The 269,057-nt window shown below is 42.4% G+C and overlaps 5 protein-coding genes, 1 long non-coding RNA gene, 1 other non-coding gene and 1 pseudogene across 22 annotated transcripts; 4 read left to right on the top strand and 4 right to left on the bottom strand.

The window, feature by feature from the left end:
* Positions 1–8,421: 8,421 nt before the first annotated feature.
* Positions 8,422–14,873, bottom strand: LOC134808526 (uncharacterized). The gene is made up of 3 exons (XR_010151679.1): positions 13,992–14,873; positions 12,633–12,683; positions 8,422–8,671 (listed from the first exon to the last, which is right to left on the bottom strand). It is a non-coding gene; the product is annotated as an uncharacterized LOC134808526 (long non-coding RNA).
* A 12,449-nt stretch (positions 14,874–27,322) lies between these two features.
* MAPK6 (mitogen-activated protein kinase 6) lies at positions 27,323–122,315 on the bottom strand. Of its 3 annotated transcripts, XM_009429134.3 has the most exons (7): positions 122,229–122,315; positions 88,877–89,015; positions 46,317–47,499; positions 43,284–43,428; positions 34,665–34,829; positions 31,954–32,155; positions 27,323–29,559 (listed from the first exon to the last, which is right to left on the bottom strand). In XM_009429134.3, exons 3-7 carry the CDS (start codon positions 46,869–46,871, stop codon positions 28,461–28,463), a joined length of 2,166 nt encoding a protein of 721 aa, XP_009427409.1. In that variant the 5' UTR covers positions 46,872–47,499; positions 88,877–89,015; positions 122,229–122,315; the 3' UTR covers positions 27,323–28,460. The 3 variants fall into 3 exon arrangements, with proteins under 3 accessions (XP_009427409.1, XP_510409.2, XP_009427410.1); XM_510409.8 differs by lacking the exons at positions 88,877–89,015; positions 122,229–122,315 and adding an exon at positions 73,943–74,212; XM_009429135.5 differs by lacking the exons at positions 88,877–89,015; positions 122,229–122,315 and adding an exon at positions 73,295–73,653.
* LOC134808490 (collagen alpha-1(I) chain-like) lies at positions 73,492–82,271 on the top strand. Its single transcript, XM_063794424.1, has 2 exons — positions 73,492–74,621; positions 81,804–82,271. Exon 1 carries the CDS (start codon positions 73,492–73,494, stop codon positions 74,347–74,349), a length of 858 nt encoding a protein of 285 aa, XP_063650494.1. The 3' UTR covers positions 74,350–74,621; positions 81,804–82,271.
* Positions 122,316–122,334: 19 nt separating the features above from the next.
* LEO1 (LEO1 homolog, Paf1/RNA polymerase II complex component) lies at positions 122,335–158,186 on the top strand. 5 transcript variants are annotated; one of them, XM_016927027.4, is made up of 13 exons: positions 122,335–122,447; positions 127,639–128,394; positions 131,668–131,772; positions 133,439–133,533; positions 134,131–134,276; positions 135,341–135,425; positions 139,611–139,705; positions 140,926–141,060; positions 142,213–142,348; positions 144,198–144,384; positions 146,803–146,900; positions 152,605–152,702; positions 155,937–156,122. In XM_016927027.4, the coding sequence occupies exons 1-13, from the start codon at positions 122,390–122,392 to the stop codon at positions 156,007–156,009; spliced, it is 2,067 nt and encodes a 688-aa protein (XP_016782516.1). In that variant the 5' UTR covers positions 122,335–122,389; the 3' UTR covers positions 156,010–156,122. The 5 variants fall into 5 exon arrangements, with proteins under 5 accessions (XP_016782516.1, XP_016782514.1, XP_016782515.1 ...); XM_016927025.3 differs by lacking the exons at positions 152,605–152,702; positions 155,937–156,122 and adding an exon at positions 158,047–158,186; XM_016927026.3 differs by lacking the exon at positions 152,605–152,702 and having other exon boundaries at positions 155,912–156,172.
* TMOD3 (tropomodulin 3) lies at positions 146,896–264,420 on the bottom strand. 9 transcript variants are annotated; one of them, XR_010151672.1, is made up of 16 exons: positions 264,155–264,365; positions 230,928–231,127; positions 224,558–224,714; positions 206,276–206,398; positions 204,842–204,931; positions 200,047–200,177; positions 197,471–197,578; positions 193,696–193,839; positions 191,952–192,096; positions 185,345–185,431; positions 183,059–183,197; positions 178,080–178,198; positions 172,599–172,719; positions 162,913–163,186; positions 159,859–159,963; positions 146,896–147,202 (listed from the first exon to the last, which is right to left on the bottom strand). XR_010151672.1 is itself a non-coding variant. In XM_523077.8 (10 exons), exons 2-10 carry the CDS (start codon positions 231,051–231,053, stop codon positions 185,397–185,399), a joined length of 1,059 nt encoding a protein of 352 aa, XP_523077.2. In that variant the 5' UTR covers positions 231,054–231,127; positions 264,155–264,420; the 3' UTR covers positions 182,140–185,396. The 9 variants fall into 9 exon arrangements, 1 of the variants encoding a protein (XP_523077.2); XR_008539581.2 differs by having other exon boundaries at positions 163,084–163,186; XR_010151676.1 differs by lacking the exon at positions 172,599–172,719 and adding an exon at positions 164,718–164,772 and having other exon boundaries at positions 163,084–163,186.
* On the top strand, positions 163,182–201,876 carry LOC101058341 (RNA polymerase-associated protein LEO1-like). 2 transcript variants are annotated; one of them, XR_010151678.1, is made up of 9 exons: positions 163,521–163,688; positions 164,727–164,872; positions 165,907–165,991; positions 167,327–167,421; positions 168,320–168,454; positions 170,019–170,157; positions 171,306–171,489; positions 189,263–189,417; positions 201,504–201,876. XR_010151678.1 is itself a non-coding variant. In XM_063794933.1 (8 exons), the coding sequence occupies exons 1-8, from the start codon at positions 163,608–163,610 to the stop codon at positions 175,133–175,135; spliced, it is 927 nt and encodes a 308-aa protein (XP_063651003.1). In that variant the 5' UTR covers positions 163,182–163,607; the 3' UTR covers positions 175,136–175,246. The 2 variants fall into 2 exon arrangements, 1 of the variants encoding a protein (XP_063651003.1); XM_063794933.1 differs by lacking the exons at positions 189,263–189,417; positions 201,504–201,876 and adding an exon at positions 175,074–175,246 and having other exon boundaries at positions 163,182–163,688.
* On the bottom strand, positions 186,894–186,995 carry LOC112205814 (U6 spliceosomal RNA). The gene has a single exon (XR_002939897.1). It is a non-coding gene; the product is annotated as a U6 spliceosomal RNA (small nuclear RNA).
* LOC104002378 (U3 small nucleolar RNA-associated protein 6 homolog) lies at positions 233,232–235,643 on the top strand (annotated as a pseudogene).
* Positions 264,421–269,057: the final 4,637 nt, after the last annotated feature.

Here is a 269,057-nt window from a genome sequence, read left to right as displayed (position 1 = left end):
CCATAAGGCCTCCATCTGGCACTGTTTGCCATCCAGCTGCTGTTCCAAGTTCTGCTCAGGTAGCTAACAGTGTCACGTTTCTAAACCATGCCTTTTGTAATATTTGAAACTCAAAGGAATTGAAAATGTGGGTGACGGTAGTCCGTAAGAACCCAGAGCCAAAGCACTACAGTCCCCATGTAATTAAGCATTCCCTTGGGGGCTGGGTTCGTCCATCAACCCCCTTGAGCATGGCTTGTGGAAGGACTATGCTTATGATGTACAGGCTGTAACTCTCCAAGTCTGGCCAATTGAGTAAGGCATCCCTGAGTCAGAACAGCTAGATCTGGATGGTACCTTCCTCTGCAGTACTAACTTCACAGAACTGCATTTTAGCAATCTTCGGAAGCTCGTCCAGAGGTGCAAGGCTGTGCAAAGCAGCCACATTGCATTGCAATCCTTACGTAAGTGCTTCCAGCTGCAAGGCAGGCCACCTCTGTCAGCCAGACTGTCCTCTCCAGTCTGCTGGCTCCATAGACCTTGGCACCAGGGTGGAAGCCACTTGCCTCCTGCTGCACATTGACACAGCCATACACATCAGGCCAGAGGGGTGTGGCTGATGCTGGAGTATTCCAGGCCCCAACAGCTGGGATGTTTTTCCAAGGAAAGGATGAGAGGGCAAGCAGCTGAGATGAGCTGGGACAGGCAGATGGGGAGGAGAGGAGCCAGGAGTGGGCAACCCGGCAACACCATCACCTCCGCCTCCTATGGCCTCCCAGCCTCCCTCCTGACCTATCTCCTAGCTTTCCTTTTTCTCCATGGATATTTAACCTAGTACTGTCCCAGCATGAGCCTTATACTGTGAATTCTGGTTCTTATTTGACCATGATGTGGCATTTGGCAAGTTAGCAAGTGTGGTTCACCCAAATACCTCAGGGGTGAGGATATGCACAAAGCACTTAGAACACCGCCTGGCACATGGCGCCTGCGAAATGTTAGCCATCCTGGATCCTGGGGCTACCATCAGGCAGGTCTCATCATGCCAGAAGGGAGAAGTAGACTCCTTTGGGGAGGTGGGATACTCCATTTTGCTTAAAAGCCAGTTTCCATCCTGTGCCTCAGGTAAGGACATTCCCTGAGAATTGAGACCATATAGAGGCCATCGCTCTTGACTTGGAATGTAATGATAGTGACCTTGACTTCCTGACACAGCCCTGAATATCCGGCATGGGCTTGCCTCCAAGTGTTTTCTGCATCTGATTTATGAAATATGCCAAGTGGGAAGGAAGTTTCTGCTGACCTAATGCTTGCCCATAAAATGTGTTTTTAAAAATCAAGCGCAGATCTGATGAATCATAAAGTCATTCTGCCTCCGAGACTAATACAGGGTGGTTCCAGCAGCCCAAAGAGAGGGAAGGGATTGTGAAGGGACCATTGGTTTGCACTTATCATCTGCTAAACACAATTGTTTTGAAGGTTTGGTTTTATGTGTTTGTTTTTAAGAGTCACAGGCTAACTTGTGCTCTGAACACATGATAAAGAGGAATTCTTCCAGCATTTTGTTTTCTTCAGGAGGAAGAAAATAAATCCGTGCCCTGCATCGCCACTCTTCGCCCTATGCTAAGGCCACGAAGTCTACTGCTCTAATGACTTAAGGATTATATTTAGTAGCAACACTGAAATTGACTTCCTCGTATAGCCTGGATTCTCTGTTGCGTTCCTACCTCCAAAGTGGGGTCTTCATCTTCCACCTAGCCTCCCTCTCTTGGAAGTGGGACCAAAACTTAGATTCCATGCTGTTGAGTAAGTATCCTATGAGTTGCATTTAAAGGCAACTTAGGAGTGAATTTAAAAACATTTCCTCAGGTCATCATTAGAACTGTGGTTCTTAATCTTGATACACGTTAGAATTTTTTTCTTTTTTCTTTTTCTTTTTCTTTTTTTTATTTTTTTCAGATGGTGTCTCGCTCTATTGCCCAGGCTGGAATGCAGTGGCAGCAGCCTCTGCTCACTGCAATCTCCACCTCCTGGGTTCAAGCGATTCTCTTGCCTCGGCCTCTGGAGCAGCTGGGACTACAGGCGCAGGCCACTACAACTAATATTTTTATTGTTAGTAGAGGCTAATTTTTGTATTTTTAGTAGAGGTGGGGTTTCACCATATTGGCCAGGCTGGTCTCAAGCTCCTGACCTCAAGTGATCCATCTGCCTCGGCCTCCCAGAGTACTGGGATTACAGGTGTAAGCCACCAGGCCCAGCCACCTGAAGGACTTTTAAAACTAGGAATCAAGACTTTTAAAACTAGGAATGGGCCACGTGTGGCCAACTGAAGGACTTTTAAAACTAGGGATGGGCGGCCGCGTGTGGTGGCTCACGCCTGTAATCCAGCACTTTGGGAGGCCGAGGCGGGCAGATCACGAGGTCAGAAGATCAAGACCATCCTGGCTAACATGGTGAAACCCCGTCTCTACTAAAAATACAAAAAAAAAAAAAAAAAAAAAAAAAGATAGCCAGGCGTGGTGGCACATGCCTGTAGACCCAGCTACTCAGGAGGCTGAGGCAGGAGAATGGCGTGAACCCGGGAGGCAGAGCGTGCAGTGAGCCGAGATCGCACCACTGCACTCCAGCCTGGGCGACAGAGTGAGACTCTGCCTCAAAAAAAGACAAAAACAAAAACTAGGCAGATCACAAGGTCAGGAGATCGAGACCATCCTGGCTAACACGGTGAAACCCCATCTTTAGTAAAAATAGAAAAAATTAGCCAGGTGTGGTGGCGGGCGCCTGTAGTCCCAGCTACTTGGGAGGCTGAGGCAGGAGAATGGCTTGAACCCGGGAGGCAGAGCTTGCAGTGAGTCGAGATCACGCCACTGCACTCCAGTCTGGGCAACAGAGCAAGACTCCGTCTCAAAAATAAATAAAAAATAAATAAAAAACTAGGGATGGGCTGGGTGTGGCGGCTCGTGCCTGTAATCCCAGCACTTTGGGAGGCTGAGGTGGGCAGATCACTTGAGGTCAGGAGTTTGAGACAAGCCTGGCCAACATGGTAAAACCCCATCTCTACTAAAAATACAAAAATTAGCCAGACATGGTGCCGTGCACCTGTAGTGCCAGCTATTTGGGAGGCTGAGGTAGGAGAATAGCTTGAACCCAGGAGGTGGAGATTGCTGTGAGCCAAGATTGCACCACTGCACTCCAGCCTGGGTGACAGAGTGAGACTCTGTCTCAAAAATAAAATAAATAAAAATAAAACTACGGATGCCCCTGTGAGCCCTAGAGGCTCAATTTGAGTGGCTTGGATGGGGCATGGCATGAGTAGGCTCTAAAAATTCCCCTGGTGGTTCAATTGTGCAACCAGGGTTGTGCATCTGGGGTTGTGAACCATTGCATCAAACGAATATCTAATACTCAACCTTTTTATAATACTGCTCCATTTGAGCTCAGTCAAGCTAATTGACCCAGTTAAGATTTCTCTTAACTTTTAAGATACTTAAAATAAGGACACCCACTTGAATTAGATGAGTATCAACTTTTTATTTTTCAAAATTATTCATAGTCATAATTTAAAGAGCCAAATGGTTTAATAAGGTCTCTTAGGAAAAACAGCAGTGCCTAGTCTCCCTCCCCCAACTTCCTAGCCCCAGAGGTAACTACTTTTAATTATTATTTTGTTGTTGTTGTTGTTGCTTTTTTTTTTTTTTTTTGAGGTGGAGTCTTGCTCTGTTGTCCAAGCTGGAGTGCTGTGGCACGATCCTGGCTTACTGCAAGCTCTGCCTCCCAGGTTCATGCCATTCTCCTGCCTCAGCCTCCCGAGTAGCTGGGACTACAGGGAGTAGTCCCTACAGTAGCTGCCACCAAGCCCAGCTAATTTTTTCTATTTTTAGTAGAGATGGGGTTTCACCATGTTAGCCAGGATGGTCTCTATCTCCTGACCTCGTGATCTGCCTTCCTCAGCCTCCTAAAGTACTTTTAATTATTTTAACTGATCTTTTTAGTATTTATCTCTATATCTTTAAATAGAATGCTTGGATGACTGTGTCTTGATTTTCAGTTTGGGACAGTATCAATTGTCTTTGCACTGTGATAAGTAGGGATTTAACTCTTTCATCTCCTCCTGCCCCATATTATCTGCCACACACACACAATTTCTATTTCCCAACCCCACCCAATATAATTATATCATAATTTGGGTTAAATCAGTATCATTATTTACATTGACTTTGTATGCTATTCAGAGCTGAGCCATGTAATTAACTATGATTACTTTTCTTGCACCATTTTTTTCCTTGAGTTAATTGTCTTAATTTTTTTTACTTGACTTTTGACTAGCTTTCTGTAAACTTTCAGGAAACTGCCTTTAAATTCTCTAACAGTTACTTAAATCTCTTCTCAAGACATTTGTCTACCTCAGGTATTTTGCATATTTTATCTTCCTGAAGAACTGTCTCCCATAGCCTTCTAATCTTCTCAAATCTGGACTGATTGTCCTCTGTGACTGCTATACAATTGTTATCCTGCAACATCCCTTCAGTATCATTATCCTGGGATTTCTTTTGCTTTCCCCTGTGTTGGATCTCTTGTTTCTGTATCCCTGGCCTTTCTCTTTCTTGGTTTGCTCCCTAATTTTGATGGAGCATATCCTCTAATATCTTTCTCAGAATAGGTAGGAGGTAAATATTTGAAACCTTGTACCTCTGAAATGTTCTTTATTCCACCTTCACAGTTGAATAATACTTAAAATAAAATTCTATTTAAAAATTTTTTTTAATTTTTTATTTCCATAGGTTTTGGGGGAACAGGTAATGTTTGGTTACATGAGATCTTTAGTGGTGATTTCTGAGATTTTGGTGCACCCATCATATCTGGGTATAAAACTCTAGATCTCAGATTATTTCCCTTCAGAATTTTCGAGGCATTTCTCCATTTTATTTTATCTTCCAATATTAATAACATTCTTCCATGTTATTTAGCTTCCAGTGTTGATTCCTGATTGTGTGTGTGGTCGGTTTTCTCCTGTCCAGAAGCCTGTAGGTTCTCTCTCTTTGAACTCAGAATTCTGAAATTTCCTGATGATATATGCGTATACTTTTGTCCATTGTGCTGGGCACTAGGTGAAGCTTTTCAATCTGGAAACCCATGTTCTTCCATTCTGGGAGATTATCTTGGTTCATTCCATTGACTTTCTTCTTACTGCTCTGCTGTTTTCTTCCTACTGCTGTTAATATTTGGATGAGGTTCATTGATGGTATCTAATTTTCTTATCCTTGTACTACTATTTTCCATTCCTTTGTTTGGCTTTTTTGTTTTGTTTTGTTTCAGCTAGATTTATCTTCCAGTTATTCCTTTGAATTTCTTATTTCTTTACATTCTTTGTTTCATAGAGGTATTTTCTGTTCTCTGAATGTTTTTCATAATATATTCCTTTTCTTTTGTTCCATGGATGCATAATATTATCTTTCTGTGGATATTAAATATACTCTCCTTGTAGTCTTCATTTATTCCAAATACTTCAAACCCCCCCCCAATTTATTATTATTATTTTTTGTGTGCTTCGTTTCTTTAGTGTTAGAGGTTTTCCTTGGATGTTTTGTTATCTTAGATTCTTGGCCTGTATCTAAGAGCAGGGCCTGAAATAAAATGCCGATTGAAAGCTTTGAAGGTATTTATTAGCATGCTTCACTGTAGGGTGATCTGGTTGGTCTATGTGTTGGGGGATCTCAAAAGTTGTTGTCCCAAGGTCCTTGGGAGGGTCAGAGTCCCTGAAGAAGACATTCCCAATCTCCTATGATCTGAGATCAAAACAGACAAACAGCCAGTTTTGGTGGTATACCTGTACTCAGGAGGCTGAGGCAGGAAGATCATTTGAGCCCAGGAGTTTGAGGCTGTAGTATACTATAATCACACTGGTGAATAGCTGCTGCACTCCAGCCTGGGCAACATAATGAGACCCCATCTCTTTAAAAAAAAAAATAATAATAATAATAATAAATGAAAGTCCTGGCCAGGCGCGGTGGCTCACACCTGTAATCTCAGCACTTTGGGAGGCTGAGGCAGGTGGATCACAAGGTCAGGAGATTGAGACCATCCTGGCTAACGCAGTGAAACCCCATTAGTATCTCTACTAAAAATACAAAAAATTAGCCGGGCGTGGTGGTGGGTGCCTGTAGTCCCAGTTACTCAGGAAGCCAAGGCAGGAGAATGGCATAAACCTGGGAGGCAGAGCTTGCAGTAAGCCGAGATCATTCCACTGCGCTCCAGCCTGGGAGACAGAGCAAGACACCGTCATGAAAAAAAAAAAAAAAAAAGTCCTTGACCTCATGAAACCTATGTTGTAACTGGAAAAGACAGGCAATGAATGAAATTAATAAATACAGTATGTCAGAAAGCAGTGTGTGCTATCAGAGGGAGGGGAAGAAAAGTGGAGTAAAGGGGATCAAGAGTAGGTAGGAAGGGGTTATCCTCATTGAAAAGATGAGATTTTTATAAACAGTTGAATGGAGTTAGCCAAGCAGATATCTGGGAGAAGAATATTCCAGGCAGATAGAAGAAAGAAGCATGCATGGTGTGTTGAGTGGTATAATGGCTAGTGTGGTCAGGAGCAGAATGAGCCAAAGGTACGTGGCAGTCACTGAGGTGAGACAGGCAAGGGGCAGATCATGTATAGCCCTCAGGACTGTGGTGAGGACTTTGGCTTTCACTCTAGGAGGAAGGGAGAACTAATGCAGAGTTTGGAGCAGAGTGGTGATCTGATGTGACTTAAATTTTAGGTATTGTCCTTTGAGAATAGAGGGTGATGGGCAAGGGCAGAAACAGATTAGTAAGGAGGGGCTATTGTAATAACGCAGGTAGTGAATGATCATGGCCGTCATCACAGGAGTGACACGTGTTCAAATTCTAGATATATTTAGAGGTTGGAAGTGATAGGATTTTCTGATGAATAAGAGACCAGAGTCAAAATGACAAGGATTTTGGCCAGGACAGCTGGAGGAACATAGTTGCCATTATGAGATGGAAAACACTAGGGAAGCAGAGGTGTCAAGGTAGGGAGAGGACATCAAGTTCAGTTTTGGATTAACATAAAAGATTTGTGATTTAGGCCCAGCGCAGTGGCTCACGCCTGTAATCTCAGAACTTTAGGAGGCCGAGGTGGGTGAATCATTTGAGGTCAGGAGTTCGAGACCAGCCTGGCCAACATGGTGAAACCCCGCCTCTACTAAAATTACAAAAATTACCTGGGCGTGGTGGTGGTCGCCTGTAGTCCCAGCTACTCTGAAGGCTGAGAATCACTTGAACCCAGGCTGTGGAGATTGCAGGGAGCCAAGATTGTACCACTGCACTCCAGCCTGGGCGACAGAGCAAGACTCTGTCTCAAAAAAAAAAAAAAAAAAAAAAAAAAAAAAGATTTGTGATTTAAAGAATCATCTTGGGCTAAGGGACCGAGTACTAATGGGGAGACTTGTTGGGAGGCTGTGCAATGTCAGTAGATCAGAGAAAAGAAGAGTCCAGCAAAGAAGACCAGGAAGAAGCAACCAACTGAGGTAAGAGGAAAATCAAGAGTGTGATGTCCTAGGGAGCCCAAAAAGAGAAGGGCATCCATGCCATTCATTCCAAGATGGCCAGCTGCACTGTTTAGGTTCAGTAAATTACAATTGTACTTTCTTGAATAAACATATATATGTACAGTCATTAAACAACTTGGGTTTGAACTCTGTGGGTTCACTTATGTGCAGATTTTTTTCAACCAAATAGGAATAGAGGCCAGGTATGGTTTAAACCTTCACTGGAATTAAACTTTGACTTAAAATGCCAGGCATACACATCTTATTCAATGCAGTTCTTCCCCCTCACATACACTGAGTCCCTTAATTGCCCTTCAAAGAGAGTTTGGCCTTTCTAGTTCATCACTTATCTTGAGCAGATAATCTCCCATAAGCCCCTGTTCTTCTCTGTCACTGTATCTGTCATCTATTGTCTGTAAGTCTATGCCCCCATCCAACACACAAACACATGTTAAGAAACTGGTGATAGTGGTGACTGAGAAAGGGAATATCATAGCTACAGACAGCCTCAGAGTTACATCATTCCAAAAAACCAAAGGCCAAAGAAAACATCTCTCAGCATATACAGTAAAGATTTTTAGAGAGAGTCTCTGATTGGCCTTACTGGTCACATGCAAGTCACTGTAGCCAAGGAGACGGGGCAATATGATTGGTCAGTAGAGTCATGTTCGGTCTTTGGCCAGGGGGTGGTGAGTACTGTGATTGGGAGGCCTTTTGAAGACCACAAGATGTCAGAGGATTCTCTAAGAGAAAGAGGTGATGTTACCAGAAGTGGGTAAGGAATGCTGGCATCCCAAACCAATAGATGTATACTGTTACAGGACCAACAGTTTTGTATGCCCACTGTGAAGTGACATACCAATATACCAAGACAGCAAGGTTTGCAGCAGAGAAAGCCTTTAATGATTGTAGGGTGGCTGAGCAAGGAGATGGAAGGAGACCCTCGAATCCATCTCTGAGGGGTTCTGGGCTGGGGTTTTTAAGAGAATTATGAAGGGCAAGGGGCTAGAAAATTGTGGTTGTTGATTGATTGAGGAAGGGGTATGAAAATCAGAACTTGGAAACTTTGTTCTTTGAGTCAACTGCTTGTGGGGTCCTTTAGACCAGCTGATGTCACTAGTTTCACTGGTATGCAAAACCTGAAAGAATATATCAAAGGGAAAACTTAATATTTCATAATGTTCAAGTTGTTATCTATAGAGCAGTTAAGGGGAACTATAGGGCTTATGTGATTATAGTATAACAGGTACCAAACAACTATGAGGAAGTGGGTCAGAGAGCAAGCTGACTGAATGATTAATGCTGAATGTGCTGCAAGCATAGTTTATTTTTGTTTCTTTCTCTCCCTTATTCCCAGATTAATTTTATAAAGTTTTGTTTGTTTGTTTGTTTGAGACGAAGTCCCACTCTGTAGCCCAGGCTGGAGTGCAGTGGCGCAATCTTGGCTCACTGCAAGCTCTGCCTTCCGGGTTCACACCATTCTCCTGCCTCAGCCTCCCAAGTAGCTGGGACTACAGGCACCCGCCACCACGCTCAGCTTATTTTTTGTATTTTTAGTAGACACGGGGTTTCACCGTGTTAGCCAGGGTGGTCTCAATCTCCTGACCCTGTGATCCACCCACCTCGGCCTCCCAAAGTGCTGGGATTACAGGTGTGAGCCACTGCGCCTGGCCAATTTTATAAAGTTTATAGGGACAGTTTCATTAACAGAGTCCCATTCATTTATGCAACAAACATCCATGGAGAGCCTATATGGACCAGGTGCTTTACCAGGACATTTCATGTATGCCTATTTCAGCTAATTCTCTCAACAGCCCTGTGCAGTAAGAAATATTAAGAAATATGTTACAGGTGAAAAAATCAAGGCTCAAACTATATGCCACCCAAGATTGCAAAGCAAGCCATCTTTGGAGTTTTGACACAATGACTTATTTTCTGGCTTTAAGCCAAGATTCCTCCTGCTCTATTAATCAAGATGAGTCTATAGTTGTTAACTATTCAGCAGGAGGCAGGAAAGGGCTAGCTAATAGGTGGTAGGAAGCTAGGAAGAGAAGATGAGTTGGAGGGTAAGGAAATCTGAGCTTGACCTCACCAGACCATCTCTAAAGCACATGTTAAATTCCAATAAGAAACTCAAAACACAGTTGGAAGGATCTCACTCTGCAGATCTCATGGTTTGGCTGCCCCATACCCATTCCCAACTTCTTTCTTTCTTTGACTCTACATTTGGAATTGGAAAAGCCAAACATTTGCATTCTCAGCCACCTTTGCAACTAAATGTGGCTATGTGACACATTCTGGCCAATTATATATTAGCAAAAGTCTGTTGGGAGGTTCTGAGAAATCTTTTGCTTTTTTAATATAAAGGGATGAACAATACCAGCATGATCCTTTCTTCCTTCTCCTTGCCTTGAATGTGGATTCATATGGATGAATATGTAATAGTAACAGATAATGTAGTATGAATATGTAACTGTAATAGTTGCCTTGAACTCATAAGGGAAAGGCAAAATAATCACAGATATTATCCCTGATATATATTTTTTATCCCTGATAATTTTTAGCCACTGAACCAACATCAGAAGCTGCATGTCTCCTGAATTTTTGCTACATAAGAAAAATGAATCTCTTCTTTTAATGGAGTTTTTTTTTTTTTTTTTTTTTTTTTTTGAGACAGAGTTTCCCTCTTGTTGCTCAGGCTGGGGTGCAATGGCGCGATCTTGGCTCACCGCAATGTCCACCTCCCGGGTTCAAGTGATTCTTCTGCCTCAGCCTCCCAAGTAGCTGGGATTACAGGCCACCATGCCTGGCTAATTTTGTATTTTTAGTAGAGATGGGGTTTCTCCATGTTGGTAAGGCTGGTCTTGAACTCCCAACCTCAGGTGATCCGCCCACCTTGGCCTCCCAAAGTGCTGGATTACGGGCGTGAGCCACCATGCCTGGCCCAAGATTCTTTTTTTTGAGACGGAGTTTTGCTCTTGTTGCCCAGGCTGGAGTGCAATGGCACAATCTCGGCTCACTGCAGCCTCCACCTCCCAGGTTCAAGAGATTCTCCTGCCTCAGCCTCCTGAGTAGCTGGGATTACAGGCATGCGCCACCATGCCTGGCTGATTTTTTGTATTTTTAGTAGAGACAGGGTTTCTCCATGTTGGTCAGGCTGGTCTCAAACTCCCAACCTCAGGTGATCCGCCCACCTTGGCCTCCCAAAATGTTGGGATTATTAGGCCTGAGCCACCGTGCTCGGCCCAAGATTCATTTTTAATAAGGCTCTAGACAGAATGATTTTTTTTTTCTGTTACTTGCAGCCAAATATCCTCCTAACATACATGTCTGCTGGCAGTAGGTGCTTGACCAATGTTTGGCTGAATTCAATGTTTATTTGGAGATGAGAGCTTTGAGCTCATGGATGTCATGTCTGCAATCATGTCATCTCTGAGTGGGGAAAAACTGAATATCTTCTTGGTGTCTTCAGAATATCTGTAGAAAGGGATTAGGAAAACCAAGAAGAGCTTTTCTTACAGGGAAGCAAATGAAGATACCAGAGGAGCTTGGGGAGAACAAGAAAATATCAGCGTCATGGCAATGAAAGAACACCTGAAACCTCACCACACTCAATGCCACCTTTTCTCTTTACAAGCTCAGAGTTTTATAGTATTTGGACAACAAGGGGAGGCATCTGTTAAAGCGGCAGGAGAGAAAAAGACCCAAGAAGTCTGGCAGAGGTTGTCTCTAAAGCACAGTTGTATCCATGTGTGCTACTTCCTTGTTATATATGTTGAACCAAAATAATAATCACCCTGTAATCTGTGCTCCCGAGGTAGATCATCCTGGAATGAAGGTTTCAACAGGGAGCAAAAGAATGCGTAAAAAATAAAGCTTATTTTATTCTAAAAATCAAACATTGAAGCTTTCTAAAAACAAATGCAGTTCAGCATGATTGTAATTATATGTTTCCATTGCCCCAAAAAATCAAGCTGCTAGAGCAAGAGTAAATTTGATTTAAAAGATATGTATTTAGCACCAATTACACATTCAGAACAGACCCCATCTGGCTAAGAAGTTGGTTTCCTACTGAAAAATCAGGTCAGATAAAGAGAGATGAGGGCTATCACCCACTCACAGGATTGTGTCATTCAGGTACCTTTAGAAACTGGAGTTTTCCCCAGTGGAGATAGACCAGCTATTCAAGGGGAGAAGGGCATTTCTCAGAATCAGTTGTCAGGGCTGGGTGTGGTGGCTCACACCTATAATCCCAGCACTTTGGGAGGCTGAGGTGGGTGGACCACCTGAGGTCAGGAGTTCAAGACCAGCCTGGCCAACATGGTGAAACACTGTCTCTACAAAAATAGAAAAAGTAGCTGGGCATGATGGCAGGTGCCTGTAATCCCAGCTACTCAGGAGGCTAAGGCGGGAGAATTGCTTGAACCTGGGAGGCAGAGGTTGCAGTGAGCAGAGACTGCGCCATTGCACTCTGGCCTGGGGGACATGGTGAGACTCAATCTCAAAAAAAAAAAAAAAAAGCAGTTGTCAGGAGGGAGAAGTTGGGTATTCTGTGGTTTGACAACTCTCACAAGTGCAGTCTTTACCACAGCTATTTATATTTTTAAAGCTGCTTTCCAGTAACTGAGCAAACCCTCAAGGTTGGCAATTGTCCTGGGAGGCCTGCAACTACCAAGACCCTTCTGCCGAAGCTCACAGCTGGCTCCACCAGGAGGTGGGAGGTGTAGTGAGCTGGATTTTTAAAAGGGGCCAAAAGACAGTAAAAAGCAATGTAGTAAGGGAGGGAGGGAGTACCCCATAGGCTGAATACAGCCTGGTTACCTGACACAGTGTGGGCCACAGCCTGGGACATGCCAGGCATCTGTGCTGCCTGATGAGGGGCACTCAGACACAGCCCTGCTCTCCCAACACAACCTGCTGCTGGGAGCTGCAGAGATGAGAAGCAGCTCTCAAACAAATTCTAAGTAACTCTGGCTCTCTCTTTGTGTGGGATAGGTAATGCACCCTAGGCTGTTGCTTGCAGTGAGGTAGAGTGCTAAGCAGTCCCCAGGAGCCCTGGATATGCAGCGGCAGAAAGGCTGCCTTTGCCTCTAGACTCACAGTGTTGGTCTTCTGGGAACCCAGCATGCTTGGCTTGCTGCTTTTCTGCTCCTAAAGGAGAGAACAATGGAGAACAGAGGCACCTGGGCATCTCAAGATTGCCGGTATGTTTCCTCCCTTGAGCAGAATTTAAATTCTCTCTCAACCTGAATTCTTCATCTGTTGAAGCCAGAGATTCCAATTACTTATCCATTTATACATATGTAGAATTGGGTCCCTGTAATTTTTTTTTTTTTTTTGAGATGGAGTTTTGCTCTTGTTGCCCAGGCTGGAGTGCAATGGCTCAATGTTGGCTCACCGCATCCTCCGCTTCCCAGGTTCAAGCGATTCTCCTGCCTCAGCCTCCAGAGTAGCTGGGATTACAGACATGTACCACCATGCCTGGCTAATTTTGTATTTTTATTAGAGATGGGGTTTCTTCATGTTGTTCAGGCTTGTCTCGAACTCCAACCTCAGGTGATCCACCCGCCTCGGCTTCCCAAAGTGCTGGGATTACAGGCATGAGCCACCGCGCCCAGCCAACACAGTCTTCTTTATATCCAAGTTTCTCAAATTCCCAGCTAATATAACAGCATATCTTTAAAATATATTTAAAATACAGGCCGGGGGCAGTGGCTCACGCCTGTAATTCCAGCACCTGGGGCGGCCAAGGTGGGCGGATCACTTGAGGTCAGGAGTTCGAGACCAGCCTGGGCAAAATGGCAAAATCCCATCTCTACTAAAAATACAAAAAGTAGCCGGGCATGGTGGTGGATGCCTGTAATCCCAGCTACTCTGGAGGCTGAGGCAGGAGAATTGCTTGAACCTGGCAGGCAGAGGTTGCAGTGAGCCAGATTGCACCACTGCACTCCAGCCTGGGTGACAGAGCAAGACTCTGTCTAAATTTAAATATATATATGTATATATATTTAAATATTTATAATAGGCTGTATAAATGACTCAATACTTCATGTCACCATCTAAAATTACCATTATGATTCTACACCTCTGCTGGAGGGAATGGAAATTGGTATAGTCACTTTTTCTTTTAGTATTTTTAGACTTTTTTTATGAACAATTTCAAAAATGCAATTTTAGAGAAAATAACATAGTGACTCCCTCACATACCCATCACCCAGCTTAAATCATCATCAACTTACAGCCAATCTTGTTACATGTCTACCCACACTCACTCCCCATCTCTTCCTATGAGCAAAGCTCAGCCTCTCCAGGCAAGTGCCTGAGTCCTCTGATATGAGCACAGTGGTCTTCAATATGTTCCTCGCTTTCTGGTATGACAGGATGTTCCAGGTTCTTCCCGTACCTTTGCTGCCCCAGACTAGAATGAGCTGTTTCCTTTCCGTGGAGAATAGTACTTACAGAACATAATCTGGGTTCCTGGGGTGCTATTCTTCCTAGGATGGTCACTGTTGCTAGGTTACGATGCCCACTTTGGAGTTCTTCTCAGGGTCTGTTAGACACTTAGACTTGCATGACTACAGCATGACATGCTTGGCACTAACTATTTATTTTGAGATGGAGTTTTGTTCTTGTTGCCCAGGCTGGAGTGCAATGGTGAATCTCGGCTCACTGCAACCTTCACCTCCCGTATTTGAGAGATTCTCTTGCCTCAGCCTCCCGAAAATCTGGGATTACAGGAGTCCGCCACCACGCCTGGATGATTTTTTGTATTTTCAGTAGAGACAGGGTTTCATCATGTTGGCCAGGCTGATCTTGAACTCCTGATCTCAGGTGATCTACCCGCCTCGGCCACCCAAAATGCTGGGATTATAGGCGTGAGCCACCGTGCCTGGCCTAACTTAATTTAGAATAAGGATGCAAAGGCATGAAACAGCACGCCAGCTGCGTGATGGCAGGTGTCTCTCTAGCTCCTTTACCCCAAGTAGGGTTGCCAGATAAAATACAGGATACCCAGGTAAACTGAAATGTCACATAAACAGCAAATTAAAGCCTTATTCCAATGAGAAACTGATATTTCTAGTAAGAGTCTCATGGGAATAGCTTCCTTGTCTCCTCAAGGGGCGTGCCGAGCTCCAAGAGTCAAGATTCAGAACTCCAGAGCCACAGCTTCCCACCAGGTACTTATGATTCATTCACGGCCCTCGCCGTCCAGATGAAGTGGATCATTTTTACCACGAGCATTGTTGCTTGGTAACACAGCCAACGTTCCACCTTTATCAGGTTTCCAGGAGAACGGAGCTAGAAAGAAAATGCCAAGAGAATGAGAAATGAAGTTTTAAGATTAATTATTAGAGGGACTATTTTTTTAATGAGAAATGAGGATTTTTTTTTTTTTGCCCTCTACATATATAGGCCTTTTTACTGGTCAGAGCTAGGAATGTAGAGAGATAGTTGGTAGGTAGGTAGATAAATGATGGATATTGAGATTAATAATATGCAAAATTATAATCAGCCTAGATGACTTACAAGAGGGGAATGGTAAAATAAATTATGATATAACAAAAGGGTGGAATATTATATGCTCTTGTTGATTACATAGGTTTACAAATAATTCTTAAAGATGAAAAAGAGCAGATTTATATAATCTTAAGTCATCTTCTCACAAATGCTTATTTAGTACCTACTGTGTGCTTCGAGCTATTCTAGGCATTTGGGGTGCATCACTGAACAAAACTGACAAGGATTCTGCCTTCTTGGTGCTTATATTGAGGGGCGATTGAGAGATGCACAGTAAACATGATACATAAGGAAACTGTATAGAGGGGAAAGGTGGTAAGTGTTGAAGAAAACAAAAGTAGAACAGGATAGGGAAGCTGGGGTGCCAAGGTGTTGGGGGAGGGCAGGCTTCAAGGCTTCAGGCTGAGTAAGGCGGGGGGTGTTCAAGGCCAGAGGGCTCAGCCACGGTCTGGAGGAGGCATGGCCTCAGCTGCCAAATTTATATTTTAACTTCTGTGTTATATATACCCATATGTAGATTCTTTACATATTTCATATATTTTCATAGAAAAGGGACTAGATAAAACACCAAAATGTCAACAGTGGCTGTCTGTGGAAGGTAGGATTGTGGTCATTTTTTTTAAATGGGATCTTTTTTATAATTTGCCTCACTTGCTAAATTTTATGACATGAATAGGCACAGTTTTATTATCAATAATAAAGCACATGCATTATTACGTGTTTTTAAAAGCAGAGCGAATCTACTCTCTAATCTTAGGAAGGGTTTTCTGTCAGGGGCAACGTGTGGTTTGCAGGCAAGGAGCGGCACTTGACCTCTCTGAGGAGAAGGCGTTCTTCCACAAGGGGGCGCCTGGCTTTAGGGCAAGGAGGCGACTGAGCCCTGATTTTGGGAGTGGGGTTTTAGGGGAGGAGTGTGCCATGGGTACATCTTGGGTGTAGCTCCACCAGTGCGCCTAAGAACCACACTCAAAGTGGTTTGAAAGCTTTTGGCCCTCTAATGCCTGCCACTTTGGTCACTGATAACATACAAGTCGATGTTCCCTGAACTCAGCTGGTAGAGTATAGGAGGTTTGCACTCCGTAAATGCAAGGAGGAAGAGTGTTCTCCTCGTCCTTGCAGGGAGTTCACATCCAACCAGAGAGACCAGACTCAGGGTTACCCATGTACGGTGCAAAGACCTGTGGGGCGAGGGAAGACCCCAGGGAGACCAATACATGCAGAAGCAAATGTGAGTCGGTGAGAGGTCCTCAGATGCTTGGAAGATGAGTGCATGCAGAGGGAAGGGACCTGGGGCAGGAGAGCAGGTAGAGGTGGAGAGATGCCAAGGCCGGTTGTGTGGGGAGACATAGATAGTGCTGGGAAAAGCAATCAACCTGATGACACTGGGGATTTTGCAACCTAATGACCCCAAGGACTAAATTGCCAGGAATTGCACTCCTGGCCCAGGTCTCTTAGCAAACCTGACCTACATGAACCCAAAGAGAAGTCCGTGGCTCACAGCCAGTTTGGCTTGCAAGTTTTCTGGTCTGAGGGAAGCTGGATGCATCCCCCACCTCCACTAACAAGGCTTGCTTCACTGCATGCCTGGGAAAACCAGGGGACAGGCCCTGGCCAGAGGACTGTGAAACAAAGCTGGATAAGACATACCCCCAAGGGAAAATGTACCTTGTACCAACACAAGGTGCTATGGGAAGAGAGAAGAGAACCACCCAACCCAATCTGAGAGGTCAGGGAGGGCTTCCTGGAGGACATGGCACTTGAGCTAATCAGGAAGGACATTTGAGAGTTTTCAGAGAGGAAAGGGTTCCATGCAGAGGGGACACTACGGTAGCAAGAGAGAATGGGCCATCTATCCATGCAAGTAGCTCAGTATGTCTGGAGCCTGGGGTGAGTGTGTGGAAGTGATAAGAGATGATGCCGGGTCGGGCGCAGTGGCTCACACCTGTAATCTCAGCACTTTGGGAGGCCGAGGTGGGTGGATCACAAGGTCAGGAGATCGAGACCATCCTGGCTAACATGGTGAAACCCTGTCTCTACTAAAAATACAAAAAATTAGCCAGGCGTGGTGGCAGGTGCCTATAGTCCCAGCTACTCAGGAGACTGAGGCAGGAGAATGGCGTGAACCCAGGAGGCGGAGCTGGCAGTGAGCTGAGATGGCGCCACTGCACTCCAGCCTGGGTGACAGAGCAAGACTCTGTCTCAAAAAAAAAAAAAAAAAAGAAAAAAAGAAAAAAAAAAAGATGATGCCAGAACGAAGGGTACTCTATCTGAAAGGCACTGGGGAGTCTTAAAGGATGTTAAATAGTGGAGTTACCTGATCATGGACATGGAAGTTTGCTAAAGTCACCAATGATCTTTCTGTTGCCAAGTCTATTGTGTATCTTTTAGTCGGCTTCGTATGTGAATTCTCTCAGCAGCATTTGATCCTGCTGGCCTCCCCCTCCAGGCTGAAGCACTTTTGTCTCTTGACTTCTGAGTCCTGTTCTCCTGATTTTCTGTCTACTTCTTTCATCACTTCTTCTTGGCTTCCCTTGCTGACTGTGCCTCCTGTCTCTGGCCTCTGACTGTTAGTGTCCTACAGGGGTCAGTCTTGGTTCCTTCTCACCATTCACTCTTGTTCTCAACCACCTCATTTCTTCCCATAGCTTCACATGCATCTATTACATGTGATCGTATCAGGGGAAGGGGAATACAGAATCAAGCTGAAGGCCCTGTCTCCTGGGTGTCATGGCTGAGTGAGACATGTTCAGACTGAATCGTGAGCAGTTGTGGGATGAGTCAGGATGAGTTGTTCAGGGATAAGCAGAAACATGTATTAGAGGCTGACAAGTTGCTGATTAGTATAGTTGGTGCCCTGGATCTGAAAGAAAGCAGCATCCAGGACTCGCTGTTCCCAAGGGTAGAGGGGAGGGGTGGACACTGTAATATGCATTAAAAAGCCAAGTCCAAGGTCTGAGAAGAACACGAAAGCAGGGAGGGGCAGGGAAGATGGGCAGGCGTGGCAGGGCAATCGGACTCCAAAGTCCAGAGAGACACCAGAGTCAGGGACCCAGGACCACTATATCCAGGGGATAGATTGAGGAGTGACTGCTAGTGGGGACAGGGTTTCTTTTAGGGGACATGAAAGTTTTCTGAGATCAGAGTGTGGTGATGGTTGCACAATCTTGTTAATGTAGTAAAAAGCATGTCACTGTATACTTTAAGGGCAAATTGTATGGTATATGCATTATATCAAAATTAAGCTGCTAAATACATTTGAGGTGGGCCAGGCACAGTGGCTCATGCCTGTAATCCTAGCACTTTGGGAGGCCAAGGTGGGTGGATCACTTGAGGCCAGGAGTTTGAGACTAGGCTGGCCAACATGGTGAAACCCCATCTCTACCAAGAATACAAAAATTAACCAGGTATGGTTGCACATGCCTGTAATCCCAGCTACTTGGAAGGCTGAGGCAGAAGAATCACTTGAACCCGGGAGGCAGAGGTTGCCATGAGCTGAGATCGTGGCACTGTACTCCAGCCTGGGTGACAGAGCCAGCCTCTGTCTCAAAAATAAATAATCTGAAGTGGATTACAGATATAAATCTACAACATTAAATATAGAAGACTAGTTCAATAATTTTGGTATGGGGAAGGCCATCCCAAGTATGGCTATATAAAAGACAATATTAACAGATTCAGCTACATTGAAACAAACAAAAACTTTGCGAAAGACACAAGAAAAAATATTTATCATGGACTTTTGCAACCTGTGTGACATATTTAGAGAGTGTTCTTTAGAATCATTATGAGGCCGGGTGCAGTGGTTCAGCCTGTAATCCCAGCACTTTGGGAGGCCGAGGTGGGCAGATCACGAGGTCAGGAGTTCGAGACCAGCCTGGCCAACTAACATGGTGAAACCGTGTCTCTACTAAAACTACAAAAATTAGCCAGGCATGGTGGTGTGTGCCTGCAGTCCCAGCTACTCGGGAGGCTGAGGCAGGAGAATTGCTTCCAGTGAGCCAAGATTGCGCCACTGCACTCCAGCCTGGGCGATAGAGTGAGACTCCATCTGGGGGGAAAATACATATATAAATATATAAATAAATATATATATATATACACGTATTTATATAAATATAAATATATAAATATATAAATACATGTATATATATAATATAAATATATGTATATATATAAAAATATATATATATATATATTTTTAAGTATGAACTCCCTGATAATATGCAGCACTGGCCAGAGTGGGGAAAAGTGGGTACTTGGGTGGAGAAACAGACTGTTTGTGGATATAAATTGGTCCAGCCATTTAGAGGACAATTTGGTATCCAGGAGTGAAATGCACAACATTTCCGATGGGTATGACACAGCCTGGGTCAGAAGCACCAGCTGACAATAACCCATCTGCTGCACTGGGGCAGACAGGCTAAAAGCCTGTGAGAGATCCACTGAAATGTTCAGCATAAACCAACTCTGTTCCAGAGTTTCTGCTTCTAAAAGCATATCCTCAGAAATGGCTCAAAGACACACAAAGAATGTTTTCTGATAGTGAGGGAAGTAGTAGGCCGGTCATGATAGCTCATGCCTGTAATCTCAGCACTGTGGGAGGTCAAGGCCAAGGTGGATCACCTGAGGTCAGGAGTTCAAGACCAACCTGGCCAACATGGCGAAACTCCATCTCTACTAAAACTACAAAAATTAGCCAGATGTGGTGGCAGGCACCTGTGGTCCCAGCTACTTGGGAGGCTGAGGTGGGAGGATGACTTGAGCCTGGGAGGCGGAGGTTGCAATGAGCCAAGATTGTGCCACTGCACTCCAGCCTGGGCAACAAAGTGAGACTCCATCTCAAAAAAAAAAAAAATAGATTTAGCACATCTTTGAGGTTTTATGTTATGATTTGCAGGTCTTGTTCTAGGTGTTGAGGTCCATCAGTGAACAACTCTGACAAAGATTCCTACCCTCATGGAGCTTACGTTCTAGAAGATAATAAACCATGAACAGAATATAGTTGGTAAATCATAAATTACCCAACTGTGATGTATAAAGAAATTAGCCAGGCACAGTGGCTCACGCCTGTAATCCCAGCACTTTGGGAGGCTGAGGCGGGTGAATCACATGGTCAGGAGACTGAGACCATCCTGGCTAAACGGTGAAACCCCGTTTCTACTAAAACTACAAAAACTTAGCCGGGCGTGGTGGCAGGTGCCTGTAGTCCCAACTACTCAGGAGGCTAAGGCAGGAGAATGACGTGAACCCGTGAGGGAACCCGGGAGTGCAGTGAGCCGAGATCACACCACTGCACTCCAGCCTGGGTGACAGAGTGAGACTCCGTCTCAAAAAAAAATAAGTAGTGCCAGGCACAGTGGCTCATATCTGTAATCCCAGCACTTGGAGGAATGCTTAAGACTAGGAGTTTGAGACTAGCCTGAGCAATATAGTGAGACCCTGATGCTACAAAAAAAAAAAAAAAAAAAAAAAGGGGACACCTGTTTTAAAAGATTACCTGGGAGTAGTGGCACATACCTGTAGTCCCAGCTACTCGGGAGGCTGAAGCAGGCAATATCACTTGAGCCCAGGAGTTTAAGGTTGCAGTGAGCTATGATCGTGCCATTATATTCCAACCTGGGTGACAGAGTGAGACCCTGATTCTAAAAAAATTAAAATTTTAAAATCAGTAAGCTGGGTGCAGTGGCTCACACCTGTAATCCCAGCACTTTGGGAGGCTGAGGTAGGCTGATCACTTGAGGTCAGGAGTTTGAGACTAGCCTGGCAAACATGGTGAAACCCTGTCTCTACTAAAAATATAAAAGTTAGCCGGGCGTGATGGCACGACCCTGTAATCCCAGCTACTTGGGAGGCTGAGGCAGGAGAATCACTTAAACCCAGGAGGCAGAGGTTGCAGTGAGCTGAGATTGCTCCATTGCACTCCATCCTGGCTGACAGACTCTGTCTCAAAAAAAAGACAAGTTGGTAACATCAATGCCTGGAGGATCCCAGTAGGTCTGGCTGGAGAAGCAGTGCCCTACAGAATAATATGTCTGACAACTGACTATAAAAAAAATAAGCAGGAAGAGATAATTTATTGCCATGTGTTACAGGTACATTTGGAGACAGCCAGCTAAAAATGATTCTCCTACCTGCCTTCCGTTCCCTATCAACAAGGGTTGACTCCCAATAGCAGCAGCAATCCCTCAACATAACCCTGCCACCTGGCCATAGCTAACTAGACTAGTGGGAGGGCCAATATGATTTGCTTTCAGAGAAACCTTGAATTGGGAGAGAGAAATAGGCAGAGGGATGGACAGACAGAAGAACTCTATATAGCTGGAGGGTTACCATTTGAAGTTGAAGCTGTAAGTAACCGTCTTCTAGCCACTGTTGGGATCAGAAGCCCAGCTGGCTGAAAAAGAACAGAGCAGAGATGAGATGCAGAGTCCTGCTTGGGCTGCTGGTGCTCCCCCACCCCTGGCCTGGTTCTGGTTCTTCCTGAGATCCAGTTCTTGGGCTCCACAAATCACACTGGAATCCTGATAAATTTACTGTTTTTGCAAAGGCTACCGTGAGGTGGTTTCTGTTGCCGCAGATCCTGAGTTAGATGTATAATCTAGGCTTGGTTCGGCTGGCAGGGCTACGAACAGCAATAGCGCAGAGGCAGTTGAAAACCAAACTGCATGGCGCTGTCTTAACTGGGTCACAAGTATGTTGTGCAGTCCTAACAGGTACAGTCATCCCAGCAAGGAGAACAGGGAAGCAGTTGAGCAGCTGACTCAGGAGCAGTACAATCGTTCACCTAAACTGCACCTACACGCGACAATGCAATTAAGGATAATAAACCAGTCCAACCAGCCTTACGTATTCCGAGAATTTCTAACTGCTCTTGGGATTGCAACGTGGAGCTTGCTGGTTCAGGAGAGTGACATCTAAGGAATCCCAAAGTTAGATACCCCTTTGCAAATTACACAAAGTTGGAGAACTACGAATACTATAACCCAAAAACTAATAAGCAAACCCCAGCCCTATCTACAGAGCTTCACTGTTCCAGAGCACCATCATTCCAGAGGGAATTTACAAACGAGAGAGTCAGCATTAGTTTCCTTCATGCCTTCATTCAGTAAACACAGTGTGCTCACCATGTCCCACACCCTGTGTCAGGGGCTGGGGATAGAGCCAAAGTTCCTGCTTTCAAGAAGCTTATATTCTAACAGGGGAAGACAATCTGTAAATAAAGATATACCACGTCAGTGGTTATGTGCTGGAAGGCAAAATCAAGCGGGGCAGGGGCATATCAGTGATGGGATGCAAGCTATTTTATATGCGCTGGCCAGGCACAGCCTCTGTGATAAAGTGACATTTGAGCAAAAACTTTTTTTTTTTTTTTTTTTTTTTGAGATGGAGTCTCACTCTATCGCCCAGGCTGGAGTGCAACGGCGCTATCTCTGCTCACTGCAAGCTCTGCCTCCTGGGTTCACGCCATTCTCCTGCCTCAGCCTCCCGAGCAGCTGGGACTACAGGCGCCCGCCACCACGCCCGGCTAACTTTTTGGTAGAGATGGGGTTTCACCGTGTTAGCCAGGACGGTCTCGATCTCCTGACCTTGAACAAAAACTTCTAATGAGGGAAGGAGGGAGTGATGCAGCTCTCTGGGCCGAGAGCTTTCAAGGCAGCCAGAAGAGCATGTAAGAAACCCTAAGGTGGGAGCAACTGTGGCCCAGTGCTGTTGAAGCCATGTGAGCGCAGGAGGGGGCAGTGGAGAGGTGCCTGTGAGCCTGGGTAAAGACATTGATATTTACCCTCAGGAGGGGAGTCATTCAAATTTTGAGAAACTAGAGGAGTGACGTGGTTTGACTTAGGACTTACAAGGACGACTCTGCTGTACTGAGCATAAACTGCATGGTGGCCAGTTAGGAGGCTATTGGCATGGTCCAGCAGACTGGGAGGGTGGACCGGATCACAAGGCAGCGATAGAGATGGTGAAAAGTGGTCAGATTCTGGATATGGCCATGGGATTCACTGATGGATTGGATGTGAGTTTTCAGAGAAAGGAGTCTAAGATGACTCCAAGGCTTTTGGCTTCCAAATGAAGATGCTTGTTCTGGGGGGTGGGGCGGGGGAAGCAATTGCAGACTCATGGGCTCAGGCTAGCCTTTTGGAGTCTGAGAGCTGCTACACTGAATTCGTTTGGGCAAGGGTTTGACTGGTGAGAAAGGACCAGAAGCTGGAGCCAAAAGTTGGATAGAGCTGGTGGGCACTATGGCTAGAGCAAGAAGCCATCTGTAGGTCAAGGCCAGAAGTTTAGATCGATAGGAGAATGCAATACTGAAGGCAGTGTCAAGGTCAGAATCCAGTGTTCAGTACAATTTGGGTGGCATGGGCAGTAATTCAAACAGGACAAGGGCAATGGTGATTTATTAAGTACCAGGCATCATGCTAAAAAGGCTTTGTGTACAGTATCTCATTAAATTCTTACAACTCTACGAATTAGGTATCATTAGCTCTACTTGACAAATGAGGAAAATCAAAAGGTTGAATAACCTCTACAAGGCCACAAGGCTTGTAAGCAGAAGAACAGTTTTAAGCTTTGATTTGATCTGACTCCGAAGCATGTGTGCCTAAACACTATGCAATGCTGCATGCAAGGTTCAATGTCCCAGCTGGCAGCTGAGGTCGCCTCAGAGGTTCAAGTCAGGAGGGTGTGGGATTGGTAAGTCCGGGTGGAAGCAGAGTCTAAATGTACAGACGTGGATCCAAGTTTGTGGTTTACATTGGGCATGAAGAAACAGGCTTGGACTGGACTTTGAACCAGGAGACTGGGAGCAGCATCTCAAATCTGGCACCGGCGTTCCCACTCACCCAGCTACAACAGCACTAAGACCTAATTAAGGAAGATGTTGCAGAGGCCAACAATTGTAATGGAAAGTCAGTATTCTGCTTAGCTAGGTTTGTAACACTACCACTGTATTATACTAAGATAAACATGTGAATCCAGTGGAGTTTCTTTGTTAGAGCTCTGCATTATAACTGAAACAGTGCTCTAATGTGGATGATCAAACACCCTTCCCTTCTGTAAGATATTTGTTACATAGATGTTGGAATCTATGTTGAAAGAGCTCACAAAGATCCTTCTCTTCACCTGGCTTAATTAAGGAGACTGCCCTAGATCCTACAGGAAAGAGCTTAGTGAGTTTACACTGCTCTTTCAAAGGCAAACAACCCTGGAGTTCTAATACTTTTGCCTTTTCCTCTACCTGTCAACTGGTAAACGTGCACTGAACACAAAATTTCATTCTCAATCTGCTTAAAAGGCACATTTAATGCAGCCAGTTCAATAAAGATATTATAGAAATAAGATCTATAAGCAAGCACATCCTGGCAAGAGCTAATCGCTGTGCTATTATAATGGGTTAGAATTGAGTAAGACACTGTCTGGTTCAGAAGTTGTTCCAGGTCAGTCTCGAGTAATACGCATTTCTAGTTTAATAAGGAACTTAGGCTCACCAAGATCGTGACACCCAAATGACGGAGAGTCAGTGGTAAAACTGGGTCCAGAACTCAGATCTCCTGATTTCCGGTTCAATCTTCTTTCTTCTCTACTCAGAAGGTACTAGGATCTGAATGATAAACAATGCTCACATGGAGAGGCATCAGGTAAAACTGCAATTGATTAATATGCCATACATGATGAACCTACTTAGGGTAGAGCTTCTATTGATTTTTAATTCAATAGTAAACAGGTACTGAAAAGGCTGGGAGCAGGTCAGCGGTTCAGACAACGGTCCACTTGCTGACTAGATCACTAACTAAATGTGCTCTATATAAAACACACCAAAGTATCAAATGGAAAACAGTGCTTGCAAATAATTTCATAACCAATACTATGCAGGTGTCTTAACTGAGAAGCAAAGGTGATGTTTGCTTGGATTTTATTTGAAAACCCTATTTGATTCATGATCTACTTCTCCTTAGGTATGGACCCCAGTGTAATTACATAATTGGCTCAGCCTTTAAGATTGAAAGCCTCTGTTCCCAAGCTGCAGTGGCTGGAGCAATAGGAAATGAGAAACAAGGCAGTCTCACATTGAAGTGGCTACTTAAGGATCCCTAAGGTGTAGTCACGATTTCCAGCCATGCAGTTGTTTGGAATTAGAAATCCTGATTCCTACTGTAAACTGAACATTGCAAAGCTGGTAGGATTAATTCAATGGAAGAAACTTGGTTTCTTGCTTGGAGGCATGTGGATGAATAGGAACTCTTGTGCATTGCTGGCAGGAATGTGAGTCAGTACAATCACTTTTGGACAGGGATATGGCATCTTCATGGACTTGAAGATATGTAGCAACTCTACTCCTAGGTATCTGCCCTAAAGACACTCTTACACATGTTCACAAGAATTCTCACTGCAAAGATGTTGGTAGAAGCAAAATTTTGGAAGATGTCATTTAAGAAATACGTTGTGGTGTAGCAATTAAAACTAAAGCTATCAGGCAAATGATAAAATAAAGCAGGGGTGGTCCTACTCATGTCAGAAAAAAACGCTTTACCGCCAGGCACAATGGCTCACACCTGTAATTCCAGCACATTGGGAGGCTGAGGAAGATTGCTTGAGCCCAGGGGTTCAAGACCAGCCTGGGTGACATGGGGGAGACCCTGTCTCTATAAACAAATTTTAAAAGTACTATAAAAAAAATGTAAAAACTAGCTGGGCATGTTGACTCATGCCTGTGGCTCCAGCTACTCAGGAGGCTGAGGCAGGATTGCCGGAGCTTGGGAAGTCAAGGTTGCAGTGAGCTATGATCATGTCACTGTACTGCAGCCTGGGCCAGAGAGTAAGACCCTGTCTCAAAGGAAAAAAACAGTCAAAAACTGTGACAAGAGACAGAGAACCCAGAAATAAATTCTCATCTATATGGTCAAATGATCTTTCTTTGACAAAGGTGCCAGCTACTCCTAGGTACTCAAGAGGTTGAGTTGGGAGGATCACTTGAGCCTAGGTTCAAGGTTGCAGTGAGCTGTGATCACACCACTGCACTTCAGCCTGGGTGGCAGAGAAAGAAAGACTTTGCCTCTTGGAGTATTTCATCTTCATTACCCTATAAAGATACTTTGATTGCAAGTGGAGACAAAGTAATTGGCACATGAAATTTTTATTGGAAATTGACTTTACAACTTGGTACTCAGCCTGGGTCACCCTAAAGCAAGCATATTTTATATAAGGGGTTTCAGTTTTACTTTCTTCTTCCTTTGATGACTATGTTTGGACTTTTTAATGCCAACAAGTCAGATCATTGTGTAGATGGCCACTAAACTGCCAAGGTGACAGTTTAATGAATGTGGATTAAGTCCAGGAGCCAAGTTTCCCAGTAAGAAAAATCCTAGGTCTCCTTCAGGGAAGACAGCATTTTAGAGTCAAAGCTAATTATTCTCAAAATGAACATATGTTTGTAAAAAATTGGTTATAATGGAGGATCAGGGACCAATGTCTGCTGCCCGTTGCTTCCTTTACATCCTGTCTGATGCTCTCATGACACTCAAAGCCTCTGCACCTGTCACCCCACCCAGCTCCAACTAAAAGTGTCCCATTTTTTCCCCCCCCACAAATCAATTCTCATGACTGCACTTCAGAGCTTGTCCTCTTAAGGTAATCTGAGTATGTTTAAATTCATAACGTGACAGTATTCAACCAGAAAATAAATGTGTGTATACACACACACACACACACACACACACACACACACACACACACGTGTATATATATGGCTTTGTGAATCCAGATGAAGTCAGTTGTTGAGAAGGTAGGTGGGCAGATATTAATAGAATTGGTGTTGTACAAAACAAGGATGAAAGAAAAGTGAGGTGAAGAGGAGGATGGTTTTATAGCTGGATAGGTAAAAGGGTAAGTTCTTACGCAAAGACGTATTACAGAGCAAATACTTCTCAAGTTTTCTGACTGCACAGTTCAAAGTTTCAACTACACATTTTACCTAACAGTTTTGAAATATTATAAAGCTTTATTCCATTCTAATATGTGATGGTTTAAGTCAAAAGACTTGAACCTTCTCAGCCTTTCAGACTAGCAATTTATGGCCATAATTCAAAGTGATTCTGGTAGTAATTTTCATTCTAGCAGAAAATTTTCATTAACCCAAGAGTGAAACAGGAGCTGTATTTGCTGGCCATGTTTTATTTGTCCTTTTTCTTCAAATAGGATAACCAAAGATACAGACAGTATTCAATAAAATAAAATAGATGAAACAAATTCTAAGAGACTGCGATGCCACATGCTACGTTTAACCTAATTTTATTCATGCTTGCCTTGGGATGGGGAATAGATCATTCAGTAAAAACATACAGTAAAAACAAAATGTCTTATCATGTACAACTTTCAAACTACAATAATGATGTACCTTAATTACTTCCATGCACACAAGTCTAACATTTGTTTTTTTAAAAAATAAACACAATTAAGACTTCTAGGAGCATTTTATAATAAAGTAATTCCTAATTAATTTTTCTTTGTAGATAGATCAAGCACCTCCAAAATACAAATTCCTATACACAGTGAGCACGTTACTTAAAATGAACACTTAAGTAAATTAAGTACGTGGACAGCCTTAGGATAAGCTGACATTATAGATTCAGCTAGGTAGGCAACAAACCATAGTGCCAAATGGAAAAAGTATATTTGCAAATAAATTTTAAAAACTAAGTTAATTTTTATAATTAAATACAGAAAATATACTGATTTGCTAAAATAAATAAGATGTGATGTATTAACACTTCACTATAAAGAATGCATACCAGAACATTTATAAACAGTGAATGAGTTTTATTAAGAATAGTTTACTACAATAAACGCTGGCTAAATAGAAGTGCATTTTGTGAAGCACTATGGGTGGTATATGTTTTGCCACATACTCTTGTTACCTTGAGGTAGATAACACATGTGTACCAAATTCGGCATTCATTTTCAGTTGCTGCTGGTATCATGTGTTTTAAGAAATGTGTACAGTATGAAAAACTTGAAAATACTCATGAATGAAAAATGTCTTAGGAAAAAAATAGCTATTTTCATGCAATTATGTACAGTCTCACTGTGTAAATTTCAAGGCAAGGTTTGTTTCCTGTAAAACAGATCAATGTTCTATGAGAGAATGTTCTTGTCTTAGTGCATTTCTTTTCTCCTCCTGCGTTGCATTATTTTGCTCTAGTCTCTATTTTTGTGTGCAAATGACATGCCAGTTAAAATGAAAACTATCTCACATGTAGAAAAAGAAAGTCTGGATTTTAAAAAACAAGAACTCATAAAATCCTTACTAAATGACACCATCTGATTCAAGTAAAAAATGACTTAAACACTAGTAATAAAAAAAGACAAAACACATTTCATGAAGAATACAAAGATAAATGTCTGCTGAGTGTTTTAGTTCAGATGTTTCAGAATGCTGCTGTATGTTTGATGAGGAATTTGAGGGGAAGATTTCATAGCAGAAGGTGTTAATGTGGCCTGTATTGACTTAAGTGGTGACCCAACTGGACTGTGAAACTGCGGGATGCCTATGGACTCGAGCTGCTTGTTAAAGAGGAACTCCCCACTGTTGTTCAGAAATCCTTCCTCATGTCCTCTCTCCCCAAGCTTCCCATCCTCTACTGGCTCAGTTTCTAGCATTTCAGTATCTTCTTTCCTGCTAAAGAACTTGTCCAAGTAACTAGTGTAAGTGTTTTCCTTCTCAACTTGTTCATCCTTCCTTACCTCACAAAACTGATTTATGAAAAAACAGTCCTCCCCACCACTCACAAACTGGCTGTCCCAAGAAGACTGGTACAAGGCTTCTAATTGAGCCAGATTTGCCATTCCTTTTTCCTGTTTTTCTTGGCTTACTGACTTTGATATCAAACTTTTCAATTCTAGTTGGGACACTGAGCTATTCAAGTCATTTAATTTATCAACAACATCAGTAGGCTCATGCTGGGAACTAAGCTGAATAGTTCCTGCAATAAAGGAATCAAAATCAAATCCCTGATTCTTTTCCCTTTCTTTTCCAGCCAGTTGCTGTGATGCTTCCTCTAGCGCTATCTGGGCTTTAACCAATCCATTCCTTTCACATTTTGATTTGCCTTTCTTATCAGATTTTTCTTTGCTTTGTTCTTTCCAATTGGAAAGATCTATAATAAGCTTGGGTTCATAGTAATGGTTAACTTCACTCTCTCTCCAAACTAAGTTATCTAAATATGATGATGACCTCGTTTTGTAGTTACAAGTATGGCTACACTCCAGATCACAATATTTGTTTTCATGATGATCTGAGTATTGCCAACAAGGCTCAGTAGAGTAATTGGTATCAAAAGCAGGATCCTCCAGATACTTTTCCCGATCTCCATCCAAATATTTTCGGGGATCAACTTGTACTTCTTCTTCATCAGTGACATCGGACAGAGCTCTTGGATCAAGCTGAACTTCATCAATATCAAAGTTGTTATGTACAGGCCAATCATGCTCTGAAAACTGACAATCATGATACCTGAAAAAAATCAATACACTAGTGTTATTCTATGTATATGATTTCATTTTCAAATTCACCAAGTACCTTCTATGTGACAGCACTGTGCTAGGTCTATGAGGGGATAATTATAGGAGAGTAAATATGCCTGCCTTGCCCTACCAGAACTTAGTCTTAATAGGAAAGCTCTGTTAATATATTTGGTAATTGCCAATGAAGTATGTAACTTCATTTCCAATTTGTTTTTTGTCCACCAGTTCCATGCAAACAAAAGACTTCATAGCCACAAAATGCAGATCTCAAATCTCAATCAGGTACCTTACAAATTTTTACTCTACAGTAAGGGCAACTAGAAGAGGAGGAGGTTTGCTGGAAAACTCATCACCATGAATAGCAAAAATCTCCGTGTATACGTGCTGCTGAATGTGCTATCCTATTACTGACATGTATAATCATTGAGGGAAAAGAAAAGAGATTAGATGACTTAGCTAGGTATAATGACTTAGCTAGGTACACGTGTTGCTGAATGTGCTATCCTATTACTGACATGCACAATCATTGAGGGAAAAGAAAAGAGATTAGATGACTTAGCTAGGTAAAATAGAAAATGCAGGTCAGGTGCAGTGGCTCAGGCCTGCAATGCTAGCACTTCAAGAAGGCCAAAGTGGATGGATCACTTGAGGTCAGGAGTTTGAAACCAGCCTGGCCAACATGGTGAAACCCCCACTACTAAAAATACAAAAATTAGCTGAACATGGTGGCGGGTGCCTATAGTCCCAGCTAGTAGGGAGGCTGAGGCAGGAGAACTGCTTGAACTCAGGAGGTTGCAGTGAGCAGAGAGATGGCGCCATTGCACTCCAGCCTGGCAACAGAGTGAGACTCCGTCTCAAAAAAGAAAAGAACCATTATTTAGGGGGTAGAAATGGACACATGGAGAAAAAAAGTAGTTTGCAGATTTGTGTAAACATACCATACCAATACATCAACATTTGAGGAGGGGGGAAAAAAATTTCTTCTTAAAATCTTAAGATTAAAAAGATTGTCATTAGTGGTTCCCAAACTTGGCCATACATCAAAATCACCTGATGACTCTATAAGCTACCATCCTACTCTGAAGCAGAATTATATCTAAACTTCCCCAGAAATGTATTTATTTATTTGAAACGGAGTCTCGCTCTGTCGCCCAGGCTGGAGTGCAGTGGTGCAATCTCGGCTCACTGCAACTGCTGCCTCCCAGGTTCAAGTGATTCTCCTGCCTCAGCCTCCTGAGTAGCTGGGACTACAAGAGCCCGCCATCAAGCCTGGCTTATGTTTGTATTTTTAGTAGAGACCGGATTTCACCATGTTAGCCAGGCTGGTCTCGAACTCCTGACCACAGGTAATTGGCCTGCCTCGGCCTCGGCCTCGCAAAGTGCTGGGATTACAGGCATGAGCCACCGCGCCCAGCCAAACTTTCCTAGAAATCCAATTATTTCACTTTATGAAACATCAAAATATGGATAACATTATACACTAATGTTTAGACCTAAAAAAGTCTCTTTTACTGAACCTATGTTAAGTGTCCCCAAATTAATTGTGTCATTAGGAAAACAGATTCAAATACTGGCTGAGTACGGTGGTTCACGCCTATAATTTCAGCACTGTGGGAGGCCAAGGCAGGCAGATCACCTGAGGTCAGGAGTTCGAGACCAGCCTGGCCAACATAAAATCCCACCTCTACTAAAAATTAGCTGGGTACCTGTAATCCCAGCTACTCGGGAGGCTGAGGCAGGACAGTGAGCTGAGCTTGCATCACTGCACTCTAGCCTGGGTGACAGAGTGAGATTCCATCTCAAAAAAAAAAAAAAAAAAATCCTGCATCTAACATGAGTCAAATAATTTTTATGTTAAGATATAACTACCACTGAGACATTGGAGATACTTTATTGGATATGACTGAGTCTTGTCATCTAACATCTTAAATTTTTGACATTCATGAAATCACAGTTAAAGGACTTTATAAATATGCCTTAATGACTTTGAAAATGTTTCAAAGTAGCATTTAACTTTTCCCATATATCATCTAACCAGTAATTACTTTATTAAATGTTTTAATGGCTATTGATAGATATAAATATTAAGGACCATTACTAAATTTTTCTTTGAGATGGAGTCTTGCTCTATTGCCCAGACTGGAATGCAGTGGCATAATCTCGGCAGCCTCGGCCACCTGGGTTCAAGTGATTTTCCTGCCTCAGCCTCCAAGTAGCTAGGACTACAGGCGCCTGCCACCACACCTGACTAATTTTTGTATCTTTACATTACTAAATTTTTAAGACTTCTACAATGTCTTATACATAATTAAAAAAAAACTCACTACATATGGTCCACTGAAAGTTCAGTAAATATTATTTTTCTAATTTAGGATCAATTTACCTTTCCCAGTTATAAATGTGACTGTGAGTTTCATCCATAAGCAAAATATCATCAACTTCATCTTCAATATGAAAAGGATGGCTTGAAATTGGCTCATCCATTGGAAAAGAATATATGCTCATGTAAGGATGGGAGAGTGCTTCTTCTGCTGTTAACCGATCCATGGGGCTAAATGTCAAAATTTGTTCCAGGAAATCCAGTGCTGCAGAGGAAAAGGTAAAAGTTTTTCAGAAAAGAATTGCTTACCTTTAGAAAAACAGTAAATGTTGATCTCATTTATTTCAATGACTAGCTAAGTGATTACCTTAGCACTACATACTACACAACAGGAAATGAGCATCTTAATTGTACTAACAGGTCCCCATCTTATAAAAGGGAAAAATGGACTACACAATTAAAAAGTTAATTTGTCAGAAATAAAACTTACCTGATTTACAACTTAAAAACGATTTTCTGGCTGAGTGTGGTGGCTCACGCCTGTAATCCCGGCCTAATATATAGGTTTTAATCCTACCTCTGCAAGTCACTGGCTTAACTCAATTACTAGCACTGTAGTGCTGGATAGGCTACTAAAACTTTATGAACATCAGTTTCTTCATGCATAAAGTAGACATAGATATTTCATAAGGTACAAAAATGAGATGTAATCATAGTGTCTGGTATGTAATAAAAGCCCTTTCCCATCCTTCACTGATGGGAAGTACAACAGTATAACAGCTCTGTTGTACTAATTTCTTGATCTCTGCTTCACATCACACTCCAGCATAGTTCACACCCTGCCCTTGCACATCTTAGGACTCTGGTTAACCACAAATCCAGTTCTTCCCATAAAATAGTCTAGTAGGCCTTCCTTAGTTCCTCACGCGGCCTGAAAGCTATATTTACACCAGCCACACACTTCTATGCCTTATGATATCAACCTTCAACCCTGGATCACCACCACCATCTACTCTCTCTGCTCCCTGGCCACACAAAACTGATGAAAACTAGCTGCAATATCCCATATCTGGCTCATTACAAATTCATACTAAACAATTTCATTGTGACCTTTGCTATCTGGCCTTCTCTTTATGCTCTCGGTCTTCTTTATCATTCTCAACAGATAAACCCACTTCACATTTGTCTCAATCCCTACCTCTTCACTATGGTCACTCACACATCCTCTTATCCTTGCCTTCTAAGTGAGAAAGATGGCCTTTCTCTCTCAAGCCAACCTGTACTCTAGAAAGAACCCTTTTCTTTTCTTTAGAAAGATAATTTTAAGACACAGCATCTTTGCGGTTGCCCAGGCTGGAGTGCAATAGCATGATCATAGCTCATTGTAGCCTTGAACTCCTGGGCTCAAGGAATCTTCCTGCCTCAGCCTCCTGAACAGCTAGGACTACAGGAATGCTACAATGGTGCCGAACCATGCTTAGAGAAATATATGGTATACTACAGAAAGGATGAGAGGTAAGTATTGAGGGAAATTAACCAGAGTAGGGCTCCTAGGAGTCTTATACGTTCACTCAGATGTACTTAATCCTGTTTGCTTTTTTCCTTCAAAGATCATAAAGAATGTGGGGTGAGAACATGTATTCTTTTTACCAAGTTGCCACTGCCTCAGAATGTGCTCTGTCCCAAAATAAAACTCCACTGTTAAGAAGAAAGTAGTATGGAGCATACAATTGATAAATCTTTAGTCTCAGAAACTCCATCCACTCTGCATTCACTTGCTTGCAAGCACAGTGCTGCCACATGTGACCACCAAGGATCTTTGCTCAATGGTTAATAAACCCCAGTCACTGGCCAAATATTCAGTTTAATTCAAAGATTAAAACATGGTCCCCACCCTAATGAGGGTACGAAAAAGATTCAAATAGCATTATACAGCAAGGTTACAAATGCTTCAACAGCACCGTCCTCTTGATTAGTGACAACTACTCTGAAGTGGATCCAGGTTATCACTGCACACAGTGTCTTCACCTGGCTGAGCAGAGTCACACCTTATAGAGGGTATGCAGACACCCACCCTGTTCCCCACTCCACCTCCCAATTCAGAATTACTAGTTCAGCATTTTAAAAGTGCTCCTTGGCCAGGTGTGGTGGCTTACACCTGTAATACTACCACTGTGGGAGGCTGAGGCAGAAAGGCTGCTTGAGCTCAGGAGTTCAAGACCAGCCCAGGGAACACAGTAAGACTCTGTCTCTATTTTTCAATAAAAAATAAAAATAAAGTGTTCCCACAGAGGACTCATTTAGTTATGAACAGGGATGTTGTGACAGTGGCTACAGGGTTACGAGCAAGGGAGCTAGCAATGGAATTTGTGCAGACAGACTCAAAGACTGATTAAGAATGTGGAACTACTGAAAAGCCTGCAAAACCTGCTGAAATTAAATACAGCAGCTTTCTTTTTATCCAGGCATTTACAGGAGTTCCAAGTATATCTGAGGGAAAAAATGCCATCATGATTTTGTCCCCAGTGCCTATATTCAAAATACTTGCTACTTGCTCTGGAAAGTGATTCAGAGGAACCAAAAAAACAGATCGTAGCCCAAGTAACAGGACAAAAAAAGGGAAAATGAGAGTTGAAGTTTTACGTACACCTTAAGTGTATAAAGACTATTTTGGAGAAAGCCCCATATCTAAGGATAAAAAGCTCCAGCTTCCCTACACAGATTCTGCCTCACACACAGGCATTAACGTGAGGGTTACTCTCGAGTCACAATACCTTCTCGACTAATTCCTGGAAGCAGCTGAGTTAAAGGTTTGTGTGGCTCAGTCATGTCATTTCTAATGTAAACTGGAATTACGCTGAGAAGCTCCTGACGATCTTCCTCATGTACGACAGGAATAGATTCTAAAATCAGCTGCATCTGTTCAAGTTCATGTGCACCTGAGGTTAAAAAACAAACAAAAAAACACATTCCTCAATGTTTACTTATTTCACAATAAACATACTAAACTAATTTAAATATTATAATGACCAGTGGGGGGAAAAGTTTGAATTGTATCATCAGCAGGTTTCATTGCTTTGACTATCACCAATCTACTTATCTATTTCAATTTCTGCTTACTGATGTATTTAGTTTTTGCTGCTTTGTTTCCATAGGGAACTGACTCTTTAAGTTTGGTCTCATATTAAGGTTATCACAAACTAGTGGAAAAAAAAAGCAACTGAGATTCAAGAGATCTGGATTCTGGTCTTAACTGTACCACTGATTAACTGGCTATAACTTCAGAGACAATAGCTAACATCTCTTAGGACTTTATTTCAACATCAATGAAATGAAGGGTTGGACTAGACTCGTTAAAACGGGAAGTTTTATAGTTCTATGTTAGGGCTCAGTTAGCATTTCTAGGCTGTTAGGCAATGAAAGAAATAAAGGGGGAAACTTTAGGCTAAATAGGTGGTGACTTTTAAAAATTCCATTTGCTGTACTCCAGCATGGATGACAGAATGAGACCCTGTCTCAAAAACAAAAAATAAAAATTCCACTTGCCTTTCCTTTAATGTCTATAAATTCATTGAACATTCAAAATTCCTTTTAGTTCTTACTATGCGCAGGACACTTGAGAATACAGTTATGAAACAAAACAGACCAAGTGCCTGCCTTCATGGATCTTACAATCTTGTAGATAAAGACAGATAATTCTGTAAAGTAGGTCTTATGGTGACATATACTACAAAGAAAAAGAGAGTAAGCTAAGGGTGATAGCACTGTTGGGAAGAATAGGGTTGTTAATACTTTTTTAAAGTCAAGAGTTCGAGACCAGCCTGGCCAACATGGTAAAACCCCATCTCTACCAAAAATACAAAAATTAGCCGGGCAAGGCGCATGCCTATAGTCCCAGCTACTTGGGAGGCTGAAGCACAAGAATTGCTTGAACCCTGGAGGAGGAGGTTGCAGTAAGCCAAGATCATGTCACTGCACTCTAGCCTGGGCAACAATGAGACTTTTTTTTTTTTTTCTTTGAGACAAAGGAAGGCCTCACTAAGAAGTGGAAAATTAAGGAAGTCAGGAATACACCAAACATTCATATGGAAGAAAGAAAGGAGTTCTAGGAAGATGGAGAGAAGCCCAGAAGAGACAGGCAGGTTGGTATGTCAAAGAAACAACAATTAGACAAGTGTAGCAAAAGGAGCGTAGCTTGGGGCAGATAATGGGAGATAAGTCAGAGTGGTACTAGAACAAAGGGTTTGCTTTACCCTGAGTTTGATGGAAAGCCATCATGCAGTTTGAGCAGAGATGACATGATCTACCTTGTCTTTCAACAGGACCACCCTGGCTGTGATGTGGTAACTAAAGACAGCAAATACTGAAGCAGGAAAGAGAAGGTCCTTCTAACAGGAGAGACATAATGGCTGACTGGACTGGGGGAGGGATAGTAATAGTGACAGTAACAAGCCGTTAAGAGTCTGGATATAGTTTGAAGAAAGAGCCCACAGGATCTGTGCTAACAGAAATGAAGGACAATGACAAGATTTTTGTCTAAGCGACTGAAAAATGGAGGTACTGGTTTGCTAACATGAGTAAAAACAACGTATGAGGAAGAAATATCAGGGGCCCAGTTCTGGGTAGGTTAACTTTGTTATTAGACATCTGAGTGGAGATATTGAGTTAAGGAACCTCGAATTCAGACGAGAGGTCAGGGCTGAAGATATAAATTCAGGAGTCATCATCAGATATAGATAATTCTTAAAGGAATGAAAAAGAATGAGACTACCCAGGGACTAAGTGAAGCGAGAGAAGCAGGGAGCCGAGCCCAAGGACTGAATCTGGGATACTTCCAACACGAGGAGAAAGAGAACTGGCAAGGGTGACTGGAAAGAGGCCAGGGAAGAATTCAAGAGTGGCGTGCCCAAAGACAGGTGAAAAAGCACCTGAAGAGGTGAAGATCAATTGCAACAAATGCTGGAGATGGCTCAAAATGAGGACTTAGAATTGATAAGGGATTTAGCATTATGGAGATCACTGGTGACCTGTGGAGAGTGGTTTCTGGTGGAGGACCAAGCCTGACTGGACAGGGTGAAAGACAGAATGTAAGCAGAGGAATTAAGAGCAGCAAGGATGCACGCATCTTTTGAGAAGTTTTACATCCAAAGAGTACAGTAGTATGTGGCAGTAGCTGAGGGACTGTGGGGTCAGGACAGATTATTTTGTTAAGACTGGAAAAATTCTATCAATGTTTGAATGAATACTGATAAAAGTGATCTAGCAGAAGAGATAAAGTGAAGATGCAAGAGACAGAAGTGCTACAGCAGGAAAGAGGGAAAATATCTACTGCCCAAGTACAAGTGTTAACCTGGGACAGGAACACCTACAGAGAGACAATCTGGACACACAAGAGAAATGCACCAAAAAATAAGACTATATAACACACAGGCTAAAAATACACTGATTTCCAATGAGTGCTTGGTCCTTACCTTTTGTTGCTCTGTTCATTTGCAACTTATACCTAATTAATAACCACTCAGATTTCCCCTTCGTGTTTTTATTGAATGGTTCACTGACAAAAATCAATAAAGCACCTGGCAACTAGAAACAAACTACAATCTAGATCTTTCCAATCATTTCATTGCAAACTATTCCTATTAAATGTAAAACTATGCTACTTAAGAGTTTTAAAACAAATCCAGTTATTTTTATTCCTATATTTAATGTCCGAACGTGCATTGAACATTTAAAAACAAACATTTAAAAATACACAAATACAGCCGAGAGCAGTGGCTCACACCTGTAATCCCAGCACTTGGGAAGGCTGAGGCAGGTAATGACCTGAGGTCAGGAGTTCAACACCAACCTGACCAATATGGTGAAATCCTGTCTCTACTAAAATTTCAAAAATTAGCCGGGCATGGAGGCATGCACCTATAGTCCCAGCTACTCGGGAGGCTGAGGCAGGAGAATCGCTTGAACCCGGGAGGAGGAGGTTTCAGTTAGCTGAGCTCATGCAACTGCACTCCAGCCTAGGCGACAGAGCGAGACTCCTCCCAAACAAACAAAAAAACCCTTTGTATAATCCATGCAGCAGCAGTAGGTACTGACTCACTTCTATGACTTGGAGCATGACCAAATGATTTTTCATTATATAGACTTAAATTTGTTTTTGTTCTAAGACAAAGTCTTGCTCTGTTGCTCAGGCTGGAGTAAGTGGCATGATCACAGCTCACTGTAGCCTTGACCTGCCAGGCTCAAGCAATCCTCCCACCTGAGCCCCTTGAAGAGCTGGGACCACAGGTGTGTGCCACCACACCCAGCTACATTTTTGTTTTTTGTCGAGACAGGGTCTCACTATGCTGCCCAGGCTGGTCTCTAACTCCTGGGCTCAAGTGATCCTCTGGTCTCAGCCTCCAAAAGTGCTGGGATTACATGTATTAGCCACCACACCTGGCTTGTTTTTCTGACTCGTTACTGTGGTGGCTTTAAAATGTGTCCACTTGGCCGGACACGGTGGCTCTTGCCTGTAATCCCAGCACTGTGGGAGGCCAAGGCACACAGATCACCTGAGGTCAGGAATTTGAGATCGGCCTGGCCAAAAGGGTGAAACTACTAAAAATACAAAAGTTAGCTGGGTGTGGTGGCAGATGCCTGTAATCCCAGCTACTTGAGATGCTGAGGCAGGAGAGTCGCTTGAACCTGGGAGGTGGAGGTTGCAGTGAGCCAAGATCGCACCATTGTACGATTGTTGCCTAGGAAACAAGAGCAAGACTCAGTCTCAGAAAAAAAAAAATTATATATATATGTATGTGTATATGTGTGTGTGTGTATATATATAGATATATGTATGTACACTTTACCCTTGTTCATTCGAGAAGGTAAAAAATGAAAAAAAAGGTCCAAAAATTCTTTTGATACTCCTCCCTTTAAAGGGTGGAACTGAACTCCGCTCCCATTGACCATGAAGTGTACTTAGTGACTCACTTCTAACACATAAAGCTAAAGTTGACAGTATGTAACTTTTGAGACTTGGTCACAAAAAGATATTTTACATGTGTGGTCAACTGATTCTTTATAAAAGTGTCAAGATAATTCAATGGGGAAAGAATCTTTTCAACAAATGGTGCCAGGACAAGAGGATGTCCACATGCAAAAGAATGTGTAAAAGTTAATCCCTTCCCGTCCCACCCACCCCCAATACAGAGTCTCACTCTGTTGGCCAGGCTGGAGTGCAGTGGCGAGATCTCGGCTCACTGCAACCTCCACCTCCCAGGTTCAAGCGATTCTCCTGCCTCAGCCTCCCGAGTAGCTGGGATTGTAGGTGCGTGCCACCATGCCCAGCTAATTTTTGTATTTTTAGTAGAGACAGGGTTTCACCATGTTGGCCAGGCTGTTCTCAAACTCCTGATCTCAGGTGATCCACTTGCCTCCGCATCCCAAAGTGCTGGGATTACAGGTGTGAGCCACCGTGCCCAGCTGTATAAGTTAATCCTATAAAACTCTCAGAAAACACAGGAGAAAACATCCATGACCTTGGGTCAGGCAATTATTCCTCAGACATGACACCAAAAACAAAAGAGACAAAAGAAAAAGGTAACTGGACTTCAGAATTAAAATCTTGTTTCAGGCCTGGCATAGTGGCTCACACCTGTAATCCCAGCACTTTGGGAGGCTAAGGCGAGTGGATCATGAGGTCAGGAGTTCGAGATCAGCCTGACCAACGTGGTGAACCCCGTCTCTACTAAAAATACAAAAATCAGCTGGACATGGTGGTATGTGCCTGTAATCCCAGCTACTCAGGAGGCTGAGGGAGGAGAATTGCTTGAACCCAGGAGGGAGAGACTGCAGTGAGCCGAGATCATGCCACTGTACTCCAGCCCAGGCAAGAGAGCAAGACTCTGTCTCAAAAAATCAATCAATCAATCAATCAACCAATCAATCAATCTTGTTTCAAAAGACACTATAAAGAAAGGGAAAAAAAAACTGCAGAATAGGAGAAAATACATGTAAATCACAAAATATTTGTATTCAGAATTATGTAAAGAATTCTTACAACTCAATAATAAAAAGACAACCCAATTTAAAAAATGGGCAATAGATCTGGACAGACATTCAATCATCCATTAGTTATTAGGGAAATGCAAATCAAAACCACAATGAGGCCGGGTGCAATGGCTCCCACCTGTAATCCTTGCACTTTGGGAGGCCAAGGCGGGCAGATCACTTGAGGTTAGGAGTTCGAGACCAGCCTGGCCAACATGGTGAAACCCCGTCTCTACTAAAAACACAAAAATTAGCTGGGCGTGGTGGCACAAGCCTTTGTAATCCCAGCTACTCGGGAGGCTGAGGGCAGGAGAACTGTTTGAACCTGGGAGGCAGCGGTTGCAGTGAGCCAAGATCACACCACTGCATTCCAGCCTGGATGACAAAGCAAGACTCTTGTCTCGAAGAAAAAAAAAAAAAAAAACCACAATGAGATACTACTTCATACCCGATAGGATGGCTATACTCAAAAAGACAAAATTTAACTCTCATGCATTGGTGGTGGGAATGTAAAATGGTACAGCTGCGCTGGGAAACTGTTCTTCAAAAAGTTAAACAGTTACCACACAACCCAGCAATTCCACTCCTAGGTATATATACCCAAGAGAACTGAAAACATATTTTCACACAAAAACTTGTACACAAATATTTAAAACAGCATAATTCATAACCAAGAAGTGGTAACCCAAATGTCCATCAACTGAGGAATGGATAAACAGCATGTGCTATATGGATATATAGCAGAATACTATTTGCCCGTAAAAAGGAAAAAAGTACTAACATATGCCACAACATGGGTAAACCTCCAAAATATTGCTACATGAAAGAAGCCTGTCACAAAGTCCAAATGTTATCTGAAACAACCACAGTAGGCAAATCCATAGAGACATAAAGTAGATTAGTGGATGCCAGGGGCTGGGGGAAAGAGGAAATGAGAAGTGACTGCTAATGGTTTGCAGGATCTTTCAGGAGCCAAGACAGTGTTCCAAAATTAGATTGTGGTAATGGTTACACAACTCTGTAAATATACTAAAAAATATGGAACTATATTATTTAAATAAATTGTATGATATGTGAATTATATAACAATACAACTTTTTAAAGAAAGATATACTGGCTTTCTCCTTGCTGTCTTTTGGATCACTGGTTCTAGAGGAAGCCAGCCACCATATTATGAAGACACTCAAGCAGTCCTATGGAGAAGCCCACATGGTGAGGAACCGAAGCCTCTTGGTAACTGTCATGTAAGTAAGCTATCTAGAAGTGGATCCTCCTGCCTTGGTCAAGACTTCAGGGTAACTGCTGCCCTTACCAACATCTTGACTGAGAAAACATAAGCTAGAACCACCCAGCTAAACCACTCCCATATTTTGACACACAGAAACTGTAAAACGTTAATAAATGTTTGTTGTTTAAGCTACTAAGTTTTGGAGTAATTTGTCACACCACAACAAACAGAATTGTTTATATATGCTGGAAGGCACTTGATATCAGGAACATAACCTCTAATCACAGTATTGTTCCTAAGTAAAAATCAATCCATTTAATAATTTAGTTTCCAGGAATCCCCCCGAATTTCAATTTAGAAAACTATCGTACATCTTAGAAATTTTTTTTTTTTTTTTTTTTTTGAGACAGAGTCTCTGTCGCCCAGGCTGGAGTGCAATGGCGCGATCCCAGCTCACTGCAACCTCTGCCTCCCAGGTTCAAGCGATTATCGTGCCTCAGCCTCCCCAGCAGCTGGGATTACAGGCGTGCGCCACCATGCCCGGCTAATTTTTGTATTTTTAGTAAAGACAGGGTTTCACCATGTTGGCAAGGCTGGTCTCAAACTCCTGACCTCAAGTGATCTGCCCGCTGCAGCCTCCCAAAGTGCTGGGATTACAGGCGTGAGACACTGAGCCCAGACAGAAATTTTAGATAAATATTAGAAAAAAATTATAAAGAGCTGGCTTGCTGTTATATAAATTAAGTACTGGCATTAACATACTTAAAAGACATTTATGCACGCTGTCCTTTCTTCACCAGTGCTCTCCTATGTACACTAATCTTTCTTATGTAAATAGACTCTGGCCTATTCCTTTCCTTCTGCTCTTAGCACCGTCTGGGGGTTGGGGGGAACCACTCTAAAAATGGGTATAGAGGGCCTGGTGGGGTGGCTCACGCCTGTAATCCCAGTACTTTGGGAGGCCGAGGCGGGTGGATCACGAGGTCAGGAGATCGAGACCATCCTGGCTAACATGGTAAAACCCTATCTCTACTAAAAATACAAAAAATTAGCCGGGCGACGGGGCGGGCGCCCGTAGTCCCAGCTACTCGGGAGGCTGAGGCAGGAGAATGGTGTGAACCTGGGAGGCAGAGCTTGCAGTGAGCAGAAATCGCACCACTGCACTCCAGCCTGGGTGACAGAGCGAGACTCCGTCTCAGAAAAAAAAAAATGGGTATAGAGGGGGAAAAAGTTATGTCAAAAGACAGAAAAAGGCCTTAATCACTATCACACCACTTCCCCAACTAAAAAATCTTCAGTACCCCTACTATTCCTTACTTTTCCATATGGAAAGTCCTCTGCCTACTTTCTAAATACTTTCTAGTATTCTGACCCCATCTTAACTAGTCATAAATAGGTTTATTATTATTTGACAACTTGCACAAATCTCAGATTCATGAATGCACCAGGCTTATACTCTTATTTATATGGGTACCCTTAAATAACACATTTTCTCTCTTCCCCAATTAAAATTCTTCGCTATTTCTAAATAGTGAAAAATCTGTTTGACTCCATAATGCCTTCCATTCCAGCAATCACTGATGCATAGCTTCTCTAGGTTTATAGCTCTAGTCTATACTAAATAATTTTATACAGACCTATGCTTTGCTTTATGACACAAGACATTTTTCATGGATTACTCATCTCATCTTGACAAAGTCCTCTCTCACACACTTCTTTAGACTTCTAAATAGCACCAAACTTAACAAAAAATTACTTGTTTGGCTGTTTATAGGGGGAGGGGACCAAGAAAAATTTGTTGGATTTTCAACAATGGCTTAAAATTTTCACCAGGAAGTGATGATACTGACAGAATTATGCAACTTAAGTATCAACACAAATTACCAACAAGTATTATGGGCCCACAAAATATGAAATTATATTTAAACAGGAGTTCTGATAATTTATGAAGTGACCAATTTAGTGAATATGTGAATAAGTTTTCTCAATTTTTTTTATTAAAAACGCCAATTTATCTGTTCATTTTAGTATTACAGATCATAACAAATTATTTTAAATCTTATATGAATCTTGCTTCAGAGATAAAATGCAAAATTACTTCTCTTTGGGAAAATTTTTCCCCCCACAAAATACTAACCTGCAAAAAGGGTTTTACCAGTCAGCATTTCAGCAAAGATGCAGCCTGCAGCCCACATGTCAATGGCTTTAGTATAATTATTAGGAGAAAGTAAAAGACGTGGAGATCTGTACCATTTAGTAACCAATCCTTCAGAAAGATGACCCTATAAAAGAAACAAAAAACATACTTTTTTTACTTTAGCTGAAGAACAGTACTTACAACTTGATTAAAGAATCCTTAATTTGCCAGGCGTGGTGGCTCATGCCTGTAATCCCAGCATTTTGGGAAACCAAGGTGGGCGGATCACCCAAGGTCGGGAGTTCGAGACCAGTCTGACCAACACGGAGAAACCCCATCTCTACTAAAAATACAAAATTAGCCAGGTGTGGTGGTGCATGCCTGTAATCCCAGCTACTTGGGAGGCTGAGCCAGGAGAATCGCTCGAACCCGGGAGGTAGAGGTTGCAGTGAGCCGAGATTGCGCCATTGCACTCCGCCCTGGGCAACAAGAGCGAAACTCCATCTCAAAAAAAAAAAAAATCCTAATCTTTAACCCCAGCACACTTCGGGAGGCCGAGGTAGGTGGATCACTTGAGGTCAGGAATTCGAGACCAGCCTGGGCAACATGGTGAAACTCCGCCTCTACTAAAAATACAAGAATTAGCCTGGCATGGTGGCACACGCCTGTAGTCCCAGTTACTTGGGAGGCTGAGGTGGGAGGATCACTTAAGCGCAGGAGACAGAGGTTGCAGTGAGCAAAGAGCAAGACCCTGTCTTTAAAAAAAAAAAAAATTATATAACTCTAGGCCACACATTCAAAGCATTTTTCAGAAGATGAGCTGGTTTACACTCAGTCTTGAGATAATCAAAGAGCAAGTATGCTTCAAGTCAGAACAGTAGGGAAGAGCACCAGAGGTGCTACTTATAAACCGATGTCTACCTCCTTAATGACCTCTACTATAAATCCTATTCATAACCTATTCAACTACTTTACAATTACAAAGCACCTTACAAAACCTTATACATATATTGCCTTATTTCATCCTCAAAACTACCCTGAGAGATTGTGATGGTAGATATTAACTCCATTTTATAGGTGTGATGACTGAGAGAGTGAGATCTGCTTCAAGTCATATAGCTAGTTGGATGTAGAAATGGAGTCAATTTTATATAGTATAAGTCTTATTAGTTCAGTGCTCTATCCACAATACTTCACTGTGGATACAGTGCTCTACCCACAATATTTCACTGTGGACGTCGTCAGTGTAATACTCATCTCTTTTTCTTTTTCTCTAGGAAAAAAAAGTTGTCTGTGTTGCCCAGGTTGGTCTCAAACTCCTGGCCTCAAGTGATCCTCCTGCCCCGGCCTCCTAAAGTGCTGAGATTACAGGCAGGAGCCACCGCGCTTCCAGCCTAGAACTCATTTTCTACAAAATATCTTTTTTGTTTCGAGATGGAGTTTTGCTCTTGTTGCCCAGGCTGGAGTGCATTGGCGCGATCTCAGCTCTTTGCAACCTCCACCTCCTGGATTCTCCTGCTTCAGTGTCCCGAGTAGCTGGAATTACAGACATGCACCACCAGGCACAGCTAATTTTGTATTTTTAGGAGAGACAGGGTTTCACCATGTTGTCAGGCTGGTCTCAAACTCCTGACCTCAGGTGATCCGCCTGCCTCAGCCTCCCAAAGTGCTGAGATTACAGGTGTGAGCCACTGTACCTGGCCCAAGTAAAAATACCTTAATGTGGGCTGGGCGTGATGGCGGGCGCCTGTAATCCCAGCTACTTGGGAGGCTGAGGCAGGAGAACTGCTTGAACCCAGGAGGCGGAGGTTGCAATGAGCTGAGATCACACTATTGCACTCCAGCCTTGGTGACAAGAGCACAACTCAGTCTCAAAAAAATAAATAAATAAAAATAAAAATAATCTTAACGTGAAACAACATGTATGAAGATTTGTCTTAAGCATGTACTGTGGAAAGCTAACAAAGCAGGGCTCCCAGGGGTTCTTTACAACCAAAGCAGCTCCACCTCTCTATTTTAAACACCAGGGTCCCACATAAGATTTCATTTCCAAACTAAAAGACCAAGGTTCAGCTTGAAAAATATTAAATTCTTGTATGAAGGCAATTTGCTATCTAAGACGAAGTTGCTGTGAGATCTTTTTGGCTATACTTATTACCAATTGTTTATGTGAATTTAGATTTCAAGCTAAATTTAGTTTAAACAAAGCAGAACTGAATAGTACAGGCTCAAAGAGACAAAAGAAGACATAAGCTTGGGTGTGCTGGCATGCACCTTTAGCCTCAGCTATTCAGGAGGCTGAGGCCAGAGGATCACTTGAGCCCCGGAGTTTGATGCCAGCCTGAGCAACACAGCAAGATCTTGTCACTAAAAACTTAAAAAAAAAAAAAAAAAAAAAAAGGCTGGGCATGGGGGCTCACACCTGTAATCCTAGCATTTTGGGAGGCTGACGCAGGCAGATCACTGGAGGCTAGGAGTTCAAGACCAGCCTGGCCAACATGGTGAAGCCCTGTCTACTAAAAATACAAAAAAATTAGCTGGGCATGATGGCACGCACCTGTAATCCCAGCTACTTGGGAGGCTGAGGTACAAGAATCGCTTGAATCCAGGGGATGAAGGTTGCAGTGAGCCGAGATGGCGCCACTGCACTCTACCCTTTGTGACAGAGTGAGACTCTGTCTCAAAAACAAAAGACCTAAAGTTGAAATAGCATCCTCTCTTACCACAATTCTGTCCCAAAGAAAGAAGAGTATATTCCACTTTTAAATAACTAAGGGAGAATTTCATTTATAATAAATAACCATACACTTTAGAACTTCATTATAATAACCATGTATTTTTAGAAATTTGTATTTAATTATCCCACTACTCCACCTTCATTTCAAACAGAGAGATTTGTTTCAGAAAAAAGGCACTATGTAAAGTTTAATAAGATTAAAAATTCTGCCACAATATACAAAGAAAATATAAGTACCTATTCCTGATTAGGTATATCAGTTTAAAGATCTGTCTCAGCTGGCTTTCTATACATACCTTATGGGAATAATGAGGATCCATGATCCGTGCAAGACCAAAGTCACCTATCTTCAGCACCAAGTCTTCCGTATTAATGAAAAGATTAGCTGGTTTGAGATCTCTGTGCAGTACATTTGCAGAGTGAATATACTTGAGCCCCCGTAGCAGCTGATACATGAAAAGCCTGGCATGCTCTTCCAGTAAAGGGCCCTGCTCCAGCACATTAGCCAAGTCTGTCTCCATGTACTCCTGAACAATGTAAACACTGTTCAGTTCCGTAAGAGAGCCCACATCGTCTGTTAATTGGCTTCCACTGGGACCAAGAATTTCAAACACTTTCACAATGTTATCATGGTCAAGTCTTCTAATAATTTTGATTTCACGTAGAGCATGTTTGACACTTTGGGGATCAGTAAGGACAATTTTCTTGATGGCTACTCTTTTGTCACAGTCATTGTCTACAGCAGAAAAAACCAAGCCATTGCCTCCACAACCCAATGGTTTTAAGTCCATATACCTAGAACCCAGATCAAAACCATGAATGTTCATGAGACTTTCAAATTTCTCTGCCATTTTGAAACCCTTACTATTGCCTTTTCCTTTCAAATTGAACTTGTGTAAACAAGGAAAACTGGCATCAAAAGGAAAGATCTTTCAAAAAGGGAGAAGAAAAATAATTATGCTTCCACAGCAAGATGGTTTCTTGATGTTCATTGCATATGCCAAGCAGGCCTGTCGAGTTCCCCTTAGATTTAAAGCTCAAAAAGCTCTATTCATATTGAGAATTAAAAAGATTGCAGTACTCATAGTTCAAGAAAGGGGCAGCAACTCTGCAGACATTTAACGAAAACAAGAAACTCAAACGGAATGAAATGACATACTGTGCACTCAGATTACCGTGCTAAACGATTTAACATTTAACAAAAATGTGAATAAATATGCACACAACAGGCTTCTATGAACATTCTCCTCACAGTGCAGATACATTCAGTGTTGGACTGGTCCTGAGCAGCATCATTCTAAGGTGCTGGTAAGCACTATTTCCGTTTTGCTTCTTTTTTTCCTTTGTTGCTATATATTTATTTCAACAGGAAGCCCTGGAGGCTGTTGGTTAACAGAAGATGTCTTTTGTTAGTGATCAGGTGGCTCCAGCTCACCACAATCACAATCAAAGCTACCGTCCATCTTACTCTGATACAACCTGGGGGGATGAGAAAAAGAAGAGAGTCACCATTGCAGGAAATACTCTTTTCTTCAAATTTGTAGTATGACACAAACTAGGCATTTAGCAATAAACTACTACTGGTACATTAAACTTAATTATGGTCATTAAGTGACAAATTACCCTTAATCAAAAATAGCTTACAAAAATGTTATGAGCAATTCACACACGTTGGCCTGGGCTCCAGATTTCACTACACTAGATTCTTGGTAACAGGCTCATTAGGTTGTACCATTTCTGAAATGCCAACAAGTATGGGAAGGTTCATAATATTTTTATAGAACTTGAGTTTTGTGAGGGGTAAAACGTTAGTAACATCTATCTAAATATCTAAAAGAATATAGAAGAAGCCTGCAATGTGTTAGTTTGTTAAAAAGCATGTTTACTTATTAACTATGCCTATCAATATCCAATGAACAAAAATCTAACAGCACAAATATGCAAATAATGTTCTTCAACTTATAAGAGTAAACTTGAACAATGAATAATACCTATGAAAAGGTATTTAATGTGACTGATAGGAAAAGATTACCTTAAGAGAACATTTCAGATTGAAAAAACATGCATCTCTGTTAATGTCAAGTCTGAGGAGTGTAGAAAAACAAACTTTCACACAATAGTGGTTGGAGTTTAAATTAGTAAAAACTTCAGAGCAATTTGGCATAAACATATAAATGAATAAATAAATAGCGTACTCTATGACCCGGCCATTTTTCTTCACAGTAAACTCCCTAGAGAAATGCTCATTTTTTTGGTAAAGAAAATTAGAAACAACCTCAACTTCATAAAATAGGAGAACAGATAAGTAGTTATATGCATGCAAAATAGTTTTTTTTGGTAAGTACATATGTATATTGCAAAAGTAAAAAAAAAAAAAAAAAAAGGAAAAAAAATGAGACAAATACCAAATTCATAATGATTACCTGGAGATTAAGGAAAGAGACCAGAATCATTTATCTGCGTTTTAATGTGTTATTTATTTTAAAATAACAAACATGGCAGATTACTAGAATCTTATAGAGCTGGGTGGTATGTATATGAAGGTTCATTATATTGATCTCTGTACACTTAAAATATTTCATACTTTCAAAAATATCCTATAAAAGGGCAGGAAAAAATAGCCTCAACTCCAGTAGATGGTTCCCTAGCCAGCATGAAAAAAAAAAAAATGCAACTTGGTTCTTTCAGTTTCTTAATGGCCTAATTGCAGAGTACCCAGAATACCAGATATGAGGCATTATGGAAAATCAGGTGGTCAGAATTCCTAACAAATAAGACCAGACAATATTTTAGGCAGAAAGAATAAAGCCACCAATTTATTCGTTTAATATATAAACATATATTGAGTAACTACTATATGCTAGGCAGGAGCAAACCTGATATGAGCAAAAGGATTCTGGCCCTCAGTAAACACAACTCATTGTCCAATAGGAGAAAGACAGCTTTAATAAAAAATGATACTTACTATATCCCTCAGTTCTTTTAATAAATAAGAACGGGTCTTGTATCTGCTTAATATCATGAAGGATACTAATAGTATAATAGCTTTCTTTTACTGTAACAGAAACGGCTTCTCCTGTCTACAAGTTTTTCTCTGCTTCTCAGAAATCAGCCCTCCTAGCCCGCCCAAAAAAAAAAATAGTCCTAAAAATTCTGTAGCTTACCAGTCTATCTGTAATAAAACACTTAAAAGTTGAAGTTTGTGAATAAACTTTTGAATTAAAAAAATATCTCAAGGCCGGACACGGTGGCTCACGCCTGTAATCCCAACACTTTGGGAAGCCGAGGCAGGCAGATCACAAAGTCAGGAGTTCAAGACCAGCCTGGCCAATATGGTGAAACCCCGTCTCTACTAAAAATACAAAAAGTAGCCAGGCGTGGTGGCACATGCCTGTAGTCCCAGCTACTCAGGAGGGTAAGGCTGGATAATCGCTTGAACCAGGGTAGGTAGAGGTTGAGGGAGGTAGAGGTTGCAGTGAGCCGAGATCCTGCCATTGCACTCCAGCCTGGGGGACACAGCGAGACTCTGCCTCAAAAAAAAAAAAAAAAAAAATTCAAACAACTTAAGTCCAACATATCATTTGCTATTATCTAGCTGAGCCATTAGTCTGTCTTTGGTCTTTAGCCAGTGGATTTTCAATGTTGTTATATGATCTAGCTCATGTGATAGTGGAAATAAGTAATAAAAATAAATTTTTGTGGCCAGGCGCGGTGGCTCACGCCTGTAATCCCAGCACTTTGGGAGGCCAAGGCAGGTGGATCTCCTCAGGTCGTGAGTTCGAGATCAGCCTACCAACATGGAGAAACCCCGTCTCTACTAAAAATACAAAAATCAGCCCAGCGTGGTGATAGGTGCCTGTAATCCCAGCTACTCGGGAGGCTGAGGCAAGAGAATCGCTTGGACCTGGGAGGTGGAGGTTGCAGTGAGGTGAGATCACGCCACTGCACTCCAGCCTGGGCAACAGAGCAAGATTCCGTCTCAAAAAAAATGAATAAATAAAAAATAAAAATAATTTTTGTATTGGTAAAAAAGTTTCAGATTTTTAAAAAGGGCTTTAATACTGCATGTCTCCCTCCCACCAAGTTTTTTCTGTTTGTACACATCTTGATTCTTCCTGCTCGCTCCCCACTAAATACCCTAGGAAAACCAGTTTGTTTGTTTTTTGAGACAGGGTATTGCTCTGTCATCCAGGCCAGAGTGTAGTGGCGTGATCACCACTCACTGCAACCTCTGCATTCTGGGCTCAAGCAATCCTCCCACCTCAGCCCCTCAGCCCCCCAAGTAGCTGGGACTACAGGCAGGAGTCACCACACCTGGCTAATTTTTGTATTTTTTGAAGAGACGGGGTTTCACTATGTTTCCCAGGCTGGTCAAGAAAACCAGTATTTCTCAAAGGCTCCATTATTTCCTAAATTTTACATCTCTAGTCTCTACCTGAAATAGAATGCTTGTTCACGCTTACCTTCTTGCCTTAATGTAGACAATTCCTTAAAGCTCAGTCATGTTTTACATTTCTGATAAATGTACATTGTAAAGTCAGTTCTATGAAATGAGAACAGTAAGATCTCCAAGTTCTCTCTCAAACTTCTAGTTCACTAGCAATCTAGTCAAGCACAAATAATGCTTTGTCAAAAATTACACCACTGTTATCTGACAGAATAGCACTATAGTAGGAGTTGTAGCCAGATTAGGAAAGCCATGAAAATGAGAGATCCTTACTCAAGACCCCCATCCACATCTGCCCCCCTTAAATGTTATTGAGACCAAGCCTCACAAACTAGAAACTTCAAGGATGCGAGTGCCTTTTCACAATTCTCAGTGACTGGTCAGCACTTAACGAGGTAAGAGTGGGTAAAAAGTGATACTAGGGAAGGTAGGAGCTTTGCCTACACTGAGAACTGCAGAGTCATCACTATGTGCTCAGATGATGAAGACTATACATTCTAACAAGAGAAGGTAGTATTTATAAACCAAACTGTAATTCTACTAGACAATGAGGATTATACCAGTTAAACATCTGGGGGAGAAAAAGATTTACAATGGCAGTGCTTGTTCAGTGATTCTGCCTCACTGCTCTGTGAGTAGTAGTCTTCAAGATCCTTCACTATCCATTAGACCAAATGCTGCTAGAGTGCCTTTTCAGCCAGGATCTTGGAAAGCAGACCCACCTTAATTAGTAAGCTGCGAGTAATGCTGTACCTCTATATCATACAGTGGATCCAATAAGTGTTTACAATTCAGTCACGTTCCATTATTTGGTAAGTATTTGATAAGTATTTGTGTCAGTCAATCTCTTGGCAATGGGGATAAAATGGTGAGTAAAGAGAGACTTGGGCTCTGCCCTCATGGAGTTTATCATGTGACTAGAGACAAACAATTTTTTTAAAAAGAAAAGTAAACAAAGAAATGAAGAAAGGACAAGTGGTACCAAGGAATGCTACAAGATACTAATGAGAATCTGCACACTGGGGGTCTGACCTAATTAAGAAAGTCAAGATGTGTGTGCCTGGTAGCCATAAAAAAGGCAGAGGCCTCTCATGCTCTCCTAGTGACCTTAGAAAGAAAACTGTTCCCTCCTTATCACCTTAACTCTTAGGGCAGGTATATTCCAAATTCTGATCTCTCTAACTACCTCCAACTTTCACATCAATCATGGAGCTCCTTGGCCTGACTAAAGCATATATAAAACTCAGTTGGACCAGCAGATGGTCACTGCATCCTCTATCCACATCAGTGTACTATTAATTGCCACTATCTCCACCATCTTTCATGCTTAATTTCATAAAGGCAAAGTTAAGGCCGGGCGCGGTGGCTCACGTCTGTAATCCCAGCATTTTGGGAGGCTGAGGCGGGCAGATCACCTGAGGTCCAGAGTTCGAGACCAGCCTGATCAACGTGGAGAAACCCCATCTCTACTAAAAATACAAAATTAGCTGGGCGTGGTGGCGCATGTCTGTAATCCCAGCTACTCCAGAGGCTGAGGCAGGAGAATGGCTTGAACCCAGGAGGCGGAGGTCGCTGCGAGCCGAGATCGCGCCATTGCACTCTAGCCTAGGCAACAAGAGCGAAATTCCATCTCAAAACACAAAACAAAACAAAACAAAAAAACAAAGTTTAAAGCTTAGACCCAGGAAAAAACTGGGGCTCCATATTCTTTTTACACGTTCTACACACTTCAACAAGGAAGTAAAAAGGAAGGTAACATAAAGGGACCCTTTCCAGCATCCTTCCAATTTCTCTGCTTCCAAATAAATGTTACCCATTCCTACCAACCATTGCTGATTCTGGGTTGTTTGGGGAGTGATCATTAAGTTTAATTAGCTGGTTCGATATTGTTTTGTTTTTAAAAATTTGGTGAATAAAATGAAGTAAAGAGAATAATTTATAAGAATAAAAGTTGGCTTTTTGCTTTTTCTTTGGCTTTCTTTCAGTGATCTACCATGTCATGGAATTAAAAGCTCTTTATAATGCAGGCTGGATACCAGCTTCCTAAGTTTATAAGGCAGTTCCCTGAAACTGCATTAGCCACAACTGTCTGCTCAAGCACTGCTCTCTTCGCTACATTACCTCCTGCTCCCTGTCACCTGGTCTACCCCCACACCAAGAGTAATGCTGGTACTGGGAGTCAAGCCTAAGTGTATAAAGTAATGAAATGCAAACAAAAGAGGTAACTTTACTTTGTCCTATCTCGCCAGAATTTTCTTTTTTTCTTATCAAGGAGCAACTTGGCCTACTTATGTCAAAAAGGAAGTCTAGATGTGCAAAGAAAGTTTGAAGTAAGGGCCATAAACATAAAGGTTACTTTTTCTGGTTTTCTCCTCAACCTTCTGCTCTGCTGCTTCTCAGGATAAATGCTGACATGGGTCATCTGGCCTGTTCACATTCACTGACAGCACAGCACTTCCCCCATCCCCTCTCCACAAAGGCTCTTATTTTGCTCTTCTCCGTAGTCAAGTGAGTAATTTGAGTTAACAGGAACCTAGCCAGCCTCACATCTCCTCAGCCAAAACCCAGTTGCTTTTGGACAGAAGGGAAAGGTTGAGCTTTTCTTATATTCACCTAGGGCTATCTCCTAACCCTGGCACAGATAAATGTAGCTATAGCAAATTCACCCTTCCCTGAGATCATGTCTCAAGCTCTCATCAAAGCTACTAAGATTTTCGGGCAGAGAAGGCCAAGTGCTACAGCTTAGCTGCTTGCTCACTGCATTCTTGACAAAGCCCTTGCTCCTAATGTATGGTGGGCGGCCATAAGAGTTATCAGGGGCCCTTTCAGGATTTGGACATCAAGGAGGCTGGGAGTATAAACTATTAACAACAAATAATCTTAGGAACCTGGGAAAAGACACGGGACCTTAAATCTAAAATGCCAAAGTCTGAAAGGCTTTGGGTAGTATCAGTAACTATGCTTATCTACAGAGACAAACTTTCAAAGTCAGAGAAGACAGTAACAAAGTATCCAATTTAAAGACAAAACAGGCTGGGCGTGGTGGCTCACACTTGTAATCCTAGCACTTTGGGAGTCCAAGGTGGGCAGAACACCTGAGGCCAGGAGTTGGAGACCAGCCTGGCCAACATGATAAAACCCCTGTCTCTACTAACAATACAAAAACTAGCCAGGCGTGGTGGCTCACACCTGTAATCCCAGCTACTCAGGAGGCTGAGGTTGGAGAATCGCTTGAACCTGGGAGGCGGACGCTGCAGTGAGCTGAGATCGCACCACTGCACTCCAGCTTGGGCAACAGAGTGAGACCCTGTCTTCAAAAAAAAAAGACAAAACACTCACCTACTACTACCAATTTGTGTTCTTAAATTGTTTAAGCCCTTGCCTACATGCATTTTAACATTAGGGGCTTTCATTTGCCTTTGGCCATTTAAAAAGCCATTGTAAAGCACATGCCATTATGTTTATTTTGTTGCTTATCTCTAGTTGTTATTTTCCAGTATGGATGACTTACAGTAAATCTGTAACCAGATTACAACTAGTAAGTCTAGTTACAGCCAGGCGCAGTGGCTCACGCACTTTGGGAGGCCAAGGCGGGTGGATCACCTGGGACCAGCCTGACCAACATGGTCAAACTCCATCTCTACTAAAAATACAAAAATTAGCTTGGCATGGTGGTGCACTGCTGGAATCAGCTACTCAGGAGCTGAGGCAGGAGAATCGCTTGAACCTGGGAGGTGGAGGTTGCAGTGAGCCAAGATCGTGCCACTGCACTTCAGCCTGAGGGACAGAGGGAGACTCCATCTCCTAGTTACAGATTTACTGTAACCCATTCATATTAGAAATTCAAAAATTCATAGACCAGATAAACTAGTAATAACATCCCTATAGACTCTTCCAATTCTAAGTCTATGATTTACAAGTCTTATATTTCTTTAGTTTTATTCCCAAGCCCTGTGGTGGTATGCTCAGAATGGGAGAGATGTTATTCAAATTGCTGTATACTAAACAAATATAATCCCTTCTACAAACTTATGGCTGGAAATTTTTAAATAATTATAATAACGCTTGATCCCATTTCTTATCTTCCTCCCGGCAGGAGGCTTTATTCTAAGATTCCTAACCTAACTAACATTAAAGAAATATTGGAGCAAATATAGGACAGGAGACATGTGCACAGCCTCTTTCTTCAAGCACCTTTGGACACCTGAGGATTCTAACCAGATGAAAATATAAATTTTCAAAGCAGTCAGGATAATAGATGGCCCCCAAAAATCTAAGTCTTGCTCATGCCACAAGTTCAACGTAGCTGTCAGCCAAGCTGTTAAAGTACCCACCATCTCTACCAATTACATGCAATGTAGCAGAGAAAAGTAAGACTATCTCACTGGCAAAAAAGCTTCCATCCAAAAGTGACACCACTCACTTCTCACATTTTACTGACTAAAGTAGGTCACATGGTCATACGTATACCCAAGGGAGTGGGTAAATGCAATCCCAACATGGGCCCAGAAGCAGAATGAACCAAGATGTTTTTAAAACATCTTTTAAACAGACTAAACAGATTCAACTCTCCCATCCATCCATTACGTTTCATTCAACATTTTACTGAATGCTTACCATGTGCCAGGCATTGTTTTAGGCATTAAGCTATAGCAGAGGTCAATTTTTTTTTTTTTTTTTCAATCTTGAGCTCAAAGGAACACATTATTACTCCTGGAGCACAGGGACATGTAGTGGATTCCTCCCTATCTAACATTTCACTTTTCTTTCTCCTCTTTCTAATAACATTTTCACTCCCTTTTCTTTTGCCATCCTCCCCCAACCTAATCTAATGTGATTCTTCAGAACCTCTACTCTTCATTTTCCAGGGCACCATTCCCCTCCTTTTTTCTGTGGCTTTGTCTATTATAAAAGGTTTGGGACTAAGTAGCTTTGGGGACATTTCCTAAGCATAGTACCTGGTAATTAGTAGGTACCCTAAAATATGTACTGAATGAATCAATGTAAATAGCATATTCTACGTGAGTAGAAAGCTTTGGAGAAGGGAAGTCCTATCCTCGAATTTTTCAGAATCTGATCACATTCTGATCTACCACTAGAAAACATCAGTGAAGATTCCCAGATATGGTATTTTCCTTTCCAGGCATTCCACCAGGACCCTCACTCTATGCGAATGCACAGGTCTGCCAACAACATGAAGAAGGCAGCTGGTTTCAACCCACTCAGAATGAAGAAATGAAACACTTCAGCTTTGTTACAGCTCTCATCTTATTTTGTTGAGGTGATGGGGAAGGACTGTGCCACTGAAATAGCATCCTATATAATCAGTCAAGCAGGACTCTAAAAAGTCCTATCAGCCCATGTAATACCAAAGAAGGTATAATGAAGATATGCAAGACCTTGACACTATTCTTTAGTCCATCCTAGCAGGGTTTAGCACCACAGCTTTTCAGACTACAGATCAAACGTGACTGCTGTTGTTTTTGAGCTAACTCTGGTGAGGGTCTGAAGAAGGTCACATTATGCAAGGCCATATAAAACATCTCTGGACTCTCAAACGGAGAGAACCATACACTTACTTGGAGATTCTCTTTAAGGGACAGGGTCTCACTCTGTTGCCTCAAACAATTCTCCCACTAAGCCTCCTGAGTAGCTGGGACTATAGGCACACACCACGTTCAACTTTTTTTTCTTTTTTTTTTTTTGTAGAAATGGGGTCTCACTATGTTACCCAGGCTGGTCTTGAACTCCCGGCCTCAAGTGATCCTCCCACCTAAGTCTTCCAAAGTGCTGGAATTACAGATCAGCCCTGCATCTGGCCAATTTCCTAATTTTTAAAAACAATTCAGAATGGCATGTTTTTTTTTTGGAATATCCTTCCTCTTTATTTCTCATTTTCTCCAAACTGAAGAAGGCTTACAAGATTTGGCTGCCCTGCCTATGGAGTAGCCATTCTTTTATTCCTTTACTTTCTTAATAAACCTGCTTTCACAAAAAAAGGGGAGGGGAGGGGAGAGGAGGGGAGAGAAAGAAAGGAAAGAAAAAGGAAGGAAGGAAAGAAAGGAAGAAAAAAAGAAAGCTTGCGAGATTTAAAAACAAAATTTTAAGATGGTTTGCTATCAGACCCATACAAGAATTTGGCCCTACTGAAAGAGTCCAGTCTGATTTCACTAGGCCCGTGCCATGCTTTGAATGTGTTCCCCCAAGTTCATGGGTTGGAAGCTTAATCCTCAATGCAAGTGTTAGGAGGTGGGGCCTAATAAGTGGTGATTATTAATCACTAGTAAGAAGCAGATGGGTTAATGTCATTATTGTGGGAGTGGGCCTATTATAAAAGCAAATTTGGCCCTCTCTTTCTCTTCCACCATGGGCTGATGCAGAAAGGAGACCCTCACCAGATGCCGGCACCATGGTATCAGACTGCCAAGCCTCCAGAACTGTAAGAAATAAATTTCTCTTCTTTATAAATTACCCAGTCTCGGGTGTTGTTTTAGCAACATGAAACCAAGAGGGACAGCTTATATTAAAGGAAATAAACCATAAGTTTAAAGATCTGGGGTCTACTCCAGGATCTGTGGCTACATCAGCTGTGTAGTCAAAGAATTTCACATTTTTATGTCTCAGTTCCTCATCAGGAAAATAAAGTGGCTAAGCTACAGGATTTCTTCTTTTTTAAGAGACAAGGTCTTGCCCTGTCACCCAGGCAGAGCCAGGTAGTAGTTAGGAGTACAGGCGCACACCACCCCACCTGGCTTAAACTACATGATTTCTATGGTCTCTTCCAGCTCTCAAATTTCGTAATTCTAACAAAAGGCTCAGGATTTCCACTTCTGACTAGAATGCTCAAAGTTGCAAGATACCAAGCCTCACTCTATAAACTGCAACAAGCTGGATAAGCTACAAAAATCATAGTTTAAGGAAAAAAAAAATCAGAGAGCTAAGCATGTAAAGAAATCTAAATAATAAATAAGCTAAATCAGAGAAAAAGTCAAACCCTTTAGAAGGGAAGAGACCATGGCTATTCTCATTCCTGGCAAAGTGGCAGAACCAGGAATCCACTGACAGGATTAAGGAGAAACCAGCCAAATAACGAACTTAATCTTAATGGTTGCATGTGGACTCAGATAAAATATTAGAGAATCTGGAGGAGGCCCAACTACAAGCCCCAACTGCCAACTCTTCCCTATGGATTTTTTCTTTTTCTTTTTCTTTTTTAAAGATGGTGTCTCACTCTGTCACCTAGGCTGGAGTGCAGTGGTGTGACCTCGGCTCTCTGCAACCTCCGCTTCCCGGGTTCAAGCGATTCTTCTGCCTCAGCCTCCCAAGTAGCTGGGACTACAGGCGTGTACCGCCACGCCTGGCTAATTTTTGTATTTTTAGTTTCACCATATTGGCCAGGCTGGTCTCAAACTCCTGACCTCACAAGATCCACCCGCCTCGGCCTCCCAAAGTGGTGGGATTACTACAGGCGTGAGCCACTGCCCAGCCCCCTATGGGTTTTCAATGTGTCCAAGTCTGAGGGCAAGGCAGAAAAGCAGAGAGAATCCCATGAAGAAAAGAGCCTCTACCATGTTCAAGGCAGCGGCCCTCTCTGTAAAAGGGGATCAAGGCAGGAAGCATGGAATAAACACCTCTGAGACATTCTGAGTCTTCAAAGAATGTAAGACAGATATTCCTCCTAAGGCCGAGTCAAAGAATTAGGGCAAACTCAAGAGATAAGGAAAATCTTGGATGAGACTAGAAAGCAAAGAGAATTTCCCAGCAGTCCAAAGAACCAAAATCTAGACTGAAAAGCACAGCTCAAAGGTTCAGTAAAGCAGGAGCATATGAAGAGATAACAAGGCCAGGCGCAGTGGCTCATGCCTGCAATTCCAGCACTTTGGGAGGCTGAGGCCAGCAAGCAGATCACTTGAGTCTGGGAGTTCAAGACCAGCCTGACCAACATGGTGAAACCGCGTTTCTACTAAAAACACAAACATTAGCCGGGCGTGGTGGTGCACACCTGTACTCCCAGGTACTTGGGAGGCTGAAGCAGGAGAATCACTTGAACCCGGGAGGAGGAGGTTGTAGTGAGCTGAGATCACACCACTGCACTCCAGCCTGGGCAACAGAGGAAGATTCCATCTCAATAAACAAACAGACAAACAAACAAAAATACCTACGCACAGAGTGAAATTGTTGAAAACAAAAAGAAAAGTGAAGAAAAGTGAAGGAAGGAAGAGAAAGAACAACTCTTCGCCAGGGCACAGTGGCTCATGCCTGTAATTCTAGCACTTTGGGGGGCCGAGGCAGGCAGCCTGAGCTCAAGAGTTTGAGACCAGCCTGGGCAACATGGTGAAACCCCGTCTCTACAAAAAACACAAAAATGAGCCAGGCATGGTGGCATGCGCCTGTCCCAGCTACTTGGGGGGTTGAGGTGGGAGGACTGCTTGAACCCGGGAGGCAGAGGTTGCCGTGAGCCGAGATCAGCCATCGCGCTCCAGTCTGGGTAACAGAGCGAGACTGTCTCAAAAAAAACGAACGACAAAAAAGAATGATTCTTAAAAGCAACCAGGAGTCCGGGCATGGTGGCTCACGCCTGTAATCCCAGCACTTTGGGAGGCTGAGGCGGGCGGATCACCTGAGGTGAGGAGTTTGAAACCAGCCTGGCGAACATGGTGAAACTCTGTCTCTACCAAAAATACAAAATTAGTTGGGCGTGGTGGTGCATGCCTGTAATCCCAGCTACTCAGGAGGCTGAGGCGGGAGAATCGCTTGAACCCGGGAGGCAGAGGTTGCAGTGAGCTGAGATCACACCACTGTACTCTAGCCTGGGCAACAAGAGCAAAACTCGATATCCAAAAAAAAAGCAACCAGGAAAAAAAGAAACAAAAAACAAAAAAGCAACCAGGGAAAAGAGAGAAAGTATATACTGGAGAAGAATAGTAAGAATGATAGCTGATTTATCACTAGAAACAATGAAAATCAGAAGACAATAGAATATGTTTTAAGTACCGAAAGAAAAAAAAAACTATCAACCCAAAAAGAAAATAAGGAAAAAATAAAATAAAAAACAAAGCCTATTAACCCAGATGTATTAGTCACACTTCTCCACAGGGACAGAAATAATAAGTTTTATGTATATATGAAAGGGAGCTTATTAGGGAGAATTGGCTCACACAATAACAAGGCGAAGAAGTCCCACGTCAGGCCGTCTGCAAGCTGGGGAAGAAATAAGCCAGTAGTGGCTCAATCTGAGTCCAAAAGTCTCAAAAGCAGGGAGGCTAACAGTGCAGCCTTCAATCTGTGGCTGAAGGCTGGAGAACCCCCGACAGACCACTGGTCTAAGTCAAGAGTCCAAAGCCCAAACAATCTGGAGTCTGATGTTCAAGGGCAGGAGGAACAGAAGGAAGCATCCAGGACGGATGAAAAATGAAAGCCAAAAGACTCAGCAAGCCAGCTTATCCCATCTTCTTCCACCTGCTTTGTTCTAGCCTCGGTGGCAGCCAATTGGATGGTGCCCACCCACACTGATGAGGGTGGGTCTTCCTCTCCCAGTCCACTGACTCAAAGGTCAGTCTCCTCTGGCAACACCCTGACAGACACACCCAAAAACAATACTTTACCAGCTACCTAGGCATCCTTCAATCCAATCAAGTTGACACTTAATACTAACCATCACACCAGCATTCTGTATCTAAGAGAAATAACCTTCAAAAGACCTTTTCAAAGAAAAGACAAAAGTAGAAAGATGCCAGGTGCCGTGGCTTATGCCTGTAATCCCAGTTACTTCTCAGGAAGTGAGGTGGGATAATCACTTGAGTTCAAGACCAGCCTGACCAACACAGTGAGACCCTGTCTCCATTTAAAAAAAGGAGGCCAGGCGCGGTGGCTCACGCCTGTAACCCCAGCACTTTGGGAGGCTGAAGCGGGCAGATCACCTGAAGTCAGGAGTTTGAGACCAGCCTGACCAACATGGAGAAACCCCTATCTCTACTAAAAATACAGAATTAGCTGGGTGTGGTGGCGCATGCCTGTAATCCCAGCTGCTAGGGAGGTTGAGGCAGGAGAATCACTTGAACGTGGGAGGCGGAGGTTGCAGTGAGCCGAGATTGTGCCACTGCACTCCAGCCTGGGCAACAAGAGGGAAAGTCCGTGTCAAAAACAAAAAAAGAAAAAAAGTATTTTAAAAAACTGGATAGAAATCTGTCTCCAGCAGACTTTCACTTCAAGAAATGCTAAAAGAAGTCTTTCAGGATGAAAGAAAAATACACCAAATGTAACTAACCCCAGATCTACAGAGAGGAATAAAAAACTCAGAAAGGGTAAATATCTCGAAAATATAAAAAGCCTATTAAAAATATCTATCCACGGCCAGGCACAGTGGCTCACGCCTGTTATCCCAGCACTTTGGGAGGCCAAGGCAGGTGGATCACCTGAGGCTGGGAGTTCAAGACCAGCCTGGCCAAAATGGAGAAACCCCATCTCTATTAAAAATACAAAATTAGCTGAGCATGGTGGCACATGACTGTAATCCCAGCTATTCGGGAGGCTGAGGCAGGAGAATTGCTTAAACCAGGGAGTCGGAGGTTGCAGTGAGCCGAGATTGCACCACTGCACTCCAGCCTGGCAAAAGAGCAAGACTCTGTCTCAAAAAAAAAAAAAAAAAAATTATAAATTGTTGGGCTGGGCACGGTGGCTCACGCCTGTAATCCCAGCACTTTGGGAGGCCGAGGCAGGCGGATCATGAGGTCAGGAGATCGAGACCATCCTGGCTAACATGGTGAAACCCCATCTCTACTAAAAATACAAAAAAAATTAGCCAGACGTGGTGGCGGGCGCTGCAGAAGAATGGCATGAACCCGGGAGGCGGAGCTTGCAGTGAGCCGAGATCGTGTCACTGTACTCCAACCTGGGCAACAGAGCAAGACTCCGCCTCAAAAAAAAAAATTATTTGTTCATATTATAAAGAAAGTCACAGCACTGAACATGAAAATAAAATGGTGAAATTTTTATTTTATTTACCTTGAGACAGGATCTCGCTTGCCCAAGCTGAAGTGCAGTGGCATGAACATGACTCATTGCAACCTCCACCTCCATTGCTCAAGGTGGGTGGACCATCTCAGCCTTCTGAGTAGCTATGACCACCGTGCAAGGTGCCACACCCGGCTCAATTTTTTATTATCTTGGTAGAGACAAGGTTTCCCAATGTTACCTATGCTAGTCTTGAACTCCTGGGCTCGAGCGATCCTCCCACCTTGGCCACCCAAAGTGCTGGGATTACAGGTGTGAGCCACCACGCCTGGTCAACATTTTAAAAGAATATAAGCAAGGTTTTATTGAGACTGTATTATGTGTGAAGCATTGTGTTGGACATACACCCTTACACTAAATCCTCCCAATAGGCAAAATAGGCAAAATATAATCTTTATTTTAGAGAACTTAAAAAACACATTCAAGATCACACATGAATGAGAGAGCCAGGATTTGAACCAGGTTTGTAAACCAAATTCCATTATCTCTCACTGTAACTTATTTTTTTATTGACAAGTATAGTACATATCTCCCTTCACTCCCCAACCTTTTGAGTAGAGTATATTTCCTATAGACAAAGACCTTCTTCTGGCTGGGGGCAGTGGCTCACACCTGTAGTCCCGGCACATTGGGAGGACAAGGTGGGCAGATCACTTCACGTCAGGAGTTTGAGACCAGCCTGGCCAACAGGGGGAAACCCTGTCTCTCTACTAAAAATACAAAAATTAAGGCCAGGCATGGTGGCTCACACCTGTAATCCCAGCACTTTGGGAGGCCAAGGCGGGTGGATCCTTTGAGGTCAAGAGTTTAAGACCAAACTGACCAACATGGTGAAACCCTGTCTCTACTAAAAATACAAAAAAATGAGCCAGGCATGGTGGCACATGCCTGTAATCCCAGCCACTCAGGAGGCTGAGGCACGAGAATTGCTTGAACCCAGGAGGCAGAGACTGCAGTCAGCCGAGATCACGCCACTGCATTCCAGCCTGGGTAACAGACTGAGAGCCTGTCTCAAAAAAAAAATTAGCTGGGCATGGTGGCACACGCCTGTAGTCCCAGCTACTCGGGAGGCTGAGGCAGGAGAATCCCTTGAACCTGGGAAGCGCAGGTTGCAGTGAGCCAAGATTGCACCGCTGTACTCCTTCATCCTGGGCAAGAGTGAGACTCTGCCTCAAAAAAAAAAAAAAAAAAAAAAAAAGCCTTCTTCTGCATAACTAAAACACAACCATCAAAATCAAGAAATTAACGCTGGTATAGTACTACCATCTAATAATCAGACCCCATTTAAGTTTCTGCAATTATCTCAATCATGTACTTGGGAGGTAAAGGACCCAGTCCAGAATCACGTTACACTGGGTACAATGCAATTATTATGCAGTTTTTCCCTTCTGAGATTTAAAGGAATCAAACATTTTATACAGTCCACAAAAATTTACTGAGCACTTAGCATGTGCCAGGCACTGTTTGACAATATAGTAGAGAATAAGACAGACAAGGTTCTTCTGCTTCCAAAGAGCTCGCATTCTAGTAAGGAAAGACCAACAAACAAGTTAGCTAATTAACAAATTCAGATTTGGCCTAGTAGCTGGGAAATGGCCCTCTGAGGAGCTGAAACCTGAATAAGAAGCTACCAGCACTGCTAAGAGATGGGAGAAGGGCATTCCTAACAGAGGAAACAACAAATTGAACAAACCTAAGGCAGGACAAAACTTGGCATTTTGGAGCAAAAGAAATGCCAGTGTAGCCACAGCATCTACAGCAAAGGGCAAAGGAAAGGAGGTAGCAATGAGGAAGGAAGGAACACATGAGGCAGGATTCTGAATCTCATAACTAAGGCCAAAGAAAAACTATGAAACCATTTTAAGCAGGCAATCTACATTATTTCATTTACATTTCTGAAAGAAGATTCTTGTTACTGGGAGAAGAATGTCTGAAGAAGGTAGCTGAGTAAAAGCAAAGACCAGTTAAGAGCTATTTCAGTAAGCCAGGTGACATAATGGTGGCTGAGACTAAGGTGGTAGAAATAAAGATGTAAAACAGATAATTGAATAAACAGATTTAAGTGATATTTTGGAGACCAAAAGAACTCGATGATGGATTAGCTATGGGGATAAGGGAAAAACAGGATTCAAGGATAAATCCTAGGTGCCAGTTACAGAAGAGGGAAAGACCGGAAGAATATTATGGAAGAGAGTTCTATTTTGGACATGTTAGGTATATTTAGACAACTGCCTACTAGGTTACTAAGTGGTAATGTCTAGCAAGGCAGTTGGATAATATGTCTGGAGCTCAGGCAAGAAGTCTAAACCAGAAACATAAATATGAGAATTATTCACATACAGATGGCATTTAAAACAATGAGTTGAATGAGACCATCTAGGGAAGAATTTAGAAAAAGAGGGTGAAAAAAAACCCCAGGAGTTTTATCCTGTCTTAGGTATGCCAATACTTAGAGGCAGGTAAAGGAGAGAAGCCTGTTTAATAATTAAAAAAAAACAAAGCTGGGTGCAGTGGCTTATGCCTGTAATAAGGAGGCTGAGGTCAGGAGTTCCGAGACCAGCCTGACCAACATGGTGAAACCCCATCTCTACTAAAAATACAAAAATTAGCCAGGCGTGGTGGTGTGCGCCTGTAATCCCAGCTACTGGGGAGGCTGAGGCAGGATAATCACTTGAACCCAGTAGATGGAGGTTGCAGTGAGCCAAGATTGCGCCACTGCACTCCAGCCTGGACGACAGCGAGACTCCGACGACAGCGAGACTCCGACGACAGCGAGACTCCGTCTCAGAAACAAAAAAAAGCATACAGTATAACAAGGTGTAAAGCAGAAGGAAAACAAGAACATATGTCTCATAAAATGAGAAGTAGATGAATAGGCCGAAAACAGTGGTCAACTATATTGAATGCTCCTACAAGAGCCTGTAAGACTAATTCAGTAAATAGAAACCACTGGCAACCTTGACTAGAGTAGTTTTAGTGGTAAGAATGGAGGCCAATCTGTAGTAGGCTGAGAAGCAAAGGGAAGTGGAGAGAGCACAAAAAGACAACTTTTGAAAACTGGCTTGGAAGAGAATCAGAGAAATGAGGCTGTAGCTAGAGAATAATGTGGAATGGTGAGAGGGCTTATAAACAAGGAAGCCACACTTAGTGCTGTCCAATAGTGCTGTCTGCAATGATAGGGATGTTCTATATCTGCACTGTCCAATAGAGTAGCCATTAGCACCATATATGGCTACTGAAAAACTGAAATATGACTAGCATCACTGAGGAACTAAATTTTTTAAATTTTTCTTTTAACAGCCACACATTTCATTGCAGAAAGCACTACTGATTAGTAGCTACCATACTGGACAGTACAGCTCTAAAGCACATCTGCATATTAATAAAGATAATCCAGAAAGGGAAAAATTCATGATGTAGGCAAGAACGAGGTAAGTCCTTAAGAAGTCAACAGGCTGGCAGGGTGCGATGGCTCACTCCTGTAATCCCAGCACTTTGGGAGGCCAAGGCAGATGAATCACTTGAGGTCAGTAGTTCAAGACCAGCCTGGCCAACACAGAGACAAATCCCTGTCTCTACTAAAAATACAAAAATTGCCGGGCGCGGTGGTTCACACCTGTAATCCCAGCACTTTGGGAGGCCGAGGTGGGCGGATCACAAGGTCAGGAGATCGAGACCATCCTGGCTAACACGGTGAAACCCTGTCTCTACTAAAAATACAAAAAATTAGCCGGGCGTGGTGGCGGGCGCCTGTAGTCCCAGCTACTCGGGAAGCTGAGGCAGAAAAATGGCGTGAACCTGGGAAGCAGAGCTTCAGTGAGCTGAGATCGCACCACTGCACTCCAGCCTGGGCAACAGAGCGAGGCTCCGTCTCAAAAAAAAAAAAACAAAAAAACAAAAACAAAAATTAGCCGGGCATGGTGGTGGGCACCTGTAGTCCCAACTACTCAAGAGGCTGAGGCAGAAGAATCACTTGAATCCGGGACGCGGAGGCTGCAGTGAGCCAAGATCGTGCCACTGCACTCCAACCTGGCCAACAGAGTGAGACTCCATCTCAAAAAACAGTAAATAAATAAATAAATAAATAAATAAAGAGAAATCAACAGGCTGAGCAGAGTGGCTCATGCCTGTAATCCCAGCACTTTTTGAGGCCGAGTCAGGATGATTGCTTGAGCCCAGCCTGGGCAACACAGGGAGACCCCGCCTATAAAAAAAAAAAAAAAAAAAAAAAAATTTAAGATTAAAAAAAAGTCAAGAGAAGACATCCAGAGCACAAGTGGCGCAATCTACATGGGATACAACATGAACAAAGCAAGGCATGAAATTACAGTAACGGGTAGAGATGAAGACTCAGAATATGTATTAAGCCTGATTGGAATCTTAAGCATAAAACTCAATTACAGAGGGCTATAAAATCCAAGCAGGAGGGGGAGAGTAGGTAACTTACATCTACTAAGGACCTATTATGTGACAGGCATTTTCTTTTTTTTTTTTTTTTTGAGAGGGAGTCTCGCTCTGTCGCCTAGCCTGGAGTACAGTGGCACGATCTCGGCTCACTGCAAGCTCCGCCTGCTGGGTTCAAGCAATTCTTCTGTCTCAGCCTCCTGAGTAGCTGGGATTACAGGCATACACTACCATGGCCAGTTTTTTCGTATTTTTAGTAGAGATGGGGTTTCACCACGCTGGCCAGGCTGGTCTTGAACTCCTGACCTTGTGATCCGCCCGCCTCGGCCTCCCAAAGTCCTGGGATTACAGGCATTAGCCACCGCGCCCGGCTGTGACAGGCATTTTCTTTTTTCTTTTCTCAAGACACAGTCTTGCTCTGTCGCCCAGGCTGGAGTGCAATGGTGTGATCTCGGCTCACTGCAACCTCCGCCTCCTGGGTTCAAGCGATTCTCCTGCCTCGGCCTTCAGAGTAGCTGGGAGTACAGGTATGCACCACCATACTCAGCTAATTTTTTGTATTTTAGTAAAGACGGGTTTTCATCATGTTGGCCAGGCTAGTCTAGAACTCCTGACTTTGTGATCCGCCTGCCTCGGCCTCCCAAAGTGCTGAGATTACAGGCGTGAGCCATCGCGCCCAGCCATGACAGGCATTTTCTAAATGACAAATTATTTCTCTCATCTCAAACTACAGTCATGTAAATGTCATTTTACAAACAAGAGCACTGACGCTCTTTACACACACAGTAAATGCCAAGATTTGGACATAGGCCTGTGACTATAGGGTTAGAATCTTCCCACTGCATAAGGTGGGAGGTTAAGGCCGGGCACGGTGGCTCACGCCTGTAATCCCTGCACTTTGGGAGGCCGAGACGGGTGGATCACTTGAGGTCAGGAGTTCAAGACCAGCCTGGCCAACATGGTTGAAACCCCATCTCTACTAAAAACATAAAATTAGCTGAGCGTGGTGGTGCATGCCTGTAATCCCAGCTACTTGGGAGGCTGAGGCAGGAGAATCACTTGAACCCAGGAGGCGGAGGCTGCAGTGAGCGAAGATCACGCCATTGCGCTCCAACCTGAACAATAAGAGCAAAACTCCGTCTCAAAACAACAACAACAACAAAACAAAAAAAGGTAGGAGGTTAAGAACCACTGTTTCTGTACCTGGAATTAACATAAACAGCAGATCAATCTGGAAGTAATCAACAAGTGCCAACAAGCCTAGAGGGACTAGGCCAGAGGCAAAAACTATCCTGTCAATGCTTTCCACAGGATAACTAAGGAAAACTTAATAGCTACTTTTTAAAAATTCAAGTGAAAATACCCGATGGAAAGAAACGGACTTTCTTGCAACTTAGATTATCTACTTTATTGAACACAAATGTATCAATTAGAAAATCAGCACTGTTTTATAATACATACTAAAATAATATCTGGGCATATTAGAAAAACTAAGTTAGTCAACATACCCTCTCTCCAATTTGTACATTAAGAAAGGACAATTATTAAACTGAGTCTAACCAGTTATTAAATTACAGCTTAGATTTTAGAGTGGGCAAAGATCATCTAGATCTGTGCTGTCCATGTAACCACCAGCTACATCCAACTATTTTTATTTTTTTTGAGACGTAGTCTTGCTCTGTCACCCAGACTGGAGTGCAGTGGCGCTCACTGCAAGCTCCGCCTCCTGGGTTCATGCCATTCTCCTGCCTCAGCCTCCCAAGCAGCTGGGACTACAGGCGCCCGCCACCCGGCTAATTTTTTGTATTTTTAGTAGAGACAGGGTTTCACCATGTTAGCTAGGATGGTCTCGATCTCCTGACCTCGTGATCCGCCCGCCTCAGCCTCCCAAAGTGCTGGCATTACAGGCGTGAGCCACGGCGCCCAGCCCCAACTATTTAAAGGAATTAAAATTAAACAAAAAATTCAATTCCTCAAGTGCACTACTTGCTCGTCAAGTATTCAACAGTCACACATGGCCAATGGCTACCTCACTGGATAGCACAGAACACTTCTATCATCATAGAAAGTTCAACTGGGCAGTGATTAGCTTCCAAATTTTCCATTTGACTTTTTTCAGAAGGGCCAGTGGAAAGAGCAACTCAGAAGACTAACAAGCTGAGCAACCATGTATGCATCATTTTAATTTTTATTTATTTACGTATTTTTTGAGACAGGGTCTCTTGCTGTTGCCCAGGCTGGAACGCTGCGGTGCGATCACGGCTCACTGCAGCCTCAACCTCCTGGGCTCAAGCAATCCTCTCATCTCAGCCTCTTAAGTAGCTGGGACTAAAGGTGTGCACCACTACAACCGGCTAATTTTATTTTATTTTGTGGAGACAGGGTCTCACTATGTTGCCCAGGTGTATGCATCGTTTAGCAGTGCTTCTCAAACTGAATGCGCACTGAATGACTTGAAAATCTTGTTAAAATGCAGGTTCTTCCCAGCATGTTAGGAGGCCAGGAGTTTGAGACGAGCATGGGCAACACAGTGAGACTCCAATTCTAAAAAAAAAAAGGCAGTGTATGATGGCACATGCCTGTAGTCCCAGCTACTGAGGTGAGAGGATTACTTGAGTCCAGGAGTTCCAGGTGGCAGTGTGTTATGATCACACCACTACACTCCAATCCAAACTGGGCAACAGGGCAAGACTGTGCCTCTTATTTACAAAAAAAGAAGGCCGGGCGCGGTGGCTCATACCTGTAATCCCAGCACTTTGGGAGTGCTGGGTGGGCGGGTGGGCGGATCCGAGGCGGGCGGATCACAAGGTCAGGAAATCCAGACCATCCTGGCTAACACGGTGAAACCCCATCTCTACTAAAAACACAAAAAATTAGCCAGGCGCGGTGGCAGCAGCTGTAGTCCCAGCTACTCAGGAGGCTGAGGCAAGAGAATGGCGTGAACCCAGGAGGCGGAGCTTGCAGTGAGCCGAGATCGTGCCACTGCACTCTAGCCTGGGTGACAGAGTGAGACTCCGTCTCCAAAAAAAAAGAAAAAGAAAAAAGAAAAAGAAAAAGTAGATTCTAAGATTCTAATTCAGTAGGACCGTAGGACTGAGACGAAGTCAAGATTCTAACGTCTATCAAGTTCCCAGGTGATGCTAATACTGTTGGTCCAGAAATCACACTTTCAGTACCAAGATCTTAGATCTCTTCAGGCCTTGGTTTCCTTAGCTGTCAAACGATGTACATGAATGAAGCAAGATAATGCCCATGACCCCTCCAAAACACTAATATTTTAAAGTTTTATGATTGTACAGAATTAAATGCATACAGATTTGCACTTTCTGCAGAGGCAGACTTTTCTGAGGTAAATGCTAGGATTCTAAAAAACAAGTTTTATGATACCTTTTTTTTCTGTGAAAAAAAAAACCAAATTTAACGAAAATCAATGGGAAATTGTATTTGCTATACAAACATTCAATCTCTGAACAATTTTTTAGAAATGGACTTAGAAGACTGACATGTATAAAAGACAAAACTTTTAGAACTCTATTGGCTGGGCGCGGTGGCTCATGCCCGTAATCCCAGCACTTTGGGAGGCCCAGGCAGGTGGATCACAAGGTCAGGAGATGAGACCATCCTGGCCAACATAATGAAACCCTGTCTCTACTAAAAAAAATACAAAAATTAGCTGGTCATGGTGGTGCGCACCTGTAGTCCCAGCTACTCGGGAGGCTGAAGCTGAAGAATCGCTTGAACCTGGGAGGCGGAGGTTGCAGTGAGCCGAGATGGCGCGACTGCGCTCCAGCCTGGCAACAGAGGGAGACAGCGTCTCAAAAACAAAAAACAAACAAACAAAAACTCTATTAGAGAGCCACACAGTATTTTCCAAATACGCAGTTCATGGAGGTGAAAAAACCAATCAATGCTGGACTAGGCCCAAATCACTGTCACCTTAAAAGCATCAGCTTCACATGAAAGCAACCCCTGGAAAATGCCATTAACTACAGTAACATTGGAGTTGTTTTTGTGAAGTCTCAGTCAAGGCTCTCAGCAATAAAAATGAGCAAAATTCCCACACCACAGGCAGGTTGTAGTGTAATGTAACAGCCCACAAAACAGGCTGAAGGAACTAATGAAGGCAGCCAACAATGCCACACATAATTTACTTCTGAGGCATCTTCTTTCCATTTTAACAGGGGACCTAGAGTAACACAAGGTTCAAATGTAACAAGGAACTGGATAGCAGTGGTGAGAAGGCTCAGCATTTCATAAAGCAGTACCTTGGAGACAGGAAGCAGGCTAAGATATCCAGTTATTTTGTTTGTTTGTTTTTCGGTTTTTTTTTGTTTTTTTTTTTTTTTGAGACGGAGTCTCGCTCTGTCACCCAGGCTGGAGTGCACTGGCACAATCTCGGCTCACTGCAACCTCTGCCTCCCGGGTTCAAGCGATTCTCCTGCCTCAGCCTCCTGAGTAGCTGGGATTACAGGTGCGTGCCACCACACCCAGCTAATTTTTGTATTTTATTAGAGACGGGGTTTCACCATGTTGGCCAGGATGGTCTCGATTTCCTGACCTCGTGATCTGCCTCCTCAGCCTCCCAAAGTGCTGGGATTACAAGCGTTAGCCACTGCCCCCGGCCTCAGTTTGTTTTTAAACTCTGAATTATGCACTACAGCTAATTACCTATATTTGAAAACAATGCCGAAAATACGTTAAACCTCTAAGTAATGTGATGCTCTGAAAATTTTCAATACTTTTATATTTGTATTTTTATGTTTCCTCTAGTAGGAAATTTTAAGTTTGAATTAAACTTTGTAAAAAAAAACCTCTAGGTATAAATCATGCAATACTCTTCCAAAATAGTTCCAAAAATTTAATTCACATTAACAATACATTTTATGGGCTGGGAGCAGGGGCTCACACCTGTAATCCCAACACTTTGGAAGGCTGAGGCAGGCAGATTGCTTGAGCCCAGGAGTTCAAGAACAGCCTGGGCAACATTATGAACATTCATCTCTACAAAAAATACGAAAAACTAGCCAGGCATGGTCGCACACAGCTGTAGTCCCAGCTCCTCCGGAGGCTGAGGCAGGAAGATCACCTGAGCCCGGGAAGTAGAGGTTGCGGTGAACAGTGATCGCACCACTGCACTCCAGCCAGGGTGACAGAGCAAGACCCTGTCTCACAAAAACAACAAACACTTTACTGTCCACAAACTCCTCAAATCCCTTTGGAAAAATAAACAGTATACACAGAAAAACCAGAGGATGGGGTGGGAAATTTTTTTTCTTTTTTTTTAAAAATTGAGACAGGGTCTCGTTATGTTGCCCAGACTGGTCTTGAACTCCTGGCCTCAAGCGATCCTTCCACCTCAGGCTCCCAAAGTGCCGGGATTACAGGTGTGAGCCAACGCACCCAGCCCCACTCTTAAACTGCCATTCTCAATCTTTTTCCCCCTCTCAATCTTATTTTAAGCCACCTTGCTAAACGTTGGCTGTTTTAAAATCAGTCAAAAGATTTATCTTATTACCAAGTTTCAACTTAGAACTGTACATTCAGCTTATCTTTAAAAAAAAAACCATGAAAAATAGTGACTAATACCTATTTCAAATTGTCTTTATTAAAACAGAAAATTCACATAAATCACAAAGCACAATATATAATCATGTTTTAATAATTCTGAGTGAAACTTTCATATTCAGAGCCATATCTGATTAAATATTAAAGATAACTTTCACATAACCAATAAAAACATAAGGTCAATTTCTACCGACACCATAAAAGTACTATCTGTCCTTTATAAATAACCTGTAACAAATCTCTCTCAGCAGTAGCCAAAAAACTGCTAGTATCAAACATTTAATTTCAGCACCTGACCAGCAATTGGTTTTACCTTTCCTCTCAGCAAATGTTACACAATTCCACCTGTAGGGTATATGATATCCTTTTAAAATGCAATTTAAGAAGCCATTACTTTTTTAGAGAAACTGCTGTTCCTCTTCAGAAAAAATGAGAGAGAATTTCAATGTGGACAGGAACATTTTAGCCTATCATTTAGAACAAAATACAGTGTATTTAAAAAAAAAAAAAAAAAAGCCACGTAGCAGTCCGTGGGCAGCATGAGTCATCATCCAACTCAAAACTTGCAGCAGCACTTGTAAGCTTCCTCCTACCCGACCCCATCCCCTTCAGCAAAGTACCCTGAGTCAGCAAACCTTACTATTTTGTCAGTTATGATTCTCACGATGCTTTAAATGAATTTATGTAAAGCACTGCAACACTTTTAGTGCTAACATTTGTCTTTAGAATGTGTGCATTTTTTTATTACAAAATTAACTGACTTCAAATCACTCTTCTCTGGATTGTTTAATAACAGAAAGTAGCCAACGACTACTTCTAATTCTCTTTTGCAAATAACTGAATTCCAGAATATCCTCATATACGAAGTTTTTTCTAAAATATTCTCCATTTTCCAGTGTTTTCTTCTCAACAGTAATACCTAGGTGATCAAATATGTTCTGCTCAAATCTGGCATATTTTCTAGATTAACTGCAATTACTGAATTCAGGACATCAATGAATAATTTTACAAGCTTAACAAGGCAATTCTTAATAAATGATGTAACATATGTGAAAAGACCTTACAATCCCTGGCACACAGCAAACACTTCATCAACATGTTTGAACAACTACTATCTAAAGACAAAGTTCCTTTCACCCAATTCAAAATTATTTTTTAAACATTAAAATCTGATATTTCTATGAAGAAATTCCTGATTTCAGGGCCAGGCCCTGTTTGGACCCTACATTCTTCTGGTTAGATCATTCTTTCCATCTCAGTTTTCCAGCGTTAAAGAGAGAGGACATGTCCAATTGGAACTGTAAGAGACAGGCTAGAAGAATCAGCCACCAGAAAATTACTCTGAAGCTGCTTGCTCTTCATTGTATGACGTGTTAATTTTTCCCCTTGACAAATCATCTGTATCCGTTAAAAAAAAAAAGGCATTACTGAGACTGCATCTTTAGCAATGAACACGAATTCTGCCGTTAATACAAGTAGGCTTCTAATTCCAACTCACCAGTTCCTTTCACTGGACCTTTTCCAATGAACAAGCAAAAGAAAAAATAAAACAGGAAAGGAATCAAGAAGCTCCCGCTGCACAGAGATCCCCCTAACACCTAAACCGGTTGGGTCCTATACTCGCCAAGAAACAAAAGGATGCCAAAACACCTTTACTTTTCGACACAACTCACGAGGCGGACTAAAATGCACAGCAAAGTGACAAGGCCCTTTTTGGTGAACCGACAAAACAAGCTTTCATTTGGGCACTTTTACAGACCACCACTTATGGTCCCGAAAGAAGCTAAGGAAAGACTATAGGGCCGAGGGAGGAAATTAGGAATTTCGTCTCCGAGTTTTCAGTACCTCATTCATGGCTAGACTCAAAACTTGGGCGGACTTCAGGGCTCTGAGACGAGCCGGGTGAGCGCTGCGCGCTACGCCACTGGAGACTTTGCCCGGCCGGAGTCAGCTGAGGCCAAGTCACCGGGTGGGATGGGGGAGGAGACGCGGGAGCATTTCGAAAGGCAGCGTGCCAGTAAGGCGAGACTCCACGCCACCTCATGTTCCCCGGGCCGCCGCCCCTCGCTCGCCCGCCCTCGGGTCCGGCTGGGTTTCGAACCCGCGGAGCCAGGCGCAGGCGACGGGGCGGCAGCAGGCGTGCGGGGCCAGGGAGCGGGCGCGGCCCGGCAGGGCGACCGGCGAGGGGCGTGCCGGGTGGGAGGGGCGCGCTGGCCGCCTCGCCGGCCCCACGCGGGGACCCCAGCCCGCCGCCCGCCGGCCCGCGCGGGGACGCGCCGGCCAGGCCCGAGCGGGCGGGCAGGCGGGCGAGCAGGGGGCGGGCGGCAGACCGAACAAAAACGCCTTTGTTGAGCGGCAGCCGCCGGAGGGTCACACACAATGGAGGAGGGAGCCGGCTCCGCCGTCGCCGCCGCCGCCGCGGCCGGGCCCGCCGCGGCGCCCTCCCGAGCCGCCCCGCCGGCGCACCCCCCACACGTACACACACACACTCACCGGACTTCTCCGACTCATCGAGAGAGTGCGGGGCTCGCGGACTGCCCCCAGTGTCGGCTCAGGTCTCCGGCTGTGCTGGCGGCAGCGGCGTCTCCGAGGCTCTCGCTTTGCCGCAGTCGCCGCCATGTAACCCCGACCCGCGAGAGAGGGCGAGGAAGAGGGGGCGGGGTTTCGCGGTGCCACGCCCCCTCGCGTCACAGGCTCACTCCACGGGTTCTCCCGCCCCCGCCCTGCCCAGCGCGCCCGCACGCGCCGGAATTTCCAGCGCCCGTGACCGGGCTGCGCGCGCCGCGGAGGCGGTGGGAAAGGCACGCGGCTCGTCCGGCGTCTCCTGGGGGCTTTGCCTGCGGGCGGGCAGGGAGGAAGACAGCTGGGGCCGTTTGCTCTACTACCTGCCCTGGCATTAAGGGAACAAAGTGACCAAACCCAGTGCCAGCATTTACTAAGCACCTACTACGTGCAAGGCACTGGGCAATCCGAGAGGAAGAGGCCTCAGTCTCCAGGAAGGGTGGACCTTAAGATGGATTGGCTGGAAGGCGACAGCCCGAGCACAAGACAGACGCGTTAGAGGCCAAGTACTAAGGTCATTCATTCTGCCAGAGTATGGAGGAAGGCTTTCAGGAGTGGTCGCCAAGGTGGCCTTTCAGCTGGATCCCGGAGGAGCGGATATAACCAGGAGGTGGGGAGGGTGTTTCTGTGAGCAAAGACTGGGAGGCCAGAGTACCTGGCTTGTTGCAGGAACTGGGATAGGACAATTTGAATTTGGGAAGGGATGCACTATGAAACGTAGAAAGGTGGATGGGTGCCTTCTTGGGCCCACTTCTTGGCTAAAAGCAAACTTACATTACTTATCATGGCTTATTGAGTCCAAGGAGCCTTTTCAGTGTTTATGTGAAATTTAAGTATTTATGAAATTAGAGACGCAGGTCAGCATATTTTTTCAATGACTTCATCACCATCTTGATGAGAACCAGACATAGAATAGCCCTTCTAGTCATTATTATGGGCATCTTCAAGAAAGAGGCAAAGACCACTTCAAAAAGATCACAAAGGGCCAGGCGTGGTGGTTCACGCCTGTAATCCTAGCACTTCGGGAGGCCGAGACGGGCAGATCACCTGAGGCCAGGAGTTCGAGACCAGCATGGCCAACATGGTGAAAGCCCCGTCTCCACTAAAAATACAAAAAGTAGCCGGGTGTGGTGGCTCACACCTGTAATCCCAGCTACTCGGGAGGCTGAGGCAGGAGAATAGCTTGAACCCCGCGGGGGGTTGCAGTGAGCCGAGATCGCGCCAGGACACTCCAGCCTGGGCGAAAGGGCGAAACTCTGTCTCAAAAAAAAAAAAAAAAATCACAGAGTAATGAAGTTAAGTGGTTGGGGTGAGCTTGAATGCTTTATATTTTTTAATATTTAAAACAACGTCAGCTGAGTACCAGGTGTGAAGAAGAGGTAATGAGTGAATAAAACCAAGAGAAAGGGGAGACTTGTTCCAACCGCAGAATTTCCAGCTTCTGCAACGAGAGCTCGTACCTTCAGCCCCACTGCCTCTGCTCTAGGCTCTCCTCTGATCCTCAGGACATTTTTCCTCTCACTGTTTGAGAACTCGTTTACCTTCCTCTTCCATCAATGTTTGATCACCCAGAGAAGGTGGGAGAATAAATACCAAGCACTGTGCCTTCCCTCAAGGAGCATTTAATCCAGTGTCACTCCTGACTTCCTGTGGATAATGCAAAGTTGGCTTACAATAGTAAGGGAGACCACTAAATTGACAGAATCTTTGTAGCATTTCAAAAGGGTGTCAGGCCTCTGAGCCCAAGCTAAGCCATCATATCCCCAGTGACCTGCACATATACATCCAGATGACCTGAAGCAACTGAAGATCCACAAAAAAAATGAAAATAGCCTTAACTGATGACATTCCACCATTGTGATTTATTTCTGCCCCAACCTAACTGATCAATGTACTTTGTAATCTCCCCCACCCTTAGGAAGGTTCTTTATAATCTCCCCCATCCTTAAGAAGATTCCTTGTAATTCTCCCCACCCTTGAGAATGTACTTTATGAGATCCACCCCCTGCCCCCAAACCATTGCTCTTAACTCCACTGCCTATCCCAAAACCTGTAAGGACTAATGATAATCCACCACCCTTTGCTGACTCCTTTTTCAGACTCAGCCCGCCTGCACCCAGGTGAAATAAACAGCCTTGTTTTTCACACAAAGCCTGTTTGGTGGTCTCTTCACACGGGCACGTGAGACAAAGGGGAGGTCAAGGATGGAATAATTACAAGATTTGGGGGATCTGGTTTTTGTTTGTTTGTTTGTTTTGAGACAGAGTCTCGGTCTGTCGCCAGGCTGAAGTGCAGTGGTGCAATCTCGGCTCACTGCAACCTCTGCTCAAGCGATTCCCCCGCCTCAGCCTCCCGAGTAGCTGGGACTACAGGCGCGCGCCAGCACACCCAGCTGATTTTTGTATTTGTAGTAGAGACGAGGTTTTACCATGTTGACCAGGATGGTCTCGATCTCCTGACCTGGTGATCCACCAGCCTTGCCCTCCGAAAGTGCTGGGATTACAGGCATGAGCCACCACACCTGGCCCAGGGATCTGGTTTAAGACTGGTTTTTCAGTGAGGGGTCCTGATTGGGTTTGGGACAAATTTGTGTTATAATAGTTTAAGGTGGGTGGGCAGAGGAGGGGGAGAGTTTTGAAGAGAGCCTAAAGGGATAAATAGTTGTTAAACTCAGTAGAACAGAGGGCTGTTTACCCTGACGAAGGCAAAGTCTGTGAGTAACTTAATGAGATAAATGGATTTTAGGAAGTTCCTGAAACCACAATCAAGTTATTTGCAACTCCACCTTTTTAGGCAAGAGTTTCTTGGAATTCAAGTTATATTTATTGCAGATAGTTGAATTGTAAAGTCACGTCAATGTAGTTGGTTTTTTTTTTTTCTTTTTTTGAGATGGAGTTTCGCTCTTGTCATCCAGGCTGGAGTGTAGTGGCACGATCTTGGCTCACTGCAACCTCCGCCTCCTGGGTTCAAGCAATTCTCCTGTGTCAGCCTCCTGGGTAGCTGGGATTACAGGTGTGCACCACATGCCCAGCTAATTTTAGTATTTTTAGTAGAGACGGGGTTTCACCATGTTGGGCAGGCTGGTCTCAAACTCCTGACCACCCGCCTTGGCCTCCCAAAGTGCTGGGATTACAGGAGTGAGCCACCATGCCCGGCCAGTTTTAGTTTGTGTGTGTGTGTGTGTGTGTGTGTGTGTGTGTGTGTGTGCGCGCGCGCGCGCGCACGTGATGGAGTTTGGCTCTGTGGCCCAGGCTGGAGTGCAGTGGCAGGATCTCGGCTCACTGCAAGCTCTGCCTCCCAGGTTCAAGGTATTCTCCTGTCTCAGCCTTCCAGTAGCTGGGATTACAGGCGCGCGCCACCACGCCCAACTAATTTTTGCATTTTTAGTAGAGGGGGGTTTCACCATGTTGGTCAGGCTGGTCTTGAACTCCTGACCTCAAGTGATCTGCCCACCTCAGCCTCCCAAAGTGCTGGGATTACAGGTGTGAGCCACCACGCCCAGCCCAGTTTCAGTTCTTAATCCCATTCTGGGCTGGGCGCGGGCTCACGCCTGTAATCCCAGCACTTTGGGAGGCTGAGGTGGGTGGATCACCTGACCAACAGGGTAAAACCCCATCTCTACTAAAAAATACAAAAAAAATTAGCCGGTCGTGGTGGCGTGCGCCACCCAGCTACTTAGGAGGTTGAGGCAGGAGAATTGCTTGAACCCGGGAGGCGGAGGCTGCAGTGAGCCGAGATCACGCCACTGCACTCCAGTCTGGGTGACAGAGCGAGACTCCCTCTCAAAAAAAAAAAAAAAAAAAAAAAAAAATCCCATTCTGTGGCTATAAAAATTTCAATGCTTGGCCAGGTGCGGTGGCTCAGGCCTGTAATCCCAGCACTCTGGGAGGCCGAGGCAGGTGGATCACCTGAGGTCAGTAGTTCAGGACCAGCCTGACCAACATGGTGAAACCCCGTCTCTACTAAAAATACAAAAATTAGTCAGGTGTAGGCTGGGTGCGGTGGCTCATACCTGTAATCCCAGCACTTTGGGAAGCTGAGGCGGGTGGATCACGTGAGGTTAGGAGTTTGAGACCAGCCTGACCAACGTGGTGAAACCCCATCTCTACTAAAAATACAAAAATTAGCCGGGCCTGGTGGTGCATGCCTGTAATCCCAGCTACTCAGGAGGCTGAGGCAGGAGAATTGCTTGAACCCGGGAGGCGGAGGTTGCAGTGAGCCAAGATCACACCATTGCACTCCAGCCTGGGCAACAAGAGTGAAACTCCATCTCAACAAAACAAAAAAAGTTTCAATTCTCAGCATTTTTTCAAACTGCAGATTATGATCCGTTAGTGAGTAGTGAAATCATTTTAGTGGATTACAATTTGCATTTTGTCTTAATAGAGCAAAAAACTAAATAAGAGAGCATTGCCCAAAAGAAAGGGCAAACATTGTTTTGTGCAACTTTTGTCTTGGTCACGTAACATATTTCAACAGATCTAAAAATGTCATTCATTATGAAACATGCCATTATTTTATGTACTATTAAGAAAGTGAAAACTCTATCAAAATACCTCATTGCTACATCCTTTTTTTTTTTTTTTTTTTTTTTAGAAAATCTCACTTTGTTGCCCAGGCTGGAGTGCAGTGGTGGGATCATGGCTCACTGTAGCCTCAATCTCTCGGGCTCAAGCAATCTTCTTGCCTCAGGTCCCTGAGTAGCTGGGACTACAGGCATGCACCACCACACCTGGCTAATTATTTTTTGTAAAGATGAGGTCTCACTATGTTGCCCAGGCTGGTCTCCAACTCCTAAGCTCAAGTGATCCTCCTGCCTCAGGCCTCCCAAAGTGCTGGGATTACAGGGATGAGCCACCGCACCTGGGCTAAATCCTGATTTCAGGCATTAAAATGGAGGAAATACTTAAAATTGATGAAATATATAGTTTATATGAATGTGTCTATTGGGTCATAATGTAAAATGTATTTCTATTTATTGCTAATTATTGTTGTGAGCTATGCTATTGCTAAAAGTTTGAAAGTCACTGCCATAGTAGAGGAATGCAGGAGAGAAAAAATAAGTACAGCGAGAGATAGATGAGTGCTTCCTGAGCAGAGATGCAAATTATTTGCTGTTGTTGGACTATAATGGAAGGAACAATTGATAAGAACCGGGGACATCAGGGAGAGAGAGTATTTGAGCTGGGCTTGATTCCATCGGGTAGTATCTGGAAAAAAAAAAAAAAATCCCAGATGAAAGAATGTACAAAGACATGAGCATGCAGGGCACACTTTGGAAAATGGGAGAAGTCTGTTAGGCCTGGGAGAATGAAGACAAGTTAGCACCAGATTGAGAAGGCCTTGATTACAAGGCCAAAACTTTTGGATTTTACACTAAAGAGAGTAGGAGAGGAACGTAAAGGATACAACTAGTATTTTAGAATATAACACTGGCATTAATAGGAAGGGTAGATTGAGCAAGAGATTGGAGACCTGGAGCAGGTAGAAGAATCCATTGTTTTTTCTGCCCTGTATCCAATGTACGGTCTTCTGGTAACAATACTCCCACGTCCTCTAAGGAGCCTCCCCTTCCTATGTAAGTAAAAATTTTTTCTGTTGCAAGTAACAGAGAAGCCAAACCAAACTGTATCTCATGAGAGAGACAGAATATATTTAGATGGTTATTGTACCTTTACTAGGTGAGGAAGGAGATGATAATACAAGAAAGATTATTGGGTAAAGTGGACTTGGTGAATGCTTAGATGAGTGAGAGATGTGTCTTAAGTCACCCAGTTGCTCCCACATTACCTCTTTAAGTTCCCTCTTTAGGCTTCTTGTTTTATCTTTTTCCAGTTAAGTTACCCTATGAAGACAAACTACCAAATACCTTGATTTTAACAATGGCTGGAAAATAGAGTTTAGCAATACAAACTACTACATTTGATGGTAAACCCTGGAAAATGTCTGATATAAATCATTAAAGACAGTATGTTAGGGAAAATGTAAGAGGTCATCATGACTTCTCTTCAAGTGAGTCATTACAAAGAAATACCACTTCCTTTCTTGATAGGATTATTACATTACTTAACCAAGAGGTTGATCATTTCAGGAAGGCAAGACATCTTTGTGGAAAAGATGGAGTGATGTGGGTTTAGATTATAGCAGAGAAAGGTTGATTCAAAGAGTGCATGACAGGGAATCTTGAGAGAGTTCTCTAGAAAAGCAATACAGATTTTCCCCTCTTTAGTCTTGTGTAATATATATATATATATATATATATTTTTTTTTTTTCAGGCGGAGTCTCACTCTGTCGCCCAGGCTGGAGTATAGTGGCACAATCTTGTCTCACTGCAACCTCCGCCTCCCGGGTTCAAGGCATTCTCATGCCTCATCCTCCCGAGTAGCTGGGACTACAGGCACCCACCACCACGCCCGGCTAATTTTTGTATTTTTAGTAAAGACGAGGTTTCACCATATTGGCCAGGCTGGTCTCGAACTCCTGACCTTGTGATCCGCCCACCTCGGCCTCCCAAAGTGCTGGGATTACAGGTGTAAGCCATCGTGCCTGGCTGAGTAATATTTTTATCAATGTTTTGAGTTAAGGTACTTATTAAACTTAAGGGAGCTATAAAACATAGAGTGTGATGGATTACAGGATGATTACTCAAAATCATTTCCATAGGTTGCAAAGAATCTTTTTAAAAAGATGACATTTGACTGCAATAAAGTACAATATCTTTGTTCAGAAAAATCATTTGAAAAGGACCAGGATTTGGGAGACTTGGCTTAACCTGGTAATGTGACAATAAGGGTAAAATGCAGTGTGAGCAGATGCCAAAAAAAGTAACAAAATAGAACAAAATGTGTGAATAGGAAACAGTGTCCAAGTCCCAGGGGGTACCACACCTATGCTATTCAGCTCAAGATTTCTCAACTTATGTGTTCAAATACAGACACCACATTTACAAAAGCTACCACACATAGCAAATTAGAGTAATTCATTAGGAGACATTCAGGCAGGGTGTGGAAATCATGTTCTCTGAAGAAAAGATGTGAGAATTGGGTCTGATTAACCTGCAGAAGAGATTTGCTAAAGGGTTGTTGTGTGCAGAGGAGAGAATGGTTGCTCTGGATTTCAGATCTAAAACCACTGAGAGGGCTATTACGAGAGGCATTGGCTCAGCATAAGAAAGGACTGTTTTGGATATTGGAACTGAGCCACAGTGGACAGGACTTCCCTGGTGAAGTGAATGCTACATCACTGGAAGCATTCAATCAGAAAACAATGGCCACCTGTCAAGGAGGGTCTAAAAGGAACTGCGGAGAAAAGGAGGGGCCTACAGCCAGCTGATAACTTCCATGGTCTCCAACTTGAAGCTTCTGTGTGTCTGTTTATACTCTTAATTTAAAATGACTGCTCTCCTAGACACGGTTTATAGAAGAACACGTTGTAATTTGATTTGTAAATAAACAAAACAGCCTTCCACTGAAGAAATTCATTGCCAAGTACAGTTCATTCTCACAGTGGATTCTCATTATTTGTGGTACTTATGTTCTGTAAAGTGATCATGAACAGTAAATTAGTGAAAACTGAACCCTGCTCCTAGGGGAAATACAAGGCTAGGTTCCTGCAAACCTCTGGCACAACATTCTCATCAGCCAGTGAATATATAATCTTGTTTCATGTGTATTTCTGTTTCAAGACACCTTTTTAAATACTTATTGTTGATTCATTAGCACTGAACTCGCTGCCAAAAGCACTGTAACTCATGCCTGAATAAAGCTTATCTAACATGTATTTTCTCCGTAGGGCACTTCACAGCCTTCTGTGCTTGGGAACTCTATACAGCACTTCAGCAATACATTTGGGGGCCACTTTAAACAGCAAAATCACCAACGGAAAGCAAAACATGTGATGGCTCGACACAGTGGCATGTGCCTATAGTCCCAGCTACTCAGGAGGCTGAGACAGGAGGGTTACTTGAGCCCAGGAGTTTGAGTCCAGCCTGGGCAACATAGAGAGATCCTGTTTCTAAAAACAAAAAAATCATGGCACCAAATAGACCATGGAAAGGACACTCGTTTACAGTACGAGAGTTGAAACAAGAAGGCAGAATCTTGTCTTGTTTGGCCTCAGCTGGCAACGTTCAAGTAGGGTGACTCAAGTGTCTCGTTACTGTGCATGTTCAAAAGTGACTACAAAGGTGCTATGACTACTTCGAGGTTACAAATAAGTTTCAGCAATAGGCAAATTTGCAAACAGAATCTGTGAATAATGAGGACTGGCTATAGTTAAAGATTATGGAGAGAATGTTTTCAGTCAAAACCCATCAAACCTGTACATAAAGTTTGATGAGAGGCAGATCACATGAATGATTTTTGGAAATGCAAGACTACCTGCAAACAAAACTAGGATCCCACATTTAATTGGATGGGGCAACAAGAGTATCCCCTCCGCCAAGCGCGGTGGCTCACGCCCATAATCCCAGCACTTTGGGAGGCCAAGGTGAGTGGATCACTTGAGGTCAGGAGTTTGAGACCAGCCTAGCCAACATGGTGAAATCCCATCTCTACTAAAAATACAAAAATTAGCCTGGCCTGGTGATGTGTGCCTGTAGTCCCAGCTACTCAGGAGGCTGAGGCAGGAGAATCGCTTGAACCCAAGAGATGGAGGTTGTAGTGAGCCAAGATCGTGCCACTACACTCCAGCCTGGGCAACAGAGTGAAACTCTGTCTCAAAAAAAAAAAAAAAAAAAGGCTGGGCGCAATGGCTCATGCCTGTAATCCCAGCACTTTGGAAGGCCGAGTCGGGTGGATCAGCTGAGGTCAGGCGTTCAAGACCAGCCTGACCAACATGGAGAAACCCTGTCTCTACTAAAAATACAAAAATTAGCTGGGTGTGGTGGCACCTGTAATCTCAGCTACTCGAGAGGCTGAGGCAGGAGAATCGCTTGAACCCAGGAGGCAGAGGTTGCAGTGAGCCAAGATCATGCCATTGCATTCCAGCCTGGGCAACAAAAACAAAACTCTGTCTCAAAAAAAACAAAAAAACAAACAAAAAAACTTATCCTTCAGGAGAATGGTAATAGCAATCATTTATCAAGTTCCTACCAAGTAGCCCGTTTCAGGTAAACACTTTACAAACGTTCTATCATTTTCTCAGACTATGACAAATGGGATTTCATTGAAAAGCTGTAAGAAATTACTTAAGGCTGGGCACGGTGACTCACGCCTGTAATCCCAGCACTTTGGGAGGCTGAGGCAGGTGGATCACAAGGTCAGGAGTTTGAGACCAGCCTGGCCAAGATGGTGAAACCGTGTCTCTACTAAAAATATAAAAAGTAGCCGGGCATGGTGGCGGGCACCTGTAATCCCAGCTACTCGGGAGGCTGAAGCAGGAGAATCACTTGAACCCAGGAGGCAGTGGTTGCAGTGAGCCAAGATCGCGCCACTGCACTCTAGCCTGGGCGACAGAGCAAGACTCTGTCTCAAAAAAAGAAAAAAAAATTGCCTAAATATTTTAGATAAAACCTGGCTTTCCTTGTAATAAAATCAATTTCTGAGACAAAAACTATACATTTACTTTTTAAATAATGGTTATATAATTAAACATTTAAAAGTACTGGGAAATATCTATTGGGATAATTTTATAAAACCAAATAAATAATCCAAAGAGCCCCTCTAATTTATATGCTTTGGAAGTCAGTATTTTCTGGAAGCAAGGCAAATTTGTAGAAATGGTAGAATTAAACTAGTAATACAAAACTTACAGCCTCTCCCAACACACACTTTTTAAGAGAAGCATAGAGAGAGTGACACTTTCTGGCTTCAGGGAAATTTAATCCAAAGGTTTTCTTATTTGCATTCTGTCCTTCCTTCTATCTTGAGAGGCCCAATACCTTGAGGAGAACAGATACTCCTAATTTCTGGAGACAGTGTCCAACTTGAACCTCTTGAGACCACAAAGCCTTCTATAACTAGTCTCAGATTTTGAGAACAACCTGGGTCTCTGCCACATGACCAGAGTAAATAAAAGGAAAGAATAGACCTGATGTTTGTCAGCCCATGTGCAGGGAATGATAAATATTTTGAGTTGTGGAGACAAAGCAGCTTTCAACTCACAAGGTCATGCTCCTCCCCTTTGCACTTCAGTAGTCAAGCTATCCTGTCCTTTGAGGAAGAAGGTAATCACTTCCTCTAATTAAACCTGTACCCAACATTTGCTTTCACTGGTCATTCTGAGTGCTCCATTTATCAATTAGTATATAATATGGTAGGCTTAGTAGGTCTGCCTTCCACAATCCTGCCTCTCACCCCCCATTTACCACTTGATAATTACTACCACTGGAACTCCCTTCCCAGAAGATGTCATCATCCCCAGAAACTGATAACCACCTCTGGAGTCTTTATCTGCATTCATCATTGCCTCTGGCAATCCCCTAGGTCTGGTGTCCTGGAAGAAAAACGGCCAGGGGCTCAAGAGGCCTAAGATTCATCTGCCCATCCCGGCCTCACTCTAAACCTATGAGTGCCCATCCCATTCCCTCCCACAACCAGGGCATTACACAGGGCCCTGCGTGCAAGAGGACCCCATGCTTGGTTTAATGCTCTGCTATGACCATCTTGACATTCCTGATGATTTTATCTTTGAACTCGTGTTGTGTAGTGAAGTCAGATGTGGCAGTGGAGCACGCAGGTGAGCAGAGGAGATAGATGCAATAAGTATGTTCACTATTTCTTGCCACCCTGTTCATGTATAGTGTTCTCCATGACCCATGTGCACAGGATTCTGGTGAGCCCGCGGTGCATCAGAATTCAGCAAGACAAAGCAAATAAGTATTAATACAAGGTAAGCCTGTTTTGTCTACCGCTGAGTAAGTGGGGGTCCTGATAGTTCTGAGAAGTCATGTTTTCCACTGGAACCAGAACTTCAAACAGAAAGAAGGCAATGGCATTCTAAGACATAAAAGACCACGGTACCCTATCATATCTTTTCTTTCTTGTGTCACTTCCCTGTGTTAGCTGACTGCTTGTGCTGAGGACATTTCCTTTGCCTTTCAGTACTTTCTTATTCCTCAGTAAGTCAAAGGTGGAGTGTTAGTACAATGTGTGTGCATCAGGAAGTGAAATAAGGGCTGGGCACATTGGCTCACACCTGTAATCCCAGCACTTTGGGAGGCTGAGGCGGGTGGATCACCTGAGGTCAGGAGTTCGAGACCAGCTTGCCCAAAATGGTGAAACCGCGTCTCTACTGAAAATACAAAAATTAGCCGGGCGTGGTGGCAGGTGCCTGTAATCCCACCTACTTTGGAGGTTGAGGCAGGAGAATCACTTAAACCTGGGAGGTGGAGGTTGCAGTGAGCCAAGATCACACCATTGCACTCCAGCCTGGGTGACGGAGTGAAACTCCATCTCAAAAAAAAAAAAAAAAGAGGTGAAATAACAGTTGAGGTAGTTTTGTGTAGTTTTTATACTATTCTGGTAATAACCAACTATATATATACGTAAGAGCTAAAAAATAGAAATTATGTCATTTTGGTGAGTCCACAAAGGAATTAATTTTTTTTTTTTTTTTTTTTTGAGATAGAGCTCTAGCTCTATTGCCCAGGCTGGAGTACATTGGTGCAAACACAGCTCACTACAGCCTTGGCCTCCTGGGCTCAAGCAAATCCTCCTGCCTCAGGAATTAAATGATCTTATATTTGTATTTAAAACTGGCTTTGCACAGTATAAAAATGAATTATAACATTCATTCTAGTAATTTAAATTTTTCTTTTTTCTTACGTAGAATAACATTAAATCACATATTTAAAACACTGTAATAAGTCAAGAGAGAGAGAGCAGAAGGAAAAAAAGTTGTCTTCTTCACTAGCTTAGCAGCATTTTTATTTTTCTGCCTTTTGAACCAAAGGGCCCCAGAAATTATGTAGCCAGTCTTGCTAGAACCCCACCCCCCAGAAGATAGCCCTGAAGAAGGTGGGTCAGGGACAGACTCCCCACCTGCTCCCACTCCCCTCCCTGCCAGAGCTGGGGCAGGAGAAGTGAGAATATCTCTGCCCTTGGGGGTAAGTGTCCAAGGCTGCCGCAAAGCCCAGCCGCCCACACTTGGGAGCAGCACTTCCTATAATAAACACACAGGCTTCATTACACAGGGAGGTAGGAAGTGGGGTAGGAAGGAAGACCTTGTTCCTTCTGGGGCACATTTTCCCATAGAAACAATGTCGTAGGTCACAGTTCTATAGTCTCAAAGTCAAGCTGCATATGGGCTAAATGGCCTTCTAAGAGTTGACCTGAGAACAGAACCAGTATTTCTAACATTGATTCTCTGGGGAAAATACATTTTCAGTTTCAAACAACCAAGTTAGAAATCAACTTTTGGGAACATAACTCAGTCACAAGCAGGGACTGTCTGTACCTTCCTAGCTTAGAAGTGCTGAGACCACAGAGAAGGATGGTATTTGTTAGACCCAGGTAAACAACTAAATGTTAATGATGCTATTAATAAGTCATAACTTCACTTTATGCTCTGGTTGATATGAAGGGTCCAGTTCTTCAGATTTGCTGTTTGAAGAACTTGATTGCAGGTTTACCAGGGTTGATTGGCCCCTGGCAACCAACACATACCAACCAAGTTCAAGAGATTGTACCCTAGACCAGCTGCCAATCCACTAAGCACACAAGAATAGCTGTGCTGAGTTGTACTCATGATTCATCCCGGCTGATATTCTCACACAATGATTGTGAACTTCTGTGTTTTAGTCATTGTAAACTCTAGTGTTGAGCACAGTGTCTGAATGTAGTGGTTTCTCAAAAAAAAAGTTAGTTGAAAACGAAAGGTGAATAGGGGTTTCCTTCAAATTTCCCCTTATTTAATTCTACTTTTAAAGCAACTTTCTTCTTAGGAAATCTATTTGGTCATTTTAGTTACCTCTTTTTATGACCTGGTATATCTATTAAATACTAGACTCTTTTTTACGGTTTCCAGGGAGAATTAAATGCATGATTCCAGGTATAACTTCATTACCATTTTGTCAAATGTAAGACAAAATAATGCTTTCAGTTCTGTTTTCCACGTTCTTAGCAAACAGGCCCAGCACATTGTTATATGACTTTAGGAAACAGTCAACAATAACTCATGGGTCTCTTTCTTAGAATAAAGCACAGCTCCAAACTCATCTTCTTTTAAGTGACTTTAGACTAACAATACTAAATGCATTATTCCAATTCAGTACAGAATGAAACTCATTTGCCATATTTTTGTCCACTCACATAAGCTGTGTGAAGCTTATCTTTTCAATTTAGATCCATCTGCTTGGTAGTTACTACTCTGGAGAGCTTAAGGCCATTTCCTACATGGGCTTGCTTCCACACAGTCTATCACAGTTTTAAGTAAGACAAGTGCCCCAGCAGTAATCCTTGGGGGCTCCACTGTGAAACCAGAAGAATCTCTCTGATGTCTTGGCACCAACGGTAGTCAGCAGACCTAGGTGTAAGCCCCAGTTCTGCCACTTAGTTGTTTGATTCCAGGCAAGTCATTTAATCTCAACTTTAAAATGGTATAAATAGCACCTGCCTCCCCTCCCTCGAAGGGTGGGGTCTGTCCAAGGAATACATGAGATAATGTGTGTGGAAGCACCCCTAAAATGCTAACCTACTCTAAATAAGGGGTGCTGTTAGTATCTTCAGCCAGAAGCTTGCCTGTTTAAACTATCATTCACCTAAGTTAAGCCAGATCTCTCTCTCTCTTTTTTTTTTTTTGAGATGGAATGTCACTCTTGTTGCCCAGGATGGAGTGCAGTGGTGCGATCTTGGCTCACTGCAACCTCCACCTCCCAAGTTCAAGCAATTCTCCTGCCTCAGCCTCCTGAGTAGCTGGGATTACAGGCACCCGCCACCATGCCTGGCTAAGTTTTGTACTTTTTTAGTAGCGACAGGGTTTTGCCATGTTGGTCAGGATAGTCTTGAACTCCTGACCTCAGGTGATCTGCCCTCCTCAGCCTCCCAAAGTGCTGGGATTACAGGCATGAGCCACCGCACCTGGCCCAGATCTCTCTTCATTCATTCAAGTCATTCAACAGATAGCCTTTGAGTGCCTATTTTATCCAAGATAGAACTTTCTCCCACCTTTTGGGGTAACTTATTTGGGGGGTTTTGTTTGTTCTTCTTTGTTTCCTCAGTGTTTAATGTGTAAATTGGTAAAGATATTTTTTAAAGTGTAGCGTTCACATGCTTATTTACCCCTCAAAGAAATGTGGTCCAGCAGTGAAACATGAGGCATGCTCAAGCATGTTGCTGCAAAGGAAGAAGGTCAAACACAGTCTCTGCCTGCATCTCTCCACAGAAAGCAGGAGTGCCTTCCACGCTCAGCCTCAGAGCGACAGAAGGGAAAATCCAGAGTGGGGTTGCTATGGTTTGAACGTGTTCCCCAAAAAGCGTATGTTGGCAACTTAATCCCCAATGCAGCAGTGTTGGGAGGTGGGGCCTAATTGGAGGTGTTTAGGTCATGGGGGCTCCACTCTCATGAATTGAATAATGCTGATTATAATAAAGCTGGAAGCTTCAAGTTCAATGTCTTGCCCTCTGGAGATCGTTCTTGCCCTCTTGAGATCACTCTTGCCCTTCCGCATTCTACCATGAGATGATGCAGCAAGAAGAACCTCATTAGATACTGTCCCCTCTTAGACTTCCCAGCCTCCACAACTGTGAGCCAAATAAATTTTTTTCCTTTATAAATTATTCAATCTCAGGTATTCTGTTATAAAAAGCACAAAACAGACTAAGACATGGGTGTAGCTGAGAGAGCCAGTGAGAAAGGGAAACAGGGGCAACTATATAACCCCTCAGATCCCAACAACCGCTATAATAATAAATGGATCTACTTACATGAAAGCAGCTTATAGCAATCTCCTTTAATTTAGCCCGTGGTCCTTTCTAACAAAGAAAAATTCCTTCCACTTTTAGAAGCTTCTGATGAAGGCTTATGGATACTGCTTCCAAAGGAAAGATAAAAGGCAAAGCATTCCTAGGGAAAAGGAGGAAAGACGTATTTGTAAAATGATTTAGCTGTACAGCAGGTTATGAAGGAGTGAAAAGGAAAAGATTAAAATGGTTCTTTCCCTCCTCCCTCTGTGACTCAGATTAATCCTAAAAATAATCTTCATCCCAGTATGAGACGCTTAGTAAAGACTCACATCTCCACAGACCAATTTTCATGATGGTCGTGGGGAGGAAAGGAACAAAAGGAAAAGGGAGATAGGGAACAGGAGCTACTAAAGGTAGTCTAGAAGAGACTTCACCTACTCAGAAGAGGTGAAGTGAAATTAAAGGCCAGTGTAAATGTGAGGCAATAAGCATTCTGCATTCTTGCCCTATTCTGAAGTCTTGGAATTATATTGCATCACCAAAGATGAAACTTCAATTTACTGTTTCACTCTTATCTCTCACTAATTCTTCTGGCCATCCATATTTTACTCATTCAAATGAATTTTCATCTCTTCAACATCATGCTCCTTTCTTTGCATCAGCAACAGGAGGCTCTTGACATTTTTTCAGTCACATTTAATTTGTGTAAGTCTGTCCATTTGTTTTAAAAGCATTTTATTTTTAAAGTTTTTCAAACTAACAGAAAAGTTGCGCACATAGCATAATGAATTTTTACCTGAACAATTTGAGAGTCAATTGCTGACATGATACCTGTGGTGGATGTTGAGATGCTTTGACCAGATCCCCCTCCAAGGAAAGACTTGCTGCCCTGCTGTGGGGACTGTGCTCAGAACACAGCTGTCAGCTACCATTTCCTTCCGGGTTTGCCTCATGTGCAGAGAGCTACCTTGCCCAAGAAGATGTGCCTTTTCTGGGTTGCCCAAATCTGATGACTGATCAAGGCAGAAGTAGAAAGGTGATATGGTTTGGCTCTGTGTCCCCACCCAAATCTCATCTCAAATTGTAATCCCCATAATCACCATGTGTCGAGGGAGGGAGCTGGTGGGAGGTGATTGGATGATGGAGGCGGGTTTCCCCCATGCTGTTCTCGTGATAGTGAATGAGTTCTCACGAGATCTGATCGTGTTTTTTTTGTTTGTTTTTTGGTTTTTTTTTTTAAGACGGAGTTTCCCTCTTGTTGCCCAGGCTGGAGTGCAATGGTGCAATCTCAGCTCACTGCAACCTCTGCCTCCTGAGTTCAAGCAATTCTCCTGCCTCAGCCTCCTGAGTAGCTGGGATTACAGGCATGCACCACCATACCCTGCTAATTATTATATTTTTAGTAGAGACGGGGTTTCACCATGTTGGTCAGGCTGGTCTCGAACTCCTGACCTCGTGATCTGCCCACCTCAGCCTCCCAAAGTGCTGGGATTACAGGTATGAGCCACCGCGCCCGGTGATCTGATGGTTTTATAAGTGTTTGACAGTTCCTCCTTCACATACACTCTCTCTCTCTGTCTCACCTGCTGCCACCTAAGATGTGCTTGCTTCCTCTTCCGCCATGATTGTAAGTCTCCTGAGGCCTCCCCAGCCATGCGGAACTGTTGAGTCAGTTAAACCTCTTTTCTTTATACATTACCCAGTCTCAGGTATTTCTTTACAGCAGTGTGAAAACACTAATACAAAAGGCCTAGCTATTTTGTCCTGTCAGAACAACTCTGATGATCCATTTCCTCTGGAGAGATTCCTGTGTGGGGTTAACTGAGGCTATCAGCCTGCATCTCAGATCAACTTCACCCTCTGCCCAATCTTATTTCCTTTCCCTGCCATTCACAGATGTCGATCCCAAGGGCCCTCCCTAATAAATATCCTGTACACTGAAGTCCGTCTCAGGATCTGCTTCCTGGAAAACCCAAACTACCACAGTCAGAGCCAGGAGAGGTCTGAGAAAGCACAGATAAGATGGAGTTTTGGAACTGGGTCACTCATCCACCTAGCTGGTAGGGAGGACCTGTTACTGGTAATAGATGGAACCCAGATAACCCCTGGCACAAGGTGGCAGCCAGGTACTAAAACTTTCACTAGTGGTGAACTGGGATTGTATACCAATGGAAGAGAATGTATTAGCTCAAGCAATATATGGCAGAAATAGTAATTCTAAGGACAATGGGATTATATGGTTATTGCTTACCTCTGTTGAAGCTCTAGGAAAAGAAACCAAAAGGCCGAGAGAGTAAACACCAGGCAACTAGAGCCAAATGAAAGCTTTCGCCAGAGGGTCTCTGGTAGCATGTAAAGAGACTTTCGTGACCTAAGGTGGGAAGGCAGAGAATGCTGAGGACAAGACCCAGACTAAATCATCAGTGTAGCCAAACTCCAAAGAAGATTAAACTACCAACCAAATTAGGTCAGGGTTCTGGTTGGGAAAGAGTGAGACTCTGACACATGGGACAGGGACATCTGGGTTGATGCCCCCCCAAATCTTGAATTCCCAGATTCCTCTTGACCCTCTGAGCCTACAGAATTGAGTCATTCTTCCCTATTAAGGGCTACACGTGGCCAGGAGTGGCGGATCACGCCTATAATCCCACCACTTTGGGAGGCTGAGGTGGGCAGATCATTTAAGGCCAGGAGTTTGAGACCAGCCTGGCCAACATGGTGAAACCCTGTCTCTACTAAAAATACAAAAATTAGCCAGCTGTGGTGACTCGTGCCTGTAGTCCTAGCTACTCAGGAGGCTGAGGCAGGAGAATCGCTTGAACCCAGCAGGAGGAGGTTGCAGTGAGCCGAGATTGTACCACTGCACCCCAGACTGGGTGACAGAGTGGGACTCCATCTGAAAAAAAAAAAAAAAAAAAAAGAAAGGAAAAGGACAAAGGTATACCATTCAATTCCCAGTTTTGAAACTTACTACAAAACTATGGTAATGAAAAGTGTGGTACTAGCAAAAGGATAGACATACAGACCAATAGAGTAGAATTGAGAGTCTAGAAATAAACATGTATATCTATGGGTGTCTTAATTTGCTTGTGTGCTATAACAAAATACTTGAGACTGGGTAATTTATAAAGAACAGAAACTTTTTTTCTTGCAGTTCTGGAGGCTGAGAAGTCCAAGCTTAAGGTGCTGGTAGGTTTGGCTGTTTGGTGAGGGCTGCATCCTCTGGAGAGGAGGAATGCTATGTCTTCACATGACAGAAAGTGGAAGGCAAGAGGCCGAACACTGCATGAAATGTTTTTCATAAGGGCCGTAACCCCATTCACGAGAAAGGACCCCCTCATAGCCTCAGTCACCTCTTACAGTCCCCACCTCTTAACGCTATCATATTGGCAACACCTGAATTTTGGAGAAGACACATTCAAGTCATAGCAATGGGCAATGGATTTTCAACAAGAGTGCCAAAACAGGGAGGGTGGTAGGGGGGTGAGGGATAAAAGATCACCCACTGGGGACAATGTATGCTACTAGTGTGATAGGTACACTAAAAGCCCAAACTTCACCACTACACAATTCATCCATATAACCAAAAAACAACTGTACCCCTAAAGCTATTGAATTTTTTTTTTTTTTTTTGAAATGGAGTCTCCCTCTGTCGCCCAAGCTGGAGTGCAGTGGCGTGATCTCGGCTCACTGCAACCTCTGCCTTCTGGGAGATTCCCCTTCCTCAGCCTCCCCAGTGGCTGGGACTACAGGCGTGTGGCACCATGCCCGGCTAATTTTTGTATTTTCAGTAGAGACGGAGTTTCACCATATCGGTCAGGCTGGTCTCGAACTCCTGAAGTTGCGATCTGCCTGCCTCAGCCTCCCAAAGTGCTGGGATTACAGGCGTGAACCACTGTGCCCAGCTATTGAAAAGTTTTTTAAAATGCCAGAACAATTATATGAGAAAAGAATAGCCACATGCAAAAAAATGAAATTGGACCTTATCTCATATAGTACACTAAAATTTAACACAAAATGGGTCAATGCAAGAGCTAATACTACAAAACTCCTAGAAGAAAACTTAAATTAGGCAATGGGTTCTTAGACACGACACCAACAGCACAGGCAACCAAAGAAAAATAGGTAACTTGGACTTCATATAAATGAAAAACTTTTGTGCTTCAGAAGACCCCATCAAGAAAGTGAAAACGAGGCCAGGTACAGTGGCTCACGCCTGTAGTGCCAATACTTTGGGAGGCTGAGGCAGGAGGACAGCTTGAGCCCAAGAGCTTGAGACAACCCTGGGCAACACAGAGAGACCCAATCTCTTAAAAAAAAAAACAAAATTAGCCAGGTACGGTGGCACGCCCTTGTGGTCTCAGCTACAGGGGTGGTGAAAGCAGGAGGATCACTTGAGCTGGGAAGTCCGGGCTGCAGTAAGCTGTGATTGCAGCACTGCACTCCAGCCTGGCAACAGGGTGAGATCCCATCTCAATACATAAATATAGGTCAGGCATGGTGGCTCACGCCTGTAATCCCAGCACTTTAGGAGGCCAAGACAGGCAGATTACCTGAGCTCAGGAGTTCAAAACCAGCCTAGGCAACATGGTGAAACCCTGTCTCTACAGAAAATACAAAAATTAGCCAGACATGGTGGCATGCACCTGTAGTCCCAGCTATTCACGAGGCTGAGACGCGAGGCTGGCTTAAGCCCAGGAGGTGGAGGTTGAAGTGAGCTGTGTTCGCACCACTGCATTCCAGCCTGGATGACAGAGCCAGACCCTGTCTCAAAAATAAAATAAATACATAAATAAATAAAAAGAGGGAAACTAAAATAAAAAGGAAACCTTAAAAAAAGGAAAGTTAAAAAACAACCCAAAGTGTGGGAGAAAATATTTGCAAATAATATATCTGATAAGAGTCTACTAGCCAGAATATAAAAAAAACTCTTCACTCAATAATAATAAAATAAATAACTCATTTTTACAATAGGCAAAGGATTTGATAGACATTTCTCCAAAGAAGATATACAAATGGAAAATAAGCACATGAAAAGATGATCACCATGATTGGTCATTAAGGAAATGTAAATCAAACCTACAATGAGATACCACTTTATACCCACTTAAATGGTTATAATGTTAAAAATGGAGGCTGGGCGCAGTGGCTCACACCTATAATCCCAGCACTTTGGGAGGCTGAGGGCAGGTGGACCACTTGAGGTCAGGTGCTCAAGACCAGCCCGGCCAACATGGTGAAACTCTGTCTCTACTAAAAACACAAAAAAAATTAGCCAGGCGTGGTGGGGCCCACCTGTATTCTCAGCTACTCTGGAGGCTGAGGCAGGAGAATCGCTTGAACCCGGGAGGTGGAGGTGGCAGTGAGCCGAGGTGGTGCCTGGTGCCACTGCACTCCAGCCTGGGCGACAGAGTGAGACTCCATCTTAAAAAACAAAAATAAGGCCGGGCGCGGTGGCTCCTGCCTGTAATCCCAGCACTTTAGGAGGCCGAGGCGGGCAGATCATGAGGTCAGGAGATCAAGACCATCCTGACTAACACAGTGAAACCCCGTCTCTACTAAAAATACAAAAAATTAGCCAGGCGTGGTGGCAGGTGCCTGTAGTCCCAGCTACTCCCGCGGCTGAGGCAGGAGAATGGCGTGAACCCAGGAGGCGGAGCTTGCAGTGGGCCGAGATCGCGCCACTGCACTCCAGCCTGGGCGGCAGAGCGAGACTCCGTCTCAAAAAAAAAAAAATTAACCAGGCATGGTGGCGCACGCCTGTAATTCCAGCTTCTTGGGAGGCCGAGGCAGGAGAATCTCTTGAACCTGGAGGCAGAGGTTGCAGTGAGCTGAGATCACACCACTACCTTCCAGCCTGGGCAATAGAGTGAGACTCTGACTCAAAAAAAAGAGAGAGGGGGAAAAAAAAAAAAAAAAGGCCAGGTGCGGTGGCTCATGCCTGTAATCCCAGCACTTTATGAGGCTGAGGCCGGTGGATCACCTGAGGTCAGGAATTCAAGACCAGCCTGGCCAACATGATGAAACTCCGTCTCTACTAAAAATACAAAAATTAGCCAGCTGTGGTGGTGGGCGCCTGTAATCCCAGCTACTTGGGAGGCTGAGGCACAAAAATCACTTGAACTCGGGAGGTGGGGGTTGCAGTGAGCCGAGATTGTGCTACCACTAAGAAAATAACTTTAGGCTGGGCGCAGTTGCTCACGCCTGTAATCTCAGCACCTTGGGAGTCCGAGGCGGGTGGATTACGAGGTCAGGAGATCGCGACCATCCTGGCCAACATGGTGAAACCCCGTCTCTACTAAAAATACAAAAATTAGCTGGGCGTGGTGGCATGTGCCCGTAGTCCCAGCTACTTGGGAGGCTGAGGCGGGAGAATTGCTTGAACACGGGAGGTGGAGGTTGCAGTGAGCTGAGATCATGCCACTGCACTCCAGCCTGGTGACAGAGCGAGACTTTGTCTCAAAAAGAAAAGAAAAAGAAAGAAAGAAAGAAAGAAAGAAAGAAAGAAAGAAAGAAAGAAAAGAAAGAAAATAACTTTAAAGGCCGGGCGTGGTGGCTCACACCTGTAATCCCAGCACTTTGGGAGGCTGACGTGGGTGGATCGCCAGAGGTCAGGAGTTTGAGACCAGCCTAGGCAATATGGCGAAACCCTGTCTCTACTAAAAATACAAAAAATTAGCTGGGTGTGCTGGCGGGCACCTGTAATACCAGCTACTCAAGAGGCTGAGGCAGGAGAATCGCTTGAACCCGGGAGGCAGAGTTTGCAGTGAGCCGAGATCACGCCATTGCATTCCAGCCTGGGCAACAAGAGCGAAACTCCATCTCAAAAAAAAAAAAAGAAAAGAAAAGAAAGAAAATAACTTTAAAAATTTGCCTGGGCCGGGCAAGGTGGTTCATGCCTACAATTCTAGCACTCTGGGAGGCCAAGGCGGGTAGATCACTTGAGGTCAGGAATTCGAGACCAGCCTGGCCAACGTGGTGAAACCCTGTCTACTAAAAATACGCAAATTAGCTGGGTGTCGTGGCACATGTCTATAATCCCAGCTACTTAGGAGGCTGAGGCAGGAGAATCATTTGAACCCGGGAGGCAGAGGTCGCAGTGAGCCAAGATTATGCCACTGCACTCCATCCTAGGTGACAAAGCAAGACTCTGTTTCAAAAAAAAAAAAAAAAATTGCTAGGCACAGTGGCTCACTGTAATCCCAGCACTTTGGGAGGCCAAGGTGGGTGAATCACAAGGTCAAGAGTTCAAGACCAGTCTGGCCAACATGGTGAAACCCAGTCTCTACTAAAAATACAAGAAAACTAGCTGGGTGTAGTGGCGGGCGCCTGTAATCCCAGCTACTCAGGAGGCTGAGGCAGGAGAATTGCTTGAACCTGGGAGGCAGACATTGCAGTGAGCTGAGATTGTGCCACTGCACTCCAGCTTGGGCGACAGAGTGAGACTTCGTCCCAAAAAAAAAAAAAAAAAATTTCCTGGCATGGTCATTCACACCTGTAATCCCAGCACTCTGGGAGGCTAAGGCAGGAGGATCACTTGAGGTTAGGAGTTCCAGACCATAGGGAGACTATGTCACTATAAGAAACTAAAAAAACTTAGTTGGGTGCAGTGGCACATACCTCTGGTCCTAGCTACCTGGGAGGCTGAGGCAGGAGGATCATTTGAGCCCAGGAGTTGCAGGCTGCAGTGATCTATGGTCGTGCCACTGCACTCCAGCCTGGGAAATAGAATGACACTTTGTCAAGAAGAAGGAGGAGGAGGACGGGCGCCGTGGCTCATGCTTGTAGTCTTAGTGCTTTGGGAGGCCCAGACAGGTGGATCGCTTGAGGCCAGGAGTTCGAGACTATCCTGGCCAATATGGCGAAACCTCGTTTCTACTAAAAATACAAAAATTAGCTGGGCATGGTGGCACATGCCTGTAACTCCAGCTATTCGGGAGGCTGAGGCAGGAGAATCGCTTGAATCCAAGAGGTGGAGGTTGCAGTGAGCCAAGATTGCACCACTGCACTCCAGCCTGGGTGACAGAGCAAGACTCTGTCTCAAAAAAATAATAAATACATAAATAAATAAATAAAAGGGGAATATTTCCACCAGGCGACACAGCCAAAGTCTCTGAATTACTAGCAAAAGCTGCCATCTGGGCATTGAAGACTCCTAGAATCCAGAGACAAGCAGGCTAGAAGTAGACCAACAATCTTGGCGGGGGTATTGACCCTGGTCATCAGAAGAGGTTAGGTCTTCTTCTGTTATACAATAAGGGGAAGGAAAAATGTTTCAGTGCTCTGAGGATCTGCTTGAATGCCTCTTGTTGTTATTCCCTTGCCTTGTTGTGAAGGTAAATGGATAATACAGCAACTCTGTCCTTAGAAAGGCCTGGTGACCACGAACTCAGACCTCTCTGAGATGGGAATCTAAATCGCCTCCCCAGGTAAGTTACCAAGGCTGAAAGTGGTGGTAGCTGAGGATGAGAGGAATTTAGAAAGCCTGTAAGTTGTTTCTTTCTTTCTTTCTTTCCTTCTTTCTTTTTTTTTTTTTGAAACGGAATCTCACTCTGTAGCCCAGGCTGGAGTGTAGTGCTGTGATCTCAGCTCACTGCCACCTCTGCCTCCCGGGTTTAAGCGATTCTCCTGCCTCAGCCTCCTGAGTAGCTGGGACTATAGGCATGCGCCACCATGCCTGGCTAATTTTTGTATTTTTAGTAGAGACAGGGTTTCACCGTGTTGGGCAGGATATTCTCAAATTCTTGACCTCAAGTGACCCACTCACCTCGGCCTCCCACAGTGCTGGGATTACAGGCATGAGCCACTGCGCCTGGCCTAGAAAGCCTGTAAGTTTTGATTGTGGCCCCAGGACCAACTATAGCGGAGGCAGCTATAGTTTGTCCTATAAGTCTTCCTTTTCAAAGTTTCCCCAGGGAGAGAGGCCTATCATAAATCTTGCAGGAGTTACTACTCAAACGTATATGAAGAAGTGGATGTGAAAGCAGCACAAGAATGAACACAGAGATGAAGCCACTGAGCTTCCCTTTATGGAAGGACTTCTTGTCCCTTCTACTTGGAGTACTGTCAGCAGACAGCAGTCAGTCATCAACTCCTACAGCTGCAGAAAGCAACCTCACCCAAGCTCATGCCCTTTTGGGAACAGTCTGCATCCAGCAGCTGATCAAGGTATAATTTGGAAGTCTAGCCCTTTCAGGCTGGTTTGGGACAATGCCCAAGGGTCGCTGTAGCTCCAGAGCTCCTCATGAGGTCAGCTGAGGCTGCCGGGCCTTCCTTACATACAGTTTACTTTTCCTTCTGTCTAAGCCTGCTTCCTCCTCTGCCCTGGCACAGGTGTCGATCCCAAAGACACTCCCTAGCAAACATCCTGGACACTAAACTCTGACTCAGAGACTTCTTGCAAAGCTTAAACTGTGAAAATGCCCCATCATGCCCAAATACTTTAGTATTTCTTGCTAATAAGCATATTCCTCCAGCACAATCATCACAATCAGCAATGTTCAGAAATGATGGTTGTATTTAGTTATTATAGGTCTTCCGTCTTCTTCAATCTTGAATGGTTCCTTAGACTCTTTTACTTCTATGACTTTGATACTTTTCTAGATTACAGGCCATTTATTTTTATAGAATGTCTTTCCATGTAGGCTTGTCTGAGGTTTTATCATGATTAGATTCATGCACCTTTGGCAGAACAATCAGAGAAGCGACGCTGTGTTCTTCCAATAGCATGATGTCAATTTGTCTCATCACTGATGTGGCTGATTTTGATCACTTGAATAACATGGTGTCTTCCAGACTTTTCCACTGTAAAGTTACTCTTTTTCTCTTTGTACTTAAGTATTTTGTGAGGAATACCTTGAAGCTATGTAAATATTCCATTCCTCATCAAACTTCCAGTTTTAAAAAAAATCTTTTTTTAGATACTGGGTCTTGCTCTGTTGCCCAGGCTGGAGTACAGTGGCACGATCATTGCTTACCACAGTGATAATCATGATGAAACCTCAGACGAACCTAAATTAAAAGACATTCTATAAAAATAAATGGCCTGTAATCTAGTCTGAAATTCCTGGGTTCAAGCAATCCTCTGTCTCAGCCTCTGGTATGAGCCACCATGCCCAGCATCTGCCTCAGCCCAGGAATCAGCCATTCTCCAAGGGGCCCTGGTTCGTTTTGGTGGAGAATGGTATTTAGAAACCAAGAGCTGGCCAGGCGCGGTGGCTCACACCTGTAATCCCAGCACTTTAGGAGGGTGAGGTGGGCAGATCACCTGAGGTTGGGAGTTTGAGACCAGCCTGACCAACATAGAGAAACCCCGTCTCTACTAAAAATACAAAATTAGCCAGGCATGTTGGCGAATGCCTGTAATCCCAGCTACTCGGGAGGCTGAGGCAGGAGAATCGCTTGAACCCAGGAGGTGGAGGTTTCAGTGAGCCAAGATTGTGCCATTGCACTCCAGCCTGGGTGACAAGAGCAAAACTCTGTCTCAAAAAAAGTATAAATAAATAAATAAATAAAAAGAAACCGAGAGCTAAGCTGGGCATGGTGGTGTGTTCCGGTAATCCCAGCTACTTGGGAAAGAGAGGCAGAGGATTCTTCAGTCCAGGAGTTTGAGACTAGCCTGAGCAACATAGTGAGACCTCATTTCAAAAAGAAAAAAGAAAGAAAAAAGAAAAGAAAGAAAAGAGAAACCAAGATCTGGGCATTATGTGTACGCATTGCTGTTAGGTGTCACTGTTCTCAGGCCCTTTTTGTGGACAGAGCTAGGGAATATATGAAATATATGTATGTGTGTACATATATGTGAGCATTTATATATATAAACTTTTACATATACACACATTTACATCTATATTTCTACATCCATCTATCTATATTTAAAATTATGAATTTACACTAATACCTTTCTAATCCAACACCAAATAATTCTTCTAGTTTTTTCACTTTCCATATATGTAACTCCATTTCTGCCAGTGAGAAACTTGATTCCTGCTATCCTTAACATGATGACTTATTTAATCAATCCTTCCATTTGTAAACAATCTCCTGGGTCTGTCTGTGACATCGTAAGGTATATATTTTGATCTTCATTTGCAGTTCCTGATGTAGCGCTCCTAAAACCCTTCTAATTGCCTGAGCAATAGTGGTGCTAGGAGGATCTTTTGTTCTAATATTTGGTCTTTGACCTTGGTTCCTGACTCAGAGCTCCCAAGACTTGTGTAATTTCCTGACTGACAGGTGCATATGATACAGAGCTCCTAAAGATCCTTGGAAATTCCTGTGATTGGTGCATCTTTTTCTAATGAGGTAACTTTTGGTACACTCCTGAATAGCCTCAGAATGGGGGCTGGTTGCCAGGGGAACCAACCATGTGATTGGAGGGTTAGAAATTTTACCCCCCTACCAACCATAGACCTCCAGGGAGGGGAGAGAGGTTGAAGGTTGAGCTGACCAGCAAAGACTGATGATCTCATCAGTCATGCCTACATAATGAAGCCCCCATAAAAACCCAAAGGGACAGGATTTGGAGAGCTTCCAGATAAGTGAACACGTGGAGGTTCCTGGAGGGAGGTGCTCCCAGAGGCGGCATGGAAGTCCTACACCCCTTCTTCCATACCTTGCCCTATGCATCTCCTCCATCCGACTGTTCATCCATCCGTATCCTTTGTAATATTCTTTAGGCGATAAATGGGTAAACATAAGTAAAAAGCATTTCCCTGAGTCTTTGAGCCACTCTAGCAAACTAATTGAACCCAAGGAGAGAGTCATGGAAACCCCACTTTATAGCTGGTGGGTCAGAAGTACAGGTCAGAACCTGGGACTTGTGATTGGCATCTAAAATGGGGGACAGCTTGGCTGTGCGTGGTGGCTCACGCTTGTAATCCCAGCTCTTTGGGAGGCCGAGGTGGGCGGATCACAAGGTCAGAAGATCGAGACCATCCTGGCTAACATGGTGAAACCCCGTCTCTACTAAAAAAAATGCAAAAAATTAGCCAGATGTGGTGGCGGGCACCTGTAGTTCCAGCTACCCGGGAGGCTGAGGCAGGAGAATGGTGTGAACCCAGGAGGCAGAGCTTGCAGTGAGCTGAGATCGCACCACTGCACTCCAGCCTGGGCTAGAGTGCGAGACTCTGTCTCAAAAAAAAAATATATATATATATATATATATTTATATAGATAGATAAATGAGGGACAGCCGGGTGCGGTGGCTCACGCCTGTAAGCCCACCACTTTGGGAGGCTGAGATAGGCAGATCACTTGAGACCAGGAGTTCAAGACCAGCCTGTGCAACATGGCAAAACCCTGTCTCTACAAAAAATACAAACAACGAGCCAAGCGTGGTGGTGTGCGCTTATAGCCCCAGCTACTCAGGAGTCTGAGGTGGGAGGATCACTGGAGCCTGGGATGTCGAGGTTGCAGTGAACTGTGATCAAGCCACTGCACCCCAGCCTGGGTGACAGAGCGAGACCCAGTCTCCAAAAAATAATAGATAAATAAATACTTAGTTGCCTCGAATTTTCTCCGAGACTTTTTCCTATACAAAGATACTTCAAATGTCCTAAAGCTATATAAACTCAGATCTCAGTAAGAATGGATTATTCACTTATCCTCAAATGTGCTCCAAGCTGTTCTCCAAGCTCTGTGCCGGATTCTTCTACCTGGCCCATCCTCCCACTGCATCTCCACAGGTCCTTTGACCTACATATCGTTCAAGTCACACTTCAGACACTATGTCCTACCTAAAGCCTTTGCCGATGTCGGCAACCCTAGACCCTCAGAGAACTGTGTATGTATCTATGACATAGCCTTTTCTGATTTATATTCTAATTACCATTCTTAGGAAACTAGAAACTAGTTCCCTGGAGACTGGTACCATTTCTTTTTCATGTCTTCACTCCCTGGAGGCCTTGCACACAGTAGAGGCTCTAAATACATTTGTCGCGTTATGTAATAAAAGTTTATATACTTTGTATTAATTTCTCATTATGTGATACACTTTCCAGAACAATTCAACTTCCTAGTAGTCCTTCTGGCATGAGACCTAAATTTTCTATCTCATAGAAGAGAAAGGTGTTTACTTTTCTCATCTAAAGGACAGCAAAGTGAAGGTGTTTGTCTTTTTGCCAACATGATGCCTCGGGTTATATTAGTACCAAGAGATAAAATCTAGTCTCAACATAAATTCATATTTGCCTATGTAAGCCTATATATACATACATATATACACATATATATACATATGTACATATATACATATACATATATATATGTGTGTGTGTGTGTGTATATATATATATATTTCTTTTTGAGATGGAATTTTGCTCTTGTTGCCCACGCTGGAGTGCAGTGGTGCAATGCCGGGTCACAGCAACCTCCTCTTCCTGGGTTCAAGTGATTCTCCTACCTCAGCCTCCTGAGTAGCTGGGATTACAGGCATGTGCCCTCACACCCGGCTAATTTTGTTTGTTTGTTTGTTTTGAGACAGAGTCTTGCTCTGTTGCCCAGGCTGCAGTGGAGTGGCCAGATCTCGGCTCACTGCAAGTTCCGCCTCCCGAGTTCATGCCATTCTCCCACCTCAGCCTCCCGAGTAGCCGGGACTACAGGCGCCCGCCACCATGCCTGGCTAATTTTGTTTTTGTACTTTTAGTAGAGACAGGATTTCACTGTGTTAGCCAGAATGGTCTCAATCTCCCGACCTCGTGATTCGCCTGCCTTGGCCTCCCAAAATGCTGGGATTACAGGCGTGAGCCACCGCACCTGGCCTAATTTTGTATTTTTAGTAGAGACACGGTTTCTCCATGTTGGTCAGGCTGGTCTCGAACTCCCAACCTCAGGTGATCCGCCTGCCTCGGCCTCCGAAAGCACTGGGATTACAGGCATGAGCCACTGCGCCCGGCCATAAGCCCATATTTTTATCCTGCCCAAATCATATACCATTCTAACTTTTAAAGTTATGAAATATTGACATTTTCTCTTTTTCGCTACAATATATGCACTACTTTGCATATTGAATGCAATCATATTTTTATCTGCAGAGAGATGGCCCCAATTTCTCACTGCCCATAGCAATTATGTAACTACAGCAGGAGATCAACCTGCTTCTTTTGTGTTGGCCTTAGCATGGATTTGCATAATCTGTTCCAAAGTTGGGCATTATCGAAAATCTAGGCTACTTTGTTGTATTTTTTTCCCTATTAACTCTTTAGTGCAAAAGGAATCATTAGACAGTAAACACTTTGACTCAGAGGTGTCTTCTAACTTCTTTGTATCCTTCTCACAAGCCTTAGGATAACAGCACACCACAGATGTGCAATGAATGATTTCACCAAATTAGTTTTAGAGTGCTTCACTTGTTCAGGCTGTTCCTATTAATCTTGCTGTGTTTAGTAGCCAAAACAATGGACTTTTGGTGTTCTTTTCCTCATGCTTGGTTCTACTGCTTTTAGACTTGTATTTGTCTCTAGTAGCCTGCTAGACATTGCTAGACAAATTATTCAAGTTGGCAGTTTAAATAATTTTAAACTGGGTGTGATGGCTCATGCCTGTAATCCCACCAATTCAGGAAGCTGAGGTGGGAGGATCGCTTGAGGCCAAGCATTCGAGACCAGCCTGGGCAACATAGAGAGAACCTTTCTCTACAAAAATAAAAAATAAAAATTAGCCAGGTATGGTGGCACATGCCTGTAGTCCTAGCTAGTTGGGAGACTGAGGCAGGAGGACTGCTTGAGCCCAGGGGGTTGAGGTTACAATGAGTAGTGATTGCCCCATTGCACTCCAGCCTGGGCAACAGAGCGAGATCCTGTCTCTAAAAAAATAAAAAATAATAAATATTTTAAGCTTCTGTTCATATAAGGGGACTTGAAATAGAAAGAACTGAGTGAAGAAAGAAGGGTTGGGGACCATGAAGAAGCTCTCCTGCGTATTAACAGAAACTCTTACTGGCAATTGCCTATGGTAGACTATTTATATCCCCCCAAAAGCTATCCATGTCTTAATCCCTGGAATCTGTGACTGTTACCATATATGGCAAAAATGGATGTTACATTGTGGATTTTGAGGCCGGGTGCCTGTAATCTCGGCACTTTGGGAGGCTGAGGCGGGCGGATCAACTGATGTCAGGAGTTCAAGACCAGCCTGGCTAACATGTTGAAATCCGGTCTCTACAAAAATACAAAAATTAGCAGGGCATGATGGCAGGTGCCTATAATCCCAGCTACTTGGGAGGCTGAGGTGGGAGAATTGCTTGAACCCGGAAAGCAGAGGTTACGGTGAGCCAAGATCATGCCATTGTACTCCAGCCTAGGCAACAGAGCGAGACTCCATCTCAAAAAAAAAAAAAATTATAGATTTTGAGATGGAGTGATTATCCTGTATTATTTGGTGGGCCCTAACTGGAATTACATATGTCCTTAGAAGACGGAGGCAAAGGGAAATTTGATAGACAAGGAGAAGGCCATGTGACCACAGATGCAGGGATTCGAGCACTCCACAAGCCAAGGAGTGCCCAACAGCCACCAGAGGCTGAAGGAGGCAATTAACTTATTCCAGAGCCTCTGGAGGGATCACAGCCCTGCTGACACCTTTATTTGACCCAGTGATACTGATGAACTAACTTCTGGTCTCTAGAACTGCAAAGGAATACATTTCTGGTTTTGTGTGTGTGTGTGTGTGTGTGTGTGTGTATTTTTTTTTTGCCCAGCGTCTCACTCTGTTGCCCAAGCTGGAGTGCAATGGTGTGGCCTTGGCTCACTGCAACCTCTGCCTCCCGGGTTCAAGCAATTCCCCTGCCTCAGCCTCCCGAGTAGCTGGGACTACAGGCGCTTGCCACCACACCCGGCTAATTTTTGTATTTTTAGTAGAGACAGGGTTTCACCATGTTGGCCAGGCTGGTCTTGAACTCCTGCCCTTGTGACCCACCCACCGTGGCCTCCCAAAGTGCTGGGATTACAAGCATGAGCCACCACTCCTGGCTCATTTCTGTTGCTCTAAAGCCACCAAGTTTGCAGTAATTTGTTATAGTGGCTTATATAACAAATACAGGAAACTAATACAGTATCTCATTTCTCAAATGTTTCTATCTTTTCTTTTTCTCCTCTCCTTTTTTAGCCTATATATGTATTAAAACTCCCATTTTATTCTTTCTTTTTTTCCTAATAGGTTTTCTCTGTGGGTATCTCTAAGAAAATAACCTTTCATATTCTTTTCAGTTTCCTTAGATGTTGGATTTCAAACCAATTTAATAAACATTTAGTGGCCATCAGCTATGGGTCTGAAATTGTTTAGGTACCTTGGAGAAACATAAAAAATAAACATAAACTTCATCCTTACACATCTGTAAATTATTTGGGAAACAGTTTACATAGTACTATGAGCCACACGCCTGTAATCCTAGCACTTTGGGAGGCCAAGGCGGGCAGATTACCTGAGGTCAGGAGTTCAAGAACAGCCTGGCCAACATGAGGAAACTGTCTCTACTAAAAATACAAAAATTAGCCAGGTGTGGTGGCGTGTGCCTGTAATCCCAGCTATTCCAGAAGCTGAGGCAGGAGAATCACTTGAATCCGGGAGGAGGAGGTTGTAGTGAGCCAAGATCGCACCATTGCACTCCAGCCTGGGTGGTAAGAGCGAAACTCCATCTCAAAAAAAAAAAAATAAATAAATACTATGAGCCATTCTGTGATCAAATCTACGAGTAAGTGCCAAAGTCAAGAAGAGCAGTAAAAATTCAGGAAAGTGGATAATCTGTGAGGGGACTGGAGGGTACTGGGTTGGTTTTACTGAGTATGTAGATTTTATTTTTTTTTGAGGCAGAGTCTCACTCTATCACCCAGGCTGGAGTGCAGTGGTGCAGTCTCAGCTCACTGTAACCTCTGCTCCCCACCGACCCCACACTGGGTTCAAGCAATTCTCCCACCTCAGCCTCCCAAGTAGCTGGGACTACAGGTGCATGCCACCATGCCCGGTTAATTTTTGTATTTTTAGTAGAGACGATGTTTCACCATGTTGGCCAGGCTGGTCTTGAACTCCTGACCTCAAGTGATCTGCCGCCTTGGCCTCCCAAAGTGCTGGGATTACAGGTGGGAGCCACAGTGCCCAGCCTGAATAGGTGGATTTTAAAGGTAGGCATCTGAACAAAAGGAGAGGACTTCAGATTTTATTCTTGGGGCAGTGGAAATTTGGTTAAGAATTCCCTCCTCAGTTTGATTTCTTTTTGCATTATAAAAGTAATCTAGACTTTTCTTAAAACATTTCAGAAACATAAAAATTAGAATGCAAAATTCTCCCATAATCTCCAGTACTCCCAGAGAAAAGCTTTGCTAACAAGTTGAAATAGTCCAGATTTTTTCTGTGCATATGGTAATACGTTTTTATAAATATTACAGCAGTGGAATCATGCTGTAAATACTTTTTTTGCAAACTGCCATTAAAGACTTTGAGCAAAATTAAATAGAAGCCATATTTTAAGATGATTATCTTTTGGCAACATGCACATAGATGTCCCTAATCCTTTCTAATTCATTTTGAGCTGTACTGAGGGGAGAAATGGCAACAGAGGGAGTAAAGGGCTGTCATAATAGTCTGGGCAAAAATATGGGTAGGGACTATGGCAGCAGCTGATGGAATTGGGGATTGAGAACTTTTTTCTATTATTTCAAGATCTTGGGCCACATAAATGAAAACAGAATTCGCTCTTTCACCTTTGAGAGGGGAAAATATAAAAGAGTGAATTCATCCATATTTTAAGATAGTCATATGCTCTAATTATGGTACTAGTGGCTGAAAAGGGAAGAAATTGCTTCCTAAGCAGTGACAGTGAGGCTAAAATGGTATTTTGAATATAACAATGTCTTTTTTGATTACAAAAGCATTACATAATTATAAAAGCATTTGTAGAAAACATGGAAAATATTGAAAAGTCAAACAAAAAATAAAAATCACCCAAAATTCTGTCACTCAGCTGCAAACTCCATGTACATTTTGGCTTATGTCCTTTCAGACATTTTCTTGTGCAACTGTATGAACATACATATACTTAAAAAAAAAAACGAAATTGGGATAATCCAAAATACTGCTTTGTGACTGATATGGTTTGGTTCTGCGTCCCCACCCAAATCTCATGTTGAATTGTAATCCCCAGTGTTGGCGGGGACCTGATAGGAGGTGATTGGATCATGGGAGTGGATTTTCTTCTTGCTGTTCTCATGACAATTAGTAAGTTCTCATGAAATCTGGTTGTTTAAAAGTATGTAGCACTTCCCCCTTCACTTTTTCGGCTTCTCTATCATGATTGTAAGTTTCCTGAGGCCTCCCAGCCATGCTTCCTGTACAGCCTGCAGAACTGTGAGTCAATTAAACCTCTTTTCTTCATAAATTACCCAGTCTTGGGTAGTTCTTTATAATAGTGTGAGAACAGACTAATACAGTGACATACAATTTTTTCGTCGTTGTTTTTTGTTTTTTTTTTTTTTTGAGACAGAGTCTCACTCTGTCGCCCAGGCTGGAGTGCAGTGGAGCGATCTCGGCTCACTGCAAGCTCCGCCTCCCGGGTTCACGCTATTCGCCTGCCTCAGCCTCCCGAGTAGCTGGGAGTACAGGCGGCCACCACCATGCCGGGCTAATTTTTTGTATTTTTAGTAAAGACGGGGTTTCACCGTGTTAGCCAGGATGGTCTTGATGTCCTGACCTTGTGATCTGCCCGCCTCGGCCTCCCAAAGTGTTAGGATTACAGGCGTGGGCCACCGCGCCTGGCCGGGTTTTTTTTTTTTTTTTTTTTTTTTTTTTTTGAGACAGTGTCGCTCTGTCACCCAGGCTGGAGTGCAATGGTGCAATCTCAGCTCACTGCAACCTCCAGCTCCCAGGTTCAAGAAATTCTCCTGCCTCAGCCTCCTGAGTAGCTGGGATTACAAGCATGCGCCACCACACCCAGCTAATTTTTGTATTTTTAGTAGAGATGGGGTTTCGCCATGTTGGTCAGGCTGGTCTCAAACTTCTGACCTCAAGTGATCTGCCCACCTCGGCCTCCCAAAGTGTTGGGATTGTAGATGTGAGCCACCGTGCCTGACCATGATATACAATATTTTATTTTATTTATTAAAGATGGGGTCTCACTCTGTCACCCAGGCTGGAGTGCAGTTGTGTGATTGTGGCTCATGGTAGCCTGGAACTCCTGGACTAAAGCACTCCTCCTGCCTCAGCCTCCTGAGTAGTTGGGACTACAGGTGCATGCCACCACACCCAGCTAATTAAAAAAATTTTATATAGAGATTGGGTCTCACTATGTTCCCCAGCGTGGTCTAGAACTCCTGGGCTCAAGTGATCCTCCCACCTCATCCTTCCAAAGTTGTGAGCCACCACACTCAGCCAACAATTTTTGCCTGGCAATATGTTATAAGCATCTTCCCATGACTTTGAACAGTCTTTTAAAAATCTTTGGTTTTTAAGTTAATATTTTTATTCTTCTTGTTGATTATAGTAGTGATACAATTTCATTGCAAAAGTGCGAAACAAAAAACAAAACAAACTCACAGAAGTATATAAAGTGGAACATGACAGTCTTCCCATAATCTCACCTCCCAGAGATATAGAGCTGTGCTGCATCCTGCCTGCACTAGCCCATTTAAGCTGATTGTGTAGATCTCTTCCCAAGTGTGTACAATAACTATACATTGACAGCTTGAAATCAGCCATGGCAGGAATATTTGCACCATGAAATTAGCAAACACCACATATCAGGGCTTTTTTTCCTCCCCGGAGAACTGGTTGTTAAGCTTTTACTAGCGCATCACTGTACACATCCTCCTAGACATTTACTGCATATTTAAATATTTGTTTCTGGCCGGGCACGGTGGCTTATGCCTGTAATCCCAGCACTTTGGGAGGCTGAGGCGGGCGGATCACGAGGTCAGGAGATCAAGACCATCCTGGCTAACACGGTGAAACCCTGTCTGTACTAAAAATACAAAAAAAAAAAAAAAAAAAAAAAAATTAGCCGGCGTGTTGGCAGGCGCCTGTAGTCCCAGCTACTCGGGCGGCTGAGGCAGGAGAATGGCGTGAACCCGGGAGGCGGAGCTTGCAGTGAGCCGAGATTGTGCCACTGCACTCTAGCCTGGGCGACAGAGCGAGACTCCATCTCAGAAAAAAAATTTGTTTCTGAAAACATAGAAAACATCCAGTTTCCTAACTGGCTTTAGTGATTCAACAATATATGATGCTCCTTTCTTCAATACACATTCATCAACCTAATCTTTTTTATTTGCTACTTAGTATTCCACTGTGTAACTGCATCATTATAATTTATTTGAACAATTCTCTATTGATGGGTGTTTTGATGGGATCCAATTTCTGGCTATTATAAACTAAGTTTTGGTGATTTTTTTTCATCTATTTGCACATCTGTCAAATTACTTTCTTAACATCAATTTCTAGACTGGATTTTTTTTTTTTTAATGAGACAGTATCTTGCTCTTTCACCCAGACTAGAGTGAAGTGGCATAATCATAGTTCACTGCAGCCTTGAACTTAGACATGGAAATATTTAATCAAAGAGTATAGCCATTTACAGTTTAGATAGATAATACCAAATTGCCCTTTCAAAAGGCTGTCTTATTATTATTTTAGTAATAATTATTATTAAAATCTTGCTCTGTCACCTAGGCTAGAGTGCAGTGGCATGATCATGGCTCACTGCATCCTCAACCTCCCAGGCTCAAGTGATCCTCCCACCTCAACCTCCAAAGTAGCTGGGACTACAGGCATGTGCCATGCCAGCTAATTTTTAAATTTTTTTATAGAGACAGTATCTTGGTATGTTGCCCAGGCTGGTCTCCAACTGCTGGGCTCAAGCAATCCACCCACCTAGGCCTCCCAAAGTGCTGGGATTCCAAGCAAGAGCCACCACATCAGCTCTGTTGTCCTGTTTTTTTTGTTGTTGTTGTCGTTTTTTGTTTGTTTGTTTTGAGATGGAGTTTCGCTGTTGTTGCCCAGGCTGGAGTGCAATGGCGTGATCTCTGCTCACTGCATTCTCCGCCTCCTGGGCCCAAGTGATTCTCCTGCCTCAGCCTCTGAGTAGCTGGGATTACAGGCCACCACTTCCAGCTAATTTTGTATTTTTAGTACATACGGGGTTTCTCCATGTTGGTCAGGCTGGTCTCGAACTCCTGACCTCAGGTGATCTGCCCGCCTTGGCCTCCCAAAGTGCTGGGATTGCAGGCATGAGGCACCACGCCCAACCTAAAAAAAAATTCTAAAGGTTAATATTGTTTTTGCAAATAGAAATTTATGACCCTGGGATATTTTTTGGCTGTTTTCCTATTAGTTACTTCTTTCTGACATTTTAGGCCCAGGATTCTAACCCATTTCCCTACCCAAATTTTGATTCTGTGTTAAGTAGCAGATAAAAAGTGTGTACATGTGTGTTTGCACATCTGAAAGTTAAACTTATCCATACATCACTATGAATCATGATTAACCTAAAATGTCACACCCATTTAAAGAAAGGAATTAATCCTGCCTGTCATTTCCTCATTGAGTAAGGAAATAAACTGCAGTCAAGGAAGTAAAATCTTCACTGGACTCTTTAGGGAAATTTCATCTTATGGAGCCCAAGAAAAAATTTAAAAATTTCCTTAAAAGGTAACAGTTACTTTACATAAATGATTACTTTATCAGCAGATGCATACAAATCAGAGTGCCTATAGTTGAAAAATATTTTCTTAGTGTTTTCTAGTCTGAAAAATACTTTTTAAATTTTTTTTTACTTGGGAAAAACACTGCCTCATTTTATCATAAGAAGTGTTTTGATTGCTATCTAAAGGCAGTATTCTTCAAGTCTCCTCTTCTCTAAGACCTCCTTCACCACCACCACACGACAATTTCTTTCTAAAGAAAAATTAGTAAGTGTATGGTGTATGTGTGAGTGTGTATGTGTGTGTACCTCATTTTACATATGATTGAGATCTCTTTAGGGTATACCATCACCATCTTGTGGCCTTTTGCCATATTACTGTTAAGGATGTTAATACTGCAATGCTTTTTTGCCATTGCAAGCATGAAATTTAGCATTATCTCCTCTTGGTAGTCCTCTGTGGGTGAGATGAAATATACTGAGGGCCAGATGCAGCCTGCGTGCCAGCAGTCCCCACCCGCCGACGAGATAGTATCTCTGCAGTTATGCTGTGTTCTCACACGATTCTAAATCAGCCAGTTGAATAAGGAAATCCAGTGAAAGATCTAATCAGAGCAGTTTTGCTGTAAAGTGAAATTTTCAGTTTTGCTTTGTGTTTGAGCCGGATCTGTTTTAGTGGTTCCTTTCTATTTGTAAAATTTTGGTTGGCAGGGAAGTCTACATTTCCTGATGTTTCTCTCTGTCTCTGTGTTTGTGCTGTTGGGATGTTTTCACATTTTTGTTTCAATATTTCCCCACCTCAGTACTATTTTATTATGTGCCTTAAAAAATTATTTTTCCATCCCCTTCTGTCACTCCTTTCCCTTTGTATTCTTAATCTATTTTTTTCCGTCCTTTCTTTCCTTCCTTATACTTCTCATTTTCAGTTTCTTTGATATCTTTTCTGCATATCGTTTTTCTTATTCAGCTTCCTCCACTAACACCCACAGCACCCTCCGTACCCCATCCTCCTTTCTTTGTTCCTTCTGATTCTTTCCTCCAGTAGTTGTTCCTGCTCTGGTGTTGAGTACGCTGACCTCATCCTGCCTGCTGCAAAGGTCTTTTTAGGACATAGCTCTCTGGTAACCCTCAAGCTTCAGGAAGGAGTCTAAAGTCTATCTATTCCAGGAAGCGGGTTCCTAAACCCAACCCTATATTTAAAAGGTTCCAAAAGGACAAACTTTGCTTCTGTCCTAAGAAATAATTTCTGACTCATTACCTTTATTCTGTTCTTTTTTTCTTCACATAAGTCTGAATTTTCTTTTTTTTCTTTTTCTTTTTTTTTTTTGAGACGGAGTCTCGCTCTGTCACCCAGGCTGGACTGCAGTGGCGCGATCTCGGCTCACTGCAAGCTTCGGCCTCCCATTCATGCCATTCTCCTGCCTCAGCCTCCGGAGTAGCTGGGACTACAGGCGCCCGCCACCACACGCGGCTAATTTTTTGTATTTTTAGTAGAGACGGGGTTTCACCGTGTTAGCCAGGATGGTCTTGATCTCCTGACCTCGTGATCCGCTGGCCTCCGCCTCCCAAAGTGCTGGGATTACAGGCATGAGCCACCGCGCCCGGCCGATAAGTCTGAATTTTCATAGGAAGCATATTGGAACCTTTTCCAAGCTTATATTTGCATGTCCAAACTCTCATTTGTATAGGGAGTAATTTATATACTAGTGCTTTGGAGATGACACTTGAGTCTTATAAAAGCAAGTTGGATTAATGGTGGTGGAGGAAAGAGGTTCGGGAAAGGGGTTTGCTATCATTTTAGAAAACAGCTTACATTTAACTATGGGAAGTATGTTTTCTGTCTTTTTCTGGATACCCTGCAAATGCTTCCATGAGGTAATCAGCTCTACGTTGAAATAGCTTTTGTGGCTGGGTGCGGTGGCTCATGCCTGTAATCCCAACACTCTGGGAGGCTGAGGTGGGCGGACCACCTGAGGTCAGGAGTTCAAGGCTAACCTGGCCAACATGGTGAAACCCCATCTCTACTAAAAAATATAAAATTTAGCTGGGCGTGGTGGTATGCGCCTGTAGTCCCAGCTACTCGGGAGGCTGAGGCAGGAGAGTCGCTTGAACCCAGGAGGTGGAGGTTGCAGTGAGCCGAGATTCTGCCACTGCACTCCAGTCTGGGCAACAGAGCAAGACTCTGTCTAAAAAAAATAGCTTCTGTAATTCCAACTGGTAAATAGCTCCAAACACACAAAAAAATACTTGAGGCAACTAATGTGATGCCCAGTTTATGATGCATTATGCATCCTAGATACCAAACTGGTAGGAAAATTGTAGTTCCACAAAGGATATGCTACCTAAACAAAGGTTTTTTCCTGCTTATTCTAAAACAAATACATGTTCATTGTGGAAACCCTAGAAAATATTAAAATGAACAAAACAATAAAATCTCAGCATCCAGAGTTAACTAAACACTAGTGACATTTTGGTATCCACATTTTTTTTTTCTTTTTTTTTTTAAGACAGTTTTGTTCTTGTCACCCAGGCTGGAGTGCAATGGAGTGGTCTCGGCTCACCACAACATCTGCCTCCCAGGTTCAAGTGATTCTCCTGCCTCAGCCTCCCAAGTAGCTGGGATTACAGGTGCCCGCCACCACACCCGGCTAATTTTTGTATTTTTAGTAGAGATGGGGTTTCACCATGTTGGCCAGGTTAGCCTTGAATTCCTGACCTCAGGTGATCTGCCCACCTCGGCCTCCCAAATCACTGGGATTACAGGTGTGAGCCACCGCGCCCGGCCCTTCTACTTCTAATTTTAATTTTGAATATGCTCATTTGGTACAAAATTCAAAAGGTACAGAGTGAAAAGTAATGTTTCTCTTCTCTCCTCCAGTTTTCTAGCTCCTTCTCTTGGAGGCAAGCACTGGGTCCAGCTTCTGATGCAGTCTTCCAGCGACAGTCTCTCTGTTTACATGCTAGACACACACACATATTCACATTTTTTTACTTTTATTTTTTGGAGACAGGGTCTCACTTTGTCACCCAGGCTGGAGTGCAGTGGCGCAATCTCTGCCTCATTATACTCTCGACCTCCCAGGCTCAAGTGATCCTCCCATCTCAGTCTTCCAAGTAGCTGGGACTACAGGCACATGTCACCATATCCAGTTAATTTTAGTATTTTTCGTAGTGATGGGGTTTCGCCTTATTTCCCAAGTTGGTCTCAAACTCCTAAGCTCAAGTAATCCGCCCACCTTGGCCTCCCAAAGTGCTAGGATTACAGGCATGAGCCACCATGCCCAGCCTATGTTTAAATTTTAATGGTAGCTTTATATAAATATTATTCAGAATGTTTTTTCCTCCTCCTTACCATGTATCTTGGAAATAAAATATTCTTTACTAAAATTATTAGTGTGTGGTGTTAAGTTTTAAAAGTCAAATGATCCTACTAAACTGAAAATATGTTTATGTTATTATGTCTGAGCAAGTCTTCTTAGCTGTGTAGCTTAGGGCAAAGTTTCTTAGCTTCTCTGTTCTTCCTTCTCCCTTTCTTTCTTTCTCTTTCTTTTCTTCCTTCCTTCCTTTTCTTTCTTTCTTTTTCTTTCTTTCTTTCTTCTTTCCTTCTTTCTCTTTTCCCTCCTTCCTTCCTTTCCTTCCTTCTCTTCCTTCCCTCCCTCCCTCCCTTCCTTTCTTTCTCTCTCTTTTTTTTTTTCAAGGTCTCACTCTGTCACCCCGGCTGGGGTGCAGTGGCATGATCATGGCTCACTGCAGCCTTGACTTCCCAGCCTCAAATGATCCTCATGACTCAGCCTCCCAAGTAGCTGGGACTACAGGGGTGAGCCACTATTCCTGGCTAATTTTTTTGTGACCAGGTCTCACTATGTTGCCCAGGCTGGTCTTGAACTCCTGGACTCAAACGATCTGCCCACCTTGGCCTCCCAAAGTGTTGGGGTTATGGGTGTGAACCACCATGCTTGGCCCCTTCAAATTCTTGACATGTAAAATGGGAGGAATGTAATGTAATCTATGTTATAGGGTTGTTGTGAAAATGGAATAAGTTAGTTCTAGTCCACAATCCCTTTTTCAAAATTCTGAAATCCAAAAATCTCTGAAATTGTTTTCTTTTAAAAGTTTTTTTCTTGTTTTGTTTTTTTTAATGGGGTTATAAGGTAACCCCCCCCCCCAAAATCTCTGAAATTGAGAGTTCTTTCATAACTCATTTTGGTGGCAAATGCTGACCCAAACTGATCTAAACCTATTTAAACTTTATCACTCTTAGTTTGAATTTTCATACATTTTACTATAGAAATTTAATTTTGATTATAGGATGCTGGTCAGCCCCTGCTGGGTGTGGTAATAGAGTTTAGATACTGTATTACCTTTTTGAAATCCGGGCATGGTGGCTCACGCCTGGAATCCCAGCATACTGGGAGGCCAAGGCGGGTGGATCACCTGAGGTCAGGAGTTCGAGACCAGCCTGGCCAACATCCCAAAACCCTGTCTCTACTAAAAATACAAAAAATTAGCTGGGTATGGTGGTGTGTGCCTCTAATCCCAGCTAGTCGGGAGGCTGAGGCAGGAGAATCACTTGAACCCAGGAGACGGAGGCTGCAGTGAGCTGAGATTACACCACTGTACTCTAGCTTGGGCGACAGAGCAGGACTCTGTTACAAAAAAAAAAAAAAAATTAAACTGTCATCAGTAATTCCTTTTGCTTCTTTCCATTGTTGGTTTTCCTATCTCAACAGCTTTTCTCTTCCTTGGTTTAGTGGACCACCTCATTTTGGTGGACAATTCATAGACTGTAAAATATTTGAGCAACCTTACCAGTTGCTAAGGCTGCATAACAAAATACCTCAAAACTTAGTGTACTATGGCACAGCACCCATTTATGGTCTCCTGGTTACTCTGAGACAATTGAGGAAAGGCTCAGCTGGGCACTTGTGGCCTGGGCTCCTTCACTGAGGTGGCATCCAAATGGTGGCTGGGGCCAGGTATGGTGTCTTGTTCCTATAATCCCAGTACTTTAGGAGGCCAAGTACTTTAGGAGGATCGCTTGAGGCCAGGAGTTCGAGGTCATTCTGAGCAACATAGTGAGACCCTGTCTCTACAAAAAATAAAAAGTTAGCCAGGTACAGTGGCACATGCCTGTAATCCCGGCTACTCAGGAGGCTGAGGTGGGAGGATCAGTTGAGCCCAGGAGTTCAAGGCTGCAGTGAGCTGTAATCACACCACTTGACCTCCAGCCTGGGTGACAGAGGGAGACTTTGTCTCAAACAAAACAAAACAACAACAACAAAATAAATGGAGGCTGGAGTAGGAACTGTAGGAGGGCGATAACAGATGGGGGTTGGCCTGGCATCTCTCTTCATTTGGTCTCCCTGTGTGGCCTCCTTTGGGCTTTTTCACAGCATGGAGCCTCAGGGTAGTTGCACTGCATACATAGAGGCTAGTTTCCTTCGGATACCATTACTCTTTATTTAATGATAGTTTGGTGAGTACAGAATTCTAAGATGGATCGGCCGGGCGCAGTGGCTCATGTCTGTAATCCTAGCACTTAGTGAGGCCAAGGTGGATGGACTGCCTGAGCTCAAGAGCTCGAGACCAGCCTGGACAATATGGTGAAACCCCGTCTCTACCAAAATACAAAAAATTAGCCGGGCGTGGTGGTGTGCACCTGTAATCCCAGCTATGCGGGAGGCTGAGGCAGGAGAATTGTAGAACCTGGGAGGCAGAGGTTGCAGTGAGCCAAGATCGTACCACTGCACTCCAGCCTGGGCAACAGAGAGAGACTCCATCCCCCTCCCCCCAAAAATAATAATAATAATTCTAGGATGGATAATTTTCCTTCAGAATTTTATTTTATTAATTTATTTTTTTGAGACAGAGTCTTGCTCTATCTCCCAGGCTGGAGAGCAGTGGCGCAATCTAGGCTCCTGCATCCTCCGCCTCCCGGGTTGAAGCGATTCTCCTGCTTCAGCTTCCTGAGTAGCTGAGATTACAGGAGTGCGACCGCCAAGCCCGGCTAATTTTTGTATTTTTAGTAGAGATGGGGTTTCACCATTTTGGTCAGGCTGGTCTTGAACTCCTGACTTCATGATCCGCCTGCCTCGGCCTCCCAACGTGCTGAGATTACAGGTGTGAGCCACCACACCCGGCCTCCTTCAGGATTTTAAAGACAATTCCACATAGTTCTAACTTTCAGAATTGTTTAGAAATCTGACAATATTTTAATTCCAGATTCTTCATATGCCAGCAGATTTTTCTCTCTAGAAACTTTTAGAATTTTTTTTTTAATCCCCAGTGTTCTGAAATTTTATAGTGAATCAGGGAATGAATTTGATAAGCTGGTCAATGTTCTTGTTTGAGTTTTACGTTCTGCTCAATTTTATGTCTCAATAACTGGGTTCCCTCTGGTTACTTCATTAATATAGTTTGAATCTTCCTAAGAAACCTTTCCTGACTAACCCCCATCTTCACTGATCATTTTCTGGCTTTCAATTTTTACTACCTCTACATAGTTTATAATTAACTTCTTTTTTTTTTTTTTTTTTTGAGATGGAGTCTCGCTTTGTCACCCAGGCTCGAGTGCAGTGGCACGATCTCGGCTCACTGCAACCTCTGCCTCCTGGGTTCAAGCGATTCTTTTGCCTCAGCCTCCCGAGTAGCTGGGACTACAGGCATGTGCCACCACGCCTGGCAAATTTTTTGTATTTTTAGTACAGATGGGGTTTCACCGTGTTAGCCAGGATGGTCTCGCTTTCCTGACCTCGTGATCCGCCCGCCTCGGCCTCCCAAAGTGCTGGGATTACAGGCGTGAGCCACCGCGTCCAGCCCCCCAAACTCTTTTATATGAAGAAATATGTTTGTTATTATTTTTATATCCCTATAGCACCCATTGTGGGACCCTAATTCAGTAATTCAGTAAGGAATCCAGTAAAGGCAGACTGTTAGTGAATATCATGTATCTTCCAAGAAATCAGCTGAGTATTTACTTACTGCTATAGAGAGAAACTACAAGGTTCCTCTCTTGCTCTCTTTAATTCAGATCAGCTGTTCCCTTCTAAAGGCCAACTCCTTCCACAAAGTGCTCAGAAAAGCCACATGATCCTCCTGTGGAGTGGCAGTTTACCATAAATGGAGTGAATTTTCAGTGAATATATTCTGTTTAATCAATCTGTTATTTTTCCTCTAAGTCGTTAAGGTGTTACACAAATTTAAAAACATATATTCCTTTTTGTGTGATTTGGTGTAAGTATACATTTTATACTTTTTTTTTTTAGACGGAGTCTTGCTCTGTCTCCAGGCTTGAGTGCAGTGGCGCGATCTTGGCTCACTGCAACCTCCGCCTCCCGGATTCAAGCGATTCTCCTGCCTCAGCCTCCTGAGTAGCTGGGACTACAGGTGCATGCCACCCCACCCAGCTAATTTTTGTATTTTTAGTAGAGACGAGGTTTCACCATGTTGGCCAGGATGGTCTTGATCTCTTGACCTCGTGATCCACCTGCCTTGGCCTCCCAAAGTGCTGGGATTACAGGCGTGAGCCACCGCGCCTGGCCTGTTGAGTATTTTTTTGATTACCTTGTAAAAATGTTTGTGATGATACATTAATTGTATTGTGTTATGTACTCAACCTCATTGAATCTTTGTTCTTCGGGTTCTATGGTATCTAAAAAGATATTATTCTGAGGATCTAGTTTCACCTTATGAAAGCAGAACGTTCTTTCAAAAACTGAAAGAACGAAGATAAAGCCACTCTGGAGTTGTTTTATTTAATCACACACCTAATAGATGAAATTCTCAGGCCTGGTGCGGTGGCTGACGCCAGTAGTCCCAGCACTTTGGGAGGTTGAGGTGGATGGATCACCTGAGGTCAGGAATTCAAGACCAGCCTGGCCAACATGGTGAAACCCTGTCTTTACTAAAAATACAAAAATTAGCTGGGCATGGTGGTGCATGCCTATAGTCCCAGCTACTTGGGAGGCTGAGACAGGAGAATCACTTGAAGCCGGGAGGCGGAGGTTGCAGTGAGCCAAGGTCATGCCACGGCACTCCAGCCTGGGTGACAGAGCAAGACTCTGTCTTGCGGGGGGCGAAAAAAAGAAATTCTCCATTCCTGGGAACAAATGTCAAGATCATCTTTTTTTTTTTTTTTTTTTTTGAGACGGAGTCTCGCTCTGTCTCTCAGGCTGGAGTGCAGTGGCGCGATCTCAGCTCACTGCAAGCTCCGCCTCCTGGGTTCACGCCATTCTCCTGCCTCAGCCTCCCCAGTAGCTGGGACTACAGGTGCCCGTCACCATGCCCTGCTAACTTTTTTAAAAATATTTTTAGTAGAGACGGGGTCACTGTGTTAGCCAGGATGCTCTCGATCTCCTGACCTCGTGATCCACCCGCCTCGGCCTCCCAAAGTGCTGGGATTACAGGGGTGAGCCACCGTGCCCGGCCTGTCAAGATCATCTTAACATTCAAAGTTAAATTAGTTGAACACAAACCAAATAGGATTAAATTCTCCATCTCTGGGGGTAAATGAAGTTATTTAGCACTGTAAACTTTAATCAAACTGGGTGTAGTGGCTTACACCTGTAATTCCAACACTTTTGGAGGCCAAGACACGAGGATCACTTGAGGCCAGGAATTCAAGACCAGTCTAGGCAACATAGTGAGACCTTGTTTCTATTTTTTTTTTAAGTTTTTAAAAAAGTATTAAAAATAAAATAAACTTCAATCAAAGTGATAACCTCAGGTAAGAAATACTGCAAAATGATTGTGATTGATTTACCTTAAGTCCAATCTCATGTATTATATCCTTTATGAAGAAAGATAATGAGTAGAAGAGCAATGGTCAGCATAAAGTGTAGCCAAAACAAGCCTGGGCGCGGTGGCTCAGGCATGTAATTCCATCACTTTGGGAGGCCAAGGCGGGTGGATCACCTGAGGTCAGGAGTTTGAGACCAGCCTGACTAATATGATGAAATCCCATCTCTACTAAAAATACAAAATTAACCGGATATGGTGGCGCATGCCTGTAATCCCAGCTACTCAGAAGGCTGAGGCAGGAGAATCACTCGAACCCGGGAGGTGGAGGTTGCAGTGAGCTGAGATCACGCCATTGTACTCCAGCCTGGGCAACAAGAGCGAAACTCTGTTTAAAAAAAAAAAGTGTAGCCAAAACATAAACAAAAAAATATCTGTCCAAGAGTCAGAAGTTATTTGTTTTATACTATTCATATGGGAAAAACACGTTTATTCTGATAGCCAGGAATATGGACATGGTGACTCACCAGACCAAACTGTAATTCAATTTATTAAGATTTAGCCAGGCACTGTGGCCCATACTTGTAATCCCAACGTGTTAGGAGGCCGAGGCAGGAGGACCTCTTGAGGCCAGGAGTTTGAGGCTGCAGTGAGCTATGATGGGGCCACTGCGCTCCAGCCTAGGCAACAGAGTGAGACACTGTATCAAAAGGAAATAAATTTAATCAAAGTACTTTTCAGGGACAGTACTCTAAATGAAAATGAAACTGAATCACTGTCAAATGGAATACTTGTTTTTCCAGTATTCCAGATAGTTTTCAGGTTATCTATATATCTTCTCTTGCAACATCCGCTTCATACACAAAAGCTCTAGGATTGATGATTACATACCCAGTCCCACCCATTTGGACCCTGTTAAGCACTGAAGTTTACTACAAAAATATATATCATATAATCTCCAAACTAAATATTCATTGTTGCTTGTCCAAGACCAGAACTCTCATAATGGCCTAATTAGGTAATGTAACACAGGATGTACTCTTTTCTCACTTTTTCTTCTAAGAAACAGAGCCTTACTCTGTCACTCAGGCTAGAGTGAAGTGGCGTGATCATAACTCACTGCAGCCTCCAACTCCTGGGATCAAGTGATCCTCCATTCTCAGTTTCCTGAGTAGCTAGGGCTACAAATGCATGCCATCATGCCTGGCTAATGTTTTTATTTTTAATTATTTTATTTTATTATTATTTTTTTTTTGAGACGGAGTCTCGTGCCCAGGCTGGAGTGCAGTGGCGCGATCTCGGCTCACTGCAAGCTCCGCCTCCTGGGTTCACGCCATTCTCCTGCCTCATCCTCCCGAGTAGCTGGGACTACAGGCGCCCACAACCACGCCCGGCTAATTTTTTTTATTTTAGTAGAGACGGGGTTTCACCGTGTTAGCCAGGATGGTCTCGATCTCCTGACCTCGTGATCCACCCGCCTCGGCCTCCCAAAGTGCTGGGATTACAGGCGTGAGCCACCTCGCCCGGCCCAAACTTATTCTTTTATTAGGAAACCACTCCTGCAATAACTAACCCACTCCCGTGATAATGACATTAATCCACATGGGAGGGCAGACCCTTCATGACCTAATCACCTCTTAAAAGTCCCACCTCTTAATACCTTCACAATGGCAATTAAATTTCAACATGAGTTTTGGAGAGGACATTCAAACCAAAGTAGGAAGGAAAATCTATGATGTTTGAGAATCACTGCTCCAAAGCTGTGGTTGGATGGAGACTCTTTCAGGGGATCTGAGAGAGCCCTGAGAGAGCCTCCCTTTTCCAATTACAAATGTATTTGTGCAAGACCAGATTTTCTTCATGTGCTTCAACTACATTTCTCAACAGATTGTAGAAACAGGTATGATAATTCAGACGTCTTCTTTTAAGCTAGGCATTAAAGATATTTTCAAAACTAAAACAGTTCCACTCTTCTAAAATTTTTTTTTTTGAGATGCAGTTTCACTCTGTCTCCAGGCTGGAGTGCAACGGCACAATCTCGGCTCACTGCGACCTCTACCTCCCAGGTTTCAAGTGATTCTCCTGCCTCAGCCTCCCGAGTAGCTGGGATTACAGTCATGTGCCACCATGCCCGGCTGAATTTTGCATTTTTAGTAGAGACAGGGTTTCACCATGTTGGCCAGGCTGGTCTCGAACTCCTGACCTCAGGTGATCTGCCCGCCTCGGTCTCCCAAAGAGCTGGGATTACAGGAGTAAGCCACCGCGCCTGGCCTAAATATTTTTTAGAAAATAATGGTCTTTTTATTTATTTATTTATTTTATTTTTTGAGATGGAGTCTCGCTCAGTCGCCCAGGCTGGAGTGCAGTGGCGCGATCTCGGCTCACAGCAACCTCCACTGTCCGGGTTCAAGCAATTCTAATTCCTCAGCCTCCCGAGTAGCTGGGACTACAGGCGCCCGCCACCACACCCGGCTAATTTTTTGTATTTTAGTATACACGGGGTTTCACCGTGTTGCCCAGGCTGGTCGCAAACTCAGGAGCTCAGGCAATCCGCCCGCCTCGGCCTCCCAAAGTGCTGGGATTACAGGCGTGAGCGACCGCGCCCGGCCAAAAAAATGGTCATTTAAAGCTTAAAAAAGCTGTTTGTTAACATGTATATTATTTTTAAATGAATTAGTAACTTAAAAATTTATTACCGTATTAGTAAGAATACAGTAAATATCAATACCTGTACCACACGTAAACAAAAGCTCTTTCGCGTCCTCAACAATTTTTAAGAGGGTACAGGGGTTTGGGATGAAATAACTGGAGAATAGCTGTTCAGTAAGAAACAAAGGGCTTCAGTCCTGACTCGCGATAGGTTTAATCCAGCCAGAGGCCCTTCCCCAGGGAGCGCCAGTCACCGCCCACCCCATTCGCACCCGCAACCGAACGCAGGACCGCCCCGCCCCCTGGTAAGAATCCTGGCAAATAACAGATATTGACGAAATGGCCGGGCTTATATACCATGCATACCCAGGCGAGGACAGGTTCACTGGGCGAGCGAAAACTAGGTCACGTAAGGAAAGGAGTGTCTTCGGCGAATCTTTGCGACACTGTCGTGTTTCAGTGGTTCCGTGCCGTAAAGAGAGGCCGGGAGCTGCCCCTAACCGAGGCAGCAGCGGACGTGAGCGATAATGGCGGATATGGAGGATCTCTTCGGGAGCGACGCCGACAGCGAAGCTGAGCGTAAAGGTGGGTTCGCTGGTCTTCGGAGGATGGGTGCGTGGTAGGCCTTCCGCTGTGGGAGCCGGACAACCGTGGAGGCTCCAGCGCCGCGGGCAAGAGGTGGCGTTTCCTCCACTCCTGCCTCAGCGCCCCCTGCACTCCCGGAGGTGCCATCCTCCTCCGGCGGGCAGGATGGAGAGTCAGACAGTCTGCGCCTCGAGGCTCTGGGTGTCGGTGGAGCAGACGGTTCCTGGGAGCTTGTGGAGCGAAGGGGGCGCGGGGCATGGGTGGAGGTGCAGGCGAGCCTGCGCAGCGCGGGTAGGAACGTTGGAGTCCTGTTCCGCCTTGCCTTGCACAGGCCAGCGCAGAGTAAGGGCTGTTTTTGAATGAATGGAAATGAATGCAGGAATATGGGATGGGGTGGGCGAATTTACAGAGGGCCTCAGAATGCCGTCTTGAATGAAACCAGAGCATGGTGTGATAGGGAGCTTGAGATGTCTGGATGAGGAGTCTGGGACGGATAATGGGATGGGGTTACAGATAGATGTTTCACATAGGAGAGAATGTGTTCTCTAAGAGCTTGTGCAGAAACTCCAGAATTTCCGGAGTCTGTGATGTTAGATTGGGGAGTGCATGGGGTCTGTGTGCAGAGAGGAGGAATGAAGGATTTGTTGATGAAATGAATGAATTAGTGTATGTGCATGGTGCTTGGAAGTTATTTCTGGCACAGGATTGTGGGTGTTTTTTTAAAGTTTACTTTTTTAGAGACAGGGTCTCACTGTGTTGCTCAGGTTGGCCTTGAACTTCTGGGCTCAAGCCATCCTTCTGCCTCAGCCTCCAAGTAGTTGAGACTACGGGCACTTGAAATATGAATAGGAGCTATTTGAAGTGAGAAAGAACCCAAGACCAAGTTCAGAATTCTTGCAACCCTCTAGGCTCCAAGTAAAGTGAGTCTCTTGTAGACAACATATATCTAGTTGTTATTTTCATCACCCCCAAATAAAACACTGTTCATAAAGCACTTACTCCCCATATGCTCCTTCCTCCAACCCCTGTCTGCTATTGTTTCTGTACTTATCTGTTCTGGGAATTTCATATAAATTGAATCATGCATTGTGGTCTTTTGTGTCTGGCTTCTTTTACTTAGCATAATGTCTTCAAGGCATTGTAGCACATATCAGTACTTTATTCATTTTTAATGACTTAATAATATTCCATTGAATGCGCATACCCTAAATTTGTTAATCCATTTATCTGTTGATGGACATTGGGTTGTTTGAATAGTGCTACTGTAAACATTCCTGGTTCAGGCGGGCGGATTTGCCTGAGCTCAGGAGTTGAAGACCAGCCTGGGCAACATGGTGAAACCCTGTCTCTACTAAAAATACAAACTGTTAGCCAGGTGTGGTCGTGCGTGCCTGTAGTCCCAGGTACTCAGGAGGCTGAGGCATGAGAATCACTTGAACCCAGGAGACAGAGGTTGGCAGTGAGCTGAGATTGCGTCACTTCACTTCAACCTGGGTGATAAAGTGAGACTCTGTCTCCAAAAAAATAAATAAATTCATGTACATGTTTGGGTGCCTGTTTTTAATTTTGGGAGGAGGGTATTATGTAGGAGTGCAGAGTCATATGGTAATTCTTTAATATTTTGAGGAGCAGCCAAACTGTTTTCCATAGTGGTTGAGCCATTTTACATTACCACCAGCAATGCACCAGGGTTCCCTTTCCCCACATCTTTGCCAACAGTTATTTTAAGTTTTTATTTGTTTCTAAAATAGCCATCCTTGATGTTATCAAGTGGTGTCTCATTGTGGTTTCAGTTTACACTTTCCCAAAGGCTAATGATGTTGAACATCTTTTTTTTTTTTTTTTTTTTTTTTTTTTTACGGAGTCTCAGTCTGTCTCCCAGCCTGCAGTGCAGTGGTACAATCTTGGCTCACTGCAACCTCCGCCTCTGGGTTCAAGCAATTCTCCTGCCTTAACCTCCCGAGTAGCTGTGATTACAGGCACCCGCCACCATACCCTACTAATTTTTGTATTTTAAGTAGAGATGAGGTTTTGTCATGTTGGCCAGGCTGGTCCCAAACTCCTGACCTCAGGTGATCCGCCTGCCTCGGCCTCTCAAAGTGCTAGGTTCAAGCGATTCTCCTGCCTTTGCCTCCTGGGTTCAAGTGATTCTCCTCCCTTAGCCTCCCGAATAGCTGGGATTACAGGCGCCTGCCACCACACCCTGCTAATTTTTGTATTTTTAGTAGACATGAGGTTTTGCCATTTTGGCCAGGCTGGTCTCAAACTCCTGACCTCAGGTGATCTGCCTGCCTCGGCCTCCCACAGTGCTGGGATTACAGGTGTGAGCCACTGCGCCCAGCCGTTGAACATCTTTTCATGTATTTATTGGCCATTTGTGTAACTTTGTTTGGAGAAATGTCTATTCAAGTCCTCTGTTTTAAAAAAATTGGTTTTAGGCCAGGCACAGTGGCTCACGCCTGTAATCCCAGCACTTTAGGGGGCTGAGGTGGGTGGATCACCTGAGGTCAGGAGTTCGAGACCAGCCTGGCCAACATGGTGAAACCCTATCTCTACTAAAAATACAAAAAAATTAGCCAGGTGTGGTGGTGTGCGCCCATAAACTTGGGAGGCTGAGGTAGGAGAATCACTTGAGGGAGGCAGAGGTTGCAGTGAGCCAAGATCGCACCACTGTACTCCAGCCTGAAGGACAGAGCGAGACTCTGTCTCCAAGAAAACAAATGAACAAAAAAACACAAAGAAATTGGTTTTATTGTTGAGTTATAAATGTTCTTTGTATATTTTGGATAAAGACACTTATCAGATACATGGTTTGCAAATATTTTCTTCCATTCTGTAGGTTGTTTTTTCACTTTCCTTTTTTTTTTGAGACGGAGTCTTGCTCTGTCGCCCAGGCTGGAGTGCGGTGGCGCAATCTCGGCTTACAGCAACCTCCGCCTTCTGGGTTCAAGTGATTATTCTGCTTCAGCCTCCCAAGTAGCTGGGACTACAGGCATGCACCACCACGCCTGGCTAATTTTTGTATTTTTAGTAGAGATGGGGTTTCACCATATTGGCCAGGCTGTTCTCAAACTCCTGACCTCGTGATCCACCCACCTCAGCCTCCCAAAGTGCTGGGATTACAGGCGTGAGCCACTGCGCCCGGTCTTCACTTACTTTTTTTTTTTGGAGACAGAGTCTCCCCTTTCATGCAGTGGCACGATCTCGGCTCACTGCAACCTCCGCTTCCTAGGTTTAAGGGATTCTTATGCCTCATTATTCCCAGTAGCTGGGATTACAGGCGTGTGCCCCCATGCCCAGCTAATTTTTGTATTTTTAGTAGACAGGGTTTCACCATGTTGGTCAGGCTGGTCTGGAATTCCTGACCTCAGGTGATCTTCCCACCTTGGGCTCCTAGAGTGCTGAGATTACAGGCATGAGCCACCGCACCCAGCCAAAAGATTTTATTGTCCTCTAAGACATTAACCAGTTTTGAACTTAACTTAGCAATATTATGTATTTATTTATTTATTTGAGATGGAGTCTTGGTCTGTTGCCCAGGCTGGAGTGCAGTGCTATGATCTTGGCTCACTGCAACCTCCATCTCCTGGGTTCAAGCGATTGTCCTGCCTCAGCCTCCCAAGTAGTGGGCTCACAGGCGTAAGCCACCATGCCTGGCTAATTTTTGTATTTTTAGTAGAGATGGGGTTTCACCATGTTGGCCAGGCTAATCTCAAACTCCTGACCTCAGGTGATCCAGCCACCTTGGCTTCCCAAAGTGTTGGGATTACAGGCATGAGCCACTGCGCCGGGCCTACTTTCTTAATAACGTCCTTTGCTGCACAAAAGTTTTTCATTTTGTGGAAGTCCAATTTATGTTTTCTTTTGTCTTCCATATCGTCTTAGTTTTTGAAGCATAATTTTACTGAATATAAAATTCTTGGTTGACAGTCTTTCTTTTTAGCACTTTGAATGTGTCCTCTTATGGATGGCTCTGGGATTCCTTGGTTTCTGATGAAAAATCAGCTGTTACTCTTATTGAGTGTTCCTCATATGGGATGAACTGCTTCTCTTTTGCCCGCTTTTGGAATTGTTTCTTTGTCTTTGACAGTCTGATAACAATGTTTCTAGGTGTGAACCTCTGTAAGTTTATCCTACTTGTCATTTGTTGAACTTGTTGGATGTGTAGATCTATATTTTTCATAAATTTGGGAGTTTTTCAGCTATCATTTATTTATTCTTTTGAGACAGAGTCTCGCTTTGTCACTCAGGCTAGAGTGCAGTGGTGTGGTCTCGGCTCACTGTAACCTCCACCTCCTGGATTCAAGCGATTTTCCTGTTTCAGCCTCTCAAGTAGCTGGGATTACAGGCTTCCGCCACCATACCTGGCTAACTTTTGTATTTTTAGTAGAGATGGGGTTTTGCCATGTTGGCCAGGCTGGTCTCGAACTCCTGACCTCAAGTGATCTGCCCGCCTTGGCCTCCCAAAGTGCTGGGATTACAGGTGTGAACCACCATGCCTGGCCTCAGCTATTATTTAAGAATCTTTTTCTGCTCATTTCTCTTCTTCTGAGACTCCATTATGCATACATTGGTATAACTTAAGGTGTCCCATAAATCTTCTAGACTCCGTTCATTTCTCTTTATTCTTTTTTCTTTCTGTTTCTCAGATTGGACAGTCGAATTGAGGTATCTTCAAGTTTACTGATTCTTTCTTTTTCCTGGTCAAATCTTTGGTTGAGCCCCTCTAGTGACTCTTTGATTTTAGTAAATGTATTTTTCTTTTTCTTTTTCTTTTTTTTTTTTGAGACAAAGTCTCACTCTGTCACCCAGGCTGGAGTGCAGTGGCTTGATCTCCGCTTACTGCAACTTCTGCCTCCCGGGTTCAAGTGATTCTCCTGTCTCAGCCTCCTGAGTAGCTGGGATTACAGGCATGTGCAACCATGCCTGGCTAAATTTTGTATTTTTAGTAGAGACAGGGTTTCGCCATGTTTGTCAGGCTGGTCTCGAACTCCTGACCTCAGGTGATCTGCCTGCCTCGGCTTCCCAAAGTACTGGGATTACAGGCGTGAGCCACTGCACCCGGCCTTAGAATGTTAATTCTAACAGTTTTTGCCAGTTTCTTCATTGCTTTTATGTTGGGATGGACTTTGGGACTGCCTTACTCTGCCTTTTTTTGCTTATGTTATCCTATGTTTATATGACCCCATAGATTCTGATTCTGGATCTGACTCAGATTCTGATCAAGAGAATGCTGCCTCTGGCAGTAATGCCTCTGGAAGTGAAAGTGATCAGGATGAAAGAGGTGATTCAGGACAACCAAGTAATAAGGAACTGTTTGGAGATGACAGTGAGGACGAGGGAGCTTCACATCATAGTGGTAGTGATAATCACTCTGAAAGATCAGACAATAGATCAGAAGCTTCTGAGCGTTCTGACCATGAGGACAATGACCCCTCAGATGTAGATCAGCACAGTGGATCAGAAGCCCCTAATGATGATGAAGACGAAGGTCATAGATCGGATGGAGGGAGCCATCATTCAGAAGCAGAAGGTTCTGAAAAAGCACATTCAGATGATGAAAAATGGGGCAGAGAAGATAAAAGTGACCAGTCAGATGATGAAAAGATACAAAATTCTGATGATGAGGAGAGGGCACAAGGATCTGATGAAGATAAGCTGCAGAATTCTGACGATGATGAGAAAATGCAGAACACAGATGATGAGGAGAGGCCTCAGCTTTCCGATGATGAGAGACAACAGCTATCTGAGGAGGAAAAGGCTAATTCTGATGATGAACGGCCGGTAGCTTCTGATAATGATGATGAGAAACAGAATTCTGATGATGAAGAACAACCACAGCTGTCTGATGAAGAGAAAATGCAAAATTCTGATGATGAAAGGCCACAGGCCTCAGATGAAGAACACAGGCATTCAGATGATGAAGAGGAACAGGATCATAAATCAGGTAATACATTTATGAGAACCAGAATGGCTCAGAAAGAAGCATTCAGATACAGCAGGGACCCATTTAGTCTTCATTCCCATCTTTATTACCCTGTTTTTTCTCTTCTGTCCCCTCCCTTTCAAACTTTTCTAACTCTAGAATACATTTTGCTTCTTTTAAATCTTTCTAATCCACTTATTCTTTCTTACTGCTTTCCCTTTCATTTGTTAATGGATAGGTCTAGGGGAAAACAATTTAAAGAGGACTTAAAATTGAGTCTTAGAGGGGGGGCTATGGTGTAAGAAGAGCTGATAATGAGTTAAGTTGATTCCATTTCTGTGGATAACTGAAGAGCATGCCTCATGTGAGAGAATAGATTAGCCTGGGGAAAAAAACCATACCATTGAAGTGTCCCCACAGAGCAGCTGTACTGAGATGTGGGCACCATTGCTGCAGCTCAGCTTTTTGAGATCCAAAATTTGATCATCCAGAGATGGTCAAGCTCTAAGGAGTTTACTCAAACTAGTCAAATTTACAAGATATTAATGTATAAAATTGAATTGCAAAATTGTTTCAAGAGGATCAGTTATTTCTCCCTTATCACCCCATATGTTTCCCCGGGGGCAAATCTAGCGTGGATGGCAAATTATAATAATCAGGAGGTTGCCCAGGGAGTATAATATGTAGAAAGTGCAAACATGGCTGGGTGATCTCAATGGACAGTGTTACTGAGCCAAGACAGATTGATGTGTGTATCCTCACCCTACAGAGACGAGCTTGGGTTACAGCACTCATTCCCTAAAGACTACAGGAGGCATACACCTGAACTTTGGTTCCTGGACCTGCTTTTATCATTGCCATTTAGACTATTCTGCTCAAGTTAACACATTCTTCATATAGAATGTATAAAAAATTAGAGATCATATTTCTTTGTATTATATAAAAGTTACCTTAATTGGGTTGAAGTCTTCCTGAAATACCTGGATTGCTTCATTTCCATAGGTGATTGATTATATTAATTATATTTTGATCCTATCTTCTTAGCTTAAATATGAGGGCATCTAACACACACCTCACAGGACCGGGTTCAGAAACCACATCTTGGTGTTATTAGAAGAGGAGGGCAGCATATTTCCAGAGATGAATATAGATCTGTGTAGACTATGGGACTGCAGTAAGTTTTCAATAACTAATTCAGAGTAGAGGTTTTTGTTTTTTTTTAACACTTTAAGTTCTAGGGTACATGTGCACAACGTGTAGGTTTGTTACATAGGTATACATGTGCCATGTTGGTGTGCTGCACCCATCAACTCGTCATTTACATTAGGCATTTCTCCTAATGCTATCCCTCCCCCTGCCCCCCACCCCATGACAGGCCCCGGTGTGTGATGTTCCCTGCCCTGTGTCCAAGTGTTTTCATTACTCAGTTCCCACCTATGAGTGAGAACATGCGGTGTTTGGTTTTCTGTCCTTGTGATAGTTTGCTGAGAATGATGGTTTCCAGCTTCATCCATGTCCCTCATGTCCCTGCAAAGGACATGAACTCATCCTTTTTTGTTTTTTGAGACGGAGTCTCGCTCTGTCTCCCAGTCTGGAGTGTAGTGGCATGATCTCAGCTCACTGCAAGCTCCGCCTCCTGGGTTCACGCCATTCTCCTGCCTCAGCCCCTCAGCCTCCCGAGTAGCTGGGACTACAGGCACCCGCCACCACGCCCGGCTAATTTTTTGTATTTTTAGTAGAGACAGGGTTTCACCGTGTTAGCCAGGATGGTCTCGATCTCCTGACCTCGTGATCCGCCTGCTTCGGCCTCCCAAAGTGCTGGGATTACAGGCGTGAGCCACTGCGCCCGGCCACTCATCTTTTTTTTTTTTTTTTTTTTTTTTGAGACGGAGTCTCTGTCATCCAGGCTGGAGTGCAGTGGCACCATCTTGGCTCACTGCAACCTCCACCTCCTGGGTTCAAGCAATTCTTCTGCCTCAGCTTCCTGAGTAGCTGGGATTAAAGATGTGCACCACCACACCCAGCTAATTTTTGTATTTGTAGTAGAGAGGAAGTTTCCCCATGTTGGCCTGGCTGGTCTCGAACTCCTGATCTCAGGTGATCTGCCCACCTTGGCCTCCCAAAGTGCTGGGATTACAGGCAAGAGCCACCATGCCTGGCCGAAAGTAGGGCTGTTCTTACTGTTACCAGAAAGAATCTTTAAGGCTCATGTACTACATCCCAAATACTAGAAGACCAAGTCAAGGGCAGGGTCATAGTAGGGAACCTTGTAGCTGGTCATTCTGCTTATCTCTTACTAGTTCAACAGTGGTTCTATTGATTTTTGTGACATTTTTACGTAAATAATTGGCCCTTCTAGAAATAATGATATATTTGTCAGTTCCTTTCTAATCTTTTTACCTTTTTTTCCCTGAAATTTGTCTTATGTAAATTTGATCATAAGTTTTAGTGCTACTTTTCTCATTTCTACCAAGTTTTTGTACTTGCAAAGCCAGTATATTTATTTATTTGAGACAGTCTCGCTCTATCACCCAGGCTGGAGTGCAGTGGTGCGATCTTGGCTCATTGCACCATCAGTCTCCCAGGTTCAAATGATTCTCTTGCCTCAGCCTCCTAAGTAGCTGGGACTACAGGTGCACGCCACCACACGCGGCTAATTTTTGTATTTGTAGTAGAGATGGGTTTCACCATGTTGGCCAGGCTGGTCTTGAATTCCTGACCTCAAGTGATCCACCCACCTCATCCTCTCAAAGTGCTGGGATTACAGGCATGAGCCACCACAACTGGCACCAGTATTTATTTTAAGAATTCTGTTTTTTTAAATTAACACACACTAGAGTTAATTTTTTTTTGGGGGGGGGGCGCGTTCTGCATGTACAGCTCTATTCATGTTAACATATCTATAGATTTGTCTAACCACCACCACACTCAGGATGCAGAATCACTGTCACACTGAAAAACTCCCTTATGCTATCCCTTTTGAGTCGTATCTTTCTGCTACCCCTAAACCCTGGCACCTACTGGTCTTTTCTGTCACTAAACTTTTGGTTTTTTGGAAATGTCATATAAATAGAGTTATACAGTAAGTATGTAGTCTTTCAGATTGGCCTCTTTAACTTGGCATATAGCATTTTTGATTCATCCAATTGGTTACATGTATCAGCAGTTCATTCCTGTTTATTGCTGAGTAGTAGTCCATTGTATCACAATTTGTTTATCTCCAATATTGCTTTTAAAACACAAAATTCAACTAATGCGACTGATTATGCAGAACTTCTAATTCTACCCTTATAGAATCTGCAAGAGGCAGTGATAGTGAAGATGAAGTTTTACGAATGAAACGCAAGAATGCGATTGCATCTGATTCAGAAGCGGATAGTGACACTGAGGTGCCAAAAGGTACCCCTATTATTATATATATATGTATATTTCCATACATCTTTCTGTATTTAACTGTAGTGCATTTCTAACCCTGAGTGTGTTTACCCCAGATCGCCAGACCCACAGAATAAGAGTGTGGATACGCTCAGTGTACTCAGAGAAGTTATATAGCTATGAGAAGCTGCTCATGCTTAATTAGTTGAAGAAGAACCTGCCTCTTTGTAGTTTTTTTTTTTTTTTTTAAGAGACAGAGTCTTGCTCTGTCACCCACGCTGGAGTGCAGTGGTGCAAGCTCAGCTTATTGCAACTGCTGCCTCCTGGGTTCAAGCAATTCTCCTCCCTCAGCCTCCTGAGTAGCTGGAATTACAGGAACGTACCACCATGCCTGGCTAAATGTTTTGTATTTTTAGTAGAGGTGGGGTTTCACTATGTTGGCCAGGTTGGTCTTGAACTCCTGATCTCAAGTGTTCCACCCACCTCAGCCTCCCAAAGTGCTGGGATTACAGGCATGAATCACTGCACCCAGTCTGTTTATAGTTAGAGTGAATTCATTATTAGGGGGCTGACCTTCTTATTGGGATGGAGGTTACAATGTCCATTCTTCACTTTGAATAATGACAGTCTCGGTGTTTTGTTCCTAAGTTCTTAACAGATGAAGAAACTGATTCTTTGAGCTGTGAGTTAGATGAAGAGCTCATAAAAACCCAGTGTTGGCTGGGTGCGGTCGCTCACGCCTGTAATCCCAGCACTTTGGGAGGCCAAGGTGGGTGGATCACTTGAGGCCAGGAGTTCAAGACCAGCTTGGCCAACATGGTGAAGCCCTGTCTGTACTAAAAATACAAAACATTAGCAGGGCGAGGTGGTGTGCATCTGTAGTCCCAGCTACTTGGGAGGCTGAGGCACAAGAATCGCTTGTGCTCGGGAGGCAGAGGTTGCAGTAAGCCAAGGTCGCACCACTGTAGTCCAGCCTGAGCAACAACAGTGAGACTCTGTCTCAAAACAACAACAACAACAGCAACCACCACCACCACCACCACCACCACCACCACCACCACCACCACCACCTGGTATTATAAGTTGGAAGGATGAAAGGAGTTCTACCGCCAGGTGTGGCAGCTTCCTTTCTCCTGCCTTAGCCTCCCAAGTAGCTGGGATTACAGGTACCCGTCACCAAGCCCAGCTAATTTTTGTATTTTTAGTAGAGACGGGGTTTCACCATGTTGGTCAGGCTGGTGTCAAACTCCTGACCTTAAGTGATCCACCCGCCTTGGCCTCCCAAAGTGCTGGGATTACAGGCATGAACCACTGTGTCTGGACTGTAATTTTGAATCTGGGATAGACTTATGGAAAATGGGTGTCTGTGGAGTGCTTCAGCCCCAACTTTGAGCATCTAGACTGTAGGAAACATTTGGGCTCCTGGGCAATAAAGGAAAGTGGGAGAACAAGGATGGTGAAAATGAAAGGAGAAATAAGTGCCTCCTGTGCAGCTTGCCTTTCACTAGATTTGCCCCCTTCCCTCTCCCCACACTCTCTGGTTGGGTCTTTGAGAGCCAAGCTCAGCATTATGTTTTTGGTGGTTTTCTGATGCTGGTCCAGAAACCTTGGGAATGTGTTGAAGTGATCAGCTGTGAAGAACGTTAGTTACAGATAGTAACACTAATGCCTTTTTCCTTCTGCATTGAAGATAATAGTGGAACCATGGATTTATTTGGAGGTGCAGATGATATCTCTTCAGGGAGTGATGGAGAAGACAAACCACCTACTCCAGGACAGCCTGTTGTAAGTCAGTTAGTAACATGAACTTATTCAAGGCCAAGCATAAAGTTTCAAAGGTGAAGAGTCTCCCTTATTCCAGGAAAGGAAGTTGATAACTGAATTCTAGTATGAAAATACCATGAACAGATGACTTTCTTCATTATGTAGGGAACTCTTGGTTATAAGGGGGAGTGGAAATAACTGCCAAACATGAGGTTGGTGTCATGCCTTAGGGGACTGAACTGTGAGGACTTGTGATTTGAGAACCATTGACTTGAATGTTTTTCTTGCTCATGCCAAGAAGTGTCTGCTATGTTGATAATCTTCTCTGGTTTTAATTGATAGAGTGACTTCCTATTGAAGTGTTAATTTCACACTTTTGTTGATGAGTATTTGGAAGACAGATTTATCATAAAGGAGATAGTTTTTTGTACTGAGGTATCCAAATTGATCGTTTCCCATTTTGTGTGTAGGTGGGTTGGGATGGGGACTGGGGACTTCTTTAGTCCTAAAGTGATATCTAATTATGTTTCTTGCACCCCAGAGTAATTAAAGTGTGGAGGTTGAAGGAAGCCATTTCTAAGGTCCTGTCAAGCTCCAAACTTCCGATTCTTTCACTAGGATGAAAATGGATTGCCTCAGGATCAACAGGAAGAGGAGCCAATTCCTGAGACCAGAATAGAAGTAGAAATACCCAAAGTAAACACTGATTTAGGAAACGACTTATATTTTGTTAAACTGCCCAACTTTCTCAGTGTAGAGCCCAGGTAAGGAAATCAATTAAAATTTTTTCAGGATGTTGAGTAGAAATACATAGAATGTTTATTTTTCTTATTTCGCATTGAGTTGAAAAATCACAAAAATGGAAAATTGATCGTGTATCTCTGAAAAAATTAGTCAAGCACATCCTGAGATAGAAAAAATATGTATTAGTAAGGGAGGCTTTTAATGCTATGATTGTTTTTAGCAGTTTGATACTTTCTTATGAATTAACAGACACCACAAGTGTGCAAGGTATTTTTTTAATTAGTACAACCCTGAAAAGGCTGAAATTGAAAGCGATGAAATTTGCTAGAGAAATGCCAGTGTCCACTGTAGCAGCTATTGTTGGTCTAGAAAAGGTAATGGTTTTGGACAATTAGACAGTGTTTGATGGGTATTATTTACTAAGTTTACTCAAGCTCTTGTGCTTTTAAAATTTTTTTTCCACAGGCACAATGATGTGGAAAGCTAGAGCATATGTTGCCTATTCTTTGGCAGAGTTACATAAGAAGAAGAAAGGATATTTTGAATATTTACCCTTGCTTGTACTTTATTTCAAGCAATATGTATTAACAACAAATTTTAAGAAGTAAAATTACTGGCCGGGTGTGGTGGTTCACACCTATAATCCCAGCACTTTGGGAGGCCGAGGAGGGCGGATCACCTGAGGTCAGGAGTCTGAGACCAGCCTGACCAACATGGAGAAACACCCTGTCTCTACTAAAAATACAAAATTAGCCAGGCATGGTGGCGCATTCCTGTAATCCCAGCTACTCGGGAGGCTGAGGCAGGAGAATTGCTTGAACCTGGGAGGCGGAGGTTGTGGTGAGCCGAGATCGTGCCATTGCACTCCAGCCTGGGCAACAAGAGCAAAGCTCGGTCTCAAAAAAAAAAAAAAATTACAATTACTACTTCCTTGAAGTTAAGCATGAAGATATTGATCATATGATTTTTAAAATTATATTATGATTTTTTGATATAATGGTGTTTATTAATAGAGATGTTATTACATAGCAGTAATATTCTTTATAAAATATGATTAATAGTTTATTTGGAAAACAATTTGTAGACCTTTTGATCCTCAGTATTATGAAGATGAATTTGAAGATGAAGAAATGCTGGATGAAGAAGGTAGAACCAGGTTAAAATTAAAGGTACCATTTCATGCTTTTTCCTTTTTTTTCTTTTATAAAGTAAAACCTGGAGATACTAACTTGAAACTTGAGCTTTTGAAAGTGATTTTTTTACCTAACACTTCACTATATGGCTGTGTTCTTTTGATTGCTTTTGTTGACTATTAGGAGAGAATTTTATTGTACTAAATTCCCATTAATGCTTCTCTTTGATACCTTATACCATCTGGTCACGCTATCAAAGGAGGGCCTCTAATCTTTTAAGTAAGGAGGATGTAGGTTCAGCAGAAGTTTCATCTTTTTATTTTGAGACACGGTCTTGCTCTGTTGTTCAGGATGGAGTACAGCGGCACAAACACAGCTCTTGGCAGCCTCAATTTCCTGGGTTCAAGTGATCTTCCCATCTCAGCCTCCTGAGTAGCTGGGACTACAGAAAACATGCCACCATGCCCAGCCTTTTTTTTTTTTTTTTTTTCTGTAGAGATGAGGTCTTGCTGTGTTGCCCAGGTTGATCTTGAACTTCTGAGCTCAAGTGATCCTCCCGCCTTGACCTCCCAAATTGCTGGGATTACAGGCGTGATTGCTACTGCACTTGGCCAAGTAGACATTTTAGAACTGAGTTGCACAAGGGAACAAGAGGTGGTTGAATGCATGATACTGAAACTGGAATTATGCATTTTCAATTCTTAAATCCGAAGGATTTCCTGTAAATTTCTTATTTTCTAGTGGGTATTTATATATTTTTTTTGAGAAGGAGCATCGCTCTGTCGCCCACGCTGGAGGGCAGTGGCATGATCTCAGCTCACTGCAACCTCTGCCTCCTGGGTTGAAGTGATTCTCCTGCCTCAGCCTCCCAAGTAGCTGAGACTACAGGCATGCACCACCATGCCCAGCTAATTTTTGTATTTTTAGTAGAGACAGGGTTTCACGATGTTGGCCAGGTTGGTCTCGAACTCCTGACCTCAGGTGATCCACCCACCTCAGCCTCCCAAAGAGCTGGGATTACAGGTGTGAGCCACCGCGCCTGGCCTTGGTACCTTATTAAATTGTTAGAAAGGGATAGTCTGGCATTTTTAGGCACTGAATTTTTATATTTTTAATAGTACCATCTCTTCAATGTGGTATATTAACAACTACCTAAATAACCTTGATATAAGATGGTTTCTATCCAAAAGCTTTTCAGTGAGACTTCACTACTCCTCTTAATGGAAATGCAAATCAAATAAGAAAACTGAGATAAACAGATGCCAATAATTTGTTCAAGATCACACAGTCAACAGATATACTGCTTACACTATTTTTTTTTTCTGTCCTCCCTCCACCACCCATCTACTCATCTGTTTATTAGCCCATCTGTTAATATTATTTCTTTGGGACACATGGATGTATTGATTTAGGCTTAGCAGTATGAATTTTTCATGGTTGTTTTAGTGCCTCTGGCTTTAATTCTACTACTTTTCATTGTTTCCTGTCATATACATATAAACTAATATAGTAGTTCCTTATTTATTCACTTTTTATCAATTTATTTAATTTTGTCTTTTTCCTTTTTCTTACTTTCTGTCATGATGCTACAGCTAGTATCAATATATCTATTATATTTTTAGACCATGTGATACCAGATTCTAGTATGGGTGTCAGACTTCAAAGGCCGGGCATGGTGCCTCATATCTGTAATTCCAGTACCTTGGGAGGCCGAGGTGAGAAGACTGGCCAGGAGTTTCAGACCAGCCTGAGCAACAGAGCAAGACCTTGTCTCTACTAAAAATAAAAAAAAATTAGCCAGCAGAGATGGCGCATGCCCGTAGTCACAGCTACTCCAGGAGGCTGAGGCGGGAGGATCACTTGAGCCCAGGAGTTTGAGGCTGCAGTGAGCTGTGATTGTGCCATTGCACTCCAGCCTGTGCAGCACAGTGAGACCTGTCTCCCCCCAAAAAAAAAAAAATTTATAAATATGTATTTTACCCTAAAATTTCAGTGCATCAGACTACAAAATGTTGGTGTTTAACATAAACTGTTGTCTTAAAACCTTGGTGTGTGATAGGAAATAACCCTGGACCCTTATTTTCTTGAGTGATGTTTAAGACTACGCTGACCAGTCTTAAAGCATGGTGTAGTTAATTCTTTAAGAACAAGGAACCAGGGAACCAGGTACAGCTTATGTACCTCTCTGAGGTCCCCTGTCTTCAGAAATACTATTATGTGTCCTTCATCCTGATAGGTTAAGACCTAGCAATGTGTCCTATTATAGCATCATTACTATTTGAATCACTTTATATAATAGAAAGCATTTTTTAGAACGGCTTCTCAATTAATAATGGCCTATTTGTGGTTTTTTTTTTTTTTTTTTTTTTTTTTTTTTGAGATGGAGTCTTGCTCTGTCGTCGCCCAGGCTGGAATGCAGTGGCGCAATCTCAGCTCACTGCAACCCCCGCCTCCCGGGTTCAAGCAATTCTCCAGCCTCAGCCTCCCGAGTAGCTGGAATTACAGGCACATGCCACCATGCCCGGGTAATTTTTGTATATTTTTAGCAGAGATGGGGTTTCACTGTGTTGGCCAGGTAGGTCTTGAACTCCTGACCTCAGGTGATCTGCCTGCCTCGGCCTCCCAAAGTGCTGGGATTACAGGTGTGAGCCCTGCGCCCGGCATATTTGTGTATTTATATGTGGCCAACCTATTGTATGAGATGGAAGACAGGAATAGTGACAGATTGTTTTGTTTTCAATCTGAAAATTTCAAACATACACCAATGTATTAAAAACAATATAATGAACTCTTTCATGTGCCCATGACCCACTTCAACAGATGTCAAGTTAACAATCTTTTGTCATCTACATATTCCCCACCCCAGCTTCCCCAGACTATTCTGAAACAAATTTCAGGTATGACATCATGTTTAATTCATGAATATGATGGAGTTATTCAATCAGCATACTTTATAGCTATTCGTGAGGAATAAACAGGGAAAGGGGAAAAACTGGAAGGGGGAATCATTAGGACCCAGCTGCACAGACATTTGCAGCTAAAGGAGTGGAGATCCAGACGATCTCCGTGGGACTGGGAGCAGCTGTGTTTAGGATTGACACTGGGGGAACAGGCAGAGGGAAGCATGGTCTTGGCATTGGCAGTTTTCACATTGTTGGCTTCTGTCTGTTGCCAGCTTCATTCTCATTCTTTCTATCCTTGTATGTCCTGTTTTTACTCTTCATTGTCATTTTAGTGGGTTTCCAGGAGGCAGCAGTGATAAACTGCATGCGTTTAGTATGCCATGTTTTCCTGGAGATCCCACTGACTTTACTTTCAGTAACAGTGGTTTTCATTTGCCAACTCTGGTGTTTCCCCACCATGCAGGTAAGATAGTTAGGCTCTAAACCTATTGAAATCTGGGGTTTTCATTTTCATAGGGCACTTATTTATCCTTATTCATATATGGGAAGTTTATCTCTCTGTGCCAATAGGCAGAGTTTTTGGTCTCATTTTCATGGAGTTTTTAGCTCTGTGAGAGAACTTGCTTTATACAGGGGTTTCACTTCAAAATTTCTGCCTCGGCCGGGCGTGGTGGCTCACGCCTGTAATCCCAACACTTTGGGAGGCCCAGGCGGGCGGATTATGAGGTCAGGAGATCGAGACCATCCTGGCTAACACGGTGAAACCCTGTCTCTACTAAAAAATATGAAAAAATTAGCCAGGCTTGGAGGTGGGCGCCTGTAATCCCAGCTACTGAGAAGGCGGAGGCAGGAGAATGGCGTGAACCCGGGAGGCGGAGCTTGCAGTGAGCCAAGACTGCGCCACTGCACTCCAGCCTGGGTGACAGAGCAAGACTCCGTCTCAAAAAAAAAAAAAAAAAATTTCTGCCTCACATGGACTCAAGTTTTATCGCCTGTCCCTTGTAATTCTTACTGTCTTACCACATCTCGGGGTTAGTGTACATTTAGTATCTGCCATCTGCTCAAATGCTCTAAGCTTTCTCTATGATTATGATTCTAGGAGCTCAGAAATTCACTTAAGCATATTTTTTTCCCTGCTTTTAATTTATCCAACCTCTCTAGGTGATTAAAGAGGGTTTCAGTGTTGTTCATTCTCCTGCCACACATACATCTGTCACCTCTGTATGCTTATTCTGTGATTATGTGCCTCTTGAGGAAAAACAAGATGCATAGAGTCATTTAAACTATAATTTTCTAAAGTACTTGTGTTGTGAAACAGGTAGAAAATACTATAAGATGGAGGATACGCCGAGATGAAGAAGGAAATGAAATTAAAGAAAGCAATGCTCGGATAGTCAAGTGGTCAGATGGAAGGTGAGCACAAAACGCCTGAAGGGTATTGACATACCCAGAACGGGTCAGAGGGATCAAGTTTTGAAATACTTTTTATTTTTAAATTTATTATTAGTTTTAGAAATGGGGTCTCACTCTGTTGCCCATGTTGGAGTGTAATGACATGATAACAGCTCAGGGGAGCCTCAGACTCCTAGTCCTAAGTGATCCTCCCATCTCCCAAGTAGCTGGGACTACTTGGTGTGCACCACCCTGCATGGATTATTAAAAAAAAAAAAAGAGCCGGGCACGGTGGCTCACGCCTGTAATCCCAGCACTTTGGGAGGCCGAGGTGGGTGGATCCACGAGGTCAGGAGTTCAAGACCAGCCTGGCCAAGATGGTGAAACCCCGTCTTTACTAAAAATTAGCCGGGTGTGATGGCGGACGCCTGTAATCCCAGCTACTCAGGAGGCTGAGGCAGAGAATTCCTTGAACCCAGGAGGCGGAGGTTGCAGTAAGCCGAGATCGCGCCACTGCACTCCAGCCTGGGCAACAGAACTAGATGCCGTCTCAAAAAAAAAAAAAAAGAAAACATTTCATAGACACAGTTCTCCATATGTTGCTTAGGCTGGTCTTGAACTCCTGGGCTCAAGCGATCCTCCCATCTCCCAAAGTGCTGGGATTACAGGCGTCAACCACCGTGCCCAGCCACAAATTGACATTTTAAAAAAATTGCCCTTCACTGGGAATGTAGTAGAGCCTGGTAAACATCCCAGCATGTGTTAGTTCTTTGTAGTCCATCAGTTTTTCTCATTATGACTTCTTATTTTCGTTCCTTCCAAATTCTATGTAAAAAGAGAGAGCAGCAGTTGAATCACCTGTTTTGTTTTGTTTTGTTTTTCCTTGAGATGGAGTCTTGTCCTGTCGCCCAGGCTGGAGTGCAGTGGCACGATCTTGGCTCACTGCAACCTCCACTTCCCGGGTTCAAGCAGTTATCCTGTCTCAGCCTCCCGAAGGCTGGGACTACAGGGGTGCGCCTCCATGCCTAGCTGATTTTTGTATTTTTACCAGAGATGGGGTTTCACCATGTTGGCCAGCCTTGTCTCAAACTCCTGACCTCGTGATCCACCTGCCTTGGTGTCCCAAAGTGCTGGGATTACACGTGTGGGCCACTGTGCCCAGCCTGAATCACCTTTAAATGAAATAACATGGTAGAGTGAAAGCTTTATGACTTTAATATATGAAATGTTTCTCTTTCCAGCATGTCCCTGCATTTAGGCAATGAAGTGTTTGATGTGTACAAAGCCCCACTGCAGGGCGACCACAATCATCTTTTTATAAGACAAGGTACTGGTCTACAGGGACAAGCAGTCTTTAAAACGAAACTCACCTTCAGGTAACTATTATTATTATTATGTATTATTTCTTATGGTAAAAGCAGTGAAACATAGATGTTTCTGTAATGCCTGCCACCTGATTGATGTAACCCCACGGTATGATTCAGCAAGAACCAAGATCTTGTGCATAGCTCTGAAGGTTCAAAGGTTATTTTGTCAAATACACTAAAAGTTGCTGTTTCTTAGGGAACCAGGTCATGCTAACCAGACTTACAAGAGACTGTTAGGTAAACCAGAATGTCAATGTATTTAATTCCAGTGGTTATTATAACTGCCAAGAGGCCTAAAATACGTGTGTCTGCTAGCCAGTGTGTCCTTTGTTTTTAGTAAAATTGACCTGGGAGACTAATAACTAGAGGTTGTTGTTGTGCATGCAATCGAAGGAAAGCCAGCGAGTTGGTCAGTGTGAGACGGGCCATCTCAGTGCCGTAGGCCCCGGCATCTAATACCACTGCAGAGGTGTGTCCCCCAAGAGGACCGGAATACTCAGCTGGTGAGGGCACTTTCCTTCTCTAGACTGAGTATGTGCTACACTGAGATGTTCATGCTTCTCTTTCTTGATTATAAGCAGACCATCCTCTTTGGGTAATGCTTATCTTTAGAGGGGGCACAATAATGTTGGTTATGATTTAGCTTTTTGAAATTATAAAGGTTAACATACAGGCTTTGGAATCAGTTAAACTCATATTTGAATTCCATTTCTACTTGTGTGACCATGTGCCACTTTCTTAACCTCTTTTTGCCTCAGTTTCCTAAATCTATAAAATAGGATAATTATATTAATAATATTAATATATTAATATTAATTAAAAGTAATGGCAAAAACCGCAATTACTTTTGCACCAACCTGTAGTATCTAATTAATGCTGCTTGAGCGTATCCATTTATTGCTTCTAGAAGGTGATCATGCCATACAATCTTTTTGACTCCAACCTTCTGTTTTTCATTTGTGGAATAAGAATGTCTCAGTGAGCCACAGAATGAAGAAAACTCACAATCTTCCACCTTGGTATATTCAGTCGAGTGTCTCTGCCTGTTTTTTCAGGTGACTAGGAAATGGTCACTGCGCTCTTACTTCTGTGATGTGGGTATCACTGGCTCACAAATGTATTTGGTAAACAGTGATATGCTCTTCGTTTATTTCCTGGCAGACCTCACTCTACGGACAGTGCCACACATAGAAAGATGACTCTGTCACTTGCAGATAGGTGTTCAAAGACACAGAAGATTAGAATCTTGCCAATGGCTGGTCGTGATCCTGAATGCCAACGCACAGAAATGATTAAGGTATGTTTGCTAAGCCTAAGCGTTATCCTGGGATTCTCTGGTATATTAGGCAAGTATTTCCCAAAATGCTTGTTCGTCATCTCTTATTGGCCTACCTTTTCCTCTTCCAACTGACATGAATAGGGAGCTGGATTCATTTCCTCAGCATTTGCCAAACAATGGGTGACGTGGCAATGATAGTAAAACAGAAACAGGGCTCAGGTTCTCTCTTCACCAGGCCCTGAGAGTTCAGCAACAAACCAGTGATTGAAATATCTGAATTTTCATGTATAAGTTCAAAGATCATTAAGTCATCTATGTGTGGTTTAGAATCCATGTCAGAAGTCAGTGGAGATACTAGAGAGTAGTGTAAAATAGAGAATAGACCAGGAGTTTGAATGAGAGAGTGTCTAAAGTAGACTCTGGTAAAGAATAAGACGAGCTTATGAGTTTTTAAGGTCAATTTGTAACATTCTACCTGGTATATTTTCAAATTTGACCCAGCTGTTAATTAGGCACAAGTTTATTTGGGGCATTGTACCTAATCAATAGAGCATGTGCTCATATTGGCTATTGGCCTTTCCTGCAGCACTTGATTTGAGAAGCCATATGCAGTAGTACAGGCTCATCATTTCTCCTCTCCATCTTCTCTAATCCCTACTAGATTTTGGCCTTTGCCCACCCTGCCTCTTGTGATTATGTTGTTTAGTGAAGCAGGGCATGGTGAGGCTAAGACAGTCCAGTTGCCTCAGGGCCTTTCTTACACATCTTATGGTCAGGCTCTGCTGAAGGTTTGGCTCTGAGCCCTTGCTTTTTCCTCCATCTTGTATTTGTTCATGGAGACAGATTAAACCAGATCTAATAGCAGTACCTAACCTAGTGGTATATAGGGGCATTTGCTATGGAGCTGGGCTTGTTCCATTTCCCCACCTTTTCTGTACAGACTAAGGGAACTGGAGGAACCTGCAGATTCCAGTCTCAGCATTATTGGAGAAGCTCTTGAACCACTTTGAGCATCTCCCCACACCCTCCTCCATGTCCCCAGCTCCTGTGAAAATGTAGACAAGGAGTCAGCTGGTTTGTTCTTAGTCCCTGTACTACTGACAGTGATTTTTACTCTAACCTCCGTACAGCCACATACTATTAAAACAACCTGTTCCATAGAATTTCTAGCAATATAATTGGAGTTGTATATGATAATACAGAGCAACCGGATGAGGAAGACCTTCAAAGAAATCCCAGAATATCCCTGAAACCTACTCCAACACCACCCCTACCCCCAACCTGGTTTAACATCAAGGTGCAGAATGCCAGGCAGTGCAAAGGAAATGAAAGGTCTACCTTGTGGCTCTAGGACGCTCCCCAACCTGTCATCAGGAGCCTTGAGGAGCTCTCTGGGTTGAGGGGCTGAGGGGCTGGGACCAGAATATCTGGGAACTATGGGAGTTTGGTAGAGCTGGGGCAGATCAGTTGTCTGTGGTTCAGGGATGAACAGGAACAGCCACTGCTGCTCCAGGGAGTCAATTTAGGTTTCTGCTGGGCATGAATGGGGTTTCTCAGGCGGGTTGCTTCTCTCTGGGTTAAGTGGCAGCACAGAACACCAGCACAGCTCCCGAGGACACACCTGTGCCAATGCCAGTTGGGCCGGTTAGTGTCAGGGCTCCCTTCTGCCGCTTTACCCTTGTGTTGCCTTTGCTCCTGCAAACCAAACCAGAGGGTCCATGTGGAGCCACAGAGGTGTGATGGGGAACACACACGGCACAGCTGTTATCTGGACCAGACAATACATGCTATTTGTAATAAAAGTGGGTTCAAGTGGGCACAAAAGTAGCTCCTTTTTAGGTTAAAGAGGTTATTTGCTTCTTTACAGAAAGAAGAAGAACGTTTGAGGGCTTCCATACGTAGGGAATCTCAGCAGCGCCGAATGAGAGAGAAACAGCACCAGCGGGGGCTGAGCGCCAGTTACCTGGAACCTGATCGATACGATGAGGAGGAGGAAGGCGAGGAGTCCATCAGCTTGGCTGCCATTAAAAACCGATATAAAGGGGGCATTCGAGGTGAGTCGTGTATGGAAATTACATTTCATCATTTCGGGACTCTGGACTTCATCTTGGCATTAGATGTAATCCGGCTGCCAAGTCACTGGACTTTTTTTTTTTTTTTTTTGAGATGGAGTCTCGCTCTGTCACCCAGGCTGGAGTGCAGTGGTGTGATCTCGGCTCACTGCGACCTCTGCCTCCCGGGTTCAAGTGATTCTCCTGCCTCAGCCTCCCGAGTAGCTGGGATTACAGGTGTGCGCCACCACACCTGGCTAATTTTTGTATTTTTAGTAGAGACGGGGTTTCACCATGTTGGCCAGGCTGGTCTCAAACTCCTGACCTCAAGTGATCTGCCCGCCTTGGCCTCCCAAAGTACTGGGATTACAGGCATGAGCCACTGTGCCTAGCCTGGACATTTTATTTTTAAAGAACGAGTTGTCATGAGTGACCTAGTTCATTCAGGTGAGCTTGAAAGGTAGGAACTGCTGTTGTCCCTACTTTGGGTTTTATCCCTAGAGCTTTTGCTGTCTGACTTGAGAATTTGCCAGTTATATTGGAACTTTTGTCAACCTTTTTTATTACCTAATTGGGAATCAAGAAATTAAACTATTCAGAAATTATGTGATATTTTCTTTCATTCTTCTTCTACATTTCTCTTAGATTTACTTTTGCATATTTCCTCCTTTCACAAGTATCACTGATTTCTGATGGTTAACGTTTTTTCCACACATACTGAATTTCAGGCAAATGCTCAACACTTGACATGCATCCTATTTGATCCTCATAACAACATTATGATCTAGTTGCTCTTATTTCCTTGTTTTTATTGAAGAAACTGAGACTTTGAGAGGTTGACTAATTTGCCCAAAGGCACGTAGTTGCTAACTGGTCAGTTCTTAAACCAAAGTCATCTGACTTCCGAGACATCTGTCCCAGCCGTGACTCTGCATCCACCTGGTTCTTACCCAGGGGTTCCCCCAAGCCAGTAGCAAGACGACATGGTGAAAAGCGAACTAAGAAGACCTGGCTGGCCTTCTGACCCTGCCCGCTGTCATCTGAGTCCTGCCACTTTTTAGTTGTATAACTTTTGAAGAGTTACATAGTCTCCCTTAACTTCTGTTACCTCATTGTGACAAAAACAACCTGTTAATAATGGTAGTTAGAACATAAGGTTGTTTTGAAGATTACATAATATAATACATTTAAAGTACTTAGCCCAGAGCCTGGCATATAACAAGTAAATTTTTAAAACACCCAAATTTATTTTTCTCTGACTGTCCCATGAAACTCATTTCTCCTTTTCTTATAGTGACTGCATTTGGTCTGGTGACCTGTTACATATTACCTACCTATTATTTATTTGGGGACCACAGTACAGAGACCCTTTCTTTTTTGTCAATGCTGATTTCCCATAGAAAAAGATTCAATTGTGTGGAAATAAACCACACAAAAATTAAATAAAAATTTTAAAAATCCAAGGATGCTTTAAGAGAGAGAGGTATGTAACATTCAGGTCACCAGAGATTAAAAATCTAGCACACGAGTCTAGTAGTGCTCAGTTCCATACAGTAATCAGATAGGCAAGGTGTGGGGACAAAGGGAAGGCTTTGGGTTTTGAGGGGAGGGGCTTGGTCTAAAGTCCTCGGCTCTTATTCCACCCAGAGGTTCACCTGGGCTTGGGCAGTGGAGCAGATGGGCGCCCCTCTACATCTCTCTTTGAAAGGTCTGCCTGGCAACAAACGGTCTTTACAGGACCAGGAAACCACTTGCTTGCTTTACCTTCAAACTCATTTTGGAATTAACTGTTACTGGTGGAAGAATGTCTCAGGCTTTAATAGTTGACTTCGTAAGAGTAGGGTATCTTGCCTCTTTAGACACCTTGCACACAAACCTTTTTCATCTTTAAAAGTGGTCAGGTTTTTGTATTTTGAGAGGGTAAGTCTGCTTCATTTCAGCATATCTAAAATTTATACTTATCTTTAAATCAAAAACTTTAAAATTATTTGGTTCCCCTGGGAGGAAATATACAGAGGGAACTAAAGATATTTATCAGAAGAAAACATTTAAGAATGAATAGGTCACTGTCTTTGAAAGTTACTCACAGATGGACACAGTGGCTCACGCCTATAATCCCAGCACTTTAGGGGGCTGAAGAAGGAGGATTGCTTGATTTTAGGAAGTTCAAGACCAGCCTGGGCAACATGGCAAGACTTCATCTCCACTAAAAGGAAAAAAAAATCAGCTGGGCATGGGTAGGTAGTGCACACCTGTGGTCCCACCTACCTGGGAGGCTGAGGCAGGAGGATCACCTAAGCCCAGGAGGTCAAGGCTGCAGTGAGCCATGATTGTGCCACTGCACTCCAGCCTGGGCCTCAAAGCAAGACCCTGTCTCAGAAAAAAAAAAAGGTGACTCACAATCTATACTTTTGCTTTCAGAGGAACGAGCCAGAATCTATTCATCAGACAGTGATGAGGGATCAGAAGAAGATAAAGCTCAAAGATTACTCAAAGCAAAGAAACTTACCAGTGATGAGGTAAGACCAAATTTATTCAATTCTAGGGGTTTATCCTGTACTCAGGAGCCAACTGCTTTGAATGAAGAGCTCACAGATCAGGCAGGCACAAATTAGTTGTCTACACACTTCACTGAAATCCAGTGAGATAAATGCAGTAACAAGACAGAGTGATCCAGAGGAGGATCTGATACCTGTGCTTAGAGAGGTCTTAGAAGGCTGCATGGAGGATAAGACTGCTTGCTGGGTGTTGAAGAGTGATCAGAAGCTTGCTGGTCACACTGTCCTGTCTCTGGTAGGTCACTCCGGATAGATGGAAAGGCCTGTAAGAAAAGGTGCAGGTCCCTGACATACCAAGGCTAATCCAAGAGAGAATGACAGATCATTCAGTGTGGTAGACCAGAGGGTGTATCTCCTTTTTGTAAAACTTCTCAGTATTTTTTTTTTAAATTAGGAAAATAATTCATTCTTGGTTGGATGCAGTGGCTCATGCCTGTAATCCCAGTATTCTGGGAGGCCTAGGCAGACAGATTGCTTGAGCTCAGGAGTTTGAGACTAGACTGGGCAACATAGGGAGACCCCATCTCTCCAAAAAAATACAAAAATTAGCTGGATGTAGTGGTGCGTGCCTGTAGTCTCAGCTACCAGAGTCTTGAGGTGGGAGGATTGCTTGAGGCTGCAGTGAGACATGATTGCACCACTGCACTCCAGCTTAGGCAAAAGAGTGAGACCCTGTCTCAAAAAAAAAAAAGAAAAGAATTCATTCTTATGTTGGGAAAACCTATTTTCTTTTTATTTAGATGAAACAGTATTTGGCCGGGCGTGGTGGCTCATGGCTGTAATCCCAGCACTTTGGGAGGCCGAGGCAAGCGGATCACCTGAGGTTGGGAGTTCGAGACTAGCCTGACCAACATGGAGAAACCTCGTATCTACTAAAAATACAAATTAGCAGGGCGTGGTGGCGCATGCCTGTAATCCTAGCTACTCTCAGCCTCAGGAGACTGAGGCAGGAGAATTGCCTGAACCTGGGAGGTGGAAGTTGCAGTGAGCCAAGATCGCGCCATTGTGCTCCAGCCTGGGCAACAGGAGTAAAACTCCATCTCAAAAAGTATTTGAAATTGTATTGAGTAATTTAATAAATTGAAATAAATTTTCATTTATTATTGACATAAATTATTTCAAGATAATTTAAAAATATTTTATCTTATTTTTAAACAGCATCCTTTTCATATTATAAGAGAATAGGCCCTGAGAATTTTTCTTTTTCTTTTTCTTTTTTTTTAAGACAGAGTCTTGCTCTGTTGCCCAGGCTGGAGTGCAGTGGCGTGATCTCGGTTCACTGCAAGCTCTGCCTCCTGGGTTCATGCCATTTTCCTGCCTCAGCCTCCCGAGTAGCTGGGACTACAGGCGCCCGCTACCATGCCTGGCTAATTTTTTGTATTTTTAGTAGGGATGGGGTTTCACTGTGTTAGCTAGGATGGTCTCAGTCTCCTGACCTTGTGATCTGCCTGCCTCAGCCTCCCAAAGTGCTGGGATTACAGGCGTGAGCCAGTGCGCCTGGCCTCTTTTTCTTAACACCCCAGTGAGTATTTAACACCCCACTGGGTGATGTGGAGATACTGAGAAATTTAAAGTTTTCATTATACCAGTGAAATACTATATAAAGTAAAATACTATATATGGTATAACAGATGGTGAAAAGTGATAAGGAGACAAATTATGCAGGAAAACGATATAGAGAATGCTCTGGGGGGTCTTGGGAGTTGGGATGTTATACTTTTAGAAATGCTGTTCAGGGAAGCTCTCACTGGAATGGTGATCTCTGAGTAAACGTCTGAAGGTAGTGACAGTGAACTGTTCAGCTCTCTGGAGAGTGTTGCATGCAGAATTAGGAAGTGCATAGGCCCTGAGGTGGGAACCTGCCTGGCATGTGTGAAGAAAGCACAGAGGCTGAAGCTGGAGCCTTGTGAGTGAGAGGAAGAGGGCAGAAATATGATAGGGCCAGGTCACCTAGGGCCTCACACCATTTGTAAGGCTTTTTTTTTTTTTTTTTTTTTTTTTTTTTTTTGTATTTTTTGTAGAGATGGGGTTTCAGCATGTTGCCCAGGCTGGTCCCGAATTCATGGGCTCAAGCAGTGTGCCTGCCTCAACTTCCCAAAGTGCTGGGATTACAGGCATAAGCCACTGCGATGGACTGTTTTATTTTGGTTTTTTATTCTGAGTGGTTTTCATTGGAAGTTTTCAGCAGAGGAGAGAAGATATGATTTAACTCTTAGTAGGATCACTGACTGCTTTGTTGAGAGTATGTTGATTGTGCCTGTGAAATAATGGCCTTACCTGTTTCCCAGGTATCTATAGATCAAGGTAGCATAGCGAGCTGAGAGAGTAGAGGCTTTGGAGTCTTAAAAGACTACCTAGGTTGGAATCCTGCTTCTACCACTGAAATCTTTTATCTTAAATGTCTGGCTTTTCTGAACCTCATTTTTCTCTCAGCATTGCTGTAAAGTTAAAATTTTATATCATATCATGTGTATAAATTAATATAAAGTTTTATTACACATAGTATATATGAAAAGTATATATTTATATTATGAAGATATCATTACTATTTCAAAATGTGATGAAATTGGAATTTTTAAAAGGCACATGGAAACAGACTGTTGACCATTTCAGTTTGTTCTCTGACAAGTAGGCCTAAACTCTCTAAGATAAGGACTTCCCTTAAGTATCATTCAGGAGTAAATCAGTAATGTACCAGACAGCATGATTATTAGCAATTAAAAATTATAAATAATTTTTTTAAAATTCTTATTTCTATCCTTTACCCTAACTGGTACCTTTGTAAAGCTATGTAGCTGAAATTCCTATTTTCTTCTTTGGTATCTTTATCTGAAATATATTTTACCCTCTTGAAACATTTTCAGTGGTTGTGCAATTTTAGGGCAATTTTCTTTCAGGAGATTTTTGGCTTCTATTATTATTATTGAAAAATGAGCTTTCTAATGGTGATTTCTTTTGGCACTTTGAATACGCCATCCTCTGCCTTCTGCCCTCCATTGTTCTGATGAGAAGCCAGCTCTTTATTGCCTTGAGATTCCCTTGCATGTGACAAGTCATTTTTCTCTAGCTGCTTTCAGGAAGTTTTCTGTCTTTCAGAATTTTTACTGTGATGTATCTGCATGTGGTTCTCTTTGCATTTATTCTACTTGCAATTTGTTGAGTTTCTTGGATGTGTAGGGTAATGTTTTTCAACAAATCTGGGAAGTTTTCAGTCACTGTTTCATTTAATATTTTTTCTGCTGTTTTCTGTCCTCTCCTGCCATTCCCATTAGGTGTATGTTGGTGTGTTTAGTGGTGTCTCGCATTTCTCTGGGACTATTCATTTTTCTTCATTCTGTTTTCTCTGTTCTTCAGATTGCATAATCTCTGTCGATCCATCAAGTCTGCTGATCCTAGTTCAAATCTACTATTGTGCCGTTCTGGTCACATTTCATTTCAGTTACCCTTTCAGTGTAAGAATTCCCATTTGGTCCCTTTTTTTTTTTTTTTTTTAATCACTTCTCTCACTTTAGTGATATTCTGTCTTGATAATACATTGTTATCATGCCTTTCTTTCTTTTTTTTTTTTTTGAGACAGGGTCTCACTCTGTTGCCCAGGCAGGGGTGTGGTGGCGTGATCTCGGCTCCCTGCCACCTCCACCTCCCAGGTTTAAGCGATTCTCCTGCCTCAGCCTCCCAAGTAGCTGGGATTACAGGCACATGCCACCATGCCTGGCTAATTTTTGTACTTTTAGTAGAGACGGGGTTTCACCATGTTGGCCAGGCTGGTCTCGAACTCCTGACCTTGTGATTCACCTGCCTCAGCCTCCCAAAGTGCTGGGATTACAGGTGTGAGCCACTATGCCTAGCCTATTTTTAAATTTATTTTATTTATTTATTTATTTATTTATTTTTGAGATGGATTTTCGCACTGTCGCCCAGGCTGGAGTGCAGTGGCGTGATCTTGGCTCACTGCAACTTCCGCCTCCCGAGTTTAAGCGATTCTCCTGCCTCAGCCTCCCAAGTATCTGGGATTACAGGTGCCCACCACCACGCCTGGCTAGTTTTTTGTATTTTTAGTAGACATGGGTTTTCACTGTGTTGGCCAGGCTGGTCTCGAACTGCTGACCTCGTGATCTGCCCGCATTGGTCTCCCAAAGTGCTGGGATTACAGGTGTGAACCACCACGCCCAGTCTATTTTTTATACACAGAGGGTCTCACTTTGTTGCCCAAGCTGGTCTCAAACTCCTGAGCTCAAGGGATCCTCTCACCTCAACCACCCAAAGTGCTGGGATTACAGGCGTGAGCCACTGTGCCTGGCACTAGACAAAATTTGTTTGTTGGTTTTTTTTTTTTTTTTTGAGACAAAGTCTCATTCTGTTGCCCAGGCTGGATTGCAGTGGTGCCATCTTGGCTTACTGCAACCTCCACCTCCTGGGTTCAAGCAATTCTCCTGCCTCAGCCTTCCTAGTAGTTGGGATTATAGGCACCTGCCACCACGCCCAGCTAATTTTTGTATTTTTAGTAGAGACAGGGTTTTGCCATGTTGGTCAGGCTGGTCTGGAACTCCTGACATCAGGTGATCCACCCGCCTCGGCCTCTCAAAGTGCTGGGATTACAGGCATGAGCCACCGCGCCTGGCCAAAATTTGTTTCATTGTTCTGCAACGTATTTGTTTTAAATTAGATGAGGCAACATCTTAATGATGCATTTACAGTGCTGAACTGTTGGCAAATGTGAGTCCTCATCTAAGCAGATGCTATTTTTTTCTTGGCAAGTAGAAACTGTGAACGAAAATTGAGAAGTGTCATGGGATTTCTGTTTGTTTATTCCTAGTATTCTCAGAAGTGATTTTTTTTTTTTTTAAGTGATCCATCAGATAGCCTTCTTCTAGGCTGGGCAGTTGCAAACCTATACTGCCTGACTTAAAAATGCCTCTTGGGAATGGCCACCTAGCTGTTACAGGAACCATCCTCTACCTCCCTTACCCAAATACTCTCTTTCAGGTCTTCCTGCACTCTTCCCTTTCCTTCCCTGACAACAAAAATTTTACTTCCGTCTGGACCTCTCAACCCCTGCCATTGCCTCTTCATGGTACCCTAGTTTGAGTCCTGGTAATGGGTTACAATGGAATAAGGAATGGGAGCATTCCTGTTCTAAGTCCCTCTCTGTGCTTTGCACACTAAAGCCCACTCAAACACCGGGAGCCTAGGTATGCCTCTGAGATTAAGGGGAGTTTTCAGACCCCAGGTCCCCAGTCCAGAGAACACCATTATCATCATAGCATGCCTTGAAATGGGGGCAAGGGCCAGTCTATATCAGAGTGAACTGCATCGATTTTGGTGCTACCCTTTCCCACTTGTATGGCCTTGGGCCAGTCATCTCATATCTCTATTTCCTCATCTGATCAATGGAGTTTATACTCGCTGTCTTGTAAAAATGTTGCATTACAGTATTAAAAACAACAGATTTGAAAGTAACACAATATGTAGTAGCTGAACAAGAAATACTATTTTCCCTTTTCCAACAGAGTCTAAGTTACCAAAAAGAAGAAAAATGTAAAAGAGAGCTTTTTATTCTCCCTCATTTTTTTAAGTAGTTAAAACTTTACAAAATCTAAATTACCTCAAAGATCTGGATAAATAGGTAGGGGGAGAAAGTGTGTGCTGGTACTCTGTTCTCCAGGAGTCTGGGAAAAGGGAAAGACCCAAGCTGAAAGAAACATGGAGACAGTGGAAAGGAGAGGTATCAAGGCCAACCCTCAGCTTTCTTAGACAAAACAGGTACGTTCTGTGAAGGATTACTCAGAATGTGATGTCAGGCAGCCTCCCCTCTGTCTCTTTCTCCAGCTCTCCCTCTTGAGACTCCATTTCCCCTTTGACAACCCTGCCTTATCTTCATAACTGTGGACTGTCTTTTTCTGTATCTACAGGGACCTGCATTCATGACTGTATTAGCAAGCTTTCTTTTAGACTTAATAAAAATATTTTTGTCATTTACTGCATTTATATATGACACTGGGATCTGTTGCAGTTATGTTCAGTAAGGCAGCATCCCACATGTGTAATTTCACAAAATGAAGTCATCCTGAAGGATTCTCTCACCTTTCTAAGTCCTGGGAGTCTGAGGAACTATATACCTTTGCTCTGTGTGATGGCTGGCTGGCTGGCTTGCTTATTTATTTATTTGTTTGTTTGTTTGTTTGAGATGGAGTCTTGCTCTATTGCCCAGACTGGAGTGCAGCGCCGCGATCTCAGCTCACTGCAAACTCTGCCTCCTGGGTTCAAGTGATTCTCCTGCCTCAGCCTCCAAATCCATGCCTGGCTAATTTTTGTATTTTTAGTAGAGACAGGGTTTCACCATGTTGGCCAGGCAGGTCTCTAACTCCTGACCTCAAGTGATCTGCCCGCCTCAGCCTCCCAAAGTGCTAGGATTATAGGCACAAGCCACCACATACGGCCTTATTATTTATTTTATTAAAAATTTTTTTTGTAGCAATTATAATTTTTTTTTTGGTAAAGACAAAATGTCTTACCATGTTGCCCAGGTTGGTCTCACTCAAACTCCTGGCCTCAAGTGATCCTCCCACTTTGGCCTCCCAAAGCCCTGGGTTTACAGGTATGAGCCACTGCACCCATTCCCTTTGCTGTGTTTTTCTGTGCTTATGTGTAGCTGCCAGAGAAGTCAGTCCTTGGCAGGCCTTTTTTTTTTTGAGACGGAGTCTCACTCTGTTGCCCAGGCTGGAGTGTGGTGGTGTGGTCTCAGCTCACTGCAACCTCCATCTCCCGGGTTTAAGCAATTCCCTTGCCTCAGCCTCCCAAGTAGCTGGGATTACAGGTGCCCACCATCACGCCTGGCTAATTTTTTTGTAGTTTTAGTAGAGATGGGGTTTCACCATGTTGGCTGGGCTGGTCTTGAACTCCTGACCTCGTGATCCGCCCACCTCGGCCTCCCAAAGTGCTGGGATTACAGGCGTGAGCCACCACGCCCAACCTTTTTTTTTTTTTTTTTGATACGGAGTCTCCCTCTGTCGCCCAGGCTGGAGAGCAGTGGTGTGATTTCTGCCCACTGCAACCTCCACCTCCTGGGTTCAAGTGATTCTCCTGCCTCAGCCTCCTGAGTAGCTGGGATTACAGGCATGCGCCACCACGCCTGGCTAATTTTTTGTATTTTTAGTAGAGACGGGGTTTCACCGTCTTGGTCAGGCTGGTTTCAAACTCCTGACCTCGTGATCTGCCCGCCTTGGCCTCCCAAAGTGCTGGGATTACAGGCGTGAGCCATTGCGCCCGGCCGGTCCTTGGCAGGCTTTCTAAAGCAGAATTTCACAGCTTCTTACTCCAGAGGATGGATTAGGACTGGTGCCAGTGAGACTTCTTTGGGAGAGCCCTGGCCATCTCCTGGCTGCTGCTGTCCAGGGGCCTTTAGGACAGGCTGTACCATCTTTTAGAATTACCATGCTAGTTCTTTTAGTGATTCAAATTTCATCTCATTAAAGGATTTTAGAGCTGAAAAGACAAACACACCAAGGCTCACTTTTGGAAGGTTACCAAAAAATAGTGATTGCATTAAAATGTTTTAAGATTTTTCCTTTGGAAATTAAAAGACAAGTAGTGTGATTGAATGTGCTCTTTGCCTGTGGGGCTGGGAGTATTTGGGTTTGCTCTAGCCTGCAGAGTAGAAAGGAGGGGCTCTTGTCCCTTCTTGGGGGCAGGGTCCATCTTTCAATATTGCTGTTTAGGTATTTCACTGCTGTCAGCTGGGAAGTAAATGGAGGAGGAGGACTTCTCTAAATCCCTTACTGTGGATTCATAACTTCCCCCCTTTGAATTCTGTGGCCTTTCAGGTCTGTGGGAATGTATTTGGGATAATAAGGCAGGAAACAAGTGTGAGATGCTATCTTGTCTGTCAGAGGGCCAGCCATGAGAACCATCAGAAAAAAGTGGGCATACCAGGTTGCATTCTCCATCTAGCAGCCTGTGGTCACAGCAGCAAGATGTCTGGCTTTCTCTAACTAACTTCAACCTTCAAACCATTTGTTCATCCCATTTAATTTTTAATTTTTATTTATTTATTTATTTTTGAGACGGAGTCTTGCTTGCTCTGTTGCCCAGGCCGGAGTATAGTGGTGCGATCTCAGCTTACTGCAACCTTCGCCTCCCGGGTTCAAGTGATTCTCCTGCCTCAGTCTCTCGAGTAGCTGGGATTACAGGCGTGCGCCACCACACCTGGCTAATTTTTGTATTTTTAGTACAGATGGAGTTTTGCCATGTTGGCCAGTCTGGTCTCAAACTCCTGACCTCAGGTGATCCACCCCCTTTGGCCTCCCAAAGTGCTGGGATTACAGGCATGAGCCATCATGCCCGGCCCATCCCATTTAGTGTCAGTTTGTTTTAATCAGTATTTGATATTTAGATACTGACATGTTCAAATTCTATCTATCTATCTGTAAAAAATGTTTTTTAGATAACTTCCTAAATTATTTGTTTCTGTTAGAACGTTTGTACAGAATGATTTTAAACAAACAGAGGAAACTTGTTTATAGATGCCCTTAAATGTCATCAAATATTTTCTTAAAAACCTTTACGATGTTTTTAATGCATTGAAACAAATTGTTCCAAAAAAACCAAATCAACAGTCTTTAAAATACTGAATTTTAGATAATGAAAAGAAGTGAAATGCTGAGGAGGCAGAGAAAAAAAATTTGAGAAATTACCTGATCATGGTAAAAATATCCTGACAGGACCAGTGGTTAGACAGGCAGAACTTCCTCGGGAGAGCCCCGCCCCTTCTGTGGCAAATCCTGTCTCCAGTTTCCTGCACATCCTACTCTGTGTTCAAAGGTTTCCCTGTGAGAGATTAGTTCACAGTTGCTGACACCTCACAATCTCCTTCACAATCTGCAGGAACCGTTACTTTTGAGTTGTCAGAGGGTCATTCAGCTCATAGCTACTTTTGATAAACCATCCTAAAAATGTTCTTTATTGACTTGTAGATTTGTAAAAATTGTATCTGTTTAGGAAGGTGAACCTTCCGGAAAGAGAAAAGCAGAAGATGATGATAAAGCAAATAAAAAGCATAAGAAGTATGTGATCAGCGATGAAGAGGAAGAAGATGATGATTGAAGTATGAAATATGAAAACATTTTATATATTTTATTGTACAGTTATAAATATGTAAACATGAGTTATTTTGATTGAAATGAATCGATTTGCTTTTGTGTAATTTTAATTGTAATAAAACAATTTAAAAGCAAGTCTCTATGTTTAAGAAATCTACTTTTCCGGCCAGGCGCGGTGGCTCATGCCTGTAATCCCAGCACTTCGGGAGGCCGAGGCGGGTGGATCACAAGGTCGTGGTGGCGGGTGCCTGTAGTCGCAGCTACTCGGGAGGCTGAGGCGGGGGAATTGGTTGAACCTGGGAAGCAGAGGTTGCAGTTAGCCGAGATCGTGCCACTGCACTCCAGCCTGGCGATACAGCAAGACTCTGTCTCAAAAAAAAAAAAAAAATCTACTTTTCCCAAAGCAAACTGATTTTGTTAATGCTTTAAACAAAGTCTTAGGTCTCAGTGAATTCCTGCTGCTCTCTCAACCCACTTCCTCTCATTCCCCACAAAGAAGCCTTCTGGGCCAGGCTGAGATTCTCTCACAATTCTGGAGACTTGGAGTCCAAAATCAAGGTGTGGGAGGGCCATGCTGCCTCTGAAGATTCTTGGCAGGGATCCTTCCTTGCCTCTCAGTTTCTGGTAGTTCCTGGTAATCTGTGGCTTTTGACAGTATGACTTCAGTCTCTGCCTCTGTCTTCACATGACCTTCCTTGTGTCTCTGTTCCGGGTCTCAGTATCTCCAGATCTCCCTCTGTTCGTAAGGACACCATTCATTGGATTTAGGGCCAACTGTAATCTGGTGTGATATCATCTTAACTAATTACATGTGCAAAATTCTCTGTTTCCAAATAAGGTCACATACTGAAATTGTGGGTAGACATGGATTCGGCGGGGGGTGGGGGGGTAGGTCACTATTCGATCCACAATGATAATGATGATAAATATTGTTGTAATATAATTTTTAAAATATTGTATTCAAAATTAATGTAAAAAAATCCATAATGAACAAAATGTCAAAATTTTAAATAAAGATGGGATCTGGGCCGGGCGCAGCGGCTCATGCCTGTAATCCTAGCACTTTGGGATGCCAAGGTGGACATCACCTGAGGTCAGGAGATCGAGACCATCCTGGCTAACACGGTGAAACCCTGTCTCTACTAAAAATACAAAATTAGCTGGGCATGGTGGCGCGTGGCTGTAATCCTAGCTACTTGGGAGGCTGAGGCAGGAGAATTGTTTGAATCTGGGAGGCGGAGGTTGCAGTGAGCTGAGATCCTGCCACTGCACTCCAGCCTGGACAACAAGAGTGAGACTCTGTCTTAAAAAACAAAAAATACAAAGGGACGGGAATTTGATTCCTCTTGATGGGAAGAATGGCAAAGGATTTGCAGGTACGTTTGAAATCCACCACACACATATTTGCCTTCTCTGTGGAGCTCTTCTGCATACACTAATCTTGTCCTTACTGACAGCCTCTACTTTTACTCTTCTTTCTTCCTGGTGCTATTAGTCCAAACTGGGAGTGGTAGTTGTGGGAGGCTTACCCTGAAGCCTGGTTATAGAGAAAGAAAAGTGACATCAAGAGAGGGGAGGCCTAAGTCATCATCATGTCACTTTCCTAACTCAGAAATCTTCAGTGCCAGCTATTTCCTGGCTAATCAAATGGAAACTCCTCTACCTGGTTTTTAAGAGCCTTCATTCTGACTCCAGTCTCTCCAAGGCAACACAATTTTGTGTGCTTGTGTTAAACATTTTACCAGTAGACACCTGTGTCAGTTGTTAAGCTCTTGTCTCGTCTCCAAACCTACTCTTCTGTACCTGGCATGGTGGTGCTGGGGCCAGGATTCCACAAACCAGATTTGAGCTTCACCAGCTGCCCCCTGTTAGGGGGCGCCAAAGGAAGACTGGAAGCCTGGAGAACTAAGAAGGGATTGCTCCTTCCTGTTTGCTTATGAACTTTCTGGGGGGCTTCCTGTTGACTTGCATTTTCTGTGAGAGGACCCACCAACACTTCTTCACCTCAGCAGAGGCAGAGCCTTTCTGCAGCCGCAGAGTCCAGTTTGCAGTTTTGCCAGCACTTGGAGACCCAGCTTCATTTTCTCCCCTGAGAGACATCCGGACCAGCTGGGCAGCAGCTTTTCCTCAGGTATGAGTTAAGCTCCAGGGGGCCCTCTATGTAAGTGTTTAAGTTTTTATAATCCTCCCTCGTCCCTATGTTCCCTCAGCCCCACAGGTGGAAGCTGTTCTTTGCATATGCTATCTCTGTGAACTCTTAGAGTTCCTCTTTTTATACTTTCAATAACCTAGTCCACAACTTTAAACCAAATTGAACTTTAAAATATTCTATCTGTACAGATAACTGGTGTGTTTTCTGTTTCCTGACTAGAACCTGACTAGGTGGTCAAGGAAACGAATCCTCAGAGATGGAGTTTAGGGGTTGGTGTGGGTTTGAGTGCAGTTCTGAGCTCCCCACCAATGAGAAGGGGGATGCTGGTAGCCCATGGTGTCCATTGGTATCACAATGAGTCAGATTATCTCATTTACTAGAGTAGACTACAAACTGGGGAAAGGAAATACCCAGAATTGGGGGATTACTAGATGCTGGCTCAGTTGATGCTCACTCCTAGAACCTAAAACACTCCACTAAATACAAAGTGGAGACTGACAGTGGTCAGGTGATAGATGGAGTTTTAGCCCAAGTTCAACTCACAGTATGCCCTCCAGATTTACTGACCCACTTTGTGGTTGTTTCCCCAGTTCTTAAATATATGATTGGAGTAGATATATTTTGTCAACTGACAGATTCCCCACATTGTCTTCTGATCCATGAAGCACCATTAAAGTAGAAAGGACCAAGTGGAAGCCCCTGGAACTTATTTTTCTCACCAGGATAATAAAGCAAAAACAACACTGCATGCTTGGGGGAATTGCAAAGATGAATGATACCATCAAAGACTTGAAAGAAGCAGAGGTGATGAGACCTCTTATATCCCCCATTTATTTATTCATTATTTTATTTCTTTATTTCTGAGACAGAGTCTCGCTCCTTATTTACTTATTTTTGAGACGGAGTCTCACTCCATCGCCCAGCCTGGAGTGCAGTGGTGCGACCTCAGCCCACTGCAACTTCCGCCTCCCAGGTTCAAGTGATTCTCCTGGCTCAGCTTCCCAAGTAGCTGGGATTACAGACACAGGCTACCATGCCTGGCTAGTTTTTTTATATTTTTAGTAGAGGGAGGGTTTCACCATGTTGGCCAAGCTGCTCTAGAACTCCTGACCTCAGGTGATTTGCCTGCCTCAGCCTCCCAAAGTGCTGGGATTACAGGCACGAGCCGCCGCACCCGGCCACATCCCTAATTTAGCTCACCTGTATGGCCTACTGGCAGATTGATCTTGGAAATGACTGGTTATCTTACACCGAATCAAATAATGACTATACTAGCAGCTGCTTTTTTTTTTTTTTTTTTTTTTTTTTTTTTGAGACAGTCTCACTCTCACCCAGGCTGGGTCACTAGGATTGTGAGAAATATATTAAGCAGAGGAGGACATGTATCCTTCAAAAGCTGTAGGCAGGGCCAGGTGTGGTGGCTCACGCCTATAATCCCAGCACTTTGGGAGGCCGAGGTGGGTGGATCACCTGAGGTCAGGAGTTCAAGACCAGCCTGGGCAAATGCTTTTTTCCCCTCCATATTAATATGTAATGACAAATAGAAACAGTTTGCTTTTACTTTTTAGACCAATGGCACCCCTCATTAGACCAATGGTACCCCTTATTAGACCAATGAAGCCCCTTTGGTCTGAGGCAACAGTCTTGCCTCACAGCGACATGGACTTACCTATAATACTTTGCATATGGAGTCTGCAAAAATCGTGACCATCTTTATGTTCCCCATGTCACACTGGTCCACTGCATCGATGACATTATGCTGATGGTATCTGATCTGATGAGTAGGAAATAACTGTACTTTAGATGCCTTAGTAATCAGCGTGCAAACCAGAGAGTGGGAGATAATCCCCATCAAAATTTAGGGGCATGCCACCTCAGTGAAGTTTCTGGGGGACTAATGGTCTGGAGCATGTCTGGATAGCCCCTCCAAAATGAAGGATAAGGTGCTGTACCTTAAACCACCTACCAGTGCAAAAGAATGTTTGGTGGATCCTTCTGGATTTAGGAGCCAACGTACACTTTATTTCATTATGCTACTTTGACCTTTTGCCAAGTAAGGCAGAGATGCTACCTGTTTTAAGTGAGGACCAGAATAAGAGACTGTTCTGCAGTAATTCCAGGCTACAGGGCAAACTGCTCTTCCACTTTGGCCTAATAACCCAGCATATCTGATAATGCTCAGTGTGTTTGTGGCAAATATCACTGCTGTCTGAACCCTGCGGTTAGAATCAGCAAGAGAACTGAGTACAGGTCTCTAGGGATTTGAAACATATCCATGTCCTCTTTTGTAGACAGTCCCTTTTTTTTTTTTTTTTTTTTTGAGACGGAGTCTTGCTCTATCCCCCAGGCTGGAGTGCAGTGGTGCGATCTCGGCTCACTGCAAGCTCTGCCTCCCGAGTTCACGCCATTCTTCTGCCTCAGCCTGCCGAGTAGCTGGGACTACAGGCACCTGCCACCACGCCCAGCTAATTTTTTTGTACTTTCTTAGTAGACACAGGGTTTCACCATGTTAGCCAGGATGGTCTCAATCTCCTGACCTTGTGATCCACCCGCCTCGGCCTCCCAAAGTGCTGGGATTACAGGCGAGAGCCACCGCACCCGGCCTAGACAGGCCCTTTTAACACTTAATCATGGAACATCAAGTAACTACACAGGCTGAGCTTCTCAGAATGAACTGGGCATTTTCTGTCCCAGGAAGCCGTAAGATTGGGCATATGTATGGCAGTCTTTTACCAATCTATTGTCTCGGCCCAATGAGGTCCAGAAGGCATGAGAAGGTTTCTTGTTTAGGTGGCTCAGACTCCCTTAATACAGACTCCTACTGAATTGCCTCTTCTGTCCCCTTCTCCAAAAGCAAAAAGCCTGGTTTCAAATATCCTCAATTTATTTACTCATTTGTTTAGTCCCCAATATGCAAATAATAAAATGACTATGGCTGTCTGCTCAGCTCTGGGCCATACACAGTGGCTATGCAGGCCAAGTTCCCATTTAATTTATAGCTAAAAAGCTCCACTCATATTGAGAATTAAAAAGATTCTAGTACTCAGAGTTCAAGAAAGGGGCAGCAACTGCAAATACCTTAAAGAAAACACCCAAGAAACTCCAACTGAATGAAATACTATGTGCTCATGTGTACTTTGCCAAATGATTTAAGATTTGACACAAATTAGGCTGGGTGTGGTGGCTCACACCTGTAATCCCAGCACTTTGGGAGGCCGAGGAAGGTGGATTACTTGAGGTCAGCAGTTCAGGACCAGCCTGGTCAACATGGTGAAACCCCGTCTCTACTAAAAACACAAAAATTAGCTGGGTGTGGTGGCAGGTGCCTGTAATCCCAGCTGCTACGGAGGCTGAGGCAGGAGAATTGCTTGAACCCAGGAGGTGGAGCTTGCAGTGAGCCAAGATCGTGCCACTGCACTCCAGCCTGGGCGACAGAGTGAGACACCATCTCAAAAAAAAAATAAAATAAAAAATAAAAAAAATAAAAAAAGATACAACACAATTGTGGATAAATATGGACAACATAGGCTTCTATGAACATTCTTGCACAGTGCAGATACATTCAGTGTTGGGCTGGTCCTGAGCAGCACTGTTGTCAAATGCTGTTAAGCACTCTTTCTGTTTTGGTTCAGAATTTTGCTTCTTTGTTGCTACATATTTCAGCCAGGAGCCCTGGCAGGTGTTGGTTAACAGATGTCTTTGTTAGAGAGCCACAATCACAATCAAAGCTACCATCAAATATACTTTGTGACAGTTTGGGGGATTCAAACAAGGGAAAAGAGTCAGCATAACTCCATTGCAAATGTCTTTTTCTTAAACTTTATAAAATTGTACAAATTATGCATCTAGCTATTCACTAACTTACTGACTTGCAATTTTTTTTTTTTTTTTGAGACGGAGTCTCGCTCTGCATCTTGGCTCACTGCAACCTCCACCTCCTGGGTTCAAGCAATTCTTATGCCTCAGCCTCCTGAGTAGCTGGGATTACAGGCATGTGCCACTACGCCTGCCTGATTTTTGTAAGTTTGGTAAAGATAGGGTTTCGCCATGTTGACCAGCCTGGTCTCAACTCCTGACCTCAGGTGATCCACCCACCTCAGCCTCCCAGAGTGCTGGGATTACAGGCATGAGCCACCACATCTGGCCATGACTCAGACATTGTAACTAGGAAGATAGCCCTAAGCAATGGTGCTTTTCATGTTCTAGTAATGCACACATTTTGGCCCTGGCTCCTGATGCCACAAGTTTGTGTACTTAGGCTCACTTATGGATGCATCACTTTTAAAAGCCAGGAATTTAGGAAAGGTTCGTAACATTTTTATAGAACCTTAAGCTTTTTAAAGGGTAAACACTAGTAAAACTTCTCTAAAGAACTGGTTGGGCACAGTGGCTCAAACCTGTAATCCCAGCACTTTGGGAGGCCATGGCGGGTGGATCACTTGAAGACAGTAGTTTCAGATCAGCCTGACCAACATGGTGAAACCCTGTCTCTACTAAAAATTCAAAAATTAGCCGGGCATGGTGGTGTGTGTCTATAGTCCCAGCTACTCGGGAGGCTGAGGCAGAAGAATTGCTTGAACCTGGGAGGCAGAGGTTGCAGTGAGCCGAGATCGCACCATTGTACTCTAGCCTGGTTGACGGAGTGAGACCCTGTCTCAAAAAAAAAAAAAAAAAGAAAAAAGAAAAACCATAAAAACAAATCACTCTCAAACTCAGCACTTACAATAAGCATTTACTATTATCATGCTGATTCTGAGGATTAGGAATTCAGGAATGGCTTCGCTGGTTGTTTCTAACTCAGAGTCTCTTGCAGGCTGCTGTCAAGATGTTGGCTGGCACTACATTATCTAAGGGCTTGCCTAGGGCTGAAGGATCTGTTTCCAAGATGGCTCACATGGGTTTTGGCAGGGGCCTTAGTTTTTCACTATGTGGACCTCTCCATAGGCAGTTTGAATGTCCTCACGGCATGGCAGGTGGCTTTCCCCAGAGCAAGTGACCTAAGACAGAAAGAGCAAGACAGAAAAGCCAGTGTCTTTCATAGCCTCATCTCGAATAGAGGTTGTATTCTGTTGATCACATAGATCAATCATGACACAGTGTTGGAGGAGACCACACAAGGGCATGGAAACCAGAGGCAGGAATCACTAGGATGGGCAGGAACCTTGAAAGCTGGCTGCCACAGTGATTACCTTTCACCCACCAACTCTGCCTCCTCCTTTCTCCAAAGACACGCTAGTTAGTTAAGCTTCTGAGAACCTGGCTTAGGGAGCCAGTTTGAGGTTGGTTTAGTGGAGATTTGGCTTATGAATCTTTGGACTATGTTGAAGTGGTGGACCAAGAACTAACTGTGTAAAGAACTTTAGTTGGAAAAATTAATACTGTGCATTTCCCCCCAACACCGAAGATCCTAGTGGGACCATGGATCTGTTTGGAGATATAGACGACGTTTCTTCTGAGAGTGATGAGGGCAATCAACCACCTATTCCAGGACAGCTGATTGTAAGTACGATCACCAATATCAACCAATCCCATTATTCAACGCTAAAAAAGAAAGCTTCAGATGCTGATGAGTCTGTCTTTCTCATGTTGAGAGAGGACGTGGATAGCTGAACATCTGATGAATAGGTGACTTTCTTAGCTATACTGGGAATTTCTGGATATAAGAAGGCACAGAAGGAACTACCCAGAATAAGGGTGATGCCAAACTTCAGGGGCTAGACTAATATAAAATAATATAAAAATATAATTGATATATAATATAAAAACCTTTGATTTAAAGTTTTTTCTTATTCAAGCCTATGACAAGAAGCATGACTATGCTGATATTCTCTGATTTTAATAGTTGTCTAGTATTGATGGGGTGAATAATTTCATACTTCTGTTGCTGAATATATTATGCAAAAAAAGTCAATAAAATAGATACTTTTTTCTACTAATGTTGGCTAACAGATCTTGTTTTCCTGTGTTTTGTTTTGTTTTGTCTTCCTTTTTTTTTTGAGACGAAGTCTCTAAGATTACAGGTGTGAGCCAGTAATCCGCGCCCAGCCTGTTTTGCTTTTTTGTAGGCATGAGGTGAGGTTTTAGGGAGAAGCTTGGAAGAGTTGCTGACTGTTTTATCCCTAAAGTGGAGTGTAAATTTACTTCCCGACCAGGGTTGGTGGCTCACGCCTATAATCCCAGCACTTTGGGAGGCCAAGGTGGGCACATCACCTGAGGTCAGGAGTTTGAGACCAGCTTGACTAACATGGTGAAACCCCGTCTCTACTAAAAATACAGAAATTAGCCAGGCTTGGTGGCACGGGCCTGTAATCCCAGCTACTCAGGAGGCTGAGGCAGGAGAATGGTTTGAACCCAGGAGATGGAGGTTGCAGCGAGCTGAGATCATGCCACTGCACTCCAGCCTGGGTGACAGAGTGAAAACTCCGTATCAAAAAAAAAATTTACTTCCCGTCAAACCTGCATCTGCCTAGTGCAGGATGAGTAAAGCTAGCACATTTCTAATGTCTTCAATCTCTCACATTCTGATACCTTTCTTAGGATGAACATGGAGTGCCTCAGGACCAGCAGGAGGAAGAGCCAATTTCTGAAACCATAATAGAAGAAGAAATTCCCAGTATCAACTCTGATTTAGGAAATGAATTGTATTTTGTTAAACTACCCAAGTTTCTCAGTATAGAACCCAAGTAAGAGGACTGATTAAAATTTTCAAGATATTAAAAAAAATGCGTAGAATAAATATTTTTTCTTATTTGTCATGAGTTGACTAATCACAAAGATGGGAAATTTCTCATATAACTTTGAAAAATATAAATCTAGGATGTGCTGTGGTAGAAAAATGAATCACTGGTGAGAGAGAATTTTAATGCTAATAATTTTTCTAGCATTTTGGCACTTTCTTTTACATAAACAGATCACAATGGATGAAGGTGTTTTTCACTAGTATAAAGCTGACAAATCAGAAAACAAGAGTGAGAAAGTCTGCTAGAGAAATCACAAATGTTCTGGCCAGGTGCGGTGGCTCATGCCTGTAATCCCACCACTTTGGGAGGCTGAGGCGGGCAGATCACTTGAGGTCAGAAGTTTGAGACCAGCCTGGGCAAAATGGTGAAACCCTGTCTCTACTAAAAATACAAAAATTAGCCAGGCGTGGTGGCGCACGCCTGTAATCCCAACTACTTGGGAGGCTGAGGCCTAAGAACCTCTTAAATCCAGCAGATGGAGGTTGCAGTGAGCCGAGGTTCTGCCACTGCACTCCAGCCTGGGTAACAGAGTGAGACTCTGTCTAAAAAAAAAAAACATTACAAATGTTTAATGCAAAATCCATTGCGAATCTAGAAAAGACAATTATTTTGTACTACAAAATAGTGTCAGTGGGTATGATTCACTAAGGTACACGCATGCAAGCTCTTATGCTTAACACATTTTCTTAAAAAATAAGGGAAGACAGTAAGACCTGTTGCCTATACTTTGGAAGACATATTTCATCAAATAACATTTTGAATTGTTAGTTGCATTTGAATTTCATTTCAGGCAATATGTTTTAGAGACAAATTTCAGAAAGCATGGTAATTTGCATACTTCTTTGAAGGTTTACATGAAGTTGTCTACTGTGATTTTTGGAAACACATGAAGGCACATTGTAGGGATGATTAAATATAATATTAATCATATTCCTTACTAAATATGGCTAACATGATGTTAAAAACACAATTTTTAGACCTTTTGATCCTCAGTTTTATGAAGATGAATTTGAAGATGAGAAAGTGCTTGACGAGGAAGACAGAATCAGGTTAAAATTAAAGGTACTATCCTACACTTTATTCCTTTTTTACGTTTTTCCTTTTATAAAGTAAAGCAGGGATGACAACTTGAGACTTGAGCTTGCGAAATCCTCTTATGATTCTTGTTCAATAGCTCTTTAGACCTAGGAATTAAACACCTTTTCAGAATATTTTTACGGGAGGAGGTATGTGCCCTTTTTTATCCCTGTAGAATTGTCGCTTTCTTCTTTTGGTTGCAGTTATGCTTTTTTTGACATAAGTAAAGATAAAATTTTTTGCAAATTGTTAGCTACTTCCTTCAGGATAAATAATAATAAGGTATATGGAATTGCCTCCACATTTTACAGTGGGTGGATCCTGGCAATTTCCCACAACAGAAATGTCTCCATTCTTCATGGATATTCAAACTATGCACAAAAGAGACCTTGTCATTAGGTGGTTCCCTCTTGAAGGCCTGGGACGGCAAAGCACTACCAACTGCTTTCACAGGCGTGTTGTTCTTCCTTAAGGGGGTTTCCTTTAAAACAATTATTTTTTTAAAATTTAAAACTTTTGTGTTTTTTGTTTTGTTTTGTTTTTGTTTTTGAGATGGGCCTCGCTGTTTTGCCCAGCATGGTCTCAAACTCCTGGGCTCCAGTGATCTTCCCACCTCAGCCTCCTGAGTAGCTGGGACTACAGGTGCACACCACCACACCTGGCTACAGGATTTCCTAAGAGTTTCTACCAGGGGCCCCAGTGGTATCATTGGGCAGGGGAAATTGTTGTTGTTGTTGTTACTTTTGTGACTTGGAGTTCACCATATGGGTAGAATAAATTTAGACTCAAAAACGGGGCAAAGCACCGATCTGATGTTTTAATTTTTTGTTAATTAGTTGTTTATTCTTTTTAAAAAATTGTAATTTCATGCCCAGAGCTTCCCTGTCTCACTAGGTGAATGGGGGCACTTTTTAGCCCTTCTTTCATTGGGTTCATCTTCAAGTGGCCCTGCCATAGGCAGAGGTCTCATTTTAGACTCTCTGCCTCATGTGGACCCTAAGCCTCATGCTCTCTCCTTTGGAGTTCTTCATGTGTTTTGTTTGATAACACATCTGGCCTGCGTCCTACTTAGCTCCTGCTTCCACTGCTATGAACTGGAGCTCAGAAAAGATTTAAAGAAAATGTCTGGTTAGTTTAACCAACATCTCTAGGTATTTGTAGCAGGTAGGTTTCAGTTTTGCTGAATCAGTTAGTTTTTGTAAGCTTCTTCTATCATTACCTATCAAGTCTTTACACATGATTATAAATCACTTGAAGAAAGAAGAACATTTAGTTAGCTAAACTGGTTTAACTAACCAATGCCTCTGGGTTTTTAACCAGGTAGAAAATACTATAAGATGGAGGATACGCCGGGATAAAGAAGGAAATAAAATTAAAGAAAGCAATGCTCGGATGGTCAAGTGGTCAGACAGAAGGTGAGCATAAAATGCCTGAAAAATACTGACATACCAAGAGGGAGGCCTGGGATGAGTGAGGTTTTCTTTGTAGAAACTTCTTTTGGGGTCATTTTCTTTTCTTCTTTTTTTTTTTTGAGACAGACTCTTGCTCTGTCAGGCTGGAGTGCTAGAGTGCAGTGGTGCAATCTTGGCTCACTGCAACCTCCGTCTCCTGGGCTCAAGCAATTATTCTGCCCCAGCCTCATGAGTAGCTGGGATTACAGGCATGTGCCACCAGGCCCAACTAATTTTTGTATTTTCAGTAGAGACGGGGTTTCACCATGTTGGCTATGCTGGTCTCAAACTCCTAACTTCAGGTGATCCGCCTTCCTCGGGCTCCCAAAGTGCTGGGATTACAGGAGTGAGCCACTGCGCCCAGCCTGGGGTCATTTTCACTAAAGGATTTACAAAAATCTACGTCTCTGGAATTACCTAGGAAACCTGAGAGAAGTAAATAGGGTGGAGGTCTTATAGCTATGCTGGTGGAGACTTCAGAAATGAACTGAAGATGTGACAAAAGCCATTGTGTCTACCTTACTGATGTGAAAGACTAAAGGTAGCTCCCATTGGTGAGATATCAGACATGACAAATTGATATTTTTGAAAACTTGTTTCTGCTTTGCTAATGAAGTGGTAGAAATTTATAAAATTATAAAACAATTATATTTCAAGTTAAAAAGAGGATAGATTTTTACCACTTTTTACTCTGGAAGGAGACAGGTTATTTACAGCATCTTTTCTGCTTTTCCTATGAATTCAGTATGAGGACAGGATCTAGCAGTTCCACACTATTTTAAGCAAAGCTCACAGGGCAGAATGGAAGCCATAGGACTCATTAAATATCCACCCTAATATTTGAACTATTTCTCATTTCCAGCATGTCCCTGCATTTAGGCAATGAAGTGTTTGATGTGTACAAAGCCCCGCTGCTGGGCAATTACAACCACCTGTTTATAAGAGAAGACACTGGTCTACAGGGACAAGCCGTCTTTAAATCCAAACTTACCTTTAGGTAACTATTACACCGACACGATTACTTGCATTTAAGGAGCAACAAAGTAGAGATAGGACAACTCACCCCTGGACCATGGTCTGGTTCTCATACACCTTTTTCAAGTTTACTCCAAGCTGCTATTTGTCAGGGAGCCAGTTCATCCTATCAGAATTCCCAGGGGAGTGATTATAGCCCAGAATGTAGGTATGTTAATCCACATTGATCAGTATACTTGGTAAGAAGCCTGCAGGATTTGTCCTTGCAGCTCTGCTGCTCAGCAGGTCCTTTCCCTGGAGTGAAATTGACCTGGGAAGCTAGGCCATCATCAGAATGGTGTTGGTGTGTGCCGGCAACAGACCCGGCAGGCTGGGCTCTCCACTCGCCTGAGGCTGCTGCAGCCTGTGCCTAAGCAGTCAGATACTGGGGCCAGCTAAGCTCAGTGTTGTGGCCCCTTCTCCATGCCTTCCCTCTGAAGGACACAGTACTGTTGATTAGGAGTAGGGTTTCCTCCAGAGGTGGAGTACTTAAAAGACAAGCGCTCTTTTGGGGGACGTGGAAGTTTTCTAAAATCAGATAGGGGTCATGGTTGTAAAACTGTTTAGTTGTATACTTAAATGAATGGATGTTATAGTATGTAAATCATATTCAGTAAATCTGTTGGTCTTTTTATAGACTATAAATAAGGACAGCTCTGAGGTTATGTAATCTTGAGGAAGGGTTGCAATCACACTAATTTCCACCTTCCTTATCTATAAAATTGCAATAACAACATCTACTGCACACGGATGTTGTATCAATGAATTCAGATAACACACAGAACATCAAACAGAGACCTGGCACAAGTGGTGAGTGGTGCTCAATCCAGTCTCTTAATCATCTCTCCTAGAATAGCATCCTAAAAGACGTGTGATTCTGAGCTTGCTTTTTTTCACTGTCCCCTGTGCTCCACACTGCGATAATATTTGACTGCCTGGCACCATCTCATTCTGGACGTCCCATCTCTCTATAGCCATGCTCTGTCTTCCAGAGACTTCCCTAAAGATCATTCTCCTCCCCTCTAATATACGTAATTAAAAGCTGCCTTCCTATAGTCAGGAAGACATTTCTTTCTGCCCCAGGACTCCTGGTCTAGCTGTATTATCCCCCTGGGCTGTTATAAGGCCCCTGCTGCTACTGTGACCTGCCTCCTTGCTTTGACTTCCAATTTTTTCCAGATGAAGAGACTCATTGTTAGTTCTCTAATTGTCCCTTCTGGCATCTGCATCTCTCTCTGGAAACAGATTTCATATTCCTTCTCTTCTCCTCTCTCGGACTGCAATCGGGGATATTCTTTGTAAAAGACTGACGTTGTCACCTGCCTCTCCTCACTTCCACTGCACTCCCACTTTAGCCCAGTCAGCTTTCCCCAGGAGGTGGGGCAGAGGGAGGAGCTTCTCAGGAGGCTGGAGAAGGAAGAACTGTGATCCTGCCTCCTCTGTCTGCTGAGTGTGAGGTCCTCGTCCCCGGGTGTTTTTGCTATCAGTATGCTTGCCTCCAAATGTTCTTAGTAACCAGTGAGACATTTTTGTCCACTTCCTGGCAGACCTCACTCTAGAGACAGTGCCACATACAGAAAGATGACCCTGCCACTTGCTAATAGAAGTTCAAAGACACAGAAAATTAGAATCTTACCAATGGCGGGTCGTGATCCTGAAGGCCAACACACAGAAGTGATGAAGAAGGTATGTTTGCTAAGCTTTATCCTGGGACATTTGGGGTAGTAAGACCTATGTTTTCCAGAACATTAATTCACCATTTCTTATTGCCACTGCTGTTTTATTTCTTGCAGTTATTAGGGAACCAGCTTAACCTTCTAAGTGTGTAGTTAACCACAGTAATGTCAATGGCTGCTGGTGAGACTACCAAACAAAGGACTCTGAAATCTAGAAAACTGATGATTTAAAAAAAGTAACCTTTCACAAACATACATTGTGAACCCCAATGTGTGAAATGCCAGGCAGATTTTTAAAAATGAAGTCTACCTTGTGGCTCAAGAACTGTCCCCTAGTAAGGCCTCCCCATTCTCTCACTGGAGCTATGGGGAGCTCTGGGTTGAGGGGTCAGGACAGGAATATCTGGGAGCCATGGGAGTTTGGTGGAGCCTGGGCAGGTCAGGTGGTTGTGGCTCAGGGATGAACAGAAGCAGCCTCTGCTGCTCCAGGAGGTCAATTCGGGTGGGATGCTTCTCTCTGGGCCAAGTGGCAGCACAAAACAGCAGCATAGCTCTGGAGGACAGGCCTGTGCCAACAGAACACCAGCAAGGTTCTGGAGGACAGGCCTGTGCCAATGCCAATTGAGCCGGTTAGTGTCAGGGCACCCTTCTGCTGCTTCTTTTTGAGATGCAGTCTCGCTCTGTTGCCCAGGCTGGACTACAGTGGCATGATCCTGGCTCACTGCAACCTCTGCCTCCCAAGTTCAAGTGATTCTCCTGCCTCAGCCGCCCAAGTAGCTGAGGACTACAGGCATGCGCCACCACCTCCATCTAATTTTTGCATTTTTTGGTGGAGACGGGGTTTTGCCATGTTGCCCAGGCTGGTCTCAAACTCCTGACCTCAAGTGATCTGCCTGCCTTGGCCTCCCAGAGTGCTGGGATTACAGGCGTGAACCACACCTGGCCCCTTCTGCCTCTTCACCCTTGCATTGCCTTCACACCTGCAAACCAATGGATCCACGTGGAGTAACAGAGGTGTGATGGGGAAGATGGTACCCCAAAGACACATGGGACAGCTGTTATCCTGGACTAGGTATTATGTGTTCTTTATGGTAAAAGTAGATGCAAGAGGGCACAAGTTTCTGTTTTAGGCTGAAGAGGTTATTTGCTTTTTTACAGAAAGAAGAACGCTTGAGGGCTTCCACTCAACGGGAGTCTCAGGGAATCCATCTGCGGGAGAAGCGCTACCAGGAGTGGCCAAGTGTCTCCTACCAGGACCCTGGCAGTGACAGTGCGGAGGAGGAAGGCAAGGACACCATCAGCCTGGCTGCTATTAAAAACTATTATCAAGGTGAACTCCAAGGTGAGTCAGGTATGGAGGTCACATTTCATCATTTCAGGGTGGCAGTGCCTGCTTTTGCTCTGGCGAGCTCTTAGTCCTTGTCCTATTTACTGAGGACAAAAGTACGAAGGCCTTTTTGTTTTTCTTAGGGCTACTCCCCCACAGAAAAGATTAGCTGTGAAAATACGGCATCTGGCCGGGCACAGTGGCTCACGCCTGTAATCCCAGCACTTTGGGAGGCCGAGGCAGGCGGATCACCTGAGGTCAGGAACTCAAGACCAGCCTGGCCAACATGGTGAAACCCCGTCTCTACTAAAAACAAAAAAATTAGCCAGGCATGGTGGTGGACCCCTGTAAACCCAGCTACTCGGGAGGCTGAGACAGGAGAATCGCTTGTACCCAGGAGGTGGAGGTTGCAGTGGGCCAAGATTGCACCAGTGCACTCCAACCTGGGCAACAAGAGCAAACTTTGTCTCAAAAAAACAAAGAAAGAAAAAGAAAAAGGAAAACATGGCATCCTCCAAATAAAATCAGTTAAACAATTTATGTCCTTGTGGAGGAAAATGTATATAAGGCAGTTCCTCTGCTTGTATAATTAAAGACCCAATATTTAAGCTTCACAGTTCTTAAAATTGATGTGTGCGTATTTAAAAGTGATCAAATAACCTCTCTGAGAACAAAATCTCTCAAATCTAGTCATTTCAGCATGTCTGAAAGTTCTATTTACCTTCCCGCTGAAACTTTTAAAGAAAGTTGACTCCTTCAGGAAAAATGTACAGTAGGAAGTAACAATATTTGGCAGAAGAAACATTGAGAAATAAACCATCTTTGAAGGTGAATCCCATGTCTAAAATTCCTTTGCTTTCAGAGGAACAAGCCAGCATCTATTCCTCAGACACTGATGAGGGGTCAGAAGATAAGACTCAAAGATTAGTGAGAGCAAAAAAACTCAGTAATGATGAAGTAAGACCAAATGTATTCAATTCTGAGTTTACCCTGTACTCAGGAGCCAACTGCTGGGAACAGAGCTCACAGACCAGGCATACACAAATTAGCTGTCTACACACTTGACTGAAATCCAGTGAGATAAATGCAGCAGTAGGACTAGGAGTGGCCCAAAGGTCTGATACCTGTACTCAGGTGGGTCTTGGAAGGCTGCATGGAGGAGGAAGTCTCTGCTGGGTATTGAAGAATGAGCAGAAGCTTGCAAGCACACAGGCCAGGTTAGGCACTCTAGGAAGATGGAAAGGCCTGTAAAGAAAGGTGCAGGGCCTGAGATTTCAAGTCTCGGCTACAGAACTACGAATTGCTTCATGTGGGTAGAGCAAGAGGTGATCTACCATGTTCATTGTGGGAAACTGGGTGTCTTTTAAAATTTATTTATTTTTTTTGAGATGGAGTCTCACTCTGTCACCCAGGGTGGAGTACAGTGGCACAATCTCGGCTCACTGCAACCTCCACCTCCCAGGTTCATGTGATTCTCCTGCCTCAGCCTCCCAAGTAGCTGGGATTACAGGTGCCTGCCACCAAGGCTGGCTAATTTTGGTATTTTTTAGTAGCGATGGGGTTTCACCATGTTGGCCAGGCTGGTCTCAAACTCCTGACCTCAAGTGATCCTCCCGCCTCAGCCTCCCAAAGTACTGGGATTACAGGCATGAGACACCACTACACCCAGCCTTTAATTTTATTTTTAAGACAGGGTCTTGCTCTGTTGCCCAGGCTGGAATGCAGTGGCATGATCATGGCTCACTGCAGCCTCGATCTCATGGGTTCAAGTGATCCTCCTGCTAAAGCCTTCTGAGTAGCTGTAACGACAGGCATGCACCACCATGCTTGGCTAATTTTTAAAATGGTTTGTAGAGATAGGGGTCTCATTATGTTGCTCAGGCTGGTCTCGAACTCCTGGCCTCTAGCAATCCTTCCACCTTGGCCTCCCAAAGTGCTGGGATTACAGGCGTGAGCTATGGTGCCTGGCTTAAAACTGGGTGTCTTTATTTCAATGTAATAGTTGAGGGGTTATCTCATTTGTTATAAAAATATTTTCCTTTAATTGTTTTCTCTTCCTTTTATAAGATGACAAGTACAAATACATTTTATGTCTTTTATTTATTTATTTTATTTTGAGACAGTCTTGCTATGTTGCCCAGGCTAGAGTCAGTGGCACAGTCTTGGCTCACTGCAACCTCCACCTCCCAGGTTCAAGCAATTCTTGTGCCTCAGCCACTTGAGTAACTGAAATTACAGGCATGCACCGCCATGCCCGGCTAATTTTTTTTTTGTATCTTTAGAAGAGATGGGGTTTTGCCATGTTGGCCAGGCTGGTCTCAAACTCCTGGGCCTCAAGTGATCTGCCTGTCTCGGCCTCCCAAAGTGTGGGGATTACAGGCGTGAGCCACCGTGCCTGGCCTTAAGTATTAATTATATAAGAGAATCACTATGGTATTGCCCATTGGCCATATTAATTCATTCAATGTTTTCTGAACACATGCTGTGTTCTAGGTTCTGGAGATACAGACAGGAAAAACACTGCAGTGACAACATTGGTCACTGTGTTTTCATTTATTTTTTCCTCTCTCTACACAACACACAGTTGTCCCTCAGTATCCATGGTAGATTGGTTCCAGGACTCAGAGGATACCAAAATCCACAAGTGCTCAAGTTGCTTATATAAGATAGTTTAATATTTGCATATAAGCTCTGCTTTAAATCATCTGTAGGCTGGGTGCTTTGGGAGCCCAGCACTTTGGGAGGCTGAGGCGGGCGGATCGTTGAGCCCAGCCTGAGACCAAGATTAGACCCCCAGCTCTACAACAACAACAACAACAACAAAAAAATAAAATAAAATAAAATAAAATAAAATAAAATAAAATAAAATAAAAAATTAGCTGAGCACAGGTAGTCCCAGCTACTTAGGAAGCTTAGGCAGGAGGATCAATGGAACCTAGGAGGTCGAGGCTGCAGTGAGCCGTAATCATGCCACTGCGTTCCAGCATGGGCAACAGAGCAAGACCCTGTCTGAAAACAAAAAATTTTCTCTAGATTACTTATAATACAATATAAATGCTATGTAGGCTGGGTGCAGTGGTTCATGCCTGTAATCCCAGCACTTTGGGAGGCTGAGGCGGGCAGATCACCTGAGGTCAGGAGTTCAAGACCAGCCTGGCCAACATGGTGAAAACCCATCTCTACTAAAAATACAAAAATTAGCCAGGCATGGTGGTGCATGCCTAGAATCCCAGCTATTTGGGAGGCTGAGGCAGGAGAACTGCTCGAACCGAGGACATGGAGGTTGCAGTGAGCCGAGGTTGCAGTGAGCCGAGATCGCGCCACTGCACTCCAATCTGGGAAATGAGCAAAACTCTGTCTCAAAAAAAAAAAAAAAAGTAAGTGTCCCTTCAGCCCTGACCACTGCCCAGGGGAAACCTAGGTTCAGTTGCCTGATCTAGGCAGTGTCTGTGGGGACACACATTGGCTACCAAGGGTGGAGAAACTGGGCTCTAACGTGAAGGGCTGGCTCCCTCACTGTCAGGTCAGAACCATTTTAGATAAAATTTCCAGAAATATTTTATATGGAATTTTATGTCTTACCTCTCATATTTATTCAGGTAAACCTTCCAGAAAGAGGAAAGCAGAGCATGAAGAGGAAGAAGATGATATAAAGCCCTAAAATGTGCACTCATTGTATTCAATAGTTTGTTTTAAAACAATTATGAAATGACTTGTTTTAATTGAAGTTGAGTTGCTTTTGCATAATCCTAGTTGTGAATAAAAAGTTTTCAAAAGCAAGTCCATGATGTTAGAAAATTCATTTTTTCCCAAAGAGGAGGATTTCGTTAACTGTTTACTGTGGGTGGATCTTAGGTTTTAGTGCATTCCTGCTGTTAAGTTTGGCTCAGTTGTGGCCTCCTCCAGGATGTCCTCTGGCCTGCCTAGCTGGGTTTGGGGCCTTTCTGTGCTCTGTAGTCCCCTTAGTATGGCATTAATTCCATTTCCCATATGGCACTGTGCTCTTGGAAGAGCAGGTACAGCAGGGAGAGCTCACTGGATACCTGGTACTTAACCAGAGCTGTGTGGGCCTGACCACTTCTAATCCTTAGGGCAGGTGCTGTTATACCCCTTTTATAGATGTGGAAGCTGAGGTTTAAAAAGCTTAAGACTTCTGTACAAAGCTTTTACTTAAGTAAACAAGTAAGCTTTTCTGAGACAAGGGTTAGGATCTTCCATGCACAGTGATCACAATGCTGGGCTAATACTTTAGTGACCTTATGGAGACAGATACCCAAAATATCTACCTGAGATAAACAGGCACCATTAGGTTTAGGGAAAAGGGCAATGGGAAACAAAATACCGGACTTGATTTCTAGTTTTGTGATTGCTACAATAGCTGGAATATAATAGAACCTAAAAACTATTTACTGAATGAACAAACAAATGCTGTTATGTTGGGCAGTCCCTTCTCTGACATCAGTTTCTTGAACTAGGTGGGCTTTAGATTTGACCACACAAATCCTTCAATTCAATGTTTATATTTCTCTACCTCTGAGAGTTGAATACTAGATAAATATTTTAAAATGTTTTGTTAAGTAGAAATGATCAAAGGGGAAAAAAAAGCCCATTTCACCATGCCGAAAACCCCACTTTACAATTCTATTTCCTTCCCTTTTATACTTTTACAGCATAATTTCGTGCTGGTATATTAAACACATTCATAATTAGCACTAGCTTCTAAAGGAGAATTGAAAGACTCATTCAGAACAATGAAGGGTACTAGCACAACTTAATTGTAACATCAGGTATTCTTTCTAAGAGGCTGGCCTTGAGGATCTGGTATGTCTGTGAACAGCACAGGAGCTGGGGGACTGGGTTGGGATCTACAAGTCCTCAACCTTTGCAGACCATGCAGGAAAGCTTAAAGTTGAAGGAAAAAAATGTTTGGAAATTTTGGACTCACAAATTTTCAAGCTACTCCCACTATTTGGTACCTATAAGAGCAGTGGTAGCACCAGGCTGAGCATTTTTAGTTGGACTGCTTTGGAGGACATGGTGAGGGCGCTGTTGCCTCACAGCCAGTCCCTGGCACTCAAGTCCTCTTGAACTCAGGGGAGCAGCTCACAATTCAAGCACCTGAGTCTCCCTGACTCACCAAAGGGAATATGCATTGAGGCTTCCTGTACATGAATGTGAAGCTCAACAGCCATTCTCAGAAGGCAGAACGACATTAAAGATTCCAGGTCAATTTCTTTATTCCCCTAAGTTAGGAAAACTCTGAAAACTTTAAATTATTTAACCTTTATCCTTAAGTTTCCTCAAACCCATTACACATTTCCCTGGTTTTCTCTTTTTTTTTTTTGAGACGGAGTCTCACCCTGTCACCTAGGCTGGAAGTACAGTGGCGCGATCTCAGCTCACTGCAACCTCTGCCTCCTGGGCTCAAGCGATTCTCCTGTCTCAGCCTCCTGAGTAGCTGGAATTATGGACACCCGCCAATGCACCTAATTTTTGTAGTTTTAGTAGAGACGGGGTTTCGCCATGTTGGCCAGGCTGGTCTTGAACTCCTGACCTCAGGTGATCCGCCCACCTTGGCCTCCCAAAGTGTTGGGATTACAGGTGTGAGCCTCTGAGCCCAGCCTTTTTTTTTTTTTTTTTTTTTTTGAGAAGGAGTCTTGCTCTGTTGCCCCAGGCTGGAGCACAGTGGTGATCTCAGTTCATTGTAGCCTCTGCCTCCCGGGTTCAAGCGATTCTCCTGCCTCAGCCTCCTGAGTACCTGGGATTACAGGCGTGTGCCATCACACCCGGCTAATTTTTGTATTTTTATTAGAGATGGGGTTTTGCCATGTTGGCCAGGCTAGTCTCAAATTCCTGACCTCAGGTGATCTGCCCACCTCAACCTACCAAAATGCTGTGATTATAGGTGTGAGCCATCATGCCTGACCTGGTTTTCTCTTTTGATTCATGGATATAGGTGATTGATAAGAGATGTCTTTGCTTTACTGTAAAAGCCATCTCTAGTTTATTAGAAGGACTGGTTCCCATCAGGTTCAGAGTGTACTGTATCACAGGACCCTGCTCTTTTCTTTTCTTTCTTTTTTTTTTTGAGACAGAGTCTCACTCTATTGCCCAGGCTGGAGTGCAGTGGCGCGATTTCAGCTCATTGCAACCTTCACCTCCTGGGTTCAAGTTATTCTCCTGCCTCAACCTCCTGAGTAGCTGGGACTACAGGCATGCACCACCATGCCTGCCTAATTTTTGTATTTTTAGTAGAGACAGAGTTTCACCATGTTGGCCAGGCTGGTCTTGAACTCCTCACCTCAGGTGATCCGCCTGCCTCGGCCTCCCAAAGTGCTGGGATTATAGGCGTGAGCCATCGCACCTGTCTGACCTTGCTCTTTGCGTATTTGTCAACTCAATTCAATTTTATGAACAGACAGGACCTAGTACTGATGATATTAGGTTGAGCCTTAGGAAATTACTATTTTTATGAGTAAAAGTGTTGAACTATTATAACTAATTTTATATGATTCAACTTAATATGGTGGTATTTAGTCAGGTCAGATTGTCCTAACAAGATACCGTAGACTGGGTGGCTTAAATAACAGAAATTTATTGCTTACGTTCCTAGAGGCTGGGACGTCCGAGATCATGGTTTGGTTCCTGGTGAGGGTTCCCTTCCTGGCTTGCAGACAGCTGCTGTTTTGCTGTATCTTCACATGATGGAGAGAGTCTCCTGTCACTTTGTATAAGAACACAAATGCCATCATAAGGGGACCAACCTTGTGACCCTATCTAGCCTTAATTACCTTCCAAAGGCCCCATCTCCAAATACCATCACATTGGAGGTTAGGGCTTCAACATGTGAATTTGGGGTGGGGGAGCGGGTGTGGATACAAACATTCAGTCCATAACAGGTAGGACTGAATAACTCAGGGAAACTGATAAACTTTTTCTTGAAGAAGGATGTAAGGAATGAATTTTAGAACTTAGGAACTAAAGGGATTATGTGCTTTTTCAAAAAGTCCAAGTTTACAGAATATTTGATAAACTTTATTGAAATGATTTATCCCAGTATATATTGGTAAGTTCTAAATGCTTCCAGTACATAGTCTTCAAAAGAAACTTCACTGTGCTGTTATGAATTTGGATAATATTTTGTATTATTTAAATACCAGTGTTAAAATTCATTGCTTTTATACTTATAAAAATGGAAAAATAGGGCAATTACAATGTTGGATATTTTAGCATTAGAAAAAAACGTAAATACCTGATTTCATGTGACAATGAATGACATTCAAATGATTGTTAGAAAGGTAATTTTCAAGCTTTTAAATGTAACTAAAACCAAATATAATAATTCATCCAAAAAACTGAAAAAAAGACATTTGAAATTACAAACATTTTTATGTTATACGTGTATATACATTTGAAAAAACAATTCTTAAATGGATTGATCTGAAAATTTGAAACCACCGAATCAAAAGCTTATCTTTCTGAGTAGAGGTGAAATTTAAACTTCTAAAAACTGCTATATACACCCACCAAGAAGCACCAATAATTCATTCTTAAACCTTACTCTCTGAATGTATAGAGTATAATATTTGAAACATTTTAGGCCAATTAATTGCTTTGCATCAATTAAAACATACTGAGTGTAGAAATGGGAGTAAAACCTCATATATATAGATTCTAAGAGGTGTCTGTCTTAAGAATGCAATAATTTGGGCTGGGCGCGGTGGCAAACACCTGTAATCCCAGCACTTTGGGAGGCCGAGGCGGGTGGATTACGAGGTCAGGAGTTCGAGACCAGCCTGGCCAAGATGGTGAAACTCCGTCTCTACTGAAAATACAAAAATTAGTCAGGCGTGGTGGCGGGCACCTGTAGTCCCAGCTACCCAGGAGGCTGAGGCAGGAGAATCATTTGAACCCAGGAGGCGGAGGTTGCAGTGAGCTGAGATCGCGCCATTGTGCTCCAGCCTGGGCGACGAGTGAACCTCCATCTTAAAAAAAAAAAAGAACTTAATAATTTGTTACAGCTATGTTAGCAAAACACTGCTGGTGGTATTTCTTAATACATATATTTTTTTGAGATGGAGTCTCACTCTGTCACCCAGGCTGGAGTGCAATGGCACGATCTCGGCTCACTGCAACTTCTGCATCCCAGGTTCAAGTGATTCTCCTGCCTTAGGCTCCCAAGTAGCTAGAATTACAGGTGCGCATCACCATGCCCAACTAATTTTTTGTATTTTTAGTAGAGATGGGGTTTCGCCATGTTGGCCAGACTGGTCTCGTACTCCTGACCTCAAGTGATCCGCCCACCTCAGCCTCCACAGTGCTGGGATTACAAGTGTGAGCCACTGCACCCGGCCATTACAATCTATTTTTATCTAGCCTCTAGAGCAGGTGTCCTAAGTAAAAGACAAAAACAACAACACAAAAACCCATTTTTTTGTTTTGTTTTGTTTTTTGAGACAGAGTCTCACTCTTGTTACCCAGGCTGGAATGCAGTGGCATGATCAAAGCTCACTGCTGCTTCAACCTCCCAGGCTCAAGCAATTCTCCCACTTTAGACTCCTAAGTAGCTGGTACTATAGGTGTCTGGCTAATTTTTAAATTTTTTGTAAAGATGGGGTCTTGCTATGTTGTCCATGGTAGTCTCAAACTCCTGGTCTCAAGTAATCCTCCCTGCTTGGTCTCCCAAAGTACTATGAGTATAGCTCTTTTTTTTTTTTTTTGAGATAAGAGTTTCACTCTCATCGCCCAGGCTAGAGTACAGCAGCATGATCTCATCTTACTGCAACCTCCACCTCCCAGGCTCAAGCGGTTCTGCTGCCTCAGTCTTCCGAGTAGATGGGACTACAGGCATGCGCCACCGCACCCAGCTAATTTTTGTACTTTTTGTAGATATGGGGTTTCACCATGTTACGCAGGTTGGTCTCAAACTCCTGAGCTCAAGTGATCCGTCGGCCTCGGCTTTCCAAAGTGCTAGGATTACAGGCATAAGCCACAGTGCTTGGCCAAAATTCTTTATGTGTTAATGAAGGCTTTCCAAAATACTTAGTTATGGCTTAAAATAGTTTACTTAGCCATGTCTTTTTTCTAGGTTGACCTTTCTGAATAATCAGACTGCAAGATAGAGTTTAAAATTAATAAAATCTATTATGTTTTATTATCAAATTTCTAATTCATTCATTTTTTGTAGGGAAGAACTTATAGAACTGAATTATAGTGGAGAAAAATCAATACAGGTTGAGTATCCCTTATCCAACATGCTGGGACCATTAAGTGTTTCAGATTTCAAATTATTTTGGATTTTGGAATACTGGGCATTACACCAGTTCAGCATCCCTAATCTGAAAATCTGAAATTCTAAATGCTCCAATAAGCATTTCCTTTGAACACTATGTTAGTACTCAAAAAGTTTTCAATTAGGGATGTTCAATCTGTAGATCTAAGAATGACCAAATTAAAATATAAGAATGAGGCTGAGTGTGGTGGCTCAAGCCTGTAATCCCAGCACTTTGGGAGGCCGAGGCGAGTGGATCACCTGAGGTCACTTTGAGAACAGCCCGGCCAACATGGTGAAACCCCGTCTCTACTAAAAATACAAAAAATTATCCGGGCGTGGTGGCGGACGCCTGTAATCCCAGCTACTTGGGAGGCTGAGGCAGGAGAATCACTTGAATCTGGGAGGTGGAAGCTGCAGTGAGCTGAGATCATGCCACTGCACTCCAGCCTGGGTGACAGAGTGAGACTTGGTCTCAAAAAAGAATATAAAAATCTTTGCCTCTGAATACTATTTTCTCAATTTAAAAATAATTAGTGAAGCGTTTCTTTGATTTGTTGGTAAGCAAATCTTAGGGTAAGAAATATCCAGAAACATTAATGATCAGTGAGAGCTGATGGAGAGGATAATTTTACAGATACTTAGACCCCAAGAACTCACAGCCCTTAACTGAGAGCAGCAACCCGAGTTGTCTCTAGTGCATCCATCTGTTTGCTTCTCTTGGGTGACATGGGTCAATACGTTCAAAGTGCAGTAACACTGTAGAATGAGTAAATTTGGGCAGTACTAAACTTGCAAAGAATGGAAGTGACTAAGGACTCCAGAGAAAGCATGATCCTTGCATCTGCTGGGAGGTTAACAGTGGTTCCTAGTTTTTTAGGGAAAAAGTGAGGCAGCCCTGGGAACACAGACCCTAAAATGTAAGATTTTATAAAACTTCATAAATGTTGTCATCTTATTTTAATGACAGCAAGAGTTAAATATAACGTACAATATGATATGAGTAACATTTTATAAAAAAAAAATTTTTTTTTTTTTGAGACAGAGTTTCACTCTTGTTGCCCATGCTGGAGTGCAATGGCGCGACCTCAGCTAACTGCAACCTCCGCCTCCCGGGTTCTAGCGATTCTCCTGCCTCAGCCTCCCGAGTAGCTGAGATCACAGGTGTGCGCCACCACGCCTGGCTAATTTTGTATTTTTAGTAGAGACAGGGTTCCTCCATGTTGGTCAGGCTGGTCTCGAACTCCTGACCTCAGGTGATCCGCCCACCTCGGCCTCCCAAAGTGCTAGGAGTATAGGCGTGAGCCACCACACCCGGCCCAAAACATTTTTTAAAATAATTTTTATTATGTCATGGAATCCTCTTTTTAAATAAAAACACAACAGATACTCGGTCAACTGGAAAACAATTTATAGAATTCTATTTACATGTAACTTCTCCAGAGTGCACATCTTATACAAAGCAAGGATGTGGGTTATTTCAATCAAATAACATGAAGTCGCAATTAAATGACCAAGCTAACTCTCCTTGAAGTCTCTAACCATCTGATAATTTATTTAATACAAAATGCTCATTTGGTCTTTTAAATGACAGGCAACTTTGAAAGTGTATTTCACCTATTCTTGAGAATTCTACTAGGCTTTAGCTACAAGAATATAGCACCAAAATCCATTTCAATAATATTAATATTTGCCACGAATATTGAATTTTTAATACATACAATTTCATGTAGGAATACTGGAAAAATTCAGACAAATATGAGTATAACATTTTATAAAATGGGTAATAAAAAGCTTTTTTAAAAATAGCAATTTAAAAACACAAAGAATATTCTTTTAAATAACCAGATAAGCTGGTTAGACTACAAAACCTAAGGTCTCAGAAAACCTTTGGCTTAAAAATTAAGACTATTGCAAAACCCTAATCTATCTATTATAAAATTTTAGAGCAATTTAGAAATACTGAAAGTTACTAAGAGGTGCCAGATTTTTAAAGATTGAAGTAAACCCGATTTTTCTCCCTTATAATTTTGGAAAGATTTTGTAAATTCAATTGGATGAATGTTCATATTTAATGTCACTTATGAAGAAATCATTTCTTTCAGTTACACAATGAACTACTATAATGCAGAATTGAAATGGTACAAGCAAAATACTCAACTTCATACTTTGATAAATAATACATGAAAAAGATATTACCCATAAGTATGATGCAAAATTTTAGGTAGAGTCCCACTTACCTATATTAAAAACAAAAACAAAAACAAAACTTAAGGGATGAAGGGGGAACTATTTATCAACTAATTGACTTACAGGACAATGCAAACGAGGATGCCTGACTGAAAGTCTAGGTGACCAATTCTTTCTGGTAGCCTGAGATGCCTGCTCCATGCCTGACTCCCAATCTTGCTGGAACTGTGCAGTCTCCATAAAATCAAGTACAATCAAAAAGCTGCATATGCGGGGAAAAAAAAAGAGAGGAGAAGAGAGGGAGGGAGAGAAATAGGTAAATAGAGAAGGTAGGAAGGGAGAGGGATGGAGGCAAGGGAGGCAAGAAAGCAAGTAAGTGAGCCTTGCTAACTTAGAAAAATATCAGTGGCCTTTAACTGACAGGGAATAGTGCAAAGTTAACCTTTGGCCCCTACAAAACATTGGATACTGATGTAAAAAACAAAACAAAACAAAACCAAAAAACCAAAACAAACCAAAACAAACAAACAAAAAAAAAACAGAGAAACACCACAGTTCTTATGAGGGAAGCTTAGCCTGTTAAGAAGGCTTATTACCATAGCACACAAGAAGCTGCCTTGCTTATTAGATAAACTGTCCAGCCCAAGCCAAAGTAGCAGACATATTGCAATTCAATTTCAAAAAGTTTGTTTGTTTGTTTTTTGAGACAGAGTCTTGCTTTGTCACCCAGACTGCAGTGCAGTGGTACGATCTCGGCTCACTGCAACCTCCATCTCCCAGGTTCAAGCAATTCTCCTGCCTCAGCCTCCCGAGTAGCTGGGATTACAGGTGTGCACCACCACACCTGGCTACTTTTTTGATTTTTAGTAGAGACAGGGTTTCACCATGTTGGCCAGGCTGGTCTTGAACTCCTGACCTTAAGTGATCCACCCATTTTGGCTTCCCAAAAGTGCTGGGATTACAGGCGTGAGCCACTGCGCCCGGCCCAAAAAGTTTAAAAAAAATTAATAATGATTAGCCACCTTGCCTTCCTCAGAAATGAGACTTTTCCCTTCAGAAAAATCTCTGTAAATGATACAGCCAGGCCTGAATTTTGAGGCCAGGGTTACCTCAGATTCCATTCCTCCCTGTTTTCTGCAGCTGTAAATGCCTCTGCCATCTCCTGCTCCAGGGGCTGCCCTGAGACAGAACATGAATACAAGTCCAGACCCTCTACCCAGCATCAGCTCTGCAGTCTCAAATCAGTCTCCCGACCACAGTACTCTATTCAATTGTTCACCTTAATACTTTGAGCAAGAAAGACTGCTTTTATTATAGAAATGACTTTTATAAATATTGATAAAAGTATAAGATGAAAGGAAGCATATACTAAAAATTAGATTTATGAAGAATAGCAGTTTTCCTTCTTGGTTGGAAGATTTGTAGCAGTGATTAAATACTGTTTATGCAATTCTGCACTGCACATAGGAACTCCTTCGGATATGGTGTAACACCAAGTAATTTACATACATGCCAGCTTCCAACTGACTTACAGTAACCATCAGTTTAAACGACTGTTTTGCAAGTGCCTCATACTGGAAATCTATCATATTTATTATCTTTGATTTCATTGTTTAACAGTTTTCTTTTTTCTCTTACCCTAAATAACTAAGAGTTGGCTGTACGCCTTTTTTGGGGGGTGGGGAGGGAGGTGGTGAAAACAGCTTTTATTTTTTACTATTAGCTTCCACAAAAATTTAATAATGCCCACATTAAAATGAAACACTGGAATGAACTTCGACCTCACTATACTTTTAAATAAAGTATGTAACCTGGCAAAGCTGATGACTTTAAGAAAACCTGGGTGTTGCTACGTCACATCAGACAAGTGCAGTAACCTGGAATGCACAGACAACCACCCTCTCTCCCTGGAGACCTGCTTTAGCTCCTACACAGATGACTAGATTTTGAGTTAACTGTTTTAACATTCTGGCATTTTGTTCTCTTGATAAAGAAAAATCACACCCTTGCCAAGTTCATGTATTTTAAAAAATGGAAAACTCTTCAGGTCACGGAGTGAAGAAAACACTTAAGTGTTTTATGTCTAAATGAAGCAATAACAATTCTGATACCAGCAACATCCCTTTTGATTTAAAAAAGATTGGTCCTCACAATGTTCAAATTATTCTACACAAATGACCTGTGAAATTTTTTACAAATGTATTTTTTTGCCCAAGATTCATCATAAATCATTCAATTAAACTAAATTAAAATTGATTTTAGCAGAAAGTAGAAATGTTTCAGAATATAAAATATCACATTACTGATTTTACAATTTGATAACAACTAAAAAAAAAAATGCATGTCACTAAAAAAATTTTTCCAGTCTTTTCCCTTCTACCCAGGAAAATTTTATATGATGTCACCAACATGAGCCCTTGGTGATCTTCTGAAGTCTTCCAAAGATTACACCTTTGCAGACTTACTGGTGATCTCCTTCAACTCGTCTCTTACGCACTATGAGAAAAATAAAAGAAACTATGTTAGAAATCCCTATTAGTTTTTACAATGGTAACTTGCTTATAACAAGCAAGTTTCTGCATAATCCAGTTATAAGTTTTACAAAATTGAAATGTCCATTTCCAGTTCACATGACCACTAATTAAAAAAAAAAAAAAACCTACTTCCCATCATTCACCACTGTCATTTACTTGTTGAGAACCAAGGGGCTTCAACAAAAGAATTACATGCCCTAAGCTCAATGACTCATAGCTGTGCTTACACAGCAGCAGCACTAGAAATCTAAAACAGAATGGTCAGCAATCATCTACAAGTCATTTGTTTTTGTTTATTTTTGACTTTGTAATTTATTAATAAAACAGACATTAGGTCTCACTATCTTGCCTAGGCTGGTCTTGGACTCCTGAGCTCAAGTGATCTGCCCGCCTCAGCATCCCAAAGTGCTGGGATTACAGGTGTGAGCCACTGCGCCCAGCCCAAGTCATTTGTTTACTGAAAAAGTACATACTCAGGTTTTAAAAAACAGCGAATAAATTAGTGTGTTAAATTTTGAAGTGACATTCAGGCAGCTGGGGTTAGAACATATTAAAAGTAACTACTTGCATGCTCTCCTGATTAGACACTACAATGTATTTCCTTAGGCTGTAAAAGAATATACCAAAAACATTTTTGTCATTTTTATAGGTAAGTGATTTGCTACTGCTTTCTGAACTTTCCTTCGTCTCCTGTAATATAAACCAGTTCAGGGTCTGATAAAACAACAAATGCAAAGTAATGAAAATCTCAGACCCTGGTAATATGGTGTGGTCACTTCTGGCTACCATAAACTTTGGCTGCCTAAGTGGCCAGTCAACTAGCTCAGCTTTTGCAGCAAAGAACGGTACATGTATGTATCTGAGACTACCAGCCTCTTCCTGGACTGGTGATGCCAAACTACTCAGGGGTGTTCTCTAGTAGCAGAACAAGGTCTTCAACTTCAGATCTTGCTACCTGCACTCTCACCTATCAGCCACTAGAGAGCATTCATTGAGTGCCACCAATTCAGGGCTCTCAGCATTGTGGCCGGCTCCTAGAGAGGACAAAAACCACAGGTTCCAGAGTTGATGACAAATAGAGTGAATCACGGCTCTGTCACTTCTGTAGTGTGTACTTTGGCCTAAATTGGCTGTTTGACAGAGGAACTAGAAGCCAACAGTTGCACCTGGTGTCCTGGCCAGGCCATAGACACTCTGCTCTTGTGCTATTCTGACTGCTGACTTCTGTTTGTCGGCCTTTAATAGATAAGACCATACATTCAGATGACGTATATAAAATCTTGTTCAGCCATAGGCTGGGTGCTTGCTTGAAAATAAAACCAGAAGGACTAAAGTATCAGGTTCCCACGAACATTTTTATACTTATCTAATTAAGTTCGCCTGACTCTTAAGTTTATTTTATTTATTTTTTGCCAGAACTCAATAAAAATAGGGATTGCTTCATGAATGTCTGTGTCATCCTTGCAAGGGGCCATGCTCATCTTCTCTGTATCATTCCAATTTTAGTGTATGTGCTGTCAAAGCAAGCAACCGACTCTAATTTTAATCCATGCTAACAAAGACAAGTTTCATGTGTTCACTGAAGTATTAAGAAAAAAAATTAAATGGAGACTTGAGCCCTCAAATATCAAATCATGTATATAGATCTCTGAAAAATATAGAAATGTCTGAAAGGCAAACTTCAGATAATTCTTTTTTTTTTTTTTTTTGAGACGGAGTTTTGCTCCTGTTGCCCAGGCTGGAGTGCAATGGCGCGATCTCGGCTCACCGCAACCTCCACCACCCAGGTTCAAGCAATTCTCCTGCCTCAGCCTCCTGAGGAGCTGGGATTACAGGCATGCAACACCACACCTGGCTAATTTTGTACTTTTTAAGGTAGAGACGGGGTTTCTCCATGTTGAGGCTGGTCTCAAACTCCTGACCTCAGGTGATCCGCCCGCCTCAGCCTCCCAAAGTGCTGGGATTACAGGCGTGAGCCACTGCGCCCAGCCCAGATAATTCTTTAGGGTAGAACATTTCAAAGAAAATTTTGAATTGCAGCAGGGTTTGGATGTTACTGGCATACCACTTCAGATGCTAAAATGCATGTTATAGAAAAGATCTACAGGACAGAGTGCAGCAAACAAAAAAGGTCTAGAAAATGGAATATGCAGTTAACTAGTGTAAAGATAGTAATGTGAGACTCAAAGGTAAATACAATATTGCATGTATACCATAGAACCTCTTTGCTGTTACAGCTGTGACACTTCTTAGCTGGAGAGATGGAGAGCAGGTAGAATTATTTCAATGAATAGCTGAGACTAAGAAAACAGTGAGAGAGGGAACGATGTTATCAAAATCAGAACTCAAGGATCTGATAAAGCCCCATCTACAAGGTGAAAAAGAACTATATGCCCAGGAGATTCTGTACAAGTTTCAAGTCTTGTTCTTTGATTATCTCTTTTGAGTTAGTACATATCAGGCTGCTAAGACCAATATGTCAGAAAACATGGTCTTCAGGCTTATCAATCTTTATCTATTAGGCAGAGGTCAGAGTATACAGCTGAAAAAAAGTTAAGCTGAGCAGAAGAATGAGAGGTTGCTGCCGCTGTGTGCACAACAGAGGACAATGGGGCAACGGGCCATTTCTGACCCCTCTTTCTCACCTGGTGCTCACTTGTTATCTTCCAGCAATTCCTCAGCTCATCCTCTAGATGGCAGGCTTATAAATTTTGCCCTATTAACAATTCTTTGGATCTGGTCCAATTTCTTACCAAAACACACTCCACTGATATAGGTTGTCAATACGCCACCATTAGTTAATTGCGAATGTCCTAACTAACTTCATTTTCTAACTCTAATAGAGCAATAAGAGCAGTTTTTGTTTTTGAAGTATCTTAATCATGTATTCGGTGGCCTCTAATGGCTCTCTAATGCCTTCTGCATAAAATCCAAATAAATCAAAGTTCTTTAACCATGTAATTTCAGTGTATTCTACCAACACTCCCTCTTAAATTTATTTATATCATTTTTTTTTTTTTTAGACAAAGTCTCACTCTGTAGCCCAGGCTGGAGTACAGTGGTGCAATCTTGGCTCACTGCAACCTCCGCCTCCTGGGTTCAACCAATTCTCATGCCTCACCCTCCCGAGTAGCTAGGATTGCAGGTACCTGCCACCACACCTGGCTAATTTTTGTATTTTTAGTTTCACCATGTTGGCCAGGCTGGTCTCAAACTCCTGACCTCAGGTGATCCACCCACCTGGGTCTCTCAAAGTGCTTGGATTACAGGCGTGAGCCACTGCACCCGGCCTCAATCTGCTGATACCACTTTTTAAATGTTAGCTTTAAACAACAAGTACTCATTGAAAGTTTATTCAGGAGCCAGCATCATGATATAAGAGTCAGTTCTTAAAATCCACAGGCTGCCATCAGCATATAATTAACTTGCTTGCTCTCAAATTTGAGCTTTTATCTATAATTGCCCTATCCAGGAATGTGCTTATTGTCATTTCATGCATGAGACCCACGTTTGAAAATCTAGTTTGGATCAGAATGAAACAGTGTAACTGGGAGTCTAGAGAGTTCCCGGAACAAAGCTGCTTGCTTTCTCTCGCTTCTGCTTTGGGTCAGAACACAGCTTCTTCGACAAGGTCTTCTCTTCCTCTATCACACACCACTGTGCACGGCTATTCAATTGCTCAGAGACAACATAAAGCAGCCTAGGAAATGGTTTTCATTTGCACCCCCCACACCCCATCTTGCATTTGCCCAAATCTCCCTCACTCTAACACTGGACATTTCTTTTCTTACAGAAATGCAGGCAAAGTGTCTACCAAAACAGGCTTCACAAAAAAGCACAACTGCTGAAGCCTTGCAAAGGTCAGCGCCCCTGCCGTGACGTTTATAGACATTCACTGTACAGCTCCTGGAGGGACAGCTGCTGGAATCACCTGCCTCCTGGAGGGAGGTAAGTAACAGAGCTGGTTGGGGCTTGTTAAGATAGTTTCCAAGGAGAGGAAAAATGGAGGATACTTCTGGCTTAGTTTATGGCTATTCAGGTACCAGAAAATTATAACTTTGAGAGAGTTCAAATTCTACCACTTATTTATTCACTTAATCCAGTTTTCTTAAGTACCTATTGTGTGTCAGGCATGGTTTTAAAAGAGTTGGGATTCAATAGTCGGACATGGCCCCTGCCAACAACATAGTCCCTGCCCTCAAAAAGCATATAGTCTTTGGAAGTAAGACTACTACATATAATTAGTTTTCTGAGTAAAAGGCAATTTAAAAAATGGGACAAATGCTGTGATAAGTAGAGGACATATGGGGCACACCTGCTTAAGATGTATAACAATGATGAACTCAGAAACTCAAATATCCACTCAATACTGGAGAAACAAGCCAGGGTTTCTGAGTGTGAAATGCCTACAACCCAAATCCCATCACAGACTAAATCAGAACCTCTAAGGAAACTCGCTCTGTCACTTTTCTGTAGTGTGTTTTTTGGCAAGTTAGTTAACTTCTTTGAGCCTCAACTTATCCTGCACAACAGGAGAACAACAGTATCTGTACCTCGTGGCTGTGTAGCGCACTAATGAGAACATAGTAAACATTCAATAGAGCACTTGGCTTCATTATCCATCAAAGTAGGGTTATGTGATGGTCATGAGGCCCTGGTCAACCATCTTTTTGGGGTGAAGAAAGCCATTTTAAGCCAATAATCTATGTGTTTTTAAAGCTTTCCAATTATTTATGAAGTCCAGCTAGAACTTCTTTATGAAGTTCTCTTAAAACGCTGCTCTAAGAAGCCAAATTAAACGCCTGAAGGAAAAAATAGAAGCTAACTAGTGAAGCAATACTAAAACAATTAGCATGACTTTGCAGACTACATTTGGAATCAACAATACACCAAAACACACCAATTTTCTATTTTCAAAAGCAAGCAGCTAACATCTCTTCTGGGAAACCACAGTCATACAAAGGACAGAAAGAGTTTGAGCTAATATTTTCCACGTGATCGGGATTAAAGAAATGAAGTGTTATATTTTCCTGCTCCAGAAACTTTTACAGAATGCGAACTCAAATATGGCTGAAGCTTAAGAGAATGGCAACACGTTGAAATGTCACTCCTTTTGAGAAGTCTTGTTTTACTTCTTGTCTAAGAGGCATCTTTAAAAATACTTCAATGGCAAACATCCTAATTTAAAAGAGTCAACTTTTGGAAACATGTAGAAATAAAATTCTAAGTACCATATTCTTTAATTCAGCCTTGGCTGGAAAGTCTATTTCAAACAGAAGCCACAAGCCTCAAGCAATTAAATAGGAACCATAGGAGAATGAGAGATTACTGACCTAGATGTATGCAGTGAGAAGACAGTTCCACAACAGTCCTTTTAGGAAGACGAGCAAACACCTACATACCAGACTATAAAACCTGGGTGAGGGCCCAGGTGTGGTGGCTCACGCCTGTAATCCCAGCACTTTGGGAGGCCGAGGCGGGCGGATCGTGAGGTCAAGAGATTGAGACCATCCTGGCCAACATGGTGAAACCCCATTTCTACTAAAAATACAAAAATTGGCCGGGCGCGGTGGCTCACGCTTGTAATCCCAGCACTTTGGGAGGCAGTGGCGGGTGGATCATCAGGTCAGGAGATCGAGACCATCCTGGCTAACACGGTGAAACCCTGTCTCTACTAAAAATACAAAAAAAATTAGCCGGGCGAGGTGGCGGGCGCCTGTAGCCCCAGCTACTCAGGAGGCTGAGGCAGGAGAATGGCGTGAACCTGGGAGGCGGAGCTTGCAGTGAGCCGAGATCGTGCCACTGCACTCCAGCCTGGGCGACAGAGCAAGACTCTGTCTCAAAAAAAAAAAAAAAAAAAAAAAAATTAGCTGGGCACGGCGCGCACGCCTGTAGTCCCAGCTACTCGGGAGGCTGAGGGAGGAGAATCACTTGAACCTGGGAGGCGGAGGTTGCAGTGTGCCGAGATGGCGCCACTGCACTCCTGCCTCGCAACACAGCGAGGCTCCGTCTCAAAAAAAAAAAAAAAAAAAAAAAATCAACAACAAAAAACCTGGGTGAGAAATATAATTATTCTCTATTTTATATATTTCTACATCCACATTCTATCATATAAAATTGAATTTCTATCTGGGTCCGCTTGATTAAAAGGCCAAAAAACTTTCCGATAATGTTGAAATCTTTGTTTCAATAGTTCCAAGGACTGATCTGTAACTGAGAACAAATTGTTTGTTGTAGAAAACTGGTCACTTAAAACTATGAAAAACGCTTGTCACAGGAAGCTGATTTTACCCATTGACCCAATCATCACAACCTCACTTTAATTGAACTTGAATTCAATCAGTATATAAAGGACCATGCAGATTTTAGAAACAAAGGCCAAATAACTTCTCTGTTAGAATTTATTCTTAAGAGGGAAAGAAGTTCCCCCAATACGTTAGCTTGTGATAGAACTCAGAAACTTGATCGATACTATGTCTTACCTAAGTCATTGTTTTTTGTTATAGCATTAGCTGCTCTGGTTCGTGGTCCCTGCTGTGTAAACTGATATCCAAATTTAAGGATATTTGTATTTTCCTCAAGCATCTTGGCCATTTCCAATTCTACAGCTGTCCCCAACTGCTGCCTCTGGAGTAATTAGAAAAAAAGAACAATATTAATAAACTAGATCAAAATACTTTTCAAGGTAAATTAAGACATTCAGGCACATGCTAATTCTTTGATCTCTTTAAATGTTCCCAATTCCTACAACATATACATAGTTCAGTAGTTCCAAGGACTGATTTGTAACTGAGAACAAATTGTTTGTTGTAGAAAACTGGTCACTTAAAGCTATGAAATGTTTGTCACAGGAAGGGGATTTTACCCATTGACCCAATCATCACCACAGCCTCACTGGAACTTTATACACACACACACACACACACACACACACACACACACACACACACACACAACTTTTTAAAGTTCAGTAATATGATCATATAGACATCAAAAAAGTGTGAATTACTATAAGGACATATCACTTCATACCCACTAGGATAAGTATAATAAAAAAGATAGATAATAACAAGTGTTGGCAAGAATGTGGAAAAATGGGGACATTGCTGGGAGGAATGTAAAATGGTACAGCTACTGTGGAAAACTGGCTGCTGCTCAAAAAGTTAAACATAGAGTTACCATGTGACCCAGCAATACACTCCTAGCTATATACTGAAGAGAGATGAAAATCTATGTCCATGTTAGAGTTTGTAATGAATGTTCACAGCAGCATTATTTCTAGTGGCCCGTATGTGGACACACCCCAAATGGAATAGAATATTATTCAGTCATAAAAGAATGAGGTCCTGATGTATGCTACAATACAGATGAACCTCCAGAACATTATGCCAGGTGAAAGAAGCCAGGCACAAAAAGATCAAATATTGTTTGATTCCACAGATATAAGCTGTCCAGAATAGGCAAATCCTAAGAAACAGAAAGTGGATGAGTGATTGCCAGAGCCTGGTGAGAGGGGTGAATGGGGAGTGACTGCTAATGGGTATGGGGTTTCTTTTTGGGGTAATGAAAATGTTCTGGAATTAGTGGTAATGGCTGCAAAACTCTACAAATATACTAAAAACCATTTAGCTGTATACTTTAAGAAAATGAATTTTACTGTATGTAATTATATCTCAATAAAAAAATGAAAAACATGGATTAAGAAGCACTGGGTTAAATTTTAAGACATAATCCTCTTTTCCACCTTCATAGTTTACAAAATGTATTTACTTTGAAGGACTGAAGGAGACATTTAACAAATATTTTTTCAAATAACTGGAGTTATTTTTTCAAATAAAAAAATTAATAGCTACTCTGGATGGAAACATTTCTAACATGTATCTCTCTGCCTTTTACAAAAACCCTACAATGTGGACCTTGCCAGCACAGAGCTGCAAAATTGGAAGGTGGACTAGGTCACATGTAAGAGTCCTCTCAGTTCAAACTAGATAGCCATCTAAATTCTCTTAAAATGATCTAGGGAGAGTATACACCTTTACATTGTATACACTGTTATATACACTGAGTTAATATTCTAGATACCCCAAATGTCAGCTCTCCTTTCAGCCCAGCATCTTCCAACAGGGATCCCTGACAGCCCGCCTCCCATCCCCATCCTGAGTCGCCAAGCCCTACACAGCAGCGTGGGCTGTAGCTTCCTCGACGTTATTATTGTAGAACATTGACCTGATTGTCAATCTTGAGCTCTGCCAGGGTTTCATTATCTCTTAACGCATCAATCAGTGCCAGAATCCCAACTCCCGTGATAAAGTTGGACTCCACATTTAAGCTCTTCAAAGTTTTGTTCACTTTCAGCATTTCTGCAAAAGCCTAGAAATTAGAGAAAATATTGAGATTAAAATTTGATACAGTACCTACTACATATTGTACATGCCATAAATATATTAATTAACATAACTGCCTTAATGTTTGTCATTAGTTGTTTCAGTTTGACACAGTAGCCCATAGCTCTCACATGTACAGTTGTCCCTCAGTATTTGTTGGGGGTTGGTTCCAGGACCATCTGCAGATACCAAAATCTTCAGATGCTCAAGTGCCTTATATAAAATGGCATAGTATTTGCATATAACCTGCACACATGCTCCTGTATACTTTTCATTACCTCTAGGTTACTTAATATACCTAATACAATGCCTACACATCACTTCATTTTTGTGGATTCAACATAGTACCCGGCATACAGCAAATTCATATTTTGCTTTTGGAAATTCATAGAATTTTTTTCCAAATATTTTTTATCTGAAGTTGGTTGAACTCATGGATGACTGTATCTACTTTTCTTTCTTTTTTTTTTTTTTTTGAGACAGGGTCTTGCCCTGTCACCCAGGCTGGAGTGCAGTGGCATGATCACAGCTCACTGCAACCTCTGCCTCCTGGGCTCAATTGATCTTCCCACCTCAGCTTCCTGAGTAGCTGAGACTACAGTTGTGTGCCACCATGCCCGGCTAATTTTTGTATTTTTTGTAGAGATGGGGTTTCACCATGTTGCCCAGGCTGGTCTCAAACTCCTGGGCTCAAGCAATCCACCCACCTCGGCTTCCCAAAGTGCTGGGATTACAGGTGTGAGCCACTACACCTGGCCTGTACCTATTTTTCATATGTACCCAGTCATAATCTTTCGATTTTTTGGTCACATGTAATTCCCCATTGGTGACATTCTCTACTCCTCATTCCCTACTTCATGCTTCTTTCTTCTGTCTCTCTCACTCTTTCAGTTTCTGTGTTAGACCAACTTCATCAATGTCGCTGTAACATCTTTTCTTATTTGGGTCTTGCTGTAGCTGGATCATGTGAAGCCAAAATGAGGGTAAATTATGTACTAATTTCCAAGGCAGGGGCCAAAAGAAATGGTCAAGGCAGAAGGCCAGAAAAGAACACAGATAACCAGAACCAGAAGAGCACAAAGGCCATTGAGAAGAAGGGGCTAATAAAATATTAAATTCCTCAAGTAATGGTATGTCTTCAATCTGCTTCTATTTCATTTCTCATAGGATACAGTACAGTGTTAGACATTTGACTCAGTGCTTAATAAGTACCATATTGATTAATTAACAGAAGCCTACAAGTGAAAAAAGAAAGAGGAGGGAGACTGGGAAGGAAAGAAAAAGAGACAGAGGTAGGAAGAGAGAAGAAGGGAAGGAAGGAGGGGAAGGAAAGAGAGAGAAAAAAGAAGAATGATCATGAGTTTATATAAAACAGCCCCTTAGAGGGATCAAAAGCAAGGTTAAACTACAGAAAATATGGGTAAGACCAAGCTTAAAGTTAAAGGAAAGGCAATAGGGCGTAGAGATACTAAAAAAACTGTGGCTGTTATCTACATACTTGTCCTTTCTATTAGCAACAACTAGCTATGTGACCTGGAACAAATCCCTTATCCATACATGTATTCGAATATTACTGATGGTCTATTATTTGATTAGCACTGTCCTAGAGATTCAGAGATAAAACATATTGGTCCTTGCCTGGCAGAATGTTCATTCTAGCTGGGGAGGGACACAGATAATAAAAGTAAGCAAAGTGCAATGTTAGAGGGTAAAAAGAAAAAAGGCACAATAGGGTAGATGGGGAATACTGGGGGTGGGAATGGGGTTGGTATTTTATATAGCACGGTCAGGAAAAGCCTCAACTAGAAGGTGACATTTGAGCAAAGAGTCAAAGTGATAAGACAAAGCTAAGTGGATTATTTTAGGAAGAAAGTTCAAGGCAGAAGGAACAAATGTACATGCCCTGATATGGGAGTCCACATGGCATGCTGAAGAAGGCTGTATGGCTAGAGTAGAATGAAAGAAAGGGCAAGTAAATGAGATGAGGTCCACTCATGTGAAGCCTTATAAGGCCACTGAAAGATTTTTATTTTTACTCTTAATGAGATGGGAAGCTGCTAGAGGGTTCTCCGAATAGGAATGAGGTCATTTAACTTAAGTTTTAAAAGAATCACTCTTGGTGCTATGTAAAGAACTGACTTTGGGGTAGGTAAAATAGATGAAGGTAACCCAATTAGGAGGCTGTTGCAATAATCCAGGTGGGAAAAGATGGTGGCTTGGGTCCAGGTGGTAGTTGTGAAAATGGTGAGAAGTGGTTGGATTCTGAAATATTTTGAAGATAGGGCCAAAGGTAGGTTTAAGTTGCAAGAAAGGGATGTCGAGAATGATTCCATTAGTTTTTTTTTTTTTTTTTTTTTTTTTGCTGGGCGTGGTGGCTCACGCCTGTAATCCTAGCACTTTGGGAGGTTGAGGTGGGCGGATCACAAGGTCAGGAGCTCGAGACCAGCCTGGCCAATATGGTGAAACCACATCTCTACTATAAATACAAAAATTAGCCAGGTGTGGTGGCGCATGCCTGTAATCCCAGCTACTCAGGAGGCTGAGGCAGGAGAATTGCTTGAACCCGGGAGGTGGAGGTTGCAGTGAGCCGAGATTGCGCCACTGCACTCTAGCCGGGGCAACAGAGTGAGACGCTGTCTCAAAAAAAAAAAAAAAAAAAAATTTTTTTTTTGTTTGCCTGAGCAATGAAAGATTGAAATTGCATTTAGTAAGATAGAAAACAGCAGAGAAAAACAGGCACAGGATGGAAGTCAGGAGTTTGAGGACTTACATGTAAGATGTCCATTAGACATCCAAGTAAAGCTGCTGAGGAGGTAGCTGGACATGAATACGGAGTTCAGGAGAGAGATACAAACTGTAGATAATAACACTGGTAGTCATCAGCAAGTATATGAAGATAATATATATATTTCTGAGATTACCCAGAAAGTCAGTGTAGACTGAGAAAAGAAGGACCACGTTCTGGGCCATTCCAATATTTAGAAGTTGAAGAGATATGGAGAAACCAGTACAGGGCTTTGAGAAGGAATGTCCACTGAGGTAAGGGGAGAGCCCCCAAGGGAGTGAGTGATATTCTCAAAGCTAATGAAACAAAAGGTTTATACCATGATCAAGTGGGATTTATCTCAGGAATGAAAGGTTGGTTCAACATATAAAAGTCAATCAATACACCACATTGACAGAATAAAGGACAAAAACCATATGAGCATCTCAAGAGACACAGCAAAGGCATTTAACAAAAATCCACCACTAAGGATCCATAAATGGAATCCTCTGAAGATGTTAAAATAATGTGGTAGATCCCTATGTATTGATACAACAAAACTTTAAAGATAAACAGCAGAGTGAAAAATCAAGTTGCAGAACAGCATATACTACATGATTCCATTTATGTTTTAAAAAATTCATAGGAAGGAGGGGGAAGCTGGGAGGGGGAAAAAATTCATAGGAAGGAAATACAGGAAAAAATAAACACAAAAAGCTGGTAAGTAATATACTGCCTAATAGTGAGCTAAAACATTAACTATAAAAAAGGGGTAAATCTTGTTCATAAAAATCACCACTGTAACACACCCTGGGTATGTCATAATTTTGATATTCTCAAGTCGCTTACTTACAGTAGCAACAGGGTCATTGCTCCGGGTGGCTGCAAGACTGAAACATTTCACATGTGTGTTGGTTTCCAAAGCCTTTGCAAAATCTTTTAGGGTTGGAATTGGGATATTCTTGAAAGACAATAACATAAAACATCATTACATTTCAATTTTCATTATATTTAGTTTCCATTAATCAAATATATGGTTTTTGTGCTTTAAAATGTATTCAGAAATTATACAAACACCTAAGAATTAGTCTACAAATGAATACAAATAATGCAGCTTCCTCCATAATTATCTGACTTATCTATGATGGAGCATTTGCATAAACTACTGACTCAGAGCAGAGCACATATCACCATTTCTCTAGCATTTAGGTTAAAAAAAATTCTCATTATTCTCACCTTTCATTATTCCTTTTATTTATTTATGTATTTTGAGACAGAGTTTTGCTCTTGTTGCCCAGGTTGGAGTGCAACGGCGCAATCTCAGCTCACTGCAACCTCTATCTCCCAGGTTTAAGCAACCCTCCTGCCTCAGCCTCCCAAGTAGCTGAGATTACAGGCATGCACCACCAGGTCCGGCTAATTTTGTATTTTTAGGAGAGATGGGGTTTCATCATGTTGGTCAGGCTGGTCCCGAACTCCTGACCTCAGGTGATCCATCCTCCTCGGCCTCCCAAAGTGCTGGGATTACAGGCATGAGTCACTGCGCCCAGCCTTCATTGTTCTTTTTATATGAAAATAAAAGTGGATTTACTTTTCTACAAGGAAAGAAATGAAGGAGTCCATCTCTGATGAGTACGATTCCTGAGGCAGACAGACTGTTCTCAGTCACTTAGTTTAAGCTACAAAGCACTAAGAGAGATTAACCCTACACTACTTGAAGGAGAGAAAATACTGAAGATGCTGGTTTCTCTCAGTAGTATCTTGAGACTTCAATTCCCCCTAGCCTGGTTATTTTCAGATGATTACTGTTTATTTAGAGAAAGGGATACACAGGGACCAAATTTAAAAAAATAAAAATAGGCCGGGCGCAGTGGCTCACACCTGTAATCCCAGCAGTTTGGGAGGCCAAGGTGGGCGAATCACTTGAGGTCAGGAGTTCAAAACCAGCCTGGCCAACATGGTGAAACCCCATCTCTACTAAAAATACAAAAATTAGCCAGGTGTGGTGGTGGATGCCTGTAATCCCAGGTATTCAGGAGGCTGAGACACAAGAATTGCTTGAACCTGGGGCGGGGCAGAGGTTGCAGTGAGCCAAGATCGCACCACTGCACTCCAGCCTGGGCAACAGAGCAAGACTCTGTCTCAAAAAAAAAAAAAAAGTTAGTAATCAACTATGAATATAAGCTTTCTCTGAGGCTTTCCTTCCTCTACTCACAGGAAGGATCACTCCCTAGAGGAGCACAGAAGCTTCCTTCCCTAGGCTCGAGATTTCCAGATGCTCTCCTCCGCTTGTCCTCGACTTCAAAAAAATCAAGTTTTAAAATGAGGAATTTATAATGAAGCCATTACACAATGGCTAATATCTAGATAATTTGAGTTTACTTTTTGGTAATTAATTACCCCATGTCCTCCTAATTTCTTCTTTCCTTACTCCAAGGAAGAGTTGCATTGTTTAAAACTCAAAATAAGATCCCAGAAAGCCTATTCCTAGGTGTTTACTCAAGAGAATTTAAAACATGTTCACACAAAAACCTGTGTGTGAAAAGTATATAGTGGCTGTATTAATAAACATCCCAAACTGGAAGGAACCCATATGTCTTCCAACTGATGAACAGATAAACAAACTGCAGCGTATCTGACACACTCACCATGAATGAATCTCAAATGTATTATGCTAAGAAGCCAGACCCAAAAGGCTACATACTATAGGATCAATTTATATGACATTCTGGAGAAGGCAAAATAATAGGGAAAGAAAATAGGTCAGTGGTTGTCAGGGGCTAGAGCTGGGGTTCAGAGAATGACTACAAAGGGGTATGAGAGAACTTTTGCGGTGACAGATATATTCTATATCTTGAGTGTAATGGTGGTTGTACAAAATTGTATGCACCTGTCAAAATTCATAGAACTGGACACTAAAAGGGAGAATTTTACCATATTTAAATTTTACCTCAAAAAAACAGGTTTTATTTTATTTTTTGAGATGGGACAGTGGCAGGTCTCACTATGTTGCCCAGGCTGGTCTCAAACTTTTGGGCTCAAGCCATCCTCCAGCCTCAGTCTCCCAAGTAGCTGGGATTACAGGCATGCACCACCATACCTGGCTAAGGAACCGAATTTTAAAAAAGCAAGACCCAAGAGGCTAAATGTTCTTAGAAGTGGGCAGTATTTAGAAAACCTGAGATTTATTCTGACAGTTTGTAGGGTTTACATTTTTAGATGATAAATTCTTCAAAAAGCAAGTTAGAAAATACTATACCATAATACTTCAATATCTAAAATATGAAGAAACCTATGTTAGCATACTGGTAAGAGCAAAAACTTTACCTTAAAGTAGAAAGAATTAGACTATTTTATCAACTGCCCAGCTCTCATCCTAGGTTCAACTGACTCAAAGCAATACAAAACCACTCTGATTAGCACACTTACCTTTATATTATTCAAATTAACTTCAACAAGATGAGCATCGTTTTCTTTAATTCTCTTCAAACTCTCTTCTACGTTGGTTGGATTTGGTGGCTCATCAAATACTGGAAGAATCTTTTCACCTTTGACCACATCTGCAGTGATAAATGAAAAGAGCAGGATTTGATACCATTTTTTTTTTTTTTGAGACGGAGTCTCGCACTTTCGCCCAGGCCGGAGTGCAGTGGCACGATCTCGGCTCACTGCAAGCTCCGCCTCCCGGGTTCACGCCATTCTCCTGCCTCAGCCTCCTGAGTAGCTGGGACTACAGGTGCCTGCCACCACGCCCAGCTAATTTTTTGTATTTTTAGTAGAGACGGGGTTTCACCATGTTAGCCAGGATGGTCTCTAACTCCTGACCTCATATCGACCCACCTCAGCCTCCCAAAGTGCTGGGATTACAGGCAGGAGCCACTGTGCTCAGCCTGGAGTTGATACTATTACAGTGCATGCAGATAATTGACTTGGTAACATCTCTTTCTCTCTCTCTCATACACGCATATTTATTCAAGGGGACAGATTTAAAAGTTCCATCCCCACAATTCCGAAAAGATGCTTTATGTGTTGACACATATTTATTTATTTAATTTTTTTTTTTTTTTTTTGAGATGGAGTCTTACTCTACCGCCCAGGCTGGAGTGCAGTAGCACGATCTTGGCTCACTGCGACCTCCTCCTCCCATGTTCAAGCAACTCTCCTGCCTCAGCCTCCCAAGTAGCTGGGAATACAGGCATGTGTCACCATGCCTGGCTAATTTTTGTATTTTTAGTAGAGATGGGTTTCATCATGTTGGCCAGGTTGGTCTTGAACTCCTGGCCTCAAGTGCTCTGCCTGCCTTGGCCTCCCAAAGTGCTGGGATTACAGGCAGGAGCCACTGCGCCTGGCCTTGACACATATTTAAAGCACCCAAATAAAATTTTACTGAATATAAATACCAAACATATTCAACATTTAATTTGTTTGCCATGTATCAGTCTTCAAAAATGAATATTTTCATTGTCTTAGTATATTACAAGATATTTTTACCACTCAAATATATTTGATAGCACAAGTTGATGATGCCATTTGTTTTTGGCAAAATTTAAGATAAAATAATAGTATGATAAAATCTAGCATCTCATCGTTTCTCTGAAATTTGACTGATAATTGGCATAAATGCAGTAAGAATCACAGACTTAAAGAAATATCGCCTAAATGAGAAGAATAAGGTGATGGGAGGGCACATTACCTCTTCCTCCCACGAGGAGTACTCTGCAGTGGGAAAGTGGGGAGAACTTTCTGCGAGAAAGAAGGAATAGGAAAGAGGGTAGGAATAAGGAGCAGAGAGGGAGAGGAGGTAAAGGTACACAGAAGAGCTACTGAGACAGAGGCTCCAAAATTTACTGCCCTCCCTCACTCTCACTCCCTAATCTTTACCTCAGCTACCCACACAGGAATATGATGCTTCAGATGTGAACGACAGAGGACCTGAAATCCTTGAGCCCTTTAAAGAGATCACTGTGCTCTGATGCATGTGTGTGGAGGTCTACGAACACCTATAATAGGTAAACTTTTATGGATACATTTTCTGGGGAAAACATTACTTTTTTGTGGTCATTCAAGTCAAAGACCACAAAAGGCTCACAAACTAATGAATGAGCACGAAAGAGTAAGAGCAATTGACATGGAAAGACTGACCGGGTTCAAAATGGACTACTATCTGGCTTTTTTCCTTCCTGCCTTCCTCTAGATTTTAGCAGCAAAACTCATCTTGAGACAGGGTGCACTGATTATCCAATAAATTCCATCTAAGAGTATCTTGTTACTTTCAAATATCACACACACACACAGCATCTTGAGGAGATCAACTTAGATGAAGGTTTGAAAATTACTTTCCCGAGGTCAGGTGAAAAATCTGAATATATTTAGTCTGGAGAAGTACCTATTAAAAGAAGTTATCCTAGCTGTTTTCAGATTTATCCTGTAGAAGTTGAGAAGAGACAAATTTAGTGCTGTTCTGAAAGGCTGGGTTAGAACAAGTACAGATTGCCAAGAAGCAGAACTTGGTTCAAGACAAGGAAAAGCTTCCTAATGGAGCTCTGCTCAACAACAGAGAGTGGGCTCCCTCTCACTTCAGTTCAGCAAGGTAGTCTTCAAGATAGCTAGGGAAGAACTTCCTCATTGAATGGAAAATTGAATAGTTCTAATTTTATAAAACCAAAAGATTTCTTTCCCCGTTCCACACATCCTGTGGAGTGGGGAAAGATGGAATGGGGAGAGAAATCTTAAGAGCCTTGCCCCTTAATGAAATAATGAATCCAGTCAATGGGATGCAGGAATTATTAAGCAAAAGGTTCATGGGAAACTTAAAAAGGATGGGTCAGGCTGCCTACATTTGAACCCTGTGATCAATCTCATTCCCCCAAAGAGGAAGGATTAGACTTCATAAGCTTCTTAATATGATTCAGTCACCACCCATGAAGCATTCTTGCCAAAAGGGACCTGCACCTGCATCTCATCAAGCCACCAGAACTAACAGTGTACAGAAACATAGGTGATAGAAAAACATAAAATGATACCATAAGGTTGAAATCAGCCAAATCCAGAATGTGGAAAATTCTACGAAAAATAAACCCAGTTTCTTAAAAAATAAATGGCACAGAAAAAAAAAAAAAAAAAAAAAGGAAAGAGGTTGGGGAGGAGAACTGTTAAGGAATTAAGGGAGACTAAAAAGACAAACAACCAAATGCAGTGTGTAACCTTTTTTGAGCTAATCATGAAACGACATTTTGGAGAGAACAGAGGAAATCTGGACACAGACTGGGTATTACATGATATGAAGAAAATACTGTTAATTTTTAAGTTTGATGATGGCATCATGATTACATTAAAAGAAAAGCCTTTATTTGTGAGACACACATATGGAAATATTTATAGGTATGTAATACAAATGAACAGGGTTTGCTTTAAAATACTTCAAGAAAAAAAGTAGAAGGGTTAGGAAGGGAGACAGAAGATGAATAAAACAAGGCTGGCAAATGTTAAAAACAGTGGAAACTGGGTAATGAATATATTATTCTCTCTTCTTCTATGTGTGTTTGAACATTTCTACAATAAAAGCTTAAAAATGAGAAGGGGGATGGTCAAATTACAAAACATCGTAGAAAGGAATGTTATACACATGTCTGAATGATGTAGATGTATACATATTAACTAGAAAACACGGTCGACTGCTAAGTGATACACTATATAACACGGGTTAAAATCCTTACCACTGACTTTGTGTAAAATATTGAGGTTACCCAATTATTTTAAAATGTCAGCTTTCTCACATGCAAATTAAAAATAATAATATCTATTTCATAGAACTGTTGTCAGGGCTAATAAGAGTATTCCACGTCCAAGAGCTGTGCACACAACATGGCCCACAGTAAGCATTCAAAAACAGTTGGCCAGGCACAGTGGCTCATGCCTGTAATCCCAGCACTTTGGGAGGCTGAGGTGGGCAGATCACCTGAGGTCAGGAGTTCGAGACCAGCCTGGCCAACATGGCAAAACCCCATCTCTACTAAAAAAAAAAAAAAAAAAATTAGCTGGACAAGGTGGCGTGCACCTGTCAAATCCTAGATACTCAGGTGGCTAAGGCAGGAGAAGCGCTTGAACCTGAGAGGCGGAGGTTGCAGTAAGCCAAGATGGTACCACTGCACTCCAGCCTGGGTGACAGAGCAAGACTCCGTTTCCAAAAAAAAAAAAAAATTAGCTAATAGAATTATTATTGAAAAATTAAGTTGCAATAAATATTTACAGTATAATCGATTTTTTGTAAAAAATAAGAGACTATGTATAATATGTATACATTAGTATAAACAGTGCAAAGTCTGGAAGGGTATATACAAAATTGTTAACAGGGTAGGTGGTGTTTGGGGAAGTAGAGGGCATGACGGCTGGAGACAGAGACACTTTTACCTCTTCCCATAAATACTTATGTACTGTTTAAATGTGCTACAAAGGCATGTATCACCTTGCTAATTTAAGAACACCCTATACATGAATTTATTTTTTGAGATAGGGTCTTGCACTGTTGCCCAGGCTCGAGTGCAGTAGTGTGATCACAGCTCACTGCAGCCTCAAGCTCCTGGGCTCAAGCCATCCTCCCCTCAGCCTCCCAAGTGGCTGAGACTAGAGACATGTGCCACCATGCCCAGCTAATTTTTAAAATTTTTTAGAGATGGGGGTCTACGTTTCCAATGCTGGTCCTGAACTCCTGGACTCAAGCGATCCTCCTGCCTCAGCCTCAGAAAATGAAATTACAGTCATGACCCACCACACCTGGCCCCTATAAATGACTTTCTGAAAAGCTTTGCTTTAGGCTATATAATACTTCACATCAGACTGAAAGGTTTAGGGGCTGAACAGTTTTGTGGTATCTCCTGAATCTGATTTTATAATGTAATTTCTTTGTAAGTACTGTTATGTATTTCTTGAAAATTAGTAGTAGTGATAATAAAATGTCAACAAAACCAAGTTGGACTAGCTTTTATACTGTTTAGCATTATTTAGTGAGGTAGAGTGGTTCTTATTACATTTGCTGACCCATTAAACACAAAATATTTAATACTCTATTTTCAATGGCTTTCTTGGTTAATACCACCAAACTGAAATGTCAGGTTTCAAGTACATATATATAACATCTAGTATGTGAACACTTAAGCTGACACAAGGCGAAAACAAAATATATTTAATAAAGGATTAGAATTCACAAAGCATTTTAAGTACTCACTTGAAAAATGTTCTTGGTCAACACCATTACTACTTCCCATTATATTACAGAACTGTGTATTCGTTATCAAATTGTGCATCCCAAGAATTGCTATAAATACAGAAAAAGAAAGTTTTTATTGTTTTAAACATGAAGAGTTTTACAACTAAAAATTTCTATCAATAATTTTAATATTCTCTGGACCTTTTCCTATAAATTACAGATCACACACCCACACAGAAAACAAAATGATTAAAAATCACCTATAATCTCATTCTCCTCAATACTCTTATTATTTTCCCCCACATTTCTAAATTTACATTTCCCCACATTTCCAAATTCAGAGTTGGAGGCAGCCTAATCCTGAACATAAATGTATGCTTAGCTCCATCTAGTGGCTAAGAGAGAAAATGGAAATGATCTATTTTTGCCGTTCACTAATTTCACAAGGTTTCTAGGAACATAATATGACAAAAAGCAGATTTTTAACTTAACCTTCATATTTTAATGTGTGTTAATCTCATGTCATTAATTTACATTTGGACTGTAGTTAAGAGTAGAATACTAAAGTATTAGGTTCTCGTATGTAAGAATATGAACACCCTTCAAAAATGACACTTAGGAGGAAAAATAAATTTGGTTTTAGTTTTTGATGCCCTTTTGCACAAATAAGGCAGAAGTCAGAGGATGTCCTTGGCTCATTCCACTCTGGTGAATGTACTGTTTACAGATCTGTCAGTCTTCAGTCCCTCAACCCGTAAGACTCCTGCTGTGGCTGTGGCATCACACCTTGACTTGTCCCCTTCCAAGGTCCTTCCCAAAGAACCATCAGTGCTACATTCAAATTTATTAGTTCTTGGGGTTATTTGGTTTGAAGAACTCCCCATGCATCACACTTTTCTATCTAGGAAAGTAGATTGTACATGGGTAGGGAGGGGAAGATACTGGTCTAGATAAGAAATTGACAATAATGAAAATAATAGAGACGTTTGGAGTGTTTCATATACACTTCAGAAAAGTTGGGAAGGTGGTGAGTATAGCTCAGGACTGACTGTTTCAATCTACTTTCTAGTTACTCATCTCTCGGTCTTCTGATAAAGTAGGTCAGCGGTTGACCCTGAAGACTCTTTTTCGGTGTTCAGATAGGACTGCTTCTAGCTGAGCACCAGGTGACGAAAGATTTTTAGAAAGACTTTCAAATATGACAACATGGGAAAAGATGTCGAACAATACAATACATTTTCTTAATATAAACTTTTTGCTATTGAGAGTATTTAGAGAAATGAAACTCTTTACGTCAGCTTTACCGTGTAAAATATAAAGCCAAATATGTGGTTACTGATTTAACAGTACTTGCTAGGTAAAGCAAACGTTTGTATAATGTATATAGGTATGTGCTGGTATTTCCCACTCCACCCCACACTTATTCACAAATTAACTTGTTTTAGGTGATACCTGCGAGGTCACACAATTCTGTATCAGAAGCACTTGTCAAAGCTTCTTCTAATTCTGGATCAAGAGACACTTTTTCTTCTGTAAAAGTCTGTACAGGTTTCTGTTTGGGGATAAATATTTTCCCTGTAAAATAAAGCACTTTGTTAATTCCATTACTACTGCTATCAACTCATTACCATTTTATCCTTGTGACCAAAGCATGTACAACCGAACCTGAAGGAAAAGATTAACATCGACAGTAATTTTGTTTTATCTGTGACATAGATTTTTAAGTTTCCAGTGTAATATTTTGGCTGTAAAAGTTGGAAAGAAAAGGTCAACTGAGAAATTTTTCATCTGTGGAAATAAAAATGGGCTCTTTTTAGAGTAATTGCGAGTTGCTTTACAAATACTGAATCAATCAATAAATGAAGGAATAAACAAAAAAACCTATAAAACTTTAAAGAGATTGAAAAAAGAAAAAACAGAATCCAATTTCCTTTTTTTTTTTTTTGAGATGGAGTCTCACTCTGTCGCCCAGGCTGGAGTGTAGTGGCGTGATCTTGGGTCACTGCAACCTCCGCCTCCCGGGTTCAAGTGATTCTTCTGCCTCTCAGCCTCCTGAGTAGCTGGGACTACAGGCGTGCACCACCACACCCAGCTAATTTTTGTATTTTTAGTAGAGACAGGGTTTTGCCATGTTGGCCAGGCTGGTCTCAAACTCCTGACCTGAGGTGATCCACCCGCCTTGGCCTCCCAAAGTGCTAGGATTACAGATGTAAGTTACCGCACCTGGCCCCAATTTCTTATTATTAAGCAACAAACTGTTATTGTCACATGGGGGATAGCAGAGACAATTATGATTCTAGAAATTCAAATTCTGATTGCAAACAAATTTCTATGTCCTGAGTGGTATTCTGAAATTTTTGGTCATTATTCCTCTAAGCCTCAATGTACACGAACAAGGTTAGCTATTAAGAAACTAGTTACTCTAGCCCTCTCCCTCTCCCTCTCTCCACGGTCTCCCTCTCCCTCTCTCTCCAAGGTCTCCCTCTCCCTCTCCCTCTCTCTCCACGGTCTCCCTCTGATGCCCAGCCGAGGCTGGACTGTACTGCCGCCATCTCGGCTCACTGCAACCTCCCTGCCTGATTCTCCTGCCTCAGCCTGCCCAGTGCCTGGGAATGCGGGCGCGCGCCGCCACGCCTGACTGGTTTTTGTATTCTTTGGTGGAGACAGGGTTTCGCCGTGTTGGCCAGGCTGGTCTCCAGCTCCTGGCCGTGAGTGATCTGCCCACCTCGGCCTCCCGAGGTGCCAGGATTGCAGACGGAGTCTAGCTCACTCAGTGCTCAATGTTGCCCAGGCTGGAGTGCAGTGGCATGATCTCGGCTCGCTACAACCTCCACCTCCCAGCCGCCTGCCTTGGCCTCCCAAAGTGCCGAGATTGCAGCCTCTGCCCGGCCGCCACCCCGTCTGGGAAGTGAGGAGCATCTCGGCCTGGCTGCCCATCGTCTGGGATGTGAGGAGCCCCTCAGCCCGGCCGCCCAGTCTGGGAAGTGAGGAGCGCCTCTTCCCGGCCGCCATCCCGTCTGGGAACTGAGGAGCGTCTCTGCCTGACCGCCACCCCGTCTGGGAGGTGAGGAGAGTCTCTGCCTGGCCGCCCCGCCTGAGAAGTGAGGAGCCCCTCCGCCCGGCAGCCACACTGTCTGGGAAGTGAGGAGCGTCTCCGCCTGGCCAGCTGCCCCGTCCGGGAGGGAGGTGGGGGGCAGCCCCCGCCCGGCCAGCCGCCCCGTCCGGGAGGGAGGTGGGGGGCAGCCCCCGCCCGGCAGCCACCCCGTCTGGGAGGTGGGGGGCACCTCTGCCCGGCCGCCACCCCATCTGGGAGGTGTACCCAGCAGCTCATTGAGAACGGGCCATGATGACGATGGCGGTTTTGTCGAATAGAAAAGGGGGAAATGTGGGGAAAAGAAGGAGAAATCGGATTGTTGCTGTGTCTGTGTAGAAAGAGGTGGACATAGGAGACTCCATTTTGTTCTGTACTGGGAGAAATTCTTCTGCCTTGGGATGCTGTTAATCTATAGCCTTGCCCCCAACCCCGTGTTCTCTGAAACATGTGCTGTGTCCACTCAGGGTTAAATGGATTAAGGGCGGTGCAAGATGTGCTTTGTTAAACAGATGCTTAAAGGCAGCATGCTCGTTGAGAGTCATCACCACTCCCTAATCTCAAGTACCCAGGGACACAAACACTGCGGAAGGCCGCAGGGTCCTCTGCCTAGGAAAACCAGAGACCCTTGTTCACATGTTTGTCTGCTGACCTTCCCTCCACTATTGTCCTATGACCCTGCCAAGTCCCCCTCTCTGAGAGACACCCAAGAATGATCAATAAATACTAAAAAAAAAAAAAAAAAAGAAAAAAGAAACTAGTTACTCTAGAAACCTAAAGACTTTATCATATGAAAATCCTGTTTATGACCATATGTTCCATGCAAGATTGAAAATATGAAAGGAATGGAAAAATGATAATAATTATAAACTGCAGCACTAGCTGACCAAACAAGATGTACTCACACAACTTGGGTTACTAAGCTTGCATAGAACAGAATACCCAATTAAAGTTGGTTTAAACTGGTGCTTCAAAAGCTCTGATGTGCATGTTAGTCACCAGGGGATCTAATTAAAGTGTAGATGCTGATGCAGCAGGTCTGACTGGCGTCTGAGTTTCTGCATTTCTAACCAGACTTCCAGATGATGCTGATCCACAGACCACTCTTAAAGCAATAAGAGTTCAAACAACATGAAGTTTTATTATCTCACTTAATAAGCCCACAGGAAGGTGGTTCTAGGGTTGGTTTAGCAGCTCACTGTTGACATCAAGGATCCAGGTTCCTTTGTTTTTCTCTTTGGCCATTCTCAGTGTGGAGGCCTTTGTTCTTAGGCCTTCACAGTCTCAAGATGACCTTTATAGCACCAAGTATTATGTCCCCACACAATAAAGCCAGAACAGGAAGGAGTACTTTCTCAATTGCCAACTTTTTTTTTTTTTTAAGGCTAGTCAAGTGAAGCAGTGGGAGTAGAGATGGAACAAAGAAATCTGTAACTGTGATCAATTAGCTGTAAACACCACTGCACTTGGACCAGCCTCAACTGTCAACTTTTACAAGAAATTCTGCCCTGCAGATTTTTCCTCTGGTCTATGGCCCAGCGGCAAGGGTGGCTAGGAAAGCAAGCATCTGTGAATGGTTGTTCAATGGGCAACTACAGTGTCTGTCCCAAACTGAAATCAAATAAAGTACTTCTGTATTCCCTTAATCCCCCGAACATTTCACTATAGCTACACTTAGACATTCTGCACATGTGTTTGCCTTTTGCATGCTTTTCAAGGGGATGCTCTATGTTCTGTTCATCCCTGCATCCTTGCCTAGAACACAACAGGTAATCCAATTTGCTGAATAAACAATTTGGTGATCACCTTCAGTCCAATGGCCCCATTTCATAAAGTGTAATTTAAATACATGGGCTCAAAGTCACACAGCAGAGCTAATACTAGAACACAGGTTGCCAAACTCTTAAGGCCAGGGCTTCAGTGTTTTTTCCAGTTAACTGGTGGCTTACAAACTTGATTTATTTTAGCAACAGACTTCTTCCCCCCAACAAATGCCCGTCGATCTTAGTATCAAATTTTGGAATTCTGGTGATTAATCTTTTATTATTGGTTCACAGGTAAAGAGAAATCCAAATAATTATGTCCTGATAATTCCATACTTTTCATAGTGGTTGAGATTACAATTAAAGTGGTATACATTTCAGGGGGGCATAATTTTAATTGCCATTTCAGGATAATTACATTTTCCTGAGCTCAATCTACCAGTATTTTCAACTGTGTATGGCAGTAGTTCTAAATGTTATATGCACAGTGGCTTCACTGTGAGAGCTTTAAAAAATTCTCATGTCCAAGCCCCACTCCAGAGATGCTGGTTTAGTTAATCTTGTATGCTGCATGGGCAGCTGAATTTTTTAAAGCTCTCCAGGGATTCTGATGCATAGCAGCCAAGGTTGACAGCAACTGGATTATGGTATTCACTGACTAAACAAAACTATACAAGCTACTTGCCACAAAAAATGATCAGTATGTGAGCTAATATGTATGTCAAATTTAATTTAGCTATTCCACAATGTGTACATGTAAAAAAAAGTTACACACTATAAACAACACAATTTTTACTTGCTAACTAAAAAAAAACTAAACAAGCTATCAAATAGCTGCCCATGTCTTATTTGAGGGACCGATGGAATCTAAAGCATCATAAAAATCTAAGATGCTTATTTTTTTAATAATCCTTATCCACATTCCTTAAGAGGCATTATTCGTATCTAATTTCCCCCCATATATAAATTTTTGCTAATGCTTACAAATACAAAATGAATCTCAGCAGAAAAATCAATAAGGCAAAACAAAACTCCCAAGGACCTAGAAAAATTTTTCTGTCATATAGAATTTTGCTTGATTTCATAGAGTTCTGACATAGCTTGGCACCTCTTCTGGCACTCCTCTTTATATAATTTTTCTGTATGTAGAGATTTTTGCTATAGAGGTATTTAGCTTGTACAATATTGTGTTTTTTAAAATACAAAAAGTAATTACTTCATATTTTCTTCCAGGTTAGTTGAACACTAATACACTGTAATAAGTTATCTTTTAATGCATATATACAAAGCTTAGTTATAGAAAAGTGGAAGTAAAGAAATTAATTTTGTAAGAAAGGATAAACTAGGAAGGACCTAAGTTTAGCATTACGAATACAGAACTTAAGGGGCTCTCAGCAAATTAATTTATAGATTTATACAATCCCTTTCAAAATCTCAGTTGTTTTTTTTTTATAGAAAGTGACAAGCTGATCCTAAAATTCACATGGAAACCCAGAATAGCCAAGAACACAGTTGTAAGACTTACACTTCCCAATGTTAAAATTTAATGCAAAGCTACTATAATCAAAACAGTGTTGGTGGACTAGAAAGACATTTAGATCAACAGAATATAACCAAAAATCCAGAAATAAACCCTTATACTTATGGTCAACTGATTTTCTACAGGAATACCAAAACAATTCAATGGAGAAAGAACAGTGTTTCAACAAATGGTACTACGACAACTGCACAATCACATGCAAAGTTTTTTGTTTTTGGTTTTTTTCTTTTGAGACAGTCTCTCACTCGGTCACCCAGGCTGGAGTGCAGTGGTACAATCTCAGCTCCATGCAACCTCTGCCTCCTGGGTTCAAGCGATTCTCGTACCTCAGCCTCCCAAGTAGCTGGGACTACTAGTAGACGGGGTTTTGCCATGTTGGTCAGGCTGGTCTTAAACTCCTGACCTCAAGTGGTCCACCTGCCTCAGCCTCCCAAAGTGCTGGGATTACAGGTGTGAGCCACCACTCCTGGCCCTCATATGCAAAGCTGAATCCTTACCTCACATCATACTCAAAATAGATTATAAACCTAAATAGGCTGGGCATGGTGACTCACGCCTGTAATCCCAGCACGTTGGGAGGCGGAGGCGGATGGATCACCTGAGGTTAGGAGATCGAGACCAGCCTGGCCAACAAGGTGACACCACGCCTCTACTAAAAATACAAAAATTAGCCAGGTGTGGTGGCACATGCCTGTAATCCCAGCTACTCGGGAGGCTGAGGCAGGAGAATCGCTTGAACCTGGGAGGCGGAGGTTGCAGTGAGCTGAGATTGCGCCACTGTACTCCAGCCTGGGCGACAGAGCAAGACTCCATCTCAAAATAAATAAATAAAATAAAAACAAAACCCTAAATGTACGGGCTAAACTATAAAACTCTTAGGAAAAAACATAAGATTATATCTTCTTGGGAGGCCAAGGTGGGCAGATCACCTAAGGTCAGGAGTTCAAGGCCAGCCTGACCAACATGAAGAAACCCTGTCTCTACCAGAAATACAAAAAAATTAGCTGGGCATGGTGGTGCATGCCTGTAATCGCAGCTACTCGGGAGGCTGAGGCAGGAGAATCGCTTGAACCCAGGAGGCGGAGGTTGCAGTGAGCCGAGATTGTGCCATTGCACTCCAGCCCCGGCAACAAGAGCAAAACTCTGTCTCAAAAAAAAAAAAAAAGAAAGAAAGAAAGAAAGATTGTATCTCCGTGACCTTGAATTAGGCAATGGTTTTTAGATATGACACCAAAAGTATAAGTAACAAAAGAAACACAGATGAATTGTACCACGTCAAAATTAAAAACTTTTGTGGGGCAAATTATACCATCAAGAAAGTGAAAAGACAATCTGCTGAATAGGAGAAACATTTTTGAGCCATATATCTGGCAAGAAATTTTTATCCAGAATATATAAGGAATGCTTGCCAATCAATAATAAAAGGACAACCCAGTTTAAAAGTAAGCAAAGATTTGAAGAGACATTTCTACAAAGAATATGTATAGCTGGGCATGGTGGTGCACATTTGTAATCTCAGCTACTGGGTCGGTTGACGTAGGAGGATTGTTTGAGCCCAGAAGTTCGAGTCCAGCCTGAGCTGCATAGCAAGACTCCATTTCCAAAAAGCAAACAAATATACAGGAGTCTAACAATACATGAAAAAATACTCAGTATCATTAGTTATTAGGGAAATGCAAATCAAAACCACAATGTGATATTACTTCACACCCACTAAGGTGGCTACAATAAAACAGACAAGTGTTGGCAAGCATGTGGAGAAATTTCAACCCTGGTACATTACTGGTGAGAAGGTACAATACCGCAGCCACTTTGGAAAAGTTTGGCAGTTTCTCAATTTGTTAAAAAATAGTTACCTTATGATCCAGCAATTCTATCAGGCACATACCCAAGAGAAATAAAAACATATGTCTATATAACAACTTGTATAAAAATGTTCATAGCAGCATATTCACAACAGCTAAAAAGTGGCAACAACCCACATGTCCATTAACTGAGAAACAGATAAACAAAATGTGGTATCCACAATAAAATATTATTCAGCCATAAAAAAGAATGAAGTATTGACACACACTGTAACAAGATGAAACTCCAAAACCTTATGCTAAGTGAAAGAAGCCAGCCACAAATTCATATTGTATGATTCTGTTTATAAGAAATATCCAGACTAGGCAAATCCAGAAAGAAAGTTGCTTAGTGGTTGTCAAGGGCTAGGGAATGGAATGGGGATGAAGGCTTACTGCTAACGTGCACAGGGTTTCTTTCTGGGGTTCCAAAAATGTTCTAAACTTAAGATTGTGGTGATGGTTGCATAATTCTATCAATGTAGTAATGAATATTGAATTATATGCCTTAAATTGATAAATTTTATGACATGGGAATTATATCACCTTTACTAATAAAGATGTTTACAAAAACCACTAAGGAGCTGACTTATTAGTATGGGTTTTTTGGTCTTCAGTAAATTTATATTTGGTTCCCTGAAATGTGAAGATTAAAAAAAGATAATTTTCTGAGACAAATTGAGCCAGATACAGTATATTTGTACTTCTTAATAAAAATCAGCTGTTTCCCAAGAACCATCTAACTAGCAAACTGCTGGAATAATTTCATATGACATAAAATACCTTTCTAAACATGTATTAATTTAAATTAGTCTTATATCAATATCAATTAGATTTTAAAATCTTAGTGACTATGAGATGTTGATAAATTCAATAGATCTCCCTTATAATGGTTAGTTTGGTTTGTGCTCTCAATGTCTTGCAGGATGAGAAACATAATAGACACACATTAATTCCTTATTCTTGTTGCTCCTAGAATTTCTTCTGCTTGTGTGTGTGTGTGTGTGTGTGTGTGTGTGTGTGTGAAAGAGAGAGAGAGAAAGAAAGAGATTGCCAAAACAAACTAGCAACCTAGGAAGACTAAAGACCACATAGTCCCAAGTATCTCTGTCAGTGTTCCTTAAACTCAGAGAATGAAGACTGGTTAGTCATGAGTATTTTTGAAAAAGCTCCAAAGGTGATGCTAATTCTTACTCATTTAGGTTGGTAACCACTAATCTGTATAATATCAGTCCCTAAAAGATGAAGATGAGTTATCCTGAGTTGATCTAATTTTTTCTTCTGCTTGAAATATGGTCAAAAATAAAAAATCCAGATTTATGACTTTTACTACTTCCATTTTTTAAAATAACATAATGTCTGAGAAAACATTTTTACCTTTCAGTAGATAGCGTTCTATCTAAATGACTGTAATTTCCTTATTTAAGATAGCAAAATCCAAAACTCAAATTTTTAAAAATTGAAATTATAATTCTTTACCTAGTAGGAAACTATAAAAATAAACAATGATGAGATCAGAAAAAAAAACTCTCAGATAAGTATGAAATGATACATCCCCCACCCCCCAGTTACACAAAACAAACAAAAATAAGGCTGACCCTTGGTTGCTAAGAGTGTTGAAACAGTTTAGCAATGTTTCTGCAACTACAAAACAGCAGCTAAGGAAATGGAAGACATTGAGATAAGAATTCATATAACAGTAATTTAAATGTATGGCACTTATCCAAACTCATGTGTGTTCCAAGAGAAAAGAAATATCCTGTGCCAAGATCCTTGTTATTGTCACAAAATCAGTAAGAAATACTGTGATCCATGTTAACAATTCCATTGCCAGGACCTTTCTTTACTAGTCCTTATCTCTTTTGCTCTGATACCAAGTTACAGCTGCAACAAATGTTAAGAATTATCTTAGTCATAGCTCCCACCCTTGCTGAGTATATAAAAAATGTAATAATAAGAAACAGAGATGGCTCTTGGTTACTTCATTCCTACAGAGTTGAAAGGCCCTAGCTAACTTTACTGTTTGTTTATAAACTGCCTTGTTCCAGAAAAGATTGAAGGACACTACTCCACTATAATCTCCAAGAGGCTTTGTGATATGTTGTTTGACAAGCAGCACAAAAACCTCAAACCAATCAAACTAAAGAATGAGGGGACACAGCCTAGAAAGACATTTTTGTTTTGATCCAATGATACACACAACACCTGCTTGATGCTGCAACATGGCCACCAATAAATGCTTAGTTAACAAATGTTTAGTGAGTTTGTATATACTAGACAATGAACTAGAAAGACACAATAAGGAAAACAAAACAAGAGATCCTTCACTTTTGGGAGTTAATACTTTAACAGGGAAACAGAACAGCAACTGAATCCTATTCTGGAGGTTCCTATGTCAAGATGGGGTAATAAGGACAGAATTTACCCACATGCCTGAAACAATTAAAATGGACAAAATATATGAAACAAGTTTTATACACACACACACACACACACATATATATATATATATTTTAAAGAGATGGTTCTTGTTATGTTGGCCAGGTTGGTCTTGAACTCTTTGGCCTCAAGCAATCCTCCTGCCTCAGCCTCCCAAAGGGCTTGGATTACAGGCATGAGTTACCATACCTGGCCAGAAACAACAGTTTTCAAGACACTGGCCATCAGGCAACAAAGGACAGTGATCCCTATGATATGGGAAAAACAGAGGTGAGCCCTGTGATTACCTAGCTTATTGTCTGGATAAGGTTCCAGGCTGCAGATCAGGGAGCAGAAATTCAGGCAGAGCCTGGTGAATGCTGAGCTGCAGACACAGCTGAGGTCCAGAAAAACCAAGGCAGCCAGTGTTTGAAGGACAGGGAACCAGAAAGGAGGGAGCTGCACAGAGAGGGAGCCCAGGAGTTGTGCAGAGGGTCACACTGAGTGTTCAGCATAGCACCGACTGGTACATGTATGTGAGGAACTACCTTGAGCCAAGGGAAAAAAAAAACTTCTGAAAGCTTAGACGTAATAATGCCCATGTTCATGCAGAGCTGGGAATAGAACCTGTTCCCACCAGCCAGACTGGAAAAGCTCACAATTCACAAGGCTCACAATTGGGTAGGGAACTCAGAAGGGTCTTGCCTCAGTATTGGGGAAATAATTAGCCCTAGACTGAACACTGCTCTAGTCCCACCCAACAAATCTTTTCTTTTTTTTTTTAAGACAGAGTTTTGCTCTCGTTGCCCAGGCTAGAGTGCAGTGGTGCAATCTCGGCTCACTGCAACCTCCGTCTTCCGGTTTCAAGAGATTCTCCTGTCTCAGCCTCCCTAGTAGCTGGGATTACAGGCACCCGCCACCACACCCAGCTAATTTTTTTGTATTTTTAGTAGAGATGGGGTTTCACTATGTTGGTCAGGCTGGTATCCAACTGCTGACCTCGTGATCCACCTGTCTCGGCCTCCCAAAGTGTTGGGATTACAGGCGTGAGCCACTGCACCTGGCCCACCTAACAAATCTTAAAAGCAAGACTCCAAAGAATCAAACTGTTTCCAAGTAACTTAATTGCACCCCAGAATGAAACTCAAGAATATTTATAGGTATATCAATACATCCAGCACTGGAAAGTTAATATGTTTGATACCCAATAAACAATTACAAACATGCAAAGAAACAGGAAAATTTGATCCAGAAGAAGAAAAAAAATCAGTCTATCAAAATTGACTTAACAATGATAGATGATAAAATTGGCAAGTAAGGACATTAAAAATTACTATAATTATATTACATATGTTCAAAAAGTGAAGTAGAGGCATAGAAGACTTTTTCTTTATTTTTTTTGAGACAGAGTCTCGCTCTGATGCCCAGGGTGGAGCGCAGTGGCATGAGCATGGATCACTGCAGCAATGAACTCGTAGGCTCAAGCCATCCTCCCACCTCAGCCTCCGGAGTAACTGGAACTACAGGCACACACCACCGCATCCAGCTAACTTTTTTTCATTTTTAGTAGAGGCACGGTCTCACTGTGTTGCCCAAGCTGGTCTGCAACTCCTGACCTCAAGTGATCCTCCCGCAGTGCCGCAATTACAGGTGTGAGCCATCATGCCTGGCCGGAAGATTTTTTTTTTAAAAAAGCGCTGGGACCGGGTGCGGTGGCTCATGCCTGTAATCCCAGCACTTTGGGAGGTCGAGGCAGGTGGATCACGAGGTCAGGAGATTGAGACCATCCTGGCTAACACGGTGAAACCCCGTCTCTACTAAAAATACAAAAAATTAGCCGGGCGAGGTGGCAGGTGCCTGTAGTCCCAGCTACTCGGGAGGCTGAGGCAGGAGAATGGTGTGAACCCGGGGGGTGGAGCCTGCAGTGAGCCGAGATCACACCACTGCACTCCAGCCTGCGAAACAGAGCGAGACTCCATCTCAAAAAAAAAAAAAAAAAAAAAAAGGCGCTGGGTGCACTGTCTCACACCTGTAATCCCAGGTACTCAGGGGGCTGAGGTGGGTGGGAGGATTGCTTGAGGCCAAGCATTTGAGAACAACATAGCAAGACCCGCCTCTAAAAAGAATTTTTAAAATTAGCTAGGTGTGGTAGCACATGCCTGTAGTCTCAACTACTTAGGAGGGTGAGGCAGAAGAATCACCTGAGCCCAAGAGTTTGAGGCTGCAGTGAGCTGTGATCATGCCACCGCTCTCCAGTCTGGACAACAGAGCAAGACCCTGTCTCTTACAAACAACAACAACAACATCAAAGAACAGACAGGACAAATAGAAAAGATATACCATGACAACTAATCAAAAGAAAGAAAGATAGGCTCTATTAACATCAGGCAAAGTAGGTTTTATAGCAAAGAATATTACCAGAGATAAAGGTCATTTCATTATAACAAAAGGGACAATTCATCAAAGGGACATAACAATCCTAAAAACAAGTAGCAACAAAGCCTCAGAGTACAAGATTCTGAAACAACTAAAAGCAGTACTTTAGGCCAGGCACGGTGGCTCACACCTGTAATCCCAGCACTTTGGGAGGCCAAGGTGGGTGGATCACGAGGTCAGGAGATGGAGAACATCCTGGGTAACACAGTGAAACCCTGTCTCTACTAAAAATACAAAAAAAAAATTAGCTGGGCATGGTGGCGGCTGCCTGTAGTCCCAGTTACTTGGGAGGCTGAGGCAGGTGAATGGCATGAACCCAGGAGGTGGAACTTGCAGTGAACCGAGATCGCGCCACTGCACTCCAGCCTGGGCGACAGAGCAAGACTCTGTCTCAGGAAAAAAAAAAAAAAAAGGCAGTACTTTACGGTATGTAAATCATATGGAGAAATGCTGGAGGAAAGGAACTATCCACAGTGGGTGTAGTTATCCAGGAAATGTTCCCCATGAAACCGGTTAACATGAGTAACAAGCCGTCCATCTGGCTAACTCCTCACCCCAAGGGAGTTAACAGTGAATCATTCAAATGATATTGCATGACAGGTCTGAAAAGGAGATGCCAGCATCTGCATGACTAATGTAAATAGCCCATTTCAAATATCAGCTTCAGTGCCTGGGAAGGCCACTTTTCAGAGGTCTACAAGGGACATTTAGGATTCATACAATATGATTACAAAAATAAGAGCCAGTTTTTACGTTTGGACTTAGCGGAAACCAATTGCCCAGTGGTGGTTATGTAATCCTCTTGATGTAGGCAGGTTTATAATCATGATCTTTCTGGTTTACTAAGGGATCAGGTCTGTTTTTCCTCCAAAGAAATCACATACTCAGAAAGGTGAGAAAGAGGAGGTTTTCTGGAAAGCTAACATAACTGTGAATAAGTAACTTGGACAGCATATGGGAAGTCCTTAGTTTAAGGCAACTGGGTTAAATTTACCTTTAAAAAAGCAGGGAGGGGCATGTGGAATTCTTGGGAAAGAACACAAGGGCATTCCATTCTCAGGATAGGAAAAGAGAAAACAACCAAAAAGCATAAATGGCTGTACCCCAAGGCCCAGCAGGAAGAAAAGGAGTGCGGTGCAAGGCAGGGAGGAGCCCATACCGGGTGAGTCAGCAGCTCAAACAGAATCAGAATGCACATCTCTGTATAGGATATAAGGTGCAGCCATGGCTCTGGTCCATCCGTGAAATAACACAGGGAAAAAAAATTCTTAGTCTAGGTAAGGGCGGAGCATGATACCAGCAATAGAGAGGAGGAGTCCCCAGCAAAACAAAACAAAATGACAGGTAGTAAAAAATACTGAAGACTGGGACACAGTATTTCTTCAAGTGATAAATTCATGGCAAGGTTCTATGCCTTACCTATCTTTGAGACAGAATATGCACGCTATGTAAAAATATGATGGGAACTAATAATCAGCACTGAGAATTTTCACCATTCTCCAAACGAGAACAAGCTGGATGAATACTCTCTTTCACTCCTGTGCTGGCCTATGTCTCAGTTATACATTCTGCAAAATTTTAAGGAGGAAGAGGTAAAAAGTAAAATATTCACCAGTATAGGACAAAATACTCCCCTAAATGCATGTAAGACATAAGGCCTTGAGCTTCACTTAATTAGGATTACTTTCTTCTTTTCATATATTGACATATGCTTTCAATTCTGTAAAACGTATAATCATTTCACAAATCATGAGGTGAAATTATTAATGGATTTACATATAATAACTCTTAAGTGTCCTCAGTCTATCAGGTTTCTAAAAAACATTTTTTAGCAATCTAGAAAATAAAATTTGGCATGAATATTTACTTTTATATTGGTCAAAAGGAAAAACTAAATGTGAAATTTTTGGTTTTATGAGGATTCCCTCCTGTCCTGGCCAGTTATGTGTAATTCTGGCTCCAGAAACAGTCTGCCTTTAAGTGAAAAAATAAGAAGTATAATTAATTGTCAGTCTCAGAATATAAGAAAATAGTCTAATGACTAGGTAAGTAATCCTTTTAGTGGTTCCCAAGTTTTTGCTTTTGAAAAAATTAAGCAGTCGGCCAGGTGCAGTGGCTCCGCCTGCAATCCCAGCACTTTGGGAGGCCAAGGCAGACAGATCACCTGAGGTCAGGAGTTCGAGACCAGCCTGACCAACATGGTGAAACCCCGTCTCTACTAAAAATACAAAAATTAGCCAGGTGTGGTGGCAAGCCACTGCACTCCGGCCTGGGTAACAGAGTGAGATTCCATCTCCAAAAAAAAAAAATTAAGCAGTCATCTGATAGATCCTTTAAAATAATTAATTTACGATGAGAGCTCACTATGTGATTTTGGCATATAACTTGGAAAGAGTTCAAGGAACTGAATGACACTGCTACAACATTCCCTGGTCAGAAGGCTAATATTGCCATTAGGTACTGCACCCTGAGGCCAGTCATCTTTGAATGAAAAAATCACTTAGAGACCAAGAGAACATCTTATGGATTCTAACTAATCTAAATGTACCAAAAAAGTAAAATGCCTTTGTTTCTCAATAGAGGTAGGTTTGCAAACTTTTATGAAGAACCAGGAAAACCTCTATTGCCTGGGAAAGCATCCTCAATCTGAAAGTCTCTCTCCACTAAAATAAGCTATTAAGTAAAAAATCTGAGACTCAACCCAGGTGTTCAGGGCAGAGTCATAGGAGAGCTATCTTTAAAAAACAAGCTTCTGGATTTTTGGAGCTATAGAGATTAACATTTAGGTTGATGGGAAGTATTCTAATAAGACATAGATGAATTACTCTGAGGACCTTCTGGAATGTGATCAGGATCCTGGAGATGAGATGAAGAGAGAGGAAGGCATATTCGTGACTAAGGATAACTAAGGCTAACTGCTTTAAAGATGAGAGTCTAGGGTGGATTTCAGAACACTAGAGGTGGCTTTTTGCTATATTTCAAAGCAGAGCTTTACAGCCAAAGTTGCTTGATTGTTGAAGAGGAATTTGCCCTCCTTCAGGTCCATGGTACTGTGACATGGCTTATAAGGCTTGATTCTACCACATCTGATAGTATGTGCTTCCATCAGATAGATTAATGAAACTCACAAATTCATCCCATGGTTGTTCTGGACCGCTCCTCCATGACAGAGAATGAAAATCTCTTGTTCGGTAATCATCTCCCATACGATCCTTTACGGTGATTTCAGTGTACCCATTAATAAATCTGGTCCTCAGGTGGGTGTGGGGGCATGTGCCTGTAGTCCTAGCTACTCTAGAGGCTAAGGTGGAAGAATCGCTTGAGCCCAGGAGTCCCAGGTTGCAGTGCCACTGCATTCCAGCCTGGGCAACAAGAGAGTGAGTCCTCATCTCTAAAAACCAAACCAAAAAAAAAAAAACAAATTTGGTCCGCACAAAAAATATATGACATAGGCATGCCAGATGCCCGGAATGTATGTTTCCATCGATATAAAGTTCAAAACAGACAGAACTAACTATTGTATTAGACAGTATGTTGGTAATTACCTTTCACAAGAAAGGGAAAAGTGGGAAGGAGCATGATAGGGCCTTCAGTGGGTGCTGATGTTACCTTTTTTTTTTTGAGACAGGGTCTCGACTCTGTCGCCCAGGCTGGAGTGCAGTAGAGCAACCTCGGCTCACTGCAACCTCCGCCTCCTGAGTTCAAGGGATTCCCCTACCTCAGCCTCCTGAGTAGCTAGGATTACAGGTGCGTGCCACCATGCCCAGCTATTTTGTATTTTTAGTAGAGATGGGGTTTCACCATGTTGGCCAGGCTGGTCTCGAGCTCCTGACCTCAAGAAATCCGCCTGCCTCGGCCTCCCAAAATGCTGGGATTGCAGGCGTTGAGCTACCGCGTCCGGCTGCTGATGTTATCGTTACCTGAATGGTAATTACATGGTGTGTTTATTTTATAATTCACTGAGCTACATACAGATGATCTGTGCATTTTCTGTGAGTAACAAAAAGTTCATTATTTAAAAAAAGCTATCATCTTAATCACTGCATCAGAGCTGCCCATAAACAATATTTAATAGACATATGTAGCTAAAAGAGGCAGTAAAAATACCGAATGTATTATAAAGAGAAACCACTGATTGTGAATGTAAAATTACTTGTTCAGCTACTTCCATTTATTCTTACCCATCTAAAGCCTAAAGTAAGAAGTAAAAATTTAAAAAGATACAAAGGAGGACAAAGATATTCTACCATAGTTGAGGATACAGCTCTTTTTCCTATGTCACCCATATTCCTCACCTCTATCCTTTTCCCCCTCTTGTATTTTCTTATTTTCCGTAATTCTTCTCTGCTTTCTTTCCTATTTCCTCTAATCCTCCAAGATATTTTCCTAGGTAACTGGAGATTATGAAACAAGGGCATATTAGGAAGCTTCCCGGGTTAGCCTGGGACAAATGCAGCTTTCTTTCAGGTCTCTTATTTTTTCTCCTTCTTATCCTCAAATTCCATAGTTTTTTTCTGACATCTCTTTTTCTCACATCTCTCGCTTTGTTTCTACCTCCATTCCTTTCCAAATTATACCCCCAGGGTCCACCTGAAACACACAGAATAACAGAAGGTGATCAACCAGTATTTTTTCTCATAAAATTATGTTCTTCTATTTAAGCAGGATTAAAGCCATAAACACTGACATATGTATGGCTGCACAGAGAAAATATAACCAGTAGTTTTCTTTGACAAATAAAAAGGAAGAGATGCCTCTGCCTGTCTTTATGATTCTCCACACTTCAAAACTCTGCATTGGTTTTGAACTCTTTTTCTGGCCCCAAACACCTGAGGGACATGACATTCCCACCTGTAACAGTAGCATGATGGTTAGTTTTGTGTGTCAATTTGGCTGGGCTGTGGTGCCCAGCTATTTTCTCAAACATTGTTCTAAATGTTTTCATGAAGGTTTTTTGTTTTTTGCTTTTTTTTTGGATGAGATTAAAATTTAAATCAGCGGACTCTAAGTAAAGCCAACTAACCTCCATAATGTGGGTGGGCCTCATTTAATCAGTTGAAGGCCTTAAAAGAACAAAGATTTATCTCCCCAAAGTAGGAAGAAATTCTGCCACTAGACTGCCTTTGGACAAGAATAGTAAATCTTCCCTGGGTCTCCAGGCTGCCAGATTTTGAATTTAAAAAGCCTCCTTAAAATAAACTTTTCTCTCCCCTCACATCCTGTTGGTTCTGTCTCTCTGGAGAACTCTGACTAACTTAAATAACAAAGATAGTGATCCTTAACAAGAGATGAAGAGGAAGAGGACTCTAAAGAAAAAGCACAGGGGCTGGGGTGATGGATAATTTTAGAAAAGTCAGGTGCAGAGCTTACGGCTTACCTACTCAATAGCCATTCACAAGCCTTCCTCTACTATAGAAGCTGGAGTGCTAAAATGAACTTTCTTGCTTCCCTTGCAGCTAAGGGATAGCCATGTGACACAGTTCTGGCCAAAATGATTGAGAAGGGCCTCTTTCTCAAATAAAAAGCCCAAGTCCCATTCTTCCTGCCTGGACTAATATGAATTCAGACATAAAAATGGTGCCCGCAAGAGCTGATCTTCAGCTCTGCTACTGCTGCCACCATTCCCCAGTATTCTATACACAGTATTCCAAGTAAGAGTGAACGTAGAATTTGGCTTTTTAGGCCAACCTGTATTCTGACCTGTTTGGAAAGCTGAAAAACTTATCCTGTTTCATTTAAGTATTATTATATATAGAACTTTTAAAAACACAGCTGTGGCTGGGTGCAGTGGCTCATGCCTGTAATCCCAGCACTTTAGGAGGCCTAGGTGGGTGGATCACTTGAGGTCAGGAGTTCGAGACCAGCCTGGCCAACACTGTGAAACCCCATCTCTACTAAAAATACAAAAATTAGCCAGACGTGCTGGTGTGCACCTGTAATCCCAAGCTACCAAGGAGGCTGAGACAGGAGAATCGCTTGAACCCGGGAGGCAGAGGTTGCAGTGAGGTGAGGGTGCACCATTGCACTCCTGCCTGGGCAACAGAGCAAGACTCCATCACAAACAAACAAACAAACAAACAAAAAAACAACCACAGCCGTACTCAGGCTCCACTGAGAATACATAAGCTCAAACACTTAAATGGGGGAGACTTGGACTAGAAAAATTTCCTAAAACTACTGATTACGAAGCATTAGCAATCATAACCATGAATTAATAATGATGGGTATAGAATAGCTTTTTAAAAGGGTCTTTGAAAATATGGCATGAATTGTTTTATGGCATTCCACTTTAAAGAATGCAGTTAGAATAGATGCCTTAACATCATTTGTACTCTGTAATCTACCACTGAATTTTAAGTTTCCTTCAATACACTTTTAGATCTGTTATAGTAGAGAATTAAAGAATGTTATTCAAAATCATTGTGTAATAAAACCTCACTAACATCATTAAGAAGAAACTTATTGACCAAGTTGATGAAAAATGTAAATAAAGTATCTAAACCAATAAATGTCTAAGTCAACAGTATCATATATTTAAGGCTACCAATGATGTACCTCTAAAAATATGATTTTCTCCACACCCACCTATAAAAAGAAAAATCAAGTGTTACCACATAATGACTTTAAAATTCTGGGGCTTACCTTTTTTTTCTCCAGTGTAGGGCACATAGTCTTCCCTGTCTTTATGCTCCAATGCTTCTTTCTCCAGATATGAAAGGAGATGCTCTCTATCAAATGGCCCTGTGGTGGACTTTGATGTCTGGTTCTTCTGCCGGAACCCTGCAGGCAGAAGGGCATTCTGCCAGAGAGAATGAATCAGCCAGTATGACCAATAAGAATGCTAATGCTATATGCTTCCGAAGATTACCCATATAAAAAAGAATTACAGACTGGAATGTGATACAGGCACTAAACACTTCATTGCAGGATTTTAGGACAGCAATGTACAATCGCTCCAAACATGAAACTTCTTTTTTATTAGGTAGAATTCACTTACATTATTATTAAAATAGGCACATACATTAGTACAGTTTCTTTTCTTTTTGGAGACAGTCTCCTTCTATCGCCAAAGCTGGAGTGCAGTGGCATGATCTCAGCTCACTGCAACCTCTGCCTCCTGGGTTCAAGCGATTATCATGCCTCAGACTCCCAAGTAGCTGGGATTACAGGTGCCTGCCACCACGCCCAGCTAATTTTTGCGTTTTGGGTAGAGACGGGGTTTTGCCATGTTGGCCAGACTAGTCTAGAATTCCTGACTTCAGATGATCTGCCCTCCTCGGCTGCCCAAAGTGTTGGGATTACAGGTGTGAGCCACCGCGCCCGGCATACGTTTTCTAATAGAACATTTTCTTCAGAGAGGATTCTACTAGCAGAAAACAATCTTTAGTTTTTAAGTGTTCTGGGATACTAATAAAAAAGTTTTATTAACCACATACCACATCTTCTTACTTACATAAGTGGGAGTCAGTGATGAGAACACATGGACATATAGAGCACACATATAGAGCTAAGTGATGAGAACACAAGGACATATAAAGCACACATATTGGAGCATAGAGGAGGGTGGAGGGTGGGAGGAGGTAGAGGATCAGGAAAAATAACTAACAGGTATTAGTGATGAAATAATCTGTACAACAAACCCCCATGACACAAGTTTGCCTACGTAATGAAACCTGCACAGGTATCTCTGAACTTAAAACGTTTTTTTAAAAAAGTTTTATTAATGCTTAATAACTGCTCAGTGTATATATATGTACAGAGAATAATTCTATTACAAAAGAGTTTTAAATGACTCTGTACATTATATTCCTTCATGACTTCCATTTCATTGTACAGACTTCTTCATGATTAAAACATATATACCATACAGTAGAATATCAGATTAATGTTTACTTCAGTTTAAACACAACGTGAGATGTTCCACTTGTGTGTGTATGCGTACATATATACATGACCACTAGGATGTACTTGCTACAATCACTATCATTGTTTCACATGCCCCAAGGGACCCCTGACATACTCACAGCAAGAGCTGTGTTCCTGGGTTTCCACACGGGTACAGCCTTTTTGAGCGCATGGACTGACTTAGAGTTGAGGGAGGTGGAGTGGAAGGTGATGGATTAAAGTTGTCTCCTGTAGTCCCTTAATTTTCACTAAGCCCAGTAAACACAAGGGCTGACTAGACAAAGTGAGTACCGTCCTTTTGCTTGTCAAAAGCCAAAGAGGTGATACTGCCTTGTCTCATATTTCTGGGTATAACTTTGCTTTGAAAATGGGAGGCAGCCAGAGAAATCACACAAAAGGGCCAGCTCTCTTTTGCAAAACCTCCCAATATTGGCAGTGACGCTGAATTTCATGGGTGGTATAAGACAATTTTTCATTATAAAGGGTAATCTTATATGGGCAATAGTAATAGAAAATATTCAATTTGTAACTAGGAAATACAGCACTTCAACTGTGGTCATTTGTTGAGACACATAATAATTTTCATAAAATTCACTTCTGTGTTACCGTTTATGTAATGGTACCTACTACACAGAAAGCTGAACTGTAAAGACGAAACATTCCTAACTTTGTACCAAGTATGTTTCTGTAATACAAAATTGTTTATGGAAACATAAAAAAGAAACATAAGATTTCTACCTTTAGACTTAGAAATCATGAGAGGAATTACACATGAAGAATCCATTTCCAATTGACCTGCAAATCCTACTCATTTTTACTTCCTGAAGAACTCATTCATCTTTTTCCCATCTCCAACATTATTACTTTGGTCGAAACTATGATCTAAGCTTGCTGAGACTGTTACATTAGCTTCCCAACTGGATCAGTTGCCTGATATTTTTTATCCTTCACCACCAGCCCCTCAGTCTGTCACCCTAGCCCCATCTCACACACCCTCTCCATTCCAGTCACACTGGACTCTTTTTCTCTCTTGTACTTGCCATATACTTCCTTCTACCACCAGGCCTCTATGTGTGTGGTCTCCCTTCCCTGGAATGCTCTGTCTATCCCTTTTTGCAACTCATTTTTCAGATTGTAGCTCCATTCCCCCAGGGAAGCTTTTCTTAACCTCTCATCACAAGCTCTTACAGTGTGTAGCACTTACCATTCTTTTAATATGGTATGATTATTTGGTTAATGTCAAACTGCTCCTATTCCTACCAGCCTGCATCATGAGGGCAAAGACCACATTTGTTTTGCTCATTCTTGTATTCCTAAGCCTAGCATAGTACCTGGGGTCTACAAGTTGCCCCCAAATATTTACTGAATAAAGGTGTTAGAATGCTTTTAAAGAAAGATTCTCATTAAGGCAAATTAATAAAAAGTTACTTTCCTTCTCCATCATTAATGCATAGATGTATATATTGCTATTTCATGGTGGTGGTAATGGAATTTGCACTACTCTACCTGCCTGCTCAAGCCCATGTGACACACACAGTCTTAAATATGATAGCTGAAATCCTGGCTCCCTAGAAAGCCTTTTTTTTCTTCCTTTTTTTTTGGTCTGGCTCCTTAGAAAGCCTTTTTTTTCTTTCTTTTTTTTTAGGGGGGGGGCAGGGTCTTGCTCTATTGCTCAGGCGGAGTACAGTGGTGCGATCACAGCTTGCTGCAACCTTGAACTCCTGGGCTTAAGCAATCTTCCTGCCAATGGCCTCTGGAGTAACTGGAACTACAGGTGTGCACCACCATGCCCCCGGCTAATTTTTAAAATTTTTTGTCGAGGCAAGGCCTTGCTATGTTGCCCAGGATGGTCTGGAACTCCTGCTCTTAAGCAAATCTCCCTCCTTGGCCTCCCAAAATGCTAGGATTACAGGTGTGAGCCACTATACCCGGCCAAAAACAGTCTAACCACAATCTAAATGAAGCTAGCTGGTTTTAGAGACTATAAACTCATGAACCAAGCTTCATTAGAAATATATTCTAATCAAGTAAGCTAATAGATCATAATTACTTTTCAGATAAAAATTTTCTTTAATATGATTGTCACTAAAAATGACACGTTTCTCTCTTGCAGTGCAATTTTGCTGTAAAATATATTCCTAGCCTTGGGGGGGGAAAAAAGCTCTTCCTAGGCTGGCTGTCTTCTGGAGATATATATATATATATATATATATATATATTTTTTTTTTTTTTTGGCAAAAACTCAGTGAGTTAGCAAACACGTACACTGAATACAGCAGAAGGACAGTAAAACAGTCCTCCAAAATATAATAAGGTACCACACACACCTTCGACCTACTTCCTGAGACTTTGTAAGTTACAGTGGTGTTTCTTGGGCTGAAGTAGCTGCTACTACCCTTGACCTCTTTTCTTACCTGGTTCTTTACCAGAACGCTTTCCAAAAACACGTCACCCAACAAACAGATGCTGTCAATAAACATCACTGTTCTCCTAGCCTCAACTAACAGTATTGAGGTTAGAGGAGTTACGACTGGGGTTGGGGAGTTTGCAAAATACATTCAGAGGTTACTCAAGCCTCCCCACACAAGAAGCAGGCCATGGATTTACAAATAAAAAATTAGCCAACAGATTTCAGACTGATACCATAGTGCATGAGTTGGGAGGAGACTCAATGTGGTTTAACAGAAAAAGACTGCTAGACTGCCAGGTATCAATCAGGCAGTGAGGGATCTAGTCCCAGCTCTTTCCCTAATTGTAATAACTGAGGCAAGTTACCTAATTTCTCTTTTCCATCTGTAAAACAGAGGGCATGAACTAGATCAATGTTTCTGAACCAGTAGTGTTTTTGTCCCCTAGAGGACATTTGACAATGTCTGGAGACATTTTTGGTTGTCAACTCAGGGGGAGGGTATTATGTTTTTCAGTCTGGGTAACATAAAGAGACCCTGTCTCTACAAAAAATTTTAAAAAGTAATTAGCTGGGTATAGTGGTGCTTGCCTGTAGTCCTAGCTACATAGGAGGCTGAGGTGGGAGGATCGCTTGAGCCCAGAAGTTCGAGGCTGCAGTGAGCTATCACTGCACCATTTCACTCTTGCCTGAGGAACAGAGTGAGAACTGGGCTCTAAAAAAAAGTCATGTTTTTTATTTTCTGAGTTTTATGATGCTTTGACATCTTGGGGCCTTGCTAATCCTGGAGAGACCACTCCTTCCAGGGCTGGCTAGAGAGCGCACTATCCCCACCAACCTCCCCCGGAGCACACCTTTCATACGCAAACCAACCAATTCTCCTAACCACCTCCTTTTTATCTAACGCTCACTTACCAAGCCAGTATTTCCCCTCCCCCTAAATCACCCAGAGCCAGATACTGGACAACTAGAGACTAGTTACATAGCCCTGAGCCTGTTCAAATTATTCAAACTATCTAGTCCTAAACTTGTTCAAACTTGCCTATCCTGACTCACCCATTCATTCCCATTGAACCACAATAAAGGCTCTGGACCATGCTTGTTCCTTGATCCTTTTGCCTCCTGACCAATCTAGGTGCTTCCCCATGTGCCTCTGTACTCTTGGAACTGTAAGTAATAAACTCTTCTTTCAAGGCAGTAGTTTCAGTGTCTGTCATCCATTACCAAACCTGATTAAAACAACATCCTAGGAACATTTTAAAACAGGAGGAGTGTGCTACTGGTCAGGGATGTTGTTAAACATCCCTCCAAGGCACAGAACGGCCCCCCTACAACAAATTATCCAACCTCAAAAGTAAATACTGTCAAGATTGAGGAACCTGGCCTAGGGACTAGATAAAGTCTTATGCTTTTTCCAGTTTTTTGTTTTTGTTTTTTTTTTTTTTGAGATAAGTCTTGCTCTGTCACCCAAGCTGGAGTACAGTGGTGCAATTTCGGCTCACTGCAACTTCCACCTCTCTGGCTCAAGCAATTCTCATACCTCCACTTCCCAAGTAGCCTGGGGCTACATGCGTGCACCACCATGCCCAGCTAATTTTTGTATATTTAGTAGAGACGGGGTTCACTATGTTGGCCAGGCTGGTCTCGAACTCCTGGCCTCAAGTGATCCACCCGCCTCGGCCTCCCAAAGTGCTGCGATTATAGGCGTGAGCACCCAGCCACTTTTTCCAGTTCTAAAACATTTGATTCAAATAGGTCTAATAGATTGAACTGCCTACAGAAGATACTGCTGTGATGTGATAAAAACAGCATCATTATCCTGAGTAATCCCCCTCCAGTCAGATGTACTGGGAACTTTTCCTTATAATAGTAATTATGGTTAAGGGATTTGATCTATGGTATAGATACATCATCCAGTAACAACAACGTTATAAAATGAACTCCATCTCAGTCCTTAGAGGATACTTAAAAATCAACGTCTTGGCATAAAGAAATGTGGTAAAGAAAAGAAGCCTAGCAAACAACCATTACCTTCACGACCTTCAGGCTCTTCCCTCACTGCCCGTCCTCCAACATATCAGGGAATAACAATTCAAGGGTCATGGGTGTCTATCTTAGCCTTGTGTAATTTATAAGACAAACAACATCCACCTTGCAAGTTAAAGCTTACATACATATATTCATGTCTGCTCCACAGTGGACTGCTGTATTGCCAAGAAGTTACTTAGATCTATTCTACCAATGTCTGGAAATGTAATCAATTTGGTCAGCATCTTTCAGAAAGGGAACAATTAGATTTAGGGTCATGAAGAATCTTTTAGAGGCATTCTACACTGGAGCCACCTGGCATAGAAGCTCTGAAGAGACAGAGGTTGGCGTGTATCAAAAAGGTAACCATCTGCTGCATTGTACTAAAAATATCCCTTCCTGCACAGAGGAGAAAAATTTCTTAGAGGAGGAAAAAATTTTAGGAGATGTTTGAAAACAAGGATACTGAAGTAGTTTAGGACAGTCATGTCATTAAACATATGGAGGCAGAAGTGGGGAACTGGAGAGAGAGCCAAAAGCAACTTGATTTGGATAAAGAGGAGGAGAGGGTGGAAGGTGCCAGAGAAAAGTCATGGAAAAGCTCAAAGGCAGCTACTGAGTTTCAAAGAATTTGAAAAGTTATTTCATTTCTCTTCATCACCTAGCACCTACCTCGGGGTCAAGATCATCCAAAACAGTTTCCAGTTGTTTCAGTTCTGTTTCTGACAGATTCCCAAGAAGCTCATCTTCATCAAGGTCTTTGTACTTTTCTAAGTCCTTACGGAATGGCAGTGCCATGATGTGCAGGGCAGCAAGTCACTTAATTTTTGCTGTTCAGTACAGTCAGAAGTGATCTCTACTTTTTCTTAAAGCTATGGAGAGAAGAAACAAATACATTTTAAATAGTAAGTCATCTCCACCTACTTAGATCTAATTCTCAGGTTAAGTGAAATGTAATTTCCATGTGTCATATATTCTTTGATCATATATCACATACTATTCTTGTTTATGAATCATTCAATGCCTTTTGCCTTGTGTTGAGAAAAAAAAAAATCAACCAGGAAAAAAGAGGGAAAAGATAAAACAAAATTCAAATCCATTAAGGCAGCCACTTGATAGAATTTAGAATTTCTAATAATTAAATTTTAGGATGAAAGAAATTATGTGTCAAAATAAAAGATTTTCCATCAATAGCTTTCAAATTATTTTACCAGAGTACTTTGCTTCAGCACAATATGTTTAAGGCACATTTGTTTTACTATATATTGTTTAGGAGAACAATATGACTCAGTATTAATATGGGGGGATAGCAATACATTCCACATGACAGGAGTGGTCTCTTGCCACTAGGAAAAATATTCTTTTGAAAAGATGCATTTGAAAATATTTTTCTGAGGTGTTTTTAAAGGAAAAAAATATAGCATTCTGAAGATGATTGAGTAAAATACTCAAAATCATGCTGGGATATGTCATCCACTGACTGACAAGGTTAGTGGGAGGGTGTGACTGTGGGAAGGGACCATCATCATTTCCTTACTGTGCGGTCTCTCCCAGGCAGCCATGAGGTTAATCAACAAGCAGGTTAATAGTAGCTCTAGAGACACAGAAGTTGGCATATATCAAAGAGCTAATCATCTGCTGATTCGGCAGGACTGTTCTATAGGAAAGGCGAAACCAAGGATTTCTGTATATTCCAGCCATATGTATGAACTGTCTGTCTCATAAAATATACCTAGTACTGGGCCAGATGCAGTGACTCACATCTGTAATTCCAGAACGTTGGGAGGCCGAGGCAGGTGAATCGCTTGAGCTCAGGAGTTTAAGAGCAGCCTGGGCAACATGGTGAAAAATACAAAACATCAGCCAGGTGTGGTGGTATACACCTGCGGTCCCAGCTACTCAGGAGGCTGAGATGGGAGGCTGGCTTCAGCCCAGGAGGCAGAGGTTGCAGTGAGCCAAGATCGTGCCTTTACACTCTAGCCTGGGTGACATAGCAAGACCTTGTCTCAAAAAAAAAAAAAAAAAAAAAGTACCTAGTACCTATGGAAATAAATACACTTTAGACTTGGTGATTTGGTTAAGTTTTTCTTGACTGCAAAATGCTCAGTACTTCAGTTTGATACATTTCCTTTACTACCCCTTCCCTCAAGTTTTCTCAGCTTAATATTTTAGTATGTTTTTTCTGCAAACCAGTAACATTTTAAGGCTCCTTTGATGTGTTTCCATCTCCCATGAATGGAAATGTTCAAACTGTTTAGAAAGGCAGGCTCACCACAGGAGTCTGACAGCAATTTGACTAGCAACCACCTTAGGTCCAACAACAAGCAAATGGGGGAGCTTCCTGCACGTGTTCGCGGTTGAGAAGCTCCCATGGGGTTGTAGAGTTCGGACCTCATAGCAGAGCTAATTCAGGAACACAAAGAAGATCAGCTCCCTGAATTGGAACAGCTAGAGCACATTGGACTGTTCAGTCATGCAGAGATTAAGGCTATCATTAAGAAGGCTTCTGATCTACAGTACAGAATCCAGGGAAGAGCCCTTTTCAAGGACGACTTTATCAATTATGTTCAACATGAAATTAATCTTTTCGAACAGATCCAGAGAAGAACACGCATTGGATATTCATTTAAGAAGGATGAGATTGAGAATTCTATTGTACACCAGGTACAAGGTGTTTTCCGAAGTGCCTCAGCAAAGAGGAAAGATGATGTTCAACTTTGGCTCTCCTATGTAGGTTTTTGTTTGTTTTTTGAGATGGAGTCTTGCTCTGTCGCCTAGGCTGGAGTGCAGTGGCATGACCTCGGCTCACTGCAACCTCTGCCTCCTGGGTTCAAGCAATTCTCCTGTCTCAGCCTCCTGAGTGGCTGGGACTACAGGCGCCTGCCACCAGGCCCGGCTAATTTTTGTATTTTTAGTAGAGACAGGGTTTCACCTTGTTGGTCAGGCTGGTCTCCAACTCCTGACCTCAGGTGATCCACCCGCTTCGGCCTCCCAAAGTGCTGGGACTACAGGCATGAGCCACCGCGCCTGGCCTCCTATGTAGTTTTTTGTAAGAAATGGGCTACTAAAACTCAACTTAGCAAGGTATTCTCTGCCATGTTGGCCATTCATTCCAACAAGCCAGCTTTGTGGATTATGGCAGCCAAATGGGAAATGGAAGACTGCTTGTCTTCAGAAAGTGCAAGGCAACTATTTCTTTGGGCACTGCACTTTCATCCAGAGGGCCCAAAACTTTATCAAGACTACTTTAGGATGGGGCTGATGCATGCTGAAAAACTGAGGAAGGAAAAGCAAGAATTTGAAAAAGCCAACATGGATGTGGAGAATCCTGATTATTCTGAAGAAATCCTTAAGGGCAAATTGGCACGGATCATCTATGAAAATTCTGTAAGCATAATTTAAGGTGCAGAATTTCATGTGTCACTGCTTTCAACTGCACAGCGATTTGACTTTGCCAAAGGTCTACAAAAATAAATTTATGATGACCCTCAGGCTCTACACACAGATGATCTTCTCACTTGGGATTATGCAGCAAGGTGACAATTAGAGATCGAGTCACAGATGGGAGAAGAGCAGCGTACAGCCTACAACGAAATAAGACAAAGCAGAGGAGGGCCAGAAGGAGGAGAGATGCTGTGCCGTATATGAAGAGGCAGTGAAGACTCTGCCAAGGGAGGCCATGTGGAAGTGTTATATCACCTTTTGCTTGGAAAGATTTACTAAGAAGACAAATAGTGGGTTCCTCAGAGGGAAGAGGTTGGAAAGAACCATGACTGCATTCAGAAGGGCACATGAACTCAAGCTTCTGCCAGAATTCCAATACAAGCAGTTGACTTGAGTTGTTGCTGTGCCATAACTTCCTGAGGAAAGCTCTAGAGGTGGCAGTAGCTGGGACTGAACTGTTTATAGAGACTCTGGGACAATGTGGCAGATGAAGGTGCATGTGCTGATTGACTCAAAGAGCCCTGACATAGCCATGCTTTTTGAGGAAGACTCTGTGCACCTGAAACTCCAGGTTTGTCTACCATTGTGGACTTCTTGGCAGAGTGGAGTGAAGGTGCCAAAAGCCAAGAAGACACCGAGGCAATCTTTAAGAAAGCTCTCTTAGCTGTCACAGGTGCCAACTCAGTAACCCTGAAGGATAAGTACCTGGATTGGGCTTATCAACATGGTGGCTACAAAAAAGCCAGAGCTTTGTATAAAAGTTTACAGAACAGCCATCCATTTTCAGTTGACTTTTTCAGGAAAATGATTCAGTTTGAAAACAGCAAGAATCCTGCAAGATGGTGAACATTAAGAGAATATTATGAGAGGGCTTTGAGAGAGTTTGGATCTGTAGATTCTGATCTTTGGGTGGATTGTATCAAGGAACCATTGAACCACCCCCTTGGTAGACCTGAAAACTGCCGACAGATCTACTGGCGAGCAATGAAAATGTTGCAGGGAGAGTCAGTAGAGGCATCTGTAGCTAAACATGCTATGTATCAGACTGGCAGTTTGTGAAGAGGAAGAATACAGCCATCTTTGTGAAACAGTATTGCAAGCCCTGTGGGCAAATATGTATTATGAGTCCATTTTTGTAATTTGTTCATCTATGGCAGACAAGATGGCTGTCTGATTTCAAGACACACTTTAATTTTATATTAACTTGTTAATTTTTAAAAAAATTTTAAAAAAGATTTTATGATTGAGACAGGGTCTTGTCCTGGCTGGGCTTGAACTCCTGGATTCAAGTGACCTTCCTGCCTCAGACTCCCGAGTAGCTGGGATTATAGGCGCAGGACACCATGCTCAGCTTGATGCACGAATCTCTAATTCCAGGAAAGAGAACTGCTGATTTAATGTTGAGATGTTGAGGCCAGACCTACCATAGGTCCTAAATGTTTTCCAGAATACATGGAAAGCACATGACTGGGTTTTACTTATTATCCCAGTTCAAGTATGAGTATCTCTAATCTAGCTAGGAGCCAGTTAAAATGAAGGAGAAAGTACAGTTTTGTTGGTTTATTCTCATTGTAAAAGATACATGGTATGCATTTGTTCCGGAAAATATAGAGGAAATAGAATAGTGTGTTGAAAAAAGTAAAAACATCCTGTAATCACAGGGGAAAAAAAAACACAAGCAAATGAACAGAATTTGCTTATGCAGATACTACATTGCAGGCAACTTGTATAACTGCCCAAAACAGGTCTGGTGTATACCTGTTTTATTGGCACCTCTTCTGGTTTATTGGTTATCTTGAATTTTTTTTTTTTTTTTTAGCAAATTATTATCATTGTCATTACTGTTTGTTAAGCGTCCATTTTGTACCTCCAACTTTAAGATAGCAAGTTTGGCCAGGCACAGTGGCTCATGCCTGTAATCCCAACACTTTGGGAGGCTGAGGTAGGAGGATCACTTGAGCCCAGGAGTTTGAAACTAGCCTGGGCAACACAGTGAGATCTCATCTCTATATAAACTTTAAAAAAATAGCTGGGCATGGCAGCACACACCTGTAGTCCTAGCTACTTGGGAGGGTGAAGTAGAAGGATCGCTTGAGCCCAGAAGTTTGAGGCTGCAGTGAGCTACGGTTGTGTCACTGCACTCCAGCCTGGGCAACAAGGTGAGATCCTGTCTCTAAAAATAAATAAAGAAATAAGCAAGCTTACAAGTATATTTACAGTATATTTTCTCCATTAAAAATAATACAGTCTTCAGATAAGATTCAATGGAAGATATCATCACTTTCCAATATATTAGCCATAAAATGTAATTTTGAAGAAGGTAAAAATTTAAGGGACAAAAATTAAAAATAACACCACTTAAAAAAATTTTCCCTTTATAAAAATATCAATGACGTGGTATTTCAGACAGATAAGGGTAAGAAACTGATAAAAGTATATAAATATGTACCAAGAATAATTTAATTCATGCTTTTTTTTAATGTTTGGACAATTACTGTTTTAAAAGTTTTTAATGTGCTTTAATACATTTTTGAAATTTTCAGTACATAAGCCAATTTTCTCAATGAATATTTTAAAATATACATAGATATAAGTTTAATTATTTTATGCATCCCTTACTTTACTTTCAAGAATGTCCTAGTATGGGTCATAAATTCAATGATCATTCTAACAGGGCACTCTAATAGGCAATACGATAGGAATGAGATATCAGGGGCAAAGGCAGGCAATGCTATATGCCACCCAGGTTCTGTAAAGTTGGAACATGACATTCTACATTCCACAGAGAGACTAAATAGCTTACTCCAATACATTGCTTCTCCTAATCCCAAAGTAAAATCTACTACACAAAGCTTGTTTACAGTATTGCTTAAATAATAAAATGAAAAACCATGAACACCCTGCCCAGCATAAAAGAGAAAACATTACTAATACCCTCATATTCACTTCTCTAGTTGCATCTCCTCTTCCAAAAGTAGCCACTCTACCAGATTTTGAATTAATCATTCTCTTGCTTTCCTTCAGAGTTTTGCCTTATTTGTACATACCCTCAACAGTTTTAGATCTGCCCCTTTTCTTGCATGTTACGTAAACAGACTCGCAGAGTATGCACCCTTCTGTGACTTGCTTTTTTCATTTAATGTTGTTCATTGTTTTGAGTTGATGCTTAGAGCTATACTACTTTCTTTTCATTTCTATATACTATTCTATCGTATAAATGAACATTTAAGTTGCTTATAGTCTCTCCCCTCTATTTCTCTGCTATAAACAATCTTGTTACCTATTTCCTGGTACACATGCGTGAGAGAGTTTCTCTGACCTTCAAATCTAGGAATGGAATTGCTGGGAAAAGGGTATGCTTATACTGAACTTGATTAGGTAATCCCAAACTATTTTCAAAGTGATTGCATGAATTAACATTCCCAGCAGATTCGGCACATGACAATTCACATTGCTCCTCATCCTTGCTCATTGTTGGTATTATCAGAGTATTTATTTTTGGCCATTCTGGTGGTATTTCACTGTGGTTTTAATTTGCATTTTGCTGAATTATGATGAGGTTGAGCATCTTTTCATATGTTCATTGGCAAATGTGTTCCTTATTGTGTGAAGAATCTTTTGCCCGTTAAAAAAAAATGCCCTTAATATATTCTTTGTTAGTTATATGTAACAAATCTCTTCCATTTTTTTTCAAGTCTTATCAAGTTTATCATGGTATATCCTAGGGGAAAACGTTTCTAAGTATTTTTCATTTTAAAAAAAGTTTACTTCTTTAGCTAGGTTTTCCTTTCCAAAGCAATGAAAAATGAATTTCCTTCAGATTCAGATTATAGAATTTTGCCATGAGGCAAGAACTTCTGGGTAATACACCAAAGTTCAAAGTTTCAATTCTGCTTCAATAAAAAGCAAATAACTGTTGCTCATCCTATCTAATGATGCTCAAAACTTATCACTTTTTATTTGTTTGTTTTTGTTTTTTAAGACAAGGTCTCATTCTGTTACCCAGGCTGGAGTACAGTGGTGCAATGACGGCTCACTGCAGCCTCTGCTTCCTGGGCTCAAGCTATCCTCCCACCTCAGCCTACCAGGTAGCTGGGAATGCAGGCATGTGCCACCACACCTAACTAATTTTTGTATTTTTTGTAGAGACAGTGTTTCACCATGTCGCCCAGGCTGGTCTTAAACTCCTAGAATCAAGTGATCTGTCTGCCTCGACCTCCTAAAGTGCTGGGATTACAGGCGTGAGCTACCCACCACACCTGGCCACTACTAGCATTCTTTCCTCAGATGTTCCCATTATCAGATTCTCTAACTTGATTTTACCTTCCCTCTCAACTCTCATCCTTTATTGAGGAACATTTGAATACTGACAATGTTCCAAGTGCCAGCAGGAGCTCAGAAACTGCTTAGGAAGGGAAGTTCTGGAAGGAGTGCTTTGCTTTTCTTTCTGTTCTGGGATGACATGTCTCTCTTGCTTGTCCTTTGACATCTGTCTTCTAGAAGAGGAACAAATTCTGAATGATGAAGAGGTGAAACCAGTGTGCTAGAAAAGTACTTTAAATCTACACTTTGTCTACAGAAACTTTTAATCTCTAAGCTAATGTAAAATGTATTTCATATAAAAGTAAAAAACAATTTGCATTGTACAAGAATATGGGAATTGGTTTTCAAAGCATAACATTCTCACGATCATTTAAGAAAAACACAACTTTTTGTAAATAAGCAAGTTCTGCCAGGTAAGTTAGGCAAAGCTTAAGAATTTTTAATTTGGAATTCTGATATGTTCAGACTATTTTCCTTCTTAACTCACTTTTTACAGCAGTGTTTCTCCTGCTTTTGAGTACATCATAATCTCCTGGTGGGCTTGCTAAAACACAGATTCCTGGGCCCACCCCCAGTGTTTCTTGATTGAGTAGGTCTGGGGTGGGCAGATAATCTGCATTTCTAATAAGCTGCCAGGTGGTGCTGATGCTGCTGGTCAGGAACTATACTTTGAGATCTACTGCTCTAGAGGTGCTCCCCTCATCAGTTCTGACAACTACATCTCATACTGTGTGGCAGAGTGTATTTTGTTTAACTCAAAAGTCTTCGAAGGCTGAAGAACTTTGTTTCAATATTCCCCAAAGTCTATGGGTGCTGTTGCTTTTCTTCTTTCCACTCACCCACTGCTTCACTGAACTTCAGCTAGTGGAGGCTATACTTAAGGACATCAAGAAACTCCTGGTATATTTTTGGCCAAGTCTTCTTCCATTTACCATCTTCCTTTTCATTTATCACTTATTTCTAGAATCCTTATTTTTCACACTGGACTTCCAGGACCATGCTAATTTTTTAATGGAATCTCAGCAATCTCATTTTGCTAAGAGTCTTAAATTTTAGCTTTCTATAAGAATAATTTCTAAAAATTAATAGCCATATTCTAGATCCTCTGGATCACTTAAAAAGAAGCAATGCTGTGGGATTTCAGTTGCCATATTTACATTTATATTTATCATTGCACCAGCACCTGGGAGAACTGCTTTGTTTTGATTGTCAATTAACACTAGGAGGCCCGACAGCTTTTTTCCTTTAAAAGGGATCTATATATAAGTTTGAGAAGCCAATGTTCTACTCTGTTCAACCAATTTCCACTTATTTTCTTCAAGCTTTATATTTGTGTAGGGAGTAAGGTATCGACACTGACTATATTTGTTAAAATGTAGAATCATATGATTCAGAGAGATACTCTATGAGTTGTTAACCTCCATTTCACCACCATTTCCATAGGGCGGGCTCAGAGTTTTCAGATTCTTATCCATTCTCTCTTTAATACATACATGTGATCATATTGCTCTCTGGTCCAAAAGCCTTATATAACTCATATTAAACACAACAGGGTTAGGCAAACTACAGGGGGCCAAATTCGGCCTGCTGCCTGTCTTTGTAAATGTTTTATTTGAACACATTCACATTCATTCATTTATGTATTGCCTATGGCTGCTTTTGTGCTACAATGACAGAGCTGAGTGATTGCAACAGAGACCAGATGGCTTGCAAAGCTAAAATATTTACTATTTGGCCCTTTACAGAAAAAGTTTGCCCATCCCTGACCTACAAGAGAAAGTCCAATCTCCTCAGCATAAGATACACAGTTCAGAAGCTGGTCCTGACTAGCTAGTTTTCCTATATTATCTCGGACTGCTCCCCATCACATAGCCTATACTCCAAACAGGCCACAAACTTTAGGCCTCTCTATTCCTTTGCTTATTATGTTCCCTCTCTCTAGAAAAAATGCATTCATTCCCATCTACCTCTATCCTCAACTGAACCTCACATATTCTTCAAGACCTAGCTGAAAATGTCCTATCTTACCTGAAAATTTCCCTGGTCTCCATTCTCACACCCAGGCAAAATTAATGATTTCCTTAATGATGTTGCCATTATCTTTTTTTTTTTTTTTTTTTTTAAGAGACAGTGACTCGCTCTGTCAGGCCAGAGTGCAGTGGCACAGCCTCAAACTCTTAGGTTCAAGTGATCCCTCCTCCTCAGCCTCCTGAGTAGCTAGGACTACCAGCATAAGACATCATGCCCAAACTGTTGTTGCTATTATCTTTATATATACATCCATTATAACCACAGGTTGTATGTACATCAGTAACTTCAAAACTTAAGGGTGTAACTGAAAATACTGACATAAAATGGTAAGAGTGTTTCCTAGAAAATCAGATATATAAAATTACAGTACCATAACTAAAGAAAGTCCAGGTGCAGTGGCTCACGCCTGTCATCCCAGCACTTTGGGAAGCCAAGGAGGGAGGATCGCTTAAGTCCAGGAGTTTGAGACGAGCCTGGGCAACATAGTGAGACCCCCATCTCTACAAAATACAAAAAACTAGCCAGGCATGATGGCCCACGTCTGTAGGCCCAGCTAGTAGGAGGCTGAGGTGGGAGGATCACTTGAACCCAAGAGGTCCAGGCTGCAGTCAGCCATGATTGCACCACTGCACTCCAGCCTGGGTGACAGAGTGAGACTCTGTCTTAAAAATAAATAAACAATAAAGAAGGCAATATTTCATCATCCAATTATTTCCTCTTATTCTTCTCAATGTTCACCAAGATATCTTCTAATTAAAATTCAGCTATTCATGTAGCTTTCCTCACTAGATATTAATAAATTGATATTTTGGCTTACGTATAAGTCTTTTTTATGAGTATGGTTGCTACATGCCAGTTTTTAAGAGATTAGACACCTACCAGTTGATTGAAATTGTGTCTCTGTAAAGACAAAGCTGTGGGCCATCACCTGAAATCCTATCCCAGAGCTGGCTGGCCAGCTACTCCATAAAGACACCCCTCAAACTTACTTCAAACCAACAATTATGCTGTATTGGAGTTAGTCTTTCACCTGTCTCTCTCACTAGACACTGTAAAGCTCTTGAAGAGCAGAGAATCTCTCCCAGATCTCATTCCCCACTGGGCTGCCATCGCCAGGTACAGTACATAGCTAACACAAATTTGATATACTTGGATCACACATCAATCTCTGCTTTCCCTTCTTTGGTAGTTCCCTCTTTCTCCTCCAGCTACCTAGTATCCTCTTGCTCCCAAACTCTAATCCCCTTATCACAACTAAAGGGGGGGCTGAAAATGAATTTTTGATACTTCCGTTGATCCTTTGCAGCCCCTTCTTCACCTTTTCTTCCCTATCAACTCATTTGAGCTTAGTATTCAGAGTTCTCTGCTGTCTAATCTCCCCCAGCTAAAAACAAAACAAAAATATCTGCTCATCAGTCATCTCTGAAATTAAATGAAAATTTGATTTTTTTTTTTTTTTACGTAACCAAATGAGTTTCCTCTTCAGGAGACACCAGGCCTCAGGTTAACTCCACTTCAGGTGCTGGAGGCCTTCTCTTCAGTTGCACTAGGCTTAAGACTGTTATGCTGTCTTTTCCTCACTGGCTTCTCCTAGGATCCCTGGGTGCTCAATCTCCACAACCCACCAGATCAGAGAATTTTTTTGATCTCAAGATTCCCAGATGAATATTTGTTTTTCAATATACTTACTGTTCTTTTGACATATATTTTTGAACATTCCCTACGCCATGAATTACTTGTTCTAGACAACAGGCATAAGCAGTATACAAGACAGACAAGTTCCCTGCCCTATCTTAAAAGTGGCATACAGACAAAAACCAATTAATAAAGGAAGAAGGTAATACGAGACAGCAATAAGTACTATAAGGAAGAAAACTTAAAGCAAAGGAGGTAGGGAGGATCAGGAAGGCTAACTTAAATGGTTCAGAAAGACTGTTCTGAAAGATGACTTTTGAGCTAGGACCTGAGGTCTCTAAGCAGCTCTCTCAGCCTAGGACTATGCTAATAGCTGCAATCTAGGTGAGAAATGATGGCAGTTTTGCCTAGAGTTGTGGCTGTGGAGATGGAGAGAAGTAGATAAACGTGATATGTTTTGGAAACACAGCGGTTGGCTGTAGGGGATAAAAACACGAGCTGCACGAAGGATGACTTCTAAGTCAATTTCAGTTAGTATTTAATAATATTTCTTATTCCACACCTATTTTTTTCCTGAGGAGCTGAACATTGCCCTATGCCACCTGTATTTCTAAGCCTGCTTTAAAAAGAGTTTCTTGGTTGATATTTTCATCGTAATCTGTTTTGAGATCCACATTGTGAATGGTCCTAATATGACAGTTTATGAACAAACCCATAATAATGATAATCAACTAACTAAACAAAATCAACCAATCAAAAGTTACTAAATAAAACATTTGCTGGCTGTCCTTAAACATATTCACAGTCTAAACCAAAGAACATGTCTTTTTGTTAATGCCATTTCTGGTATCATTTTTTGCAAAAGATTGAGTCTAAAAAGTGAAACAAGCAAATAACTTGTCATGCCTTAAAAAATTTTTACACAATTGCTGTTTCTTATTTTCTTTCCAAGATTTTCAATGCTTACTGGTCAAACTGCTGAAGAGTCATGAATCTGGCACCCAGGAACCGTAGTGATGATCCCCTTACTCTGAGTTCCCTGACCTTCTTTCTTCTCACAGCCCAGTCCTCAGCTTACCTCAGCTCCACATCCCCATGGTTATCACCCCCCAGCAGTCCTTATCCTTACCAATAAGTGTGCCCCTCCACAACTCTCAACATCTTTGACTCTGTCTCTCTGGAACTCCTCTGGCAAAACTCCACATCTGGTTAAAACTAACTCTTCCGGCCGAGTGCGGTGGCTCATGCCTGTACACTTTGGGAGGCCAAGGTTGGCGAATTACGAGGTCAAGAGTTCGAGACCAGCTTGACCAACATGGTGAAACCCCTGTCTCTCCTAAAAATACAAAAATTAGCTGAGCGTGGTGGCGTGTGCCTATAATCCCAGCTGAGGAGGCTGAGGCAGGAGAATCGCTTGAACCCAGGAGGCAGAGGTTACAGTGAGCCGAAATCGCGCCACTGCACTCCAGCCTGGGTGACAGAGCGATACTCCGTCTCAAACAAACAAACAAACAAACAAACAACCTAACTCTTCCTACTCCTCACCAGCACCAGGGTGGCAGATGAAGCTGGAGAAAAAAATACATGAACTGACTGGCTACATTTAAAATGTATCACCACTAATGTCAAAGAGTACTGCCTAATAATTCTAATATTCTAGTATTTCAAATCCTAGTCCAGTCACTCTCCTACTCTCTTAGATGACTTTTTTCTACTTCTTTTTTCTCAGACCTTCAATACTGCCTACCCCTCACTCTCTGATGACCTTACCTTAATATTTCACTGAGAATATAGAAGCAATCATAAAATGACATCTGAGTTCCCATCATATCGACAAACCTGCCACACCTGTACCCATACACTCTACCTTCCCTCTTGCTATTATGGATAAACTGTCCAGTCTCTTACCTAAGGCCAATCCTGCCTCTTGGAACCAGATCCCATCCCTGCTCATTTATACAAGGGTTCCAGTATACATTTATACAAGAGCACAATTATCCAGTAATTGTGCTCTTTTTCTACTGGACCATGCCCATTAGCACACAGACTGTAATACATACCTCAAATAAAAAACATATAAACTCTCCTTCTACTTCACATCCCTCTCCAGACACTACCCTACTTCTTGGCTCCACTTTACAGCCAAACTTAAAAGAACTGTCTATATTTGGTAACCCGAGGTCCTCTCCCTCTTATTGCCTCAAATATTCTCCCATCTGGCTTTCATCCCCACCACTCACTCCACCCAAACTGATCTTGCCAGCACAGTGCTAAATCCAACTGTCAATTTTCAGTCCTCATCTTTTTTTTTTTTTTTTTTTTTTTGAGACAGAGTCTCGTTCTGTCACCCAGGCTGACGTGCAGTGGTGTGATCTCGGCTGACTGCAACCTCCACCTCCTGAGTTCAAGCAATTTTCCTTCTTCAGCCTCCCGAGTAGCTGGGATTACAGGTGTGAGCCACCATGCCTGGCTAATTTTTTTTGTATTTTTGGAAGAGATGAGGTTTCACCATGTTGGCCAGGCTGGCCTTGAACTCCTGACCTCAGGTGATCCACCTGCCTTGGCCTCCCAAAGTGCTGGGATTACAGGCAGGAGCCACCTTAGTCCACATCTTACGAGACCTATTAGACACAGTGTCTGGCCATAAAACACTTTCCTCACTTGGCTTTGGGGACATCATTTTTTCTTGGTCCTTCCTCCCTGACTGCCCCATCTCATTCTCCTCTGCTGGTTCCTCCTCATCTTCCTCATCTTCAAATGTTGGAGTGCCCCCAGTACTTAGTTCCTTGGACAGCTTCTCTTTCTATACTCACTGCCTTGGTGATTTCATACACTGATAATTTTTAAATTGATATCTCCAATCTGGACCTCTCTCCTGAATTCCATACTTGCAAATAACTATCCATGTAAAATCTCCACTTGGATGGCTAACAGGTTTCTCAAATGTAAACATACAAAACAGACTCCTAATTTTCTCCCCCATACCTGCTCTTGCCATGTTTTTCCCATGTAATAAACAGCAACACCATTCTTTAGTCGCTCAGGCCAAAAATCTTGGAGTCAACTTTGATTTCTCTTGCACTCCACACATGATCCACCCAGCAAATCTTGCTGGTTTTACCTTTAAAAGTCATGTCTTTACCATCTCCACTGCTTCCTTCCACTCTGGTCCAAGCCATTATCTCCTCTTATCTGGGCTATTGCAATAGCTTCCCAACTTCTGAAAGAAGCTGATCGGGAACATACTCCAGTAAACACTCCTCTGAGTGCCAGCCAATCATAGTCATACTTCTACAGATTATGTTAACCCACTACAGCCTCAGAAAGTTTGCCAATCCCCGAATTCCACAATTCCCCAAAATAAGAAATTGGCCTCCTCTTCTTAGAGAAACTGTGTCTAGCCAGCATTGCTCTCCCTTATTATAGTAAGCATTAAATTCAGCTTTGCCTTTGTTTCAGATACTGACTGGCAGTCATATCCTTTCATGCTGAAGAAAACTTCTGGTGATTATATATGTTTACTTTTAAATAAAACTATTTCAGTGTTGACACATATTAGATAATAGTAGTTAGGATCAAAATATTCCCTTTGGATGAATATCCATGTAATCTTTTGAAGTAGATACAGTTCACTAGCCAACAATTTCCCAAGTATCTGCTTCAATTTACTTCAATTAAAAAAATTCAAATTGACATTCCCTTTTCTGTTTGGACATGGTTCAAAATTAATCTGGAAATAATGTAACAATAAGTTATCTCCGGCTGGAGATTTTAACATTCAAAACATCAAAATACTCTTCTATTTAATGTTAAGGTTGAGTTTCATCTCTGCTGGTTTGAAGAACATTCTCTTTGATGGAGAAGGCTAAGGTAAAGACAGTCATCTATGTATTCTTGGGATTGTTGAGGCTGAGTATGAATATCTGTCAGGGACAATGTGGCAGATTCCTCAAAGGCAAGGGAGTTTCAAGACTCTCATAAGGTCGTTTCCTTTTTATAAGCTTATAATTCTAAATAACACTAATTATAAACAAAGAATATATTCAGTGTCTGTCTTAGCCCATTTAGGCTGCTATAACAAAATACCATAAATTAGGTAGCTTGTAAACCACAGCAATTTATTTCTCACAATTTCCAGAGGCTGAGAAGTCCAATAAGACACAAGCAGATTCAGTCAGGTGCAAGCCCACTTTCTGATTCACAGATGGAGCTGTGTCCTGAAATGATGGAAATGCAAGGCAGCTCTCTAGGGCCTCTTTTATAATGGCATGAATCCTACTCATGAAGGCTCTATCCTCACGACCTACTCACCTCTCAAAGGCCCCACCTCCTAATACCATCATATTGGTGATTAGGTTTCAGCATATGAATTTTAGGAAGGTACAGACATTCAAACCGTAGCAATACCCACCACGCTCAAAGCACTGTATTGGCACACATATTTACCTTCTAAAAAATGCCCATTTTATTTTAGTTGTATATAACGTATATTACTTTGATAGCAAATGGAGGAGGATAGAGATGGGGTCTTGCTTTGCCCAGACTGGTCTCTTGGCTTCAAGTGATCCTCCTGCTTCAGACCCTCAAAGTGCTGGAATTATAAACGTGAGCCACCATGCCTGTCTAAGACTTTTTTAAAGGAAATATATTGGATGCTAAATTTATCCTTTTGTTTGGTTCACTGATTCTTCTATATAATGAAGCTTAAAAGACAGTATTTTAATAATTTTTGTGGCGTTTTGGGGATGCTACGGTTTGTTGACTCAGATATTAGCACAGCTCAGTGAGATAGCTGCTTTGCACATAGTAGTTGAAAAAATAGTGGTTGATTATTCTGTGTAAAAGTCCCATGGAAACTAATCAACCTAAGTAGCCCTGTCTTTCCTGCCATTGCTACCAATGCCATCTTGCATTTTAAAAAATGAAATTTATAGATTGCAGAGAAAATAGTTTGAAATCTGAAGGCAGTGCAGAAAAACTTGTTAGGGCTAGAATAAAGAAGAGATGTAATTAGAAGCAGATCACGGAGGACTACCTTAAAGTAGAAAGTAGCCAGATCAGTTCTGTGATTATTACAAGAAAATACTTGACAGGTTATTCACACCACTTCAAAAACAATCTTTCAACAAGACCCTGCTGAGAGACTCCGTGGCTCTCTTGTAGGTGCCCCACTTCCTTTTCTGACGAATAGTAGCAAACCAGCTCCCAGTTCTGTCCCACCTCCCCTTTTTCTTCTTCTTAGTGGAGCTGCAGCATCAGAGACACAGGGCAAGGTCAAAGAGGAACCCACTCTGTGCATACCAAAGATGGATGCCAAAATAGCCACACCCTTAGCATACCCAGTTTCTCAGCACCAAATGTTTTTCAGTTTTTAATTTTTTGGTTTGTTTGTTTAATAGACTGGGTAGACTGGGAAATGTTTTTTCCCAGTTGTTGCAAACTCAAAATATCTTTAAAAAAAAGAAATGACATCATACGAACAAGTCTCTGACGGTAATAAGGTTACAGAGTTCTTTATCTCTGCTGGTTAACTGAAAAAGAGACTTCTACCAGTCCTACTGTGAACAAAACCAAATATGATATGAAGTGGCTTACAGGGAAAGATTTATCAGTGCTCAGCCATCAATCAAAATGCTGAATCCATGCCAAGTGCATAATGGTGAGATTAATCTGAGAGTTTTCTTTCTCTCCCCCAAAGGGAAGTATCACCATGACTCATTCTTCCTCTTGCAAGAATTTTCTTAATCCACCAAGTTAGTAAGCATTGAAGAACACATAAAACCTAAAATAAACTAGGCCAGGTCTAAAAGAAATCATGCTGAGAGCAAGTTGAATGTTACGCAGTGAACAAAAGGTATTATTTTTCCTCAGTTTCAATCCTTCCAAATTTCCTGGGCTTCAAACTAGATTTGTTTTTTGTTTTGTTTTGTTTTGTTTTGTTTTGAGCCTGTTACCCAGGCTAAAGTGTAGTGGCATGAACATGGCTCATGGCAGCCTCAAACTCCCAGGCTCAAGCAATCCTCCCACTTCAGCCTCTCAAGTAGCTGGGACAATAGGTGCGTGCCACTATGTCTGGCTAATTTTTATTTTTGTATTTTTTTTTTTTTTGTAGAAATGGGGTTTTACCATGTTGCCCAGGCTGGTCTCAAACTCCTGGGCTCAAGTAATCCATCTGCCTCGGCCTCCCAAAGTGCTGGGATAACAGGTGTGACCCACTGCGCTCAGTCAGTAGTGTACTTTTAAATTTTAATGGAAAAATCTTCAGTCTTAAAAATAGATTTTTAAAAGTTTTTAATTTTAGCTAGATTATATAACTGAAGCTCCCTTTCTTTGCTAGAATAAGGAGAATTTTCTGTACCTTCTGACTCCTTGATTGATTACTCCGAAGTCCTTCTCCAAGCTCTATAACAAACTGTGACAAACCTATGTAATTAATAGGATTCAATTATCACCAGAGGAGGAAAAACAAACAAAACCCAGAGGAAACCAAAATTCTTTTCTTGTTTTATTTTTTGAGACAGAGTCTCCCACTATCACCCAGGCTGGAGTGATGACAGCTCACTGCAGCCTCGACCTTCTGGGCTCAAGCGATTCTCCCACCTCAGCTTACTGAGTAGCTGGGACAACAAGTGTGTGCCAACCATGCCCAGCTAATTTTTAAATTTTTTGTAGAGATGAGGTCTCACTATGTTGCCCAGGCTGGTCTAAAATCCTGAGCTCAAGCGATGTTCCCACCTCAGCCTCCCAAAGTACGGAATTACACATGTGAGCCACTGTGCCTGGCTGGAACCAAAATTCTTCAGGAGAAAAAGTCTAGCACTTAGTTAGCTCCCAGCATCAGACTGAGGGTGAGCGGACCTATGGACTTAGGGGTTCTGACTTTAATCTCTTCTTAGTTTCCTGGGCTAGATGAAGAATAGCTAAAATATAGTCCTGGTTCTGACAGGTGGCTCTTCCACGTCCATGACAAACACGGCAAATCAAACAGCCTTTTTTTCTGAGCACAGATCCTCCCTCAGTCCTTAGGCAGCTACTACCAGTAGATGAGACTTGGCAAAGGTTGAAACCTAGTCATTTCATCCCTGAGCCTGATGGACTCAGGTCTCTTCTAATTCTAATTGTCTATGATTTTAAGGAAACACCATTTAACCCAATCTTGGGGGAAAAAAATACTGACTTGCCCTCATCACTGCCAAGGTGAACAATGTATAAGTAAAAAGGAAAAATATGAAAGCTGAATCATGCTAGACATGTACATACAAAAGCTGAAATACTGCAGGAAAGTGACTTGAAAAACCAGAACCAGATAGACTTAAAAAATGAACAAAGTAAATAATGAAGTCAAGCATGAGCCAATGTTGTTAAGTAGTAGAGGGGAAAAAAAAGTTAACAGTAGTATGACCATATTAATAAATGCTTTCCTGAAAACTCACCAAATAAAGCAAACTTATACAGCTAATTTTCTATTTTCACATTGATTTCCATAATAAAGTTAGACATGTTTCCATGAAAACATGAATTCCCTACAAATCATAAATCATAGGAATTAATGCAAAAAAGTTTCAATCACAAAATTAAATATAAATTCTGTCAATGTAGTAAGAATACTAAAGTAGCACATTCATTTCTGCCTTGGTCTTTATTTCCTTTCCTCTTATTAAAATAAATTTAACAGTAGTTAACTACTGCCTCTCTTTAATTAAATTTTATAACCAAGACTCTCAAGAGGAGAACAGTACTGAAAGATATTAGAAAAAAGACTTCAGAATAAGAAAAAATAGGTTAGAAAAATTGACTTGGAATTTAGGAAAGAGGCCTTTGGGAAACAGGTTTCATAAAGGCTTTAACCGCAGAAGGTGATATTTTAAGGAGTTTCGGAGGGTTCTCCTCCCCCCATCATTCATTTACATCTATTCCTCAACTGTGACCCACTTTTTTCTAGTACCTCAAGAAAGTCTACTGGTTAACAAAAGACCTCCAAGGTCCTTCCAAATCTAAACAATCAACTTTTAAAAATAAGTGCTTGAGAATAACTCTGGAAGGATCCACAAGAACCAGAGATAAACTAGTTAGCTGAGGATACAAGGGAGAGGGTTCACTCAGTGTTTGCTATATATCCAGGAGGACCCCAGGAGTTTTGTACCATGTGCATTTATCATTTATTAATTTTTTTAATTTAAAGGACAATTCAATCATTTGTTGCAGTTTGATGCTGTATATGAAAAAATAACAAATATTATCCCTGACTTTAGAATTATGCATGCCACACTCAGGTAACAGCAAGAAGTGCTTTGGTAGAAAAAACAAAATAAGAACCATCGGCCATCATACAGTCATATTAGAATTTCAGAATGCTATTAAAAGAAAAAAAACTAGCAATCTGCGAAACCAATAGCAAAGCTCATTTTAAGAAATATGTAATTATATATTCTCCCAAGTTCCACAGCTTTGGACCAAAGGCCCTATTTAATTGAAATCCTGAAACTGGGATTGAGGCCAGTTTTGGGGTATGTTTTCTCAAAACCTTTTCCCTAAGGAAACATCAAGACAAACAACTTTCTAAAGTCCTATGCAGGCTCTTCAAAGCCCTATGTCTCTGAGCCCTGCCCCTTCCCAGGAAAGGTTCTAGGACCTAGAGAAATTTCTGGAACCTCATAAAAAGAGGAAGTAAAAAATACTGCTTTACTAAGCCCTCTGTCAGACCAGGCTCTAGACAAGCAAACTGACTCTAAGCTCCTGTTTTCCTGCTCTAACATCTGTATCTTGCCTACAGTCACCTAAAACACTGCTTTTAACATTTTACTCCTTTACTTAGAAATGTTTCTTGTTAGGTGTTTGTAGTTTGACAGTTTCTCGGGTGATTTTGATAAAACTCCCCTTCCTACTTGCTCTAAGAATCACTAGGAATCCTCTGCTTTAATCAGGCTAGATTCCTCAGGGCTTCACAGATATCCAAAGTTCATCTTCAGCTGGCCGCCTCATTTGTTTCCCACAATGATGTCACTCTTCTTAAACAATCCTTTTTACCCCAGGCCCGAATTTCACCTCTCTATCTTATCCACACGCTGCACAATTCAAAGACTAGCTGAAGTCTGTCCTCTCCAAAGCCTTTCTAGCTCTTCCAACTCTGACTACTCTTTTTCCTCCTCTCAAGATCAGCAGTGCTCCAGGTATGGCATACCATCTAGCCCCATTGCTCACCACTGAGTCATGAGTACGGTGCCCCAGCTGGTAAGAATGAATGCTCCTCAATGGACCATGCCTCACTCTTACATGGTGAAGGCATTTATATGCACCTTCAGAGCCACAGCACACTTCTGACTTAGAGATACCACTGGTATTACTCTAATCAACGTCAGGGGCCTGGAGATACATCAAGCTTTATTATCATGATTAATTTTCAGATTGAAAGGGAGTAGTAGTTACAATAGGTTTTTCAAGAGGCACAAGGCCTAAAATTTGCATAATGTATTTTGTACTTCATGAGGGAGGTGGGGAATGTAATACCACTCAAAAAGAGATGTGGTAACTCCTGGAGTTAGGGTATAATTCTCATGAGGTGGCATAAAAGCATGAACTCAGTCAATAGTAGGGCAAAAGAGAGTCAATTCTTCAAGAAAATGACACTGCCCCACTACCTTGACCTTAGGCCCTAAATGTAGAAAACCTCATGCCTAATGAAGTACTATGATATTCAGAATGAATAGCTGAAAAATAACCAACAGACAGGGCACTTGTAAGTAACCACACAGCAGCCACAATCAACATCCACACAACCCACCATAAGCAATTTTTGGAACACAAAGAGAAAGGGCAAGATGACTTACACACCACAGACAGCACTGAAGAGGGCTTGCTAGGAAAAGTAATTTGGTATCATCAAGCTGTATACGTAAAGTTGACGGTATATAAATTATGCCTTGATAAAATTGTTTTTTAAAAAAGTAATCTGGTGACATGAGCTAGGGTATTCGCCTATGGAGAAGCAGCATGCAGTCCAGTAAAGTGAGGGGAGAGGGGTATTCACTAGGTTTTAATAGGCAGTTTCAAGATAGCAGGCACAAAACCTCTGGCACAGAAGCAGAAATGCCTCATGATGTTAAGACAGGAGAGTTCACTATAAATGATAAGAACTACCACAATATAGCCTTTGAAAAATACACACAAACATATAATAAAAAGCCAAACCAGGCCAGGCACAGTGGCTCACGCCTGTAATCCCAGCACTTTGGGAGGCCAAGGTGGGTGGATCACTTGAGGTCAGGAGTTTGAGACCAGCCTGGCCAACATGGTGAAACCCCATCTCTACTACAAGTACATAAAAAAAAATTAGCCAGGCGTGGTGGCCCATGCCTGTAATCCCAGCAACTCAGGAAGCTGGGGTAGGAGAATCGCTTGAACACAGGAGGTGGAGGTTGCAGTGAGCCAAGATCGTGCCACCGCACTCCGGCCTGTGTGACAGAATGAGACTCCATCTCAAAATAATAATTTTAAAAACTCCAAACCATAAAAAACTACTGAAATAATGAGAACCATACAGCTAGTGGCGATTGGGGATAGTTTCAGAGAAAGAAGAAATGGGAGTGGGTGGAGGCAGAAAGAAAAACAAATTAATACTGAAGACTGGTGATAACTGAAGAAAGCAGAACTGATGAAAGAAGGGAAGTCATAGAAATCATTGCTATTGGCCAAGAAGCTTGGTTCACAGTCTCCAGGACATAAGGTCTGCTTTGGGATAGGTTCTTTAGAAGGGGGCTAAAGGACATTTTTCCTTTAATATCAAATGAGGGAAAAAAAGGGAGCCACATACAAGTAAAAGAAAATAATGCAGGAAAAGAGAGGAGGTTGCTGAGAGCTTAGAAGGACCCAAAACAGGAGTTCAGGATAATATATCTGAAATTAACACTTATGACAACAACTATCAATTATTACCTTTAGTGATAGAATAAAACTGGTTATATCTTAATTACATCATAGGAAAACATTTCTTTCATTTTTTACTTTAGTCTCTCAGAATAAAGGGATCATGTCCCATATCATATTATAATGAAGTGAAAAAGAAAGGAATCAATTTTTGTTTGTATACCTGTTATATGCCAGGCACTTTATCATACACATCTCCTCATAATAACCTTGCAAAATAGTTCTATCTCCAATTTACAGATGAAGAAACTGAGGCTCAGAAAGGCTAAGAGCCTGCTCAAGGATATGTACTTTTCAGTAGTGGATGTGAGATTTGAACCTGACCCTAAAAGCCATACGTTTTACACAATATCACACTTCCTCTAAAAAATACTCAATTTTTGCCATGTTTTTAGTTTTATGATACTACACACTACACATTAACAGAAGCAAATTAAGTGATATTAGGTGATAGCAAGAAGCCACAGCTGGAGATAAAAGAAAAGGAAAAGCTACCAAGTAACCAAAACACAAAAGTGTGGGACAATTTAATGCAGTTTCTAAGAGCCTATAAACGTCAACAATCTCAGAAGGCAATTCAATAGCACGGTACAATAAATGATGCAAAAAAATGAATTCTAAAGTTGTTATTTCCCATATCATTTTGGCTAAATTAAGCATCAGGGACTCCATTTAAGAAGGGCAGGAGAAATTAATTATAATACATCTTATTTTAAAAATGACATTTAAAATAACTTACAAAAAAGATTTCAACTTCTTGCTAACTTTATAACCTTGGGCAAGATATTGAACTATTGTTTTGTCCCTCTGTCTTCTCATCCGTAAAATAAGAATAATAAGAGTAACCATCTCATGGGATTGATATGTTAATTTGTTAAATGAGGATAACATATATACATCACTTAGAACAGTACCTAACACAGAGTATGTGATCAATGTTAGCTAATAGTCATTATCTTCATTAAATATTATCTTCATTTTTAAGGAACACTTCATTAGTTCACATTAAGTAAATGAGATATTGTTCATACTATACTCTGATCCACATAACATAAGCAATTAAGCGCAGAGACTGAGAGAGTTGGAGACTAAAGAGAATACAGAAGAGTGAGAGATCAATGTACACAAAGAAAATAATAGAAGAGAGGTGCTAGCCCACCACTTTGCCCACACTTCTATCAATATTTATCTCACCAGACCATAATCAGTCTCCATGTCTCTGACAGAGAGACCACAATCTATTTCCACCACAGATTGTGAGCACTTTGAGGGCAAGGACCTATTTTTACATTATCAGCCCCTAATATAGTGCCTGCAACATGGTAGACAGTAAATTAACATAAAATAAAGTAATATAAGGGGACTCAGTAAGCATTGAGATCAATGATGTGAGAACTTGGTTTTATCATATCCTAATGGGGCTGGGAGCGGAGTCAGTAAAGTTGTACTGTATTGTCACTCTTTGATTATCAATATTCTACTCCCCTATTCTTTCTGAACTGAGAAACAAATTTCAAAAAGAAATGTTTAAAAAATATTTAATCTGCTATAAAATTAGAAAATTTCCAAATGATAACACAAATTTTAGTAATTCATTTTAAGTATTAAAAATATTGCTCACTAGAAAAATTAGCCAGGTGTGGTGGTGTACAAATTGTAGTCCCAGCTACTTGGGAGACTGAGGCAGGAGGATCGTTTGAGCTCAGGAGTTCAAGGCTGCAGTGAGCTATGATCACACCTGCACGCCAGCCTGGATGACAGCGAAAGCCTGTCTCGAAAAAAAAAAATTGCTCTGAATTGACTATTATACCTAAAAGTTAATCCTAATGGTCAAATGGCAAGTCATAGGAATAAATAGACACCAAATAAGAGAAGACTGAGTGTGGTGGCTCACCTCTGTAATCCCAGCAATTTGGGAGGCCAAGGCAGGAGGAGTGCTTGAGCCCAGGAGTTTGAGACTAGCCTGGGCAACATAAAGAGACCCCATCTCTATAAAAATTACAAAAAATTAGCCAGGCATGGTGGCACGTGCCTTTAGTTCCAGCTACTTGGGCAGCTAAGGTGGGAGGATTGCTTGAGCCTGGGAGGCGGAGGTTGCAGGGACCTATGATCACACCTGCACTCCAGCCTAGGCAACAGAGTGAGACCCAGTCTCAAACAAAATGAAAAAAAAAAAAAAAAAAAAGAGAGATACACCTATTTCTTAGCTGTCAATCTGCCAGATGCAGGGAACATACCAAAAAAGAGAAGGCATGCTCACTTCCTTCTGACATCAAAATAAGCATGTTTTGAGATGAACAACCCCAAACCTCCTTGTGTGGGGGGACCCACCCCTTATTCCAGTCCCTGTGAAATATACAGCCAAAGAAACAACATAACAAAGCCCCATCTTTCACAGCTGTTTGGTACAGGGGTCACCACTCTCAATCTAACCAGGACGGATCAAATTCAATTCTTCTCCAGAAATCTGGAAAGCTGGGAGACAAAACTCAAGTTGAGACATAAGGTATCACCAAGTCTGGAGGCACTACCATAACAAGCTAGTCACCTTGAAGCTGAAGCTAAGGGGAAAGCACAGAAGGTCAGTCTGCAGGGAAGAGAATGAAGCAGGGCTGGGGCTACAGGGAAGAAGGAAAGGAGGCACCTGCCTCAGGGTGTCTCAGTATTTAATAGGGTGCAAAAAAGCTCAGCAATCAAGATAAATTACACAGTAATGCATACTATTTTTTAAAAATTAAAATTAATGTCCTAAAATGGAGCAGAGGCACAGAAAGAAGCCAAAGAGAGCCCTACAAGCAGAGAGAGGACAGAGACTTTCAAAGTGTCTGCTCTGGGTTCCAGCGGTAGGTCATTTCACAGACCTCAGCGGCCTTACAATAGTAATGCAGTACAACTCCCAGCTCTGCCACCATACCATCTAGCAAGATAGCTTAAGTGGGTTTGTGTTCCCGGAGACCTAAACACCTTGACTAACATACTGTATTTGGGAAAATGAGACATGCACATAAAGTGCTTTTTGTTTTTTTCAAGAAAATATATAATTAACTGCCAAAAGAATGGTACTGGCTATTAGTGTACAGAAATTCAGAGATCACTGTGGGTGGTCAGGGAGGGACAGAATTAGCTAGACAGAGAGGGGTGGAGAAGTATATACTAAACAAAGAGATCAAAGCACAGGCTGAAAAAGGTTGGAGCTGGGAGGGAAGCCAGGGCAAGAAGAAGAAAAGTAAAGGGAAAGGAGCGATCTTCACACACCCTGTGTTACACAGAAGTAAGTACGCCTCCATGCTCTTCCGCCTGCAGCCCTTACATCACACGGTTCATTACACAGGAAATGTCCTTTTGCACTCTTTCTCATGTTCAAATCCTTTCACATCTTTCAGGGACCAGTTCAAGTAACATTTCTGCAGAGGCTCCCCTTGTGTGCTATACCAGATTCAGGCAGTGGGAGAAGAAAAAGAGGAAACAGTTTCTTCTGAGGTAGGAGGGAAGGCTAAGGGGCTTAAAGCAGTGCCAGCTATTCTCTGGTGGAGGGCACACTATATCACTTGGAATGCTGGCCAATGTCTAAGGAAAGCAGGAAGTGAGATGACTTGACAAGGAATAATAATGGGGGTTCAAGAAAAGTGGCAGAGGAAAGGCAAGCACAGAGGGTGTGCTGAGGACTAACAGAAGAGCCCACCTGCCCCGAAGGCCTTGCAGAGGTGAAATCCTACACATCTGCCTTGGTCCATTTCTGTGTAGGGTTCTGTAATTTTTCACCAAGAAACTGTAAATCTTAGGGACAACAGGAGAAAAACAAAAGTGGGGTGGTCATGACTTTGAAATCATCACATATTTATTGGTATTTCCAGTGAAATTAGACCCCCAACTCCTCAGCTGGTCTAGCACTCAAGTGGGCATATTAAAGAGGAAAAAAAAAAAAAAAGAATAGTTCCCTAAGAGTATTAACCTGGGTTAATTATAGCCCACCATGAATGAAAATAAATCTTGGGGGTTGTATCATATCTTGTCACGTTTGCCTCAGGGTAAGGGCTGCCTGAATATAAGCCAGACTCATATACATTTGAGGGGCTTCTTCTGAATATTCCTTAACTCCTCATCAAAGTTTTAACACCACACCCAGGGAATGAAAATATTTTGTTGGTTGTAATTTTCCACATGGATGGAAATCCCCTACTGTATAAGTATTACTAATAATATCCTGCTCAAAAGAATTGCTATGCTATGGTTAAGGAAATACAACAATCTTCTTACCTACAAGTCTATATATATATATATATATCACACCCAGCCCTCATTTTCTTCTAGTTTACCATGTTTTTATTCACTTTCTCACAGACACTTCAGGAACTGTGTTCACTTGTATGTACTTATCATGATGTTCATGCTTAGTTATGCCCAGATATGAAACTGTTTATTTGTAGGGGGTTATCATCACTGTATATGTTACCTTAGTTTGTAAGTTTGTCTTAGTGTGTTTGTGTTCCTTCCTTAGTGAGTGGGTGCAGGTGTTGAACATATATACCCGAGGCAGTGGATATCTTTATAGCTCAAAAAGGGTGCACATCTCAGGAGGAACCTTGACTGTATTTCAGTATTTTTCTTTTTTCTTTTTTTTTTTGAGACGGAGCATCACTCTGTCACCAGGCTGGAGTGCAGTGGCATGATCTCGGCTCACTGCAACCTCCACCTCCCAGGTTCAAGCGATTCTCCTGCCTCAGCCTCCCGGGTAGCTGGGACTACAGGTGTGTGCCAACATGCCTGGCTAATTTTTGTATTTTTAGTAGAGACGGGGTTTCACCATGTTGGCCAGGATGGTCTCAATCTCCTGACCTCGTGATCCACCCGCCTCAGCCTCCCAAGGTGCTGGGATTATAGGCGTGAAAACGAATTCTTAAGAGTAGTATAAGGGTGAAAGAAGCCAGGCACAAAATACGACATATTATATGATTCCATTTATATGAGATGTCCAGAATAGGCAAATCTTAAGAGAGAGTAGATTAGTGGTTGCCTAGGGCTGGGTAGGGGAGACCAGGGTGGAATTGGGAGGAATTAGGCAGTAACTGCTAATGGTAAGGGGTTTATTTCTGGTGTGATGAAAATGTTCTAAAATGGTGGTGATGGTTCTACAGTTCTGAATGTAGCAAAATCCACTGAACTGTACACTTTAAATGGGTGAATTGTATGGTGTGTGAATTATATCTCACTAAAGCTGTTATATATTAGAGAAAGGGGGAAGGAACGAATAAGGAAACCAAAGTTGTCCTGCATTTCCACAGAAAGGTAATCCTGTCTTTGAAAATCTTAGCTTTTTTCTGCTTCTATTTTAGTTAAGCTTTAGGATTCAAGACTCCTCACTGGTAAGTCCCCAGTTGTCTTTTCTCCATCTCTAATCTTTGTCTTTACTAACAAGGGTGATCTACCTAAGGGAGACAGCATTCACTAGTTACAACTCAATCTCTGAACAAAAAACAATATGCACACTATGATTACAATCATATAAAAATATGTATGAGAATGCATCAGGCCTGGAAAGAAATGAGGAAAAGTAAAAATAGCTACATAAGAATAATGAAGTTGGGGTGACATTCTTTTTAAAATAATGTTATCAACTTAGTGTATTATCAGCAAATAAACTTAGAAGAAAAAAATAACCAAACTGTCTCCCTAAAAATAGTTCCAAGGCAAATTCAGAAATTGCATCACAAAGGATTGGAATAGACAATGGAGTAGAAACATGAAAACTAAGGCTGGGTGTGGTGGCTCACGCCTATAATCCCAGCACTTTGGGATGCCAAGGTGAGCAGTTTGCTTGAGCTCAGGAGTTCAAGGACAGCCTGGGAAACGTGATGAAACTCCATCTCTACTAAACATACAAAAATTAGCCAGTTATGGTGGTGCATGCCTGTAGTCCCAGCTATTAATACTTGAGAGGCTGAGGCTGACGGACTGCTTGAGCCCAGGAGGTCGAGGCTGCAGTGAGCCAAGATCACACTACTGCACTCCAAACTGGGTGACAAATTGAGACCTTGTCTCAAAACAAAACAAAACAGAAAAAGATGGAAACTAAAACACATGGCTTATATATAATTGCATCTATTTAGATCAAGCCAATAAACAAGAAATATTAAGCTCCCTATAGCTTGCTATGTTGGAGTCCTAGGTGATCTTTCCTTGCTTACATCTCCTTCATTCTAAACATCTGCCTATTTTATAAGGAAGATGCAATTGCTTCTAAAATGAGGTTGTCTCCATTAACTCGACCCACAGAAAAGCCATTTAAAATTCAAATTCATATTTAACATTCTTCCATCAGGAAATACATGGTAACTAGCCCTGGATCAATCTCAGTCAAGTCCCAATCTGGAAGAGGAGCATAAACATTTAATTTTTAAGGTCGGGGTCCGTGCTTAAGAAACTGACAATATAAGCACAACTAAAATGCAAAGTAGCTCAGCTGACGCGCTAAGATGCCAAGTCAATCTAATGGAGAAAAACAAACAAAAAAGAGGTGTGTTCTGTTTTGTCTTGAGACAGGGTCTTACTCTGTCACTCAGGCTGGAGTGCAGTGGCATGATAACAGCTCACTGTAGCCTCCACCTCCCTCAGATGATCCTCCTGCCTCAGCCCCCCAGGTAGCTGGAATTATAGGTGCATGCCAGTACTTCCGGCTAATTTTTGTATTTTTAGTAGAAATGTGGTTTTGTCATGTTGCCCAGACTGGTCTCAAACTCCTGGGCTCAAATGATCTGCCTGCCTTGGTCTCCCAAAGCGCTGGGATTACAGGTGTGAGCCACTGTGCCTGGCCGAGAAAGGAAAGTTTTTCTTAAACCTATGTTGCTGGAACAACTAGATATCTATATAGGGGGAAAATGAACCCAAACTCCTATCTTATATCATAACACAATAATAACTACTTTGAGATCAATCACAGACTCAAATGAAAAACTTAGAAAAATAAAGTTTCTAGAAGAAAAAGCTTTCTTTGCAATCCTGGGCACTGGTAAAAATTTATTGGTCAGGACAAAAAACACTAGCCATAATACAAAAAATTGATAAAACAGACTTTATAAAAATTAAAAATTTCTGCTCATCACAATATCATTGAGAAAGTAGACAAGGGACAGACTGTATAAAAAAAAAACTGTCAACACATCTATCTCTATATGTGACAAAGAACTTGTACCTTGAATACAAGGTACCTTGAAAGAGCTCCTACAAACAATAAAAAGATGAATGACCCAATGAAAGACTAGGTAAGACTTGAACAAACAATTCACAAAAAAAGATACTGCATAGCCAATTAACATATGATAAAGCACTCAACATTCTTAATCATCAGAAAAATGTAAATTAAAACCATAATGAGGTACAACCATACATCCTGCAGTGTGACTAAAATTGAAAAGGCTGACAATACTAAACATTGGCAACACTAAAAATACAGAGCAAGTAGAACTCAGTATAAACCACTTTGGAGAACTGTTTGGCAGATTTTTAATAAAGTTAAACATACACATACCCTATGACTCAGTAACTCTGCTCCTAGGTATTTATCAAGAAACTTGTAAAAGTATGTTCATAACAATCTTATTCCAAATATCCATCAAGGAGAAAATATAAATTGGGGTATATTCGTACAATGGAATACTATTCAACAACTTAAAAGGACAAACCACTGATACTTGCCAACAACATAGATGAATCTTTCTTACATGAAAGAAGCCAAACACAAAAAAAGCACATGCTGTATGACTCCATTTATGTGAAGTCCAAGACCAGTCAAAAAATCTCTGTAGTGTCAGAAATCTATGGAGTCAGGAAGTGATTGCCTTTGGAGGAAGGTGGGTGAGGGAACTTTCTAGGGTGACTTAAAAAAAATGTTTTCTATATGATTTTGGTAGAAGTTACAGTGTATACAATTGTCAGAACTCCTTGAACTGGATATTATGTGCATTTTATTGAATGTTAATTATACATCAATAAAAATACAAAGTAGCAATGTGCTTCAAGATATAGACTAACAATTTTGTTTCAAATGAAATTCCTCAAGACTACACAAATGCATCTTCAGTTACACAGCATTTTCAATCATGTGCCATTCTGATTTATTCACACTTCTATTCTTTGATCATTGTAAATAAGCTAATGGATTACAGACACATATAGATGACAGAATGTATGTTCACATACATAATTTTTTATAAACATCAAATTAAATTTGATTGTTTACAATTTAAATAAGCACTTAATGGACCAGTTATAGGCCCAGTAGAATATTCTATTGTCTATACCTTTTTTCTCTCCATATATTTGTGATTTTAAAGGATCTGACATAAAACTGCATGTAAATCAAATGTCAGCAAGGACTATCAATGACCAAGGGATGATAGCGCTTTAGCCACACGGCCTAGAGAATAATGCCCTCCTCATCTATTCTAATCGAGAGAGCTCATGCATATTAAAGTTAAGAGCAACTGAAAAGTGTGAAGAGTAGTTTGCCAGCTACAACACAGCCTAAATATCAGTATACATCAGACTGACACCAGAAAACCTTACTAAAAGCCTTTTTTTCCTCTACTGTTTACTGGATCCTCCTCTTTATCTTTCTCCCTCCCTCTATCCAGGTATATTTTTATCCGCAAAGCCTCTCATCCTCCCTGTGATATTGCTCAGATATAACTGATTTTCTCTTTTGTTTTAGTTTTTGAGACAGGGTCTTGCTATGTTGCCCAGGCTGTCCTGGAACTTTTGGGCTCAAGTGGTACTCCTGCCTCAGTCTCCCAAGTGGCTGGTACTACAGAATCGTGCCACCACATCCGGTTCTAATTATGTTCATGTATCTGGCTCATCTCAGGTTCCAAATAAAATAAATTTACAGAATTCCACTATACTCTATGTAGATATGTCACATACATTCAAACAGCATAGACAGTATAGCCTGGGGAAAGAGATGACCAGTGAATGGAAAAAAATATTGACTTTAGTTGTTCCCCACTCCTGCAACTGGAAAATATCTCTCCTGAATATCTACCACGTTTTTATTCCCTACAGGTGGCTCTTACAAGTGCTGTGGACTATACGTAAGTATATCTGCCTAATCCCAAAGAGAATAAGGTCCTAGACAGGAACCATGTCATTCATATATATATATATATATATATATATATATATATATATAATGTATATATATTTTTTTCTTTTTTTAGAGAGACAGGGTCTTACTCTGTCACGCAGGCTGGAGTGCAGTGGCACAATCATTGTCTCTCACTGTAACCTCAAACTCCTGGGCTCAAGCAATCCTCCTGCCTCAGCCTCCTGAGTAGCTAGGACTACAGGCATCACCACTACACCTGGCTAATCTATTTTATTTTGTAGAGACAGGGTCTTGCTATGTTGCCCAGGCTGATTTCAAACACCTGGGTTCAAGCAATCCTCCTACCTTGGCCTCCCAAAGTGCTGGGATTACAGGTGTGAGCCACCAGGCCCGGCCCTGGCCTCATGTCTTATACATATTCACCAGGAGCCTGAAACATTGCTTTGTACAGAATACAGAATGGGGCAAGACACATACTTGAATTCATGAATTGCCAAATTAATGTGAATGAAAACAATTAAGGAAGGAAGAGGAGGAGAGAAAAAAAAAGCAAAGAGAAAAAAGAAAAACTAGCAAAGAGAAAGGAAAAGGAAAGAAGGAGAAAAACTTATGAAGACAATTGTTCTTGTTAGAGTTCATAGGACTACAGTATTTTAAAAAACTGAGAGTTGAAAAAGCCATCAATTATGTATCTAATATCAGTTATCAGTACCAGTATTTAAATTGCCATTAAAAACACCTGAAAATACCTCTAAAATTACCTCCCCACACTTGACATTCAAAGTATGGTCTCTGACAGCATCACCCATCAGACATACAGACTTTGGACTCTACTTCAAACCTAGAATATCCTGAATGAATTATGCTTGCTAAAGTGTTTGAAAAGACTGCCCTCCACCATTCAGGGCCTTTCTGTTGTACCAAACCTGTTTTGTTTCAATGGGCCAGTAATTAAGACACGAAAAATCTTTGAATGAGATTTGACCTGTACCTATTTAATTTCAGATGAAGTTATTAATTACAATGTAGGTTGGCATATTGGATATACCACAAAATTTAGGAATTAGTCATAAAAAATATGATTAAATAAAATTGAGCAGTAGGTCTACAGCATTCTCAAGAACTCATGTTTGCTCTTTCTCATGTCTATCATAGGACTTGGAATTCATATCGCCAGTGTTTCCTGAATGAGCAAAATAAATGAACTTTTAAAAACCAGAGATATTTAGGGGCAGAATAATCTTGGACGCCATCTGGTCCAACAACCTAATTTTAAAGATCAGCAAACTACAATTTCTGAGAGTTGCAAAAGCAAAGAAAGCTCAAAGAATTAAAATATATTGGGACATTTTAATTCGTTTTGTTCCTTTCGTAGGAATGTGTAAGAAAGGCGACTGTAACTATTATGATTGCTGACTCTTAAAGGTGAAAAGGTGCCTAGGAAGAAGAAACTAGCAAGAGTAAATGAGACTTGGCAGAGCTATTTTTCCAAGCCTAATATATTTTTGACGGGCCAATTAATCGATTTAATCTGCCAAAAAAATTAATCTGAAGGTTTCTCAGAAAAGGAGAGGAGACATGAGCTGCATGAAAATGTTACAAACCAAGGGAGGCTGCACATAACTAACTTAAATCTCCACAGGCTTATTTCCTGTTGAAGTATGGCCTCCTGGGGTAAGTTTTACTGCAGTGTTCATTGCCAGATGACTTTTGGTTTTAACAGAGGCCAAGGGCAAGTTGGAAATGCGATTCTTAACTAAACATTAAAACGAAAAAAAGAAACTGTGGCTGTTTCCCATTTCTGTTTGTAATCAGAATGCAGGCTTGCGGAGGAAACACACCATCCCCCGCAAGCAAAAATATAATGACACAGTCACGTCCTCAAAACAAACTAACACACAAACTTTCCAGCCGGATCCAGCTGTGCTGCCTGGGAGCTAGGAACTTAATTCTAAGAGCAGACAGATCAAACCGGTGAATGCAAGGGCAGCCACATTTCAATCACAAAAAGGGTGTGCCCTAAGTTTTGGCTCCCCAACTCCGCCGCCCCACTTTCAACAAGCCGAAGCCTTTGAAGGAGGCTCGGTGTGATCGTGTCCCGGCGACGCTGGGTGGGGTGCAGGGAGCCAGCTCGGCCGCGGCTCAGCGGGAGGGGAGGGGGCCGGTCCCGAACCCGGGAGCCCGGGCCGCGGGTGATTCACTGGGAACGCCGGGTTCGCGCGCCTAGACCGGCGGGCGACGCCCAGCGCGCCCCACGTCCCCCGCCGTTCGCGCAGAAGCAGCCCCCGCGCACCCCTGCTCCCCGAGACGGACCCGTCGGGAAGGAGCCTGGAGTCGGGCGGCCGGCGGGCAGCAACCTCTCCCTCCTCAGCCACCATGGCCGGTGCGACTCCCTACCCGCGCCCGCAGACGGACTTCCTGGAAAGCACCGGGCTGGGCTTACCTGACTGGCGCCCGCAGGGGCCGCCGACCTCTTCACAGACCCACGGAAACTGCCGGCCGCAAGCCGAGGCTCGGTTCCCAGCACCCGCCGGTCCGCCCGCGTCGGCCTCCCAAAGAGTTGCCAGACGCACCCGCCAGCAGCTCCCTCACTCGATCGCCCTGTAGGTGCGGTGGGTTCCTCCTTCGCCTCCGACGCGCGTGCGCACTCCCATGCCGCGGGGCATCCTGGGAGTTGTAGTTCTAGCAAGAAGGGCGAGGCTCAACGCTGACCCTGGTCTTTACAATGGGCAGAACGTAGGAAGGGGACTGCGAATACCAACCCTTATCCCAGTCTAAGACAATGTTCTCTACCCGTGGAAGTACCTACTATGGACTTCCCCGAAGCTGGAAATAGTATCTAGAGGCTCTTTGGTATAGATTTCCTTTTTACTTTGACCTTTTGTAAAGAAGCGCACACGGCAGGGCTTGCATTGTAGCCTTGGTTGTTAATGCGAGGACATGACATTGGGGCCTTTAAACTGGTCATGACAGAGTTATAGAAAAGTAAAGGAATAAAATCTAAAGCCCAAGAGAGGCATAAATCATGCGAATGTCACCTCCAGGGTGTGGTGACCTTAGTGGTTTTCTTAGGTATGCAACCGGGGATGATGTAGCTATTGCAGGGCAGTTTCTGCCCATCCTATCTTCCCTTTCCATCTTCAAGCTCTACACCAGGCGGTGGGGCTGGCTGCTGTAGTGGGAGAAAAAACAGAATAGGCTGCTCAAGGAGGGGATTGGGGCAGATGGGTAGTCTAGAGGGAAGAGGAAGAGTGTGGGAATCTCTCAGAGGACTGTTTGACAGTGGCCTATGTAATGGCTACCTTTTGTGCGAGGCTCTGAGGAGAGGGAACTGCGACATTTTTCCATTTATTCATTTAGTCACTTACTGGGAATTTTCCTGGCCTGCTCTTCAGGAGTAGACCATCCCCAGGAATAATGCTAAACTTTGACACACCTTTCAAAAATGCAGCCAAAGAAGTGGACTGACGTGCCTGCTTGAGGTACATTCCAGCTACACCCAGTGTGCGAGCCACTTCATGCTTTAAACCTCTCCTGGCATCTACTTCTTCCCCTCAGAGGAGGGAGCACCCTAGGTTAGATAAACATCCTGGAATTTCATGCAACTGGCACCCACTAATTTCAGCAATGGAGATCACTGATGGTTTAGGTTTTTAAGGGAAAAAAACCCTTCTTTTTTTTTTCCAAGACAGAGTCTTGTTCTGCCACCCAGGCTAAAGTGCAGTGGTGTGATCTCGGCTCACTGCAACCTCTGCCTCCCGGGTTTAAGTGATTCTCTTGTCTCAGCCTCCCAAGTAGCTGGGATTACAGGCATGCGCCACCACACCCAGCTAATTTTTGTAGTCCTAGTAGAGATGGGTTTTCACCATGTTGGCCATTCTGGTCTTGAACTCTTGACCTCATGATCTGCCCACCTTGGCCTCCCAAAGTGCTGGGATTACAGGCGTGAGCCACCGTGCTTGGCCAGGAAAAAACCCTTCTCAATTGCAAATACTTAGAGGACAGTCAACACTCAATCTTGTGGCCATTGCATTTTATTTTCTATACCATCTTTGGGTCAATCTCTTGGAGATAACAGCTTTCTGAGAGCAATTTCCTACAGAATTCAGGTTCATAAGAATGTTTATACTTATAATACATACCAACCACTGGGCCAGCACTTCATTTGTAATATCTCATCTAATCCTCAAAACTAATCTAGTCCTCAAAACTCTATAAAGAATAAACTGGTATCCTCTATTTCTATAGATAAGAAAATGAAGACTCAGAAAAGTTAAGTAATTTGTATAAGGTCCCAGAGCCAGTAATTGGAGATCCAGAGATGAGACACAGTTCTCTTGAGTCAAATTCTAATGTGATTTCCACTGCTGATCAGACTGATGTGTCTCCTAAATCTCATCAATTTTTTTTTTTGAGACAATCTCATTCTGTCACCCAGGCTGTAGTGAAGTGGTGCTATCATGGCTCGCTGCAGCCATGACCTCCTGGGCTCAAGCAATCCTCCAACCTCAGCCTCCTGAGTAGCCTGAGCAGCTGGGACTACAAACATATGCCACCACACCCAGCTAATTTTTTTTAATTTTAATTTTTTTTTTTTTTGTAGAGACAGGGTCTCCCTATGTTGCCCAGGCTGGTCTTGAACTCCTGGGCTCAAGGGACCCTCCCACTGTGGCCTCCCAAAGTACTGAAATTATAGACATGCAACACCATACCCAGCTGATATGGTTTATTTTAAGAAGGACTTTCCTCTGCAATATGGCTTCTTTTGCTTGGTCAGAGAGACTTTTTAATTCAGTGTCTGACTGACTTAATCTATTACACTTTTCCTCTCTCACCTTCCAATATGGGCTGTTAGGCAAATATTAAATATATTTTCGCTATTCATTTCAAATTTTTCCTAACGAATGTATACATCTTATTTTAGTTCCTTTTTCTAAAATAATGCAATTTGATGGTGGATTTTTTCCTTTCTTCAGGCATACATTATCATATTTTTATCACAAAGCTTATAAACATGAATCTCTTAAATCCGTGTACATTAAATACCACATATGGGGCCAGAGATGTTAAGAGTAATACCTTAGTATTGGATAGCACTGAAGAGGTAGAACCTTCCTCACTTCTTCCACTCCTTTGCTATAACACATTCTCTATATTAGCAGCCAGAATGACTTTTTTTTTTTGAGACGGAGTCTCTGTCTGTCGCCCAGGCTGGAGTGCAGTGGTGATCTCTGCTCACTGCAACCTCTGCCTCCGGGGTTCAAGCAATTCTGCCTGCCTCAGCCTCCCTAGTAGCTGAGATTACAGGCCCCCCACCCCACCACACCCGGCTAATTTTTGTATTTTTTTTAGTAGAGACGGGGTTTCGCCATGTTGGCTAGGCTGGTCTTGAACTCCTGACCTCAGGTGATCTGCCCACTTTGGTCTCCCAAAGTGCTGGGATTACACGCGTGAGCTACCACTCCCAGCCCAGAATGATCTTCTAAAAACAAATCAGATCATATCACCATCTTGCTCCAAACCGTTCATGGCTTCCATCACATTTAGAATAAAATCCATAATTAACACCTCTACAAATCTGTATATGATTGTTTTGTTTCCTACCACATATTCTCTCTGATACTGCTCTAGTCATACTGGCCTCCCTGAGGTTTCTTAATCCTGCCAAGTTTCTCCCCATCTCAGAGTCTTTATGCTATGCAGGAGAATGATTTTCCTCCCAGATGCTTCTAGCTCATGCCCTCATTTTAATGAAGGTTCTGCTCAAATGTTACCTCTGAAAGTCTTCCTCTTATCACCTTACCCTGCCATTCTCTCCTTTCTTTACTTGTCGTCATAGCACTTTTACCACATAGCTTCATATTGTATGTTTCCTTAGTGGAAGCTCAACAAGCTTTGCTTTGTTTACTCCTCCATCCCTAGCATCTACAATACTGCCTGCACACAGAAAGTATTCAATAAATATTTGTAAATAAATGAATGTTGGGTTCTTCCCTCTCTCTCCTACTCTCCTCTTGGGACACAGACCCAGAAGGTTCACCTGTAAATGCCAGCCAGTGACCTGATTCGGATGTAAACACCAGCTGCAAGAGGGTTGACTACACAGGAGAATAAGATCCTGTGAAAGTCCTGAAATAGAGACAGAGCTCTCTTTTAAAAAGGCTATAATTTAGGGTTGCTACTATTCCCTTAGAGTTGGAAACATAATTCTTGGAGGAAAACAAACAGGAAAAACATGGAAATTATATTTACATAAATAAGTGAAAAGGTAAGTCCACTAAATGCCTGTGGTAGATTGAAATATTGTTCCCACATATTTGCTCTCCTTTAGAGGAATAGACAGGCTTGCCCACTACTATGTGACTTCCAGTGCTGCCCCGCAGGCATTCCAGGCTTGGCTATGATCCCATGATGGGATTTTCCTCCTCTCTTCGGTTAAATGTCATATTGTAATCACAAAGTTTAGAAACATGAATCTTGCTTTGGTCAATAAAATATAAGTGGAAGGGACAATCTGACAGTTCTGGGTGGAAGCTTTAAGAGTCATTACCTTTCTCTACTAGTGTGCCTGCTCTTTCCCTCCACCAAGAGAGACAAGTTCTGAATAGAGGCTGGTCCTTCTGCCTGGGTTCTAGAATAAGAAATTACATGGATCAGAGCCTCAGCCACTAGCTGACATAATATATAATGTGAGCGAAGAGGAAACTGAGGTTTAGGTTCGTTTGTTACTATAGACTTACTTAGCAAAAGCTGACTACTATAGTGCCTAAACCAAGAAACATGATGATCTGAACTAGAAGTGGTATGGCACCCCCAACCTTCTGCATTTAACCCACTTCAAGTAATGGAAAACAGTTGAAGTTCAACAGGCTAACACACTACAGAGAACAAATCTGAGGCCTTCAGGTAAAATATTTGAACAAGGGACAGAGTATGGTTCCCATTAGTGTTCAGGGTTTGGTTAGAGTGAAAGTGATTGATAAAATGACACTTCAACTCTACTTTATGTGTTAATATTACAAGCTCTAATTAGTGTTATCTCTAAACTTCCAGCCAGAATAACTCAGAAAGCATGTCACACTGAATCATCATATGCTAATTAATAACAGCAGCACTTTTCTTGTTATCAAAGAGTTCCTTTAGGAAATAGTTACTTTGGTATATGTAAGCGTATTTTGTGTGTATGTAAAAACGTGTATTTATAGGAGAGCTGAGAAAAACTAAAGACAAGAATTTGAAACGAAAAGGTAAGGATTTCATTATGGAAGCTTGGAGGTAGGAATCCTATGGAAGCAGTGGGAGGTAGGAATCACAGAAGACAAACATCATGGCTGAGTACATACCGG

Source organism: Pan troglodytes, chromosome 16 (genome assembly GCF_028858775.2).
Source record: "Pan troglodytes isolate AG18354 chromosome 16, NHGRI_mPanTro3-v2.0_pri, whole genome shotgun sequence".
In the NCBI taxonomy this organism is placed as follows: domain Eukaryota; kingdom Metazoa; phylum Chordata; class Mammalia; order Primates; family Hominidae; genus Pan; species Pan troglodytes.
The sequence above is the reverse complement of the archived record's forward strand: the minus strand, read 5'-3'. Positions and strand labels throughout refer to the sequence as shown.

What these genes read in the sequence shown, in the direction of transcription:
- LOC101058341 (XM_063794933.1), top strand. Translation starts at nt 163,608, where the DNA reads ATGGATCTGTTTGGAGATATAGACGACGTTTCTTCTGAGAGTGATGAG. An exon ending in TTTCTCAGTATAGAACCCAA is followed by an intron (nt 164,873 to 165,906) that starts GTAAGAGGACTG and finishes CACAATTTTTAG; the next exon opens with ACCTTTTGATCCTCAGTTTT. An exon ending in ACACAGAAGTGATGAAGAAG is followed by an intron (nt 170,158 to 171,305) that starts GTATGTTTGCTA and finishes GCTTTTTTACAG; the next exon opens with AAAGAAGAACGCTTGAGGGC.
- LOC134808490 (XM_063794424.1), top strand. Translation starts at nt 73,492, where the DNA reads ATGTTCCCCGGGCCGCCGCCCCTCGCTCGCCCGCCCTCGGGTCCGGCT.
- MAPK6 (XM_009429134.3), bottom strand. Translation starts at nt 46,871, where the DNA reads ATGGCAGAGAAATTTGAAAGTCTCATGAACATTCATGGTTTTGATCTG. An exon ending in ATCCTCATTATTCCCATAAG is followed by an intron (nt 43,429 to 46,316) that starts GTATGTATAGAA and finishes TTTCTTTTATAG; the next exon opens with GGTCATCTTTCTGAAGGATT. An exon ending in TCCAGGAATTAGTCGAGAAG is followed by an intron (nt 32,156 to 34,664) that starts GTATTGTGACTC and finishes TTTCCTCTGCAG; the next exon opens with CACTGGATTTCCTGGAACAA.
- LEO1 (XM_016927027.4), top strand. Translation starts at nt 122,390, where the DNA reads ATGGCGGATATGGAGGATCTCTTCGGGAGCGACGCCGACAGCGAAGCT. An exon ending in TTTCTCAGTGTAGAGCCCAG is followed by an intron (nt 134,277 to 135,340) that starts GTAAGGAAATCA and finishes AACAATTTGTAG; the next exon opens with ACCTTTTGATCCTCAGTATT. An exon ending in AAAACGAAACTCACCTTCAG is followed by an intron (nt 141,061 to 142,212) that starts GTAACTATTATT and finishes ATTTCCTGGCAG; the next exon opens with ACCTCACTCTACGGACAGTG.
- TMOD3 (XM_523077.8), bottom strand. Translation starts at nt 231,053, where the DNA reads ATGGCACTGCCATTCCGTAAGGACTTAGAAAAGTACAAAGACCTTGAT. An exon ending in CTACACTGGAGAAAAAAAAG is followed by an intron (nt 206,399 to 224,557) that starts GTAAGCCCCAGA and finishes TTTATTTTACAG; the next exon opens with GGAAAATATTTATCCCCAAA. An exon ending in TGACCAAGAACATTTTTCAA is followed by an intron (nt 200,178 to 204,841) that starts GTGAGTACTTAA and finishes TTATCACTGCAG; the next exon opens with ATGTGGTCAAAGGTGAAAAG.